The 284,869-nt window shown below is 47.7% G+C and overlaps 9 protein-coding genes across 10 annotated transcripts; 4 read left to right on the forward strand and 5 right to left on the reverse strand.

Annotated features, from left to right (window-relative positions):
* The first annotated feature begins 30,111 nt into the window (after window positions 1–30,111).
* On the forward strand, window positions 30,112–64,952 carry LOC118091543 (cadherin-related family member 5-like). Its single transcript, XM_088651946.1, has 15 exons — window positions 30,112–30,175; window positions 34,937–35,151; window positions 35,775–35,834; window positions 36,237–36,329; window positions 38,088–38,174; window positions 39,887–39,997; window positions 45,016–45,186; window positions 45,304–45,394; window positions 52,830–52,936; window positions 54,134–54,334; window positions 55,532–55,663; window positions 55,968–56,046; window positions 58,509–58,699; window positions 61,504–61,524; window positions 63,730–64,952. Exons 1-15 carry the CDS (start codon window positions 30,112–30,114, stop codon window positions 64,627–64,629), a joined length of 2,523 nt encoding a protein of 840 aa, XP_088508072.1. The 3' UTR covers window positions 64,630–64,952.
* Window positions 64,953–67,409: 2,457 nt separating this feature from the next.
* Window positions 67,410–84,705, reverse strand: LOC118091544 (alpha-2,8-sialyltransferase 8F-like). Of its 2 annotated transcripts, XM_035128632.2 has the most exons (8): window positions 84,582–84,705; window positions 83,181–83,295; window positions 81,014–81,094; window positions 76,669–76,821; window positions 76,401–76,542; window positions 72,614–72,726; window positions 71,049–71,138; window positions 67,410–69,211 (listed from the first exon to the last, which is right to left on the reverse strand). In XM_035128632.2, exons 1-8 carry the CDS (start codon window positions 84,703–84,705, stop codon window positions 68,770–68,772), a joined length of 1,260 nt encoding a protein of 419 aa, XP_034984523.2. In that variant the 3' UTR covers window positions 67,410–68,769. The 2 variants fall into 2 exon arrangements, with proteins under 2 accessions (XP_034984523.2, XP_088532640.1); XM_088676514.1 differs by lacking the exons at window positions 81,014–81,094; window positions 83,181–83,295; window positions 84,582–84,705 and adding an exon at window positions 80,551–80,618.
* A 4,815-nt stretch (window positions 84,706–89,520) lies between these two features.
* LOC148684684 (natural killer cells antigen CD94-like) lies at window positions 89,521–105,926 on the reverse strand. The gene is made up of 6 exons (XM_088651947.1): window positions 105,707–105,926; window positions 102,480–102,578; window positions 98,244–98,339; window positions 94,421–94,572; window positions 91,225–91,367; window positions 89,521–90,073 (listed from the first exon to the last, which is right to left on the reverse strand). Exons 1-6 carry the CDS (start codon window positions 105,924–105,926, stop codon window positions 89,950–89,952), a joined length of 834 nt encoding a protein of 277 aa, XP_088508073.1. The 3' UTR covers window positions 89,521–89,949.
* A 3,648-nt stretch (window positions 105,927–109,574) lies between these two features.
* On the forward strand, window positions 109,575–122,184 carry LOC148684685 (C-type lectin domain family 9 member A-like). Its single transcript, XM_088676515.1, has 6 exons — window positions 109,575–110,112; window positions 112,369–112,455; window positions 114,431–114,529; window positions 115,801–115,955; window positions 118,629–118,771; window positions 121,882–122,184. Exons 1-6 carry the CDS (start codon window positions 110,010–110,012, stop codon window positions 122,000–122,002), a joined length of 708 nt encoding a protein of 235 aa, XP_088532641.1. The 5' UTR covers window positions 109,575–110,009; the 3' UTR covers window positions 122,003–122,184.
* Window positions 122,185–125,639: 3,455 nt separating this feature from the next.
* LOC148684686 (C-type lectin domain family 4 member E-like) lies at window positions 125,640–146,862 on the reverse strand. Its single transcript, XM_088651918.1, has 7 exons — window positions 146,856–146,862; window positions 145,949–146,047; window positions 141,856–141,954; window positions 139,321–139,407; window positions 136,849–137,000; window positions 130,690–130,802; window positions 125,640–125,802 (listed from the first exon to the last, which is right to left on the reverse strand). The coding sequence occupies exons 1-7, from the start codon at window positions 146,860–146,862 to the stop codon at window positions 125,640–125,642; spliced, it is 720 nt and encodes a 239-aa protein (XP_088508044.1).
* A 12,779-nt stretch (window positions 146,863–159,641) lies between these two features.
* On the reverse strand, window positions 159,642–171,050 carry LOC148684687 (C-type lectin Cal-like). Its single transcript, XM_088651948.1, has 6 exons — window positions 170,767–171,050; window positions 170,481–170,547; window positions 166,982–167,079; window positions 165,139–165,291; window positions 162,234–162,348; window positions 159,642–159,922 (listed from the first exon to the last, which is right to left on the reverse strand). Exons 2-6 carry the CDS (start codon window positions 170,545–170,547, stop codon window positions 159,852–159,854), a joined length of 504 nt encoding a protein of 167 aa, XP_088508074.1. The 5' UTR covers window positions 170,767–171,050; the 3' UTR covers window positions 159,642–159,851.
* A 27,444-nt stretch (window positions 171,051–198,494) lies between these two features.
* Window positions 198,495–211,881, reverse strand: LOC118090726 (C-type lectin PAL-like). Its single transcript, XM_060279446.2, has 6 exons — window positions 210,704–211,881; window positions 206,741–206,813; window positions 205,948–206,042; window positions 202,983–203,132; window positions 201,747–201,858; window positions 198,495–198,710 (listed from the first exon to the last, which is right to left on the reverse strand). The coding sequence occupies exons 1-6, from the start codon at window positions 210,911–210,913 to the stop codon at window positions 198,643–198,645; spliced, it is 708 nt and encodes a 235-aa protein (XP_060135429.1). The 5' UTR covers window positions 210,914–211,881; the 3' UTR covers window positions 198,495–198,642.
* An 8,588-nt stretch (window positions 211,882–220,469) lies between these two features.
* LOC148684688 (C-type lectin-like) lies at window positions 220,470–227,826 on the forward strand. The gene is made up of 4 exons (XM_088651919.1): window positions 220,470–220,481; window positions 221,026–221,175; window positions 225,571–225,673; window positions 227,759–227,826. Exons 1-4 carry the CDS (start codon window positions 220,470–220,472, stop codon window positions 227,824–227,826), a joined length of 333 nt encoding a protein of 110 aa, XP_088508045.1.
* Window positions 227,827–251,419: 23,593 nt separating this feature from the next.
* Window positions 251,420–260,324, forward strand: LOC148684689 (C-type lectin-like). Its single transcript, XM_088651977.1, has 5 exons — window positions 251,420–251,483; window positions 252,584–252,675; window positions 255,851–256,003; window positions 259,557–259,668; window positions 260,257–260,324. Exons 1-5 carry the CDS (start codon window positions 251,420–251,422, stop codon window positions 260,322–260,324), a joined length of 489 nt encoding a protein of 162 aa, XP_088508103.1.
* Window positions 260,325–284,869: the final 24,545 nt, after the last annotated feature.

Here is a 284,869-nt window from a genome sequence, read left to right on the forward strand (position 1 = left end):
CTCCCTTTATGTACATTTTATTGACTTATTGACTTACTGTATTTATTTCCTAATTCCACCACAATTGGAGCTCAAGGTTGTGAGATATACTCAAAAGCAAAAGGGTTGTTTGTCATCCCTTCCTCTCCCATGAAAAAGAGAGAGAAGAAATCATTGTGCACGATTCACAGTTGTGCCCTCAAATAATAATAATAATAATAATAATAATAATAATAATAATAATAATGTACTGTATTAGGTTCCATGCATACTTGGGAATGAAATCCTCTGTTGCTTGCATAAATTTGTTTGCAACAAGTATTGGCGCCCTCATTAAAATGCTGGTGTATCAGGCTGTCCATTCTGAATGCAAAGCCCCCGGGGCCTAAAAAAATATGGCAACCCCAGTGGCTAGTAGGAGAAAATACAGGGGTCAGCAAACATTTTCAGCAGGGGGCCGGTCCACTGTCTCTCAGACCTTGTGGGGGGCCGGACTGTATTTTTTTTAAAAAAAAATAAAATAATGAACGAATTCCTATGCCTCACAAATAACCCAGAGATGCATTTTAAATAAAAGGACACATTCTACTCATGTAAAAACATGCTGATTCCTGGACCGTCTGCAGGCCGGATTTAGAAGGCGATTGGGCCGCATCCGGCCCCCAGGCCTTAGTCTGGGGACCCTTAAATACATGGACACAATCAGGGCTGAAGGCTGCTTGGAATGCTGCTGCCCCCTAGTGTACAGATGCAGCACTGTCTGGATGTTTTGGGTGAGTTTTCATTACTTTTGAGGACAAACCTTTAGCAACAGGGCAGGTACTGTACATTTCCGTGTATAAGACTATGTTTTTTTTAAATTCCAAAATCATGTTCAAAATCAGGGGTTGCCCTATACATGGGCCCTATACGTTTTGGGGCCGTGGGATTGGTTGCTGCCGCGAGTTGGAAATTGTTGATTGGCTGTTGCTGCGTCGATTTGCTGCTTTTTTTTGGCGATGGGAAAGAGGATAGGTAGCTGTGCTGACATGCGAGTGGCGTTGTCGGTCTGGCGGGTGAGCGTTTTTTGGCTCAACAACTCTTGCCCCCCTCCCCAAAGCTTAACAACTGTGGGCAATCCTCCCCCCAGAAAGCTCAACAACTTTGGGGAATCCCCCCCCCATTTTCTTAATTTTGAGTCCCCCAAAATAGGGGGCATGTTATACATGGAAAAGTATGGTAACTCTTTTCCCGCCATTAGGACAGAAGCTGCCCAAAAAAATAAAAATAAAAATGAAAGGCACAAATACAGGATGGGAGACACCTGGCTTGAGAGCAGTACATGTGAAAAGGATCTAGGAGTCTTGGTAGACCACAAACTTGACATGAGTCAACAGTGTGATGCAGCAGCTAAAAAAGCCAATGCAATTCTGGGCTGCATCAATAGGAGTATAGCATCTAGATCAAGGGAAGTAATAGTACCACTGTATTCTGCTCTGGTCAGACCTCACCTGGAGTACTGTGTCCAGTTCTGGGCACCACAGTTCAAGAAGGATACTGACAAGCTGGAACGTGTCCAGAAGAGGGCAACCAAAATGGTCAAAGGCCTGGAAACAATGCCTTATGAGGAACGGCTTAGGGAGCTGGGTATGTTTAGCCTGGAGAAGAGAAGGTTAAGGGGTGATATGATAGCCATGTTCAAATATATAAAAGGATGTCATCTAGAGGAGGGAGAAAGGTTGTTTTCTGCTGCTCCAGAGAAGCGGACACGGAGCAATGGATTCAAGCTACAAGAAAGAAGATTCCACCTAAACATTAGGAAGAACTTCCTGACAGTAAGAGCTGTTCGGCAGTGGAATTTGCTACCAAGGAGTGTGGTGGAGTCTCCTTCTTTGGAGGTCTTTAAGCAGAGGCTTGACAGGCATATGTCAAGAATGCTTTGATGGTGTTTCCTGCTTGGCGGGGGGTTGGACTGGATGGCCCTTGTGGTCTCTTCCAAATCTATGATTCTATGATTCTATAATTTAAATCCACAGAATCAGAATTGTAGCGTTGGAAGGAGGTCAGGATTGAACCTGGGACTTTCTGAGATGCTCCAGCCCCGAAGTCCTCCCCCACTGAGCCCATCTCCTGAGTGTGGGGCAGAGGGGACATGGAATTGCAGCTGAGCTCCCTCCCTCCCACCCCTCCCCACTCACACAATGACCCCCAGCTGGCCCCCTTCGTAGCTGTCTGCTAATCCTCTTTGTTAGCAAAGCGTATTAGCTAGGATGAGTGTTAGTTAGAATGGGCCCAGGCAAGGGTTCCCCCCTCCCTCCCTGCACACCTTGCCGTGTCTCCCCACCCCACCCCACCCCACCCCCCAACTCCGCCTCCGCCTTCCCTCCCAGCCACTAGCCGAGATCCAGCTTACAACATTCACAGCCAGAAAAACGCACCACCCTTGGACTCTGATGGAGATCTGCTGCAGCACCCCCCTCTGGGTGGCATGATCATAGAATCATAGAACCGTAGGGTTGGAAGGGACCCCCAGGGGTCATCTAGTCCAGCCCCCTGCAACGCAGGAATCGCAGCGAGAAAACACCAGCCAGCAGTTACTGCCTGCCTGGTGCCATGGCTTCTGAAGGTGAATAATTGTTTCATCACCGTCCTGCTTCTCCCTCCCTCTCCTGCAACCCCCCTCCCCCCCCAAAAAGAAAATATTATTCAATGGGAAAATATCAGGGAAATAGCATTTTCCTGAACAGGTTCTCCTCCTCGCACACACGGCCATCCAACCTCTGCTTAAAAACCTCCAAGGAAGGAGAGTCCACAACCTTCCGATAAAGTCTGTTCCGTTGTCCAACAACTCTTAGTGATAGGTGACCAGCTAGAAGTCTGCAAGACGAGTTTTTCTCCCTCTCTCATGACACAAGAGCTAGTAGACACCTGGCAGAGGTGGATGTTGGAAGAATCGGGACAGATCAAAGACCTTCTTCACACTCTGCAGAGTTAGACTGTGGAACTCCCTCCCACAGGAAGCACCAGTGTGGATGGTGTTAAAAGAGGATTGAACAAATCGATGGAGAAGGAAGATATCACATGGCATTCGCGGCCAGCTTGTTTTCTCCTGCTCTGGAGGGTAGGACTCGAACCCGTGGCTTCAGGTTACAAGGAAGCAGATTCTGACCCAACATTAGGAAGGACTTGGTGTCTAAGGTGCTACTGGACTATTTTTTAATTTTTTAATTTATTTTGACTGCGTCAGACCAGCACGGCTACCTACCTGACTTTCCGACAGTAAGAGCTGTTCAACAGTGGAATGGACTCTCCTTCCTTGGAAGTTTTTAAGGAGAGGTTGGATAGCCATCTGTCATGGATGCTTTAGTGGAGATTCCTGCATTGCAGGGGGTTGGACTAGATGACCCTTGGGGGCCCCTTCCAACTCTACGATTCTGTGATCAAATGCAGGGAAGGCATCAGTATGGTCCTTTCCCCAGCATCACCACTCTTGGCTTTCTCCGCTTTGCTCCAGCGCAGTGCCAAGAGGGGTCTGCACAGCTGGGAGGGGTGAGAGGGAGGAGTTGTGGTGGTCCAGAACAGCTCGAGGGCACCACGTTGAGGAAGGCTGCATCAAGGATGTTAGAGCAGAAGGCAGGCTTGGCGCCTCCTGGGACGTGACTCCCTGAAAGCAGGACGTAGCTGTGCTGGTCCCTAGGGTTACCCAAGGTAAAGGTAAAGGTAAAGGGATCCCTGGCCATTAGGTCCAGTCGTGACCGACTCTGGGGTTGCGGCGCTCATCTCGCATTATTGGCCGAGGGAGCCGGCATACAGTTTCTGGGTCATGTGGTCAGCATGACAAAGCCGCTTCTGGCAAACCAGAGCCACACACGGAAACGCTGTTTACCTTCCCGCTGGAGCGCTACCTATTTATCTACTTGCACTTTGTGCTTTCGAACTGCTAGGTGGGCAGGAGCTGGGACCGAGCAACGGGAGCTCACCCCGTCGCGGGGATTCGAACCGCCGACCCTAGGCTCTGTGGTTTAACCCACAGCGCCACCTGCGTCCCCGGGTTACCCAAAAGGCGTAGTCAAAGTCCGGTCCATGGTTCGAAGGTTCAGGGTTGAGACAGTTTGAAGTAGCCAAAGCTGGGAGCAGGGCAGGGCGTCAGGTGAGGTCAGGAACAGGTACGTAGGTTGGGAACTAAGGCAGGTCACAAGTGCAGGCAGGAACACTGGCAGGGTCTAGCGTCTAGCAACGAACAATGGCCGCTTTTTATCTAGAACGGGGTAACGGACGGCCCCGATCCCCTGGCGACTCACTCCCTCGCCTTGCCTGGAGGTGAGCACTCCTCCTGCGAGTACTCAAGTCTCTCCTTCTATTAGCCCTGAGTCTCTGCAGCTCAGGAGACGCCGGTGAGTTACTGGACCCAGGAGCCGCCGCAGCCCCAGCCGGCAGTGGGCCATCTGCTGGTGACGACCCGACTGATGGCAACGAGGTACCGGTATCTCCTGCATCTGGAACCAAGGCAGGCTCAGGCCCCAGGCTCGGCTCAGCTGATGTTTGTTGCAGAGGAGGTTGAGCGGACGGAGGCTCCTCAGGACCAGGCCCCGAACTCAGTTCAGCCAATGTCCCAGGCTGCAATTTCTCCGACTCTGAGCCCCAGTCCCAGGCCATCACAGTAGCAGCCGAAATGATAAGGTGGGGAAAATGCAGATGGAGAGAGTGGGGAAGGAAACCTTTCTAGCTCACAACAACAGAACTGGACGCTGTAAGTTCATGACAAACAGGAGAAAGTGAGCTTGCTTGCACTGATTGAGTTGCGGCCCAAAATTTCTGGGTGGCCTTGTTTTGAGAAAGGCTTGCTTGATCAGGGCCTCAGTCATGGATGGAAAGGAATCCCATACAGCTCAAATTTCATCCCATCACAGTAGGGGTGTTGTAGTGGGAAGGCAGGGTCATAAAATCATAGAATTGTAGAGTTGGAAGGGACCCCCAAAAGTCATCTAGCCCAACCTCCTGCAAGGCAGGAATCACAGCTAGAGAATCTCCAAGAGGTGGGCATCTAACCTCTGTTTTAAAAACCTCCAATGAGTCATAGGATTTCAGAATTTCAGAGTTGGAGTTAAACCTCACTTTGGGAAACTGGTATCACATCATCGATTCCATCCATTCTGTTAATAATTTACTAAACAGTGAAGTAGTTAGTAGATCATAGAATCACAGAATTGTCATGTGGAAAGGGACCCCAAGGGTCATCTAGTCCAACCCCCTGCAATTCAGTAATCTCAGCTAAAGCATCCATGACATATAGCCGTCCAACCTTTGCTTAAAAACCTCCAAGGAAGGAGAGTCCGCCACCTTCCGAGGTTCCCCGTTTCCACTGCCAAACATCTCCAACCCTCAGAAAGTTCTCCCTGATGTTCACATGGAATCTCCTTTCCTGTAACTTGAATCCATTGAGCTGGGTGGATCAGAAAACAACCTTGCTCCATCTTCCATGGGACAGCCCTTGAGGTATTTGAAGATGGCTCTCATATCTCCTCTCAGTCTCCTCTTTTCCAGGCTAAACATACCCAGCTCCTTCAACCGTTCCTCATCAGGCTTAGTTTCCAGACCCTTGATCCTCTTGGTCGGCCTCTTTTGAGAGATGGCTCTCACACCAATTCTCAGTCACCCCAGGACCTGCCTTATAGATACAGACCCTCAACCCCTTTAGCTCAGGGCTGCCTACACAGACCTGTGTAGGTCTTTTTCAGAGAGAGGACTCATAGAATCATAGAATCGTAGAGTTGGAAGAGACCACAAGGGCCATCCAGTCCAACCCCCTGCCAAGCAGGAAACACCATCAAAGCATTCTTGACATATGCCTGTCAAGCCTCTGCTTAAAGACCTCCAGAGAAGGAGACTCCACCACACTCCTTGGTAGCAAATTCCACTGCCGAACAGCTCTTACTGTCAGGAAATTCTTCCTAATGTTTAGGTGGAATCTTCTTTCTTGAAGTTGAATCCATTGCTCCGTGTCCGCTTCTCTGGAGCAGCAGAAAACAACCTTTCTCCCTCCTCTATATGACATCCTTTTATATATTTGAACATGGCTATCATATCACCCCTTAACCTTCTCTTCTCCAGGCTAAACATACCCAGCTCCCTAAGCCGTTCCTCATAAGGCATCGTTTCCAGGCCTTTGACCATTTTGGTTGCCCTCCTCTGGACACGTTCCAGCTTGTCAGTATCCTCCTTGAACTGTGGTGCCCAGAACTGGACACAGTACTCCAGGTGAGGTCTGACCAGAGCAGACTCTTGCCAGCTTTATCTGGGGATGCCCGCAGGGATTGAACCCAGGACCTTCTGCGTGCAACGTGGATGCTCTCTGCCCTTCTCCAAGGCCTGCGTGTGTCTGCATGTGTCCGAGGGAACCCAGGCCCAGAACAGCGCTCTGCGTGTTTTGCTGTGGGGCCTGTTTGTTCCGCCGGCACAGCCTCTCCCTCCCCTTCCCCGACGGACCGCAACCCACTAGACCCCAGGAACAGCTGGCATCACTTAAAGCCCCCTGGGTCACCTCGGAACAGGCTCCCTCCGCCCACCCCCTGCCTAACTCAAAGCAGCTGCTGTCGGAGAATTAGGCAGACAACAATTGTTCTCCCATACCCTCCAAGGGTCCTGATATATTGATTTAAGGACGTTCATGGAAAACCAGCCTGCTTCAGGGCATCTTTGCATTGTCCTGTGCTTGCAGCTACAAAAACACCTGTATGTAAACCCCCAAAGGATGCTCTTATTGGTAGGGGAGAAACGGCTTCACAAGAGGGGTGACGCATACCCCCCCCAAAAAAACATTTCTCTCTTTTTACATTTTTATTTCTACTTTTCAAGTTTATACTTTTCACTGATTTTACAATCATTTTGACATTTCAAAACTTGACTTCCTTCCCCCTCTTTCTGCGGTTCTTTAAATTTATTTTTAATATTTTCTGCATATCCTAATTAACTTAATTTGTTTAATTCATCTTCTTTAAATATATACTCTTAAGAAGCTGCAGGTTTGGTAATGAAAATAGGGATTTTATTAATAATAATAATTATACCCTGCCCATCTGACTGGGTTACCCCAGCCACATGGGGGTGGGGGGTGGGCTTCCAACATATATAAAAACAGAATAAAACATTAAACATTTAAAAACTTCCCTCTACGGGGCTGCCTTCAGGTGTCTTCTAAAGGGAGTCACATAACTCCATACCTTCCCAAATTTCTCCTATGAAAATAGGGGTGTCCTAAGGAAAAGGTCCATATAGTTAAAGCTATGGTTTTCCCAGTAGTGATGTATGGAAGTGAGAGCTGGACCATAAAGAAGGCTGATCGCCAAAGAATCGATGCTTTTGAATTATGGTGCTGGAGGAGACTCTTGAGAGTCCCATGGACTGCAAGAATAATAATTTAATAATAATTTATTAAAGATCAAACCTCTCCATTCTGAAGGAAATCAGCCCTGAGTGCTCACTGGAAGGACAGATTGCGAAGCCGAGGCTCCAATACTTTGGCCACAATAAGGCTAATAGGGAAGAGTAGAGAGGAAGTGAGAGCTGGACCATAAAGAAGGCTGATCGCTGAAGAATGGATGCTTTTGAATTATGGTGCTGGAGGAGACTCTTGAGAGTCCCATGGACTGCTAGAAGATCAAACCTATCCATTCTGAAGGAAATCAGCCCTGAGTGCTCACTGGAAGGACAGATCATGAAGCTGAGGCTCCAATACTTTGGCCACCTCATGAGAAGAGAAGAATCCTTGGAAAAGACCCTGATGTTGGGAAAGATGGAGGGCACTAGGAGAAGGGGACGACAGAGGACGACATGGTTGGACAGTGTTCTCGAAGCTACGAACATGAGTCTGACCAAACTGCGGGAGGCAGTGCAAGACAGGAGTGCCTGGCGTGCTATGGTCCATGGGGTCACGAAGAGTCAGACATGAATAAATGACTAAACAACAATAAGGAAAAGTGGGACATTCCAGGATCAGTTCAGAAACCGGGACAGCTTCTGTCAATCCCGGTCTGTCCCTGGGAAAAAGGGTGCCTTGGAGGGTCTGGGTAAATGTTCCTTCAAGGAAGCAGCCCGCGGAAGACAGTGCTCAAACCCACCGTCACAGCCTGTCCTTGTGCACACATCACAATTTGTGCTCAGGACGGCATCAAATTTGCGTCACAAATGTCCCGGGTCAGAGTGCGATGGGTGTGTGTGTGTGCGCTAGTTCTGCTGTGGCCGTTTCTCATGAGCGTCTCTCCAGGGGGCAGTTATAGGGGAACATTAGGGAACATTAGCCTTCACAGTTATAGCATCACCACCACCATCATTCATTCATTCATTCATTCATTCATTCATTCATTCATTCATTCATTCATTTATTCCCCGCCCATCTGGCTGGGTTTCCCCAGCCACTCTGGGCGGCTCCCAACAGAAAATGAAAAGCACAATAAAATGTCCGACATTAAAAACTTCCCTAATCAGGGCTGCCTTCAGATGTCTTCTAAAAGTCAGGTAGTTGTTTATTTCCTTGACATCTGACGGGAGGGCGTTACACGGGGCAGGAGCCACCACCGAGAAGGCCCTCTGCCTGGTTCCCTGCAACTTGGCTTCTCGCAACGAGGGAACCACCAGAAGGCCCTCGGAGCTGGACCTCAGTGTCCGGGCAGAACTATCATAGAATTGTAGATTTGGAAGGGACCCTGGGGGTCATCTAGTCCAACCTCCTGTAATTCAGGAATCTCAACTTAAGCATCCATGACAGATGGCCATCCGACCTCAGCTGTAAAACCTCAAAGGAAGCAGAGTCCGCCACCTCCCAAGGGAGGCCAGCTTTTACCATCAATAAGTGTAGTCTGTCTCTCCTTTCTTGTAGCTTGAATCCATTGGTTTGGGTCCTTCCCTCCAGAGCAGGAGAAAACAAGCTTGCTCCCTCTTCCATGGGACAGCCGTACAAAATATGTATTTTATCAACGTAATTGTTGAACTGAAATACAATTAAGAAGATCAAAACTTATTTACACTGTTGAACTTATCTCAACGCTGCCAACCTTTTCAGGTGTACACAACTTTTTCCATATATTCAGTAGATGTTTTCCAATCTTCTCTAAACGTATATGTTCTTCTTGTTCTCTTATTCTCTAGGTTAAGTGTGCGAGGTCCCAACTAAAGAAGAATGGCAACTGAAGTCGATGGAATAATAATAATAATAATAATAATAATAATAATAATAATAATATATTATTTATACCCCGCCCATCTGGCTGGGTTTCCCCAGCCACTCTGGGCGGCTTACAACAGAAAAATGAAATAAAACAATTAAACATTAAAAGCCTCCCTAAACAGGGCTGCCTTCAGATGTCTTCTAAAAATCTGGTAGCTGTTTTTCTCTTTGACATCTGATGGGAGGGCGGGCGCCACCACCGAGAAGGCCCTCTGCCTGGTTCCCTGCAACTTGGCTTCTCGCAACAAGGGAACCGTCAGAAGGCTCTCGGTACTGGACCTCAGTGTCCAGGAATATGTGTGTCCAGGAATATGACCCCAGGAATATGTGTGGCATGCGCTTCTGTATGTTCTGAACCACTGCTGCACATTTTTCTGCGTGAATTTATCGCCCTCTCTTTCTGTAGACAGCTTTGCGGTCGTCGTCCCCCCCCCCCCCCAAACGTGGTGCGTAAATTTTATGCAGAGAGACACACACCCAGGCACAAAACCCTCTTCCTTCTGTGCTCCCCGCCTTGCTAAGTGGCCACACGGCCAGCTGCTTGTGCCTCTGCCAGGGAAGGCTGCTGGGTGCCACTGGCAGCCGTTTTGCCTGTCCCATCCCTGCTGGTCTAATGCAGGTCAATCCGGCCTGAATCCAATTACCCGGCTGGCAGGAGGGCATTAGCCGGACGCCCACCTGACCAGGCCCCACAGGGTTAACACTGAGCCGCCGCCTCGGGAACAGCTGCTGCCGGCTTCTTCCAGGCTGTTGCACCAGGAGGCACAACCCGGTCTGGCTCGGAGGAGCCCCGCACACCCCTTGGATTTCGCACTTGCAGGGGCGCTTCCAGGCTGGCGAAGATGATGCTTTATGGCACAGGACTTAGGAGACGGTCGCCATGAAGCCCTGCGGCTGGTGCTGAAGGAAGCCGGCTGCTCGCAAGGGCAGGTACCTACCTGGATAGGTGCGAAGCAGCGAGGAGTAACCCGGACGCCAGCCAGGTAAGGCGTTCATTTGCAGATCCCGGGAAATTCCCAGAAACCCTTGGGATTTGCTCTGGTCTCCTCCTCCCCGAGGCAGAGGAGCCGTAGGGCAGGGTGGTGGTTGGCAACAGCGATGGGTAGAAGGCAGAGGGAGGCACTGCAAAGCCACAGCAGAGCAGGACAGATCCTGAACTGCCAATGGTTGTCAGGAAGAGCGGGGTTCTCATTCATTCATTTGTATATTGCATGGTTCTACCTCCCCACAAGAACCCTGTGAGGTAGGCTAGGCTAAGCGTGAGTTATTGCCCGCATGGCCGAGCGGGGATTTGAACCCTGGTCCTTGCCACGACACTCTGACCACTACACCATAACGGTAGGGTGCCCATCGGCTCTTCCCCCATGGCATCAATTATCATCCCTACTCACCTGTCAAATGCCGACAGCTTCCAGGAACTCAAAACCTTTCTGAGGTTTTGTGGGTGCTTCTGCGGGGCGGACTGGGTGCTGTTCACCTGCACAAGTTTCCGAAAGCACCCGCACAATAGCCTAGACCAGGGGGAACATTTAGGCTTGTGCATGTTGTGATTTTATAAAATTTTATTGGTCGCTCAGTTTGATCTCCCTGTCTGGTCTTTTACGTCTCGCTGTCTTCCCGTGTTTCATGCTGCTGTTTTTCTCAATCGCAATCGAGTGGCGATTTATTGCAACTTCTGTTTAATTACTATTTGCTGATATTTGGAGAGTTCCTGCGTCACATTATATTCCAAGCGGATCGCTGAATGTTGCTCTGCTTGATGCAGGTGGTGGTTTATTATGAAGTCACAATCTTTATTATGAAGTCACAATCTTTATTATGAAGTCACAATCTTTATTATGAAGTCACAATCTTTATTGTGACTTATTTGCATCAGGTTGTCGTATGATGAGCGATCTTTGTGGCACATTTGATAGTCTCTACGGCTTTCCCGACCGCATTGCGGTATGCAAAATGGAAGTGAAAATGAAATGAAAGGGGGGGAGGCTTTGCTTTTTAAAAGCTCTTCCCCAGTGGGGTCCTTCTTCCTGGATGGGGGCAAGTTCTGGTTCTGCTCTGCAGGACTGATCAGGAAATCTCTCTACTTTGAAAAGCCGGCACCAGTGCCTCAAGTTGGCCACTTTTGTCGAATTAATTAAACTAAATAGTTTTAATGGGATTGGGAATAAATGTGCAACTAATCGTCCCTGTTTTGAATGCGATTGTGTTTTTATAGACCTTAGTGGCTCATGCAAACAGTTATTCAGAATAATACTTTTTATAGCGTAGGGGGAACCGAGGATTAATTTATGGAATCAAGGGGCTTGTGGCCTGAAAATGTCTGGAATCCGCTGGTCTAAAACACAGAAACGGCACCAGGTTCCTGAAGGCTAAAACAATGTCTGAGATCTGAACGCCAGCAAATTAAAAGGACAGCCATTGGCACGCAGGTTTGGAAAAGAACATCTGTGGTCTCTTGGCCTGTTTTAATGGGGGAGGGAAGAATTCCCCCCCCTCTCTTTTCCGGTTTTTGTGTGTTTGACAGGAGATGAATCTGCAGGTGAACCTCACCCTAGTATGGAGATAAGTATCTCTGGCCATCTGTCGGGGATTCTTTAGTTGTGGTTCCTGCATTGCAGGGGGTTTGACTGGATGACCTCTGGGGTCCCCTTTCGACTCTACAGTTCCATGATTCTGTATGCCACCTGCAAATCCCTGAAAATTGTTGAAATAATAAAAGTATAAGAATAAGGATGCTATTCATTTATATCCTGTCTTTCTCCCAGAATGGGAATGCAAGGCAGCTCACGAAAGAAAAATTAAAAGCAAATAAAAATAAAAAATTGTCCAGTTGCAGCTTAGAGACCCACTAAGTTTGTTCTGGGTATAAGCGTTCATGTGCATGCAAACTTCTTCAGAAAGCTTATACGCAGAACAAACTTAGTTGGTCTCTAAGGTGCTACTGGACAATTTTTATTTTTACTTTATTTATTTCGACCGCGTCAGAGCAACACGGCTACCTACCTGAATTAAAAAGCAAATAAAACACAGATAGCTAGAAACATATTCATGGTCCTGGTTAAAAAGCAATTGTGGCATCTACAGAATTAAACAATGTGGGGAAAAAATCTATTATTGGAGACGGGAACAGTACAGCGCACTATTTAAAAGCCCCTTTCTTATTGACGGTCAGTCCCCCAAAACCTGCTGGAATAGAGAGGTCTTCACCTGCCGGCAGAGGGACAAGGAGGGATCCAGTCTGGCTACTCTAGGCAGCGAGTTCCAAAGTTGCCTGGGAGCAGCCGCAACCGAGAAGGCCCTGTCCCCCGTCTCCACCCGATGGGCCTGTGAGGGTGACAGGACTGAGAGCAGGGCCTCTATTGAAGATACCGGTATCAGAGCCCGGGGGGGGGGGGGGTCCCTGGGGGAGGATACAACCCTTCAAATTTCCCCCTCTCTAAGAATTCTGGGCTTTGTAGTTTAAAGGTTTCTGCAAATTGCAACTCTGCGAGGGGTGAGCAGAATTCTTCGAGGGAAAGAGTGTCCTTGCGTCCCAAAGTTGCCACCACCGAGAAGGCCCTCTCCCGCATCCCTACCCAGCGAGGGAGGCAGGACCGAGGGAAGGGCTTCCCTCAAAGACCTCCAAACCCGGGCAGGTTTGTAGGAGAGGATATGCTCTCCAGATAGACTGGGCTTAAGCTTTGAGGGCCAGTGCAGAATCTGGCAAGCCTGGAGGCGTTTTTCCTGGAGAGGAAGGCATTTGCATTCTTTTGCGGAGAAAATCCTAGAGCAAGGCGGAGGGGAGAGAGCAGCTTGCGTTTCTTGTTGTGCCGTCGGAAGGATGCCAAAGCTATCCAGATATACAAAGGGATTTTAAATAAATAAATAAATAAATAAATAATAGTTTTATTTTGTATTTTTTTTTAAATTCATCTTTATTCATTTTACACACATGAAAAAGCAATACATTGGGGCAACAACAACAGAAAAAATACAAAATACAAAAATACAAAAACAAAAAAAACAGGAAAAAAGCACAGAAAAAAATACAAAAAAGAGAAAGAGAACAAAAAAATCTAATATCCTCATATTATCTTCATAACATTTTAGACTTCCCCGGTTCCCCCCTCATTGATTCCCTATTTCAATTAATCAAAAAGGAGTTTTCATAATGTTAAATAAGCATTAATTAAACTTTCATCTCTAATTATCATTTAATTCTATCTATATGTTTTATTTTATTTTTATAAATCCTTATGATCTAATAATTATATCTCCCCTTAGCTTAAGTTTTACCGGCAATGAAACTCCATTTTGATATTTCCTCCTCCCTCATAATCTTTATAATCTATCTAATAGCAATTCATCCCCCCTTCCCCCGGACCCAGATTCCCAGATGTCTCAGCAAATTCCATATTTCCTGCCAGCGTCGGACTTTCCCAATCAATCCAGCCTAAAATGATACAATTATCCTATTTTAACCCATAATAATTTTATAACTTGTGTGTACTTGTTTCTCAATTCCATCCTTTTTACCTGGTTTTGAATGTTTTGTGGTATTTCATGCCTTGTGACTTGCCGTTATTTTTTACTGATGATACTTTAGTAATTCTTCATTGCAACTGATAAGGGTATAAACTACTTGATTGTTATTTGCTGGTGTTTATATTTACTGTTTACTATTATATTCAAATGGTTTGTTGAATATTGCTTTAATTGATATCCGTTGCTTATTTTAAAGTTACAGACGTAGCACCGTTTACGTAACCCTCTGGTTACGTAAACTTCGGGATGCGCGTGCGGCAAACCCGGAAGCATTTTACCGGATTTCGCCATTTTACTGGATTTCGCCACGCGCGCATGCGCAGAAGCGGTCCTCAGGTTGCGGAAACCTCGGGATCCGACCGGACCTCCAGAACAAATCCCGTCCGCAACCGGAGGTACCACTGTATTGTGATTTTTTGGGTATTGGATCAGATTGTCATAAGGTGTGAGGATGGTAAGATAGAAAGGCAGTGTACAAATTAAAAGTGAAATGATAATAATAATAATAATAATAATAATAATAATAATAATAATAATATATTTATACCCCGCCCATCTGGCTGGATTTCCTCAGCCACTCTGGGCGGCTTCCAACAGAAATATTAAAATACACCAATTTCTTAAAGATTAAAAGCTTCCCTAAACAGGGCCGCCTTCAGATGTCCTCTAAAAGTCTGGTAGTTGTTTTTCTTTTTGACATTTGGTGGGAGGGTGTTCCACAGGGCGGGCGCCACCACCGAGAAGGCCCTCTGCCTGGTTCCCTGCAACTTGGCAGGGAACTGCCAGAAAGCCCTTGGCACTGGACCTCAGTGTCCGAGCAGAGCGATGGAGGTGGAGACGCTCCTTCAGGTATACTGGACCAAGGCCGTTTAGGGCTTTAAAGGTCAGCACCAACACTTTGAATTGTGCTCTGAAACGTACTGGGAGCCAATGCAGGTCTTTCAAGACCGGTGTTATGTGGTCCTGGCGGCCACTCCCAGTCACCAGTCTAGCTGCTGCATTCTGGATTAGTTGTAGTTTCTGGGTCACCTTCAAAGGTAGCCCCACGTAGAGCGCATTGCAGTAGTCCAAGCGAGAGATAACTAGAGCGTGCACCACTCTGGCGAGACAGTCTGTGGGCAGGTAGGATCTCAGCCTGCATACCAGATGGAGCTGATAGACAGCTGCCCTGGATACAGAATTAACCTGTGCCACCATGGACAGCTGTGAGTCCAAAATGACTCCCAGGCTGCGCACCTAGTACTTCAGGGGCACAGTTACCCCATTCAGGACCAGGGAGTCCCCCACACCTGCCCGCCTCCTGTCCCCCACAAACAGTACTTCTGTGTTGTCAGGATTCAACCTCAATCTGAAATGGAATGGAGAAAAAAATTGGTGGCCAGTTCCTGGAGCTGCTTGATTCATTTAGAGTCGTGGTAGGCAACTGGCAGCTGCTAGGATGGCACCTGGCTTCCTTTGGCCCAATTTCACATGGTCAGGCTGGGTGACCATGCCCTTTGCCAGCCCCATACGTCACAGCTCTAGGGTAACAGGTCCAATGGGAACTGTGCTCCATCACTGCCTCCTGTAGCAGTGAGTTCCATAGTTTAACTCACTGAATGACGAAGGACTTACTTTCCTCTGTCCTGGATCTTCCATCGCTCAGTTCTACTTCACTTATTTCCTTATTGCATTTACATCCCCACTTTTTTCCTTCAAGGAGCTGTAGTTGCACATACATTTCTCCCCCACCCCTCCTCACAACAACCCTGTGAGGTAGGTTAGGGGGAGAGGCAGTGGCTGCTCCCCAAAGACACCCAGCGAGCATCGTGGCGAAGCGGGGATTTGAACCCTTGTCTCACCTAGGTCCAAGTCCGAAACTCTAACCAATACACCACACTGGCTCTGCTGTTGCAGAACACGAGACCCCCAATCTCAAGGTCGTGGGTTCGAGCCCCGCGTTGAGCAAAAGATTCCTGTATTGCAGGGGGTTGGGCTAGATGACCCTCGGGGTCCCTTCCAACTCTACGATTCTGTGATTCTTTGTTATGAGAGAGTGGGAAGAAGCTATTTCCTCCGTGCCAAACATAATACAACCTTGATTCTTCCTCTGATTCCGCAACTTCAGCAGCGAATCCCTTTTTGAGGGGAACTTAGTTATTTGTCATGCAAAGGACTGTGGAACTCACGACCACTGGAGGCCACGAACATGGAGGGCTTAAAAAGAGGATTGGGCAAACCAATGGAGGATAAGGCAATTAATGGCTACTAATCACCATGTCTATGCTATTACCTCCACAGTCGGATGCAGTTTGTTTCCAAATACCAGATGCTGAGAAATCACTCGTAGGGAGGGGGCTGGGCTTCTTGCATCCTCTTTTGCTGTTCTAGGTGGACCTTTGGCATGAGCCACAAGGCGCTTCTTATTCAGTTTTACATTTATTTATAAAACTAAGGTATTTTTATACCACAATTTTGTACCGTTATAAAAACAAAAACAAAGTTGTTTTACAGCAATAACCCCACTAAACATTAAAACAGATCACCAGCTATTACAGAAACGGTTTTTTTTTTTTTAAGTTGTCAGCATAAGCTGAAGAACATAAGAAGAACTTGCTGGATCAGGTCAATGGCCCAATCTGGTCCAGCATCCTGGGAAACCTGCAAGCGGGATTCGAACACAAGAGCCCTTTCAGTTCCTGTGGTTTCCAGCAATTGGTCTTGACAAGCATTGCTGCTTGCTGGTTTGTAGCCATCGATTGCCCTCTCCTTCATAAATTTGCCCAATCCTCTTTTAAAGCCTTTCTTTTATCCGTCCTGAAACTTTCTGATTCCTGCATTGCAGGGGGTTGGGCTAGATGACCCTCGGGGTCCCTTCCAACTCTGCAATTCTAGGATTCCAACATTTGGCTTTGTTGAATGTCCATGAGTTCTAGTGTTAGGAAAGAGGGAGAAGAGCTTTTCTCTAGCTACTTTCTCCGTGCCATGCAGAATTTTGTAAACTTTGGCAGTGTCGCCTCTTCCTTGTCTTCTCTCTAATAATAGTTTAATAGTAATAATTGATTATTTGTACCCTTGCACATCTGACTGCGTTGTCCCAGCCACTCTGAGAAGCTTCAAGCATATAAGCTCAAATGTCTCAAACGCCAGAACCAGTGCTGGATTTACGTATAAAGTAAACAAGCTCTAGCTTAGGGCCCTGCTCTCTTGGGCCCCCCAAAAAAATCTAAAGGGAAAAAACCACTGGATGTACATTTCCAAAATATAAGATAAAAAACAAATACAATAAAACCTACATATAGCAACAGTGTTTTGTGTTGTATAGGCTCCTATGATGCAAGTCATGGCCCCCGCCTGCTCCCTAAAATATCCCTGGTTTGCTCCTTTCTATATATGGGGTGCCTACGTTTTGCATGGACTGGTTGCAGGGCAACATGGGCAAATGGCTTGAGATAGCCTGGATGTAAGGGGGAGAGACTACAGAGAACCTCCCCCTCTCATCAGGAGCAGTTCGTCCCCAAGCAGCCATGGAAGTGTGGGGTCAGGAAGCGGAGAGAGGGAGCCAGGTCTCAGGCAGCATGGGAGAGCCCCTGCTCCACAGGCGAGAAAGGAGAGAGACGGAAAGGGGGGAGAGGGAAAAGACGGAGCGTAGACCCTTTCCCCCGGCACCGGAATTAAGGAGGAGGAGAAAGGGGAGGAGATTTGCTGTCCCTAGGCTATTATGTTGGTCCAAGTTGCGAAAGGGGGCAGTGCCGGAGTCTGAGACGAAATAAGCGGACATGAAACCGACAGCTCACCACACTGTAAATAACATGCACCAATAAAGACTCTTTTAAAGACAAGTATGTGGAAAGTCGTTACTCAAGAGTAGCCGTAACAACCTCTGACACTACCTATTTGTTGTTGTTGTTGTTTACTCATTTAGTCGTGTTCGACTCTTCGTGACCCCATGGACCAGAGCACGCCAGGCACTCCTGTCTTGCACTGCCTCCCGCAGTTTGGTCCAACTCATGTTCGTAGCTTCGAGAACACTGTCCAACCATCTTGTCCTCTGACGTCCCCTTCTCCTAGTGCCCTCCATCTTTCCCAACATCAGGGTCTTTTCCAAGGATTCTTCTCTTCTCATGAGGTGGCCAAAGTATTGGAGCCTCAGCTTCACGATCTGTCCTTCCAGGGAGCACTCAGGGCTGATTTCCTTAAGAATGGATAGGTTTGATCTTCTTCAAGATGGATAGGTTTGATCTTCTTCCTTAAGAATGGATAGGTTTGATCTTCTTCAAGAAGTGCAAGAAGACACTACCTATTAGGTCCATAAATTACCATATAGCATATATTCAACACCAAAAACAGCGACCATTTGTTGTTGACAAAGGACAGCTGGACATAGAAAGGGACCCATTACCTTCAGGAGCTCAGGGCCTCATCCAACTAAATCCAGCCCTGTCCGCAACCTTTCCTCACGGGGGAAATCGATGGTCTTGGTTCGCCTTTTCTAAACCTTTCCCAACTCTTTGTGAAATGAGGAGACCAGAAGTGCCCACCAGCCTGGCGGCAAAAGATGTTTTCGGCAAGTGTTTGACGCAGAAGACTGAATCACTACTGGGCGAACGTTCCCCGGGGCTCCCCAATAGCAGGGAAGGCTGATGTTCAATGCTGATGTCCAATGAGCTTCACCACCGTGGGAGGGAGTCAGAGACACCCCTGCAGAGGATCTCAGCGGTCAAGCCAGGCACTGGCATCCGTCTGCCTCAAGAGACAACAGAGGAGTGCACCTTGAGAGGTGAAGACAAACCATTAAGGAGTTACAGTGCCTGTTGTGGCTGCAGAGAGAAATGTTTTATTGCAGCTGGGGCAGATGAAGGTGTCCGGTTCTGCTGCTACAGATCAGGGCCGGATTTAGGTTTGATGAGGCCCTAAGGTCCTGAGGTAATGGGGCCCTTGATATGTCCAGCTGTGCTTTGTCAACAACAAATGATCGCTGTTTTTGTGTTGAATATATGCTATATGGTCATTTATGGACCTAATAGGGATCTCAAGCCATTTGCACAAGTTGACATCAGGGCCGTCTTAAGCATATCTGGCGCCGTGGTGCAAAGATCCCTCCGGCGCCCCCACTCTTTCCCAGAGTTGACCTTTTTTTAGGGCTGGAGGAGGCGCGCATTGGCTGGAGGGCAGCTACTCTGGCGGGGAAGAGGCGGAGGCTGGGCGCGGCACCTCCTGGCTCAGCTGGCAGCTTCGTGCCACGGTGGCCATGGCAGGCAGCACACCAAGTGAGCGGGCCTGCGCCGAGCGAGTGAGGGTGCGTGCGTCGCTCCCGCCAAGCGTCGGCTTGGTTTTTTTCCCTTTTAGGCTTCTGGCTCCCTGCAGAATTCGGCACCTGCAGGTTAACAGGGGGAAAACTGAGCCGACGCTCGGCGGGAGCGGCACAGTCACTCTCACTCACTCACACACTCAGTGCACTCGTTTGGTGTTCCCTGGACTCTCTCCTGGTGCCCTCCAGAACGTGGCACCCTGGCGCCCTGCGCCACTAGCCTCAATAGGTAAGATGGGCCTGGGAACATGACTTACATCACAGGACCCTACACAACACAAAACATTGTTGCTGTATGTAGGTTTTATTTTACAGTGGTACCTCATGTTGCGAACGGGATCCGTTCCGGCAGCCCGTTCGCAACATGAAAAGGCCGCAACATGAAGCGCCGCATCTGCGCACGCACGTGACGCAATGTGGTGCTTCTGCGCATGTGCAAAGCGCGATTTAGCGCTTCTGCGCATGCATGCAGCTTATGGACGCACCGAACCCAGAAGTCTGAGAACGGGTTACCTGAAAAGACGCAACATGAAGCGGACGTATCATGAGGTATGACTGTATTGGTTTTTCATCTTCTATTTTGGAAATGTACATCCAGTGGTTTTTTTTCCCTTTACGTTTTTTTGGGGGGCCAAGAGAGTGGGGCCTTAAGCTATAGCTTGTTGAGCTCATACGGTCATTTCTCCTCTCTGGTCACTGCGATGGACGCACGACTCGACTGTCTCCAGGCACTGCAGTCGTCGGCAAGGGATTCCCACATGGCAGGCTTCAGTTGGTCTGCCAACGGCGCCTGAATCCAGCCCACATGCCCTTGGGGATCCTGCCACCTTCCATTCTGTGCCCATGACCAAGCCAGGGTCGATGCTGCAGAAACAGTGTGGGGTTGGGAGAACACATCTTTCTTTGAGACCTTTGAGGCATTAAAAGCGATCAATTCTCTCCCTTCCGGAGTAACCACTTAAACAAGTGGTTCTCAAACTTTTTTGGGCCGTGCTTGGCTTCAGCTGAAACTCGCCAGAACTCGATTCCGGCACCTCTCGTGTGGGTACCATTCTAAGAGAACAAGGGAGGCGTTCTTGGTGCGTTCCGGTACCTCTTTTTCCAGAAAAATAGCACTCGTGGCAATTAATTGCACACTCATTCAATTGTTGTTGTTGTTGTTGTTGTTTAGTCGTTTAGTCGTGTCCGACTCTTCGTGACCCCATGGACCAGAGCACGCCAGGCACTCCTGTCTTCCACTGCCTCCCGTAGTTTGGTCAAACTCATGTTCGTAGCTTCGAGAACACTGTCCAACCATCTTGTCCTCTGTCGTCCCCTTCTCCTAGTGCCCTCCATCTTTCCCAACATCAGGGTCTTTTCCAGGGAATCTTCTCTTCTCATGAGGTGGCCAAAGTATTGGAGCCTCAGCTTCAGGATCTGTCCTTCCAGGGAGCACTCAGGGCTGATTTCCTTAAGAATGGATAGGTTTGATCTTCTAGCAGTCCATGGGACTCTCAAGAGTCTCCTCCAGCACCATAATTCAAAAGCATCAATTCTTCGGCGATCAGCCTTCTTTATGGTCCAGCTCTCTTTGATCAGCCTTCTTTATGGTCCAGCTCTCTTTGACAAGACCTTTGTCGGCAAGGTGATGTCTCTGCTTTTTAAGATGCTGTCTAGGTTTGTCACTCATTCAATTAAATCCAATGAAAACTATTTAGTTTCATTCATCTAACAAAATCGATTAACTTGATCCAGTGACACCAAGTTTTCAAAGGCTGGTCGCCATTTAGCAAGAGTCTTAGATACCACAAGCTCGCTTTCTGCTGCTCCAGAGGGAAAGACCTGGATTCAAATGACAGGAAAGCATGGGTGTACCCAGCATGGGGCAGGGGGTGCAGCTGCCCCCCCGAAGGCCAAACCGCGGGCCCGACTAGGGAAGCAAATACCCTGCGCAGGCGCCCCACTTGTTGACACGGGAGGGGAGGGGGGAGGAAACGCTGCTGGTGCCGCGGCTCCTCATCGCCGGCTCCTCCTCTCAGCCCGCCCTGCCTACATTTGCACCAATCCCCGCCCACTAAAGCCTTCGTGCCTCCCAATGGAAAGCCCTGCCGGGCGGCAACCTCTCCTGCCTAAGAGTTCTGCTAGGCTGGCAAGCGAAGGAGACACGGCTCCCTGCATTGGTTGCAGCTGCTGCCGCGCTCTGCCTCCCAGTAGGCTGCACTGCGACCGTCGGCGCCGTGGGCTGGGAATCGCCCCCTTCCCCCTCCGCACCCCCCTACCTACCTACTATACCTGTACCTACTATACCAAGTAAAAGGGCTTCTAGGGTTTTTTGAAAATGTATATTTCAACATTTTAAAAAATCTCATTATAAATCATTTCCCAGAAGTCCTTTACTTTCTTAAATTCCCACCACATAGGGTAGAAAGTACCTTCTTTTTCCTTACATTTCCAGCATTTGTTATTTGCTTTGTAAAGGTAAAGGTAAAGGGACCCCTGACCATTAGGTCCAGTCGTGACCGACTCTGGGGTTGCGCGCTCATCTCACATTATTGGCCGAGGGAGCCGGCGTATAGCTTCCAGGTCATGTGGCCAGCATGACAAAGCCGCTTCTGGCAAACCAGACCAGCACATGGAAACGCCGTTTACCTTCCCGCTGTAGCGGTTCCTATTTATCTACTTGCATTTTGACGTGCTTTCGAACTGCTAGGTTGGCAGAAGCTGGGACCAAGCAACGGGAGCTCACCCCGTCACAGGGATTCGAACCGCCGACCTTCTGATCAGCAAGCCCTAGGCTCAGTGGTTTAACCACAGCGCCACCTGGGTCCTTTTTTGCTTTGTACATTTTAGCTAATTTCACTCGTGTTATATAATATATACCATCTGTACATCATTTTCATTATATTTTCCTTTAAAGTACTGCAGGCAGTGAAACAATGGTTTTCTTTTAAAGCGCTGGTTGCCCAAGTGGGTGGTAGCGCCCCCTGGGGGTGGGATACCGCTGGAGGGGGTGATTTAAGACTCCGGATGAGCGGCGTTGAACCCCACTTGGTTCTCGCTTCATCGAGTCCCTCCATCGTCTCAAAAATTTACAGTGGGGGGGGGGACAGCGTCCCCAAGTAAAAAACCTTGGATTTGCTTTGATTAACTTTCGCAAACCACAGCATGGATTATGAGTATAGTGTGTGGAAAACAGTAGAAATGAAGAAAGCATAATAGGAGTGGTTTAACAAATAGATAAAATAGACCGGCTTAGAACCTTTTAATGAAGGTGAAAGAGTGCTTCATGATGAAGGTGCTTCTTGGGAGAAAAGCAATGACAAACCTAGACAGCATCTTAAAAAGCAGAGACATCACCTTGCCAACAAAGGTCCGTATAGTTAAAGCTATGGTTTTCCCAGTAGTGATGTATGGAAGTGAGAGCTGGACCATAAAGAAGGCTGATCGCCGAAGAATTGATGCTTTTGAATTATGGTGCTGGAGGAGACTCTTGAGAGTCCCATGGACTGCAAGAAGATCAAACCTATCCATTCTTAAGGAAATCAGCCCTGAGTGCTCCCTGGAAGGACAGATCGTGAAGCTGAGGCTCCAATACTTTGGCCACCTCGTGAGAAGAGAAGAATCCTTGGAAAAGACCCTGATGTTGGGAAAGATTGAGGGCACTAGGAGAAGGGGACGACAGAGGACGAGATGGTTGGACAGTGTTCTCGAAGCTACGAACATGAGTTTGACCAAACTGCGGGAGGCAGTGCAAGACAGGAGTGCCTGGCGTGCTATGGTCCATGGGGTCACGAAGAGTCGGACACAACTAAACGACTAAACAACAACAAGTAGGTACAGAGATATACAAGCAGGATAAAAAAATGCTTTTATATGCGACAACCGCAGCAAGAATACTATTAGCCCAGCGATGGAAGCAAGAAGAACTATCAACAAAAGAAGAACGGCAGATGAAACTGATGGACTCTGCCGAGTTGGCAAAACTAACTGGGAAAATTCGGAAGCAGCAAGACCAGACTTTCCTGAAGGACTGGAAGAAATTAATGCTGTATTTGAAAGACAATTGTAATCAATTAACATCGCTTGTAGGGTTGCAAGATGTTTTGTAAGGAGAACTGTATGAATTATTGCAAAAGAGGACTAAGAAGGAGTTTATTTAGGATCTGGATTGTAGAGCAATAACTATGAAAATAAAATGGAAAATCAGAAAGAAAGCTAGAAAACCATTAGTCGAGGTTGATGGGAGTCCTAGGCGGTGGTAGCCCAAGGTTTGTTATAAGATGGGATGTTAGGTTTGGAAAACATGTGTAAAAAGCAATAAAAATTACGTTAAAAACAGAAAACCGTGGTTTCGCAGATGCTCCTTTCTGTGCCGGCCGCCTGCCTCCCCACCCCTGTCCTCGGCCACGTACGTGATGCTCTAATTCTGTCTGTGCCAGGTCCCACAAAGCACCAGATGATCCCAATTACCTGGCGGCTGGCAAGTGAGACACCTTGATTGGCTGAGTGCGCGGCTGCCTCCTTTTAGCCTCGGGGATGACTTTGGCGAGAACATCCCCTTTCGCGCGGCCAGGGCTGAACTATTCTTGGTCAGGATGTTGACCCTTGCACATCCAAGATGTCCGGGGGTCCCTCTGCGCCGCTCTATCCAGATGTGCGGAAAGTTGGCGCGCGTCTTAATTCTGCTTTCCGTCTGTTGCCCTTTCAACCTTTCGGAAGTCTTCGCCGATTGTTCTTGTTTTCTCCTTATTGATATTTCACTGTTTTACAGCAGGCGTTGCAGGGAATGTTCTTTCACACGTGGTGGACTTGAAAAAGGGTATTGGGAAATAATCTATAATGAATTTGACAAAATGTTTAAAAATACTCTTCAAAAAAACCAGAGTCCTTTTTGTTGGGGATAATTCAGACGGGAATCCCCGGGTGTCAAAAATGGTTATTTATGTGTGCCACCACTGCGGCCCATGTTTGGTTAGTCCCAAAATGGAAACCGAGTGAGGCCCTGACTGAAGAAGAATGGCAACTTAAGTTGACAGAATATGCGCAGCTTGCAGATTTAACATACAGAATAAGAGAACAAGAAGAACATACTGTTAGAGAAGATTGGAAAACGTTGATTGAATATATGGGGGGGGGGAATTGTGTACACTTGAAAACATTAAGATAAATCCAACAGTGTAAATGAGTTTTGATGGATGCAATAAGGGAATGCTGAATGGTTTAATTTTTGTAAAATATGCAGGAATTTATGGCATGTAAAATGAACCATGGAAAGAGAAGAAGGGAAATCACTGATATTTTTTAGGACATTTAAATGAGTATAGAAAATTTAATAAACATAATATATATAAAAAGATAATTTCACTGTTTTAACTTTTTTGGTAAACCGCTTTGTGGTTGTTTTTTAAATTGCAATCAAGCGGTATATAAATTTTATGAATGAATGAATGAATGAATGAATCTTTGAGTGGCCAGCAGTTCTGGCGATGGCCACGGCTGGGTTTCCTTTGGAACAGGACAGTGAATAGCATTAATGGTGTTCATTGTGATGTAATTATTTTGTAAGTTGTAAGTATATATATAGAGAGAGAGAGCTTTATTGAACTTCTTGAAAAACATTTACCCAACACAAAGTGTCATCCTCTGATTGGATCCTGGAAAGTCCCGGCCTCTGATTGGATCCTGGAAAGTCCCGGTGAAGGGAGAGATTTGCCAATTGTATTATTGAGCTAAATCTGATCATATAGTTGCATTGTATAATTCTGATTGTATGGCTTAGCCCCCCCCCCCCAATATCCCTGGGATGTCTTGCTTAAAATGCTTTTTATTTGCCTCTCTCTGTGTGCCAAAGTGGAATGTAAGCAATAGCAAGACAGAATGCCCAGCTAAGCTATCAAGGCCGGATGACTGTCTTGTCTGATGCTAGCAGTCTGACACAAAGAGCAGGCAAGATACATAGGAATTCAAGCCCCCACTCAAGGCTGAGTGAGGATGCTACTGGGGTAGCATGAGTCAGCATGTGTTTATGCACAGGGCCGGACACGGATCTTCCTTATATGTACTTGTGACCCCCTTTGTGTTTATGAGAAGGACAGGATACGGATTTTCCTTATATGGATTTGTAACCCATGACCCCCTTGCGTGCGCACTCTTACAGAGGAGGGGGAAGGAGCCCCAAGAAGTGTATAAGAATCTTTGCAAATTTGTGTTGCTTTACTCTTGTCGTGGAGCTGACCACCAAGAGTCTCTTAAATTTAAGAATTAAATTCTTTCTCTGGATTCAACCCCCGGTGTCATTATTGGCTGTCTCTGTTCCTGCCTGGGCGCAACTTAAAGGACCCTTAGTAGCTAATAAGGCTACACCGGTTTTGGGTCTCCTGCGCTCCCCTTTATAAAGGGCTCCAGAGGACGGCATCTCCACAAGGAGTAAACTACAGTTCCCAAGATACTTTGGGGTGGGGTGGGGAGGGAAAAAGTGCTTCAGGTGTAGCCTTATTTTTTACACTTACATTTTTAAGGGAAAGGGAACTCACCGTGTTATAGGAATTCCAAGGTCTTAAATACATATCAAGTAAAAGTTCATAAATGTACAAGGCAAACACATGCATAAGTATATAAACCACGTGCCTGAAATAGTACAGGAGAGCAATCCTGACTCTCCATCTTGACTCTCCCAAATTGATCTCAAATATTCCTCCGCAAGGAGGAAGGAAATGGGAAAAGCTTTCCGATTCTCTTAATTGTTTTTGGACTGTAGGGGCTTACTTTGTTGTTGTTGTTGTTGTTTAGTCGTTTAGTCGTGTCCGACTCTTCGTGACCCCATGGACCATAGCACGCCAGGCACTCCTGTCTTCCACTGCCTCCCGCAGTTTGTTCAGACTCATGGTGGTGGCTTCGAGAACACTGTCCAACCATCTCGTCCTCTGTCGTCCCCTTCTCCTTGTGCCCTCCATCTTTCCCAGCATCAGGGTCTTTTCCATGGAGTTTTCTCTTCTCATGAGGTGGCCAAAGTATTGGAGCCTCAGCTTCAGGATCTGTCCTTCCAGTGAGCACTCAGGGCTGATATCCTTAAAAATGGATAGGTTTGATCTTCTTGCAGTCCATGGGACTCTCAAGAGTCTCCTCCAGTACCATAATTCAAAAGCATCAATTCTTCGGTGATCAGCCTTCTTTATGGTCCAGCTCTTACTTCCACACATTTCTACATTTCTACCATAGCTTTATTCTCCAAGGAATGGCCAGGCTATCCAGAAAAGGCAATCAGGTAATAATAAGGCTTTATCAGGTATCCTGGCAGACAGGAGAGAAGCAACACACTCAAATTTCTGCTGGTGACCACCTCCTTCTGTGATGTATGTATGATGTTTTGGGGGGTGGTCTTGAGCTACAGGGTGGGCAATTTCAAAAGTCTATATAAGGGCTTGCACACCAATGTTCTGGGTGCCTCTCCTCCCTCCTGCGTGGGGGGAGTGGGGGACCCTGTTGCAACAACTTTAATAAAGATCAGGCTTACTAGCTGCTTTGCTTCTCAATATTCTCTGGTTGGCCTCTGTTATTTTCTCCTGCTGATAGAAAACCTACATAAGGACTCTATACGGGCTCTTGGATACCCATAAGGGATAAAGGAGCAGGTTTTTTTTTCTTATAACACACCACAACTTGGAATTGCCTAAAACCAAAACGAAAGTTTAAACATTCCTGCATCCGTGGTTCTCGAAGGGTGTGGCAAGAGAGAATAGCAAGGGTGACGGAGAGATTCAAGGACAATCCAAGAAACATTTAAACATTTCCGTATAATATCATTTTTTAAAATTTTTTATTTTAAATGCTGATTATGGATACTGGTAGATACCCTTTCAAAATGAGAGCAAAAACATCAAATGATACCGATTCAGAATCTCTATTCGAACAGAGCTTTGCAGGAGACTCGTTTAATTCTTGTGTAGCTGCATCATTTGACACTTTCTGAATGCCCCGCGATTGTATTATAAATTAGCTGTGTTCTGTGTTATAAATCGGAGTTCTTTATTTTTGTGTTCCAGTGCCTTCCTTCCTTCCTTCCTTCCTTCCTTCCTTCCTTCCTTCCTTCCTTCCTTCCTTCCTTCCTTCCTTCCTTCCAACACCTTTATTGAAAGTTCAAAAAGTACATAATTATACGTGCACTAAGCATGGTGAGACATAAATAAAAGAGAGAAAAAGAGAAATGGAACCCATGTAGAAGGGGAAATAAGGGGGGGGAACCCCCCAAACTGTATATTTTACAAGGTTGTTATCGTACTTCACCAGATCTTAACCTATTACAGTATTTGTAAGAACGGATTCCAGTTATCATGGAATTTGTCCATGGCGAATCTGCGTTTATACGCAAGTTGTTCATATGTTGCGAGTTTGTATAAGTCTTTGATCCAATCGTAGAAGAGAGCCGCGTTTTTCTTTTTCCAGTTCATCAGTGTTCCCGTGCATTTCTTATCAATACAAATTTTCAATGTGGTGTGAGCAAGTTTTTATTCTGAAAGGGTGGTCCAGAGGAAAAAGTTTGAGAACCACTGCTATGCATAACACACCCCACCCTTTGAATGAGGCCACATTATGTAAAATATTAGTATTCACATTCATATTTGTATGATATAAATATGGTGAAGGGCCTTAGAAATATTCTCTCTCTCTTTTATTTTTTCTCTTGCTTTTATAACTTTCAGTTCTCTTTAATATTACTGTTCCGTAGACTAGTTTGATCCTTATTGTATTTTATGTCGAGAGATTCCAATAATTTTTTTTAAAAAAAGTAAAATACAGTATTTGCATTGGGCACAGCTGTCAACTTTTCCCTTTTCTTGCGAGGAATCCTATTTGGCAATAGGGAATTTCCTTTTTAAAAAGGGGAAACTTGACAGCTATGGCATTGGGAAGCCCTGTGAGATTTGAGGCTGCTTTTCCCCGCTTCCATGCTAGGCTGCTTTTCAAATCCTTGGCATTTCTGCTTCGGCAAAGGGATATGAAAAATACTCAGAGTCCTGTACAGTGGAACCTTGGTTTATGAACACCTCAGTTTATGAATTTTCGGTTTACGAATGCCGCGGACCCATCTGGAACGGATTAATTCACTTTCCATTACTTTCAATGGGAAAGTTTGCTTCAGTTTATGAACGCTTCAGTTTATGAACAGACTTCCGGAACCAATTGTGTTCATAAACCGAGGTACCACCATAGTGATTTCATGCTCTTTATTGCAGCTTGTAAAACAGTGAATGATGTTTCGAATTGTTGTTGTGCTCAGCTCTTGCTTGCCACTGTGAGAACAGGATGAAGCCAGGCTAGGATGGTCCTTTGACCTGATACAGAAGGTATCTTCTGATGTTCCAATGCTCTCTCACATCCCATACACCTGGAGCTCGGTCAGATGTGTTGATTTAGTGACTGAACTCTGCACGTGGTCAGAGGCAGCTGGTTCTGCATTTTGCAGGGTTCTGTGCATTGAAGTTTTGCATCTTTTGTTCTGGAAGCAAGTTCTGGAAATGGCCTTGGTCCTGTATACCTGAAGGAGCGTCTCAACTCCCATCATTCAGCCCGGACACTGCGGTCCAGCGCCCAGGGCCTTCTGGCGGTTCCCTCCCTGCAAGAAGTGAGGTTACTGGGAACTAGGCAGAGGGCCTTCTTGGTGGTGGCTCCTGCCCTGTGGAATGCCCTCCCAGCAGATGTCAAGGCAATAAGCAACTATTCTACTTTTAAAAGACAACTGATTTCCCTGTTTAGGGAAGTTTTTAATGTTTGATGCGGTATTGTTTTTAATATTTGGTTGGAAGCCACCCAGAGTGACTGGGGAAACCCAGCCAGATGGGCGGGATAGAAATAATAAATTATTATAATATTATTATTATTCCGGGGCTGAACCTTTGAGCTCGGATCAGTCTTTCAGCTCAGAACCGGCTTCTTCTCCTCCCTGGGGGAAGGATCTACTGTAAAACCCCGAATTTGGTCTTCTAGCAGAATTTGGACAAATAAATGGAAGGAAGTCAGATTAGGTCAGGAAATGCCAGCTGGCTCTCTTCACTGTGTAGATTTGCTTCTTGCGGACTGTGCAAAACTGTGGAACCGGAGGTAAAATGAGCCGACCTGGACTTTGCTAGGGGGATAAAGATTAGGAGAGGCTGAGTTTGTAGAGCCAGACGAACCACTTGGGACACCTTGGCCCTTGAGCTGGTGTGGCATTTTGGAGCTAATAAAAATGTTTAGGGGGGTACTCTCATTTTGACTCGAGAAAATCACCATTTTATAGTCCAAATCGGGAAAAATAAATACAGTCTATGAACAAAAGTACAAAGATTCACAAAATGTTTAGGGGTGTGCGTACCCCTGCGTAACCCCCAGGAGGAAAAAAAAAGCACTGTATTCAGGAAATGTCACTTGCAAAAATGTGGATATTAGTCCTGATTGCATGCAAAAAAAGAAAAAGAAAAAAAGTTTATATTGGTAGAAATTGGCACTAAAATGATGCTGAGTTTTCATGAGGATATTTTATATATGTTTCTTTAAAAATTGCAAATGGATTTTTAAAAAATATATATTTATTAAAGATTTTCAAACATGCAAGAATACAAAACATACAAAACACAAAAAATACAAAAAACACAAAAAACACAAAAACACAAAAATACAAAAACAAAAATTCTTACTTATAACCCTTATTTCTAATCTATTGACTTCCTCTTCCACCTCCTGCTGCGCTTATTTATATTTCATATTTAGTAAGTTCTGAATCTTATATAAACTCTAAATTTACTTCAATATTACCATTTTACTACTGTATATCTATTGTATCTTATCCTTTAAACACTCAGTCTATATCTTACTTCTTAATTAAAATATCCTTATCTTCTAACAATACTTATTTTCAAACCCTTATATTATCTACGACCTCCTTGTATCTCCCTTAAAAAATGCAAATGGATGTGGAACTCAACTGAAGTTTGGGGGAAGTGAAATTGTGCGATTGGATTCCCCTGATCTGTATTCAGCTCATCCATTGGCTGTGATGCTTTCTCCCGCTTCAGGAAACCTGCTTGCGGCTGCCTCGCCTGCCCTGCCCTGCAGTCCTGCATGTGAGAACCGCTTCTCCCGGGTCGCCTGGCTGCAAAATATGCCTCCTTTGACATGTGGAGTCCTCTTCCTCGCCATCGACATGTCCTTCCGGCTCATCACAGGTGAGTCCAGGAACTGCGAGGGGCAGAGAGGTGGAGCCACAGGCAGGCAGGCAGGCAGTCTGGGCTCGGAGGTGCCACGGTGACCTTTTCGGGATCTAGGTGGTCTTTTTGGCATAGCACTCTCGAGCTGCGTAAGAGGCTTTCGAGGCCAAAAGCAGCTCTTTGAATTGGGTCCATAAACGGATTGGCAGCCAGTGGAGTCGGACCAGAACTGTCAGGGGATGGACTGAGGAGGAATGGTGGAGTCTGACCCCCTCCCTCTTCCTGCACCTTTCTGAGAATAAGAGGACAGTATAGATTAAAAACAGTGGTTTGCAGAAGGGCATTGTTCAATGGCTGCAGAGGGGAGAAGCTGGGAAATATTGGAAGAGGAATAGCAGGAAGAAGAAGCAGCAGCAGGGGAGAGACAGCTGACACGCTCAGTGTCTCTAGAAAGCATTCCTGATCCCCCTTCTCCCAGGACCAGGCGTGCTGTGAGAGTAGGAGAACAGAAAGCTCAGGGGCAGAAAGCACAGGTCAGCAGGAGTAGTGTAGGATAGGGACGACGTAGTGGGGTGGGACTTTACTCGGAGCAACGGTCATTATCTAAGAGAGACCGCATTCCTTTGTCTCTCTCTGTGAATATTGAATAAACTACAGTGGTACCTTGGTTCTCAAACTTAATCCATTCCGGAAGTCCGTTCCAAAACCAAAGCGTTCCAAAACCAAGGCAGCTTCCCATAGAAAGTAATGCAAAACGGATCAATCCGTTCCATACTTTTAAAAACAACCCCTAAAACAGCAATGTAACATGAATTTTACTACCTAACAAGACCATTGATCCATAAAATGAAAGCAATAATCAATGTGCTGTACTATAAAATAAATAAGACAGTATTGTAGATGATCAATCAATCAGTAGCTGAACTGGGTTCCACAAAGTCACAAAAACAAATTAACCAAAAAAGCCTCAAAAACAAAAACACAAAATAAATAGCAAAAACAAAAGCGCCAAACTTAATCCGTTCCGGAAGTCTATTTGACTTCCAAAATGTTTGAAAACCAAGGCGCAGCTTCTGATTGGTGCAGGTGCCCTGGTAACAATAGCCGACAGCCGCATTGGACATTCTGCTTCCAAAAACTGGAACACTTCTGGGTTTTTGGTGTTTGAGAACCAAGGCGTTTGAGAACCAAGGTACCACTGTACTTGGTAAGAACTCTTCTTGTTATCTGCTTCTTGGCATCCCACCGTAGGAGGGATAGGATTCCTTGAAGCCTGACAAGAACATGCTTTCTTTCTCCTGTTAGCAATCCATCTGCCACACTGGGCATCCGCCATAGCTTCCAAACAGTCTCCGGGGGCAGCCCCACACACAACACATTGCAGGAGTCTAGCCTGGTGGTTACCAGATAGGGACACAGCTCGGCTACAACCCAAAGCTGGCAGAAGGCACTCCTTAAGGGAAATGGATTTGCTAGGTAGATGGATCTGTGGCATCGCAGAACAGATCCGCCCAATTCAGGAGGAGAGAAAGGGCTCTTGTGTTCGAATCTCGCGGGTTTTCCCGCAGGCAAACTGTTCAGCCACTGTAAGAACAGGATGCTGGACTGGCGGTGCAATTGGCCGTATGTTAATCTTACCAGTGATTTGGGAGGTGCCATGACAGGACAGGATTTCTGGGCAGCTCAGTCAACGGGAGGGACTCCAGACCCAGGCAGGCAGCCTTCCTACATCTTGAAATAAATGGAGAAAATACCACGTTGCTACCTAAAAGCAGGGGTGGCGCTGTGGGTTAAACCACAGTGCCTAGGGCTTGCCGATTAGAAGGTCGGCAGTTCGAATCCCCGTAGCGGGGTGAGCTCCCATTGTCCGGTCCCAGCTCCTGCCAACCTAGCAGTTCGGAAGCACGTCAAATTGCAAATAGATAAATAGGTACCACTACAGCAGGAAAGTAAACGGCGTTTCCGTGTGCTGCTCTGGTTTGCCAGAAGCGGCTTTGTCATGCTGGCCACATGACCTGGAAGCTGTACGCCGGCTCCCTCGGCCAGTAAAGCTCCCTCGGCCCAGAGTTGTCCGCGACTGGACCTAAAGGTCAGGGGTCCCTTTAAGGTAAAGGTAAAGGGACCCCTGACCATTAGGTCCAGTCGTGACCGACTCTGGGGTTGCATGCTCATCTCGCATTATTGGCTGAGGGAGCCGACGTATAGTTTCCCGGTCATGTGGCCAGCATGACAAAGCCGCTTCTGGCGAACCAGAGCAGCACATGGAAACGCCGTTTACCTTCCCGCCGGAGCGGTTCCTATTTATCTACTTGCACTTTGACGTGCTTTAAAACTGCTAGGTTGGCAGGAGCTGGGACCAAGCAACGGGAGCTCACCCCGCCACAGGGATTCAAACCGCTGACCTTCTGATCAGCAAGCCCTAGGCTCAGTGGTTTAACCCACAGCGCCACCTGCAGGGGTCCCTTTACCTTTACCTAAAAGCAGGGCGGTTGGGAACAAGTCCAGAGTCTGAAACGTTCTTTCTCTACCACTGGGTACCAGACAGGTTTTGTCCGGGGGTGAAACTTGTTAATGAGTCCAGAAATCTTAGTGGATGCAGGAAGGAAGAGCTTCTGGCACAAGCTGCTTTGGATAAGGGGTTTAAAGCACGCTGGAAATTACAAGGTTTTCCCAAGTCCTTCTTCGGTCTTCCAGCTGCCAGGCCTTTCCATTTGTGTTGCAAAACAGAAAGCTCTGAACAAGAACAAGCAACACGTCAATAATAAGCTGGTCCATGGCCATTAGATGTACCTTTGGGGACAATGTAATAAGTTCTGGAAGAACTGTTACCCTATTGCTACATTTGGAGCACCTACCGTATCATTGCATTTGCAGGATGCTGACTGTGGAAAGGCTTTTTTTGCCTCCATCTCAGTGATCTTTGATAGTGACTCACCCCTCCTATATTCCTGTTCAAGGAATATTTATTTGATTCCTATTATTTGTGACTCCATGCACATATTCTATATCTTCTGTTTATGAATTTTGAAACAATATAATGTTATATTTTGTCAGTATATTATTACCCGACGTGTTGCTTGTTGTTGTTCAGACCTTTCCGTTTGGCTGGCCGAAGGCAACGTTGTGCATCCGTACGCTTAAAATAAAAACAATTGGAATAGCAAAAATACCTCCCTGCTCAATTAAATACAGCACATTTCCCCCCTCTAAATATTCCTGTGTGCTGCTTTGATTGAAATTCCTCTATACATATTTAGATCTTAGATCTTGCTCCCCAAAATGGCTTCAGTCTGAAAACCAAGATGGCTGTTCAACCTGTGGATTCTGTTTTTCTGTTTTGCTGTTTTGCTTATGTTGTGCCGGTTTGCTTTCAAAGGCAAACCTCCCTAATGTACATTTCCCAAAACTATGCACAAACCAAATGCTCATTCCCACTTCTGTTTGTCCTGCCGTTCCCCCCCCCCCCCCCGGGAAATCCCACTCTGTGCCACTGAATTGGAGCAAACCTCAACCGAGTTTTCTGCTGAATGGTGTTTGCTCTGATTCAGCAGTAGGACTCGAACGCATGGCTTCAAATTAGAAGAAAGGAGATTTCGATTAGACATCAGGGGAAACTTTCTGACGGCAAGAGCTGTTTGACAGTGGGAACGGTCTCCCTTGGGAGGTGGTGGACTCTCCTTGGAAGTTTTAAAGCAGAGGTTGGATGGCCATCTGTCCTGGATGTTTCGGTTGAAATCCCTGCATTGCAAGGGGCTGGACTAGATGACCCTTGGGCAATCCTTCCAACTCTACAATTCTGTGATTCTAAAGAGAGGGTTTTCCTGGCGTGGCAAACGGAAAAAACTCTCAGCTCCGTGCTTTCTAGGTGTGAGGCAAATGGTATGGAGAAACCCCAAAATGCAGCCATCATTCAAAAGCCACACCTCTCTGAATTTCTCCATTTCTCAATAGAGTTATCTAGTTACATTACACATCTAAAAATGCTTACTATATTTTTCCGTGTATAACTCACCTCCATGTATAAGACATCCCCTGCTTGGGGGGACTAAAAATTAAGAAAATGGGTTAGATTGCCCAGAGCTCTTGAGCTTTTTTTTTTTTTGCAGAGGACTGCACAGAGTTGTTGAGCTTTTGGGGGGGGGCATTGCTGGAAATCAAACACCCACATGGCAGATGCTAACACTTGCACCCGTCGCGACAGTCGATCGCCGGCCCAGTTGTTGCAGCAACACCCTATCAACACCACCCCTTGCCGCGCGCTGAAGACCATCTCAGGCTCGCGGCATCAAGCAATCCCACGCCGCCACCCCCTGGGCACTACCCATGTATAAGACAACCCCCTATTTTAAACATAATTTTTCAGGGAAACCCCCCCCCCCCAGTCTTATATACGGTAGAGGATGTTAGATTTGGGTAAAGTGTGACCGCTCTGGGGTGGATCCAAAACTGTGACAAATGCAGAAGCGAGATCGGTTGGGGTGTTGACACCATGAGGCCCTCCATCAAATGCCCAGGTTGTAAATATGTGCCAATAAAACCATATATCCGCTGACCTTTGTTCCGAGGAAGCAGGACCCTAAGTAAGTGCTGGAACTCTAGAGTTTTCTCACCCATCGGAGATTGGGGTGGCATGGAACAGTCTCGCCCAAGCCCTGAATACTCATGGATGTGGATCGAGCCGGTCGAGGGGTGGGGTTGGATGACCTTTGGGGGTCTCTGCCACTCTGTGAAATTCTCAGCGGTGTCTGACCTGTCCCTTTCCCCCTCCGGGACTGCCAGCGGTTGCTGACCAGTGCAGCGGGGGGAGCAACATCTTCACCGAGATCCCGGAGAACAGTCCCTACGGCACCTTGGTCTGCCGGTTAATGGTGTCCGCCGATCCCGAGGGCGACTCCGTCCAGCTGACCTTGGGCGGGATCGACGCCGATTGGTTCTACTTGGACGGGAAGGCTGTGCGGCTGAACGTCTCAGAGGAAAAGGTGTTGGACCGAGAGGTGAGTGCGGCCCCCCCTGCCAGTGCCAGATTTACGAATAAGCTAAACAAGCTCTTGGGAGCCCCTAAAAAAAAACTAAAGGGAAAAAACAACACTGGATGTACATTTCCAAAATATAAAATGAGAAACAAATAAAATAAAGCCAACATACAGCAACAGTGTTTTGCGTTGTGTAGGCTCCTAGGATGTACAGATTCTATGATTCATCCTATATTTGTGCCTTAGATTTTTTCCCCTGCCTAAGCGCAGTACCATCTCTTTGTCCCTACTGAGATCCATTTAGTTACTTCTGGCCCTGTTCTCCAATCTTTAAGGCCGTCCTAAATCCTGATTCTGTGTTTTGTGGCATCAGCTACCCCTCCCAGTTTGGTACCACCTGCAAATATGACAGGATCTTCTCAATTCCTTTTATCCAAGCCATTTATAAAATTGTTGTACGACACTGGGCCCAGGAGAGAGCCCTGCAGCGCCCATCTTCTCCTCTTTCCCCCCAGAATGATGAGGAACCCTTGGTGAGCACAAATAAAAAGGATTAAAAAAATAACAATTCTGCATTTGCAAAGTTGAGGAAAGAGATGCTTGAATGATGTCGGGTGACGCTCTCTTTTCTCTCTCTCTTCCAGGCATTGGAAACTCCCGTTCTGATGGTTTCCTTCACATGCACGGAAGACGGCTTCTCGCCGGTACAAAACATTGCATTTTATTGTTGTTGTTGTTGTTATTTAGTCGTTTGGTCGTGTTTCTGAACTGATCCTGGAATGTCCCACTTTTCCTTATTGTTGTTTAGTCGTTTAGTCGTGTCCGACTCTTCGTGATCCCATGGACCCCGTCTCCTGTAGCTCTGGCGCCCTGTGACACTTCTCCCATGGGAGCCTTGCTGTAAAATGTAGCACAAAATTGTAAACAGAGATCCAGGATCCTCGGGGGACCCGCTGCTGCATTGCTGTCCATGATCCCCGTCTCCCAACTCCAGGGCGCAGGCCCACCCCCCACCCATCTCCATTTCTCCCAGCAAAGGGAACTATAGTTTTCCGGGGCAGGCGGCGCTCGAGGGAAGCTCACAACACCCTCTTCTTCCCTGGCAGGCTGAGTACAGGATTATAGTCCAGGTGATGAACGAGAACGACAACAAGCCGCGGTTCCGGGAGGACACCATTTTGACGCAGAACATCAGTGAGGTGAGCGCCTGGCGCCCAGCTGGGACTGGAGGGGTCAGGAAGACCCCGGGCTCCTTCTCCAGAATAGGGGACTCGAGAGGAGAAAGACCAAGCATTTTGCGGGGAGTTCAGGAAGAGAAATAATCATGCGTTTCACACACACAGAGGAATTTTTCTGGCTTTTCCTTCCTTCTTCCTGAGAGTGGGGGTGTCACCCCATGTTTGGGGGGGGGGTGTCCTGCCAAGGTCCCGGTCCTACCATTTGGCAGAGTGAGCTAGCGGCCTCTGGTGGCGGCTGCTGGGTATTACGGATGTCGGGGACTCAAGGAGTGGTCGCTCTGAGTAGGATGAAAGGAGCGAGCTCAGTCGTGTTCACTCGCTTTATTTCTTTATTTGCTGCATTTGTAATAATAATGGAAATGAGTTATAACCGGCCTTATCCTGAAGTTGGCTCGGACATGGTTAGAATCATAGACTCGTAGTGTTGGAAGGCACCAGAAGGCCCATTTAGTCCAAATCGTTCTAGGTATGGGTCCAAGCGGTCTGGCTTTTCCCAAAGAAAACCCGCTCTTTATTGCTCAATCGGAACAAACAGCAAACCACAGGAAACCAGGTTCTTCCATCCCCTGTCCAACAGGTCGATCGCAATCTACTAGTCGATCACGGGGCACCCCTGGCTGATCTTGGTTGATCGTGTGATCCTGGTTGATCACCCCCCCAAAAAAGCTCAACAACTGTGGGTCTTCCTCCCACATACCCCTCAACATTTAGTGGATCTAAGTTTGGTCTCATTGAGGGGCAGTATTTCAATATGAGTAGGAAAATGAGAGTACCCCCTAAACATTGTATTAAAAGAAAACAAGCACTGGCTATTGGCAACATCCTTTGGCTCACGCAAAAGTGCTGGACCCGCAAAATAGGACATTCTGGGATCCAATCCGAAGCTGTGAATGGCTTCTGTGATTCTGGTGTGTCCCAGTCAAATCAGGGCGGCTGCGGGACATCTTCTTTCATTGCTAAAGATCGGGTTTCTTTTTATTATCTTCTTCCTCCAAGGAGCAGATGGATGTTCTCTGCACACCTCTAGCCATTTTATCTTCCCAACAGCCCTGCAAGGCAGGTTAAACTGAGTGATATTAGTGACTGGCCTGAGGTCAGGGTGCTGGATATAGGGGGCAGAAAAAGCTTCACCCCACTCAATATTTTGAGGCAGGGGGCTGAGCCCTCCCTCACCCAATATTGAGGGGGCCATCATGCCCACCACCCCTGGACGAGCACTGGGGTGCCGGGTGAAGGCGAGCGGCTTAGAGGGTGATCTTTGCCCTCCATGGCCCTCGCCAGAGCATCCCGGTAGGCATGGCCCAACTGGGGGGGGGCGTTGTGCTTGTGACATCATCAATGTGCGACAGGGCCCCCCACATGTTTGGGTGCAACTCGGCGCACCTGCCTGAGGTCACTCAGTAAGCCTTTGATAGCGGCGTGAGGATTCAAACCCGGGTCTCCTTGGTCCTCAATGCATGACTTAACTGCGAAACCGCGGTGGAAAAGGCTAATCCTGAGGAAGTTGATATTCTGCCAAAAAAGAGTGTTTCCTGTTCCCTCTCACGGCGGGCAGATGAGACGTCACTGGTTTGAGGGACGAGGTTCTCTAGCCAACCACATTGCCTGGGTATGATTTATCCCCATATCTCAGGAAGGATGAGAGAGTGGGTAAGGAGGACCCCTCTCACTAGGCCTGACTTCCCGCCTAACCCTGCTCTCCCACTCTCTTGTCCCCAGCTGGCTGCCCCCCACTCCGTGATCTTCAGCACCCAGGCAGAGGATGCCGATGGCGACACCCTCATGTACGTGATCGACGGCACGTCGGTGAGTCCTCTCCCCAAGGCCACAGGGAGGAAGAAGGCAAACTTTTAGTTGGTGCTGGGGATTGCTTTAATTTTAGTATCAATGTTCTGGAAGTTGGGCAATAAGGGCAGTACAGGATTCCTTTTGGTGTACCGACCTCCCCGCTGCACCAAGGACCAGGTGCGCAGCCTGGGAGTCATTTTGGACTCACAGCTGTCCATGGAGGCACAGGTCAATTCTGTGTCCAGGGCAGCTGTCTACCAGCTCCACCTGGTACGCAGAGACCCTCCCTGCCTGCTGACCGTCTCGCCAGAGTGGTGCATGCTCTGGTTATCTCCCGCATGGACTACTGCAATGCGCTCTACGTAGGGCTACCTTTGAAGGTGACCCGGAAACTACAACTAATCCAGAATGCAGCAGCTAGACTAGTGACTGGGAGCGGCTGCCAAGACCACATAACACCAGTCTTGAAAGACCTACATTGGCTCTCAGGATGTTTCCGGGCACAATTCAAAGTGTTGGTGCTGACCTTTAAAGCCCTAAACGGCCTCGGTCCAGTATACCTGAAGGAGCGTCTCCACCCCCATCACTCAGCCCAGACACTGACATCCAGCTCCGAGGGCCTTCTGGCTGTTCCCTCCCTGTGAGAAGTGAGGTTGCAGGGAACCAGGCAGAGGGCCTTCTCGGTGGTGGCACCCGCCCTGTGGAACGCCCTCCCATCAGATGTCAAGGAAATAAACAACTACCTGACTTTTAGAAGACATCTGAAGGCAGCCCTGTTCAGGGAAGTCTTTGATGTTTGATGCTTTATTGTGTTTTTAATATTTAGTTGGGAGCCGCCCAGAGTGGCTGGGGAAACCCAGCCAGATGGGCAGGGTATAAATAATAAATTTTATTATTATTATTATTATTATTATTATTATTATTATTATTATTATTATTAGAATTCTAGCACCCCAAAACTTTTGCTGGGGTGATGTTCCGGGGCTTTGCACGCAAAGGCAAATTTGCACTCGGAACAACCCCCCGGAAATGCCCCTGGGTGGCTATCCCTGTCTTACTGGGCTGTGGGAATCACAGAACTGTAGACTTGGAAGGGACCCCGGCAGTCATTTAGTCCAACCCGCAGGGAAGATCGTGCAAACTTGGGCATGGAGAGAGCTTTTTAAACCCTACCACCTTCCTCAGGGAAGGTTGCATGAGATCTCACTGGGCCATCGCAAGAACTCAGGCGCCCCTTCTGACTGCTTCCCTCTCCGTTTATGGATCCATTTTCCCACCAACCACGCAGAGCCACAACCGTGTCAGCTCCCGACCTTCCGACCTACCAGCCCCAAATGGGTCGCCGGCAGCGGAAAGCAAAGCAAGCCAAGGCGTTGGCACCGTTTTGTGTTGAAGCCGTGGCTGAGTTGGCCGGTGCCCAGCCCTCACTCAGCCAGAACCGTGGGGCTGCAGTGCACCTGCCCGTCCCTCGCCGACCCCCGTTGCTCCATGGCAACGCCAGCGTGGGCGTGGGATTAGCCAAGGGGGAACCAGGACACCTAGACCTGGCCGTGGGCGTAGATTACGGCCAATACCTGTGCGGGTGGAGGAAATGGATTTGCAGGGCAAAGGGTGAGCGGGCGGGAGAAGCGCCTTTGGGAGAGGGGACCCTGAGGGATGCTGGGCTTGTCACCCTCTGTGGGCATCAGCCGTGCCAGCTGCGTGGCTACCACCCCTGTTTGAACTTCCAGGCCGACGCCAAATATTTCCGGATCGACCTGCCCAACAGCGGGAGGATCGTCCTGGGCAAAGCGCTGGATTTCGAGACCAAGAGGCACCTTGAGTTTGTGATCCATGCTGTGGTGAGGAGGGGAGCAGGATATTGGGGGGGCATGGGGGCACCCACAAGGGCCAAATCCTCTCTTCGCTGGTGCCCCTCGCTGCTCCCACACATCAGGATGCCAGCCAGTAACTGTGTTCTCAGCAACTCGTAAGAACTTAAGAAAAACCTGCTGGATGAGGCCAATGGCAACCTGTTCTCACAGCAGCTAACCAGATGCCTTTGGGGAGCAGAATCTGAACACATTATTATTATTATTATTATTATTATTATTATTATTATTACTATCCCATCTTAAGGCCCCAGGCCGGCCCACAAGATTTTGAACGTTAGAATGTTAAGTAAGACCAGTTTAAAATAACTTGCAGTTACAGAAATAAGGTGGGTCCTAAAAACTTGCACCTGAAGGGTCAAAGGCCAGGGACAAGTGTCTTCAGCATCCTCCAGAAGCTGCGCAATGAAGGTGCCAGACATGCCTCTGTAGGGAGGGAGTTTCATGGCTTAGGGGCCACCACAGAAAAGGCCCTTTCTCCCAGGCTACCATCCTGAGCCTCTGAGGATGGAGGAACTCTCAAGAGGTCCCCCTCTGGGGCCTGAGTCATTTAGGGCTTTAAACATTAACAGGAGCACCTTGTGAGAACGTAAGAACGTTTTTCTCCTGCTCTGGGATGTAGGACCCATGGATTCAGGCTAAACATCAGGAAGAACTTTCTGACGGTAAGAGCTGTTCGACAGGGGAACGGTCTCCCTTGGAAGGTGGTGGACTCTCCTTCCTTGGAGGTTTTTAAGCGGAGGCTGGGTGCTTATCTGTCCTGGATGCTTTAGCTGAGATTCCTGCATTGCAGGGGGTTGGACTAGATGGCCTTTGGGGGTCCCTTCCAACTCTACAATTCTATGATTCCAAGGCAAGTCTGCTGGATCAGGCCAACAGCCCATCCAGTCAAGAACTCTCTTTTCACAGTGGTCAGCATAGCTGCCAAGTTTTCACTTTTCTCGCGAGGAAACCTATTCAGCATAAGGGAATTTCCCTTAAAAAAAGGGAGAACTTGGCAGCTATGGTGGTCAGTCAGATGCCTGTGGGAAACTTGCAAGCAGGATCCGACCACAAGAGCCCTCTCCTCTCATGTGGTTTCCAGCAATTGGTATTCAGAAGCATTGCAGCCTCCAACTGCAGAGGGATCGTGGAACCGTGGAATTGTAGAGTTGGAAGGGTCCTCTAGCCCAGTGTTTTTCAACCACTGTTCCGCGGCACACTAGTGTGCCGCAAGATGTTGCCTGGTGTGCCGTGGGAGAATTACTTTATATATAGTCAATATAGGCACAGAGTTAAATTTTGTAACATTTTGTAATGGTGGTGTGCCTCGTGATTTTTTTCATGAAACAAGTGTGCCTTTGCCCAAAAAAGTTGAAAAACACTGCTCTAGCCCAACCCCTTGCAATGCAGGGACGAGAGCACAGCCATTGTGAGCCCTCGAGAGCCCTCACCCGGTCCTCTTTCAATGCCGTTCATGTTGGCGGCCATCACAAAGGAGACTTCCTTTGGTCACGGGGTGCCCTGGGTAGCCACGCCAAGATGGTGCCCTTGAGATGCACGTGCCGTGCTGATCGGAGACGTCGGCCGAAACATCTGGCGGGTGCCAGGTTGGGGAAGGCTGTCGTGGAGAAAGTCAAAGGGTTCTCCCGTCCAACTGCCCTGCGGTGCGGGAATCACCACCGAAACCTAAGTGGCGGGAGAGAGCGAGGCCTTTCGGAGAGACCAGGAACCTCTTCCTTGTGGGCAGCTATTTTCAGGCGCAAACTCCCCCCCCCCCGCCGGTCACCGGCTCATTAACAGCTGCCTGGGCCTCTCTAAGCTGGCTAATTGGGGGTGACGTGATCCTGTCAGCTCCCCCCCCCCTTCAGGGCTAATGGCTTAAATCTCTCCCCCTCTTCTTTTAATTTCCCTAAGAGGGCTCACGTGAAGCAGCACCTCGCTGCATCTAGAGCTGGCCCCCATCCCTTCGTGGCCCCAGGGATGCCAAGAGCCCCCCCCCCGGCCATCTGTGTGGCTCACCCCCTCTTTGCCCAAACAGTGTGTGCCCCCCGGTTTCGCTCCAGCCCTTCTGCATCACCTGCCCTGAGAGGGAGATTTGGGCTGCTCTCCAGGTGGCACGGTGCCCAGCGCCACCTTCCTTTGCACGAGGCCCATCCTGCTCCCTCTCCCACCTCTTCCTCCTTGCCCCCCCCTGCTTGTTTGCTTCTGAGCCAGGCGCCCTTCAGGTATGCCCTGGGGCAGCCACCCACGGCACGTGCCCGCAGGTGCTCAAGGCAACGCCGGGGCTTCCGTCTGACGTGTTTGGAGAGCATTTGCCGCGATTCGTTTGCAGGAGGATGCTTTGCTGTTCAATGAGCGTTCGTTCTGATTTCGTAGAATCATCGAATTGCAGAGTTGGAAGGGACCCCCAAGGGTCATCTAGTCCAACCCCCTGCAATGCAGGAATCTCAGCTAAAGCATCCAGGACAGGTGGCCATCCAACCTCTGCTTAAAAACCTCCGAGGAAGGAGAGTCCGCCACCTCCCAAGGGGGAGACCGTTCCCCTGTCGAACAGCTCTTACCGTCAGAAAGTTCTTCCTGATGTCTAGTCAGATTCTCCTCAAAGCCATGGGTTCGAGTCCTACCATTGCATCGCCAGAGGACCTCAAAGCTGTTTACAAAAATCACATCCTTCTTTCCTTTGCTCTCATTTTGCATTACCAGATTAGTTTTTTTTAAAAAAAAACAAAACAAAACAAATAATAATGGTTACAGGTAGGTAGCCGTGTTGGTCTACCGTAGCCGAAACAAAATTAAAAAATTCCTTCCAGTAGCACCTTAGAGACCAACTAAGTTTGTCATTGGTATGAGCTTTCGTGTGCATGCACACTTCTTCAGATAATAATGATGATGATGATGATGATGATGATGATAATAATAATAATAATAATAATAATAATAATAATAATAATAATAATAATACAGTAATGGGTTTGAGTCTGACCCTCCAGAACAGGAGAAAACAAGCTTGCTCCATCCACCACGTAACAGCCCTTACGGTAGTTGAAGATGGCTGTCCTATCTTCTCCTCAGTCTCCTCTTCTCCAGGCTAAACATACCCAGATCCTTCAACCGTTCCTCATCAGGCTTGGTTTCCAGACCCTTGATCATCTTGGTCGCCCTCCTCCACACACCTTCCAGCTTGTCAACATCCTTCTTTAATTGTGGTGCCCAGAACTGGACACAGTATTCCAGGTGTGGTCTGACCAAGGCAGAATAGAGGGGGACTATGACTTCCCTTGATCTGGACACTCGACTTCTGTTGATGCAACCAAGAATAGCAATGGCCTTTTTTGCTGCTGCATCACACTGTGGACTCATGTTCAGCTTGTGGTCCAACAAGACCCCAGGATCCTTTTCACATGCACTGCTAGTGAGGCAGGTGTCCCCCATCCTATATTTGTGCATCTTCCTGCCTAAGGGCAGAACCCTGACATTTGTCCCTATTGAGATTCATTTTTGTCTACCCCGAACCTGAAGATGCTCTAACACTGAGCTGTAGCCCTTCTCCGAGGTTCTGCGCATGCAACCTCTCTTTTTCTGAGCCTGAGCTGGAACCTAAGGAGAAATGCAGAACCTGTATTTGGTTCACCTGGCCGCTGGGACTCAAATCCCCTTTGCTATGTTTCTCTGCTGGAGGTGTTTGTGCATAAAAGCGGGTGTTAATTTTTCAGGGCAAAATTTGTCCCACTGAGGGGAGTGTCCGCCTGCATAAGTGACCGACCCATACGAAGGCTGCGCCAGGGAAATAGAAATCTGCAAATCTGCTTTTCATCTCCGGGAGATAGGAAGCCAGCCTTGCAATTAGAGGATGGGAAGAGCCTTCAGGATCAGGCCAATGAAAGAAGTGAAAATCCAGAAACAAAAGTTTGGGGCAGAATTACAGGATTTTGGCAGATTTTTTTCTGGAAATTCGCCAAAAACTACACTTCCAACCTGGGTTGGCATACATCCGATCTTTCCCAGACATTTCCGCGATTTCCGCTGTTTATGAGGGCCGAAGCCCAGCTACGTTCAGGGAATTCCCAACCTTTTGCAGCCCTACATCTGAGGTGTGTGTAGAAATGCATGGATTAGTGAAAATTACATTGTGCGTTACAATGAGGGGGAATTTCCTTACAAAATGGCGTCTTTGTTAATATCAGGAGATGAACTTGCTGGCGGATTTTCACCTGGACCGATAAAAGAAATTCCTTTTAATCGCAGCGTTCACCTGCGGAACTCCCTCCCACAGGAGGCAGGGATGGCCACCAACCTAGATTGCTTTAAAAGAGGGTTAGATAAATTCATGGAGGAGGAGAGGGCCATCCATGACTACGAACCACAATAGCTCTGCTCTATCCTCCACCAGTTTCTGGAAGCCACAGGAGGGGAAGAGGGGTCTTGTGTTCAGATCCTGCTGGAAGGTTTCCTGTTGAGGCATCTGGTTGGCCTCTGTGAGTCTTCTTTCTTCTTCTTCTTCTTCTTCTTCTTCTTCTTCTTCTTCTTCTTCTTCTTCTTCTTCTTCTTCTTCTTCATCACTTTGCCAAGTAAGATTGTCTTCCATAAACACAGTTTTAACAATGGGTCCGTAAGTGACTGTGGAGGCCAATTCTGGATCCACACGTCCTTCTAGTGGGGACATTGGTTTCTGGGCAGGAGTTAATCACGGTGTGGATTTGTCAAGCGTGCCTTCCTCTTAGCACGTTTCTCCCTTGCGTCCTGAGTTCGAGTGTCTTCAAAGCCCATGACACCTTTGGTAAAGGCTGCTCTCCAACTGGACTGCCTTGAGACAGTCTTTGAACCTCTTTTGTTGACCACCAGCATGACGCTTTCCATGTTTATGTTCGGAATAGAGCTTTGGAAGACGATCATCAGGCATCCGGACAGTACAGGATGCTGGACTCGATGGGCCACTGGCCTGATCCAGAAGCACTCTTCTTATGTTCTTACACTGGGGCGTTTAACCTGAGCTTTCTCTGCCCCAGGAAATGAACACAAAGGAGAGGTACAATTCCTCAGCCAGGATCCAGGTCAACGTGATGGACGGGGATGACCAGTATCCCCAGTTCCTGCCGTGCAACTTCCTGTCGCACGACGGGGTCGGCGTCTGCATCAGCCCTGTCTACACCACCAACATCACGGAAGGGGAGGTCAAGGTGAGGAGGGGCACCTGGCGTTAAAAATGTGACGTGCAGGGCAGAAACTCGCACTCGCTCCCCTGCCGCTTCACGTTTCTCTGCCTGCTTTCCCTGAAGGTTGTTTATCTTTTGCAGACAGGACCCCTCCAGTTCCTGCCTGGTCCCATCCACGCCGAGGACGGAGACCGCGACCTGAAGGCTGCCATCACCTATTCTATTCTCTCAGGTACTGGGCGGTCCCCGGCTGGCTCCTGGATAAGGTCTAAGAGGGGTGATCGAGCCCAGCATGCTTTTGTTCTTCCCATGGCCCAGCAGGTTCTAGAATCAGGGCATCTTAGAGTTGGAAGGGTCCCCGAAGGCCATCTAGTCCAACCCTGTGCAATGCAGGAATCTCAGCCAAAGCAGCCAGGACAGGTGACACGGCGAGCCTCTTCAACATGCAAGGCCTGTGCTTAGAGGTCTGAACTGGTTGCCTTAACAAAAAAGATCATAGAGTTGGAAGAGACCACAAGGGCCATCCAGTCCAACCCCCTTCCAAGCAGGAAACACCATCAAAGCATTCTTGACATATGCCTGTCAAGCCTCTGCTTAAAGACCTCCAAAGAAGGAGTCCCCACCACACTCCTTGGTAGCAAATTCCACTGCCGAACAGCTCTTACTGTCAGGAAGTTCTTCCTAATGTATAGGTGGAATCTTCTTTCTTGTAGCTTGAATCCATTGCTCCATGTCCGCTTCTCTGGAGCAGCAGAAAACAACCTTTCACCCTCCTCTATAGGACATCCTTTCATATATTTGAACATGGCTATCATATCACCCCTTAACCTTCTCTTCTCCAGGCTAAACATACCCAGCTCCCTAAGCCGTTCCTCATAAGGCATCATTTCCAGGCCTTTGACCAGGCATCCCCAAACTTCGGCCCTCCAGATGTTTTGGACTACAATTCCCAACTTCCTAACTAAGTTGTTGCATTTGTTTTTGTTTGTTTATGCCCTGACGGGACTCAAGGCGGCTTACGGATAAAACCAAGAATGGCTAAAAACCAGGTGGCCAGGGACCCAGGTGGTGCTGTGGGTTAAACCAGAGAGTCTAGGGCTCGCTGATCAGAAGGTCGGCAGTTCGAATCCCTGCAATGGGGTGAGCTCCCATTGCTCGGTCCTAGCTCCTGCCAACCTAGCAGTTCGAAAGCACATCAAAGTGCAAGTAGATAAATAGGTACCGCTACAGCGGGAAGGTAAACGGCGTTTCCGTGCGCTGCTCTGGTTCGCCAGAAGCAGCTTTGTCATGCTGGCCACATGACCCGGAAGCTGTCTGCGGACAAACGCCGGCTCCCTTGGCCTATAGAGTGAGATGAGCGCCGCAACCCCAGAGTCGGACACGACTGGACCTGATGGTCAGGGGCCCCTTTACCTTTTATGCCCTGATAGGACTCAAGGCGGCTTATGGATAAAAACAAGAATGGCTAAAAACATAGAAAAAAACCAATCATTAAAAAGGCAACGAAACACTGGTAGTACAGTCATACCTCGGTTTAAGTATGCCTTGGTTTGAGTACTTTCAGTTTAAGTACTCCACGAACCCGTCTGGAACGGATTAATCCCCTTTCCATTACTTTCATTGGGAAAGTTCGCTTCAGGTTAAGTACGGACTTCCAGAACCAATTAAGTACTTAACCTGAGGTACCACTGTACATTGATTATTGCCTTAATTTTATGGATCAATGGTCTCATTAGACAATAAAATTCGTGTTAAATTGCTGTTTTAGGGGGTGTTTTTCATCGTCTGGAACGGATTAATCCACTTTCTATTACTTTCAATGGGAAAGTTCGCTTCAGGTTAAGTACAGACTTCCGGAACCAATTGTGTACTTAAACCGAGATACCACTGTATTAAAATTTTGTCTGTGTGTGTGTGTGTGTGTGTGTGTGTGTGTGTATTCTCTCTCTCTCTCTCTCTCTCTCACACACACACACACACACACACACACACACAGAGTGGTACCGCGGTTTTCAAACGTCTCCGTTGATGCCCGTTTCGGTTTTCAAATGCCGTAAACCTGGAAGTAAATGCTTCCATTTTTGAACACACCTCGGAAGTCGAATGGCTTCCTCTGAGTGCGTATGTTATTTTTCTCTGTTTTCTCTTTTAAATTTGCAGACCGCCCTTTGTGCCTCGGTTTTTGAACGTTTCGGAACTCAAACGGTCTTCCGAGACGGATTACGTTTGAAAACCGAGGTACCGCTGTATATCTGGACAAGGTAGTAAAAAGCCCTTTAGCTTAAAGCAGTCGGTTCCCTAAAGTCTGTTGGAACAAGAAAAATCTTCATCTGCCGGCAGAAGGACGAGGAGGGGAGCCAGTCGAGCTTCCAGCCAAGTCAAAGGTGTTGCGGTTAAAATACAAAGCCTGTAACAAATTGGGGCGACGAGATTGCCTGACCCCCCCTTCACCCCCTCAACCGCTTCACTTGGCAAAACTGGCACAGCCACAGGGGCCGTCCAATTCCCGCTATCCGTTGATAAAAACTCGGTTGTTTTGTGCTGCCTCCCCTTTGGAACTCCCCGCCGATTGAGATTGAGCAGGCGCCTTCGCTGTGACCATTCTTCTATAGACAGGCCTGCCTTAGAAAGTCGAGGTGAATTTCATCTTGTTTCAGCCTTTTAATCTTTCACGAGCGTGGTTGTGAATTTTTCTCTATTTTGCTGTTTTATCTTTTGTGAGCCGCTTAGAGGTTTCTGGCTTTCCCAGCCCAGCAGCGTATAATTTTTAAGAAAGAAATGGCAAAACCAGGGTTTGCTCAGCTAAAGCACACTGCTGAATCTGCTCCCTCCAGCAAATCGAGGAAGGAATGGCAGGTGCCTCTCGGCGCTGCTTAGATTACCTGGATGTTGGGGTCACGTGCCAAAGATTATTTCCAGGATATCTGCCAGTGAAGTAAAACTCCTCTGAAGTGCATATATTAGTGAAAATAACACACAAAGGTGCATAACATTGGGGATTTTTTGGGGTGGGTGGGTGTGCAAAATTGCATACTTGTGTTTATCAGAAGTAGATATATAGGAGATGGACTTTCATGATTTTTTTTTATTAAATTGCTTTTTTATTGAAAAAAATCAATTATAAAGCAATAAAGTGATACAAAAATAAAAAAACACACACAACTGTGTAAAGGGGGAAAACATTATATGAATATGTACAAAAATAGCCTAACCCATACATTCTTTTAGAAATTTGATATTCTTATCCTAATACTAATGTAAATATTAATAGCCTCCTACGTTTTGCATAAATTTGTTCCAAATATTGTCGTATTTATCCAAGCAGAGTCCACATCCATAATCTGTCCGTTCGTAGTGTTATCCTATAATCAGTCCACTGATTGAAGGAGATACAGTTCATCAATATCAGCTACCATTAGAGTGCCTAAAATCCATTTTTGTTGTCCCATGGTTAACTTCCATATAGTAGGCATACGGCTGGGGGTTATTGCTATTAATATTTTTATTTTGCAAAATTGCATACATGTGTGTAACGGGGGTTGATATATATAAAGGAGATGATTTTTCATGATAAAAGAAAGCCCTTCTTCGCACAGAGTAGAGCAGGCATCCCCAAACTTCGGCCCTCCAGATGTTTTGGACTACAATTCCCATCTTCCCCGACCATTGGTCCTGTTACCTAGGGATCATGGGAGTTGTAGGCCAAAACATCTGGAGGGCCGCAGTCTGGGCATAGCTGGAGTAGAGAGTTCATCTGTGGAACTCCCTCCCACAGGAGGCAGGGATGGCCAGGATTAGACAAATTCATGGAGAAGGAGTTGTTGTTTAGTCGTGTCCGACTCTTTGTGACCCCATGGACCAGAGCACGCCAGGCACTCCTGTCTTGCACTGCCTCCTGCAGTTTGGTCAGACTCATGTTCGTAGCTTCGAGAAGACTGTTCAACCATCTCGTCCTCTGCCGTCCCCTTCTCCCTGTGCCCTCCATCTTTCCCAACATCAGGGTCTTTTCCAGGGAGTCTTCTCTTCTCATGAGGTGGCCAAAGTCTTGGAGCCTCAGCTTCAGGATCTGTGCTTCCAGTGAGCTGATTTCCCTCAGAATGGATAGGTTTGATCTTCTTGCAGTCCATGGGACTCTCAAGAGTCTCCTCCAGCACCAGAATTCAAAAGCATCAATTCTTTGGCGATCAGCCTTCTTTATGGTCCAGCTCTCACTTCCATGGAGAGGAGAGGGCTAGCAATGGCTTTATAGTCATGACGGAGGCCATTCCCTTCCTCTGTGGTTGGAGACAGCAAGGCTTCTGAATCCCAGTTGCAGGAATGCAGAGGGGAAAGGGCTGTCGGGCTCAAATCCTGCATGCAGGGCTTCCCAGAATAAGCATCTGGTGGGGCATTGCAAGGACCCAGTGCCGGATTTACGTATAAGCTAATCAAGCTATAGCTTAGGGGCCCCCCAAAAAATTAAAAGGAAAAAAACCACTGGATGTACATTTCCAAAATATAAGATAAAAAACAAATAAAATAAAACCTACATACAGCAACAGTGTTTTTGTGTTGTGTGGGCTCCTATTTTTTATGTGCAAATGGCTTGAGATACCTATTAGGTCCATCAGTGACCATATAGGATATATTCAACACAACAAACAGCGACAATTGGATGTTGACAATGGACAGCTGGACATAGAAAAGGCCCCAGGACTTTCAGTAGTTTAGGGCCTCATCAAGCCGAAATCCGGACCTGCAAGGACAGGATGAATTGCCACATGCCATGGATCATGGGTAGGCAAGCTAAGGCCCAGGGGCCGGATCCTGCCCAATTGACTTCTAAATACGGCTCACGTATGGCCCGGGAATCAGTGTGTTTTTACATGAGTAGAATGTGTGCTGTTATTTAAAATGCATCTCTGGCTTATTTGTGGGGCATAGGAATTTGTTCATTCTCCCCCCCCCCCAAAAAAAGTATAGTCCGGCCCCCCACAAGGTCTGAGAGACAGTGGACCGGCCCCCTGCTGAAAAAGTTTGCTGACCCTGCCATGGATGCTTTAGCTGAGATTCCTGCAGAATCTCAGAATTCAGAAATGAGTGCAGAAATGTGAGGAACTGAGAGTAAGATCGGGTAAATTTATAGATGTTTACGGCCTACTTTTTTAAAAAATGATTTTTGAGATGTTTTGAACTGTTTTAATTTTAATGCACTTTAATTGCTATGACCCGCCCTGGGACTTTGGGGGGGGGGAGGAATAGCAATAAATGGCTGGCTCACCCGCTCCGGCTCATAGCTGCCAAGTTTTCCCTTTTCTCGCGAGGAAGCCTATTCAGCATAAGGGAAAATCCCTTAAAAAAGGGGATAACTTGGCAGCTATGCTCCGGCTGCAACACAGAGTCAGATTCTGCAAAACTGTGTCACCTGCAGAGTGACGGCTGAGCAATCCAATTGCCTGGTCCAATGGCTGTTCAGGGAGCAAATTGGATGGAAGGTGCTGGAAGCAGGTGCTGGAGGTTGGAGGTGGCCGGGGGGGGGGATTTGAATCCCTCCTCCCCGATGCAATTGGGAGGGTTATTAAAGAGTTTAAGCTGGGCTGGGATTATGTGGCAGGTGAACCTAGTGGGTGGGGGTGGGGAGAGAACTCTTGGGGGGGGCAGATTCCTGCCTCTCTCCGCAAGATTCAGAGATGCACAAATTTCAAAGGGGACCCGCGTTTCAGCTCGGATTAGCAGTTTCTGAAGTGCAAACTAGGTAGTTGCTCTCCTTTTTTTGGTCAAATCTTTTAAATTAAGTTTTACACTGCAAATTAAAATCCAAACATTAAACATCAGCATCATCATTTAGGATTCCCTGAATTCTTCCACTCGCCTTCGCCCTTCCATGGTTTCCATTATCAATCTTTTCCCAACTGCTTCTCTTATTTTCTGTATATATATATATAGTTTTAAAATAGTCCATTTTAAGTACATATTTTTAGTATATTACAAGCATTACTCAAATCCTGCCAAAGTTTTTAGTTTTTTTACAGTGTTCTCTTAAATACATTGTAAATTTCTCCCATTCCTTCTTAAAGTTCTTCTCTTCCTGGTTTTCCCGGTCAATTTCGCCATTTCGGCAGAGTCCATCATCTTCATCAGCCATTCATCTCTGGTCGGGACTTTATCTTCTTTCCATCTCTGGGCCAGTAGTGTTGGTTCTCAAACACCTTGGAACTCAAACAACTTGAAACCCAAACACTGCAAACCCGGAAGTAAGTGTTCCGGTTTGCGAACTTTTTCGGAAGCCGAACATGCTCCGTTTTGAGTGCCCACTTCTGTTTTGAGTGTTACGCTGAGGTCTGCCTGTTTTTGCTATTTATTTCGCGTCTTTGTGGCCCTTTTTTATGTTTTGTTTTTGTGCCTGTGTGGAACCCAGATCAGCTACTGATGGATTGATTGTGTGACTGCAGTACATTGTTTATTGCTTTTATGGATCAATGGTCTCGTTAGATAGTAAAATTCATGTTAAATTGCTGTTTGAGGGGTTGTTTTTAGACGTCTGGAACGGATTAATCTGTTTTGCATTACTTTCTATGGGAAAGCATGCCTCAGTTTTGAAACGCTTTGGTTTTGGAACGGGCTTCCGGAACGGATGAAGTTTGAGAATCCAGGTACAGTGGTGCCTCGACTTACGAATTTAATCCGTTCCGAAGGCACCTTCGTAGGTTGAAAAATTCGTAAGTCGAAAAGCGCCATTGGAAACATGATTTCCCATAGGAATGCGTTGGAAATGGAAAAACTTGTAAGTCGAAGCAACCCCATCTGAAAATTCGTAAGTCGAAAAAACCTGCCGCGGTTTCCGTTCGGATGTCGAGAAATTTGTAAGCGCGCAGTCATTTGCCCCATTCGTAAGTCGAAAAATTCGGTTGTCGAGTCGTTCGTAAGTCGAGGTACCACTGTACCACTGTAATCGTTTCTGCTCCTTTGGTATGTCTGCACCTAAGATTCCTAATAGCAAAGCCTCTGGCTTCAAACTAGGTAGTTTCTGATCAAAACGGCAAAGAAAAACCAATTTCTCCCCCTGATGCAACAGAGATCAGGTGGCCCTCTGCCATAGATACTTCAGTTGAGATTCCGGCATTGCACGGGGTTCAACGATGTAAGAGAGAGGGCTTGCAGAGAGCAGCCCACTCTGCTTACTTCCATCAGATGGGAGAGCAGCAGCAAGTCTGGGAGGGAAAACCAGGAACAGGAAGGGTTAAGAATGGTCCAGGGCTCTGCAGAGTCCTGAAGGCTCAGCTCCAGGCTGCGAGAAGGGAAGCAGGGGTGGAGCTAGCTTCAGCAGGGACTGAAAAGGAGGGAGTAAGTAGAACGGCACCTCAGGAGCCTGTTTTGGGACCACGGAGGACCCATAGAGCAAGGAGGAGGGGCGTTTGGATGCCCAGTCTTAAAAGGGGGGTCAGAGCCCACGAGACGCCATTGTGGGCTTCTGCCCCATGCAGAGCAGACATGATTTGAGACATCTCACCACTGTATATAGCATGCACAATAAAACTCTGAAAATCCAGAGGATGTGTGGAGTGCTTACTCGGGAGTAGCCAACACCCATCTGTGACAGACGACATGACCTTAGGGGGTCGCTCCGAACTCTACTATCTTATGATTCAATGGTCCCTATCGTAACCCTGTCTCCCCTTCTTTCCTAGGGACAGACCATGGCTACTTCCACATGGACAATGTCACGGGTGCCATCACCATGCTGCGGCCTGTGGAGAGCAGGATTCGCACTCCGGTCTACAGCCTCAGTGTCATGGTAGGCCCCTGCAGCTGAGAGAGCAGAGGTCATGTGTCCCCCTGGCTTCTTCGCATCCGGGGCAGGAGGGGGAAATTGCAGTTCTCAACTCAGCCCCCAATCCCGGTGTAATTTATTTTCTTTATTTTTATGTCACAGGTATTTTTTTTAACACTGCTTAATTTTTGGTTCCTAATTGCTTTGAGTTGCCCTTGGGAAGAAAAAGCGATGAATCAATTTAACCGATCGATCGATCATCACCAAAGCATCTAAGCCTAAAATATACATCCCAGTTCCTGTTAAAATGAGATGTTAGAAACCAATTAGCCAGATTTTTTTTTTCAAAACGAGCGCTAAAAATAGAAATATACATAATAAGAATTAAACTGCGTGTTGCAATAATACATGCCAGATCTGGTTACATGCCTAGGTGGGCTTGCTTAAACAAAGAAAATAAGAATAATACCGTATTGGCCCGAATATAAGCCACACCTGCAAATAAGGCACACCTGTAAAATTGAAGGGGGGGACAAAAAAAGACAATACTCGGGTGATCCCGGGGGGGGGGGGGCAAAGCCGCGCTGATTTTCCTGGCGGCATAAGTTCGTGAATATAAGCCGCACTTTAACTATTCATGGCTGGAAACTGGAAAAAGTGTGGCTTATAGCCAATACGGTAATAATAATAATAATAATAATAATAATAATAATAATAATAATAATAATAATATACTCCGCCCATCTGACTGGGTTGCCCCAGTCCTCTGGCTGGCTTCCAACAAATTATAAAACCACAGTAAAACAGCAAACATTAAAAACTTCCCTATATGGCGAAGGCTCCAGTCTTGCGTGGCGTCAATGGGCAGGGAGTTCCAAAGTGCAGGTGCTCTTTGCTTTATTTCTGCCTCCAGCTCTCCTGCCTTCCTGCTCCCCCCATGGATTTTGCACCGCTGAGGATCAGAAAGAACGGCATGCACCCACTCCCTCTGCGCATGCCCCCCCCCGAAAAAGCTTGCCCATTAATTGATTCATTTAAAAACAGTCAAACGTAAAAGGAAAGAATTAACGGAGGGTCTTTTAATCCCACCGTGCAAAGCCAAAGCCAGGAACTGCGGCTGGATTCAGCCCTGCCCTGCAACTGAATTCTGCTGCTCGCCGGTCGCATTTCTTCTGCAAACTGCCTTCTCTCTCTCCCTCCCGCCTGCTTCCCCCCCCCAAGGCCTCTCAGGTGAACGACGCCAAGAAATACGCCGTGACCGAGGTCCGCGTGCGAATCCTGGCAGCCAACAGCCATGCGCTGCACTTTGAGAAGCCGCAGCTCCAGGCCTTCGTCCACGAAGGCGAGAGCACGGCCTCTCTGGTCCTGACGTACAGCAGGAGGGTGCTCTTTGTCCTGGCCACCGACCTGGACTTCCATGATGTGAGTCGCCTGGGTGCGGTTTGGGTGGGGCAGCCCAGAAAGGGCGGTTGTGGCGAGGAATCCTAGTCGCAGAGTTGGAAGGGACCCCGAGGGTCATCCAGTTCAACCCCCTCCAATGCGGGGATGTCAACCGGAAGGCATGCAGGAGGTCCCCGGCCCCCAGCCCCAGTGGCAAAGGAATCACGCCCATCTTGAAACCCTGGAGAGATGCTGCCGGCCAGTGTGGGCAATGCTAAGCCACAGGGGCCAAGGGGCTTGCTCAATACAGTGGTACCTTGGTTCTCGAACATAATCCGTTCCGGAAGGCCGTTCGACTTCCGAAACCATTCGAAAACCAAGGCGCGGCTTCCGATTGGCTGCAGGAGCTTCCTGCGCTCAAGAAGAAACCGCGCCGGACGTTCGGCTTCCGAAAAACGTTCGAAAACCAGAACGCTCACTTCCAGGTTTTCGGTTTCGGGAGCCAATTTGTTCATCAACTAAGCCGTTTGAGAACCAAGGTTCCGTTGTATAATAAGGGAGTGAAAATAACTCTGCAGTGGGGTGGGGTCTTTCCTAGTCTGTTGGGGTTATTGGATGTGGCTGACTGAGGCTCCTTCGTTTCAATGGGTCTACTCTGAGTAGGGTTTAGCCAAACACAGCCCAGTGTGTTTCCTGAATACTCCTTCAGGAATGACTTGTCCTCACCCAAGTTGCCACCGGCGACTTCTCTTGTGCTTCCTCCCCCCCCCGTACTTCTCCCCCCTCCCTTCCCTCTTCCCTCCCCCCTCTATCTCGCCTCCCCCCCCCCACTTCTGGATGTCCAGTATAAAACCCCTATTACTGCACATGCTGCTGTATTCAGAAGCTGCAGAGCCCCAATTGGAGCCTCCCCCCCCCGTTTCCTCTGCCCCCATTTCCCCATCCCATTTCGAGAGGCACTATAAGCAGCCTGGGCCTTCCTGCTCTCCTATAGCGCCAGCCCCACCTCCCTGGGTGCATAGCAACATGGGATCCAGACCCTCCCTCCTCCCCGCTCAGAATTGACCCCCCCCCCGACCGGCAGTGGCTGTTTGGGATTTCGGCCAAGGGATCTTCCCAGCCCTGTTTGGAGGTGGGACCTTCTGCATGCAGATGCTCTATGCACCGAGACACACCCCTTTCCCGTTGCCTTTGCCCCGGAGGCTGCTTCCTCCCCTCACGTGGGTCCTTTCTCCCCAGGGCTTCAACCCTGCAGTGCGGTACAGCCTCAGGCGCCAGTCCAACCACACTCAGCTCTTCCAGGTCACCCCTGGCGGACTCCTCATCGCCCGCGCCAACCACCTGAGCGCTCAACAGCGATACGCCTTGCAGGTTCGAGCCGAGCCCTCCTTCCCCCCCCCCCAGCGGCTGGCCAGGGTCGCTCTCCTGCACTGTACAGGGACAGGGGGAAGCTGGCTCCTGGTGGGTCTGGTTGGGCGGAAGGCAGGGAGCCCAACAGCAGGTGGCGCCAGAGCCAGGAGCGTGGGAATCCCTGGCAGGCGGCGCTCGGCCCTCTGCTCAAAAACTCCCCGGGAAGGAGAGTCCTCCACCTTCCGAGGGAGACGGTTTCTTCCCAAATTCTCTTGGCACTCACCTGTGTGCTTCTAGCGATGCTCAGCTCTCGTTCCTCCTTTAGATCCTTGCGCGAGACGAGGAGTCGGGTGAGACCGCCAACGCCACGGTCAACGTGGAGGTGCTGAGTCCTGGCCAGGCAGGTATGCTAGGGCAGGCAATTGGGCGGGTGGGCGACCGGGTGGGCAGGCTCCCTTTCTGCACATGGCCTCTCAGCTACCCACGAAAGGACATACGTGCAATGCGTTGCTGAAGGCTGGCGGTGTGTAGCAATAGGCCCTTATTCAGTTACAGTCAGGCATAGGCAAACTCGGCCCTCCAGATGTTTTGGGACTACAACTCCCATCTTCCCTAGCTAACAGGACCAGTGGTCAGGGATGATGGGAGTTGTAGTCCCAAAACATCGGGGGGGGCGAGTTTGCCTATGCCTGTGCTACAGTGGTACCTCGGTTTTCAAACGCAATCCATTCCAGAAGACCGTTCGACTTCCAAAAACCGAGGCGCAAAGGGCGACCTGCCAATTCTGTAGAGAAAATTGTGAAAAAAACAACAGATACACGCCACGGAAGCAATTTGACTTTCAAGGCGCGTTTGAAAACAGAAGCATTCACTTCCAGGTTTTTGGCTTTTGAAAACCTAAATGTTCAGCAACGGAGACATCCGAAAACCGAGGTACCACTGTATTATATAAGCCTGGGGTCCCCAAACTTGGGGGGGGGCATGGCCCCGTTGGTTTTCCAAACTCATCACCAGTGCCCCCTACTCTACAAAGAAGCACTATTCAAAATAGCCATTTGCACGACACATTGAGGGATGAGAACAATACAATTCAAAATGAATCACACCTTTATTCCAAACCCAGTCGAAACTCCTTGGTTTAATTAATTCCACAAAATCGCTAAACTTGCTCGGGCGAGTCCAGCGTTTCACTGCCATAAAGCCGATGGCTAAAAACTTGCCTACCTTACGGGATTGTGGTAAGGATCTATGCCAATATGGCAAAAATGACCGAAATAATCTGAAATCGGGAAGGCCAGAATTTTAATAAGGAATGAGGGACAATTATAATTTTTCTTTAAAACCATTGTAAACAGTTAGAATCGTTAGTAGGGTTGGCATAACACTTCAATGGTGAATTTTGGATACGATGGAGATGTAAAAGATTTGGATTGTTATAAAAGATGCAGGAGGAAATGATTAATAATAGGACCCACAAAGCGGAGGAGGGAAGTCCAGGAGATTCTCTGGAATCTTGTTTTCATGTTGTGTGTTGGATATGTGATTGTGAAATTCTTATTTGAAAAACCAAATAAATAAATATTTTTTTTAAAAAAAGGATTGTTGTGAGGATCACCAACCACACATCAAGAAGGCCCTTTGAACAATCAGCGCTTTGTAAATATTGTTGTTAGAGAGGAATCTGATCGACGCAGGGCCAGTGGTGGAGGAAGGGTGTGTGGGGGGGTGGTCCGCCCCGGGTGTCATCACTAAGAGGGGGTGACAAAATGACAAAAACATGAGTTTTAAAAAATGAAAAATTGGGCTCGTGAAACTTTTTAGTTCAGTCCACACAGTAACACCTTAAGGGTATCCAGCGCTGTGGTGCAAAAATCCTCCGGCGCTCCCCCCCCCCCACGGCGGCAGTAGCGCATGGCCATTGAGCTTCCTCTCCTCCTCTTCTTACCCATGAAGCAGAATCAGCGAAACTCCTGCCTAGAGCGGCAGCAGGCGCATGGTGCCACTCTAGGCAGGAGTCTCGCTGATTCTGCTTCGTGGGCAAGAAGAGGAGGAGACACCAGCCCATGAAGCAGAATCATGAAGCCTAGAGACGGCCCTGAGTCAACAAACTGGGTGCCACACCGCGGGGGCCGGCACTTGCCGCGGGACCTGCAGCGTGCCTGAGCCATGCATCTCTCCTGCGAGTGATGTGGTGGCTTGGTCGCTCCGCGCTGCCTGAAACGGCAGTGTGGGGCTTGCGCCTCTCCTCTGTCTCTCCCTCAGCTGAGGGGGAGGAGGCGGAGAGACCACACAGCGTGCCCCGCCTCCATGGGTGGCTCACCCCGCACCCGGCCGAAGGATGTGTGCGCCGCACCCAGCACCCAAGCGGCTAGCATAGCTGCCAAGTTCCGGCCTGAGAAATAAGGGACTGGACCGGAAGTAGCAGACCGGAAGTAGCGCTGCCGCCATTTTGGAACTGGGCGGAGCATTATCAGAAGCTACTTTTGATGCTGCTCTGCCCTGTTCCAAAATGGCCCCCGCACCAGAAGTCACGCTGCAGCCATTTTGGAACTGGGCAAAGCAGCATCAAAAGTCGCTTCTGAGCATGCTCCGCCCAGTTCCAAAATGGCCGCCGCGCCAGAATAAACCGGGGGGAAACAAAAAAATCCGTTTTTTCGGCTGGGGACAGCTGGAAAAACGGGGGTTTCCCGGGGAATACGGGAGACTTGGCAGCTATGGCGGCTAGCTACGCCGCTATGCAGGGCCCCTGCAGTCCTGAGCTCTCTCTGCTCCACTTATTGCAACTCAGAGTGAGACCCAATGCTCTTTTCCTCTCTCTCTCTCTCTCTCCCCCCCATATCCGGCACCCTCTCTGCTTCCTGAGCAGTCCCCATGGATCCTCTCGAAGCCGGGCACCAGGGGACGATGGACGCTGGGATCCTGGCAGGCGGCCTGGGGGCGTTGCTCTTGGTGACGGCCATCATCCTCTTCCTCATCCTGCGGGCCATGAAGAAGAGGCAGCGGCGCCAGCAGAACATGGAGAGGGCGGCTCTGGCCATGGAGAAGCACCCCAATGTGGTAAGCGGGAAGGGTGCGCGCTGATGTGCTTGTGGGTGAGCAAGCTCCAAAGAGCGGGCACCGCAGGAGAAACACCTTGTCTGGAGCCATCGATGGGAAACTTCCAGCTAAGGTGTTTGATGCTCATCTCCTAAGCAGGGCTGGGAATGTCCCCCAGTGTGAAATCACGGAGAGACACGCCTACACAATCCCAGTCAGTTTGGACAGCACTGGGTGAGATGGAACAAGGGGTCTGATCTGCGCTGGATCTACATGGATCTGTAAAAAACGTTATTCAATATAACATCATACCTGCCAAGTTGCTGTCAGAGAAATAAGGGACCGGGCGGAAATAGCAGACCGGAAGTAGCACTGCCACCATTTTGGAACTGGGCGGAGCATGCTCAGAAGTGACTTTTGATGCTGCTTTGCCCAGTTCCAAAATGGCCACCGCGCCAGAATAAACTGGGGGGGGGGAACAAAAAAATCAGTTTTTTCAGCTAGGAACAGCTGGAAAAACGGGGATTTCCTGGGGAAAACGGGAGACTTGGCAGCTATGTATAACATTATATAACTCTCCGTGCATTTTTTCCAACAAACAACAACAATTTATTATTTATGCCCCACCCATCTGGCTGGGTTTCCCCAGCCACTCTGGGCGGCTCCCAACAGGATATTAAAAACACGAAAAATACATCAAACATTAAAAACTTCCCTGAACAGGGCTACCTTCAGATGTCTTCTAAAAGTCAGGTAGTTGTTTTTCTCTTTGACATCTAGTGGGAGGGTGTTCCACAGGGCGGGTGCCACTACCAAGAAGGCCCTCTGCCTGGTTCTTTGCAACCTCACTACTCGCAGGGAGGGAACCGCCAGAAGGCCCTCGGAGCTGGACCTCAGTGTCTGGGCAGAATGATGGAGTTGGAGACGCTCCTTCAGGTATACAGGACCAAGGCCATTTAGGATTTTAAAGGTCAGCACCAACACTTTAAATTGTGCCCAGAAACGTACTGGGAGCCAATGTAGATCTTTCAAGACCGGTGTTATGTGGTCTTGGCGGCCGCTCCCAGTCACTAGTCTAGCTGTTGCATTCTGGATTAGTTGCAGTTTCTGGGTCACCTTCAAAGGTAGCCCCACATAGAGCGTATTGCAGTAGTCCACGCGGGAGATAATCTTATCCTCCACAAACTCACCTAATCCTCTTTGAAAGCCATCCAGGTTGGTGGCTTTTGCTGCTTCCTGTGGCTGTGAGTTCCATAGGTGCATTGCATGAAGAAGGACTTCCCTTTATCTCTCCTGACTGCTCAGAGAGACCCCCCCCCCAAATATCTGGCCTTCCTTCCTCAGAAAAAGGGCTTCCGCTGTCTCTAGATGCTCACAACCCCCACCCCTGCATTTTCCTTCTGCTTTTCTCCTCTCTGTTACTGGACTGCCTTCAACCACCCTCCTCTTTTCCCACCCTTACCTGGCCTTTTGACACTCACCCCCCCCCCAGCCTGACATGAACACCCCCCATTTCCAGGGATGCTCTGGCCTCTTAGATGTAGCTGGACTCCGGCTGACACCAGCCTGGGCAATGGTCAGGGGAGGATCATAGAGTTGGAAGGCACCCCTGAGGGTCATCTAGTCCAACCCCCTGCAATGCAGGAATCTTTTGCCCAAGGCGGGGCTCGAACCCGCAACCCCGAGATCAAGAGTCTTGTGCCCTAACGACTGAGGTATCCCAGCAGCGGGATTTTTCTTGCAAATCATAGGAGGATGGGAGTTGGACTCCAACAATATCTGCAGGTTGTGAGGGGAACAGCCGTTCACAGAAACTCCCTGAAGCCCCTTTTTTCGGGCTGTTTACCAGTGCAAAGCTTTCTGCAGCTGCAATAATGATTTTGCAAGTGTGAAATTTTGTGAACGGGATCATGAAGAATTATCGGGCGAGGCCGTCCTGATTTCATTGTTCCCATGTGCAAATTCAGTTTAAATCACCATCGCATGGGCAGGTCAGAATACGCCTAGGGCTGCCTTGCCCAACCTGGAGCCCTTCAGCTGCCTGGCGCTACAACTCCCAACAGCCTTTGCGTAACATGTGCTGTGGCTGATGGCAATTGCAGTCCGAAAATCTGGAGGGCACCGAGTTGGGGAAGGACGCTCTAGACCAGGCATCCCCAAACTTCGGCCCTCCAGATGTTTTGGACTACAATTCCCATCTTCCATGACCACTGGTCCTGTTAGCTAGGGATCATGGGAGTTGTAGGCCAAAACATCTGGAGGGCCGTAGTTTGGGGATGCCTGCTCTAGACACTACTGGAACCCAGAAATCCTGACTTATCGACAACTATGGGAGAAGGAAAAATCTCCAGCAGTTAGAAGAGATTTGGACAAATCACTCCGGGTAAGTCTCAGAGTGGTTTAACAAGCCCTCGTGAACTGCCCCTGGCTAATTTTAGCCACCTGCTAGCCATTCATAGAATTTAAAGCATTCCAGTTGTTATTTATGATTTTCACAAACTGCATTTATCGCTTGGTTTTCTTTTCTTTCTTTTTTTTAAAAAAGTCAAAGCAATTTACGAAATGTGTGCATGCAAAATTCATGCACATTTCTGCCTGCCCTGGGCCTCTTCCCCAAGTCCCTTTGCAGCGCCTTGGTTGCTTAAAAAGGGTTGTGCAACACTCTCCGCCCCGGTCAGGCTGTGGGTCTCCCCTCCTCTGGCGTGCCTGCCTTGCTGTGGTTCTCTGCGCATGCTCGTTCTCAAGCCTTGACCTTCTCTTTCTCTCTCTCTCATTCTCTCTCCCCCGTCTGTCTGTCGCTCTCGGCTCGCCCTGCCACCCGACAGAGCTTAAAATGGTTCCAGCCGGTGAGTGACCAGATGGGAGGGGAAGGGGGGAGGGCAAGCGGGGGGGGGGAGAAGACCCCACCCTACCCCCTGCCACCCACCACCCAGCACCTCCGCTATTGCTGCACCTACCTCGTTCCAAACTGATGCCCGGGGATAACTAGACCACGCTCGCGATCCGGATATTCATGGCTAGCAGCCTCAAACAACCCAGAGGAAGCCAATGTTCTCAGAATTGTAGAGTTGGAAGGGACCCCCAAGGACCATCTAGTCCAACCCCCTGCAAGGCAGGAATCACAGCTAAAGAATCTCGGATGGAGAGTTACTGAACGGAACCGCTATGTGCCAATTGGGGGGAAAGGAGAAGGACTACCTGTTGGATGCTGTAGCAATCATGGCCAAAATTGGCCCTTCAGCTGTTTTGGGACTACAGTTCCCATCATCCCTGACCACTGGTCTTGTTAGCTAGGGATGATGGGAGTTGTAGTCCCAAAACAGCTGGAGGGCTGAGTTTGGCCATGCCTTCCTTAGAGGCTTAAGGGAAGGATCACAAAGAGGGTGGGTGGCCCCATAGGAAAGGGGGAGGAGAGGGGGGCAGATCTGGGTGACCCAGGCCAAAGACAGGGGTCCTTCAAGCCTTAATGAAAGTAGGCAGTGTGGCACAGTGGTTAGAGTGTTGGACTAGGACTTGGGAGAGACCAGGGTTCGAATTCCTACTCAGCCACAAAGCTCATGGGGTAACCATGGGCCCATCACCACCTCTCTCAGCCTAACCTCCCTCCCTCAAAGGGTTGTTGTGAGGCTAAGGTAATAGAATTATAAAACTGCAGAGTTGGAAATGACCCAAAGGGTGATCTAGTCCGACCTCCGAAATGAAGAGAAGAACTTTGTGTGCTTCTAGGAGGAAGGGTGGGACACGAAGGCAAGAAGGAAGAAAGGTAGGCCTGCATGCACATTTGAAACATGTCTTGACCAGAAAGCCTCTGAGAAACAACATAAATTTATCCCAGCGGAGGCTTCTTCTGTGCCACCAATGCATTAGGCCAAATAAAATGTGACTGGGAGGGAGGTGGTGCGGGTGGGGAGCCCATAACAAAAGAGCGAGCCGGCAGTAAACTTGTTGATTAGCAAAAACGCAATCTTCACAAACTTGGTGGAGCGCTAGGAACGCAGCAGCTCAACCCTGGTGGATCTTGCCCCATGGATCTTGCCAAGGCTGAAAGTCCCCACCTCCCCACAGCCGTCAATGTCTCCTCCTCTCCAGGGCTTTCCCCAAGCGATCGGAGACTGTGCCTGCATGCAAACAGCCTGTCCTCCGCCCTCTTCACGCCTCTTCTGGTTCTGGGAGACCAGGGGGGAGGAGAGCTTGTTGCAGCAGCAGCAGGGGGAGACATCAATGACTCTTCACCAGCTGGACTCATCTCTGCCTCTTGGCCTCCCTCCTCTCCCGATTCAGCTTCTGCCTCTGATTCTGGACTTCTCTCTGCCACAAACTCCTCCAGCTCACGAAGCCATGTTACCTTTTCAGATTCCGACACCTCCTCTTCCCAGTCTTCTCCCTCTGACCACTCATCTTTGTCCCACCACCAACCCCTGGGCTCCGAACCTTCTTCCCTTGGTGGCTCCCCAGTTGGTACCTCCCACCATTCCTCTGCCTCCAACCAGTCCATGACACCCCAGGATTTTGTTTTCAGGGGGAGGGGGTTGCCTCCAATAACCAGTCAGAGCATGGCCCGGGCACGGATAGCTCAGTTAGTTAGGGCATGGTGCCGATACAGTCAAAGCTCGGTTGTCGAGCGTAATCCGTCCCGGAAACCCGTTCCGACTCTTGAAACGTTTGACAACCGCAGCTTGGCGGTTCCAAGAGCTTCTTGCAATCAAGCGGAAGCCGTGTCGGATGTTCGGGTTCTGAAAAACCTTCAAAAACCGGAGTATTTACTTCTGGGTTTTCGGCGTTCTGGAGCCAAAATGTTCGAAAACGGAGCCGTTCAGGAACCAAGGATTGACTGTAATGCCAAGGTTGCAGGTTCAGTCTTTGTACAGAACAGCTGCATATTCCTGCATTGCAGGGGGTTGGACTGTATTATTATTATTATTATTATTATTATTATTATTATTATTATTATTATTATCATCCTGAGATGAAAGCCCCTGACGCCAGGTCCTGCCATCTTGCCTGGCTCGCCTCTCCTAACGGGGCCCTTTCCCCCTTCTCCCCTTCTACAGGTCAATGCTGGAAAGCCCTCCCCGCACCCCGATAACGTCTACTTCCAGAACGAGGGGTACAGCGACCTTGGCGACGAGGCGCCCAGGACGTACGGAGGCCAGGCGTCCTTGAACTCCAAGCTGGATTCGGCAAGGAGCGGGAAAGGCCTGCCCGTCGGTGAAGCACCGCTGGCCAACTCGGTGCCCAAGGCCGGGGGCCAGGCCCGAGCCAGTGCGGCCCCCAAGAAGCCCGAGGAAGAAGAGGAGGCCAAGACGGCTCTCGTCAACGGAAAGGCCCTTGAGCAATGCCCCTCTCTCTGCCTGGAAGACGAGACCTTGCCCAAAGGTGCGGAGCGGCCAGTGGAAATGCAGGTGGTGGAAGACGAGGACGAGGAAGACGAGGAAGATGAGGCTACCCTCTTCCCTGTGGACAGTGAGGAGAAACAGTTTGGAGACACCGCAGGAGGACCCGGGGAAGAACCGTGCTCCGAGGGCAGTTCAGAGCAAGGGGGAGAGTCCGTGCCAGAAGGCAAGATGGCTGCCAACGGGGGCCCAAGCCACGTGGAGCCCGCTCCTCAGAGCCCCACTGCTGACAGAAACTGTGAGGGTGGCAGAGGGGCTGGGGAGCACCCTGGGTCCCCCAGCGAAAGCATGGACACATCCCAGGCTGTTCCCTGTGGCATTGCCACTCCAGGGGCCACAGAGCCCAGCGACGCAACCCCGGTCCCCAAGGAACCCGTCCCCCCACTGCCGAAGCTGGAAGAGCTGCCCACGGAGGACGACGAGGAGGAAGATGACGGGGAGGAGACGCCGAAGGCCACGTCACCCACTTATCAAGACCCCCTGGCACCTCTGCCTGTCAGCGACGTCAGGATGCCCGCCACGCTTTTGCAGCTTCTGGAAGATTCCATCGAGTGCTAGCCTGCGTCTCGCTGCCCCACCCCGAGCGCGGCCTGCTCGTCCAGGGCGGAGGGAGGGAGGACAGTGGATGGTGTAGAGACAATCTCCTTTCACTGAGGCGAGCGTAGCGGGGCAACCGTAGCTCCGGGCATTGGTTTGTGCTGAGCGGGCAGACTTAGCGGGGGGGTCGTCTGCCCCTGGATCCCGGGGCTCGTGCCAACATTGGGGGGCTCCTTTCCTCAGCTCTGTCCGCCGTGCGCACAAAGGCATTTTATTTCCTTGAATGGGGCGTTGCTGACTCTTTAAACCCACAATAGACCCGTAAGGATCCCCCTGTAAGTTGCGGTCGGCCAGGCAGCCCACCAAGGCGCACCAGCTTCTACCTACCAACCAGGGAGAGGGGAATGCTTTAGCCTGGGGTGGGGTGGGCGGGGGCGTATTCCCTTCTCAGCAGCTTCCTTGGCTGGATGAAGAAGAGTGGGGAACCCCCAAAGGAGGAAGGCTCAGAGCCGAGGAGAGGTCAGAAGTGCTAAATGATGCAGAGGCAACAGGGTTTAGTGAGCAGGAAGAACAGGTGACAGGGTGAAGTTCAGACTCCGAAGGTGAAGCGGGGGGGGGAGGGGTCAAGAGGCTGCTGAAAAATCCAGGGCGTCTCCCTCTCCGGCTGCAAAAAGCTCCCCTCTCCCCTGGTCTCTGAGAGCGCACAAAGTAATGAGAGGAGCAGAACAGAGACCAGAGGTGTGCAGATGCAATTTGAGACAGCTTGGGAAACATGTGGGAGAGGAGTCAGCCTTAGAGAGGGTGGATGGAAGGCAGGGACCGTCACTCCAGGCAACTGCTCACCTACTGGGGTGTGTTGCTGAGTTGTACATTCATTTCCGGGAATAAAAAGTCAACTTCACCGACAACAGAGCTCTGCCTCTTTCGTGCCAACTCGCGTCCGACTCCAGCCCTGATAGCCAGATGTTCTGGACGGCAACATCCATCATCAGTTCCAGCCAACGCCCAGCTGGGTCGTCTGAAAACATCTGGAGGGCAACAGGTTGGCTAGGGATGTTCTAGAAGCTCTCCCGACGTCACGCCGTGCGGGAGCTGCTGGTTCTCATCCCGAAACACCCCAGTGGGATGCCCTCAGGGTGTTGCTGGACTCCATCTCCCATCAGCCCCAGACAGCGTGGCCGATGGCCAGGGAAGATGGGAACTGTAGTCTAGCAGCATCCAAAGGGCACCATCTTAGATATCTCGGCAGTACCGATGGTGTCGGAGGCCCTTTTCCCGGATGCTGAAGGAGAACAAAAACGCCCGCGAAGCTGAAGGATGGAGAGGCTGATTGCCCCAAGGGTCTAGATGTACAAGGCTCTCAGGCAAAGCAGCGTCAAACCTCCCCTCACCTAGCCAGGAGCTCACCTGTGCTACTTCTGCAACTGCTCAGTCGAAGCCATATCCCTGGGGCTGGAAGCGCGTCCTGGGGGGCTTGGGGACACTCTGCCCAGGAAGGACCAAGGCCAAGGAAAGCCCAGGGCTACCCCAATGTCTCACCACCAGCCCTTCCTCTGCAAGCCTGTTGGTGGCTGTCCTGCAATATAAAACTGAATGTTTGTCTAGCTTGCGTCTTGGGTTGGTGGGTCCGAGGAAGCTGCGTTCCTCACTCCAGAAGCTACATCTAAAGGAGGTGTGGGACGAGTGGCCCGAGAGGACATTGTGTTAGAGAGGAGGAGGAGGAGGAGGAGGAGGAGAAAGCCTCTTCCTTGGGCAATCCATGCCACCTTGTCCATTTGTATTTTGAAATTAAAGAAAACGTTTTAAAATAAAATTTTAAAAAGCCAGATGACCTTTGTGTTCACCAGGGGGGAGGTTCTGGGACAGGGTTTAGCAGCGATGTCCCAGAATTTGCTCAGAGTTGCAGCCAGCTCACGACTTGCAGAGTCCACAGGTGGTTTTTTTTGGGGGGGGGGGTCATATGGAAGTTTTTAATATTTGATGCATTATCGTGTTTTTAATATTTTGTTGGTAGCCGTCCAGAGTGGCTGGAGAGGCCCAGCCAGATGGGCGGGCTATAAGTAATAATTTGTTATTAAAATTATTATGGGTGCTGCAGAGGATTCTGGGGCACAGCCTTGGCTTGCAGGTAGTCATGCAAGAACCAAGAATCTGCGTGCATTATGAACAGTGCCATTCTAGGCATGGCCGTGGGACCAGCTGCTTCCAGATGTGTGGTTGCAGTGGAATCAGTGAGACTCACACGTCCCAAACTTTTTTCTGGCATCCACACGACATCTGCATAAAAATGTCAGCCCATGTTCCTCCCCGCTACTTAACCTGGATTTACCCTTTCACGAGAGCATGAGTGCAGCCTGCGAGAGATCAGGCCAAAGGGTGCCCACTAGTCTGTGGTCCTGTTGTCACGGTGGCCAACCAGGTGCCCCGATGGGATTTGAGCAACCCTCCCCTCCTATGGTTTTGAGCAACTGCTATTTAGAAGCATCGTTGCTGCCTCCAGCTGTGGAGACAATGCCTAGCAACTGGATTTTCTGCGGCCTGAGAAAATGCAGGATGACCCTAATGGAATGACGACATGGCAACTCAGCATAAAATGTGCGGAAACCTGGTGCGGAAAGCCCCTGGGCTTACCTTTGCAGAAGCCATGCTGGTTCTCCTTCAGCAAGACTTGTCCTTCACTAGGCTCGATAGTTTCATTTACAATTTGCAGCTGTTAAGATGACTGACCAGCAATTTCCTCTATAAGTCCCCCTCTTGACTCTAGTGGGGAAGCCGAACAAAGACCTTTGCAGACCCCAGCTGAGGCTTCGGAGTTTAATGAAGACTTACGTTCTATGCAAGCTGAGTTGTGGTTGGGGAAAGTAGAGCTGTGCTTGTATCAAGTTTTATTTCAGAACCTCTCTGATTTTTCTTTACACTTGTTTCTGAAGATCTGAACAGACATGAACCTGGGCCCTGCAGCCCCAACAGAACACATGAAAAAGCATTCAGCTGTAAAAACAACAACAACTAACAACACAGTAAAAGTAGGATTGGTGTGGAAAGCAGGTTGGGGATCAGACCGCCTATTGCTCCGCTACAAATCTGGGAAGTGTCTTTCTGCATCCCTGGCAAGGGCAACTTTTTGCCCAAGCATCCAGCAATGCGCTCTTTGATGTGTCCCAAAACTGACCGTGTAGTTTTCCAAAGAGCTGAGATGAAGAAGGCAGCGCGATGGCCAGTTCCTGCTCTCCAGCGCAGACATCCCACAAACACAACAAACACCAACGAAACCTAGAAACTCAACTGGGGGAAATCCTCACTTCCGGTCATGGTGGCCGAAGCTGCTTCCTGACTCCTGACTGTTTAGAAGCAGCTGGAATCAGAGGCTGAGGTTTGAACACCCTTGCACCGCAGACAAAGCTTGGGGGTGCCTTGTACCCCCCCCACCCCGTCTCTGCAGCTGGGATACTGTCCCCTTCAGGAATGCACCAGAGACCTCCCTTATCCAGGGACAGGGAACCTGTTTGTGTGGCCCCGCAGCCGGCCAATGAGACCATTTTGACCCCTTGTGGCAAAAGCAGCAGGTCCGGGACAGGTAAAGAAGACACAGCTGGGTCGAAAGGGGGCTTTGCAAGCCCTGACAACCAGCTGATTCTCTAGACTGCTTTTTGCATGGGTCATGCCGTTATGGGGATGGCTCCTGGAGGTCAATGGAAAACCATTGCCCAATCCTTATTTCTGGGGTGCAGGGGCGCATGACGACCTCCAGCTCTTTGTTCAGGCTGTTCATAGAACTCTACTCTCAGGAAAAGAGTAGGGCCAACGTTAGCCTTTCGAAAGGACCCCCCCCCCTTTCCCCAATTCGGGAGACTCCGGTAGTAGGAGCAGGGAGCCCGTGAGGTCCCTCCAAGCGGTATCGCCAGACTCCAGCTCCCATCATCCCTCTGCGCTCCTGGTGGAAGATGGGAGATGGAGTCCAGCAACACCGAAAGCAACACCCAAGCCCCTCCCCCCCGCTCCCGAAGAAGGGCATCAGTGCTGCAAACCAACCCTCCAGGGCGGGCTTCTCCAAAATGGCTTGCCCACGCCAGAACGGAAGTCTGCGTGGAAACCTCCAAGCGGTGCCTGTTTGAAAACGCAACCTCCTCCTTAGCCCAGAGAGAGAGAGACTCCTGTTCCTCAATGGCACTTGCCCAGCCGCAGCCTCAGGATGCCCTGCAGGTACATCTTCAGGTAGCAAGAGAACTCGCTGGGCCTGACGCGCACCTGGGAGTGGCGCGGGATGGGCTGGCCACTCAGGCTGTGCGCGAAGGGCCAGAAGCCGTAGAGAGTGATGCGCTGGCAGAGCTCCAGAGCCAGGCTGACAAAGGCGAAGTTGGGCGAGAGGCACTCGGGCTGGAAGCCCTCGCGGGTCCAGTAGCTCCCCAGGGCAGCCAGGTACTGGGGGTTCAAGAAGGAGGCCCGCTGCAGCACGTCCGAGTCCTCCAGTGGGTGCAGAGGGGGGTTCCTGGGGCGGCTTTGGAGGGTGGGGGTGACGGAGGGGGCGAGGAGGAGGAGGAGGAGGGCGTCCCGGTAGGGGCGCAGGGTATCTGCAAGACGCTTCCGCTGGGAGCCCCGGGACCTGTGGGAGGAGGAAAGGAAAAGGAAGTTGCCTTCAGGAAAAAGCAATGCATGCGTGGGAATACATCACCATCTTTTATTATTTATACCCCACCCATCTGGCTGGGTTTCCCCAGCCACTCTGGACGGCTCCCAACTAATTAAAAACATGCTAAAACATCAAACATTAAAAACTTCCCTAAACAGGGCTGCCTTCAGATGTCTTCTAAATGTCATATAGTTGTTTATTTCCTTGACATCTGATGGGAGGGCGTTCCACAGGGCATGCGCCACCACCGAGAAGGCCCTCTGCCTAGTTCCCTGCAACCTCACTTCTCGCAGGGAGGGAACCGCCAGAAGGCCCTCGGAGCTGGACCTCGGTGTCCGGGCAGAACGATGGGGGTGGAGACGCTCCTTCAGGTCTACTGGGCTGAGGCCGTTTAGGGCTTGAAAGGTCAGCACCAACACTTTGAATTGTGCCCGGAACATAGCTGCCAAGTTTTCCCTTTTCTCGCGAGGAAGCCTATTCAGCATAAGGGGAAATCCCTGTAAAAAAGGGATAACTTGGCAGCTATGGCCCGGAAATGTATTGTGAACCAAGGTAGGTCTTTCAAGACTGGTGTTATATAGTCTCGGTGGCCGCTCCCAGACACCAGCCTAGCTGCCGCATTCTGGATTAGTTGTAGTTTCCGAGTCACCTTCAAAGGTAGCCCCACGTAGAGCACATTGCAGTAGTCCAAGCAAGAGATAACCAGATAAAATAAAAAAATTTAGAAATTGGACTCACGGCACTTTTTGGGGGGAAAATAATATTATTTAAAATGAGTTTAATAACTTCATCTGACAATTAATTAACCTCAACAAGTCAACATAATATGTATTGAAACTTTTTAGTTCAGTCAACAAACGCGCAACGTAACATGGCTAAACAGTTTGTACTCGAGTGGGGGGACGGACAAGAAATTTTCCACCTGACCTTGCTACGCCACTGAGTCCCACCTGGGCCTGATGAAGCCAATGGCTCTACTGATGTGCTGAAACCCTTTTAGCTGGTGCACAGAAGTCTTTTTTTGGCCATCATTTATACACAGGGCCTTTTTTTAACAATTAAATCATGCACTTGTATTGAACAGCATTAGCTGTTTCTTGAGCTGCTTGGTTTTGCGCTGTTCATGTGCTGTTGTGGGTTGTTTTGTTTTTTAAAAAAACTTTTTGCTGATTTTTAAATGCTCTGCTATTCTGGCGAGCTACGCTGAGCTCAGTGTCGTTCTTGGGAGAGCAGGCCAGTATCAGTTCGGACCTAATTTGGGGTGAGGCCATAGCTGCCAAGTACCCCGTTTTCCCTGGGAAACCCCCGTTTTTACTTACCTTTTCCCGGTGGTTCCCCCGTATCACTTCGTCTCCCATTTTTCTTCATTATTTTCTCCTGCCGGAGGCCATTTTTTTCTTTCCGATTTGCCCTTCTATGGGCACTAAAAATGGCCGCCGCCAGCTTCAAAAGTCGCATCTACGCATGCCCGGAAGTGCATAGACGCGACTTCTGGCGTCGGCCATTTTTGGTGCCCATAGATGGGCGGAGCGACACCGGAAGTCGCGTCTATGCACTTCTGGACATGCGTAGATGCGACTTTTGAAGCCGGCGGCGGCCATTTTTGGTGCCCATAGAAGGGTAAAGCGACACCGGAAGTTATGTCGATGCAACTTCCGGTGTCACACGGCTGCCAGTCCCGGATTCTGCAGTCCAGGACTTGGGAGGTAAGGGTGAGGCAGCAGCTCAGTGTCGCCAACTGCACCTGCTCCCCAAAGGGACAAGGCGTTTCAGCATGCCAGACACCCCCCCGGCCCCCCACTCCTCTTACTTAATGTCCAGGCTGCTGAGGTTCAAGGCCACGAGACTCGTCTTGGACCCCACATCTTCCGAGGAATTCGTGGGGGGAGGCAAACTGAACCTGGTTTGCAAGAGGAGAGGGTGAGATGGAAGAGAAAATCAAAGTCTGCGTTAGCAGTCAGATAAACACTCTCCTATTTGTTTATTTCATAAAATTTAGGAGATATGCTGCTCTACCTTCCCGATATTTAGCTGTTATAATCTTAATAAGGTTACCAGACGTCCCCGTTTCCCGGGGACAGTCCCTGGATTTAAAAAACAGCCCCCCTGACAAAATCCTATCATTTCTACCAGGGCCGTCTTAAGCATATCTGGCGCCCTGGCGCGAAGATCCCTCCGGCGCCCCCCCCCCTCGCCCAGTTTCCCAGCGCGGCTGTTTGGCGGGCATAGCGCAGCTGCCGCAGCGCGGTACCCCCTGGCGGCCTGGCGCATTGCGCCACCCAGCCTTGCCTTAGGGCCGGCCCTGATTTCTCCTGAAGTTGAAAAGTGTCCGTGGATTCATTGAAAATAATCTGGTAACCTTATCTCAGTAGCAGGTTGAAGGTTATTTTTGGATCATTTTCCGGACGAGTGTCTTTTAGATAACCAAGCAGAAGTGTTTTACATTCCAAGGGTATTGGAGGCATCCTAACATATCAAGAGATCTGGGCCTGATCAGATTTAATTTCTATTTGAGAACAATTCCAGAAACCTCCCTCCCTCCCCAGAACTGCTGACCTTTAGCTGAGCAAATTCAGCGGCGTGCATTCGCTGAGTGAACCATGGTTTTGTGAGTTATCTGTTTATCCGGTTCATAAAATCTATTTAAACCTCCCCCCCCCCAAAAAAATAAACAGTCTTTTCGTTTTTGTTTTTTTGCAACTGTCAGAGGTTCTTGCGACTACTCTAGAGTAACGACGCTCCGCGTGCTTGTCTTTAAACAGTTTTTATTAGTGCAGTCTATTTACAGTGAGACTGCTGTGTAAAACATGTCTGCTCAGTCCGATGCAGAATCCGGCACTGAACCGCCCCTTGACTTCCTCCAACATAAGAGTCTTGGGACAGCAAACCTCCTTCCCCTCCTTCTCCTGCGTAATTCCGGAACCGGAGGAAAGGGTCTACGCTCCATGTTTTCCTTCTCCCCCCTTTCCCCCCTCTCTCTTCCTCCCTCCTGTGTAGCAGGGGCTCCCCCATGCTGAGAGTGCCCCGGCCCTCTCTCTCCACTTCCTGACTGGTCTCCTCAGCGTCCTCGCTGCCATCGCTGCTTGGGGAGGAGCTGCTTCTGATGAGAGGGGGAGGTTCTCCATACTCTCTTCCCCTTACAGCAACAATAACTGAAGACTTTCAAAAAGTTAAAATAACAACAGGTTGAAAACAGATTAAAACTCGCCTCACTTTTCAAAACATCCCGGTAGTCTGGCCTAAACAATATCTTGGCTCAAAGGGTACGACAGCAAAGGCGTTTGCCTGATCTCAATCGGCAGGGAGTTCCCAAGTTTAGTAAGGAACGTTTCCCCTACTTGAAGAGCTCTGAGTCACTCTCAAAGGAAGAGTTACCTGATTACGAAGTCTGCCTGGTCGATCTCTTTCCCGCAGCGGCTCCTCTGCAGGATCCCACCATTGCCCACCACGGCGCAATGCTTGTACTCAACTTCCGAGAAGGTGGATCTCTGGAGGTTTCGAGGGGAAAGGGAGAGATTTCGAAACATCTGTGTTTTAAAACGTTTTCAGAATCAACGTGCAAAAGAAATGCTGGGTTTTGTACACAGGGGGGCAGCCTTGGGCATCCCGGTGCCCAATGGCGGGTGCCAGTTTGGCCAAAGGCTGATTCCACCCTGGGAGACCCCAAGGATCCTATATAATAATGTCCATGTTGTCCCTGCGTCCAGTTGTCCCGTGTGTCCCTGGGGTACTGCGCATGTACCCCAGAGACACAGGGATTGGACGGAGGGACAACGGCCAACCGCCGCTCCGCCAACCGCCGCTCCGAAGCCCAGTCTCATGCTGGAGGCGGCGGGGGAAAGAAGCGCTCCCCCGGCAGCCTTGCCGCGCACCGCCGGCATGGGACGGCGCTTCCTCGGCGAACACAAGCAGGCAGACAGCCCGCCTGCTTGCTTCCCCGAGGAAGCCGAAGCGGCAGCGGGCGCCGAGGGAAGCCGGCTTTCTCCGAAGCCCCTTCCCATGTCGGCGCTGCGCGGCGAGGCGGCGGGGGGGAGAAGCGCTCCTCCCCCCCGCCGCCTCACCACGCAGCGCCGACATGGGAAGGGGCTTCGGAGACCTTCTCCGAAGCCCCGTCTCATGCGGGAGGTGCCCGGCGAGGCGGCGGGGGGGGAAGAAGCGCTCCTCCCCCCCCGCCGCCTCGGCACGCAGCGCCGGCATGGGACGGAGTTTCGGAGAAGGTCTCCGAAGCCCCGTCTCATGCGGCAGGTGCGCGGTGGGGGGGGGGCAGAGAAGTGCTTCTCTCCCCCCCGCCGCCTCGCCGCGCACCTCCCGCATGAGACGGGGCTTCGGAGACCTCCAAAGCTCCGTCCCATGCCGGCGCTGCACGACAGCAGCGTTCTAGCGCCCGTTTTTAAACGGGCTGAATTCCACTAGTATGCTATAAGAATGCTAAGGTCTCAAATATAGAAAATAATAATAATAATAATAATAATAATAATAATAATAATAATAATAATAATAATTTATTATTTATACCCCACCCATCTGGCTGGGTTTCCCCAGTCACTCTGGGCGGCTTCCAACAGAAATATTAAAATACACTAATTTCTTAAAGATTAAAAGCTTCCCTAAACAGGGCTGCCTTCAGATGTCCTCTAAAAGTCTGGTGGTTATTTTTCTTTTTGACATCTGGTGGGAGGGCATTCCACAGGGCGGGTGCCACTACCGAAAAGGCCCTCTGCCTGGTTTCCTGTAGCTTTGCTTCTCGCAGTGAGGGAACCGCCAGAAGGCCCTCGGAGCTGGACCTCAGTGTCCGGGCAGAACGATGGGGGTGGAGACACTCCTTCAGGTCTACTGGGCCGAGGCCGTTTAGGGCTTTCAAGGTCAGCACCAACACTTTGAATTGTGCTCGGAAATGTACTGGGAGCCAATGCAGGTCTTTCAAGACTGGTGTTATGTGGTCTTGGCGGCTGTTCCCAGTCACCAGTCTAGCTGCCGCATTCTGGATTAATTGCAGTTTCCGGGTCACCTTCAAAGGTAGCCCCACATATTCATAAATGCACACACGTCTAAATATATGAACCATGCATCTGAAATAGCACGGGAGAGCAATCCTGAAGCCATTTGGACTCTCCCAATGACCTCAAATATTCCTCTGCAGTAAGGGAGACAAATGGGGAAAGCCTTCCTGTTGTCTTTTTGCTTACAAATCCTGTCTTAAGGACATACCCGTATATTCCGGCGCACAAGACGACTGAGCGTATAAGACGACCCCCAGCTGTTCCAGTTAAAATATAGAGTTTGGGATATACTCGCCATATAAGAAATACGACCTGGCGTATAAGACGACCCCCGACTATGGAGAAGATTTTCCTGGGTTAAAAAGTAGTCTTACACGTATTTGTGTATGGATAGGGTGAGCCTGTGACCTGGACTCAGGAACTAATCCTCCCTTGTGCATTTATGAACATTTATTCTATATTGGAGGCCTTAGAATTCTTGCAACGCAGGCAAGCAAGAGGCATCTCACAACCGCAGCTGCTTTTGCTGGAGGATGCAAGGCCTGAACTTGTGGCCTTCTGCCCTCAAGGCAAGTGTCTTCCTGCCGCTGTGCCTTGCCCCCATCCCAAGCTCCTTTCCCCGCTGCCAAAAGCAAGGTTGGTTTTTAAATGTTCTATCTGTTTGGCATCCCTGGGCTCCTTGCCAAGGAAGGGAAGGAAACAACAACAACAACAACAACAACAACAACAACAACAACAACAAATAATAATAATAATAATAATAATAATAATAATAATAATAAGATCAACAACAACAACAAATAATAATAATAATAATAATAAGATCAACAACAACAACAACAAATAATAATAATAATAAAAAGATCAACAACAACAACAAATAATAATAATAAAAAGATCCCAGCCTCCAACACATATAAAAACATAATAAAACATAAAACATTAGCAATCTGATCCAGTATGAAAAGTCACCATATATTTTAAAGTGATTTTATTTATTTTAAACCATTTATATCAAATACAGTGGTACCTTGGTTCACAAACTTAATCCGTTTCAGAAGTCCGCTCCAAAACCAAAGCGTTCCAAAACCAAGGCGCGCTTTCCCATAGAAAGTAATGCAAAGCAGATTAGTCTGTTCCAGACTTTAAAAAAACAACCCTTAAAACAGCAATTCAACATGAATTTTCCTATCTGATGAGACCATTGATCCACAAAATGAAAGCAATAAACAATGTACTGCAGTCACACAATCAATCAGGAGCCGAACTGGGTTCCACACAGACACACACACACACACACACACACACACACAGCTGGAAAAATGCAAAATAAATGCCGTGTTTCTCCAAAAAAATAAGCCATACTCCGAAAATAAGCCATACCCTGAAAATACCCCCCCCCCGAAAATAAGCCATACCTTGAAAATAAGCCATAGTGATAGGCAGTTTAACCTTGTAGGTTAAACTGTACCATACTTAATAAAAAAATATAAGACATCCCTTGAAAATAAGCCACCGTGTTTTTTTTTTGCGGAAAAATAAATATAAGACGGTGTCTTATTTTTGGAGAAACACGGTGGTAAAAACCTTGGTGTAACACTCAAAACGGAAGTGTGGCACTCAAAACGGAGAACGTTCGACTTCCTGAAAAAAGTTTACAAACCAGAACACTTGCTTCTTCCAGGTTTTCAGTGTTTGGGTTCCAAGTTGTTTGAGTGCCAAGGTGTTTGAGAACCAAGCATAGCTGCCAAGTCTCCCGTATTCTCCGGGAAATCCCCGTTTTTCCAGCTGTTCTAAGTTGAAAAAACGGATTTTTTATTATTTTCCCCCGGTTTATTCTGGCGCGACGGCCATTTTGGAACTGGGCGGAGCATGCTCAGAAGCGACTTTTGATGCTGCTCTGCCCTATTCCAAAATGGCTGCAGTGTGACTTCTGGAACGGCGGCCATTTTGGAACTGGGCAAAGCAGCATCAAAAGTCACTTCTGAGCATGCTCCGCCCAGTTCCAAAATGGCGGCAACGCTACTTCCGGTCTGCTACTTCCGGCCGGTCCCTTATTTCTCGGACAGCAACTTGGCAGGTATGGAACCAAGGTACTACTGTAACAACAACAACAACAACAACAACAACAACAACAACAACAACAACAGTCTCCCCAGCACCTCAGGGAGCAGGTCCACCAGCTCAGGTGTCACGGCCACTTTTCGTCCATCCTTCCCAAAGACGATGTTTGATCCCAGAGGGGTGTTTTCCTTGGTCAGGATGAGCAAGGAGGAAGCGTTGCAACATTGCTCCAGTTCTACCCTGCAAAGGAAAGGGAAGGAAGGTTAGGGATGTGCCCTTAGGGAAAGGCAGGCGGTCCACACACACCCTCACCTGTCGTCTCCAAGGGCACCTCGCCGACCAGGTGAGTAGGAAGGGTATTCTTACCTGTACTGGGCCACAGCTGCCGCATCCGGGTCCCAAGGGCATTCCTCCGTGAGCAGCATGTGCTCCAGGATCTTCCTGTCCTCGATCCAGGTATTCCACTTCTTGACGGCACGGGTCCTCTTCTCATCCCTGGACGTCTTGCGGTACTGGAAGCTGACACCGGGGGAGAGAAAGAGAGAAGACGACCAAAGGCTCTCACGCAGCAGGACTTCTTCGCTTTCTAGTTAGGGCTCTGTGGAATTGCACCTGGCACCTGGTGGGTGCGCTAGTTTAATAAAATTAATATTACTACTACTACTACTACTACTAATAATAATAATATTTTAGAATTTTAGAAGACATCTGAAGGCAGCCCTGTTTGGGGAAGCTTTTAACGTTTAACAGACTATTGTATTTTCAAGGGAAGTAATAGTACCACTGTATTCTGCTCTGGTCAGACCTCACCTGGAGTACTGTGTCCAGTTCTGGGCACCACAGTTCAAGAAGGATACTGACAAGCTGGAACGTGTCCAGAAGAGGGCAGCCAAAATGGTCAAAGGCCTGGAAACGATGCCTTATGAGGAACGGCTTAGGGAGCTGGGTATGTTTAGCCTGGAGGAGAGAAGGTTAAGGGGTGATATGATAGCCATGTTCAGATATATGAAAGGATGTCATATAGAGGAGGCAGAAAGGTTGTTTTCTGCTGCTCCAGAGAAGCGGACACGGAGCAATGGATTCAAACTTCAAGAAAGAAGATTCCACCTAAACATTAGGAAGAACTTCCTGACAGTAAGAGCTGTTCAGCAGTGGAATTTGCTACCAAGGAGTGTGGTGGAGTCTCCTTCTTTGGAGGTCTTTAAGCAGAGGCTTGACAGGCATATGTCAAGAATGCTTTGATGGTGTTTCCTGCTCGGCAGGGGGTTGGACTGGATGGCCCTTGTGGTCTCTTCCAACTCTACGATTCTATGATTCTAATATTTTATTGGAAGCTGCCCAGAGTGTCTGGGGAAACCCAGCCAGATAGGCGGGGTATAAATAAATTATTATTATTACATTTTTTTGAAACGGTTGTGCAAGATCCCTGCAAAATACAGTGCTACCAGACAGGATCTGATGGCAAAATGCACAGACAATGCACAATTGCCCATCACCGCCGAACGCAAACAGACATGAAATGAAAGCAGGCTAAATAAACCGCAGGTAGGCGAATGTGTGGAGGGTAGAGACTGGAACACTTGTGTTTTGTTTGTTTGTTTGATTTATTTATTTAACTTGCATGTTGCCATTTACCTGCAGACCTTGGGGCTTTTCACAGCATTCTACCTGTACTCACTGTACACATATGACTGCTAATAATAATAATAATAATAATAATAATAATAATAATAATAATTTATTTATACCCCGCCCATCTGGCGGGGTTTCCCCAGCCACTCTGGGCGGCTTCCAACAGAAAAATAAAATACAATACAGTGGAACCTCGGTTTATGAACACCTCGGTTTATGAACGCCGCGGACCCATCTGGAACGGATTAATTCACTTTCCATTACTTTTAATGGGAAAGTTCGCTTCAGTTTATGAACGCTTCAGTTTATGAACAGATTTCCGGAACCAATTACACCCATGTTTCAGTTTATGAACGCTTCAATTTAAGTACTTCACGGACCCGTCTGGAACGGATTAATCCACTTTCCATTACTTTCAATGGAAAAGTTCGCTTCAGTTTATGAACGGTTACTCCGCGGACCGTCTAGAACGGATTAATCCACTTTCCATTACTTTCAATGGGAAAGTTCGCTTCAGTTTATGAACGCTTCAGTTTATGAACAGACTTCCGGAACCAATTGTGTTCATAAACCGAGGTACCACTGTAATCTATTAAACATTAAAAGCCTCCCTAAACAGGGCTGCCTTCAGATGTCTTCTAAAAATCTGGTAGCTGTTTTTCTCTTTGACATCTGGTGGGAGGGCGTTCCACAGGGCGGGTGCCACTACCGAAAAGGCCCTCTGCCTGGTTCCCTGCAACTTGGCTTCTCGCAGCGAGGGAACCGCCAGAAGGCCCTCGGTACTGGACCTCAGTGTCCGGGCAGAACGATGGGAGTGGAGACGCTCCTTCAGGTATACTGATATCTGATCCATGCACAGTAATGATTACGTTTGCAGATGATACTACCATAATGGGTCTAATTACAGGTGGAGATGAATCAGCGTACAGGGGAGGTTCAAAAAGTATCTACATGGTGCTTAGAGAATAACTTGCACCTAAATACAGTGGTAAAAAGGCCCCTGACCATCAGGTCCAGTCGTGTCCGACTCTGGGGTTGCGGCGCTCATCTCGCTCTATAGGCCGAGGGAGCCGGTGTTTGTCCGCAGACAGCTTCCGGGTCATGTGGCCAGCATGACAAAGCTGCTTCTGGCGAACCAGAGCAGCACACGGAAACGCCGTTTACCTTCCCGCCGGAGCGGTCCCTATTTATCTACTTGCACTTTGATGTGCTTTCGAACTGCTAGGTGGGCAGGAGCTGGGACCAAGCAACGGGAGCTCACCCCGTTGCAGGGATTCGAACCGCCGACCTTCTGATCAGCAAGCCCTAGACTCTGTGGATTAACCCACAGCACCACCTGGGTCCCTAAATACAGTGGTACCTCGGTTTAAATACACAATTGGTTCCGGAAGTCTGTACTTAACCTGAAGCGTACTTAACCTGAAGCGAACTTTCCCACTGAAAGTAATGGAAAGTGGATTAATCCGTTCCAGACGGGTCCGCGGAGTACTTTAAACTAAAAGTACCCAAACCGAAGCGTACTTAAACCGAGGTATGACTGTATTAGTAAGACAAAGAAGATGCTGTTGGACTTCCGGAGGAGGATGGGGGAAACTAGCCCCGTTGTATATGGGGGGGGGTTGTGTGGAGAGTGTCTCTTCCTTTAAATTCCTGCGAGTTTACCTTAGTGAGGACCTCACTTGGAAAATCAACATAACTGATAACATAACTCAGGTGGTCAGAAAGACTCCATTTCCTCAGGGTCTTGCGAAAGAACAATGTTAAACAACAACTGATGAACTCCTTCTAGCGGTCCACAACAGAAAGTGTCCTTTCATATTGACAGCCACAGACAGAAAGTCTTCTTTACAGAGGGTGGTGAACACAGCACATGATATTATGGGCTGTCCCTTGAGTCCGCTAGATGACATCGCAAGGGATCGTTGCCTTAGGAGAGCGAGAAACATTCTCAGGGGTGACTCACACCCCGGCCAGCACCTCTTTAATCTTCTACCCTCGGGCAGGAGATATAGAAGTATAATCAGCCGTACCAACAGGCTAAAAAATAGCTTCTGTCCATGGGCTGTTAGGCTGATGAATGGAAAAGAACATAGCAAAATTGACTTGCGAGGTGGTGCGTTGTTCGATAAAAGATTGAGTGTGGGGGGGTCGTTTAATTACATTGTAAACAGGTTGTACAATGACAATAAAGGAGATAGTAATAATAATAATAATCATAATTCTATCTATCTATCATCTATCTATCTCTCATCTATCTATCTTTCTCATCTACCTATGTTGTTGTTTAGTCGTTTAGTCGTGTCCGACTCTTCGTGACCCCAATATCTACCTATATTACAGGATAAAAACAAAAACAAACCAATAAGCCCCTCCCCCAAGCACTTTTAAAAGGAGAATAAGATGTCAATCAGCCCAAGGCCTGGTTGAAAATGAATATTTTCACCTGGCCCCTAAAGATATGTAATGCTGGGAATTGTAGTATGGGGGAGCGCCAGGTTGGCGAAGGCTCGCTCATAGTGCTTAGATCAGGGGTCCCCAGACTACGGCCCGGGGGCCACATATGGCCCCTGAGGCTCTTTTATTCGGCCCCCGGGGACCCCCGCCGCTCGCTCTTACCAGCGCGGTGCGGCGCGGCTGCCGACTTCCGACCTGGAAAAGCGACAGAAATAGCTTGTGCACATGCGCAAGCGTCATTTCCGGTGTACTTCCGGGTCAGATTAGGCTTCTGCACATGCGCACAAGCTATTTCTGGCGCTTTCCAGGTCGGGAGTGTGACAGAAATAGCGTTTGCGCATGCGCATGGGCGCACACAGCCGCGCCCCCCTGCGTGCGCTCCCCCACCCTCCGGCCCACCATGCAATCGGCGCGGCGGGCATCCAGCCCAAAGCCGGGTAAGTTTGGGGACACCTGGCTTAGATGGAGAGAAGGTAGAGAAGCGGTGAAGTTTTGGAAGCCGTGGGCAGGAATTTGAGATGGGACCTGAAAAGTGAGGGTAGTGGATTTCGGGTGGCAAGCCGGAGCAAGCCCGTGAGTCGCCCGTGACCTCTAGCGTTGGCCACCGACCTGTGTTAATACTCACTTTCCGAAGAAGAGGTTCTTAGATTCAAGCAACCAAACCAGTTCCTGGCATTCCTTCTGCTCTTGTACGTGAGCCCATTCTCTGGAAAAGGAAGCCGCAGGCAGAAAGAGGGGGTTTCATCTCAGGGGTGCCAGTCGTAGTCCTGAATGCCCACCCCGCGTGAGCCATGGTTTGAGCAATGTCTAAACCCCCCCCCCAAAAAAAGGGGGTTCTCTGCACTGTCGGGTAGCCCATGGTCTTTCCCTCGTGAAGATTAAAAATTATCAGGTGGGGTGTTATGTACTGAGCTGAATCCTAGAACAATAGGATCCAGAATGCAGCAGTCTGATTGGTCCGCAGGCGCCACCCAATCCAGCTCCAGGTGGAAGTGAATCAGCAACCTGATTGGCCTGCAAGAGCAGCCAATCAGGCTGCTGGCAGAAGTGACTCCACAACCTGATTGGCCGGAAGGAGCAGCCAATCAGGCTGCTGGCAGAAGTCAATCCGCAACCTGATTGGCCCACAGGTGCAGCCCTGAAGTAGCCAATCACACAAGGCCCATTGTGTAAATAATGTATATAAGCAGAAGTTTTTTGGGGAAAGAGCCATTCTTCTCTTCTTCCTCTTCCTCTGAATAAAGGGCATGAAATTAACTCTCGACTCCGAGTATATTTCAGGGATCTTCGTGGGATCTGCCTCGGCCGGGGCATTTTGAGGGAGCTCTGCGCACGCTAGTCGTGAAATGGCACAGAGTGGGTGCCACATCCAAAAGAACAGGGGGGAGGAAATAAGAAAATATTCCTTTATACTACAGGGGCTGCGAGAACACTTAATTGCCAAAAATTGGGAGGGGGGAGGGGGGAATACCCACCAAAAAAGAGTGGCAAAATAAATTATTTGACTATATTGAATTGACTAGATGACAGAAGCCATTAGGGGTCAGCAGCCCAAACAAAAATTTCAAAAAGAATGGGGAAAATATAGAGACTACCTTAAAAAGCAGTGCCCACAAATTAATACTTGGACTTGTTTTGATTAACTCCGGCAAAATAAATTGTGGTATAAAAGTTAAAAACAGAAAGGAAAGGGGCTAATAATGCACTAAGAAGGAGACAGTTAACCAAAATCGAAAAGAGAACCTTGTTGAGGATGAAGGAAGTCAATTATAAGAAACGAAGAATTGAAATATGATATAGAAATATTGTTGACTTTTTGATCTGTAGAAGTTGCCGTATGTTATTATGTTTGCTTCGTATTTCTTTTTTGTTGTTGTTTTCTATTGTACATTGTTATTTCTACGATTAGTTTTATGAGTGTGTGTGTGTTGTAAAATAAACTTAATAAAAATTATAAATTAAAAACAAACAAAAAACAAAATGACAGAGGGGGAGGGGGAAGAGGAGGAGACGGAGAAGAAGACAGGACCTGGTCAGCTGCTCTTGACCATGGGAAAAGGCATGGAAGAGGCCAGGCCATTGCAAAGAGGAACTGGGACGGAATATGATTCGAACCCACGACCCTGAGCTTAAGAGTCTCATGCTCTACCGACTGAGCTATGTACAGTCGTACCTTGGATCTCGAACGCCTTGCGACTCGAACGTTTTGGCTCCCAGACGCCACAAACCCAGAAGTGAGCGTTCCGGTTTGCGAACGTTTTTCCGAAGCAGGGCGTCCAATGAGGCTTCCGATTGGCTGCAGGAAGTTCCTGCCACCAATCAGAAGCCGCACCTTGGTTGTCAAGCGTTTTCGGAAGTCGGACGGACTTCCGGCTCAGATTCCGTTTGACAACCAAGGCATGACTGTATGTAGTTTTGATTTTATCTCTTTTTAGTTGTTTTTGCAAGGGTTGCTTCCCACCCCCATGTTCTTAGTTGTTCCTATCTGTAAGCCCGTTGGAGAAAAAGGCCAGTTATGAATCAATCTATGTCACGGCCATCTGTCACGGATGTTTTAGCTGACATTCCTGCCTTGGCAGGGGGTTGGACTAGATGACCCACGGGTCCCTTCCAACGCTACAATTCTGATTCTATATAATAAAGATGAAGGGCGGGCAGCCTTCTTGAGGGCAAAAGGTATCTTTACTGAGAGCTTTTGTGGGCCCCCTTGCCTTGCGGATCGCTGGCAAGGGGAATCAGCGCCCGCGGGCACCGTGTTGGGCAACCCCTGCCTTTAACCCTCGGAAACTTACCTTGCTCTATGCAGGAGCAAGAGGGCCACCCCCAGGAAAAGCAACGAACAGAGTGGTCCCAGCGCCATGGACCATTTCCGGGGCAGCCAATTCGAGGACATGATGGCACGAACCGCTGGCACCAAGAGAAACAAGCCTGTTTAGTCTGGGGAACAGAGCAGGGGCACAGTAGAGCAAGGAAGCTGAAGAGAAAAGATTGCATCCTGCCGCAAGCCTCATTTAATTGCGAATAAAAATAAAAAGGGGGGGGGACTGGGCGGAGATGGGTCCTACACCTTGCACCAGCCCCTGGCGACTGATGGGCAATTGCCTGGCTGAATAAAAATGACCAGCAAATGTAAGGAGATAATATCAACAGGCTTGTATGTAATTTAAATTATAAAACTATAATGGCCTGCGCAATGTAAAATCACTATACTGGATCAGGGCGGGGAGTCCTGTGTCCACTTCCGGGCACCACCATTTTAGAAGGATATTCACAAGTTGGAAGTTGTGCAAGGCCAAGAACAGGGGTCAGCAAACTTTTTCAGCAGGGGGCTGGTCCACTGTCCCTCAGACCTTGTGGGGGGCCGCTTTCTCTCTATTTTTTTTGGGGGGGGAGAATGAATTCCTATGCCCCACAAATAACCCAGAGATGCATTTTAAATAAAAGAACACATTCTACTCATGTAAAAACACGCCGATTCCAGGACCATCTGTGGGCCGGATTGAGAAGGCAATTGGGCCGCATCCGGTCCCCAGTCCTTGGTTTGCCTACCCATGGCCAGGACGGTCAAGGATCTGGAAACGGAGCCTGATGAGGAACGGTTGAAGGAGTTGGGGGTGTTTAAGCTTGTTTTCTCCTGCTCTGGCGGGTAGGACCCGAACCCATTATTATGACCTGTTTTAAAAGGCTAATCTGGTAAAGCAAAATGGTAGCAAAGGAAAGCAGGATGTGATTTTTGCAAACCGCTCCAAGGTCTTCTGATGAAGCAACAGCAGCTTGTAAATCTGGTTTAATAACAGTGATGAATTCATCCGAATCGATTTAACGACCTCTGATGAATTAAGCCGGCACCCTCCTGCAATGGTTATGGGCGCCCAGTGGGTCACCCATTTCTCAGCCCAACCCACCTTGCAGGGTCGTCGTGAGAGAGGCAGAACTGCCTAGGCCACCTTGAGATTCTGGGAGGAAAAGGTGGGATTTAAATGCAATAAAAACGGTGGTGGTGCGGGCAGGCGGCTAAATGTAGCGAACGAGGAAAACCCCTTGTATTTATTTTGGGGGTGGGGGGTGGGGGACACACACAAAAAACCCCAAGCTCTTCTAGTTTTAGAGATTAACTGAGCATGGTGCGCAATTTGCACCCAGGACTGAGCCAAAGATTTCCAGCCAGCCCTCCGCCTGCCCCCTTTACGTACCAACAGCCCAAGGAGATGCTCGGGGGCCGCATTGGGGGGGCTGGCTGCCCCCCTGGGAGGGTCCCTTCCCCTTGTGTGGAGCTGAGCGGGGGCCACCCGGCTCTTCCTGGCCCGATCCCCACATGAAGAAACCCCAACAAGGGAGAAGTGGAGCCCTTGGAGGTCGGAGCCAAAATGGGCTCAGCCTAGCCTGTCCTGCGGGTTCTTATACCAAGCAGCCGGCCAATCAGGGACCCCAAAGCACAGCTGTGTCCTTCCGGCCGGCCAATGGGCCGCTAGCATGCTGCTGGAGGGCGTGGCCTGCAGCTGTCTCTGGATGTCGCACATGCGTGGCTCCTTCCCCCCCCCCCAAATAACCGCAAAGAATCCTGGGAACTGTAGTTGTGGGTGCCCAACTCAGAACTACGTTTCACGGCACCCTAGAAACTACGCTTCCCAGGATTCTTTGCAGGAGAAAATGCGCTTTCTGTGCGTGGCGTGTTTGTTTGGCGTGGGAAGAGGCCTCCTTCTGCCACATCCTGGCTTTCATAGTGTTGTAGAATGGAGGAGCTGGCAGGGACATCCTGGGGTTATCTAGTCCAACCCCTGGCAATGCAGGGAATCACAACTATAGTATCCCTGGCAGGTGGCCATCCAACCTCTGCTTAAAAACCTCCCATGAAGGAGAGCCCACCAGCTTTGTTGCTGTGCTCTGTGGGGGTATAATTATTATTATTATTATTATTATTATTATTATTATTATTATTTATATCCTGGCTCCCAACAGAATATTAAAAACATGATAAAACATGAAACATTAAGAACTCTCCTAAACAGGGCTGCCTTCAGATGTCTTCTAAAAGTCAGGTAGTTGTTTATCCCCTTGTTCGCCAGGGCGGGCGCCGCCACCGAGAAGGCCCTCTGCCTGGAGGTTTTCAAGCAGAGGTTGGATGACCATCTGTCATGGATGCTTTAGCTGAGATTTCTGCATTGCAAAGGGTTGGACTAGATGACCCTTGGGGGTACCCTTCCACCTCTACAGTTCCCTGATTCTAGGAGGTAAAGGTAAAAGGACCCCTGACAGTTAAGTCGAGTCGCGAACGACTCTGGGGTTGCAGCGCTCATCTCGCTTTACAGGCCAAGAGAGCCAACGTTTGTCTACTTCGCAGACAGTTTTTCCAGGTCATGTGGCCAGCATCACTAAGCCGCTTCTGGCAAAACCAGAGCAGCCCATGGATACGCCGTTTACCTTCCCTCCAGAGCGGTACCTATTTATCTACTTGCACTTCTACCTGCTTTCAAACTGCTAGCCCCCACCCCCTTCATTCTTCTTATAATAGCCTCCTCTGGCAAGGGAATTGCCACCTCCAGATGTGCCAGACAGCCGACTATCTTCTACACAATGGATTTTCCTCCCAAACTGGATTGACTCAGGATCAAATCAAAGTCAGCTATCACCTTCATAATGACTGTGAAACTTCTCTTTGTCCTGTGGAATGTAACAGGGAGGGGGTGAGAAGAGGCCAGGAGCAGCTGGCCAGGTACTCAAATTTCTACCTCTGGACCCCTCCTTTTTGTGATGTATCAATGACATATTAGTGATGTATCTATAGGGCTGTACCTTGGTGGTGGGATGCTAATAAAAAGGGAAGACCCCCACCCTTTGTTCGGGGTCTCCATCTTGCTTCACCTTGTTGCAGGTGGGGCCCTGTTGCGACAGTACTTTCTTTAATAAAGGCCAAGCCTACTGGCTGCTGTTTTGCTCTGATATTTTGGCTGGAGTCTTGTTTTGTCCAAGGGAGCCCTCAAATTTCCGTTAACAGTTTCATATATCTGAAAAAGTGTGCATGCACACGAAAGCTCATACCAAAATAAGAACTTAGTTGGTCTTTAAGGTGCTACTGAAGGAATTTTTTAAAATTTTGTTTCAACTCAGACCAACACGGCTACCTACCTGTAACTAGTTACAGGTAGGTAGCCGTGTTGGTCTGGATCGAAGTAAAATAAAAAAATTCCTTCAGTAGCACCTTAAAGACCAACTAAGTTTTTATTTTGGTATGAGCTTTCGTGTGCATGCACACTTCTTCAGATACAGTGAACTGTATCTGAAGAAGTGTGCATGCACACGAAAGCTCATACCAAAATAAAAACTTAGTTGGTCTTTAAGGTGCTACTGAAGGAATTTTTTTATTTTACCTGTAACTAGTTTCATATATAGAATGGAATGCAAAGAGATCACGTGCAGCAAGGCGCTGCTTAGAGAGAGTTCTTTGTTTGCTTGCTTAATGTGTATTCATTAAAGGAACCCCTGATCATTAGGTCCAGTCGTGACTGACTCTGGGGTTGCGCGCTCATCTCGCATTATTGGCCGAGGGAGCCGGCGTATAGCTTCCAGGTCATGTGGCCAGCATGACAAAGCCGCTTCTGGCGAACCAGAGCAGCACATGGAAACGCCGTTTACCTTCCCGCTGTAGCAGTTCCTATTTATCTACTTGCATTTTGGCGTGCTTTCGAACTGCTAGGTTGGCAGGAGCTGGGACCGAGCAACGGGAGCTCACCCCGTCACAGGGATTCGAACCGCCGACCTTCTGATCAGCAAGCCCTAGACTCTGTGGTTTAACCACAGCGCCACCTGGGTCCCTCTTAAGGAAAGACCATAAATGGTATGCTAATAGGGCAATGTAGCCTAGGATAGGAGAAGTTGCCTCAGTTTATGCATATGCATTGCCTTAGGAGATAACAGAAATGTATATTCAGGCGCACACCCTTTTATGGGTTGGGCGCAGACTTTGCAGTTTACTCCTCTGTGCCTATTTTGCTGGCTTGCAAAAAAAAAGCCCTTTGTTTTCCTCATTTGCTGCAGGAGTTTTCCCGGAACAAAATCTGACAGGTGAAATGAAAGGTGTCAATTTTGAAGGGAGCTGCCTTTGTCTCCCAAACTCCATGGAATGAGGATGCAAATGAAGCTCTCCTGAAGGGAGAGTGAGCAGCCCAAGGCCAAGGAAGAAAGAGAGAAAGAGAGAAAAAAAGAAAGAAAGAGAAAAAGAGAGAGAGAGAGAGAGACCTTAGCTTCCAGGTCTATTTGGATTGTTTCATATTTTCTAAGATGCTGAGCCCGTGCTGGACAGCTCAGAATACTTCATGGATATGTTGGACATACATTGGATGTTTAAATTCTGCTTTTAAAGAAAGGTTCTGCCAGTTAAAGTTTGAATGATATTTGTAGGGGAGTGGGCAATGCTTCATTTCCGAAGGAGCCAGTTCTTATGCTTCCAGTCGCTTCAAACGGCACACTATAAATACAGTGGTACCTTGGTTCTCAAACGCCTTGGTACTCAAACGCTGAAAACCCGGAAGTAAGTGTTCCGGTTTTCAAACGTTTTTCAGAAGCCCAACATCTGATGCAGCTGTCGGCTATTGTTTCCGGGGCGCCTGCACCGATCAGAAGCTGTGCCTTGGTTTTTGAACATTTCGGAAGTCAAACAGACTTCCGGAACGGATTAAGGCTTTTTCGGTTCATTTGTTTTTGTGACTGTGTGGAACCCAGTTCAGCTACTGATTGATAGATTGTGTGACTGCGGAAATGGATTAAAAAAAAACAACCCATCCAAACAATGACTATCACCAGTGCAGGTAAGAAAAAAAAATTCATTTTATTTTTTATCATCTTCAATACTGTCCTATTTATTTTATAGTACAGCACGTGGGTTATTGCTTTCATTTTATGGATCAATGGTCTGTTTAGATATGTCAGGGGGACTCCTTGCAGGGACCCTCCCCCAGTCATCCTGACCAGCACTTCGCCCAGTGACAGCACTAGCAGCAGGTCAGGAGGAGGGAATGAGGAATGGAGCGGGATGGAGAGGGGACTCTCAGATGTGTCAGAGCCTAGGCACCGACCCAGCTGGCCAGAGAGGTGTCGGAGCCTCTGCAACGCTCCAGCCAAAGGACGGGAGAAGGAACGCAGCCCCTTCCAGCGCCCGAATTGAGGCACGTGCCCACACGCAGGGCTAGGGGGTGGCGTTTTGGGGTGCCCAGGCTTTTAAGCTGACCGAAGAGCCGGAAGCAGCCATTGCCGGGTTCTGAATCGGACTAGGCATGCATGTTTTCTGATATCTCTGCACTGTAAATAATATGCACAATAAAACTCTGAAAGGCAGAGCGGACTGGAGCGTCTTTACTCGAGAGTACCCCTGACAAGATAGTAAAATCCATGTTAAACTGCTGTTTTAGGGGTTGTTTTTAAAAGTCTGGAATGGATTAATCCGTTTTGCATTGCTGTCTATGGGAAAGCGTGCCTTGGTTTTGGAACGCTTTGGTTTTGGAGCAGACTTCTGGAACGGATTAAGTTTGAGAACCAAAGTCATAGCTGCCAAGTCTCCTGTTTTCCCCAGTGGTCCCCCGTATCACTTCGTCTCACGTTTTTCTCCGTTATTTTCTCCTGCCGGCGGCCATTTTTTTTTCTGACCGGAAGTGCATAGATGCGACTTCCGGTGTCGGCGGCGGCCATTTTGGTGCCCATAGATGGGCGGGGCGACACCGGAAGTTGCGTCAACACACTTCCGGTCATGCGTAGAAGCTACTTTTGAAGCTGGCGGCGGCCATTTTGCGTGCCCATAGAAGGGCAAAGCGAAACCGGAAGTTACGTCGACGCAACTTCCAGTGTCACATGGCTGCCGGTCCCAGATTCTGCAGTCCGGGACTTGGAAGGTAAGCAAAGTACCACTGTATCTGCAACGACATGAGTGCGGGGGATTCCTCCCTGAGGAGCAGAGACATTTCACTGTGTTGGGCTGGCAGAAGAAGACCCATGAAGAGAGGGCCTCCTTTCACAGCCCACATTTGTGGCATCCCACCTCTGGTGGAAGGCTACAAAAGGAAAGATCTCAAAGTGGAGCCACTGAGCATCAGTCCCAAGATCACCCGAGAGAGATCAACAGCCGAGAGCTGCAGAGGTAGTATAATACACATTTATTTTTTAACATCTATTGACTTATTCTTCCGGATCACCCTTCCCTCTGTCAGGATCACAGAACGGTTTACCATACACATGAGAACGGCAACGAAAACATCAATAAACCAACAGCCAAGCCGATGTACGGCCGGCCAAACAGTAAAAAGAACACCTGCAATTGGATTTCAGCAGCAAACGGGGAGTTTCGATTTTGGCAGATCTCACCCAGCGGCTCAGTCCTGCCTCGCCTCCGAAGGCCCGAAACAAAGTCTTAAGGGGCAGAGGCAGAACCTTGCCAGAACACCAGGCCCACACCGTGCGCCTTCGTAGGGTAAGATGTTCCCCTTTGCGAGAGATGTCCATGGATGCTGTTTCCGCGAGGGCCCCTAGAGAGGGGCGCCTGGGCCCGGGGGGGGGGGGGCGTGGCTGCCTGCTTCATTCCACCGATTTCTTGCACAGACACTGGTGCTCTCTGCTGCACTCATGGTTGGATGGCTCGCCTTTGCTGTAGGTGATGCTGATGTCCTCCGTGGTGTTGATGTACTTCCAGGCTCCAGGTCTGCTAGGGATAAGGAAGCTTAGCCTATTTTGTTTTTTAATGCAATTCCTTTGGATTGGGGTAGTGGCCTGCCATAGCGAATGGGAAGAACCTGCTGCAAGCAGAGATTGTGGGAGATAACCGCAATTCACACAGCAAGGTGCTACCACTAAAGCATTTGCTAACAGCTAGCCGCCTAGTTGTGGCTGAAGGCTGCATGGGGGCTTCTGCATCTGCTATTAGGGGCTGGTTTTAAAAAGCTTTATTCATAACCAGAGAAACGAACCCACCAACTCTGGGTTCTTAGTGGGGAAGTGGACCTTTGGGGCCTCGCAACTGTCTGTCGGGTCTTGTGTTTTTTTATTAGCTTATTTAAGGACACAGCCTCACGGGTGGCAAATTCCACCCAATTTTTATTTTGCCTGTCACCATTTTCCATTATATGAGTTTTTCATCCCCTATTTATATCTTGGCTTGGAATACTGGTGTATCGCCTCCTTTGAAAGAGTTTCCTCCAGATATATAGTGCGTACAGTCAAACCTCGGCTGTTGAACGCAATCCGTTCTGGAAGACTGTTCGACTTCCGAAACGTTGGACAACCGAAGCGCGGCTTCCGATTGGTTGCAAGAGCTTCGAAAAAGGTTCGGAAACGGGAGCATTTACTTCCAGGTTTCCGGCATTTGGGAGCCAAAACGTGCGAAAATGGAGCTGTCCGAGAACCGAGGTTTGACTGTACTGTTGTAAGAAATTACCAGAGAGACCCTTGGCCAATGCAGCTACTCAAAGCACTTGTGTAGATCTCTGAGAGCCCTCACAACAGTACACAGTCTTTTCATTATTATTATTAAATCAATACAGTGGTACCTCTACTTACAAATAACTCTACTTACGAATTTTTCTACTTACAAATGGAGCTTCATCCGCCATCTTGGATGCGGTTTAGATAGGATTTTTTCTACTTACGAATTTTTAGATAGGGTTGCTTCGACTTACGAATTTTTTCTCCCAATACATTCCTATGGGATTCGACTTACAATTTTTTTCAACTTACAAATGTGTGTTCGGAACACATTAAATTCGTAAGTAGAGGTACCACTGTATTATACATAGGCAAAATCAATATACATCAAACACCCTTGCTTCTCATACAGAAAAAAAGGAGGAGACTCACACCCTGATGTGCAGAGATGCCCCGTCGGCCCACTTCCAGTTATTGTCGGACATGGTGCAGATCAGGCCGATCCAGTAACTTCCACCTCGGAGGTGGTTGTTGTCCATCATGAACCAGTCCGTTGTCAGAAACAGCAGGAATTCCTGTGGGAGAAGGAACCCCAGAGGCCCATCATACGGGGCGCATCATGCAGGGCTGCCAGAATTTTGCAGGGAGCATGCAGGGGCGTCTTACCCATAGAGGCTAGTAGCGCAGGGCGCCAGGGTGCCAAGTTCTGGAGGGCTCCAAGGAAGCGGAAGAGGCTGGACGCGGCACCTCCCAGCATCAGCTCACCGCCCTCGCCTGCCACCGCATGCCGCGCTGAAGAAGCGCAGCGCCCAGAGTCTACGCCTGTCGTGGCATGAAGCGGCCAGCTGAGCCGGGAGCTGCCACGTCCAGCCTCTGCCTCTACCCTGCTGGAGGAGCTGCCCTCCAGCCGCTACCCGCCTCTTCCAGCCCCGCAAAGCTGGGCGCATCACCGGCAGCGCCGTCTTCCCTAAAAAAGGGTCAGCAACTCTGGGAAACCGGAGGCGGGGGGCGCTGGAGGGATCTTTGCACCATGGTGCAGGATATGCTTAAGACGGCCCTGGGAGCATGCAAGTGTACACCAGGAAACTCAGGTTTGCACAAGCAAAGCACTCTGTCACTCTAGCATAACACTTTAAAAACCCAGACTTTTTGCAGTTAGGAAAGTGATGGGGAAAGGCACTGAAAAGCCTGGGCTGGGGACTTCCGGGTTGAGCGCCGGCCATCAGAGTTGGAGGTTTGCAGACCTTGGTGCATCAAAGGTGGGGAAATCGCTCCAGCGTAGCAGACCCCCCCAACCCAAATCAAGCAATTTGGGGGCATAGTTGTCCGGCGGGGCGCAAAAGCGGGCTCCCTCTCCCCGGCAAGGCTCTGTTTTGAGCTCCTGAGAGCGAGGGGGTTGGAGCTGCTGAGCAAAAAGACTAAGATCATTCCTTTTGACAGCGCGAAGCTGCAGGACTGTGAGGCATGAGTGCTCAACTTCTTCCTAAAGAAAATTCATTAAAAGACTGTACCATGAGTATTCATTTTATTTTGACTAATTTGAAGAAAAATTTGGCCACGGGAAAGGGATTTTTAAAAAGCAGAAGCCGATCCCTACCGACTAAGTAACGTAGAAAGCAATAACTTTTGCCTGAAGCCAGGAAAATACTTTAAGAAGTTGCTAAACTTCCAAAGGCAGGATTGGAATCTACCCCCCAGAAGCAGGGTAAAGGGGGAAGAATTTAACAAGACTTAAATCCCTGTGAAATCTGAGGATTTGGATTTGAAATTGACACCCCTTGTCAGTGCTGCAGGAAAAAATGGTGACATTTTAAATAAAGGATACATTCCACTTTCGCTTTTTACTTGGATACATTGAATGCATCTCCCCCCATCCAGTTTTATCTCTGCGGTGACCTTCAAGCTGGACAGATGATGGGCGAGGATGTATCGCTGAGGTGAAAAAATTTGGTGACTGCTTCAATGATTTCAAAGGGAGTTGTGAAGAAAATGTGGAGATAGAAGGAAAAGACCAAGACCTTGGAGAATGGAAAGGATGATTTAGAGGATAAAGAAATAGTGAATGATTTTGCTTTCACCCAGGAAGGAGGATTTGATTTCCAGCTGAGAAGAGAAGAACTGAGAGGGGGAATGGGAAAGGGAGCTGTCAGGAGATGTTTCAAAGGAATAAAGGGGTGGTATGGAAGGTGGCAGGGCGAGATCGTGGATGATGGGGTGGGGAGACATTGGAGAATGGGAGTGGGGTGAAAATCAAGGATATTAAGGTGTGAATTGGGAGAATTAAGGAATCTGCAGTTATGAAGGGGATGGAAGAAAATTGAGAAATAATTTAAATGGAATTAAATTATATTAATATTGCTGTTTTATGGAGAAATTTGGAAGGGGCATATAGGCTAAAAGGAGGGGAAAAAATTTAAGATGTGTAAATGATAAAGAAAAATAAGTTGTAAATTAGAATAGATCAATTGTGGTATTTGAGGATAGTGGAGTGTCCCTTTGCTTCCACTCTTCTCCCTCATCTTGGACCTTCTGGTGGCAGGGGGAGGTGCTGGGAGGGGGCACCAAATGATAAAAAGGACTGCCTCTTCTGTCCTACTGCACCTGGGGATTCTCTGGTGGCAGGGGGATCTCTGGGAATGGAGTGGGGGAGGAGGGGGAGGATATTAAATGAAAGAAAAATATAAATGAAAAGGAATAAAATATTATGATAAAGGAAATTGCTAAAGCGGATCATAAATTGAAAATCAGAAAGGGGGGGAGGCGAAGTCCATAAGACAATGATTAGAAAAAATGGACATTTAAAAGTTACATTTGTATTGTTGTTGTTTTTTGTTAGACTATGTGTTTTATTGTACATTATTATGTTTGTTGTGTTAAGATGAAAAATTGAATAAAAATTATTTTTAAAAAAACATGAAAAGCCTGGGCTGAACAACTGATTAACAGAAAGGTGGATGTAGAAATCCTGGCCTCTCGATATCAAGCAGGAGGCTTACCGGTAACTGTTCTCTCTTTTAAGCGCCAAAGGAGGAACAGTTGAGGGAGCTGAGGGTGTTTAGCCTGGAGAAGAGGAGACTTAAATGTGACAGGTTAAATGCCGGTATCTGAAGGGCTGTCAGATGGGAAATAGAGCAAGCTTGCTTTCCTGCTGCTCCGGAGGGTAGGGCCCAAACCAATGGATTCAAATTACTGGAATGGAGATTTCCAACAACATCAAGAACTTTCTGGTAGTAAGGAGCATTCGGCGGTGGAACAGACTCCCTCCGGAGGTTGTGGACTCTCCTTCCTTGGAGGTTTTTATGCAGAGGTTGGACAGTCACCTGTCAGGGATGCTTTAGCTGAGATTCCTGCATTGCAGGAGTTTGAACTAGAAGACCCTCGAGGTCCCTTCCAACTCTACAGTTCCGTGTTTTTAAGAAATATTCAAGCACAACATATGAGGTCCCAATGTGCAACGAGCCCGAAAGGAGTGTCAGGGTTGCGTGTGAGAACGGCAGGTTTGTGTGAAAGCTGCACCCCTACCGTTGAGGTTTATGCAATTTCTGCCCTAGGCACATACATGCCCCAATTCCCCAACCCCGTTCCATGGCAGGAACCCCGCACACCCCCAGCTTGAAAGAGCTTTCACCATTTCTCCTTCGGTGCTCCCCATCACGAGGCTGCTTTTGAGTGACTTGCAGTGGCTCACGCAGTCTCTCCAGGTCATGGGTTCTGTGGTATACAGGTAGCAATTGTCTCCCCACTGCATCCAGTGCCCTTTGCAGGATCTGCATGTCAGGGCTGCGGAGATAAAAGCACAAGGGTGGGTGGCAGGGAGATATTTTGGAGGATTTCCAGAGGTTGAGCAGAGGCGGAGAAGGTACAAAGAGGCTGCTGGGTTAGGTACAGGGGCCCATCTGGTCAGCATACCTGCCAAGTTGCTGTCGGAAAAATAAGGGACCGGGCCGGAAGTAGCAGACCGGAAGTAGCACTGCCGCCATTTTGGAACTGGGCGGAGCATGCTCAGAAGTGACTTCTGATGCTGCTTTGCCCAGTTCCAAAATGGCCGCCACGCCAGAAGTCGCACTGCAGCCATTTTGGAACTGGGCAGAGCAGCATCAAAAGTCGCTTCTGAGCATGCTCCGCCCAGTTCCAAAATGGCCGCTGCACCAGAATAAACTGGGGGAAAACAAAAAAAATCAATTTTTTCAGCTAGGAACAGCTGGAAAAACGGGGATTTCCCAGGGAATACGGGAGACTTGGCAGCTATGCTGGTCAGGTATTCTGTTCTCCAAGCGGCCAACTCGGTGCCCATTATGGGAAACCTGCAAGCAGGATCCGGGCACAAGAGCGACACTCTCCCCTCCTGCGGTTTCCAGCAACTGGGAGCACCCAGCCTCTGACTGGGCAGGCAGCGTGGCCTCCGTAGCATCGGCTGCATTTCTTTTTTAGAATGCACACACAAAAACCCTGTGTTATATATTTTCACTGCCCTGATTTCCACATTCATTTTGCAGAAGAGCCGGATATGCGCTGCTGGAAGAACGGGCAAGAGTGTCGGTATCAAGATATCCCCTTTTGCCCCCCGTAATTGCAGCGGCGAAATTTTTCATAGGGGAACGGTTAGGGCCAGAGGCACCAGCTTTCAAGGGCAATTGCTGGTGGCGTGAACAGAGCCAAATTTAGGTTTGATGAGGCCCTAAGCTCTTGAAGGTAATGGGGCACTTTCTATGTCCAGCTGTCCTTTGTCAACAACAAATGGTCGCTGTTTTTTGTGTTGAATATACGCTATATGGTAATTGATGGACCTCATAGGTAGGCTATCTCAAGCCATTTGCACATTTTGCCATGCAACCAGTCCATGCAGAATGTAGGCACCCTATATATAGAAAGGAGCAAACTGGGGATATTTTAGGGAGCAGGTGAGCAGGTGGGGCCCATGGCTTACATCATAGGAACCTATCACAACACAAAACACTGTATGTAGGTCTAAACATAAAATAAATTTAAAAAATCCTTCCACTAGCACCTTAGAGACCAACTAAGTTTGTCATTGGTATGAGCTTTTGTGTGCATGCACACTTCTTCCGATACACTGGTACAGAAGTCACCAGACCCTTATGTATAGAGGGTGGGGAGGGGTATTACTCAGAAGCGTGGTGGGAATGGGTGATCGGCTGATAGGAGTGGTAAACCTGTGGAGGACTGTTAATGACTGTTAACGACTGCAATTGGTCTTGCAGGAAAAAGCAAAGGGTGAGATGGCTAAAGAAAGCTTTATCATGTATAATGAGATAAGAATCCAATGTCCTTATTCAGACCAGGTCTCTCCATGGTTTTAAGCTTGGTAATGAGTTGCAATTCAGCAACTTCTCTTTCCAGTCTGTTTCTGAAATTTTTCTGTAATAAGACAGCTAATTTGAGATCTACTCTGAGGTGCTTTGAGGTGCTACTGGAAGGAATTTATTTTATTTTATCTTTTGACTATGTCAGACCAACACGGCTACCTATCTGTAACTAGTACTATGTATGTAGGTTTTATTGTATTTATTTTTTATCTTATATTTGGAAATGTACATCCAGTTGTTTTTTTCCCGTTAATTTTTTGGGGGCCCCCCAAGAGAATGGGGCCCTAAGCTATAGCTCGCTTAGCTTACACGTAAATTGAGCATATAAGCGAAACAAGCTATACCCTGCAGAGGTCAGCAAACTTTTCCAGCAGGGGACCAGTCCACTGTCCCTCAGACCTTGTGGGGAGCCAGACTATATTTTGAAAATAAAAGTGAACAAATTCCTATGCCCCACAAATAACCCAGAGATGCATTTTAAATAAAAGCACACCTTCTACTCATGTAAAAACACCAGGCAGGCCCCACAAATAACCCAGAGATGAATCCTATATAATAATATCCAAGTGTCTCTGCGTCCAGTCCCTGTGTCCGCGCTACTGCGCATGTGCCCCACGGACACAGGGATTGGACGAAGAGGCACTTCGGAGAGGGGAGCTTGGTGCCCGCTCGGCCCGGCAGGGAGACGAGCCAGGCTGAGGCGGCGAGGCGGGCAAGAGGACCGCCCCTCGGGCCGGCCGCTCCCCTTCAATCCCCTCACAGCCGGAGTGGCCGCCTCGAGCTCCGGGCTCCTTCCTCCTCCTCCTCCACCTCCTCCTCCAGCAGCAGGAGTGCGACACCTCTGGCCGGGACAGTGGCGGGACCCCCTCCTCCCACCTCCCGGCAGCTCCGGCTGCCCCTCGCGGCTCCTCACGGGCACACCTCACCCTCACGCAGCGGAGGCTATGGCGATGCCCGTGAGGAGCCACGAGGGGCGGCCGGAGCTGCCGGGAGGTGGGAGGAGGGGGTCCTGCCATTGTCCCGACCAGAGGTGTCGCGCTGCTGGAGGAGGAGGAGGAGGAGGAGGAGGAGGAGGAGGGAGCCCGGAGCTCGAGGCGGCCTCCCCGGCGGCCCCCTCAGCTCGACGGCCCCGGGATCCACCTACCGCCGCCTCCTTTCCGCACCTTGGCTGCCTGAGCCCCGACACCTCTTCTTCTCCCAGTGGCGCCCATGGTGGCAGGCAAACAAGGGGTGGAAAGGAGGAGACGGTGGATGGATCCCGGGGCCGGCGAGCCTACTCTGTGTAGGCCGGGCCCGGCCCGACCGAGGAGGCGGTGCCCCGGCCCCGGCTTCTCCTATAGCCGAGCGCCGGGGTTGCGATCCGGCATTGCCGCTGCCGCGACACACGCTCTAGCACCCGTTATTTTAACGGGCTTCAATATACTAGTTTGAAATAAAAGGACACATTCTACTCTTGTAAAAACATGCTGATTCCAGGACCGTCCGTGGGCCGGATTTAGAAGGCGATTGGGCCGGATCCGGCCCCTGGGCCTTAGTTTGCCTACCCATGAGCTATAGCATCTAAGCTAAACTGGGCATGAGCATTGTGCCTCCCCCCTTAAGCTGGGCGGAAAGTTTCCTGGGCCTCTGGAAGGAGGAGGTGCCAGGTTTTTAATACTTCATTGCTCTAATTTACCGGGAAATTTTTAGGAAACTAGCCTCGTCCCCGTAGTCCCCTGAACGCACGCCACTGCATTATTGTTGAATTATTTCACAAGTGATGTGGCATTCTTGCAGAGCGACATCAATTCTCCCTGGAGCAAACTGAACTGGGCTGGGCCTTGGATATCCCCAGAGGACTAAGGAAAACCAGTGCCAGGAGGGTCAGCAAAGGCCTGGCTCCTTCGCAGCCCGGCTGGGGAATTCAGAGGCCGGCGGCACATATCCAGACCCAGGGGCTCCTCATAAGCACACCAGAGCTTTGTCGATGAGAAGCAAGGGCTGCTCCTTTTTTCTTTTCTTTTCTTTGCCAAAGATTAATTGATTTCGTCATTTTACCCATTCCCACCGGTTTCCCTATTGCATCTCTCCTGCAGTAATGACTGACACTATTGCTTTAATAAACAAGTAAAGAAAATATCTCACTTCTGCCCCTCGCTTCCTTCTGAACCTCATCTCTGAGCCTCTTTGAGCGCTGCATGTTTTGAGATTTTGCATTGATTTCTGTCGCGAAGGAGATATCTGAAATGAAAACATATTTCTCTCTGTGTTCCCCCCCTAATAATAATAATAATTAATAAAAATAAAATAAAAATAAAAATAAAGGATTTATTGCACTAGGGCAGTGGTTCCCAACAGGTGGTCCGCGGACCCCCAGGGGTCCTCGAGCTATGCCAGAGGGGTCCACAAGATGCTATTAGAATAAATATATACATTAAATATATTTCGTATGATAACAGATTTTTTGTTTTGGCTGCTTCCTGCATGAGCAGAGTCTAGCGCAAAACTAGAATTAGATAGAGGCAGTAGTTCTGCTGTATGCCGTTAGGTGGCGCTTTACAAACACTACTGTTTTGCAAAGAGGCAGCGCGCGCATTCTACTAACGCTCACCTCCCCAAGATGCTTTGCGCGCGTCGGCTTCATTTGTGCGCTACTGCGCAGGTATCCTGTCTTCTCCATTCCCCTCCCTCCTCCCTGCCGCGCGCTGCCTCTTTGCAAAACAGTAGTGTTTGTAAACAAAGCAAGCATTTTCTTCCATGTGTTTCATGAAAAACAAATATAGGAATCGGCTCGACATGCGGTCGGATTTCAGAGTGAAAGTTTCAAGTTTGGAACCTAATATTTCAGAAATAATGGACTCAAAGGACAGATTTAGGCTTCCGGTTGACCGCGCCATCTTGCTCAGACGGGGGTCCGCTCAGCGGAGCGGACCTCGGCGCTTCAGAGGTGGAGGGAATCGCTCCAGCGAAGCGAAACCTCCTTAAAAGCCCCAAATCGAGCTTTTTGGGGACGGATTTTGCCTGGCGGCGCCAAAAGCGGACTCTCTCCTCCCCGGATCGGCTTTGTTTAAGCCCCCGAGAGCGAGGAGGTGAACCGCGGCGGACAGGCTGACACTGCTGCTCTGAGAGCGCGAAGCTGCGTGTCTGGGAAGTGGAGGCGGCCAATTCTTCCAAGAATATTTAGCAAATGAATAGACTGTGAGTAATTTGGATTGTTTGGAATTTAAATTAAGGCTATAATTTGGACCTGGGAGAGAGGGGGAAAAGAGGAAGCCACCCCCCCCCCCACGGTAACATAAGAGACAGTAAACAGAAACCCGAAGCCGTAAACAGAGGATTTTAACTTAAAAGGATCCCTCAAAGGCATCAAAGAGAATCTCCCCTAAATGCAGGGTAAAAGGGGAGAGGGACTGTGGTTATGAATACCCTGCAGAAAGAGGTAAAGACTAAGAAAGACCTTTCTTTTCCTCGGGAGCCGGCAGCCCAGACAACCCAGTGAGCTGATCAGGATTTATAGTCAAATTTTATTTCTATCTTTATTTCTGGACTTTTTGGAAACTTCTTTTCGGTCTATATGCTTTTGAAATGTGAGTTCGAACTTTATTTTTTTTTAAAAAAAAAGACTTGAAGAATGCAGCCAGCTTGTTAAAATGGAGTCGAGAGGATAAACTGCGATCATATTCCACCCCATGTGACAAGTTTTGACCTTGACAGGATTGAACTATGTCAACAAAAAGGTACTCGCCTGAGTTTCAGCGGACTGTTTTGACCTTAATGTGGGAAGCAAGAATAGAACTATGTCAAGAGGAGACACAACGGCGAGAGTTACAGCAACAATTCCGGATGGTGATGGCAGAATATGATTTCATAGAGGATGAAGCTATTGAAACTGAAGAAGATGAGAGAGAGAATGACAAGGATGGAGACTGTGATTTGGAAGAAAAAGAGGATGAGGACTGTGATAATATAACACAAAATGAAGCCCACCAAAAAATGAAGCCCACAAAAAGTCGGATGGTGTGCCTTCCCTTCGAGGGGGGCACGATTGGATTTACTGGAACTCCAGAAGGACCACAGGGAAGAAGGAAAAATCAAGCAGAGAAGAGAAGAAGCTCAGGGGTCTGATATGGAGGCCTGGATGGCAAAAGACTGTAAACAGGGGGTGGGGTGAAGGGAAAGTGAAGTTGTGATTGTAAGGATGGGTTAATAGGATTATAACTGGACTGCTGACTATGGAACTTGCTGGATTGGTGGGGTGGAGCCGGTACTCGGGGGTGTAAGGTTAGATTGGGAATAGTTATAGGTTCAAAAAGTGAATTGATTCTGGAAAAAGGTGAAAATATGGAGGCCTATAGAGGGGGTAAAAATTAGGCACGGGAAGAAAAAATGGGAGTTTGATCTTTCAGTGATTGGACATTAGGTGAAAATGATAATAGTTAGTTTAAAAGTGGGATAAGCTATAAAGGTGTATGTTATAAAATATAAAATTATGAAACTGTTGAAGATGATAAATAAGGGAGGAAAACCGGGGAAGGGGGGAGGGTGGGGAAGCCCACAAAATATGGTTTAACAATTATGAATTTAACAATTATGATGAATTTTTTTTGTCTTTTTTCTTTTTTGTCTTTTTTTTCTTCTATTTTTTCTCTTTTTCTCTTTTTGTATTCTCTTTTTTTGGTATGACAATAGATGGTTGGATGGATGAACTCCTGCGTACTGCCCTGGTTCACTGGAGCTTCCTGGTGGCAGGGGGGGGCTTCGGGGGCAGGGGAGGGGGAGGAGGACAGAAATTCAACCATAAAATGGACCACCTCTGACTGTTCACCTGCGTGGGATACTTCTGTGGCAGGGGAGGACCCATGGGGGGGGTGGGAAGAAGGTGGAAAAGGTGTTTATATATGTACCATTCTATGTAATTTGTAAAAACAATAAAAATTATGTTTAAAAAAAATAAAAACAAAAACAAATTAAAAGTACAGGTCCCTGTCCCAAAAAAAAAATAAAAAAAATCAAAGGACAGATTTAACTCATCTCATTAAGAAGTGAAAATTAAAACTAACTGTATACTGATGGAGTACTCTGTTGTAACTGTAAAAAAGTATAAATATAAAATATTAAAAGACTCTTAATTTGGCTCTCACTTTTTAATTTTAGGATTAGGAATTAATGGGGGTCCTTATCACAATAGCGGCTTGATGAGGGGTCCTCGAGAAAATTTTGTTGGGAACCCCTGCACTAGGGCAACAGAGCATTTTCCTTGTGCAAACTTAAAGGTATGTGCTTGAAACCCTCCCGGCTGCCAGTCTTGTTAACTTGCCCTGGGACTGCAGAATAATAATAATAATAATAATAATAATAATAATAATAATAATAATAGTAATAATGCCCTTGAGTTCGGCAGTCCCAGAGCCAGTTAACGATAGAGAAGTATGCAATGTATATCATGGATCATGCAGCCCAGCCGCTTTATGATTAATCGGGTCCTCCCTAACCAGAGGGTACGTGTTGCGGTGCGACCCGGCAACCAAACCCTGTGTTGTGGGTGGGAACGTTTGGATGGCCACAAAACCCTATTGGAGGTCCCTTGATTCTGGGCGCAATTAGACCGATGGGATGCCAGCTAAAGTCCATTGAGGGACCTTTATTTAAGCCCATGCATGTTTCCCTGAGCTTCGTCTTTTGGGCCAGTGCATTGGAACACCCGCCCACCTCTCCTTATATTCAGGGCTTGCACGCATGACCTTGCTATGCCGCCGTGTGTCGTCTATCGTTGGGACAGGGGCATGGCAGGAATTTCCCCCTCTTGGCTGATTGGCTGGTGCCATTTGGGTTTCGCCTGCCATGTAGCAAATTGTCACAACTTGTAAGGTTGCAGATAGGCACTGTTTCAGGTGGATGGGGTGGCAGAGGGGTCTGGCCATCCCTATGCGATGGGTATTCCATTAGAGGAATCCTGGGACTCTTTGGTTGGTCAACTCTGTGAGGGCTTGTGCCCTGAGCCCGAGACCAGGGGGGCATCTGGCTGGCTTGACCTTGCCTTCCACTTTGCCGGGTGTTCACCCAAGGCTGACCTATGGTTGGTGCCCAGGGTCAGCGCTGCCTGCAAGGGTGCAGGGAGCCAGTCGAACCAGAGCCTACGCAACCACTCACTTGATTGTAATCAATAAAGTTGTGGCCTAAATTCTGCCAAAAACCAAACCAAAAATTTGAGTCTTATCTGAATTTATTTGGGGGTGGTTAAAAGGTCTACACATGCAATTTCCACCCCAAACATTGCAGCAGGTGCCCTCCTCTAGGGCAGCATGCAGGCCCCAGAGGAAGGGAGACCTGGGTTGGGGGGGGGGTCGGAAGCCTCTTTCGGAGCCCCCCGCCGGTACTCACAGTCGTAAATCAAAATGACCAGGGTGATAAATAAGGCCAACGAAAGAACCACCAAGAACAGCGCCGAGATCTGCCACCAGCTGGAGACGCCCAAACGCTCTGCGGGGGGCAAAGGAGAAACATTAGAAGCACACCCGTTGCTGCTTTGCTGCCTGGCACGCCGAGGCCTCTGAAGAATTGCGGAATTGCAGAGTGGGAAGGGGACCCCAGGGGCCATCTAGTCCAACCCCCTGCAGTACATGAACAAATACAGAAATGTAATATATATATATGGTTTTCGAAATCTGGGACTGGTCCTGGAAAATAGGGACACTTGGAAGGTCTAGAATATCAGAATTGCAGAAATGGAAGGGGAGGCCACGGGTCCTCTAGCCCAGCCCTCTGCAGTACATAAACAAAGACATCAATGTAATGTTGTTGCTTTTCATATATATATAAAGGTAGTGGGTGAATTAAGCAGGGATGGGGTGCGGGTAACAGCATCCTAAAATCCCCACCCACTGGGATGCTGCTATTGTTACTTTCTGTTTTGCAGAATTACCGTATTTTTCCATGTATAGGACTAAGTCCCCCCCCTAAAAAATAATGTCCAGGATTTGGGGGCGTCTTATACACGGGGGCCACCTCCATCCCGTTTTCTTAAACCGGAGTCACCTAAAATAGGAATTGTCTTATACATGGGGGTGTCTTATAGACGGAAAAATACGGTAACTGTATAATCCGGTATTTTAACAGGAGGGATTTTGCCTTCGGAGGTAGCCGCGTGAGGACCTGCAAAACTCAACCGAAATAAATAAATAAAATTAACAAAGAGGGCTGATAGAAACGATGTACAGGGTCGGAGCCGTAGACGAAAGACGGCAGCCGGTTCCAGTCCTCAGACTTTCAATCAGCCTTCCTCAACCGGGCGCCCTCTAAGTTTCTTTCGGCACCGGGTTGGGGAAGCCGCCTTTCACCAAACCAGCCAGCGAGTGTTCAAGTCCTCAAGGAGAGGTAGCTTGGAAGCGGAGAAGCCAGGAACCCGTGCGTGGAAAAGGGACTTATTCACAAAATCTGCATGCTCCCTGAAGATCTTGGGGGGCGGTGGCGGTAAATGAAATAAAAAACCCAAACCCCAAATAAGAAAATGAGGAATCTCGTTTTGAAACAGTAAGATCTCGTCAAAATAAATAAATAAAAATTAATGGTAAATTAAGAGACCAACTAAGTTTGTTCTGGGTATATGTAAGGTGGTCTCTAAGGTGCTACATGACAATTTTTAAATTTATTTTGACTGCGTCAGACCAACACGGCTACCTGCCGGAATCGAGTAAGATCTAGGTTTGAGATAGAATTACTGGATGATAGTAGGAAAATATTATCGGAAATGTATAAATGATTACTGGAGTGGCATACCAACAATGAGGAGGTTAAAGGGGTGATGATACAATGGGCTAAAGATTTTGGATATAATATTCAGCTGGAATCCTGGGAAAGGTGGTGGAAGGAAGGTATCAATTTTCCTGCAGGCAGAAAGAAAATGTTACAAAAATGATGTACAGATGGTATTTAACACCAGCTAAATTGGCTAAAATCTTCAAGACAAGAACTAACGAGTGCTGGAAATGTAAAGAGAGGGAAGCTATCTTCTACCACATGTGGTGGACTTGTAAAGAGGGAAAGGCTTTCGAGGAAATGGTATATAATGAGCTAAAGAAAATATTTAAAAATACTTTTGTTAAAAAAAACCAGAAGCCTTTTTACTGGGTATAGTGGGGGAAGAGATACCAAGGGAAGACAAAAGACTGTTTATGGATGCGACAACCGTGGCAAGAATCCTTTTTAGCCCCCAAATGAAAACATCAAGAAGTAGCAATGAAAGAAGAGAGGCAGATGAAGATGATGGACTTTGCGGAACTGGAGAAGCTGACGGGGAAAATCCGAAACCGGCACAACCAAGTATTCCAGAAGGACTGGAGTAAATGTATACGATATCTGAAAGATTATTGTTAGCAATTAAACACCACTAGCAAGGTTCTTCGGTGACTTCGAAGGATAGGTTTTCCATCTCCCTATATTGATTTAAATTTTTGAGCCATTTTGCAACGAGCGTCATTAGAATTGGAAAACGCCTAAATTGCAACGATAGAAAGCAGGCACACCCAACAGGTCACTGGAAGTCTGTGGTAGATCACTGGTGGATCCCTGGCTCAACAACTTAAAAAGGTAAAGCTAAAGGGACAATTAGGTCCAGTCGTGACCGACTCTGGGGTTGCGCGCTCATCTCGCATTATTGGCCGAGGGAGCCGGCGTACAGCTTCCAGGTCATGTGGCCAGCATGACAAAGCCGCTTCTGGCAAACCAGAGCAGCGCACGGAAACGCCGTTTACCTTCCCGCTGTAGCGGTTCCTATTTATCTACTTGCATTTTGACCTATTTATCTACGGTACTTGGTTTCGAACTGCTAGGTTGGCAGGAGCTGGGACCGAGCAACGGGAGCTCACCCTGTCACAGGGATTCGAACCGCCGACCTTCTGATCAGCAAGCCCTAGGCTCAGTGGTTTAACCACAGCGCCACCTGGGTCCCTTATTTTAGGCTCCCCTAAAAATAAAAATAAAAGCTCGACAACTTTGAACCTGAACCCCTAAAAAAAACGGGCCTTCCTCCTTTCTAACCCCCCCCCCCCTGATATTATAAAGGTTAATTTAGAAAGCTGTAAGGCGGGAGGGAAGGAAGTCGGCAGGCTCCAAAGTGAATGATGATGATGATGATGTGGGTGTCTATTATTAAATGGAAAATAAATAAAAAAATTAAACAGTGGTACCTTGGTTTGCATACGTCTTGGTTTTCATGTTTTGGATTACAAACACGTCAAACCCGGAAGTTTGTGACCTTTTTTTAAAATTAATATTAAACCCCCCTTTTTATTATTATTACGAACAAATTTATTTGGGGAGGCCCCATTGGTGAAAACGCTTCTTGGGTTACAACCTGTTTGGGTTGACAAACGGACCTCCGGAACGGATTATGGTTGTAAACCAAGGTACCACTGTATATATCAATCAATCAGTCACTTAACCAACCAATCCATCTTCATGCTCCCCGGAGATCTCGGGGGGTGATAAATGAAATAAAAAACCCAAACCCCAAATAAAAAACGGGGAATCTCAAGGGCCTGGGGGGGGGCTCCTTGTGGCCAGGGTCGCCCGCTGCCACGCTCAGGTGCGTGCCCCACCTAACCCCTCACCTGGGGGGCCGGGGAGCCTGTTCTGCAGCGCCCACGAGGGCCGGCTGGGGGGCCTGGGCAGCTCCCGGCGCAGCTGGGGGGAAGACCTGCTCCAGAAGGCCGGCCCTCTGGGGGGGGACTTGACCTCCGTCGTGCGGGACTTGCCACCGAATACTTGGGACTTGCCCCGGATGGTGGAGGCCGGGAGCACCCTGCCCCCCGGCCTGAGCTCCAGGGGCATCTCGGGGCCTCTGTGGGGCAAGGGGGGGGTCCAGGAAGAGGCGTCAGGGACCCCTTTGCAGGGGGTGGGTGGGGGTCAGGAGAAGGGGGCTCTTGGTGGGTGGCAGAGGGTGCCCCTTAAGCAGGGTGGCTGGGTGGGGTCGGGTCAGGCCTAGCTGGGGGTGGGGGTACAGCCTGGCAGCGGGGGGAGGGGGGGCGTTTCCTAGGGAGGGGCTGGGATTCAGACTCCAATTCTATTCCTTCTCCTGGGTGGGGGTGGGGGGTGGGCCTCACACGTCTTTGATTCCAGTTTTTAATGTCTGACCTTTTAAAGTATTTTAAATCTTTTATTGGAAGCCGGCTAGAGTGGCTGGGGAAACCCAGCCAGATGGGTGGGGTATAAACAAGCAAGCAAAAAAGCAAGCAAACAAACAATGAATAAATAAATAATTCTGCTTTTTCCAGGCGGCTTGCGGATAGAAATGAGAGCAGCTGGAAAGAAAACAGCCGCCATCACTAAAAATAATCAAATTCATAGAATTGAAACAATATTGCTATGTTTATTTATACTCTGCCTTTCCCCAGGGGTGGGACTCAATAAATAATAATAATAGTAGTAGTAGTAGTAGCAGCAATAACAGTAGGCTAACAACAACAACAAAAAATCACCTTTCCAGGGGCTAAAGGCGGCTTAGAGATAAAAATACAGATTTTAAAAAATGGGCATGGTACAATTAACACAGTTGTTGTTGCTAAAACATGGGAGTGGGGGAAAACAACAAGAATGATTAAAATAAGGAATTATAGAATTAAAGCAATGTTGTTGTTGTTGTTGTTGTTGTTGTTGTTGTTGTTGTTGTTGTTGTTAATTTATTGCTTATACCCCGTCCATCTGGCTGGGTTTCCCCAGCCACTCTGGGGGGCTTCCAACAGGAGATTAAAAATACATTGTTGTTTTTATATATTTATTTATACTCTCCCAGTGGTGCCTATTATTATTATTATTATTATTATTATTATTATTATTATTATTACTACTACAGCATTTCCTCTGCCCAGGCACTCAAGGCAGGTTGGAGATAAAAATAAGAACGGAGAAAAAACACACGAGAGGTGGGGAAACAACAACTATCATTAAAAAAAGAGCAACCAATGGAACGTTAATGGAATTATAATAATATTTTTATTAAGGGATTTTCTTTACTTGGCAAAATTTGTAGACAGCTTAACTGTCGATAACACCTCCGAGCGGTTTGCAAAATAAATTAAAATATACATTGGAATAGCCAATGAATACCCACGTCGAAAACGAGACTGCAAAATGAACAAAAGCTTGCATTCTAAATTAAAAGTGCAGATTAAAGTGCACGTCCATTTGTTGTGGATTCATTTTCCCATCCTATTAATTCCATGTGTGTTTTATATGGGATACTTCTTTTTTTTGCTGTTGTTCAAAGTTTTTAAGTTTTAGGCGCAGCCTGCGTGTGGAGAGAAAGCGACGTGGAGCAAACAACATGCCCTTGCAATTCCATAGATTGTTTCATATAAATTGCAAAATGTGCAAGGGGAGCATCTTTGGGGCGCCCCCAAGGAAGCCCACTTGAAAACACTGTCACCCTATATGAAAATGATGTCTATCTGCAGTCAAATTATCAAAAATGTACAAAACTAAGGAAAGCAAGTGTTGGAAATGTAAAATAACAGAAGGGGCATTTTTTTCCAAATGTGGTGGGATTGTAAAATCATAAAGAAGTATTGGGAAATGATCTATAACGAAAGGAAGAAGATGTTTAAAATAACATTTGTTAAAAAAGCCAGCAGCTTTCCTGCTAGGCATTATAGTGATAACAATAGGAGTGGATGCACCAGGATTATAAAAGGCTTGCCACCCTATAGGCTTATTTATGTATGCAACTACGGCCGCATGAATATTGCTAGCACAATATTGGAAAGAAGAAGGCGTTCCGACCAAAGAAGATTGGCCTGTCAAATTAATGGAATATGCTGAAATGGCAAAAATGACAATGAAATTGAGAGGAAGAACGACAACGAATTTAAGGAAGAATGGAATATTGCATATATACAGAAGCATTGCACACAGGTTAATACATTAGCAGGGTTTTAGGAATACTTGTAATTTTGTTATGGACAATAGGCAATTCAATTCAAACGATTTTTTAAATTTGACCATGGACACGTGGTATGTTGATAAATCATGGAACCAAGGAAGGGACTAGGGGGAAGTCAATCTGTTTTATTTTGTTTCGATGTTGTTTTCGTTTCTGGAAAATTAATAAAATATTATAAAAAAAGGAAAACATTGCCACCCGTTTCAAGGCTTCGGAGGCCCAGAGCAGGAGAGGAAATTTGAGCCGGACTGGCGCCAGTGTGCCATCTGCGCATGCTCAGGAACCCTTCGCTGCTGCCGCCAGCACCCCCCCCTCACCCACTGGCCCTTCACCCTAATTCCTTTTGGGCCTGTTGGGCCATGACATGGGGGGGGGGGAAGGACCCCTTAAAGCCGTGGAGGCCAAGGTTTCGGGACGTCCCAGAAAGCCATGTTGCAAAGGTTCCAGCATTGCCCAGGGGTGAGCTGGATGACCCTTAGGTGTCCCCCTTCCAAAATCTTCTAGGATCCTTTAGCTAAGTCCCCCCTCTCTCAGGGACAGATCCCACGATAAGATGAGAAAGTCAGGGGTCCCTTGGGGGGGAAAGCAGCCAGATTTGGAAATTTTAAGATGCAATGCATGCAAGAGCCAGTCGAAACATGGCTGACGTGGCCTCACAAAATGGCTGCCAGGAGGCCATGAAGGCGCACAAAATGGCTGCCGTTTCTGGAAGGCACTAAATTGAGTTTTGTGGCATTAAATGGAGCTTTTGCTCACGTTGCCTCTCTCCACATGCCCTTTTCTTCTCTCCACCCCCCCCAGCCCTTCTTTTGGCATGCACATTAAAATAAAATAAAATAAAATAAAGCCAGGAAATCTCTCTCCTGCAACCCGGCCTTTGGCCTTCCACTATGGCTGCTGGCCTTTTAGAAGCTGGATGGGATGTTTTAAATAAATGCATTTCTTCCACTTTGCATTCATTCATTCGATGCATCTTTTTAGGGACTTCTCCTTCTTCGCTTTCGTGGGTTTTGCAAGTTCTATCTTCGCGTCGCAAGGCGAGAGCAAGCAGCAAACCCCACAAATGAAACCATTGGTTTCGTCTATTCATTCTTCATGTTATTGCTCAATTGGTTGTTATCTATGTAATCATCATTGATTGATTGATTGATGGATCGATCGTCGTTTTTATTTAACTGTTTACCATCTGTTTATTCACCATTCCTCGCTTATTAATTAATTAATTAATTAATTTGGATCTATTTCAGGGCTCTCTCTCATTTAGGGAACTTTTTAATGTTTGATGTATTTATCGTGTTTTTAATATTCTGTTGGGAGCCGCAACAGAATTAATAATAATAATAATAATAATAATAATAATAATAATAATAATATTTATTTAAATGTTCACGTTCAACTTTAACCCAGTGTTGCTGGTGGTTTTTGGTGATTTTTTTTTTGGCGGGGGGGGGGGTTGTTTGTTTTTTCGACTTCAGTGCGGCCGCAGGGGTGCATTGTGGGAAATGGAGTCCCTCCTCGTCGTCGTCGTCCACCAGATCTGAGGCCCTGAGGGGGTGGTTGGCATCTGGGAAGGTATTTTTTTTTAATGCCTTCTGTTGGGCTGCAGGGGTGCATTGTGGGAAATGGAGTCCGTCCGTCCCCTGCTGGATCCAACGCCCTGAGGGATTTGCTCGCGCCTGGGAACTACAACTCCCATCCTGCTGCCCTTTCCCCAGCCCGAGGCTGCCCCCGTGTGGCTGTGCCCTGAATGCCCCCCACCCAAGGAGGAGCCCCTCTTTCCAAGCAGGTCCTCCTTGGGAGCGGCAGCCTCCTCCCTTTCCCTGCTGCCGAGTGCGAAAGGCGGGCACCTCAGTCTCCCAGAGTGCCTGAACCCTGCGGGGGGGGGGATACGTGGGCCAAATAGAAGTTTTTTTTTTTTTGGCGGGCTCGAGGCGGGTGCAGTCGCCGGAAGGCGCTCCCCAGAAGACCCGGCGCCCATGCTGAGCACCGCCCGCTCGGCACGCTCTTTCCGGTCTAATACTCCCGACAGGTCGCGCATCACCATCGCCAGCAGGAAACTCGTGGAGGAGGTTGAGGAGGGTGAGGAGGAAGCCGGCTGAGCTGAAGATCAGAAGGAAGGAAGGAAGGAAGGAAGGAAGGAAGGAAGGAAGGAAGGAAGGAAGGAAGGAAGGAAGGAAGCCATTTCCGGACGCAGCTCATGGCGGGCCTGCGGAACTCCCTGCCACAGGAGGGCCGCCAACCATAGCTGCCAAGTCTCCCGTATTCTCTGGGAAACCCCCTTTTTTCAGGCTGTCCCCAGCCGAAAAAACGGATTTTTTTTTTGTTTCCCCCCGGTTTATTCTGGTGCGGCGGCCATTTTGGAACTGGGCGGAGCATGCTCAGAAGCGACTTTTGATGCTGCTTTGCCCAGTTCCAAAATGGCTGCAGCGCGACTTCTGGTGCGGCGGCCATTTTGGAACAGGGCAGAGCAGCATCAAAATAAATGGAATGAAATAAAATTGTAGCTGTGAGGTGCCTGGAGTCCCTGTCAGGGAAAAAGGCAGAAAATATAATAATAATAATAATAATAATAATAATAATAATAATAATAATAATTGTAAAGGTAAAGGGGCCCCTGACCATCAGGTCCAGTCATGTCCGACTCTGGGGTTGCGGCGCTCATCTCGCTCTATAGGCCGAGGGAGCCGGCGTTTGTCCGCAGACAGCTTCCGGGTCATGTGGCCAGCATGACTAAAGTGTTTCTGGCGAACCAGAGCAGCGCACGGAAACGCCGTTTACCTTCCCGCCGGAGCGGTCCCTATTTATCTACTAATAATAATAATAATAATAGAGTAAGCTCCACTGAATACTGTGGGACTTACATTTGAGTTGACCTATAAAGGCTTTGCAAGAAAATGTTTGAAGCATCACGAGTGAAGAATTTAAGGCAGAGGTCAGCAAACGTTTTCAGCAGGGGGCCGGTTCACTGTCCCTCAGACCTTGTGGGGGGCCGGACTATATTTTGGAAAAAATTATGAACGAATTCCTATGCCCCACAAATAACCCAGAGATGCATTTTAAATAGAAGGACACAGTCTACTCATGTAAAAACACCAGGCAGGCCCCACAAATAACCCAGAGATGCATTTTAAATAAAAGGACACATTCTACTCATGTAAAAACACGCTGATTCCCGGACCATCAATGGTCCGGATTGAGAAGGTGATTGGGCCACATCCGGCCTCCGGGCCTTAGTTTGGGGACCCCTGATTTAAGGTGACCCTTTCCTTCAAAATCGTAGGAAGGGCTTTCGATCGGTGCAGATATTTTATTTTCAGCGTAAAGATCTCTCTCTCTCTCTCTTTTTTTTGCGGGAAAAGCTTCCTGATGTAGAATAGGATGTCCCTATTTTCCTTGGAGAAATGTTGGAGGTTATGTAGCAGGGAGACGTTTATCACAGCCAACTGGAGGGAGCTCAGTGGAGCCTCCAAGCCCAGTATACCAGTGCGAGAGACTGGGTTGTGTGTATGTGTGCAAACTGGGCAGGTGGACTGTCGCTTCCAGAATGGATTGGGAAACCCAGCCAGATGGGTGGAGTATAAATAATAAATAATAAATTATTATTATTATTATTATTATTATTATTATTATTGGAGTCCCTGGAGGCATCCCATTTGGAAACATGAGATTGCATTTGACAGAAACGTGGGCTGAACTATCAGGGCCCTCTTCCTGCTCAAATCCGTGTTCTCCGCGGAAAAACTGTACAAGGCAGGGTATATATGGAGGACCTGGGCATTGGGAAGCCAAAACCATGCACCATCCAGCTCTCTGTATGTTTAGGATGGGCCGAACCCGGGAACTTTGGAGCTCTTCCATCTAGCCCAGTGTCGCCTACTCTGACTTGCAGCAGAGGGTCTCAAAGAGAGGAGAGCATTTCACATCATATGTTCAGGGCGAGCGCCCTGGCGCCCCGCGCCACCCAGCCTACCCCTAGAGCCGGCCCTGCATATGCTGCCACTTGCCAGGATTGAACTCGAGTCCTCCTGCACGTAGCACATGCGCTTGGCTATGTTTCTTTGATTCCTCCCTCGCCATATATCGGCGGCTTCAGATAAGGTTACCAGATGTCCTCGTTTCCCGGGGACAGTCCCCGGATTTACAAATCAGTTCCCAGACAAAATCCATCTGTTTAGTAGGAAGTTGAAAAGCGTCCCCGAATTCATTGGAAAAAAAACCTTAGTTTAAGATGCCTGCCTACGCCCATTCTTAACTGGCCAATTTAACCGCAGGGATCTCCCTGGCAACCTGGGATTTCCTCCTCTCACACCTGTCTCTTTCCTTCCCATTTCCAAGACACCTGCTACTGGCGCTCGGCCACCTTTGGCGTACTCCTCGCCGCTGCCATTCTGGCGACGATGGTGACACTCATGGACATCCAAGGTAAGGGAGCGAGAGGGAAGGGGCTGCCTTGTGTTCCTTCACCTTAAAGAAAAACCACAAACCTCATTTTTGTTGCAGGTAGGTAGCCGTGTTGGGTAAAAATAAAAAAAATTCCTTCCAGTAGCACCTTAGAGACCAACTAAGTTTGTCATTGGTATTTGTCAGATCCGAAGAAGTGTGCATGCACACGAAAGCTCATACCAATGACAAGCTTAGTTGGTCTCATTTTTGTGTTGCCTTAAGCCACAGTGGTGTCCAAACTTTTTTCAAAGAGGGCCAGATTTGATGAAGTGAAGGGCCGTGAGGGTTGACCGAAGGGCCGACCAAAGTTCTTGACCTTTTTAAAATGATTTTACCCCAAAGTTCTTGAGCTTTTTTTAAGGATTGAAGTTATTGGGTTTTGTTTGTTTGTTTTTGTTTTTTGTGATTTTTTAAATATTTTGTAATGTTTGAAAACGAATAAATATTATTTGGGGGAGAAAGAAGAAGAAGAAGAAAATGAAGAAGAAGAAGAAGAAGAAGTTGTTATTGGTTTTTTTTAAAAGGATTTTATCATCCCGGGAAATAAACTGCCACAGGGGCCAGATTAAACTGACTGGCGGGCTGCATTAGGCTCCCAAAACAGACTTTGGACATGCCTGGCTTAAGGCATGGATAGGCAAACTAAGGCCCCGGGGGCCGAATCCGGCCCAATCACCTTCTCAATCCGGCCAGCGGACGGTCTGGGAATCAGCGTGTTTTTACATGAGTAGAATGTGTCCTTTTATTTAAAATGCATCTCTGGGTTATTTGTGGGGCCTGCCTGGTGGTTTTACATGAGTAGAAGGTGTGCTTTTATTTGAAAAGTATCTCTGGGTTATTTGTGGGACATAGGAATTCGTTCATTTTTATTTTTATTCCAAAATATAGTCCGGCCCCCCACAAGGTCTGAGGGACAGTGGACCGGCCCCCTGCTGAAAAGATTTGCTGACGTCTGGCTTAAGGGGGCGCACATCAAGCTCAGATCCTCCGAGTGTCCCTATGTTCTGGGGACAGTCCTGGATTTACAGATGCCATGCCTGTTTCTGATTTGATCCTAGAATGTCCCGCTTTTCCTTATCATCATCATCATCATCATCATCACTTTTAATTTGTATACCGTCTTTCTATCTTACAAAACGCAAGGCGGTTTGCAAGCTGAAGAAACAAAGAATGTACACCTTACAACAGGCACAGGCAAACATGGCCCTCCAGGTGTTTTGGGACTACAATTCCCATCATCCCTGACCACTGGTCCTCTTAGCTAGGGATGATGGGAGTTGTAGTCCCAAAACATCTGGAGGGCCGAGTTTGCCTGTGCCTGCCTTATGACAATCCAATGCAATACAAAAATGTGATAACAAAACATAACTTTAAAATAAGCAACCTACATCAAAAAAGTTGCATTCAACAATCATTAGAATCGTATAGAATAATAATATCAGCATATAAAAATTAAACAGGAATTCACTCTTAATAATTGCAATAAATAATTTCTAAATCAATAGAACAACGGCAAGCCGCAGTGCTTAAAATAATACAACGTCCCTATTTTCTTCAGAGAATTGCTGGAGGCTGTGGAGTTATGCGACCCCTGAGCCAAGGAGATAAGTAACTAGGCAACCTCTAGAAGACATCTGAAGGCAGCCTATGTTTTATTATTTTTTCATATCTGTTGGAAACCTCCCAGAGAGGCTAGGTCACAGGGCTCAGCAAACTTTTTCAGCAGGGGATTTAGAACCCTGGCGGGCCGGATCCAGCCCGGGCGCCATAGTTTGCTGACCCCTGTTATAAACCATGGGATCTTTCTGGGTCATCTGGGCAGGGTTAGCTCAACAAATGAACCAATGGCTTCAAAACCAGGGTTGCTTCTCCACAGAGGCTTTGTGAGAATGGCACGGATGGATTTTGGTCTTCAGTCCACTCAACCCGTCTTGTCTTTGGTTCTCTTTTGAAGTGGACAATGTGTCGATACAGGTAGAGAATCACAATGACCTGATAGATCTGCAGGTCCTCATCTTGACTGAAATTCTGAAACAGCTACAGATCGGCAAAGGTAGATGTGGGCATTGTTGTGTGTCCCTCCCCATTCTCTTAACATAGCTGCCAAGTTTCCCGTATTCCCCGGGAAACCCCCGTTTTCCCAGCTGTTCCCAGCTGGGAAAACGGTGGGTTTTTTTGTTTCCCCCTGGTTTATTCTGGCGCATGCTCAGAAGCGACTTTTGATGCTGCTTTGCCCAGTTCCAAAATGGCTGCAGCGCGACCTCTGGTGCGGTGGCCATTTTGGAACAGGGCAGAGCAGCATCAAAAGTCGCTTCTGAGCATGCTCCGCCCAGTTCCAAAATGGCAGCAGCGCTACTTCCGGTCCGCTACTTCTGGTCCGACCCCTTATTTCTCCGACAGGAACTTGGCAGGTATGTCTCTTAAACCAGCTAATCATTCGTTCATTATTATGGGGGGTTCACGTAAAAGTTGTTGAGCTTCTTTAGGGAAGAGGAAAGCGATGTTGAGCTTTTATTATTATTATTTTTAGGAGGGAAAGCCCTGTTTTTGGTGGTTCAGGTCATTTTAGGGGTTCAGGGCAAAGATGTTGAGCTTTTTTTAGGGGAGCCAAAGTTTTTTAGCTTCTTTGTGGGGAGCTAGTGATCTACCGGTAGATCATGACCTACCTGTTGGACATGCCTGCTATATGGTGATTTGTTGACCTAATAGGTATCTAAAGCCATTTGCACATCACAAAAAATGTATTTTATCAAAGTAATGGTTAAACTGAAATACAATTAAGAAGAAGTATATTTATAGTGAAATACAATTAAGAAGAAGTACATATTAATAGTGAAATAATTACTAAGCTCTAACTGTATATAGGTTTTATTTTATTTGTTTTTAGCTTATATTTTGGAAATGTACACCCAGTTTTTTCCCCCTTTAAATTTTTTTGGGGGGCCCGAAGACACCGTGGCCCTAAGCTAGAGCTTGTTTAGCTTATACAGTGGTACCTCGACTTATGAATTTAATCTGTTCCGAACGGACCTCCGTAAGTCAAAAAAATCGTAAGTCGAAGCCAATGGGGATTTTAAAATAAATAAATAAATCGTAAGTCGAAAAATCCTATCTAAAGCGCATCCAAAGTGGCGGACAGAACTCTGTTCGTAACTCGAAACATTCGCAAGTCGAATCATTCGTAAGTCGAGGTACCACTGTACGTAAATCTGGCACTGCCTTTCACCGTTTCGGCCCATTCAGGGGTAGGGAGGAGGGGGATAAATGATACTTCTGTACAACTGTCAAGCTTTTCATGCACAACCACCCCTCCCCCCTTTTTAGCTATCAACTGCAGTGTGTGCAAGATGCAGTGGGTGCAGCAGAAAGATTCCTGCTACCTTTTCCGAGAAAGGGCGATGGGGTGGCATTCCAGCATGGGCTTCTGCAGAGACGAGTTCTCCTCCCTGGCCGTCATCTACAACAACACAGAACAGATGGTACTGGGGCTTGTCCGCTTTTCTGCGGGGATGGAGATGGGCAAGGCTTGATAGCTTCAGGGTTCCCCCTCTCCATGCCTCACCCCCATAACACGTAGCGGTAGTTCAGCTGCGCCCCCACCAGATATTATACCTTTAGCGCAACCCCTCTGATGACTGGACTGTGTCCTTAGAGAATAATCTGCGATATATATATAAAAAAAACCCAACACCCGATAGGTACTGTTAGACGTAAAAATACCAATCTCAAGGCTTGAATCCTTGAGACCCTAAAAATAGTTTCCGAACATAATTGGTGAAGCAGCAAAAAAATTATTGAAAAGACACACTTGCAAGGCGGGTGACTCGAAAAAGCAGGCACACCTGAAAATCATCACAGCAGAATCTTTTATGCTATCTCCAAGCGCAAAAGGTAAAGGTAAAGGGGCCCCTGACCATCAGGTCCAGTCGTGTCCGACTCTGGGGATGCGGCGCTCATCTCGCTCTATAGGCCAAGGGAGCCAGCGTTTGTCTGCAGACAGCTTCTAGGTCATGTGGCCAGCATGACAAAGCTGCTTCTGGAGAACCAGAGCAGCGCACGGAACCGCCGTTTACCTTCCAGCTGGAGCGGTCCCTATATATCTACCTGCACTTTGATGTGCTTTCAAACTGCTAGGTGGGCAGGAGCTGGGACCGAGCAACGGGAGCTCACCCCGTTGCAGGGACCCAGGTGGCGCTGTGGGTTAAACCACAGAGTCTAGGGCTTGCTGATCAGAAGGTCGGCGGTCCGAATCCCTGCAACGGCGTGAGCTCCTGTTGCTCACAAACGCCGGCTCCCTCGGCCTATAGAGCGAGATGAGCGCCGCAACCCCAGAGTCGGACACGACTGGACCTGATGGTCAGGGGCCCCTTTACCTTTACCTTTTACCAAGCGCAAAATTCCCTCCCCTGTCTAGGGGTCACAGCCTATCACGTCCGCCTACTACAATATTAAATTCTCCGCCCCTGTTCCCCTTCTCCCATTCCTCTGAATGTGGCGACCATTTCTCATATTTGTGAATTCCCTGATTTAGCATTATGTTCTCACCCCTCTACATGCTGTTTTTAGCCACAAAGCCATGTTCCTTTATTTCACCGAAGCATGCAACATTTGTTTTTCTTGCTGCTCTTCTTCACCACAGTTTCTGCAAAAGCATAGAAGACCTGTTCTTTTGCTAGCATCTTTTAACTACAATTTGTTCCACAAGCTATACTTGGTATCGCGGTACCTCCAGGAATGGTGCACAAAAAAAAAGTAAAGAAAAAGAAAATCCCCAAACAAAAATCCCCTAACCATTATAACCTTATGGCCTTTATTAAAAAGCAATTAATAAGAGCAGCATTTGTTCTGTGAAATTTCTAGTCCCGGGTCCAGGAAAACCTGGTGTTTGCTGCTGAAACGGAACCAACGCCATCCAGGTTTTTGCAGATGGATGTTTTTTCCGATTCGGCAGTCAATGGCAGGCTTTCCTGGGGGAAATGGGTGGGGTGAAGGAAAAACCTCCTGATCCCTTGCCATGAGGCAAACAGAAGTGTGTAGGAGCCTTTAGTCTTCCTACATATATTTCGTACCTTAGCACTGAAAATCTGTAGCATTCCAAATGCTGAAATAGTGGTTTTGCTCAGGGGATCATTTGCAAAGGGGCGAAAAGCGAACTAAAATTAGTTCCTGTTTGGACATGTTGAAGTAGAATCAGCTCTGTTCTCTAAAGAACTTCCCAGGCTCTCGATGCGAAACCCTTGTATCTGCTGAGGGCCTCATCCCCCCAGGGAAGATGGGTCAGGGGCCGTGTGCCAGTGGTGGGTGGGGCCGAAGCCAGACATGGGCAGGAACAGAGACCAAAGCAGGTGGGATGCCCAATATCCCTTATTGCAGGGGTCGGCAACCTGCGGCCCATGGGCTGGAAGTGACCTACGGTGGCCCTTTAATCGGCCCCCAAACAAAGCCACCCGCTCAGTGAGTCCCCACGCACTGCACTAAACCAGCATGGTGCGGGGACTCTCTCCCGTGCCTCCGGAAATCGCTTTTGCGCATGCCCAGACGCCGGAAACTGCTTCTGAGCAGGCGTTTTCTGAGCAGGCGTTTTCCCCGGGAAATCCCCGTTTTCCCAGCTGTTCCTATTTTTTTAAAAAAACGGATTTTTTTGTTTTTCCCCGGTTTATTCTGGTGCGGCGGTCATTTTGGAACTGGGCGGAGCATGCTCAGAAACGACTTTTGATGCTGCTCCGCCCAGTTCCAAAATGGCTGCAGTGCGACTTCTGGCGCGGCGGCCATTTTGGAACTGGGCAAAGCAGCATCAAAAGTCACTTCTGAGCATGCTCCGCCCAGTTCCAAAATGGCGGCAGCGCTACTTCCGGTCTGCTATTTCCGGCCCGGTCCCTTATTTCTCTGACAGCAACTTGGCAGGTATGGCCCACGGAGGATCTGGCCCATACCCGGTAAGCCTTGCCGACCCCTGCCTTATTGCTTTCTGCCATCCCTTTGTTCCTCTCCTCCCATTTTTTGCTGAGCTGGTTGCAAGGGGAGAGCGGCAGATTTCCCTTGCCGGAGTCTTGAACTAACAGCTCACATACTCAGGCTTTTGAACATTAGGTTGAAAAGCGGTGGTGGATCTCCCCTCCTGAAGGCAGGGTACTTGTGGCTTTGCCTTGTAGAACTTCCTGAGGTTTGAATCAAGGAAACATTTCCGCAAGCACCGCGGCAAGAATCAATACTACAAATTCTGGATGGGCCTGACGTACGACATCGTCATGAAGCAATGGAGATGGGCAGATGGCTCTCTCTATTACCCCGAAATGTAAGTGAATCTGGCACCCCCATACTCCCTAATTCGTTTGTCACGAGATTGGTTACTCAGTATTAAGCTATAATATTATTATTATTATTATTGGGTTTCAATTATTATTATTATTTTATTTATGATTTTCAATTTTATACATTTCCGTACAGTGGTACCTTGGTTTAAGAACAGCCCTGTTCATGAACTATTTGGTATATGAACTCCGCAAAACCGCAAAAGTAGTGTCCCAGTTTGTGAACGGAAGCCGAATGGTAGAAGGGCACCACCGCCGGGAGGCCTCATTAGGGAAAGCGCGCCTCGATTTAAGTACAGTTTTGGTTTAAGAACAGACTTCCGGAACAGATTAAGTTCGTAAACCGAGGTACCACTGTAATTTTACAGTCGTTTTAACATTTCAAAACTCGACTCCCCTTCTTTCTGCGGTTCCTTAAATTTATTTATTTTATATTTTCTGCATATTCCAAATTAACTTAATTTGCTCATTTATTCATCTACTTTAAATATATCTATATACAGTGGAACCTCTACTTACGAATTTAATCCGTTCCGAATGCACATTCGTAAGTAGAAACATTTGTAAGTCGAAACGATGTTTCCCATAGGAATGCATTGGAAACGGATTAATTCGTCCCAGGGCCTTTAAAAAAGGCACTTTAAAGGCAAGCAGGAGGCCTGCGAGGGGCAGGGAGCGCGGGGCAGCAGGAGGCCGGCTGAGCGGCGGCGAGGGCCTGATCCGGCCATAGGGCCGGATCGGCAGGAAGCGTGGTTGGCGGGAGGCCGGCGGCAGTAGTGGCGAGGGCCCTATCCAGCCCTATGGCAGGTGCCGCAGCTGGCGGCAGCGGTGGGGGCCCGATCCCACGAGGCACAGAAGGCTGGCTTTGCAGCAGCGGCGCCGGGCGCGGGACAGTGAGGGCCCGATCCCCCGAGGCCGGCAGATGGCCGGCCCTTGCAGCGGCGAAGGCGGCGGGGAGAGCGCGATCATGCGTGCTACAGCAGCGGCAGCAGCCGATCACAGGGTCGATCCCCTGAGGCCAGCCCTTGCGGCGGCGGAGGCGGCGGGGAGAGCGCGATTCCACGTGCCGCGGCAGCGGCCAATCACGGGGCCGATTCCCTGAGGCCAGCCCTTTCAGCGGCGGAGGCGGCAGGGAGAGCGCGATCGCGCGCGACACAGCAGGGGCCGATCCCCTGAGGCCAGCCCTTGCGGCGGCGGGGGCGGGGAGAGCGCGTGTTTTTCGGACTGCCGTATGGAAAAGCACATGAATCTGACCTTTGGAGAGTTTGTAAGTAAATCATTTTTAACTTACCAACTGTGTCGTCTTCTATGCTATGGGAAGTGGGGAACTTTGGAAGCAACTTATAAGGGGATATTTTAAAGGTATGACAGCTTATATTTCCGTGCTTTGCTTTGCTGCGTATTTTGAGATTTTAAATCTCTGCCAGGGTTCTCTCATCAAGGAGTACTTGCCCCAAACCTAGATCTTGGTATATAGGGAATTCACCTTTTTATATATACCATCTCTCTCTCTCTCTCCCCAGCCCCCAAAGCAACAAAAAGCAGTCTTCTATTGCCTCAGGGCCTCGCTCATTTCTTTATCAGTCAGAATATTTTGCATGCAGCCATACACTTAAAGCAGGTGTGGGGAACTTTTGGCCCTTCAGACGTTGCTAAACTACAACTCCCATCATCCCTTGCAATTGGGCACGCTCGCTGGAGTTGATGAGGAAGAACGACTCAGAAACATCTGGAGGGTCAAAGGTTCCTCATCCCTGAATTAAAGGAAGGGTAGACCTGCCAGGTGTCATTCACTAGGGAGGTTATTACAACTCTAGGGCTCCACAATAGAGGGGGAAACCCCCCTGCTTCTGTTGGACTTTTTCGCCAACACAGTGTGCACAGCAACTGGAGCCTAGAAACAGGGCCGTCTTAAGCATATCCAGCGCCGTGGTGCAAAGATCCCTCCAGCTGTCCCCCCTATTTCCCAGACTTGTCAACTTTTTTAAAGGGGGGGGAGACCCCAAAGTTGTTGACCTTTTTAAGGAAAGGCTGCTCCCGCCCTCACGCTACTGCCCCATGCTGCTCACGCGCAGCCGGGCATCGGCTCGCAGGTGGGATCATGGTGTGAGACTGGGCAGCCGGGCGCGATGGGGACGGCAAAGGAGGCAGGCGGGGGTCTTGTCTGGGCAGGGACAGGCGAAGCAAACTGGGCCGTCTGTGTCGCTGCAGCAGAGAAGTGCGCTCACTCAGCCGCAGTCTCGCCATCTTCGGGAGGAGAGCTCCTCGCCATCTTCGGGAGGAGAGAGTGGGACTGGGAGGGGATCGGGCAGGGGAAAGAAACATGGTTCGTGTGAAGGAGTGCAGAGGTGGTGGGTGCAGCGGGAGGAAGCAGGCTCTGTGTAAGGTGGTGGAGAAGTAGGGGAAGGAGGGAGGGGCGCTGGGGGCAGCAGTTGCGGCGTGTAGCCCAGACTCTCCCCGGACTCTCCGCCTGGTGCCCTCCACAGCTTGGCGCCCTGGCTCACTGTGCCACTACGCCCAATGGTAAAGACGTCCCTGCGTAGAAATAAAAGGCTGTTCACACAGGGCCGGTGCCTCCATTTAGGCAAACTAGGCCATGGCCTAGGGCGCCGAAATGGAGGGGGCGCTTGCGAGCCTGCCCGCCGCCTGCCGCCCACCACCTGCCTGCCGCCCAGCCGCCGCCGCCAGCACCTCCACGCGTGTCGCCGGAACCTGGCGGGCGGCTGCTTGGCTCCTCGGCTCCGCCCCCGAAATGGAGGGGGCGCTGGACAGTCCACAATATCTTTGCTTAGTTTTATTTTGAAAAGCGTAACAGTCAAAAACGGCAAGCCATCACTCCTCCTCACTAGTCCTCACCAGCAGCCTACAAAACATTTCTTCAACCTAAATACAGTTTTCAAATATTCCATTATTCTATCCCATCCCTTCCTGCATCCGGTGCAGAAAGTAAACTCCCCTTTTAATTAGCCAAATAGTCAAGAGACCACAGGTGTGCAGCTAAGTAGGTGAAACTGCAAACACGCACCTCTGAGTAGCACCATTGACCACCTTAAGATAAAGAAAAACCAACATCTTCTCCTTTCCTGTGTCGCAGGCATGGGAAACTGCCTCCCAAGGGCTGCGCCTACCTCCAAAACGGATCGCTTTTCTCCCAGGAGTGTGATGAGTTGGCTTACGTCATGTGTCAGACAGAGCTCCAGTTGGGCTGGAGATGAGCAGCTGTGGAAGGGCGGGAAGAGGAGAAGGAGACGCAGAAGCCAGTGTGGGTATGTGCTTGTGATCCCAGCATCCCGTCGGATCAGGACCCACCTCCTGTCCCCCATCTCACGGCAGTGTTGTGGCCATTTCCCGTCAGAAGTCCCCAGACCGTTACAGTAAATAAATTTTCATTTCTCAGAATGTCTTGAGACTATTGATTCCCCCCCCCATTATTTTTTATTGTTTTCCCCCCATGTTTACAAATCAGTCCAAATTATTTAAACTTAATACATTTTTTGTTGTTGAAAAAAATCAGGTTTTACGCTCCTGTTGCAAACCTACGTCCATTACTTCCTGATGTAGCGACTTCATTCTTTAATCTCTCCATCCTTCTCTTGATGTTAGTCCATTCTCACAGCTGACCTTTATAAATTCCTTACAGCAGCCCCTCTGTTGTTTATATAAATATAAAATCCATTTCACGTGTGTAGTCCCTGCACAAATTCATCTCCGGCTGTCATTAAAAAAACTGGCAGTGAACTACCCATTGTCAGGGTTGCTGAGCTTTTTTTTTAGGGATCCCGAGTTCAGCTTCCCCCCTTTCCCTTCCCCCCTTTTTCTTTTTTGAATACATAGCAGGGTGTCCATAGATCAACCAGGATCGACCAGGAAAACCCCGTGATCCACCAGTACATTGCGATCGACCTGTTGGACACGCCTGCCGTAGCACAACGATTCCACTTAAAATAGCCACAGATTTTTGGGAAAGCGCTGAGAAAATGCATTGGGAAATGTGGGGTGTACGAATGAATAACAGCAATGCATGTGAACATCCTGCGAGCAAATCAGGATGAAAGCAGAATGAATATAACTGCCCCGATAAAGCTGGAAAAATGCTCAGTGACGTCTGGACATTCTCTAACCTCCACTTAAGCTTCGGGGGAGGGAATGGAAGGGGGGAATCAAGAATTAAATAAAAACATTAAAAAACAACAGGTCATAGAGGAGCTAGAATGGGGGGAATGGATTTAGTTCACATTTAGAGGTGAACTCAACTAATTGAACTTTCTGGAACATCATGAGAACTAAAACATAGCCATCCTTCAAAATCTACACTTCTCTGAATTCTCACAAAATTAGACACAGTGGTCCTGGAAGGGTGATTGGTGCCCAAAGCAAAGACAATGGTCTTTGCTGCTTAACAGCAACGGACCTGGCCAATTTGTTTGTTAATTGCATTTCTACCCCACCTTTTCCTTCAGGGAGCCTCATTTAACCAACAGTGAACCAGCAGTAAACCACAACGAATGAGTTGCAGTTAACTCTTTATTAGCAAAACAGGATCTGCACAGGAGTGTCAGGCCTAATGAGCACAGCAGCTCAGGTCTTGCCCCCCCTCCCCAATGCATCAGTTGCCGAGACTACGGCTCCCCGGCTCCCCACAGCTGTCTCCTCCTCTCCAGGGTTTCCCCCAAGCAACCGGAGACTGTGCGAGTCTGTCTTTGCTCCCCCAGCTTTATGCCACTCCTGGTTCTGGGAGACCAAGGAGAGGAGAGCTTGTCTCAGCACCACGAATCTTCACCAGACTGATTCCTGTCTGCCTCTTGGCCCCCTTCCTTCTCCTGCTTCAGCTTCACCCTCTGATTCTGGATTTCTCTCTGCCACTGACTGTCCCATCTCACTAAGCCCTGTTGCCACTTCAGCTTCCGACACCTCCTCCCCCCAGTCTTCTCCCTCTGAGCCCTTATTGTTGTCCCACACCCCTTTCTGGGGATCTGAGCCTCCTTCCCTTGGGGGCTCCAGAGTTGGTTCCTCCCGCTGTTCCTCTGCATCCGACCAGTCTGTGACCTTGAGATAGGTTAGGCCAGGGGTTGGCAATTTTTTTCAGCAGGGGACCAGTCCACTGTCCTTCAGACCTTGTGGGGGCCAGACTATATATATATATATATATATATATATATATATATATATATATATATATATAGGGGGGGCTCCGGAGAGGCGCTGCTTTAAATGGGGGCGCTCGAGAGGGGCGCTCAGCCAACCGTGGCTCCTGTGTCTTGCGAATGGCAAGGGCTGGTGGCGGCAGCGGCGGAGGTGCGATGAGTAGTAATAATAATAATAATAATAATAATAATAATAATAATAATAATAATTTATTTATACCCCGCCCATCTGGCTGGGTTTCCCCAGCCACTCTGGGCGGCTTCCAACAGAAAATAAAATAATCGATTAAACATTAAAAGCCTCCCTAAACAGGGCTGCCTTCAGATGTCTTCTAAAAATCTGGTAGCTGTTTCTCTCTTTGACATCTGACGGGAGGGCATTCCACAGGGTGGGCGCCACTATCGAGAAGGCCCTCTGCCTGGTTCCCTGCAACTTGGCTTCTCGCAACGAGGGAACCGCCAGAAGGCCCTCAGTACTGGACCTCATTTTCCGGGCAGAACGATGGGTGTCCGGGCAGAATGATGAGTGGCGTGTGAAAGGGCTCCGGAGAGGGGCTGCTTAAAATGGCAGCTGCTTGAGTGCTCCTGCTGCTAACACCAACAAAGCCCAGCTCCCTTCCTCCTCTAGGCAGGGCGGGGAGAAGCCGGGAGGAGGGAGGGAGGGAGGAGGAGGCGCTGCCACGGTGTGTGTGAGGGAGGGGTGCAGAAATGGTGCAGCCCCAACGATTAGAATCAGATCCACATGGCAATTCCCGGACTGTCTGCGGGCCGGATCCAGAAGGCAATTGGGCTGGATCCAGCCCCCGGGCCTTAGTTTGCTGACCCATGGGTCAGGCTAAGAGCCAGGGACTGGCCCCTCAAGGTCACCCTGTCAGCTTCAAGGCCCAGTGGGGATCTGAATGCTGGTCTCTCCCAGGTCCTAGCCCAACACTCTCACCACTACACCACACTGAATCTCTCGCCTTTCGATGGATCTTAAAAGGGCGTCTTGTCCAGACTACGCCACGGTGGAGAGACACTCCTTTATTTATAGTGGTGCCTCGCTTAACGAATGCCCTGCTTAACAAAATTTCCGCTTAACGAAAGGATTTTTTGAGCGGAGCTTGCCTCGCTAGATGAATGCGTTTTACGAAAAATTCGTCTAGCGAATCGCGGTTTCCCATAGGAATGCATTGAAATTCAATTAATGCATTCCTATGGGGGGGAAATTCAAAAAAAATTCAATGCATTCCTATGGGATTCGCTAGACGAATTTTTCGCTATAAGAAAAGACTCGTGGAACGAATTAATTTCGTCTAGCGAAGCACCACTGTATTTCAACGAAGAGGGTTGGTGGGAAACTTCAAAGAGCATTTCTCCTCCTTTCCTGCTACATGACATTTCCAGATAAAATTTCCCCTTTAAAAAAAATATTATTATTCGTGGTGCTTGTGAGGAAACTCCCCCGAAGATGGAAAACTGGGAAAGGAGTATACATGAGGAGGCAAATGGTTTTATTTTGGGTCTTCATCGTCTGCATCTTTGAGGGGTTCAAAATAAGGTCTCCCAATTTAGGGAAGCAACATTATTGATAAGGTGTGAGAGCCAGAGAGTGGAGGAGATTCCTTCCCCGTCTCTCTGTGTAGGCTAGCTGGCTGGGTTATCCTTTGGTTTCTTGGGATGAAATGGGCCTCTGTCCCTCTTGTGTAGAGATCGGGGAATGCAGAGCTTAAGGCAAATACATTGGCTCTGGGAACATCGTACAAACTGGGCTTTTTTGATCAATACAGTCTGCGTCATCCCAGCAGAAGCCTGGAGTATCGCAATCGTTGAGAACTTCGCCACATTCTTCCGGTACTGGCCCAGGGATCAGGGTTGCATTGTTCCAGAAGCTGAAAAAAAAGGAGAGGCAGCCTTCATCAATCCAGATTGCAATCCTACTTTGGTTATGTTCTGTACACCTAACAAAAATGCCCAGCACACCTGATACTCTGTCCTGCCTCTGTGTCCAACTACTTTCCAACTACCACACCTTTGTCCAGTTCTGGGTACCACAACTTAAGGAAGGGTTTGACATGTGCAGACGAGGGGAGGCAAGATGACCAAGGGTCCAGAAACTAAGCCCTATGAGGAACAGTTGAAGGAGCTGGGTATGTTTAGCCTGGAAAAGAGGCATGGGCGTACCCAGGATCAAAACGGGGGGGGCAAGCCATGGTCGTTTGGGGCGGGGCCAAGGCACGGGAGGGGAGGGACCACAAAGTGGGTGGAAACGTGGGCGGGGCTGCAAGGCCAGCAGGCCTGACGACACCACAATCCTCCCAAAGAAGTGCAAACAGACCAGAAATGCAGCCTCCACACACACACCCCCGCTTAGCTCGCCGGCAGGTTCCTCTGACCGGCGCTTGTGCTGCTCCCAGGGCTGGATCGCTGCCCCATAGCCAGCGGCCGGTGCCTCTTCCCCGGGAGCTACGATGGCGAGCTGCGCCATCATTCCCTTGGCTGCTCATTCCAAATGCGGGCATCAAGGGTCCGCTGCGTGGGGAAGGGAGGGAGAGAGGGAGGAGTGATGGGGAGAGTAAGCCACAAGAAGCCTCCCTCGGCGGGGAAGGGGGAAAGATATCCAAGGGGGAGCCTCCCTCCCTCGGCTCTGCTGCTCATGCAAATACCTCCCAAGACTCCAGCCAATCACCTCTCGGGATGCTCAATTAATCCCTGGCTGGTGGCGGCAGAGAGAAGGGCGCCTGGCGGAGCGCCCCGCTTCGCCTCCTGCCATTCGAGGGGCGTGAGCGACTGCACTTGCCTGGCCCAGCTCGGCTCCTGGAGCCGCGGCGAGCGCTGCTTCCAAGCGCAGCCTTTGCTCGCCGCACCGTGCTCCGCAGCCTTGCTAGGAGTTTGTTTCCAAGGCAGGCTCGCACTTGCTCCAGAGTCGTCTCTCTTTCCCGCTTCGAGGGAAACGGGCAGCAAAGTCTCCGGCTGAGCGCGGGGCAGACGTTTGAGCGAGAGGGGGTGGCAGGGCGGGCAAGGGCGAGGCAAGGCACGGCCGCAGTCACAACGGCTCCGAGGCGTTGCTGCAGGGGCTGAGCAGCCGCGGCTGCAGCGGCCGCCTTGTGCTTCTCGAGGAGCCGCGTGATCTTCTATATATATATATATATATATATATATATATATATATATATATATATATATAGCTTCTGGGGGGCAGCTGCCCCCCCTGCCCCATCCTGGGTACGCCCATGAAAAGAGAAGACTGAGACGAGATAGGCTAGCCAGCCTCCAATCAGGGCCGTCTTAAGCATATCCGGTGCCGTGGTGCAAAGATCCCTATGATGCCCCCCCTTTCCTTTTTTTTTTAGGGCTGGAGGAGGCGGGCAGCAGCTGGAGGGCAGCTCCTCCGGCAGGGAAGAGGCAGAGGCTGGCCGCAGCGCCTCCTGGCTCAGCTGGCTGCTTCATGCCGTGGTGGCCACGGCAGGCAACACACAGAGCGAGTGGGCCTGTGCTGAGTGAGCGAGGGCGCATGCGCTGCTCCCGCTGAGCGTCGGCTCGTTTTTCCCCCCTTTTAGCCTTCTGGCGCCCCGCAGAATTCAGCGCCTGCAGGCTAAAAGGGAAAAAAACTGACCCAACGCTCGGCGGGAGTGGCGCACGCACCCTCGCTCACTCAGCGCACTCGTTTGGTGTTCCCCGGACTCTCGCCTGCCACCCTCCAGAACTTGGCACTAGCCTCAATGGGTAAAACGGCCCTGCCTCCAATATCTCAAGGGCTGTCACATAGAAGAGGGAGCAAGCTTGTTTTCTCCTGCTCTGGAGGGGAGGACTCAATCCAAGGGCTTCAAGCTACAAGAAAGGAGACTTCGACTAAACATCAGGAAAAAACTTTCTGACAGCTGGAGCTGTTTGACAGGGGAACGGTCTCTCTTGGGAGGTTGTGAACTCTCCTTACTTGGAGGTTTTTATGCCAATATAGAAAATGGGGTGTGTGTGCATGGTTTTTGCTGCCCAACTCCCCAAGTCCATGATCGGTCAGAGATGAATGGATGGAGACAACATCCAGTGAAAGAAAGAAGTTCTTTATTTCTGTTGCAACAAAGTTCCCTCCCCTGTTTGCAAGGAAGTGAGAGAGACCCCAAATAAAATGTGCAAGCCCCTTTTAAGACTTTTGAAATTGCACACCCCTTAGCCAAAGACCACATCGAAAGCATCATATATACATTACAGGAAGCCGTCTACACAGAAATGTGAATACTTGGCTTCTCTCCTGTCTGCCAGGATACCTGATAAGGTCTTTCTGATTTCCTTGCCTGGGTAGCCATTCCTCTAAGATGGAAAATCATTTAGTTCCTGAATATCTTATTTACATCCTTATACGCGTGTGGCGTGTGGTCTAAACTGCAGAGCCTAGGGTTGCCGATCAGAAGGTCGGCGGTTCGAATCCCTGTGACGGGGTGAGCTCCGGTTGCTCGGTCCCTGCTCCTAGCAGTTCGAAAGCACATCAAAGTGCAAGTAGATAAATAGGTACCGCTCCAAGTGGGAAGGTAAACGGCGTTTCCGTGTGTTGCTCTGGTTCGCCAGAGGCGGCTTAGTCATGCTGGCCACATGACCTGGAAGCTGTACGCTGGCTCCCTCGGCCAATAAAGCGAGATGAGCGCCACAACCCCAGAGTTGTTCGTGACTGGGCCTAACGGTCAGGGGTCCCTTTACCTCTACCTCAGCTTAACAGATACCTGCCAGAGTGGATTTGCGGGGAAGGGTAAGCCCCACTACATTCCAGGAAGTTTTGTTAATGGGATTTGCAAGTGAAAAGACAATCGGAAAGCTTTTCCCATCTCCTTCTTCCTTGCGGAGAAATATCTGAGGCCCTTTGGGGAGAGTTCAAATGGCTTCAGGATTGCCCTCCTGTACTATTTCAGACATGTGGCTTACCTGCTTATGTACGGTATGTGTGTTTGCCTTGCGCATTCATGAGCATTTATTCTATATTAGAGACCTTAGAATTCTTAGAACAAAGCAGAGGTTGGATGGCCACCCCTCGCGGAAGCTTTCGCTGAGATTCCTGCATTGCGGATCTCAGAGTAGCAGATCTCAGAGCGGCTCTCAACATAAGATTACAATATAAAAAACCACAAAATACATAATAAAAATAAGAGGAACAACAAACAAACCAATAATCCTCCCCCCCCCCCAAACACATTTAAAACGGCAGTGGAGGTTAATCGGCCAAAGGCCTGGTTAAAGATGATTGTTTTCACCTGGCACCAAAAAAATGCAATGAAGCTGCCAGGCGAACCTCCCTGGGGAGAGCGTCCCACAGACAGGGAGCCACCACAGAAAAGGCCCCACTCTCGTGTTACCAACCTCTGGAACATTTGTGGAGGAGGCACACGAAGAGGGGCCTCAGAAGTTGATCTCAGGGTCCGGGTAGGTTCCTATGGAAAGAGGTGGTTCTTGAGGTTTTGTGCTCCTGAGCCGCTTAAGGCTTTATGGGTCAAAACCAGCACTTTGAATTGGTCCCGGAAACTAATCGGCAGATTAAAACTCGCTTCCATCTTCCAAGCACCTTGTGTAGTAGGCCTATCCAAACAGGGATGCCTAGAATGGCTGGTGAATTGCGCTGCGAAATTCGGAGAAGACCAAAATTTGAAGCGCGATTGTGTTTCTGTCTGTGCATTGACTGGAGGTGTGAACAAGGTAGCTTCTCAGAGGTCCTCTGGCTGGGTTGGGGTGGGACCAACTCCCATCTCTTGCCGGGGCTCAATTAGTGCCAGCGCCTTCTGTCAAGAGTTTGGGTGTAACCTTCGACGCCTCCCTTTCCATGGAGGCGCAGGTTGCATCCACAGCAAAGGTGGCATTTTCCATCTCCGCCGTATCAAGCAATTGGTCCCTTACCTCTCTCGCCCTGATCTGGCCACAGTGATCCATGCGACGGTCACCTCCAGGCTTGATTATTGTAACTCGCTCTACGCGGGGCTGCCCTTGAAGCTGACCCAGAAACTCCAGCGGGTGCAGAATGCCGCGCGAGGCTCCTTACGGGGTCCCAGCCGTAGGATCACATTCATCCAGTGCTTTACCAGCTGCACTGGCTCCAGTACAGGATCAGGTTTAAGGTGCTGGTTTTGCCCTATGCGGCTTGGGACCCTTGTACCTACGGGACCGCCTTTCCTGGTATGCCCTGCGGAGGACCTTAAGGTCCACAAATAACAATATTCTGGAGATCCTGAGCCATAAGGTGGCTAGATTGGCCTCTACTAGGGCCAGGGCCTTTTCAGTATTGGCCCCAACTTGGTGGAATGCTCTTTCACAGGAGACCAGGACCCTGCGGGATTTGTCATCTTTCCGCAGGGTCTGCAAGACAGAGCTGTTCCACCTGGCCTTTGGGTTGGACTTAGTCTGACCCCTGTGTTTTCCTCCCTCGTGCCTTGGATTTATGGACTACTTAAAATGAGGCTGCATTTTAAATTTTAATACTGTATTTTAATCTGTATTTTAATTAATTGCTTTTTATGTTTTATTGTAATTTTATTGGTGTGAGCCGCCCTGAGCCCGGTTTTGACTGGGGAGGGCGGGGTATAAATATTATTATTATTATTATTATTATTATTATTATTATTATTATTATTATTTTCATCAGAATGCCAAGAGAACCTCGTTTTCCGAGTCTGCCCTATTCCCGCTTCTTCAGACTTCTTGTAGTAGGGGAAAGGCAGGCTTCCATAAGCTGCTTTCAGCATGGGAAGGAGAAAACACCCAGGGGTTCCTTTACAGTAGAGGCTTCCCCAGACACTTGCCTTTGATTTTTATGGTACGGTGTCCCATCAATCCACTTCCAGCCGCTCTCGTACTTTCTGAGCCCAATCCACACTCCATGACTCGACTCCCTGGCAATCGACTCAATGAAAAGCTGCAAGAGAGGCAAACAGAAGGCCTGACTGGGACGACTGATCATCAATTTTCTGGCAGAAAGCTCACACAGGAGTGGGAAAGCTGTGTTATACTGAGCCATGCCAGTCCATTGTTTCAGGAAGGTAACGTTCCCAGCCCTGCCTAAAGATGCCGTCAGGGAATGAACCGGGCATATTTAGTTTGCAAGGTATGTTCTCTACCAATTGATCTACTCCCCGTGCCACGCAAGGTCAGCTGAATCCCCGGCTTTATTGAGCATGCGTTCGGATTTGTCCAGTGGCATAGTGTGGGGGGGCGGGGGGGGCAAAATTATTAGGGATGCAAAATATCAACGCCTGGTGCTGCTGCAATGCACCTGTGCTCTTATAGAATCATAGAATCATAGAGTTGGAAGAGACCACAAGGGCCATCCAGTCCAACCCCCTGCCAAGCAGGAAACACCATCAAAGCATTCCTGACAGATGGCTGTCAAGCCTCTGCTTAAAGACCTCCAAAGAAGGAGACTCCACCACACTCCTTGGCAGCAAATTCCACTGCCGAACAGCTCTTACTGTCAGGAAGTTCTTCCTAATGTTTAGGTGGAATTTTCTTTCTTGTAGTTTGAATCCGTTGCTCCGTGTCCGCTTCTCTGGAGCAGCAGAAAACAACCTTTCTCCCTCCTCTATATGACATCCTTTTATATATTTGAACATGGTTATCATATCACCCCTTAACCTTCTCTTCTCCAGGCTAAACATACCCAGCTCCCTAAGCCGTTCCTCATAAGGCATCGTTTCCAGGCCTTTGACCATTTTGGTTGCCCTCTAAAATGGTTGCTGGACTTCGTTGCTGGACTTTGTTGAAAACGGCTTCTCCATGAGCACCAGGAAGCGGACCTCTCCAGACCACCAGAACGATTCTTCTTTTCTTATCTCTGTGGCTGCGATCTCTTGGGTGCCGTGGGTGCCGTTAGGCAGCCGATTGCGTGAACGTACTCTGTTTCCCTCCCTACCCCCGGGCTCTGGCAACCCACGCTACGCCACTGGATTTGTCTGCAGGATAGCAAGTCTGTTCCCACCCAAATCTGCGAACCAGCCAGAAACTGACCAGCACTTGGCTGTGATGGTTGAGGGTCTATTTTAGCCTGCTGTGGGCTTGAAACACTTCGGCAAAGCGATGGCCTTCCTTCATTGAATGGCGCTAACAGGGCTCTGCATTTATTTATTTTTTAATGAAAGCCAGATAAAGCAGCAGAGGAAGGTAGTCGAGTATAGATCCCTAGCTAACAGGACCGGTGGTCAGGGATGATGGGAATTGTAGTCCAAAACATCTGGAGGGCCGAAGTTTGGGGATGCCTGGGGTAAAGTAACTGCCTTTTGGTTCCAGAAGGTACAGCTGCTATTGGTTCATTTTAGCTACTGTATTTGGATCCTCTGTCTTATTGGTTTCCTCCAAAAGGCAGCACTGCGATTGCCTGATATTGTTCGCTCCAAAATGTATCCCTTTCTAGCTAGTCCCCCGTCCCTATAAATGTAGCTTTCCTCTCCTCAGAGCTCAGTCTTGTTCGCTTGAATAAAGAAGTGTTACTAGAGAACTGTCTCCAGCATATGAAGTCAAGAGGGCTGAAATCACGAACCCCACGTCACAACACCCATATTTTCTCCTCCCCTCCATTCCGCCCTCCTTCCCTCGGGCAACCCCCCGCCAAGCCGGGTACCCCTCTCCTCTCCTGGGTTGCCTCCTGGCTTTTGGCACCATTTCTGAGTGTGTTTGAGCCGGGGCAGCCAAGGAGAGGCAGGCAGGCACTCGGGAGCGATGGCTGGCCACTAGGAGTGGGCGAACGGGCAGTGGGTGAGCAGGCAGAAACTTCTTGCATGTGGGTATTATTTCCGCAAGGTGTAGAGCATTTCTGCAAATGAGCGTCACAGGAGCGTATTGACTTTGGAACAAACTTAGAATCATAGAATCATAGAATCATAGAATCATAGAGTTGGAAGAGACCACAAGGGCCATCCAGTCCAACCCCCTGCCAAGCAGGAAACACCATCAAAGCATTCCTGACAGATGGCTGTCAAGCCTCTGCTTAAAGACCTCCAAAGAAGGAGACTCCACCACACTCCTTGGCAGCAAATTCCACTGCCGAACAGCTCTTACTGTCAGGAAGTTCTTCCTAATGTTTAGGTGGAATTTTCTTTCTTGTAGTTTGAATCCGTTGCTCCGTGTCCGCTTCTCTGGAGCAGCAGAAAACAACCTTTCTCCCTCCTTTATATGACATCCTTTTATATATTTGAACATGGTTATCATATCACCCCTTAACCTTCTCTTCTCCAGGCTAAACATACCCAGCTCCCTAAGCCGTTCCTCATAAGGCATCGTTTCCAGGCCTTTGACCATTTTGGTTGCCCTCTTCTGGACACGTTCCAGCTTATCAGTATCCTTCTTGAACTGTGGTGCCCAGAACTGGACACAATACTCCAGGTGAGGTCTGACCAGAGCAGAATACAGTGGTACTATTACTTCCCTTGATCTAGATGCTATACTCCTATTGATGCAGCCCAGAATTGCATTGGCTTTTTTAGCTGCTGCATCACACTGCTGACTCATGTCAAGTTTGTGGTCAACCAAAACTCCTAGATCCTTTTCACATGTACTGCTCTCAAGCCAGGTGTCTCCCATCCTGTATCTGTGCCTTTCATTTTTTTTGCCCAAGTGTAGCACTTTACATTTCTCCTTGTTAAAATTCATCTTGTTTGCTTTGGCCCAGTTGTCTAATCTGTTAAGGTCATTCTGAAGTGTGATCCTGTCCTCTGGGGTGTTAGCCACCCCTCCCAACTTGGTGTCATCTGCAAACTTGCTCAGGATTCCCTCAAGCCCATCATCCAAGTCATTGATAAAGATGTTGAACAAGACTGGGCCCAAGACAGAACCCTGTGGCACCCCACTAGTCACTACTCTCCAGGATGAGGAGGAGCCATTGATGAGCACCCTTTGGGTTCGGTCAGTAATCCAGCTACAAATCCACTGAATGGTAGCATTGTCTAGCCCACATTTTACCAGCTTCTTTACAAGAATATCATGGGGCACCTTGTCAAAGGCCTTGCTGAAATCAAGATAGGCTACATCCACAGCGTTCCCTTCATCTACCAGGCTTGTAATTCTGTCAAAAAATGAGATCAGATTAGTCTGACATGACTTATTTTTCAGGAACCCATGCTGACTTTTAGTGATCACAGAGTTTCTTTCTAGGTGCTCACAGACTGTTTGCTTAATGATCTGCTCTAGAATCTTTCCTGGTATTGATGTCAGGCTGACTGGGCGGTAATTGTTTGGGTCCTCTCTTTTCCCCTTTTTGAAAATAGGGACAACATTTGCCCTCCTCCAGTCTGCTGGAACTTCGCCTGTTCTCCAGGAATTTTCAAAGATTATTGCCAGTGGTTCTGAAATCACCTCTGCCAGTTCTTTTAATACTCTTGGATGTAGTTCATCTGGCCCTGGAGACTTGAATACATCTAAACTAGCCAAGTATTCTTGTACTACCTCCTTACTTATTCTGGGCTGTGTTTCCCCTGCTGAATCATCTGCTCCATATTCTTCAGGTCGGGCGTTGTTTTCTTTCTTGGAGAAGACTGAGGCAAAGAAGGCATTGAGGAGTTCTGCCCTTTCTCTGTCCCCTGTTTGCATTTCACCATCTTCTCCTCTGAGTGACCCCACTGTTTCCTTGTTTTTCCTTTTGCTACGGACATACCCATAAAAGCCCTTTTTGTTGCTTTTAACCTCTCTGGCGAGCCTGAGTTCATTCTGTGCTTTAGCTTTTCTGACTTTGTCTCTACACGTGCTGGCTATATGTTTGAATTCCTCTCTGGAGATTTCCCCCCTTTTCCATTTTTTGTACATATCCCTTTTAAATCTTAACTCAGTCAAAAGTTCTTTAGATAGCCAGCCTGGCTTCTTTAGGCACCTTCCATGTTTCCGTCTCATTGGTATTGCCTGAAGTTGTGCTTTTAATATCTCCCTTTTAACAAACTCCCAACCATCATGAACTCCCTTCCCTTTTAGTATTACTGTCCATGGGATTTCACCCAGCGTTTCCCTAAGTTTTCTGAAGTCGGCTTTCTTAAAGTCTAGAATTTGGACCTTAGTATGCTTGGTTGCTCCTTTCCGCTGGATAATAAACTCCAGAAGAGCATGGTCACTCCCACCTAATGATCCTGCCACTTCTACCCCACTAACCAAGTCATCACTATTGGTTAGGACCAGATCTAAAATGGCTGATCCTCTTGTTGCTTCTCCCACTTTCTGGACAATGAAGTTGTCTGCAAGGCCAGTGAGGAATCTGTTCGACCTTATGCTCTTGGCTGAGTTTGACATCCAACAAATATCAGGATAGTTGAAATCCCCCATTACTACTATCTCACTTCCTTTGGAATGCTTGGCCATCTGTTCCAGGAAGGCATCATCTGTGTCCTCAGTTTGGCTTGGGGATCTATAGTAAACTCCCACAATGAGATCACTGTTGTTTTTCTCTCCCTTAATTTTGACCCAGATACTCTCAATTTGGCTTTGAAGTTTTAAATCCTGGATCTCTTCACAGGTATACATATCCCTAACATATAAAGCTACTCCTCCTCCTTTCCTGTTTGGTCTATTTCTCTTAAATAGATTGTATCCCTCTATTACTACATTCCAGTCATGAGACTCATCCCACCAGGTTTCAGTGATGCCTATTATGTCATATTTAGTTTGCTGTACCAAGAGCTCAAGTTCATCTTGTTTATTTCCCATGCTCTGTGCATTAGTATACAGACATTGAAGACCGTTGATCATTCCCCCATGTCTCTTATTTAAGGATATTTTCGTCCCACCACTAGGTCTGCATGCTGCTTGCTCCATTTGGTCCTTGACATTTGGATGATCATCTTCAGCATTTGATAGACTCCTACCTTCAGGACCACTGTCTCCCTCCCCCACATAAGTCAGTTTAAAGCCCTCCTGATGAGGTTTTTGAGTTTTGTGGCAAAAACATTCCTCCCAACTTTTGTGAGGTGCAGTCCATCACTTGCCAGAAGTCCATCATCAAGAAACTGCAGACCGTGATCTAGGAATCCAAACCGTTCCTGTTTGCACCATTTGCGAAGCCAGTTGTTCACTTCCCCTATTTTTCCCTCTCTCCTTCCCCCTATGATCCTGGCATGTGTGATCTAGTTGAGATTCCTGCCTTGCCTTGCAGGGGGTTGGAACTAGACGGGCCCCGGGACACCCCCCCCCCCAGCTCTACGGCTCTAGGATTCTATAACAAATGTCCATTTGCAAAAACAACGGTTGACATTTGTCCACAGTGCCCTTAAAGCTGACCCAGAAACTCCAGCGGGTGCAGAATGCCGCGGCGAGGCTCCTTACAGGGTCCCGGCCGCGGGATCACATTCATCCAGTGCTTTACCAGCTGCACTGGCTCCCGGTGGAGTACAGGATCAGGTTTAAGGTGCTGGTTTTGACCTTTAAAGCCCTATGCGGCTTGGGACCCTCGTACCTACGGGACCGCCTCTCCTGGTATGCCCTGCGGAGGACCTTAAGGTCCAAAAATAACAATATTCTGGAGATCCCAAGCCATAAGGTGGCTAGATTGGCCTCTACTAGAGCCAGGGCCTTTTCAGTACTGGCCCCAACTTGGTGGAACACTCTTTCCCAGGAGACCAGGGCCCTGCGGGATTTGTCATCTTTCCGCAGGGCCTGCAAGACAGAGCTGTTCCGCCTGGCCTTTGGGTTAGACTCAGCCTGACCCCTGTGTTTTCCTCCCTCATGGCTTGGATTTATGGACTACTTGAAATGAGGCTGCACTTTAAATTTTAATACTGTATTTTAATCTGTATTTTAATTAATTGTTGTTATGTTTTATTGTAATTCTGTTGGTGTGAGCCGCCCTGAGCCCGGTTTTTGACTGGGGAGGGCGGGGTATAAATAAAAATTTATTATTATTATTATTATTATTATTATTATTATTATTATTTCCTGGGGAAAGCGAACATGTGGGCGAGGCCCCAGACTAGGATCACTGTCCTCAAACCTACCTCCTCGTCCTTCTGGGTAATGGTGGGCAGTATTGTCCCAATCTTCTCACATTCACTTACAGCGAATTCAAAAGCCATTGTGTGCGTGATTAGGTGAAAGAGTCTGCCATTGAAGGGCTGCCACCCGCTGTTGATCAGTTTAATTATGTTGTCTTGCGAGGTGAACCAGAAGCATGCGGAAGAGAGAGAAAGAAAGAGAGAGAGAGAGAGAGAAGGAGATGTGTTAGAAACCAGCCGGTCCATCTCTTTAGGGTCAGGGTCTTTGAATGAATGATGCCGATCCTCGTGTGTGTGTGTGTGTGTGTGTGTGTGTGTGTGTGTGTCAGTGTGTCAGTGTGTCAGTGCTTACCTTACTGTGCCAGCAGCCGGATTGGGAATAGTACCAGAAAACCATCCAAAGTTCCTTTGAGGGAGCCGATGTGGTGTAATGGTTGGAGTGTTGGGCTAGGGCCTGAGGTGAGAGAGCTGGGTTCGAATCCCCACGCAAACATGAAGCTCACGGGGCGACCTTGGAGTCAGAAGCCGCTTTTCTCGGCCTGGCCTACTTTGCAGGGTTGTTGTGAAGGTGAAAGGGGGAGGGGGAGGGTGAACCAAGTGCACCCCCTTGAGATAAAGGTGGCCTGTCAATCCAATGTACAAATAAATAAAACGAAATGCTAATGTATGGAATGTTTAAGTTATAGGTTTAATGCACGTCATACGTAATCCTTGTGTTACAAGAATTCTAAGGTCCTAAATACAGAGGTACCTCGACTTACGAACGACTCGACAACCGAATTTTTCGACTTGCGAATGGGGCAAATGGCCACACGCTTATGAATTTCTCGACATCCGAACGGAAACCATGGCGGTTTTAGATAGAGTTTTTCGACTTACGAATTTTTCCGTTTCCAATGCATTCCTATGGGAATTTTTCACGTTTCCAATGGCGCTTTTCGACTGACGAATTTTTCGACCTACGAAGGTGCCTTCGGAACGGATTAAATTTGTAAGTCAAAGCACCACTGTAGAAAACAAGCTTTTATAAATGTACGAGGCAAACACATACATAAGTGTATAAACCACATGTCTGAAATAGTACAGGAGAACAATCCTAAAGCCATTTTGACTCTCCCAAATTGACCTCAAATATTTCTCTGCAAGGAGGAAGGAAATGGGAAAGAAAGCCTCTCCATTGTCTTTTGCCTTCCTGACTTAAGGGACATATTTGTGTATGGATAGGGTGAGCCTGTGACCTGGACTCAGGAACTAAAGTATTTACCATCACAAAAGAATGTCCAGGCTGCCCAGGTAAAGCAATCAGTGACCATTATCAGGTATCCTGGCAGACAGGATTTCTGCTGTAGACCACCTCCTTCTGTAATGTATGTATGATGTGTGTTTTTTTTTGGGGGGGGGGGTGGTCTTTAGCTACAGGGTAGGCAATTTCAAAAGTCTATATCAGGGCTTGCGCACCATTGTTTGGGGTTCTCCTCCCTCCTGCGAGTGGTGAGTGGGGACCCTGTTGCAACAATTAACAAATAGCAGGCTATACATATACCGTACTATATAAACAACAACTATACATGCATACTATAGGATTTCTTGCCTGCTTATATTGCGATTTTGCCACCTGAAACAGCATTTGTATACCTTTTCTTTAATATAGTGGTAATAATAATAATAATAATAATAATTTATTATTTATACCCCGCCCATCTGGCTGGGTTTCCCCAGCCACTCTGGGCAGCTTCCAACAGAAAAATCAAACACAATAATCTATTAAACATTAAAAGCCTCCCTGAACAGGTTCTCAAACTTAATCCGTTCCAGAAGTCCGTTCCAAAACCAAAGCATTCCAAAACCAAGGCACGCTTTCCCATAGAAAGCAATGCAAAACAGATTAATCCGTTCCAGACTTTTAAAAACAACCCCTAAAGCAGCAATTTAACATGAATTTTACTATCTAACAAGACAATTGATCCATAAAATGAAAGCAATAAACGGTGTACTGCAGTCACACAACCAATCCATCTTTAGCTGAACTGGGTTCTACAAAACAGAAGCGTAACACTCAAAACGGAGCATGTTCGGCTTCCGAAAGAAGTTCGCAAACCGGAACACTTACTTCCGGGTTTGCAGTGTTTGGGTTCCAAGTTGTTTGAGTACCAAGGCGTTTGTGAACCAAGGTCCCACTGTATCATGTAAAAAACAACAACAACCCCTCAATCTTTCTTCATTCCTCCTGTGGGAGAACTTGTGAGCGCATGGTTAAGAGTGAACACGTATTTGTAACAAACACACATTATAACTCTAGCCATTGGTCCTAAACCAAATACACGTCATTGCTGGGTTGGCCTTCAGCAAGGGCAGCCAGAATTGAAGAAGGGGATAAATTCTCCCGTTCTGGAAATGGGGAGGGGGGGGGGAGAGAGAAGGCTTTCAGCGTGTCTCCCCCCCATTCTTCTGCAGCTGAGTCTCAGACAAACTTACCCATTGCAACATTCACCGCAGAAATCCTTGTATTGACTTCGCGTAGAAATGTCGCTAACTCCTCTGCCAGCTCCAGGATTTCTGTATCTAGAACAATTTGCAAAAGTGCAAGTCAGGGAGGTCTCGGGCAGCCAAGCATAAATATATATATAGAAAGGATCCCAGGTGTGTGACGACATGCCGATTGCGTTGGGTACAAGCAACGTGGCCTGCCTCTAGTAAGGAGAGTAATAAAGGTAAAGGGGCCCCTGACCATCAGGTCCAGTCATGTCCGACTCTGGGGTTGCGGTGCTCATCTCGCTCTATAGGCCGAGGGAGCCGGTGTTTGTCCGCAGACAGCTTCCGGGTCATGTGGCCAGCATGACAAAGCTGCTTCTGGCGAACCAGAGCAGCGCACGGAAACGCCGTTTACCTTCCCGCCGGAGCGGTCCCTATTTATCTCCTTGCACTTTGATGTGCTTTCGAACTGCTAGGTGGGCAGGAGCTGGGACCGAGCAACGGGAGCTCACCCCGTCGCAGGGATTCAAACCGCCGACCTTCTGATCAGCAAGCCCTAGACTCTGTGGTTTAACCCACAGCGCCACCCACACACACACCCCAAAAAATCCCCTGTGTCAAAACATAACAATTTGAACAACATCAAGCAACACGTAGGCTAATAATATATCACTGAGACTGAGCCTTTCCACAGTAAATGTCATATCCAAAATGCTGTCGAGAGTGAGCTGGAACATGGTGGAGCTACGCAGCAACACAGAAGTGAGATGGTACGTGGGCCAAACGTCACAAAAGGTTTCCCCAAGCACAACAGCAAACAGAACAGTTCTTCCGGGCTAATGAACTGTTCCAATGACAATTCTTCATCAGCTGGCGATGAAATGAAACCCATTACACATTCCAATACAATGCAGAGAATGATATGCATGCATTTGAACAACCAATAACCAAATTAATTGTCCCCAAAGGTACATAAAAAGGTACGCCAAACGGTTTAATCTGGCCCCTGTGGAAGTTTATTTCCTGGGGTAAAATCCCCCCCAAAAGCTCAATAACTTTGGGGGGGGGAATCGCTAAAAAAGCTCAGCAACTTCAATCCCCTAAAGAAATGGTCAACGACCTTGGTCGACCCTCACGCATCTTAATAATAATAATAATAATAATAATAATAATTCCAAGAATCCTTGGAAAAGACCCTGATGTTGGGAAAGATTGAGGGCACTAGGAGAAGGGGATGACAGAGGACGAGATAGTTGGACAGTGTTCTCGAAGCTACGAACATGAGTTTGACCAAACTGCGGGAGGCAGTGCAAGGCAGGAGTGCCTGGCATGCTATGGTCCATGGGGTCACGAAGAGTCGGACACGACTAAACGACTAAACAACAACAAATAATAATAATTTATTATTTATACCCCGCCCATCTGGGCTGGATTTCCCCAGCCACTCTGGGCGGCTTCCAACAAAATATTAAAACACAATAGTCTATTAAACATTAAAAGCTTCCCTAAACAGGGCTGCCTGTTATAATAATAATAGTTTATTTCCTTGATATCTGATGGGGGGGCGTTCCACAGGGCGGGTGCCACTACTGAGAAGGCCCTCTGCCTGGTTCCCTGTAGCTTTGCTTCTCGCAGGGAGGGAACCGCCAGGAGGCCCTTGGCACTGGATCTCAGTGTCCGGGCAGAACGATGGGGGTGGAGACGCTCCTTCGGGTCTACTGGGCCAAGGCCGTTTAGGGCTTTAAAGCACCAACACTTGTGCTTGGAAACGTACTGGGAGTCAATGTGGGTCTTTCAGGACCAGTGTTATATGGTCTCGGCGGCCACCACCCAGTCACCTGTCTAGCTGCCGCATTCTGGATTAGTTGTAGTTCATCAAATCTGGCCCTCTTTGAAAAAGGTTTGGGCACCCCTGCGTGTAGACAGAACCCTAGTAGCATTATAAAGGTGCAATGAATCACATCAAATTCGGTCCTGTGTGCCTTCCAACTACATGATCCTATTGACAAGCGGGGGCCCCTCTGCCCCCTCCCTTCAACCCACCTGCTGAGCCATGACACTAGAGGATGGGGGCAGTGGTTAGGGGCTGGGTGAGAGCGGCAGGTGGGCAGGTAGGCAGGTGTATGGGAAACCATGCGGAAGACATTGTGACGAGGAGATAGGATGGCATGTCTTAAGAGTTCTCCCCATAGCCGTGCCGCGCCCCAAACTTAGCTTCTGTGCGGATGTTTCTTTAAGGGAAGAGAGCTTGTTGACCACAAGTGTTGCCAATTAAAAGAAGGCTCTCTATTAAAAGGCAGGCATTTGGGATGGGAAGAGAGCCTGCCTGCTTGGAGGAGAACTGAGAGAGGTTGCATGTCCTCGCTACCCGGGGAGCAGATTGGGGACATTGAGTATGTATGTTTTGTTTTCTGTAATAAAGGTTCTTTGGTTCCCCTTCCACCTCCTCATTCCTTTTGTCCTGATATCTGATAAAAGAACCGCTGCCTTTGGCAGAACAGCAGGACGCAGGCATTCTCGCGGCAAGCCATCTCTTACCGTTCAACGCATCAAGGGTTTGATTGTGACTGACGAAAAACACCCGTATCGTCTTCATAGCGTCGATATTGTCCGATAGGTGTTCGATCTTTTGCTCATCTATTGTGGAGGAAGGCAGGAAAGACGGGCTGTATTAATACAGGCGTACCCCGGAGGGTGGGCAGCACAGAGAGGACATCAGGATTTATTTTTCTGTCAAGTTATTTTCCCACAGTTACGTTTTCACAACTGAAAACAAAAGTTAGCTCACATTTCTGTCGGATCTGGATTTATGCAGATACATTTTCACGAACCCTCTCTTTGAGATTCTTTGAATCTCTAGACTTCCCTCCCTACCCTTTTCTGGTTCCTTACGTAAGCAAAGTTCTGCTGCATTTCCATACTTAAACTTTCCCAATTATTATTTCCCTTAAAAGGTAAAGGGTAAAGGGACCCCTGACCATTAGGTCCAGTCATAGCTGCCAAGTTATCCCTTTTTTAAAGGGATTTCCCCTTATGCTGAATAGGCTTCCTCGTGAGAAAAGGGAAAACTTGGCGGCTATGGGTCCAGTCGTGACCGACTCTGGGGTTGCGGCGCTCATCTCGCATTATTGGCCGATGGAGCCGGCATACAGCTTCCAGGTCATGTGGTCAGCATGACAAAGCCGCTTCTGGCGAACCAGAGCAGCACATGAAAATGCCGTTTACCTTCCCGCTTGGAGTGGTACCTATTTATCTACTTGCACTTTGATGTGCTTTCGAACTGCTAGGTGGGCAGGAGCTGGGACCGAACAACGGGAGCTCACCCTGCCGGAGGGATTTGAACCGCCAATCTTCTGATCAGCAAGCCCTAGGTTCTGTGGTTTAACCCACAGCGCCACCTGCATCCCTAATTATTTCCCTTAATTTTATTTAATTTCCTGCTACTTGCAAGTGTTTACTTAAAATCCCGCCAATCTATCAACTTGTTTACAGTATTTTTGCACATAAACAATAAACGATTCCCACTCTTTTTAAAAAAAACGTCTCGTTGTTATAGTCCAGGAATGTCCAACTGGTCAACCGCAATTGACAGGTCGACCCTCGGGCTCATTTTCCTTCGTGGGGGGAAAAGGAGCATCTGGCCCCAGCCCCTATATTCACGCCCGATTTCAAGAACGGAAGATGGAGTTACGGCTGGCGGGATTACTTCTTCGAAACACAATAAAAAAATTCCTTCCAGTAGGACCTTAGAGACCAACTAAGTTGGTTATTGGTATGAGCTTTCATGTGCATGCACACTTCTTCAGATACCCCCCCCCCCCAAAAAAGTGGCAGAAGTATTTGCTGGTCAACAACCTTGGCTTGCCCCCCCCCAAAAGCTGAACAACTTCAGTTCCCCCTCCCTCAAAAAAAGAAAAGCGTAGATCACTGCTAGTTTATTTTTATCCGGGAGTAGAGAACAGTCTCTTGGGAGTTAGACGTCCCTGTCATAGTTTATGGGAGACATGTACAAAGTCCGTTTCGGGGGCTTAATTCAGTTTAATCCGGCTCCTGTGGCAGTTTATTTCCTGGGGTACAATCCTCAACAACTTCAATCCGAAAAAAGGTCAACAATTTAGTTGGCCCTTTGGTCAAGCCTCACGGCCCTTCACTTCACTTCATCATATCTGGCCCTCTTTGAAAAAAGTTTGGACACCACTGGTCTATGACATGGGTAGGCAAACTAAGGCCCGGGGCCCGGATCCGGACCAATTGCCTTCTCAATCCGGCCCGCGGACAGTCCGGGAATCAGCACGTTTTTACATGAGTAGAATGTGTGCTTTCATTTAAAATGCATCTCTGGGTTATTTGTGGGGCATAGGAATTCATTCATTTTCCCCCCTTCCCAAAATATATATAGTCTGGCCCCCACAAGGTCTGAGGGACAGTGGACCGGCCCCTTGCTGAAAAAGTTTGCTGACCCCTGTTGAGTCTATGGCAACGAGAGGACGTCACAATTAAACCGAAATAATGCAAGCACTTTGGGCTCCCTTAAGCCAAGGTGAATGAAGATGAAAAATCAGGGGTCCGGAAATATTTCCTGGTGGCTCCTTCACTGGGGTTTGCTAAGCACCCACAGCAGGCAACCATCTTTCTCGATGGGAGAGATTCAACAGCGGGGGTGGGGAGAAATGGGTCGGGCCGTCCCTAGAGAGATAGAGCACCCCTCCCCAATTCAATTCCTGGAGCCAAATCAGCCAGGAAGCCAAAGGCTGAATGCCCTTTATAGATCCTTCGGTAGATCATGAGAATTTTAATCTCAAGGTTGTGGGTTCGAGCCCCATGTTGGGCAAAAAGGTCCCTGCATTGCAGGGGGTTGGGCTAGATGACCCTCAGGGTCCCTTCCAACTTTGCAATTCTATGATTCCAGCCTTTTTTAAAAAAATATTAAATTAATTTTATTATTCACAAACAGAAAGAAAATGAAAAACATAGTTACAATTCATAAACCATATTTTACCAAACCCGAACTCATATATACCGGTAGTAATAAATAACTATAATTTGAACCCGTGTGGCTTCCCTCCACCACAACTCGACATCCTCTACTGCATACTCTTATTTGCCTTGTGTCCTTATAGTGATCATTTTATATCTATTAATAATTTCACCTCGAGCTAGTTCCCCTTTACATACCTATTCTATGCATATCAATGTGTTTTCTTTGGAACAGTATTTTTTTCATATATTCCTCAAAACATTGCCATTCCTTCCTTAGACTGATTAGATCGATTTCTGCCGTTAGTTTAGCTAATTCTATAAATTCACGTAATTTACTTATCCAATCTTCCTAGCAAGCAATAATCTGCCCGCAGCTGCGGCATGTAAGAACAACCTTTTCTTATCCTGTGGGATGTCTTTTCCTAAAATCCCTAATAAATACGCCAGCGGCTTCTCTTCTATCAAAATTTTAAACATCTTTTTTAATTCCCGGGGGACACATTTTCAGTAGGCTTTCCTTGATGGTAGTACAGGTGGTAAATCGAAATTCCATCCTCCTACTGTCTCCCACTGTCCTGTTGCATCTGAATTATATGGCCAACATCCTGGGCCCATTACATCATAACATCTTTTACTTCTTCGTCTTTCGGATCCCATTCTAGTAGTAAGTCATGAATTTCAGATAATAATTTCTTATTGGTTTTTAATAGAACAATTTGCAGTTAGGAGTCTTTTTTTCCGAAACCTAATTTTAAAAATCCCTATCAGCTGGCTATCAGCTCCATCTGGTACGCAGGCTGGGACCCTACCTGCCCGCAGACTGTCTCGGCCAGAGTGGTGCATGCTCTAGTTTTCTCCCGCTTGGACTACTGGAATGCGCTCTATGTGGGGCTACCTTTGAAGGTGACCCGGAAACTGCAATTAATCAGAATGCGGCAGCTAGACTGGTGACTGGGAGCGGCCGCCGAGACCATATAACACTGGTCCTGAAAGACCTGCATTGGCTCCCAGTACGTTTCCGAGCACAATTCAAAGTGTTGGTGCTGACCTTTAAAGCCCTAAATGGCCTTGGTCCAGTATACCTGAAGGAGCGTCTCCACCCCCATCGTTCTGCCTGGACACTGAGGTCCAGCTCCGAGGGCCTTCTGGCGGTTCCCTCACTGCGAGAAGTCAAGTTGCGGGGAACCAGGCAGAGGGCCTTCTCGGTGGTGGCGCCCACCCTGTGCAATGCCCTTCCATCAGATGTCAAAGAGAAAAACAGCTACCAGATTTTTAGAAGACATCTGAAGGCAGCCCTGTTTAGGGAGGCTTTTAATGTTTAATAGATTATTTTATTTCATTTTTCTGTTGGAAGCCGCCCAGAGTAGCTGGGGAAACCCAGCCAGATGGGCGGGGTATAAATAATATATTATTATTATTATTATTATTATTATTATTATTATTATTATTACATTACTGGAACCCATCAGTGAGGTAACTGCAGTTAAAAAAATAAATATGAAAAGTAATTGGGCAACCTATAATCGATTAAATGAAGAGCAAGGACATTTGAAATTAAAACGATTTTAGCCTTTTTCTTAAAGGTGCCCCCCCCCCGGCCTTGCCCCACGTTGGAGTAAAGTACGCTTATTCTAAACAGAGGTCAACTTACAGTTATGGTAGAGCACACCTGAGCCAATTATCATGAACAAACACAGCCAGAATATCCTCGTTGCTCCCTTTTTAATTTTCTGGATAGCATCCTTTTTATCTAAAGGGAAGAGAGGGAATGGAAATTGAGCCGGGGCCCCCAGTAGCAAACGTGCCCCTCTCATCAGTTTGGCAAGGCTTTCAGAGACAGCGTGGAGCAGTGGTTACAGCACTGGGCGAGGACTTGGATGAGACCAGGGTTTGAATCCCCACTTGGCCGTGAACTTCGCTGGGTGACCTGGGAAGGGCAATGGCCTGCTCTCAGTCTCACAGGGTCATTGTGCAGATTAAATGCATAGCAGGAGTAGGTCCAGCTCCAAGGAGGGCCTTCTGGCGGTTCCCTCCCTGCAAGAAGCGAGGTTACAGGGAACCAGGCAGAGGGCCTTCTCGGTGGTGGCACCTGCCCTGTGGAACGCCCTCCCACCAGATGTCAAGGAAATAAACAACTATCTGACTTTTAGAAGACATCTGAAGGCAGCCCTGTTTAGGGAAGTTTTTAAAGTTTGATGTTGTTTTTAATATCCTTTTGGAAGCTGCCCAAAGTGGATGGGTATAAATAATAAATAATAAATGGTGCTGATGGTGCTGATAATGATGGACGACCCCTTGAGCTCCTTGAAGAAAAAGCTGGGGGCATAAATGCAATGAATGAATTAAATATCCCGTGGCAGACCATGTAAATGAGGAAGAGACAGCCAGCTTCCAGGGCCGGATTTCGGTTTGATGAGGCCCTCAGCTCCTGAAGGTAACGGGGCCCATTGTATGTCCAGCTGTCCTTTGTCAACAACAAATTGTCACTGTTTTTTTGTGTTGAATATATGCTATATGGTAATTGATGGACCTCAAGCCATTTGCCCATGTTGCCTTACATGCCATGTTGCCATGCAACCAGATTCCATGCAGAATGTAGGCACCCTATATATAGAAAGGAGCAAACCAGGGATATTTTAGGGAGCAGGCTAGCAGGCGGGACCCATGACTTGCATCATAGGAGCCTACGCAACACAAAACACTGTTGCTGTATGTAGGTTTTATTCTATTTGTTTTTTTATCTTCTATTTTGGAAATGTACATCCAGTGGTTTTTTTCCTTTAATTTTTTTTTGGGGGGGGGGGCCCTCCAAGAGAGTGGAGCCCTAAGTTTAGCTTATACGTAAATCCGGCACGGCCAGCTTCTAAGACCTAGGCTCTGTTGCAGGGCAACTGGTCAGGAGCGGCCGTAGAGACAGTGTCAGAGAACACTCTGAAGACGAGGATTGGGGAAGGCAGGGAGATCGGCGTCTAACAGAAGAGGAGGGGGACTATTCGCCCCCCCCCCTGCTTTCAGCGTTTCCAGAAGCAGAGAGACAGGCAGACACAGAGCTACCCAGCTTTGAGATTGTTAAAAGAGAAGCAGCAGAGGAGGGACGTCCAGTTGGCGCGCTTCTTGCTGCGGAAGTGGGCGGGGGGGGGGGGAGGGGAGAGAGAGGAGTCAGAGCGAGCAACTCTGATCCATGCAGAGAGATGCCGATCTGTGTTCACAGCATGATGCTGTCATAAAAAGACTACCCATCGACCAGATGCTGCTCATTAATTCTTATCGGTGAACTACAAGAGGGAGAGGGGGGACTCCCATATTTGGCAGGTAGGCAGAGTGGGCTGAATCCACTTCTCAGTGCAAACCAACCTACTTTCCGTTTCCTGAATCGATACCAGGGCCGTCTTAACCATAGGCGCCAGAGGTGTGGGTTACCTGGGCGCTGGGCTCTCAGGGGCGCCAGGCTAAGAGCCGGGGCCTGAGAGTTGGAGTATGGGGAAGAGCCTGCCCGTCGGTCGGAGCGCCGCGACGGGCTCTTCTGCTGCGCGTGGCTCTGTGTCACGAGTTCGGGGGCGAGCGAGCCAGCTGGCTCTGCCGTCGTGCACGCCTGGGATTGGCGTAGGGCCGTAGAGAGGCCCGCCCAGCGCACGCTCCTTACACCAAGAGGCACCCGGTTTTGCTCAGTCACCGACGCCTCGGGCTGGTTTATTGCGCTGGGCTCCTTATGTTTCCTGTTTTCTTTCCCTGAGCAGTGATAAGCATGGTGTCAGAGCTCCCTAAAAAAAAGTTGACAACCCTGGGCAACCGGGTGGGGGGGGGCGCCGGGCAGATCTTTGCACCCTGGCGCCACATATGCTTAAGACAGCCCTGATCGATACACAAACCGAAAGGTATTTAATGCTGTATCATGTTTTTAATAGTCAGTTGGGAGCCGCCCAGAGTGGCTGGGGAAACCCAGACAGATGGGCGGGGTATAAATAATAATTTATTATTATTATTATTATTATTATTATTATTATTATTATTATTAAAGGTAAAGGGACCCCTGACCATTAGGTCCAGTCGTGACCGACTCTGGGGTTGCGCGCTCATCTTGCATTATTGGCCGAGGGAGCCGGCGTACAGCTTCCAGGTCATGTGGCCAGCATGACTAAGACGCTTCTGGTGAACCAGAGCAGCACATGGAAACGCTGTTTCCCTTCCCGCTGTAGCGGTTCCTATTTATCTACTTGCATTTTGACGTGCTTTCGAACTGCTAGGTTGGCAGGAGCTGGGACCAAGCAACGGGAGCTCACCCCGTCACAGGGATTCGAACCACCGACCTTCTGATCAGCAAGCCCTGGGCTCAGTGGTTTAACCACAGCGCCACCTGGGTCCCACGATTATTATTATTACGGTATTATTATTATTATTATTATTATTATTATTATTATTATTATCCTTTGAAAGGTGTATTTTCTGGATTTTGAGATGTATGTGAGAACGTGCATCTTGTGTAACATATGAAATAGATTCCATTCAAGGCAACCGCTTGCAAAAATGCAACTCTAAGATTCTTTGATTAGGTGCGCAGGATACAGACCTTGTAGATCTTGTTCTTCTTCTTCAGTTAATGGTTTTTCCTCTTCTCCCCCCTCTTCTCCCCCTTCTTTATCTTCTTTATTTTCTTTATTTTCTTTATTTTCTTTCTTATCTGCAAAATAATGGATGTGTTAGATGAGACCAGCAACACACACCAAAATTACAAGCAGTCAAGTAGTTCTGCCTTCTCTCTGTCACCCAATACCATTTCTCCGTTTTCTCCACGTCGAGCACCTAACGCGTGCTTGTTCTTCCTCTTCCATCAGACATAGCTGAGGAAACCTTTTATTATTTTTCACCTCTCTGAGCTCATTCTGAGCTTCAGCCAGCCTGACTGCCCCCCTGCAACTGTTGGCTGCTTGTGTAAATGCCTCCTTTGAAATCCCTCTTTTCTTCTATTTCTTATACATGGTGCTGAAGGAGCGCCTCCACACCCATCGTTCTGCCTGGACACTGAGGTCCAGCTCCGAGGGCCTTCTGGCAGTTCTCTCCCTGCAAGAAGCCAAGTTACAGGGAACCAGGCAGAGGGCCTTCTCGGTGGTGGTGCCCGCCCTGTGGAACGCCCTCCCTTCAGATGTCAAGGAAATAAACCACTACCTGATTTTTAGAAGACACCTGAAGGCAGCCCTGTTTAGGGAAGGTTTTTAATGTTTGATCTTTTATTGTGTTTTAAAAAATCCTGTTGGAAGCTGCCCCGAGTGGCTGGGGAAGTCCGGCCAGATAAGCGGGGTATAAACAAACAACAACAACTACTACTACTACTCCAAGGAAGGAGAGTCCACATCCTCCCGAGGGAGACTGTTCCACTTCTTTCTTCTTGGAATTGTCTGCATGTAGAATTTCAATATTTCTCCTTTCAGAATCTCCCATACATCTTGGGCTCCCTTCTCTCTGAGTATTTCTGACCACGGGATCTCACCCAGGAGCCCTTTCAGCTTTTTGAAACTGGCCTTCCTAAAGTCCAGAGTGCATGTCCGACTACACTCCGTTCTCCCTTTCCTCTGTATCATGAAACCTGGGAGAACAGGATCACTTCCATCGACATATTCCATCAGTTTCATAAGCCATTCCTCCTTAGTTGGCAAATCCTTTCTCTTTCTACTTTGGTGCCTATAAAGTTCTAGCTGCTGTTGTTGCGTACATATATAAACTAGCCACCTTCTTATCATTCCTGAAGTGGGACTATTGTCCTTTGTTCCTTCTCTTTGCTGCCTGATGCTAGAGAGAGAGGGAGCCATGTTGCAGTGCTCCGAGTGTGTTAATAATAATAATAATAATCTATATATATAAAAATGTAAAAATCGTGAAACTGCGTTCTACACTTTTCTCCGTAACCGCTTGACCGATCGTCCTGAAATTTTGACACAACGATCCAGGCCACTCCCCGAGCGTTGTTGGGGGCAAAAATCCCTCAAATCACACACCTGGGCAGGTGTAGACCTGGTTTTCCACCAAGTCAAACAGCGCCCTCAAGTGGCGTAGTACCCTCCTCCACCCCCTCCCTTCCTGTGAAATGTAAGCCACACCCACAAACCAAATGACATCATCAACCAAGCAACTGAAACCACCAAGGCGGCCATTATCAGACAGACTAGGCCGCTTTCCAGACTAGGCCAAGTGGAGGTAGGGGGGTGAATAGAGGGCAGGGATAAGTAATGGGTCAGAACAGGGTGGGGGGGGGAGACACAGGGATGAAACCTGCCCTCTCCACAATATCTCACCTCGGCTTTGCAGACTCGGCCGCTTTCCAGACTAGGCCAAGTGGAGGTGGGGGGGGGCGCATAGAGGGCAGGGATACGTAATGGGTCAGAACAGGGCGGGGGGGACACAGGGATGAAACCTGCCCTCTCCACAATATCTCACCTAGGCTTTGCAGACTAGGCCGCTTTCCAGACTGGGCCAAGTGGAGGTGGGGGGGGGGCAATAGAGGGTAGGGGTACGTAATGGGTCAGAACAGGGGGGGGAACACAGGGATGAAACCTGCCCTCTCCACAGTATCTCGCCTCGACTCAGGGGGACTCTGAGGCTCAGGGGTATCTGAAGGGGGGCTATTACCCTCCATTTCACAGACTAACACACAGCAATGCGTGCAGGGCCAGCTAGTAGTAGTAGTAGTAAGAGTAATAATTTATTTATACCCCGCCCATCTGGCTGGGTTTCCCCAGCCACTCTGGGCGGCTTCCAACAGAAAAATAAAATACAGTAATCTATTAAACATTAAAAGCCTCCCTGAACAGGGCTGCCTTCAGATGTCTTCTAAAAGTCTGGTAGTTGTTTTCCTCTTTGACATCTGTTGGGAGGGCGTTCCACAGGGCAGGCGCCACCACTGAGAAGGCCCTCTGCCTAGTTCCCTGCAACTTGGCTTCTCGCAAGGAGGGAACCGCCAGAAGGCCCTCGGCGCTCGACCTCAGTGTCCGGGCAGAATGATGGAGGTGGAGACGCTCCTTCAGGTATACTGGACCGAGGCCGTTTAGGGCTTTAAAGGTCAGCACCAACACTTTGAACTGTGCTCAGAAACGTGTTGTTTAGTCGTTTAGTCGTGTCCGACTCTTCGTGACCCCATGGACCATAGAACGCCAGGCACTCCTGTCTTGCACTGCCTCCCGTAGTTTGGTCAAACTCATGTTCGTAGCTTCGAGAACACTGTCCAACCATCTCGTCCTCTGTCGTCCCCTTCTCCTAGTGCCCTCAATCTTTCCCAACATCAGAGTCTTTTCCAAGGATTCTTCTCTTCTCATGAGGTGGCCAAAGTATTGGAGCCTCAGCTTCACGATCTGTCCTTCCAGGGAGCACTCAGGGCTGATTTCCTTCAGAATGGATAGGTTTGATCTTCTTGCAGTCCATGGGACTCTCAAGAGTCTCCTCCAGCACCATAATTCAAAAGCATCAATTCTTCGGCGATCAGCCTTCTTTATGGTCCAGCTCTCACTTCCATACATCACTACTGGGAAAACCATAGCTTTAACTATACGGACCTTTGTCGGCAAGGTGATGTCTCTGCTTTTTAAGATGCTGTCTAGGTTTGTCATTGCTTTTCTCCCAAGAAGCAGGCGTCTTTTAATTTCGTGACTGCTGTCACCATCTGCAGTGATCAAGGAGCCCAAGAAAGTAAAATCTCTCACTGCCTCCATTTCTTCCCCTTCTATTTGCCAGGAGGTGATGGGACCAGTGGCCATGATCTTGGTTTTTTTGATGTTGAGCTTCAGACCATATTTTGCGCTCTCCTCTTTCACCCTCATTAAAAGGTTCTTTAATTCCTCCTCACTTTCTGCCATCAAGGTTGTGTCATCTGCATATCTGAGGTTGTTGATATTTCTTCCGGCAATCTTAATTCCTGCTTGGGATTCATCTAGTCCAGCCTTTCGCATGATGAATTCTGCATATAAGTTAAATAAGCAGGGAGACAATATACAACCTTGTCGTACTCCTTTCCCAATTTTGAACCAATCAGTTGTTCCATATCCAGTTCTAACTGTAGCTTCTTGTCCCACATAGAGATTTCTCAGGAGACAGATGAGGTGATCAGGCACTCCCATTTCTTTAAGAACTTGCCATAGTTTGCTGTGGTCGACACAGTCAAAGGCTTTTGCATAGTCAATGAAGCAGAAGTAGACGTTTTTTCTGGAACTCTCTAGCTTTCTCCATAATCCAGTGCATGTTTGCTATTTGGTCTCTGGTTCCTCTGCCCTTTCGAAATCCAGCTTGCACTTCTGGGAGTTCTCGGTCCACATACTGCCTAAGCCTGCCTTGTAGAATTTTAAGCATAACCTTGCTAGCGTGTGAAATGAGCGCAATTGTGCGGTAGTTGGAGCATTCTTTGGCACTGCCCTTCTTTGGAATTGGGATGTAGACTGATCTTCTCCAATCCTCTGGCCATTGCTGAGTTTTCCAAACTTGCTGGCATATTGGGTGTAGCACCTTAACAGCATCATCTTTTAAAATTTTAAATAGTTCAGCTGGAATATCATCACTTCCACTGGCTTTGTTATTAGCAGTGCTTTCTAAGGCCCATTTGACTTCACTCTCCAAGATGTCTGGCTCAAGGTCAGCAACCACACTACCTGGGGTGTACGAGACCTCCATATCTTTCTGGTATAATTCCTCTGTGTATTCTTGCCACCTCTTCTTGATGTCTTCTGCTTCTGTTAGGTCCTTACCACTTTTGTCCTTGATTATGGTAATCTTTGTACGAAATGTTCCTTTCATATCTCCAATTTTCTTGAACAGATCTCTGGTTTTCCCCATTCTATTGTTTTCCTCTATTTCTTTGCATTGCTCAGAAACGTACTGGGAGCCAATGCAGATCTTTCAAGACCGGTGTTATGTGGTCTCGGCGGCCGCTCCCAGTCACCAGTCTAGCTGCCGCATTCTGGATTAGTTGTAGTTTCCGAGTCACCTTCAAAGTCACCGAGTCACATAGAGCATGCACCACTCTGGCTAGACAGTCTGCAGGCAGATAGGGTCTCAGCCTGCGTACCAGATGGAGCTGATAGACAGCTGCCCTGGACACAGAATTGACCTGCACCTCCATGGACAGCTGTGAGTCCAGAATGACTCCCAGGCTGCGCACCTGGTCCTTCAGGGGCACAGTTACCCCATTCAGGACCAGGGAGTCCTCCACACCTGCCCGCCTCCTGTCCCCCACAAACAGTACTTCTGTCTTGTCAGGATTCAACCTCAATCTGTTATATGTAAATAAAAGTAGATTAGCCAAATGCTGTGCTACTGAGTTCTGTTACGCAACTGTGCAAACCTCTGCGGATCCCGTAAGTGTGCTGGTGTCTCCAAGGCATCAGACTCTGTGATGTTTGGGCTGGAGAATGCTTAAGAAGCTCCCAAATGATCTACCAGGAGGGAGAGAACATGCCAGCCGGGCATGTGTCTCTGCCAAGTTTCTACTCGTGAGAACATCCTGGCACTTGGGACCCCCGTCCCCATTATTCCTAGTAAAAAGGCTTCAGGTTGTGGGTTTATTATTATTATTATTATTATTATTATTATTATTATTATTATTGGATTATCAATTTAAACATCCTGTTCCATTCATTATATATCATTTCCCAAAAGCCCTTCACTTTTACCACCGCATGTGATAAAACAAGCCTTCCTCCTGTTGGCAATTCCAGCATGAATCCGGAACATTTTTATACGTTTTTGCTAGTTGATGTGGTGCTAAGCACCACCACAATGTGGCCCAGCTCCTTATGAGATTCCCTGGCCTTGAAGCAATGATTCTTCAACATCCACTTGTTGAAGGACTGGTCATGTTGTGCGGATGCCTGATGATCGTCTTCCAAAGCAACTACTCTATTCCGAACTTAAAAATGGAAAGCGTAATGCTGATGGTCAACAAAAGAGGTTTAAAAACTGACTCAAGGGAAATCTTTAAAAAATGTACAGTGGTACCTCGACAACCGAATTTTTCGACTTACGAATGGGGCAAATGGCCGCATGCCTACGAATTACTCGACATCCGAACGGAAACCGCAGCGGTTTTAGATAGGGTTTTTTCGACTTACGAATTTTTAGATGGGGTTGCTTTGACTTACAATTTTTTTCGTTTCCAATGCATTCCTATGGGAAATCGCGTTCCCAATGGCGCTTTTTGACTTACGAATTTTTCGACCTACGAAGGTGCCTTTGGAACGGATTAAATTCGTAAGTCGAGGCACCACTGTAGTATAAACACCGACAATTGGGAAACACTGGCCTGCAAATTCCAGATGGAGAACAGCCTTTACCAAAGGTGCCGTGGGCTTTCAAGACGCTCGAACTCAGGACACAAGGGAGAAACATGCTAAGAGGAAGGCACGCTTGGCAAATCCACATCAATGATCAACTCCCGCCCGGAAACCAATGTGTGTGGATCCAGAATTGGCCTCCACAGTCACTTACGGACTCACTTTTGAAACCGTGTTTATGGAAGGCAATCTTACTCGGCTATGAGAGATCGCCAAATAAAGAAGAAACTTGAAAAAGCAGGACATGAAATCCTTGGCAGAGCAGCTGGCTGTCTAGGCTGGGCAGAGTTTCTCACCCCCTTCCACTGCCTGTTCCTGAACCCGGTATGGGAATGGCAACATACATACCTACTGCTGGAGGCATCTTTTCATGTTCTCTGTAAAACAACAAGGGAGAATACAGCAGACTTAAGGTTATAAGGACCTAGGAACGACCTGGGACGGATCTACACTCGTGGTTTATAACGTTAAAAAGGTGTTGTTGTTGTTTTTTTTTAAAAAAATGCCTCTTGTGGCTTAACAACACGAAAACTTTGCTACAGAAGATGTGAGCCACAGAAACAACGGCTGATTAGACCAGGGGTCAGCCAACATTTTCAGCAGGGGGCCGGTCCACTGTCCCTCAGACCTTGTGGGGGACTGGACTATATCTATTTTTGGGGGGGGAATGAATGAATTCCTCTGCCCCACAAATAACCAAGAGATGCATTTCAAATAAAAGGGCACATTCTACTCATGTAAAAACACGTTGATTCCCGGACCATCCACGGGCCGGATTTAGAAGGCGATTGGGCTGAATCCGGCCCTCGGGCCTTAGTTTGCCTACCCATGGATTAGACTGAGAATAAAGATGGATAATATTAGTTTTGAATTTGAAAAATACCGAAAATGTAGAGACATGAATGAGGACAGTTCTCTCTAGACATCTGGAACATGGGAAGTCCCAATAATTTTTTTTATAATTGGAATATATAATTGATGTCTTGTTATTATTGTAATTTGGATTGATTTGATTTGTCATTAATTGGAAGATTGTTATTGAAAATGAATAAATTCTTTAACAACAACAACAAAAAAAGCATTATTAAAATGTGGCACCAGAGGGCGCTGAGGAGCAGCACACCTTTGGCAATGGAGAAATGTGTTGAGAGTTAGATAACGTTATATGGAGAAACGCTTTTACTGATCAGTATAGATCCAGCCTTGGTGGAGCAGGCGCCTAGTCCAGCATCCTGTCTCATAGTGGTGAAGCAGATGCCTGCTCTGGGAAACCCAGAAGCCAGATCAGAGTCCTGTTGCTTCCAGCAAGTGGTTTTCTGAAGCATAGCTGCCTCCGGTCGTGGGGGCAGAGCAGAGCCATTGTGGCATATAAGAACTTCTAAAAACCACTCATATCTTTCTTGTCACTATGTGGGAAAGAGCAGACCCTAAAATGTCGGATGGAGAAACAAGGCACAACCTAATTGTACCCACTTCCTCGTCCACCCGGGTCCGGAATGGTTAATTTGAAAAACCAAATAAATTAATTTTAAAAGAAAAGTCACTGGCCAGCTGGAGTTTGGTGAGTTGGAGCTGAATGCCTGCATTCTGCATGTGGGAGTTTCCTAGGTTGAACCCAGGTTCGAAAACCCATATGAAGGGTCTTGGGGGTTATAACCGGGAGAGATCTCCTTTCTCCCGAGATTTTGGGGAGCTGTTTCCAGCAGTCGCCTGGGACACAGGTCACCAGGGAGCTGACGAAAGACAAGGTGATTTCCCTCCCTCCGCACTCCCCCTTTGGTTACCTTGGCGCATTGATGGATCGAACCCCCTTTGCTCTGCCTCCGACTCTTCTGGCAGATGCTCCTCCCTCCAACGGCTTCAACCACCTTCGGATTTGATGCAGAACATTCCAGAACCTCACCATTCAGCTCCTCCTGTGCCCTGATTGGCTTCCTGCCCCTTCTAATCTGCTACTTCTTCTTTGGCGATCCCTTGTAGCCGAGTAAGATTGTCTTCCATAAAGACTGTTGTTGTTGTTATTATTAACCATGAGTCCGCAAGTGACTGTGGAGCCCAATTCTGGATCCACACGTCCTTCCACAGTGGGGACATAGGTTTCCAGGCTGGAGTTGATCCTGGTGTGGATTTGCCAAGCGTGCCTTCCTCTTAGCATGTTTCTCCCTTGCGTCCTGAGTTCGAGTGTCTTCAAAGCCCATGACACCTTTGGTAAAGGCTGTTCTCCAACTGGAGCGCTCGCAGGCCAGTGTTTCCCAGTTGTCGGTATTCATACTACAATTTTTAGATTTGCCTTGAGAGAGTCTTTAAACTTCTTTTGTTGACCACCAGCATTACACTTTCCATTTTTAAGTTTGGAATAGAGTAGTTGATCCCGGTGTGGATTTGCCAAGCGTGCCTTCCTCTTAGCACGTTTCTCCCTTGCGCCCTGAGTTCGAGTGTCTTCAAAGCCCACGGCACCTTTGGTTTTGCCTTGAGACACGCTTTAAATCTCTTTTGTTGACCACCAGCATGACGCTTTCCATTTTTAAGTTTGGAATAGAGTAGTTGCTTTGGAAGACGATCATCAGGCATCCGCCCAACATGACCAGTCCAACAAAGTTGATGTTGAAGAATCATCGCTTTGACATTGGTGATCTTTGCTTCTTCCAGTACACTGGTATTAGTTCGCCTGTCTTCCCAAATGATGTGTAAAGCTTTACAGCAGGCATCCCCAAACTTCGGCCCTCCAGATGTTTTGGACTACAATTCCCATCTTCCCCGACCACTGGTCCTGTTAGCTAGGGGTCATGGGTGTTGTAGGCCAAAACATCTGGAGGGCCGCAGTTTGGGGATGCCTGCTTTACAGAGACACATTCCACCCATGGCCTAAGCTCAGGGAGATGTGGCGAAGATGCCTAAAAAGCACTGCTCTTCATAATACTCATGCTAACAGTAGCATCATAGAACTGAAGACATGGAAGGGACCATCTAGTCCAAGCCCCCCCCCATGCAGGAATCGTTTGCCCAATGTGGGGCTCGAACCCCCAACCCTGGGATTAAGAGCTCTACCCACGGAGCTATGTGGAATCTTTAATAATAATAATAATAATAATAATAATAATAATAATAATAATAATAATACTTTCAACAGCTGCTCTCTGAAGTGGGATAAAACATGCTTACTCTGTCTTCCATGGGACAGCTCTCTCTCTCTCTCTTTTTTTTAAAAAAATATTTTTATTAAAGATTTCTTAGTTTACAAAAATACATGCATTGCCTCTGTAAATCAAGTTGCACTTTCTACAGAGCATGGGGCAGCTCTTGAGATGTTTGAAGGTGACTCTCCTGCCTCCTCTCAGCCTCCTCGCCTCCAGGCCAAACATATCCAGCTCCTTCAACCGTTCCTCATCAGGCTTGGTTTCCAGATCCTTGATCATCTTGGTCTGGAACATAACTTGTGGTGCCCATAACTGGACACAGGACTTCCCTGTCCTGGCCCAGCAGAGTGATTAAAACATTACGTAATGGTTTTCATCCTGCCTAACGATGGTGCGATGGACTTTTGCATCATACGTGTCGTTACATTTTTATATTTTACATTATGCTGATGTTATCAGCTGATGTTTTCTGATCGTTCTTATTCACAAATGAATGAGCCAGGTAATCGCCCGTCAAATTGCCGCCTGCCCTCAGGCTTAATGAATGGGACAAAGACAGGACCCCCCCCCCCCATTTTTTGCAATTATATGAGGCATGCAGCAGAACATGCAGTTTTTCTTCAGTTTGTGAAACTGAATCATCCCATCCTGTGCCCATGTCCTGGGTTCAAATCACTCTCCGGCTAATTAATGGCACTCGCTGGTGTTTCACCTGTGATTCCTGCATTGCAAGAGATTGGACTAGATCACACACACACACACACACACACACACACACACCGGTCCCTTCCAGCTATGCACTCCTATGACTTACAACCTTGGATTGCTTCTTGACCTTACTCTTAACCATTGTCGATGGAGCGCACCTCTGGGGTCAAACCTCTGGGGAATCACAGCGTCAGTTGTGGCTGCAGAGACCGGCAACTCGCCATTGCTCCCTCCTGCGCTGCTTTTGCTGCATTCTCATAGAACTCATAGAATCATAGAGTTGGAAGGGACCCTGAGGATCATCAAGTCCAACCCCCTGCAATGCAGGAATATGCAGCTGTCCCATATGGGAACTGAACTTGCAACCTTGGCATTATCAGCACGATGCTCTAACCAACTGAGCTATCCAGGCTGCATTCGTAGCACCAAAGTCACACACCCCCAGTGCAGAAATCTTGTGCTGCACAGACCCCCTCCTCTTGGCCACAGGGGTCCCAGGTCCCTTGAAAAGGTAGTTAAGCCATAAAAATGAACCCCGTTTTCTGTTGCAATCTTCTTTGTGGCCCTCCTTCCCAAACCATAGTTTCAACTGTAGATTATGGCTAGATTGTCTCTGAAATTTTTTACACATCACTTGGGAGGACAGGCAAACTAATACCAGTGTCCTGGAAGAAGCAAAGTTCCCCCATATCGAAGCAATGATTCTTCAACATCAACTTTGTTGCACCGGTCATGTTGGGCGGATGTCTGATAATTGTCTTCCAAAGCAACTACTCTATTCCAAACTTAAAATGGAAAGCGTCATGCTGGTGGTCAACAAAAGAGATTTAAAGCGTGTCTCAAGGCAAAACCAAAGGTGCTGTGGGCTTTGAAGACACTCACACTCAGGAAGCAAGGGAGAAACGTGCTAAGAGGAAGGCACGCTTGGCAAATCCACACCGGGATCAACTCCCGCCCGGAAACCAATGTCCCCACTGTGGAAGGACGTGTGGATCCAGAATTGGCCTCCACAGTCACCTACGGACTCATTGTTAAGACCGTGTTTATGGAAGACAATCTTCCTCGGCTACGAGGGATTGCTAAAGAAAGAGGAAGATAGCTAGACTGTAGCAAAGACCACTCTGGAACAGGGTGATGCTCCTTTGGAATCAAAGAATTTAGGACTCAGGAAGAAATCTCCAGGAGACTAAAGTCAGCTAAAGCCTTTTGATTTTATTTTTGACTTAGCAAGGATTCTCCAAACTTACAGAGTTGAAGAGGTTAGGTAGCAATACACACAACTGCAAGGCTGTGGGGAGGAGAGGGGAAGGGGGCTGGCTTGCCGGGGGCTGGTTGGTAAGGGGTCCCTCTCGGCTGGCTTTTCTTGGCTTCATTCGCTGAGCACCCAGAGGAACAGCTGCCATCATTTCAGGGGCAAGCTGCACATGAACCTCATCTTCAGCGAACACGGGGCAGCTTTCCATTTTGTGAACGCTGAAAGACAACGGCAGAGGAAGGAACATGTAAGGGATTTATTTTCCATCTCCTCAATGATTGGGGCCGGTCCTACCATTAGGCAGAATGAGATGGTTGCTTTGACACACACACACGTATTGGCTGAATATAAGCCACACCCAAATATAAGCCACACCTTTAAAATTGGAGGGGAAAAAGAAAAGAAAAAACACCCGAATATAAGCCGCTTTCCCTTTCCTCACTCACTCCATTCCGGGGGGACTACGCATGGGGCAGGGGCCGCTCCTGGCGCTGTTTGCCCCATGCTCCTGGCTCCATACCATGAGGCCGTGAATATAAGCCTCACTTTAACTTTTCATGGTCCGAATTTGGGGGGAAAGTGAGAGTTATATTCAGGCCAATACGGCATTTTAATGAAGGTGTGTTATGCAACTTGTCTTCAAATATCTCAAGGGCAAATATCCCAAGGTAGATGGAACAAACTTGTTTTCTCCTGCTCTGGAGGGTAGGATTCGAACCAGCGGCTTCAATTTACAAGAAAAGAGATTCCGATTAAACACCAGGAGGAAACTTTCTGACGGCAAGAGCTGTATGACTGTGGCATAGGACCCCCTCGGAAGGTGGTGGACTCTCCTTCCTTGGAGGGTTTTAAGCAGAAGTTGGATGGCTGTCTGTCATGGATGCTTCAGCTGAGATTTCTAGATTGCAGGGGTTGGACTAGATGACCCACGGGGTCCCTTCCGACTCTACGATTCTGCGAGTCTAAATAATTTCGTAAATGAGCAACCAGCTGTGGGAGAGATGCAGAGCCAACTAAATGGGGTTTGTTAGACAGCAGGCCAACTTGGCTGGGCTCTCTGAGCCCTTACTCCTACTAAAAGGCCGATATTGCCGGTAATTCATCGCAAAGGTAATAGCACGGCCCACTTCAATCAATGGATAGAAAACCTGGCAACTCTTGCATCCTTTGAACGGGTTGCTCTTTGACGCAGATTGTGTATGGATCAATATTACAATATTTGGAATCCATTTATAAAAAATAAAATGTTTTGTTAATAATTTTACATTATTTGGAACAATTGCTTTATACCGTATTTTCCTGTCTATAAGATGCCCCCTACTTTTTGAGCTCAAAATCGAGAAATAAATATTTTTAAACCTTCCATGTATAAGACGACCCCCAATTTTAAACTTAAAAAATATGGGGGGGGGGAATATAATCTTATACACGGAAAAATACGATATATCCGAAAGTATCACAATTTCAGTTTTTGTTTTGTTTTGTTTCTTTCCTTTCGTCTCACTCCTTCAGTGAAAACTTTATATTTTTTTTATTCAAAGTTTTCAGTGAAGGAGTAAAGTGAAAGGAAAGAAAGAAAGGAAGGAAGGGAACGAAGAAAACAAAAACTGAAATTGTGATAAAATGGAATATGTATTAAAATGAGAGCCTCCCCCTTGCCTTTGAAAATGACATAATCTCCGCAAGAAACTCTGTAAGTTAGGTCACTGTAAAGAAGATTTTTAGTGAGGAAATAGGATATTATTTTTAAGCACTGGTTAAATACAGAAAGTATAGAATTTAGAAATGATTGTGAGAAAATCATAAGGGAGAATTGATGGAAGTCAGGCTTAAATAGCCAAAATGTATATACAGTGGTACCTCGGTTTATGAACACAATTGGTTCCGGAAGTCTGTTCATAAACTGAAGCGTTCATAAACTGAAGCGAACTTTCCCATTGAAAGTAATGGAAAGTGGATTAATCCGTTCCAGACGGTCCGCGGAGTAACCGTTCATAAACTGAAGCGAACTTTTCCATTGAAAGTAATGGAAAGTGGATTAATCCGTTCCAGACGGGTCCATGAAGTACTTAAACTGAAGCGTTCATGAAACATGGGTGTAATTGGTTCCGGAAGTCTGTTCATAAACTGAAGCGTTCATAAACTGAAGCGAACTTTCCCATTAAAAGTAATGGAAAGTGAATTAATCCGTTCCAGATGGGTCCGCGGCGTTCATAAAACGAAAATTCATAAACCAAGGTGTTCATAAACCGAGGTTCCACTGTATAAGAATGGACGTTAAGATGGAATTTAATAACATGTTATTGTAAAAGGAATAAAAATTATTTAAAAGAAAAAAGAAAATGACATAATTTCTCCTTGGTCTCCCACTTCCCAATGCAGAGAAATCAGCAATTGGGCTCTTGTGTCTGAGTCCCAGACTGCTGACGTTTCCTTCCTTGCCATCCAGCTGCCCCCTTTCTCCCACAAAGCTTTTGCATTCCTCATTTGCAAAGGCCCTTGACCCCGATTGCCCTCCTTTCTTCTTACCTGTGGTATGGCTCAGCATGGCACAGGATTGGGTCCATGATGGAGGTTTGGGGGCGGCCTTATCCCATGGTAAGTAAAGGACTATGGAGGAATCTGCCCACTTCCACTTTCCATTCTGCAAAGAGAGCAAAAAACGGACAGGTTCTTTCTTGGGCAAGGTAAGACTGGAGTGCGTGGTTCAGCCGGCACTCTGCACAGGCCCTGGAAAAACGGGAAACTTTCAGTTTCCCTGGAAAGGCTTCTGCATCATACAGTTTTCAGAAGCTGACGTGGAATTTCTGCAAAACTCGTTATTAGCCGGGACAGCGCCATGGACGCAAGAGTGCGGCCTGGCCACAAAACGGTTAAAGGAGAGCGAAAACCAACTCTACTTAAAGTCCAAGGGGGGCTCTGCATGTACAGTAAAAAATGGGTTGGGTGAAGTTGCATTTCAAGGACTGTTGCAGGACAAAAACATGGTGAAGCAATAAGGTGGCAGAAAATATTATTATTATTATTATTATTATTATTATTATTATTATTATTATTATTATTATTATTGCTGCTTTACTATTTATACCCTGTTCATCTGGCTGGGTTTCCCCAGCCACTCTGGGTGGGTTCCCAACATAGGACTAAAAACAGAATAAAACTTCAAACATTAAAAACTTACCATGTCTTCAGATAGTCAGATACAGTGGTACCTCTACTTACGAATTTAATGCGTTCTGAACGCACATTCGTAAGTTGAAAAAAAATTGTAAGTCGAATCCCATAGGAATGCATTGGGAGAAAAAATTCGTAAGTAGAAGCAACCCTATCTAAAAATTCGTAAGTAGAAAAAATCCTATCTAAACCACATCCAAGATGGCGGACGGAGCTCCGTTCGTAAGTAGAAACATTTGTAAGTAGAGTTCTTCGTAAGTAGAGGTACCACTGTAGTTGTTTATTTCCTTGACATCTGATGGGAGGGTGTTCCACAGGGCGGGTGCCACCACCGAGAAGGCCCTCTGCCTTGTTCCCTGCAACTTGGCTTCTCGCAATGAGGGAACCGCCAGAAGGCCCTCGGCGCTGGACCTCAGTGTCCGGGCAGAACGATGGGGGTGGAGACGCTCCTTCAGGTATACTGGGCCGAGGCCGTTTAGGGCTTTCAAGGTCAGCACCAACCCTTTGAATTGTGCTCAAAAACGTACTGGGAGCCAATTTAGTTCTTTCAGGACCGGTCGTATGTGGTCTCGACGACCACTCCTAGTCACCAGTCTGGCTGCCACATTCTGGATTAGTTGTAGTTTCTGGGTCACCTTCAAAGGTAGCCCCACATAGAGCGCATTGCAATAATCCAAGCGGGAGATAACTAGAGCAGACACCACTCTGGCGAGACAATCTGCGGGCAGGTAGGGTCTCAGCCTGCATACCAGATGGAGCTGGTAGACAGCCGCCCTGGACACAGAATTGACCTGTGCCTCCATGGACAGCTGTGAGTCCAGAATGACTCCCAGGCTGGTCCTTCAGGGGCACAGTTGCCCCATTCAGGACCAGGGAGTCCTCCACACCCGTCCGCCCCCTGTCCCCCCGAAACAGTACTTCTGTCTTGTCAGGATTCAACCTCAATCTGTTAGCCACCATCCATCCTCCAACTGCCTCCAGGCACTCGCACAGGACCTTCACTGCCCTCACTGATTCCAATTTGAAAGAGAGGTAGAACTGGGTATCATCTGCATATTGATGGACACCCAGCCCAAACCCCAAGTGGTTGGGCAAACAGCTACAATGATGTATCTTTTGTCCCTATATTGTGTGTCCTAATGGAAGCGATGTCACATAGTCTAGGGACACTAACCTGCAATGAATTCCTGTATAAAGTCTGACCCCTGTCAGCCTCCTTACTTCAAACCCCAAGGGGATCTGCTTTCACAAATCACAATGGAGGAAGCAACCTCTGGGTGCCAACTGACTGTGTATCAGAGCTGCTTTAGTTGAGAGTTTTGCATTTCAGGGGGTTGGACTAGATGACCATTGGGGTCCCCGCCAGCTCTTCAATTCTATGATTCTTTGACTGCTCTCATTTACAGAACGGTTGCTTGTATGCATGGAATTGAAAGGGGGCAAGAGACTCCAATGGTCACTAATAACTGTGTGCGTTGTAGGGGTTAGAGACCCTTCCAGCTCTACAATACTGTGATCTAGCCAAGGGCACTAATTAAATAAAGCCCAGAGATGGAAAGACGACAAGGTCCCCTACCAGAGAGGAATGGCAAACCAAGCTGATGGACCATGCCGAAATGGCAAAGCTGCTTGCAAAACTCAGAAACCAAGAGGATAAAAACTTTATAAAAGGATGGGGAAAATTTATCAAGTCAGGCATAGGCAAACTCGGCCCTCCAGATGTTTGGGGACTACAACTCCCATCACCCCTCACCACTGGTCCTGTTAGCTAGGGATGATGGGAGTTGTAGTCCCAAAACATCTGGAGGGCCGAGTTTGCCTATGCCTGATCTAAGTTATCTAAGAGACCCCTGTAAGCAGATGGAAACATGGGCAGGGTTTCGATTTCACCTGTAGCGAACAAATACCATGGGCAATACGGAGTGATTAAAAAGTTAGAATATGAAAAAATGCAGTTGAAAATGTTTAAAATGGGGGGAAGCCGTGAGATTCGGAGGAATCTCTGTATATGTATTTATATTTGGATTTTTATAACCTTGTATTTGTAAAATAAAATAAAATAAAATAAAATGATTTCCCCCCCCCCAAAAAAAGACCCTTACAGATCTACATAGGTCTGTTTGGTCCTCATTGGCCTTGGCAAAGCAAAGGCTCCCTTCTGCCCAGCATCCCAACTTTCTCCCACCCCCCTGCTCCCACCTACATGGACCCGCACTTTCTGTGCCCAGTCGAGGTGCCAGGGGGAGGGCCGGACACTCACCCGGCGTGGGTCGTGGAGTCCGATCCAGATTCCTTCGGAACCGGGCTGCTTGTCCACATGCTTGTCCAGGATGTGGCGGCTGATCAGAGCCCCCTCTGACTCAGAGAGGATGGAGGAGAGATGGGAGTTGGGGCCAATTTTCTGGCAGCTGTTCTGCGTGGGTGCAAGGGAAATGGGTTGAAGTTTAGACGTGTTACTTGGAAAATCAATCAATCAATCAATCAATCAATCAAGTCCACCTCCATTGAACTATACCCATTCCCTTGTTCCTATTTAGTTTCCCGGTATGAGTCCCTTAACAACTCGGGAGTGGTGCCCCTATGAAATCGCCCGACTCCATTTGTACCCACTTCGACCCCTTCGATCTGCAGAACTAGCTCCCTTGCAGGTACTGCTTAATTCCGCATTTGTGAGAAACTGGGCCCCGTCCTTTGGAACTCCCCGCCTCTTGACCTGAAGCAGGCGCCTTTGCTGCACACTTTCTGGCTCCTGCGAAAAACATTCTTCTCTCGGCCAGCCTGCCCAGAATACTAGTGCGTGCTTTGATCTGGCTTTTAGCATAACGTTGACCTTAATAAAAAAATTCCTTCAGTAGCACCTTAAAGACCAACTAAGTTTATATTTTGGTATGAGCTTTCGTGTGCATGCACACTTCTTCAGATACACTAGAAACAGAAGTGTCAGACCCTATATATATACAGAGGGTGGTGGGGGTGGGTGGGAATGGGTGATGGGCTGATGGGAGTGGTAAACCTGTAGATGGCGTAGGGTTTGGCCTGTTTGTCCAACATTGTGTATGCCATCAAATGCCAACGGTGCCCTTCAGCTCTCTATATTGGACAAACAGGCCAAACCCTACGCCAAAGGATAAATGGACATAAATCTGACATCAGGAACCATAAGACTGAAAAACCAGTAGGGGAACACTTCAATCTCCCAGGACATTCTATACAAGATCTCAAAGCAGCTGTTTTATTACAGAGAAATTTCAGGAACAGACTGGAAAGAGAAGTTGCTGAATTGGAAATCATTACCAAGCTTAAAACCATGGAAGCACCTGGGATGAATAGAGATATCGGATTCTTATTTCATTATGCATGATCAAGCTTTCTTTAGCACCTCAGCCCAGGACTAATTGCAGCCATCAGCAGCCATTAACAGCCATCTACAGGTTTACCACTCCCATCGTGCATGCACACGAAAGCTCATACCAAAATATAAACTTAGTTGGTCTTTAAGGTGCTACTGAAGGAATATTTTTATTTTGCTTCGACTCAGACCAACACGGCTACCTACCTGTAAGTTGACCTTAATTGTTGTCCTTTTGGATCTTTCAAATGCTTCTTTTTCACTGTCCTGATGTATATTCCCCCCCCCATAAAATATTTGAGAGGGCTGCCCCCCCCCAAGTTGATGAGCATTGCCATTCAAATGGTGTCTGTGCAGCACATCACGGGATCGAATATGAAGGGCAGAGCTTACTTATCCCCCCCCCAAAAAATATTTTATTCAAGTTGGTACCCCTGGAGTATACACTTCAAGAATTGACGCCAAATACATTACTTCTGGTAAATGGGCCACCATAGAGGGCCACTAGAGGGCAGTGAAAATCCATGTGCTATCTAAAACCCAAGGGGCGCATGGATTGCCAGAGGTGAAATATATCTGATGTTATTTTCAGATATGATTATTTTGACTATGATTATTTTAATTGTGCAATGCGGCTTGTTCTGTTTTTTTTATGGTTTCTTTGCAACAGCTTCGGCAGCACAAGTAAAATAATCTTTGCATTCATGAGGGCAAGAATCAGTTCCCCTCAAGGCACCGTAGGAAAGCTCCTTACTTCGGCTTCTTCCCACGAGGCTGGTACGGTGAAGACTCCATAGCAGATATCCTCAAAGTAGAACCAGTCTTCAGGGCAGGTCAAGGTTTCTGATTTGCCTGTTCGAGGGACGGGGAATTTAGGGCCGCCACATTTTGAAGAGCAGAAAAGAGCAAATTTTAAATTTTACCCCGAAAAAGAGGACATGTCCTGGACACATGGGAACCCTGGGTGGGAATGTATGGGCAGGGGCCAAATGCCGCAGTGGAGCGCCCCCAAATACCACAATACAATGAGGGACAGGACGACAGGTGTCTCCCCCCTGATAGAGCTCGAAGCTGGACTGTTCCTTTGTAATGGTCAGAGGATCGGATTAGGATCTGGGCAAACACACTTCAAATCCCTGCTCGGCCATGAAGCTCACCGGGTGAGACTTTGGTAGAGACTCTCCAGCGCCACCGGCAACCTGCTCTGTTGCGTTACGTGTGCTTCTTCCTACTCAGGCGGAGCGGCGAGGGGCGTCAGCGGAGATGCCCCTCGCCACTCCACCTGAGTAGGAAGAAGCACAAAGCGCATGGCAAGCTGATCCATAGCACACTTTGTCTTTTTCCTACTCAGGTGGAGGCGGAGCGGCGAGGGGGCACCGCGCTGCCCCCCGCTGACTGGAGCCCGGGGCCCCCCACCCCCACCCCCTATTGTGACGCCCCTGAGTCTCTCTCTCTCTCTCTCCCTCTCCCCAGCCTAGCCCACCAGATAATGGGACATACAGTCGTGCCTTGGTTCTCGAACGGAATCCATTCCAGAAGTCCGTTCGACTTCCGAAAACGTTCAAAAGACAAGGCGCGGCTTCCGAATGGGTGCAGAAGCTTCCTGCGCTCAATCGGAAGCCGTGTCGGACTTTCGGGTTCCAAAGAACGTTCGCAAACCGGAATGCTCACTTGCGGGTTTGCAGCGCTTGGGAGCTAAAAGGGACGAATACCAAGGCGTTCGACAACCAAGGTACAACTGTAAATGCATACAATCAATCAATCAATCAATCAATCAATCTTTGCCTGAGGCTGGGGATTTGGGCTTCTCCTATACCCTGAAGCAGGGCTCAGCAAACCTTTTCAGCTGGGGGCCGGTCCACTGTCTCTCAGACCTTGTAGGGGTCCAGACTATATTTTGGGGGAGAAAAAGAATGACTTCCTATGCCCCACAAATAACCCAGAGATGCATTTTAAATAAAAGGACACATTCTACTCATGTAAAAACATGCTGATTCCCAGGCTCTCCGCGGGCCAGATTTAGAAGGCGATTGAGCCGGATCCGACCCCCGGGCCTTAGTTTGTCTACCCATGGCCTGAAGCTTCTAATCTCTTCCAATTTAGGAACGTAGGGACAAGATGGAAAAAAAGAAGTTCCCACCAAAGAAGAATGGATATGCAAGAACTGTGCAACTATGCAGAACTGGCAACATTGGCAGCAAAGTTAAGAGAACATTTTACGGAAGAATGGATGCTTTTTTCGGACTCCTTAAAGATGCATTATAATACAATGAACTCGCGAGCAGGATTTGAGCTATGAGCAACATAAGTACTGTAGATTGAGATTAATGGGAAGTAATTGGGTAATTTAGCTGAGATTCCCTGCATCGCAGGGGGTTGGACTAGATGACCCCTGGGTCCCTTCCAGCTCTAAGATTCTATGATTATAATACAGTGGTTATGGTTCAATGGATAAAAGATAGAGCAGAGCAGAAGGGGAGAAACAAGAAGTCCATGGGGAAAAGGTCTATTGATTGTAAATGTTGAAACTTAATCAAATATAATTCAGAAGAGCGTAAGAACAAGATAAGAGCCTGCTGGGTTGGGGCAAAGAGTGCCCATCTAGTCCACCCTCCTGCTATCACAGTGGCCAACCAGATGCCCGGGATTCGAACACAAGAGTCTTCTCCCCTCCTGCAGTTCCCAGCAGGTGAGATTCAGAAGGTGAAAAAGGAATGGGATTGCTTTAAGAACTACCTGACAAAATATGGTTCCAAAAGCAATACTTGGTTGTGCTTAGATTAATCTCACAGATATAAGGGAGGGGGGGGGTTGAACTGACTTGAATAAATGAATACAGAATATTTGTCACTTCTCTTAAGTGTCGAAGCCGCAAAGAGATAGGGGGAAGTCAACTAGTATAGCGGGGATTCCAACTAGTTTTCCGGAACAGAAAGAAACTGACTATAAAGAGAGAAAGAAATGAAGGAATACAAATGCAACTTACTTCCGAGAACCCGGCGTACAGAATGTTCTAATTGCTGTTTGTATCCTTTGAACAAACAGTTTCATTAAAAGGTTTAAAGAACCTTTTAATGAGGGTGAAAGAGGAGAGCGCAAAATATGGTCTGAAGCTCAACATCAAAAAAACCAAGATCATGGCCACTGGTCCCATCACCTCCTGGCAAATAGAAGGGGAAGAAATGGAGGCAGTGAGAGATTTTACTTTCTTGGGCTCCTTGATCACTGCAGATGGTGACAGCAGTCAGGAAATTAAAAGACGCCTGCTTCTTGGGAGAAAAGCAATGACAAACCTAGACAGCATCTTAAAAAGCAGAGACATCACCTTGCCGACAAAGGTCCGTATAGTTAAAGCTATGGTTTTCCCAGTAGTGATGTATGGAAGTGAGAGCTGGACCATAAAGAAGGCTGATCGCCGAAGAATTGATGCTTTTGAATTATGGTGCTGGAGGAGACTCTTGAGAGTCCCATGGACTGCAAGAAGATCAAACCTATCCATTCTTAAGGAAATCAGCCCTGAGTGCTCCCTGGAAGGACAGATCGTGAAGCTGAGGCTCCAATACTTTGGCCACCTCATGAGAAGAGAAGACTCCCTGGAAAAGACCCTGATGTTGGGGGAAATGGAGGGCACAAGGAGAAGGGGACGAGAGAGGACGAGATGGTTGGACAGTGTTCTCGAAGCCACCAACATGAGTTTGACCAAACTGCGGGAGGCAGTGGAAGACAGGAGTGCCTGGCGTGCTCTGGTCCATGGGGTCACGAAGAGTCGGACACGACTAAACGACTAAATAACAACAACAACAACAACAACAATCCTTTGAACAATTTTGTGTACTGGACTCTTTTTCCTTTAAAAAAAATATTTTCCCTTTTTCTTTCCCCCCCTTTCCCCCTTTTTATCTTCTTTTTATATTTTTTTTTTGTATTTTTCTTTTTGAATATTTGGATGGAATGTTTAATTCATGCTTTCTCTGTAATTTTTAAAAATGCAATAATGACAATAACAACAATAATACAGAAGCATCGCTGCCTCTGACTGTGAAGGTGAATCTGCAGAATCTTCTTTTAAAGCCATCCGACTTGGTGGCCACCCCTGTCTCACGTTCGAGCGATTTATCTTGAGGGCCTTGCATTTCAGGGGGTTGGACTAGACAACCCCTGGGAGTCTCTCCCCACTCTCCTATTATGATTCTATAACGGCTTAGGTTCAGTCACCAGGGCTGGACCCCGAGCATCCCCACAGGAGGACTCACCTTGCGAGACGACGCTGCCAACCAGGAGCCCCAGGAGGAAGAGATGGAGGCTGGAGACGGGAGCCATCTGGGAGAAAGAGAGAAAACAGGGAAGGGGAGGGAGAGCGCCGGGGGGGGCGAGGTTATTTTGCCGAAGGTCCTCGAAAAGAACTTGTAATATGTGCCCAGATGTCAAATCCAGAAACATTTGCTTTTCCTTCTCCAACTCTTTTCGATTGCTGTGGGATGTACAGCGACTGAGCGCCTCTCAAGTGACGGGCAGAATGAAACCATGAAGCTTACTCACTTCTTTCCCCGTGTCTGTTAGAAATGATGACAATCAATCTCCCTTCCTTAGAGAGCTCAGTCTTTCTTGCAGGGGTTCGAGGCGAAGGTGGGTGCTGTTTCGTTGCTCTGGTGCAAATGCTGGAAGCGACCGCTGTGTTTCAATGCCAAGGCAAACTCGGCTAATGTCCATTTTCATGCTCTCATGGTTGAGCAGTGAACCAGGTACCAGGAAGGACAGAGAAATGGGACTTGGCAGGTGGAATAGATCTTTTCAAGACAGCAAGTTATTTCAGTCCCCTGCATCTAGGAGAGGGGAGAGACTCCGCTCAGTTTGAAATTAAAGATGAAACTACCTGGTTTGTTTGTTTGTTTACTGCATTCATATCCCACCTTTTTCTTCACAGAGCTCAAGGTGGCGTGCAGAGTTCTTCCCCTTTCTCATTTGATCCCTGCAACAACCCTGCGAGGTGGGTTAGGTTAGGTTGAGAGGCACTGCTGGCTGGCCCAAGGTCACCCCGTGAGCTTCATGGGCGAATGTGGGATTTGAACCCGGGTCTCTCCCAGGTCCTAGCCGGACATTCTAACCACTATCCCACAACTCATTTGCATTCTCCGAAACAACACACAAACAAACAAAAATTATTATTTTGAAAGTCACAGTTCTCTGTGTTTTTCAATGCCACGTAATGTGTGCAAAAATACAAAGACAAGGGTAATTGTGAACGCAAATGTATATAATAGTCTATAAATGCATTGGATCAGACAAAAGAGGGTTGCAAAAATATGCGTTTTAGGCAAGATTGCAGGGAAAAAATGTTTACATTTGGAGAAGATTGTGGTAAAATGTAAACGAACTTTTGCGAGGAATTAAAGAAAGGTGGAAAGGTGGAGAAGTGAACTTTAATAAAGTGGAAACAGCGGAATTGAGAAGAACAGTTTACCTGATTTGCAGAAAAAAAGAGGAAGGAGTCCTATCTCATCTTTTAACTTCTGTTTTATAAATCTAGCACTGCTAGGTTTCTTTTTGTTTTCCAATGTTTTTCTTAGCGATAAAAATATCAGTGTGGAGTGAGCAAATTTTTATTCTGCAAGCGTGGCCCAGAGAAAAAAGTTTGAGAGCCACAGATGTAAAACTTCACAGCTGTTCCAGCATGGCCCCCACCCCCCCACCCCACAACCTCCTGGGAAAGGAGGAATTTCTCAGAACTGATCGAGGGTGCAATTTACTAAAGGAGGGGGAAAGCTGGTGGAAAACACGAGATTTGCATTTTAAAAAATACTGTGCAGTGTGATTCATGCGAGTGATTTTCGAATATTTGAAGGGCTGGCGCAGGGAAGATGGAGCAAGCTTGTTTTCTCCTGCTCTGGGGAGGGGCGGGGGCGGAGGGCCTTGAACCTATGGATTTGAATGACAAGGAAGGAGATTCCCACTAAACATCAGGAAGAGCCGTGGACTCAGGGCCAGATTCAGGTTTGATGAGGCCCTAAGCTCCTGAAGGTAATGGGGCCCTTTCGATGTCCAGCTGTCCTTTATCAACAACAAATGGTCACTGATTTTTGTCTTGAATATATGCTATATGGTAATTTGTAGACCTAATAGGTTGTTGTTGTTGTTTAGTCGTTTAGTCGTGCCCGACTCTTCGTGACCCCATGGACCAGAGCACGCCAGGCACTCCTGTCTTGCACTGCCTCCCGCAGTTTGGTCAGACTCATGTTTGTAGCTTCGAGAACACTGTCCAACCATCTTGTCCTCTGTCGTCCCCTTCTCCTGGTGCCCTCCATCTTTCCCAACATCAGGGTCTTTTCCAGGGAGTCTTCTCTTCTCATGAGGTGGCCAAAGTATTGGAGCCTCAGCTTCAGGATCTGTCCTTCCAGGGAGCACTCAGGACTGATTTCCTTCAGAATGGATAGGTTTGATCTTCTTGCAGTCCATGGGACTCTCAAGAGTCTCCTCCAGCACCATAATTCAAAAGCATCAATTCTTCGGCGATCAGCCTTCTTTATGGTCCAGCTCTCACTTCCATACATCACTACTGGGAAAACCATAGCTTTAACTATACAGACCTTTGTCGGCAAGGTGATGTCTCTGCTTTTTAAGATGCTGTCTAGGTTTGTCATTGCTTTTCTCCCAAGAAGCAGGCGTCTTTTAATTTTGTGACTGCTGTCACCATCTGCAGTGATCAAGGAGCCCAAGAAAGTAAAATCTCTCACTGCCTCCATTTCTTCCCCTTCCATTTGCCAGGAGGTGATGGGACCAGTGGCCATGATCTTGGTTTTTTTGATGTTGAGCTTCAGACCATATTTTGCGCTCTCCTCTTTCACCCTCATTAAAAGGTTCTTTAATTCCTCCTCGCTTTCTGTCATCAAGGTTGTGTCATCTGCATATCTGAGGTTGTTGATATTTCTTCCGGCAATCTAAATTCCGGCTTGGGATTCATCTAGTCCAGCCTTTCGCATGATGAATTCTGCATATAAGTTAAATAAGCAGGGAGACAATATACAACCTTGTCATACTCCTTTCCCAATTTTGAACCAATCAGTTGTTCCATATCCAGTTCTAACTGTAGCTTCTTGTCCCACAAAGAGATTTCTCAGGAGACAGATGAGGTGATCAGGCACTCCCATTTCTTTAAGAACTTGCCATAGTTTGCTGTGGTCGACACAGTCAAAGGCTTTTGCATAGTCAATGAAGCAGAAGTAGACATTTTTCTGGAACTCTCTAACTTTCTCCATAATCCAGCGCATGTTTGCTATTTGGTCTCTGGTTCCTCTGCCCTTTCGAAATCCAGCTTGCACTTCTGGGAGTTCTCGGTCCACATACTGCCTAAGCCTGCCTTGTAGAATTTTAAGCATAACCTTGCTAGCGTGTGAAATGAGCGCAATTGTGCGGTAGTTGAAGCATTCTTTGGCACTGCCCTTCTTTGGAATTGGGATGTAGACTGAAACCAATGTCTAACTGATACATATTATTTCTTGGTTTAATCAGGACCCTCAGATCTATTGGTCACCCTGCCTTGGGGCAAGCCAGAAACAGGCAATCTGCAATCTGATCCTAACCATGTTTACTCAGAAGTAAATCCCACTGCATTCGCGTGGGCTTCCCCCCAAATAAATGCGTATCAGATGGCAGCTTTAATATTCCCTCCACACAACTTGATCTAGCATTGACTCCAAAGGTCTGGACCATTTCATCCCACCTGTATCCAGTCTTTCTTCAGTGTCCCCACTTTTTACATGAGTAGAATGTGTCCTTTTATTTAAAATGCATCTCTGAGTTATTTGTGGGGCCTGCCTGGTGTTTCTACGTGAGTAGAATGTGTGCTTTTATTTAAAATGCATCTCTGGGTTATTTGTGGGGCATAGAAATTTGTTCATTCCCCCCCCCCAAAAATAGTCCAGCCCACCACATGGTCTGAGGGATGGTGGCCCCCTGCTGAAAAAGGTTGCTGACCCCTCTCTCACCACAAGGAAAAGGAAGATTCTACTCTGCTTTTCCCCCCAAGGCCAAACTGAAACAGATGAAAATCTGCCCCCCAAGGAGGTTAAATGGGAATTTTGCCACAGGTTTTAATAGAGCCAGGACTCCCCACCCCCACCCCCAGCCAACAAAATAGCTCAAGGCTTCTGGTTCCCGGTTTTCTATTTTAAAGTCTCTGGGCTGTACACAAAGTACGTTTCTAACAACACTGCTTGGGGGGAAATAACCGTGATTTAAACGCTTATCGATCATGGTTTGGAAAGTAGCAGTTTATGCATATCAATAAGCTTATCACTCTTCCCTATAGCACCTGTAACCAAAACGTTGTGTGTCCCCCCCATGATTAAAAAAAATACAATACGACTTTGAGAGAGTGAAAACGCCTGCTTAATTATTATTATTACTATTATTCAGCAACAGAATTTTGCCAATGCAGAGGCTTAAAAGGGGCGGCTGTCTAAACGGTAGGCAAAAGCAACCACACATAACACACGTTAAGAACATGATGGAACATACAAAAGGGGGGGATGTGCAAATCACCCCAACACACACACACACACACACACACACACACACACACACACACACCCTCCAGATTCCTCCTTTTTTGCACACAATATACAGCACTGCACAGGGAGGAAAAAGAGATGCAAGATAAGAACTGCGATCTACTTTCAGCATTAAAATCTGGCCGTGATTTTAAAACTCTCCCCCCTGTTTTTTTGGGGGGGGAGGGGAGAGTCCCGTTTTTAGGGTCAAAGCTGTTTAGCTTTTTTAGAGAGAGGGAGTCCCCCATTTTAAGCCCTGTTTTATTGGAGTTCAAGGAGGAAAGTTAGTTCCGTTTTGGGGGTCTTCTGGGAAAATTTAAGGGGGAAGGGGATTAGTCGCTCACCAAAAGATCTCTGTGGAAGCAACCTGCCTCACAGCAAAAACTCCGCCTTCCCTTCCAGAGATCAGGAGAGGGGGCGGGGCCAGGTGCTCTTGCCTCTTAGGCAAAAGCAAAGGAAAAGGAGACCACGATCGACAGGAACCTCCTAGGCATCGAGTCAATCCCAATCGACCTGTCGGACGTCCCTGCAGTACAGTGGTGCCTCGCTTAACGAATGCCCTGCTTAATGAAATTTCCGCTTAACGAAAGGTTTTTTTCTAGCGGAGGTTGCCTCGCTAGACGAATGCGTTTTACGAAAAATTCGTCTAGCGAATCGCGGTTTCCCATAGGAATGCATTGAAATTCAATTAATGCGTTCCTATGGGCATTTTTTTTAAAAAAATCAATGCATTCCTATGGGAAACCGCGATTCGCTAGACGAATTTTTCGTAAAACGCATTCGTCTAGCGAGGCAACCTCCGCTAGAAAAAAAAATTCGTCTAGCGAATCCCATAGGAATGCATTGAAATTCAATTAATGCGTTCCTATGGGCATTTTTTTTTAAAAAAAATTCAATGCATTCCTATGGGATTCGCTAGACGAATTTTTCGTTATAAGAAAAGACCTGTGGGACGAATTAAATTCGTCTAGCGAGGCACCACTGTAGATGCAGAAACGCATGGGGAAGATGGTGCCTTTGCAAGCGGCTGCTTCTGGGGAAGAGGGAGGGGAGGGGACAGGAGGGGAAGGGAGAGGAGCTGCGTAAATCCGGGAGATTGAAGGGATATTTTACCATCTGGGCTGCCAACTGGAAACGGATTTAAATAGGGGGGTTTCCCGCTAAAAATGGGAGACTTGGCAGGTATGAAAGGGTTGCTCAAGGGAAAGGAAATGTCCGTGGAGGTCGAAAATGTATAGAACCAGCTCCAACATCTGCTGGAAACGCAAAGAGGCAGAGGGCACACCATGTATCATATGTGGTGGAATCGCAAAAAGATAAAGGGATTTGGGGGAATCATTTACGATGAATTTAAAAAAAAGGTTTAAATTTACCTTTGTCAAAAGACCTGAAGCCTTTCTCTTAAGTATAATGGGTACACCGAGAGATCTGAGAAGGGTTTTCATGTTTGCAACCAACCGCTGCAAGAACACTAATAGCCAAAGGGTGGAAGGGAGAGAATATACCCACGAAATTAGACTGCCGGGCAACTTTATTGGATTATGTAGAATTGGCAAAAATGACAGGGAGAATCAGGAATCGATCCGATCAGAGGTTCAAAAGAGAATGAGATAAATGTGGATTATATTTAAAAGAACATTGTAATCATATGAAATCTCTGGCAGGCTTGGAATGACTCTTGCAACGTTATGCAAATTATGGATATTGTGGATAAAGGTAAGGTAGATAACAACTAATATGCAGGTAGGTAGCCGTGTTGGTCTGGATCGAAGTAAAATAAATAAAAAAAAAATTCTTTCAGTAGCACCTTAAAGACCAGTTGATAAAGAAAACTTGAAACCTATAATGAGGAGAGCGGAAGTCAGTATAGATGGAAGGAATTTTTTAATGTATAGAAATATCTTATTTTATGTATGTTACAGTGGTACCTCGACTTACAAACGACTCAACAAGCGAATTTTTCGACTTACGAATGGGGGTAATGACCGCACACTTACGAATGTCTCGACATCCAAAAGGAAAACACAGCGGTTTTAGATAGGGTTTTTTCAACTTACGAATTTTTCCGTTCCAATGCATTCCTATGGGAAATCGCGTTTCCAATGGCGTTTTTTGACTTACGACTTTTTCGACCTACGAAGGTGCCTTCGGAACGGATTAAATTCGCAAGTCGAGGCACCCCTGTATTTGTTTTGTTATACTGTTGACTGGTGATATTAAAATGATTACTTTTAAAGGAAATGCCTCTGGAGGAGACTCCTAACCAATTTGAGGATGTCTGCCCAGCAGCAGAGCATATCCCTACGCTGCCCAGGGCGGGCGCACTCCAGACCCGGGATAACCACTCGGGTACACTGAGCAGCCTGGGGCGGAGTGAACCGCTGATGGCAGACATTCGGCAGGCCACCCGCCCGTGACTCCCAAGCCTCCCCCAGCTGTCAAAATGAAGGGGGGAGGGGGGAATGCTGCCGGCAAAGTGGCGCACCTTCCCCCTTCCCCTGACGGCTCGGGGTAGGCTTGGGAGTCACGGGTGGGTGGCCTGCCGAAAGTCACCCCCCTCAGTGAAGACACCCCGGGGCAGTCCGTTCCCACCCCACCCCCTTCCTCTGCCCCCGTGTCTCCCCATCCCCAGTTTTTGCACAGGACAGAAAGGAGTCAGCAGTTGCATGATCAAAACATGGTTTATTGGGTTCAGTAGGAGCCCGTCTGCCCCACCACAACCCCCACGATGGTAAGGAGAGGGGCCGGGTGTGCTGGAGTTGGGAAGGGACCACCCTTTGCCGGTTTTCTTGCCAAGGAAGGAGTCTTCAAATGCTGCTGCCAGGGGTCCCTTGCAGACGCAGATGGACAGCTGCTATGCTATGAACGGAATCCTGCACATGTACCTCATCTTGTCTGAGCATGGTGCAATGTGCCATTTTGCATAAGCTGGAAGATATGAGCAAAGGTGCATTTATGCACATGTGGTGGGAGTGTAAAGAATAAGAGAATTTTGGGATATCATATATAATGAACTTAAGAAGATTCTTAAATTTTCATTCCCCCCCAACCCCCCCCCCCGAAGCCTTCCTGTTAGGAATAAGGCCCACCGAAATAAAGTAAAATCTGATACCCCTTTTCATGTACGTAACCACAGTGGCTAGGATTCTAATAGCTAAGAATTGGAAAAGTAACAACATCCCCACCAAAACGGACTGGCAAGCGAAAATGATTGAATATTTACAACTCGCAAAGATGACGGGGAGAATAAGAAGAAACTCAATACAAAAAGTTAATAAAGATTGGATAATTTTTAAAGAATGCATTAGAAATTACTGTGATAACGCTAACCTCCTGGCAGACATAGAATGAATAATAAAATATAAAGAAAGTATATAATAAAATCAGCTGGAAGAAATGGACACTAAAACAATGGCAGTGAAATGTGAATAGATTAACAAAATGTAAAATTCCACAATGAAAGGAATCGGAAGCTGGTGTCAAGGTTGTGTGTGGTGTGTCTATGTTGTAATATGTGTAGTGTGTATTGGGTGTGTTGTATGTCTACGTTAAATGTTATTAGTAATATGTAAACTGATCTTAATTGATGTATAATAACGTTTATTTTTTTAAAAAAAAGAAGGTATGAGCAAAGTAAGGCAGATGCTACCTCTATCTCCACTGCCCTCGACAGTGAATGTATGTTTCAGCTGAGATTCCTGCATTTCAGGGGGTTGGATTAGATGACCCTTGGGGTCCCTTCCGATTCTACGATTCACCCAGAGGAGAATTTCCCTTCCTTCCAAGCACCGATCTGCCCCGAGGAACAGAGCTTTGCCAGTGCTTATAGATAGGGGTGAGGGAGAAATTCGATCCAGCTCAGATTTAAAAGCGAAGCTATCAAATTTTCACTTTCCAAAGCTATACGAGAACCAAAACATTTCCTTTGGAAATCGTGCTCAGTCCGAATCTGGCAATCTGAATCTCCAGCAAAATTTTACAAAAATGCACAAGGTAGGGGAAAGTGCGCATAAAAGCCAACGCGTTGGTGAAAAGTATAACAATCCATTATATTAGGGGAGGTTGCATTAGTCAAAACTTGCACCCCAAGATGTGTTTATTGGGGGAAATGTGCAGTAAAACACTGGCAGATTTTCACGAGGATTTTTAAAAAACGGCCATTGCAAATGGCTGTAGATATGTGGGGACGGAGGTGAATTTTGGGGAATTTTGGGGGAATTTGGACACTGGACTAGATGGTCCCGCTTTGGTCTGATTCGCACCCAGGGCCACAGGGGTCTTAGTTGAGTCCCCCCCCCCTTGCCAGCAGAAAATGATGGTGCCAGTCAGAGCTGGTACACTTGGCAGTGGCAATCTCTTTTGACTGAGAAAGGAGTGAAGGAGCCTTGTGGGATACTTGAAGCCCACATGTCCCTGGGGCGAGATCCTTGGACTCCCGGTTGCCTGAGCCCCTCCTCACCTGTTTTGGGAGACAGGTAGACGCAGCCTCCTTCTGACGGGGTACCAGGTTCATGCAAAACCTCTTGTTTACTCCAAGGTAAATAGCTCAGGATCGAAAGATCTGCCCATTTCCAAAATCCGTTCTGCAAAGATGATGATGGATATTATTATTATTATTATTATTATTATTATTATTAAATATGTATGCCACCATTCCTCCAAGGAGCTGAAGGATGCTTATATAATTCTCATCCCCTTTTAATCCTCACAGCAAGGATCTCGGGGTCTTGGTAGACCACAAGCTTAACATGAGCCCACAGTGTGATGCAGCAGCCCCAAAAGCGAATGCTATTCTAGGCTGCAACCACAGAAGTCTCTAGTGTGTCCAGATCAAGGGAAGTCATAGTCCCCCTCTATTCTGCCTTGGTCAGACCACACCTGGGATACTGCGTCCAATTCTGGGCACCACAATTTAAGAAGGACGCTGACAAGCTGGAAGGTGTGCAGAGGAGGGCGACCAAGATGATCAAGGGTCTGGGAACTAAGCCTGATGAGGAACGGTTGAAGGAGCTGGGTATGTTTAGCCTGGAAGAGAGAAGACTGAGAGGAGATAGGACATCCTTTTCAAATATCTCAAGGGCTGTCTCATGGAAGAAGATAATAATAATAATAATAATAATAATAATAATAATAATAATAATAATATATTTATACCCCACCCATCTGGCCGGGTTCCCCCAGCCACTCTGGGTGGCTTCCAACAAAATATTAAAATACAGAAATCCATCAAACAGTTTTGAGAAGAAGAGTTTGGATTTGATATCCCGCTTTATCACTACCCGAAGGAGTCTCAAAGCGGCTAACATTCTCCTTTTCCTTCCTCCCCCACAACAAACACTCTGTGAGGTGAGTGAGGCTGAGAGACTTCAGAGAAGTGTGACTAGCCCAAGGTCAACCAGCAGCTGCATGTGGAGGAGCGGGGATGCGAACCCGGTTCCCCAGATTAGGAGTCTACCGCTCTTAACCACTACACCACACTGGCTCTCATGGAAGACGGAGGAAGCTCGCTTTCTCCTGCTCTGGAGGGTAGGACCTGAACCAATGGCTTCAAGTTACAAGGAAGGAGATTCTGAATAAACATCAGGAAGAATTTTTGGACAGTAAGAGCTGTTCAACAGGGGAACAGTCTCCCCCGGGAGGTGGTGGACTCTCTTTTCTTGGAGGTTTTAAAGCAGAGGTTGGATGGCCATCTGTCAGGGATGCTTTAGCTGAGACTCCTGCAATGCAGCAGGGGGCTGGACTAGATGACCCTTGGGATCCCTTCGAATTCTACGACCCTGTGAGGTAGGTAGGGCTGGGAGTAAATGACCAGCCCAAAGTCACCCAGCAAGCTTTGCGACTGAGCAGGGATTCGAACCCTCGTCTCCCAGGTCACAGTTCAACCACTGCACTCCAAAAGTTACCTGGTTCTTCAGCTGAGGAAGTATGTGAAATAACCCAGGGTGCTTGTGAAAAAACAGGGAGATAGCTTGATTCAAATGTTCCAATGCCCGCAACTTCTGCACGACTGCCGTGGCTACTCCTGACCTCGTTTCAGGTCGCCTCTTATTTATTATTATTATTTATTTATTGAATTTATATACTGCCTTATACCCGGAAGTCTCAGGGCAGTTCACTGACAAGATCACAATATACAAAATCAGAATAAGAACAATAACACACACACGCACGCACACACACACACACACAGAGAGAGAGAGAGAGAGAGAGAGAGAGAGAGAGAGAGAGAGAGAGAGAGACCCGCAAAAGAGCCACATTTTAAAAGGGTATGGGATGTTTATCAGGTCAACCTGGTTAAAAAGGAATTTTTTGCCTGGCACCTAAAGGTACCGTATATAATGAAGGCGCCAGGCAAACTTCCCTGGGTAGAGCATTGCACAGATGGGGAGCCACTGCAGAAAAGGCCCCGTTTTCGAGTTGCCACCCTCCGGACCTCTGGAGGAGGAGGTACATGAAGGAGGGCCTCAGAAGATGATCTCAGAATCTCAGCCTCTAAAGGTGGAACCAGATGTCCCCTAGGTCGAGAACCTTGAGGAGCAAGTGGGGGCCCCTAAGAGGACCTTCTGGTTGAGACCTGGTGATGAAGCATCAGAGGAGGAGATGGAGCCACACCCCAGTTCTCGAATGCGTGGGCACCAAAAGGATTAGTGCCGGGCCATAGAACGAGGTCCTAGCATCCGTCCTCAGAAACCAGAGTCACCTCTGCTTATGACTATTGAGGCTACCCACGAGTAAGCGATCCCTGGTGCCCCCCCCCCAGCTATCTCGCACCTCCCTGCTCCTGCCTTCTCTGACCCACGCCTTCTACCCGGTGGGGCTTTGGCAGTGCGGAGAGGGGGCTGTAGGGCCTGGGGTGGGAGGCTCACCTTGTGGGGGTCATGAAGTCCAATCCAGATACTGGTCGGAAAATCCTCATTGTCCTCCTGGGCCTGGAGGTGGCTGCTGATCATCGCACCCAGGGACGCGGAGAGGATGGAGGCCAGGTGTCCTCGCCGGCCATAAGCCTTGCAGTCCTCCTGAATTGGTCCAAGAGAAAGTGGGGCTCTTTACTATTGGATTTGTAGCTCACTATTCCACACTCGAAGAAGCCACAAATGGCACACGCTGCTCTTTTTTTAAAGTCGGCCTGCCATATGTCTCAGATTTCCCAGACATATTCAGGATCCATATTCAGGAAGCAGCTACCTTTTGCCGGATGAAGGATTGGTTTTTGTTGGAAAATGCAGATATTCTGGATTTAGAAGGGTACGATAATGTCTATGGTTAGCATGCATATCTATGGTATGATAAAGTAAAGGCCCACAGAGGCTTTAAAACACATATAATCAGAAAATCATTGTATAGTGTTTGGTCCAGGTACAAAGATCTGTTAGAAAGAAAAACACCTAAATGGTTATCACCATTGGAGACCAAGGTTCGTAAAAGAGTAAACATGGAAACCAGTTGGCCGAAATATAGAGATTTGTTGATTCAAGAAGGAGACCAATTTAAGTTAAAGACTTATGAGGAGTTGAAATCTAAATTAGATGATTGGCTCCAATATCACCAGATAAATGAAGCTTTCAAAATGGATAGATTAGTTGGTTTTCAATCAGAGAGGTCAAAGCTGGAAACAGAATTGTTAGAACCTAAGACGAAAACACTTTCCAGAATGTATAAATTGTTGCTAGAGTGGCACACGAAAGATGAACAAACAAAGAATGTTATGATTTTGTGGGCAAAGGATGTTGGTCACAATATTATGATTGAGGATTGGGAGAAATTGTGGAATGTGAATATTAAGTTTACTGCGTGTAGCTTATTACAAGAAAATTTAATGAAGATGATGTATAGATGGTATCTTACACCAGTAAAATTGGCAAAGATATATCACAACCATGACAACAAATGTTGGAGATGTAAGAAAGAAGTAGGATCCTTTTACCACATGTGGTGGACGTGTCCACTAGTAAGTGACTTCTGGAATAAGATTTATAATGAGCTTAAGAAAGTGTTGAAAAACACATTTGTGAAAAAACCAGAAGCATTTCTAGTGGGCATTGTAGGGAAAGAGATTCCAAAGAAAAATGTGTCCTTTTTTCTGTATGCTACGACAGCAGCGAGACTTTTGATTACTAAGAACTGGAAATTGCAAACACTACCAATGATCGATGACTGGCAGATGAAGATGATGGAGTTTATGGAACTGGCTGAGATGACCGGAAGAATCCGCAACTAGGGAGAGGAAGCGACGGAAGCAGAATGGAGAGATTTTAAACTATATCTTAAAAAACATGCCAAAGTAACATATTAGAACAGAAATTAAGTTGTAAATAAACTGTGGAAATTAGTAATACGTGAAAAGATAACTAGAAAACAAGATATACAAGGTGATTAAGATGATATAGAATTTGCTAACTATAAATGTGTTAAAGAACCACAGGGAGGGAAGCCCGAGAGGGCCCCTTTAGACAATGTGAAGGGAAAAAGGAATATGTAACTTGATTTTGTGTTTATTTTATTTTTTCTTGTATGGTTATGATTGTTGTGTTTTCTTTTTTGTGTTCTTTCTTTTCTTTATATTTTGAAAAATTCTAATAAAAATTATTATATATAAAAAAAGGATCCGTCTGTCGGAAATAGCGCTGGGGCAGAATTTCTGAAAATTGTTTAAAATGTTGGGGAAAACTGGGGCCTAGAGCAACCCGTGTAGATTTTATTTGGTGATTTTCCTTTTTAAAAAGCTTTGCCCCCCCTAAAGCTCAACAGATACCCTTTTCCCAATACCTTTTCCCAACCCTCTCCTCCCGCAGAGGCTTGGGAAGGAAGCTGCACGCCCGCCAGTCATATGGTTGACGGGGCGCAGCTGGCGAGCGTGCAGGGAAAGGGGAGGCCGCCGCCGGCAAAGCCACGCAGCTCCCCCACTAGCTGGGGCGCCCCTGAGAGGCTGGCGCCCTGGCGCAACGCACCACTAAGCCCTATGGGAAAAACGGCTCTGGTTGCAGGGATGAAATAGGGCAGGGAGGACTGTGGATGCTGCCTTGGAGCAAACCAGACACCATGTGGCCACCAGAAGGCCGCTGTGTTTCTAATGAAGGCCTTTTCTTGATGCAGCTCCTCCTGCCTGACCCTTTTCTGCTCGCAAGCATGTCTTGAGACGAGTGTCGGCGCCTTCCAAGCAACAATAGCATCCCTCTTACATCAGCTTCTTTCCAGGATAGTTGAGTGCTGAAGACTCCATAGCAGTAGGCTCTGTAGTGCAGCCAGCCGGTGGGACACTCATTCGCCTCGGTGCCTGTTGGTGGGGCACAGAAGCATAGTGCCTCAACGAGAGGGGTGGAAATAGTTCCCCGAACCAAACAATGCCCACAGAAGGGACCCCCAGAGGAATGGGACAGCTGACAGTGTGCTGGCGATACCCAGCTCCATGTCTCCATAAACACGTGAGTCAGGAATCACAGAATCATGGCCTTGGAAGGGTCCCCCAAGGGTCATCTAGCCCAACCCCTGGTAGTACAGGAATCTCAGGAGAAGCTGTGCAAGTCCTGGACCAGTAAATTGAGCTCGAATCCTGGGGAGACTGAGACTTGGTGGGCTTCTCTCAGGGATTATTTAGCTACAGTTCCTGTATTTCAGGGGGTTGGCTAGATGACCCCTGGGGGGGTTCCCTTTGAGCTCTACAGTTTTGTGATTTGTTTGCTTTGTGTAGCATGGGCTGAATTCTGAGGCCTTTAGAAAGGGGGACTCACCTCGCAGAAAGAAGCCAGTGGCCAGGAGACCCAGGAGGACACAGTGGAAGCAGGCGATCGGAGACATCAGAACCTTGGGTGGTGGAGAGAGGAAGGAAGGAAGGAAGGAAGGAAGGAAGGAAGGAAGGAAGGAAGGAAGGAAGGAAGGAAGGAAGGAACGAGAAGATCAAAAGCTGAGATGAGCGCCTTTAGCGGAAAGTCTATCCAAACTGACTTTTCCGTCCAGCAACTTTCGTTCCCCTTTTCCCCATGGGAAGCACCTGTTCTTTCAAAGTGCTTCCCTTGAGGGTGCAAAAAGGGTGCGAATGGGGTTCACTTGCCTGTGCCTGTCTCCCTCTGCTGCGAAATGCCGCCCTTCTTAGGGAAAGTGAAGCCACACAGACGAGCGAGCAAATGTTCCCCCGGTTGCAGACGTCAGGCACAACTGCTGTTGCTCAGCCCCCAGCCAAACTCAGGTAGTTTTTTTAAATTTCCGGGCTTGCATGGTTGAGCGGTGGCTCAGGAGCGATGGAGGAAATGGGCACAGCGAGTACACAGGGAGTTGGATCCCTTCGTCCTTGCAGGTTAGACAACCAAACGAAGCGTGCCTAAGCACTAGAAGTTCTTATGTTGTTGTTTAGTCGTTTAGTCGTGTCCGACTCTTCGTGACCCCATGGACCATAGCACGCCAGGCACTCCTGTCTTGCACTGCCTCCCGCAGTTTGGTCAAACTCATGTTCGTAGCTTCGAGAACACTGTCCAACCATCTTGTCTTCTGACGTCCCCTTCTCCTAGTGCCCTCAATCTTTCCCAACATCAGGGTCTTTTCCAAGGATTCTTCTCTTCTCATGAGGTGGCCAAAGTATTGGAGCCTCAGCTTCACGATCTGTCCTTCCAGGGAGCACTCGGGGCTGATTTCCTTAAGAATGGATAGGTTTGATCTTCTAGCAGTCCATGGGACTCTCAAGAGTCTCCTCCAGCACCATAATTCAAAAACATCAATTCTTCGGCGATCAGCCTTCTTTATGGTCCAGCTCTCACTTCCATACATCACTACTGGGAAAACCATAGCTTTAACTATACGGACCTTTGTCGGCAAGGTGATGTCTCTGCTTTTTAAGATGCTGTCTAGGTTTATCATTGCTTTTCTCCCAAGAAGCAGGCGTCTTTTAATTTCGTGACTGCTGTCACCATCTGCAGTGAACAAGGAGCCCAAGAAAGTAAAATCTCTCACTGCCTCCATTTCTTCCTCTTCTATTTGCCAGGAGGTGATGGGACCAGTGGCCATGATCTTGGTTTTTTTGATGTTGAGCTTCAGACCATATTTTGCGCTCTCCTCTTTCACCCTCATTAAAAGGTTCTTTAATTCCTCCTCACTTTCCGCCATCAAGGTTGTGTCATCTGCATATCTGAGGTTGTTGATATTTCTTCCGGCAATCTTAATTCCTGCTTGGGATTCATCTAGTCCAGCCTTTCACATGATGAATTCTGCATATAAGTTAAATAAGCAGGGAGACAATATACAACCTTGTCGTACTCCTTTCCCAATTTTGAACCACTCAGTTGTTCCATATCCAGTTCTAACTGTAGCTTCTTGTCCCACATAGAGATTTCTCAGGAGACAGATGAGGTGATCAGGCACTCCCATTTCTTTAAGAACTTGCCATAGTTTGCTGTGGTTGACACAGTCAAAGGCTTTTACATAGTCAATGAAGCAGAAGTAGACGTTTTTCTGGAACTCTCTAGCTTTCTCCATAATCCAGCGCAGAGAAGTTCTTATAGCTTCTCTGATAACTCTAGAAATCCAGGACATCTGACGAAGCTGAACGTTGGCAGACTCGGGACAGAGGAAGGAAAGGCCATCTTCACGTGGCAAAGGGTTAACCTGGAGAACTTCCTTCCCTGCCAACTTGGATGGCTTTGAAAGAGGATTGGACCAATTCACAGAGGAGGAGAGGGCTCTCGGTGGCTCCTAGCCAGGATGGCTCTGCTCTGCCTCCATGGTCAGAAGTAGCAATACTTTCAAATACCAGTTGCTGGAAACCGCAAAAGGGGAGAGTTTTGTGTTGTGCGGGCTCCGTGTGTGTGTGTGCGTGCGCACGCAATTGGCTTTAGATCCATAAATTACCATATAGCACATATTCAACACAAAAATCAGCGGCAATTTGTTGTTGACAAAGGACAGCTGGACATAGAAAGGGCCCCATGACCTTCAGGAGCTTAGGGCCTCATCAAACCTAAATCCGGCCCTGGTCATCCCCGGCCATTCACTTTTTGAGTTGCCAGGGCCAATGGGAGTTTTCAAGTCCAACCCCACTTGGAATGATAGTAGCTTCTCCCATACCTGCCCTAGATGGCAAAGCTCACTGAATGTCACCTGATGTCAGCCCCCCCTCCTTCTCCTGAACCTTCCCAATAACAGGAGGGCAGTATAGATTTAAAACAGTGGCTTGCAGAAGGGCATAGTTCAGAAGCTGCAGAGCGGAGAAGCTGAGAAATATTGGAAGATGAACAGCAGGAAGCAGCAGCAGTAACAGCAGGGGAGAGACAATGGACAGACTCAGTGCCTCTAGAAAGCATTCCTGAACTCCCCCAGTCCCAACCAAAGCCCAATTGACTAAATTTTGCAAGAAGGGGAGTCTGGGGAACCGAGGCAGAGAGCGGCGACAAGAGGCAATTGCAGCTTGCAAAGTTCTCCTTGGTTTGGTTTTTAATGGCTTGAGGAAGTTAGTGGTCTGATCGCAAGCTGGTCTGGGGACTTTAGGCCCCCTGGTGCATGGTGTGACTTCCTTACGGCATCAAGTTTCTGAACCATGTGCTGCCGACTGGAGATAGCCATCAACAGACGGCTCCCTTCATTGCACGATGCTATCGGTACACACCACAGCTGAGGTAATCTTTGTGCTGCAATTCTGTGAGATCCTCTGCAAGATCTGGGACGTTTGAAAAGGGTTCCCAAAGCAGGAAACAGCAGTGCATGAAGCGGGGAGAGAGCCAAGATGATGTGGGACTTAGAGAGGGAATCCTATGAGATCTGCACTTTGTAGACCAGCACATTCCGGGACCGTTTTGCAGTTTCTCGTTTGAGTTCTTTAAGAGCCAACTGGACCCCGTGATTAGTTTGCTATAAATTTACCTCCAAGATCTCGTATCACCACAAAGGCCCACTCGGCTGCTTCCATCAGTGGAACTGGCACAGTTAATCGGTGCCACATAAACACCCGTTCCACTTGGGCAAGAGCCTTCACCAAACCCCTTTCTGTGCCTCCTAAAAACATTTTCACTTAGAATAGTATACCTGAAGGATACCTGAAGGCCCAGTATACCTGAAGGAGTGTCTCCACCCCCATCGTTCAGCCCAAACACTGAGGTCCAGCTCCGAGGGCCTTCTGGCAGTTCCCTCACTGCGAGAAGTGAAATTACAGTGAACCAGACAGAGGGCCTTCTCGGTGGTGGCGCCCTCCCGTCAGATATCAAGGAAATAAACAACTACCTGACTTGTAGAAGACACCCGAAGGCAGCCCTGTTTAGGGAAGTTTTAATGACTGATGTTTTAATGTATTTTTAATCTTTTGTTGGAAGCCTCCCAGAGTGGCTGGAGAATTATTATTATTATTATTATTATTATTATTATTATTATTATTATTTTTGAGAAGCCCACCCAGTTGTTCGGAAAGCTGGTGCGAGTTTTAACCTTGCTTTTAGCCTGCTGCCATTTTAACTTTTCAAAAGTCTTAAATTACTGGCGTTCGTTCTAATTACAGATAATTTTATTGTTTTAATAATAAATAATAATAATAAAATAATAAAAGCAATAGGCAAACTCATGGAGCAGGCTAGGGATGGACACGATGGCTCTGCTCTGACCTCCGCAGTTGGAGGCAGCCATGCTTCTGGATCGCAGTTGCTTGAAACGGCAGGAGGGGAGAACGGTCTTGTGTTCGGATGCTGCTTGCTGGTTTTCCATTGAGGCATCTGGCCACCCACTGTGAAAACAGGACACTGGACCAGAGGGGCCATGGGCCTGATCCAGCAGGCTATTCCCATGTTCTCATGGATTCTCTTCCCTTCCAGATATGCTCAAAGAAATTGATCTTGACTGTTTCTGCCTCTGCAGCTGACGGGCCCCTCTGGCATCGCCATGAACAGACACGAGGAGACAGAGGCAGGCATGGAGGAGACTTCTTTTATTGATTTCTCAGGAAAGTAGGAGGTGATCTCTTAGGTTACAGAATTGGGGCGGGGTGTTGCAGTGGGAACAGAAGGACCTGGGCCTCCGTGGAAGGGTGGGACCCTCGCCTTAGACCCCCTTCTCCACGGCACTCAGTTTTCCACATCCTTGCCGAAAAACCCCAGCACCGGCATTTTGCAGATGTAATAGTTCAGTGCCTCACAACTATTGTCGCCCCAAAACATGTATTCTAGAAAAACAGGGAAGGAGAAGCGTTAGATGTCACTGCCCTTCGCTACCTCTCCTCCCGGCTCATCTTTCTAAATTGGGAAACCAGAATGAATCAGTTAAAAGCGGGGCTGTCCCGGGAAGAGAGAAAGGTAGAGTTGGAAGGGATCCCTAGGGACCCCTAGTCCAACCCTTGCAATGTTAGGTTTGACATGCTTTGCTTTCTCCTTAATAAGTAAATAAAAATCATTTTGACATTCTATCCCAACTCAATTTTGCTTATTGATCTAATCTGATCTAAGCTGAATTTGTAACTGATCCTTTTTTGTGATATTATTATTATCTATTAAATTTGCATATCCACAGATATATTACGTATATAGGTTAACCTGCCCACATAGATAGATAGATAGATAGATAGATAGATAGAATGATTTATTGGCCAAGTATCAACCATACTTGGAATTTTGCTTCGACTACATTGCAATGTAAAGAAAAAACATGCCTCACACAAACAGTATTCCCCACGAGCGCGCTTGTCTAGCTAGAAGCCAGCCAGGTAAGGGCAACAGCCCCATGGAGAGGCGCCCACATTCCTCTCGCTTCCGACTGTTGGGTGTCCTTCATTGAAGACCTCTCTCCCGCTAGGCGCTCTTCTTTGGCTGCAAGGCGGGAGGCAGCGAGGGGGACCCTCGGCGCCTCTTATGTTTGTTTATGTAACCGTGCAAACCAAAGGCTCGACCTTGAAGATGATGTATAGATGGCATTTAACCCCAGTGAAACTATCTAGAATGTATAGAATGAGTAATAGATTGTGCTGGAAATGTAATGAGAAGGAAGGAGATTTTTATCATATGTGGTGGAAATGCGAAAAAGTTAAAGAATTTTGGGAAATGATATATAATGAACTGAAAAAGATTTTTAAATATACTTTCCCCCCCAAAAACCAGAAGCATTCCTGTTAGGAATTATAGGACAAGAGATTACAAAGGAGGATAACATACTATTTTTGTATGCGACAACCGCGGCTAGGACATTGTTAGCCCAAAAGTGGAAAACTCAGGACTTACCGACGATTGAAGAGTGGCAGACAAAAATGATGGACTATGCAGAATTAGCGAGACTGACTAGCAGGATCCGGAACCAGGGGGAAGCAAGGTTTCAAAGGGACTGGAGTAAATTTGTGGACTATATGGAAAAGAACTGTAGAAGTTTAAAGACACTTGCAGGGTTGAAATAAATCCTACGAATTGACATTAAATGGGAAATACAAAGGAACTGCGAGATAAGAATTGATTAGAAAACCAAATGAGGGGAGGGAGGGAAGTCAAGCTCGGCGGAGCATTGTCAATGAGAGATTGTGAGAGAATTTAAAAAGATAGATGTATGGTATTGTTTTTTAATGTTTGTCTGTTTTGTTTAATGTTCTTAAATGTGTTTTAATTGGAAAATCTAATAAATTGTTGTTGTTGTTTTTTTTAAAAAAGGCTCGATCTCTCCAGCAACAGGCTGCTTTGCCTTCAGCATTGAAGCTGGCGTTCACTGTAGGCTGAACTTTGGTATTTTGCTCTTTCTTGCCTCCCTCCTCCCTCCTCCTCTCTCTCTCTCTCTCTCTCTCTCTCTCTCTCTCTCTCTCTCTCTCTCTCTCTCTCTCTCTCTCTCTCTCTCTCGTATTCAGTAGTGCTGCGTAGTTTTTGGAGAATGCTGTTAAGTGCAAACTTGCCCCTTTCAGCAGTGACCTTGAAAACCAGCGTATAAAAGTTGGCTGGATCCTCTCTGCACTAACTGATGAACACTTGCATCACTTGCTACGACTAGCAGTGACAAATATGGAACCGGATACTGACCATCTCATTAGCCAAAAGCAGGCCTATACTTCTCATTGAAATACTTACAAGTTTGTGTTGATTAAAAATCGTTCTTCATTTTAAATTTTGTGTACTTTCCCCCGTTTTTGTGTGCACTACAAATAAAATATGTGCAGTGTACATAGGAATTCGTCCATTTCCCCCCCCCCCCCAATATAGTCCGGCCCCCACCAGTGTCTGAGGGACAGTGAACTGGCCCCCTGTTTACAAAGTTTGAGGATCCCTGCTCTAACTTGTGAGTTGCAAGTCATGTGGCCGCAGACTGGTCAGTGACTTGACCCTGCTGGCAGACCAGGGGGACGATCTCGTACACAGGATGAAGAAACCAAGAAATGAGCTTGCGTTGCAGGAACATGCATAGCTGCCAAGTACCCCGTTTTCCCTGGGAAACTCCCATTTTTACTTACCTTTTCCCGGTGGTCCCCCGTATCACTTCGTCTCCCGTTTTCCTCCATTATTTTCTCCTGCCGGCGGCCTTCCCCCCCCCCCTGATTTGCCCTTCTATGGGCACAAAAAATGGCCGCTGCCGGCTTCAAAAGTCGCATCTACGCATGACCGGAAGTGCGTCGCCGCGACTTCCGGTGTCGGCCATTTTGGTGCCCATAGATGGGAGGGCCGACACCGAAAGTTGCGTCGACGCACTTCCGGTCATGCGTAGAAGCTACTTTTGAAGCCGGCAGCGGCCATTTTTTGTGCCCATAGAAGGGCAAAGCGACACCGGAAGTTACATCAACGCAACTTCCGGTGTCACACGGCTGCCGGTCCCGGATTCTGCAGTCCGGGACTTGGAAGGTAAGAACACGTCAAAGAGTAAATCCTATTGAACTCAGTGGGACTTACTTGTGAGTAAGAATGCTCAGGATTGCAGTGTAAGGCTGAGCAGTCTTTACCCAGTTACCTGGGAGTAAGCTCCATTGAACATATTGAGACTTACTTCTGAGTAGATAGTGTAAGGCTCTCTTTACAATTGAACAGTCCCTACGTTTTTGCTAAGAAATGCCTGGCTGTGGAAGCATTGGATTGTATGAATTTAAAATAGATCGCTTACATTTCCCTTCAGAATTATAGGAAGGGCTTTTTATGCCAGCTTCAGCATTTCCTTCACTCGGGTGCAGGTATTTTCTTTTCAGTAGAAACAGGACTCTGTTTTTGCACCCACACACCACTTTGTTTCTGTTGATCTTTTTCCAGCTCTGATTTTCTGTTCTCCACATTTCCACGTCAGTCTGCATTATTTTTAAGTCCTCGTGAAAATTTGTTGATATTTTGGCGCGAATTTCTCCTAACGCACGCATATTTTTTCTGTGCAATTTTGCCTAATATACTTTCTTTTTCTGCAAACCAATTTTACCTAGAGAAAGCATCCTTTTGTTACTAATATCTACATTTTTTGAATACTTTCCCCAGTGTTTGCAATTCTGCACATATCGTGCGGCTGGATTATCGCATTCCAAAACTCAGACAACTCTGGATTTTGAAGGAAAGCTGTGTTTGGGTTTGTGGGTTGTTTAGGGAAGTGCAAATTAGTGCAATGTAGTAGCATAGCTGCCAAGTTATCCCTTTTTTTCAGGGATTTTCCCTTATGCTGAATAGGCTTCCTCGCGAGAAAAGGGAAAACTTGGCAGCTATGTGTAGTAGTCAGAATGTCTGTCCAGGACTTGATAGAGATCTGAGTTCAAATCCCACACTCGCCCATGAAGCTCACTGCCTCTCAACCTAACCTAACCCACCTCGTAGGGATCAAATGACATGGGGGAAGAACTCTGCACGCCACCTTGAGCTCTGTAGATAAAAAGGTGGCATATCACTGCAGTAAACAAACAAACAAACAAACAAACAAACAAACAAACAAACCAGGTAGGTTCATCTTTAATTTCAAACTGAGAGGAGTTTCTTCCCTAGCTGCAGGGGGACTGAAATAGCTTGCTGTCTTGAATAAGTAAAGCCATTGGCCGATTCCACCTGCCAAGTCCCATTTCTCTGTCCTTGACAGAATCACAGAGTTGGAAGAGACCACAAGGGCCATCTAGTCCAACCCACTGCCAAGCAGGAAACACCATCAAAGCATTCTTGACATATGGCTGTCGAGCCTCTGCTTAAAGACCTCCAAAGAAGGAGACTCCACCACACTCCTTGGTAGCAAATTCCACTGCCGAACAGCTCTTACTGTCAGGAAGTTCTTCCTAATGTTTAGGTGGAATCTTCTTTCTTGAAGTTTGAATCCATTGCTCCGTGTCCGCTTCTCTGGAGCAGCAGAAAACAACCTTTCTCCCTCCTCTATATGACATCCTTTTCTATATTTGAACATGGCTATCATATCACCCCTTAACCTTCTCTTCTCCAGGCTAAACATACCCAGCTCCCTAAGCCGTTCCTCATAAGGCATCGTTTCCAGGCCTTTGACCATTTTGGTTGCCCTCTTCTGGACACGTTCCAGCTTGTCAGTATCCTTCTTGAACTGTGGTGCCCAGACCTGGACACAGTATTCCAGGTGAGGTCTGACCAGAGCAGAATACAGTGGTACTATTACTTCCCTAGATCTAGATGCTATACTCCTATTGATGCAGCCCAGAATTGCATTGGCTTTTTTAGCTGCTGCATCACACTGTTGACTCATGTCAAGTTTGTGGTATACCAAGACTCCTAGATCCTTTTCACATGTACTGCTCTCAAGTCAGGTGTCACCCATCCTGTATTTGTGCCTTTCATATTTTTTTTTGCCCAAGTGTAGTACTTTACATTTCTCCCTGTTAAAATTCATCTTGTTTGCTTTGGCCCAATTGTCTAATCCGTTAAGGTCATTTTGAAGTGTGATCCTGTCCTCTGGGGTATTAGCCACCCCTCCCAATTTGGTGTCATCTGCAAACTTGCTCAGGATGCCCTCAAGCCCATCATCCAAGTCATTGATAAAGATGTTGAATAAGACTGGGCCCAAGACAGAACCCTGTGGCACCCCACTAGTCAGTACTCTCCAGGATGAGGAGGAGCCATTGATGAGCACCCTTTGGGTTCGGTCAGTCAGCCAGTTACAAATCCACTGAATGGTAGCATTGTCTAGCCCACATTTTACCAGCTTCTTTACAAGAATATCATGGGGCACCTTGTCAAAGGCCTTGCTGAAATCAAGATAGGCTATATCCACAGCATTCCCTTCATCTACCAAGCTTGTAATTCTGTCAAAAAATGAGATCAGATTAGTCTGACATGACCTATTTTTCAGAAACCCATGCTGACTTTTAGTGATCACAGCATTTCTTATTTCAGTGCCCCCTATACGATTCAATAAGATCTAAACTTCTTTCCTTGATCCCACCCTCCATTATATCTAAAGATGACTGCTTGAAATTCTTACTAGTAGATGCAAATCTTCAAATAACATGTGGAGTGGCTGTTTTTATTGTGCAGGCATTGAAACGTAGGGATTCCTTGATAGGGACTGCAATCTAGAACAGGACAATTAACACACTTATTCATTTCCAAAACGTATTAATTAAAGCCCACTCCTGATCTTAGCTGCTTGATTGTTGTTTAGTCGTTTAGTCGTGTCCGACTCTTCGTGACCCCAAGCACCAGAGCACGCCAGGCACTCCTGTCTTGCACTGCCTCCCACAGTTTGGTCAGAATCATGTTGGTAGCTTCGAGAACACTGTCCAACCATCTCGTCCTCTGTCGTCCCCTTCTCCTTGTGCCCTCAATCTTTCCCAATCTTTTCCAAGGATTCTTCTGTTCTCATGAGGTGGCCAAAGTATTGGAGTCTCAGCTTCACGATCTGTCCTTCCAGGGAGCACTCAGGGCTGATTTCCTTCAGAATGGATAGGTTTGATCTTCTTGCAGTCCATGGGACTCTCAAGAGTCTCCTCCAGCACCATAATTCAAAAGCATCAATTCTTCGGCGATCAGCCTTCTTTATGGTCCAGCTCTCACTTCCATACATCGCTACTGGGAAAACCATAGCTTTAACTATACGGACCTTTGTCGGCAAGGTGATGTCTCTGCTTTTTAAGATGCTGTCTAGGTTTGTCATTGCTTTTCTCCCAAGAAGCAGGCGTCTTTTAATTTCGTGACTGCTGTCACCATCTGCAGTGATCAAGGAGCCCAAGAAGGTGAAATCTCTCACTGCCTCCATTTCTTCCCCTTCTATTTGCCAGGAGGTGATGGGACCAGTGGCCATGATCTTGGTTTTTTTGATGTTGAGCTTCAGACCATATTTTGCGCTCTCCTCTTTCACCCTCATTAAAAGGTTCTTTAATTCCTCCTCGCTTTCTGCCATCAAGGTTGTGTCATCTGCATAGGTTGTGTCAGCTGCTTGGTATTTACCAGTAATTCTATAATCGGCCTTAGGAGTTTTAAATACTAGTTTATTTTGTTATGTTATGCCTGTAGCTCAGCACTTTTTATGTATTTTATCATTTTATTGTTTGTATTCGGCATTACTTGTTGATGTCGGTCGGGTTTCTGCTATGGCTAATTGCTAAGGCAATAAAGAATTTTGAATTTTGACTTTGCTTTGGCATTGAAACAGAGCAGTCGCTTCCAGCATTTGCACCAGAGCAAAGAAACAGCACCCACCTTCGCCTCGAACCCCTGCAAGAAAGATTGAGTTCTCGAAGGAAGGGAGATTGTCATAATTTCTAACAGACACGGGGAAATAAGTGAGTAAGCTTAATGGTTTCATTCTGCCCATCACTTGAGAGGCGCTCAGCCGCTGTACATCCCACAGCAGTTGAAAAGAGGGCGATGGGTGAACTCAGTTGGAGAAGGGAAAGCAAATGTTTCTGGATTTGACATCTGGGCACATATTGCAAGTTGTTTTTGAGGGACCTTCAGCAAAATTACCTGGCCCCTGGCGCTGTTCCTCCCCTTCCCTGTTTTATCCTCTTTCTCCCCACAAGGAGACAGGTAGGTCCCTTCTCCTAAGGAAAGACATCCTTTAAAACATTTATTTATTCATTATTAAATTTACATGCCACCCTTCATCCTAGGATCACAGGATGGTTTGCAGTATAAAAACATTTTTAAAAAACCACACACACCCTAACAGCAGACAAAGCAACGTCTCCCACATAAATAATCTACGGTCTTTCAAACTGTATAATTAGCCAAAGGCCTGCGAGAAGAGGAATGTATTCGCCTGGTGTCTAAAGATATGCAGTGAAGGTGCCAGGCGGACCTCCCTTGGGAGAGCATCACACAAGCGGGGAGCCACCACAGAAAAGGGCCCGTTCTTGTGTTGCCACCCCCAGGGGCACGTAAAGATGAGGGTCCACATCATCTGGACCCTCAGGTGATGATTGCAGGGTCCAGGTTGGTTTGTACGGGAAGAGGTGGTCCTTCAGGTATTGCGACCCTGAGATGTTTAAGACTTTACGGGTCAAAACCAGCCATTTGGTATGCATACACGATGGTCTCCCTATTGCATTTCAGGCCTGTGACAGGCCCTTGGCCCTTGCAGCCTGACAGGGAAGGAGATTCTGAAAATGCCCTGCCCACCCGCTCCCGCCATGAAGGAGCCAGGTCATGCGGCTTGCAGCATTCAATAATAACTAAACAAATACAGTGATACCTTGACTTACAAACGACTCGACAACCGAATTTTTTGACTTACGAATGTCTCGACATCCGGAAAAAACCCGCGGCGGTTTTAGATAGGGATTTTTCGACTTACGAATTTTTAGATAGGGTTGCTTTGACTTACGAATTTTTTCGTTTTCTATGCATTCCTATGGGAAATCGCGTTTCCAATGGCGTTTTTCGACTTATGAATTTTTCGACTTACGAAGGTGCCTTCGGAACGGATTGAATTCATGAGTCGAGGCACCAGTGTAGACGGAATCATGAGCCTCTTCCACTCTGTCCTCTGTTATTTTCTGGGAATCCCACGTAGGCAATACCCCCTGGAGAACTCTGGCAGGCTCTGTTGCACTGCAGCTTCCAGAATCCCTTGTTCCAGGACCTCATTGCCCAGTAGCAATGAGTCAGGAGTTAGAAAAAGCAGCAGCAAAAAAGGCTAATGTGATTCTGGGCAGCATCAACAGAAGTCTGGTGTCCAGATCAAGGGAATTCATAGTCCCACTCTATTCTGCCTTGGTCAGACCACACCTGGGATACTGCGTCCAATTCTGGGCACCACAATTGAAGAAGGATGTTGACAAGCTGGAAGGTGAGCAGAGGAGGGCGACCAGGATGATCAGGGGCCTGGAAATGGTTATGAGGAACAGTTAAGGCAGTGATGGCCAAACCTGGTCCTCCTGCTGTTTTGGGATTACAACTCCCATCATCCCTAGCTAACAGGGCCAGTGGCCAGGGATGATGGAAATTGTAGTCCCAAAACAGCTGGAGGGACAAGTTTGGCCATCACTGGGTTAAGGGAACTGGGCATGTTTAGCCTGGAGAAGAGGAGAGTGATAGGAGAAATCTGCCGGGCTGTCACAAGTAAGATGGAGCAAGCTCCGGAGGGCAGGACTCAGATTCAAATTACAAGAAAACAAATTCCAACTAAACATCAGGAAGAACTTTCTGAAAGTCAGAGCCGTCCAACAAAACTTTATGGAATAATGCAAAACATCAAAACGATCAAACTGAAGTCTCTTGTATAATCAGCAAATGTCCAATTCTGATGTTCAACTCTGAATTCTGCTGAACAGTGTTTCCGGATAGCAACTACTGCTTCGTTCAGTTCTTCATCAGCCAATTAGTTCAACAAGATGTGTAATTTCTTCATTAATCGCAGGAGCACTGTTCCAGAGAATTTTTCATTCGCCTGTATATTATATCAATTCGAAAAAAAGATTTGTTAATGAAGAAATTACACATCTTTACAAGCTTGATCTCTGCCGGGTAAAGTCTGGCACCGTGACTTATTCAAGGACTTTCAGAGACTTCAGTTTGATCATTTTGATATTTTGCATTATTCCATAAAGTTTTCCACACTGTAATTGTTTCTCGCCATCGTGTTCCTTTCAATTTCATCCACAAGAAGTAGCAGGACTATGTTTAGAGTCAAATTAAAAACACAAGGCGAGCCTGCTGGATCAGGCCAATGGCCCATCTAGCCCAGCATCCTGTTCTCAACCAGATGCCCCAGTGGGAAGCCTGTGATCAGGATCCGAGCACAAGAGCCCTCTCCCCTCCTGTCGTTTCTACCAACTGGGATTCAGAAACATTAATGCCTCTGGCCGTTGAGTCTGAACACAGCCATCCTGGCTACTAACCCTCTCCTTCATCAATCTGTCTAATCCCCTTTTAAAACCAAGACCTTCACAGCCTCTGGTGTTATACCGTATTGGCCTGAATATAAGCCTCGCTTCCCCCCCCCCCGAATTCCAACTGTGAAAAGTTAAAGTGTGGCTTATATTTGTGACCTTATGGTATGCAGCCAGGAGCGTGCGTGGGGCAAACAGCGGCAGGAGCATGGCAAAACGGCGCCCGCCCCGTGCATAATCCCCCATCTGGGAAGGGAGGAAGGGGAAAGGCCGCCGGCAACACAGTGCCCCCCCCCCCAGTATGCAGCCAGGAGCAGGGAGGAAAAGAGTGGCTTATATTCAGGTATTTTTTTTCTTTTTTTATCTCCCCCCCCCTCCAATTTTAAAGGTGCAGCTAATATTCGCGTGTGGCTTATATTCGGGCCAATGCGGTATGTGTTTTGTTTGTGATGATCTAATTTCTCTCCACCCCAAAAATGTTATGAGTCCTCTGATATCCCCACGGACGGACGGACGGACGTTTTGAAGGAGACAGAGGCAGACATAGTGGAGAATCTCTTTATTGATGCCTCAACCTGGCTCACGAACGATCTCGAAAGCTGCGACGGGTGAGCAGGCAGGTGCATTTGGGCAACTGCGGAAGCCAAGGACCTACAACGTGGTCCCATTCTCTGAAATTGCCGAAGCCCATTCCTACAGTGGCATTTTGCAGATGTAGAAATTCTCAGTATCGCAATTATTATCATTCAAGTCCATGAAGTCTAGAAAGACGGGAAAGAAGACAGATCAGTTGTAGGCAGCCGTGTTTCTGAATAACAACTGCTGGGAGCCAGAGGAAGGGAGAGGGGTTTGCAATTGCAATTGCTCTAGGAAGCTTTTTTTTTTTTAAAAAAAGGGAGCCTAGTATTACTCATGCTATCCAGTTTCATCCAGCATAGGACTAGAGCTACATGCATACTGGTTTGTAAGGAGAGGGCCTTCTCGGTAGTGGCACCCGCCCTGTGGAACGCCCTCCCATCAGATGTCAAGGAAATAAACAACTATCTGACATTTAGAAGACATCTGAAGGCAGCCCTCTTTAGGGAAGCTTTTAATGACTGATGTTTTTATGCAGGCTGCCTCAACCTCGGCCCCCCCAGATGTTTGGGGACTGCAATTCCCATCATCCCTGACCACCCACTGGTCCTGCTAGCTAGGAATCATGGGAGTTGTAGGCCAAAAATACATGGAGGGCTGAGATTGAGGGAGCCTGTTTTAATGTATTTTTAATCTTTTGTTGGAAACCGCCCAGAGTGGCTGGGTAAACCCAGCCAAATGGGGAAGGTGTAAATAATAGATTTTGATTATAATTATTATTTTTTTAATTTTAATTTTAAAATATACTTTATTAAGATTTAAGGTTAAAATACAGTCCACACATACTCAAAGATCGCATTCATACCAAACATAAATTCAACTATACAAAATCATATAAATCATAACATACAGAATCATACAAAATCATATAAATTATAATATACAAAATCATATAAGTTGTGTAATAATAAAGAAAAAAAGGGGGGAAGGGGAAAGGATGTATTAGGGAGAAAAGAAGAAAGGAAAAAAAGAGAAAGAAAGGGGAGAAAAAAGAAAGACGAATAGAAAGAGAAGAAAAGAGAAAAAGAAGAAAGAGAAAAGGAGGAAACATACATTTATCTCATCATTCTCATCCAGAAACAATCAATAACAATATCATCTAAATTCCTTAAAGATCTCGGTCTAATACCTTTATTCCTCCCACTAAAGACTCCCACTTATCCCTATTCTCAGATTTCTCTAGATATTCCTATTACTGCATTCCCCATTAAATATAATTCAATACGCATGTCCAATATCCATTTCATAAAGTATCAAATCAATAGCATTTAAATTGTAAAACAAAATATAATAAGATAATAAATCTCTCCTTTGATTTTGATTATAATTATTAGCCCTGTTTCAGTTCTTTAAAAAGGGGCGGGTGTAGCTTTGGAGACAAGCAACAGTGATTTCAGGAAGGAGTTCTAATGGGAGGACATTACTATATCCCCAGATCTCTGCACCGTACAATAACTGTGGCACTATCTTCTTTTGAAATACCTCAACTGTGGGGGCTACTAAGCTCCCCCCTGCCCCGAACTCTGGAAAACCGGAATAAAGAGTGAACAGAGTGAGAGGATTTCAATTTAGCTATGAGTAGGTGTGGCTTCCAGGACAGTTTTGAATTAAAACCCAAGCCCAGGTACTTATAACAGCATTGTTGTTCAATAGGATTACAGTGGTACCTTCGGTTACGAACTTAATTCATTCCAGAGGTCCGTTCTTATCCTGAAACTGTTCTTAACATGAGGCGCCTTTAGCGAAATTGCACCTCCTGCTGCACACGGGCCTCCGGCGTGCAATTTCCGCTCGCATCCCGGGGGAAAGTTCGCATCCAGGAGCAACTGCTTCCATGTTAGCGCAGCTCGTAACCCGACGCGTGCGCAACCAGAAGTGTCTGTATCCAGAGGTACCACTGTATTGTCCAAACTCCATCTGTGAGGTTTTCTTTTCTTCCCCAAAACCACCCCTTTAGTTTCAGAATGCTTGACTGTCAGCTGCTCTTTTGTGCAAAAGACATTCAACTTCCTCAAAAGTGGAAGGGCACCGTCGGCGGGAGGCCTCATTAGGGAAAGCGCACCTTGGTTTAAGAATGGTTTTGGTTTAAGAATGGATTAAGTTTGTAAACCGAGGTACCACTGTAATATATTTATATGCCAGTTACCTGACTGGGTTGCCCAGCCATTCTGGGTGGCTTCCAACAAATTAAACTCATTAAGCACAGTCTCCTCCCTCCCCAGCCTTGGCCATCAGTCATCAGCTGCCTTGTGACTTTGTCATTGGTTCATGATGTCGACTGTATTTTTTAAAACATCAAAATGAATGTCACCTCTAAGCTGCCCTGAAAGGATTTATAAGCAAGATATGAATAGCTGTTAGCAGCAATATATATATATATATATATATATATATATATATATATATATATATATATATATATAATAAAAAATAAAAAAATTGTCCAGTAGCACCTTAAAAGGTAAAGGGACCCCTGACCATTAGGTCCAGTCGTGACCGACTCTGGGGTTGCGTGCTCATCTCGCATTATTGGCCAAGGGAGCCGGCGTACAGCTTCCAGGTCATGTGGCCAGCATGACAAAGCCGCTTCTGGCGAACCAGAGCAGCACACGGAAACGCTGCTTACCTTCCTGCTGTAGCGGTCCCTATTTATCTACTTGCACTTTGACGTGCTTTCGAACTGCTAGGTTGGCAGGAGCTGGGACCGAGCAACGGGAGCTCACCCCGTCACAGGGATTCGAACCGCCGACCTTCTGATCAGCAAGCCCTAGGCATCAGATGTCAAAAAGGAAAACAGCTACCAGATTTTTAGAAGACATCTGAAGGCAGCCCTGTTTAGGGAGGCTTTTAATGTTTAAGAAATTAGTGTATTTTAATGTTTCTGTTGGAAGCCGCCCAGAGTGGCTGGGGAAACCCAGCCAGATGGGCGGGGTATAAATAAATAAATAAATAAATAATAATAATAATAATAATAATAATAATTATTATGTGGGTTAACCCACAGCGCCACCTGCGTACCACTTTAGAGACCAACTAAGTTTGTTCTTGGTATGAGCTTTCGTGTGCATGCACACTTCTCCAGCAATGTAAAGTCAAGGTTCTAACCCCCCCCCCCGAGAACTTCAGCTCCTGATTACAACTTGTGAAACCCCCCTCCTCACCGACTCCATACAACTCGACACAGTATTGTTCATTTCTGCAGTTGGAGGGTTGTCCAGGTCCCCAAGGCATGTAGCCAACCACGGCATTATCGGTCCATCTCCAGTGCTTGATCTGCAGAGACAGCAAAAAAGAGTCGGGGTCTTGGCTGAGGAAATGATGTCCAAACATGAGGTCAGTCTGCCTCCTGCATCTAGTGGCTCATGAAAATACAGTGTCTGGTTTTCAGCTGGAGGGATGGGAACAAATCCCAAGGAAGATGAGACGGCTGGACCTCTCAGACTTGTACTGGATGGGGGAGATCAAGGCAGGATCAGCTGTTCCCCATCACCCTTCCTACGCCCCTGCCCTGACCCTTCAACTCTTCTCCCCAGTGTGATTTTAGAGCGAGGCTGCCAATGAATTGATTTTCAGCTGGTGGGGTCAAATCCCAAGGAAGATGAGGCGGCTGGACCTCTCAGACTTGTAGTGGGTGGGGGAGATCGAGGCAGGATCAGCTGTTCCCCATCACCCAGTCCAAGAAGTGCACCCTCTACATTCCTCTCTTCTGCAGAAGTGTTAAAGGTAGAAAAGACGGTATGTCCTCCTCTCCAACTGGATAGTCAAATATCGCTCAAAGGCTAAGGGGCATATCAACTTCGTTGATTTAAAACCTTATAAAAGCAATATTTCGTGAGTTATAAATGGGACCTGTGTTGCATCCTGGGGGTGCAGGCAGATGGCTACTCTTTGAATTAAGAGCTTCACCTGAGCCCCAGATCTTGCCTTTGAGAGAGGGAGATATCATAGAATCATAGAGTTGGAAGAGACCACAAGGGCCATCCAGTCCAACCCCCTGCCAAGCAGGAAACACCATCAAAGCATTCTTGACATATGGCTGTCAAGCCTCTGCTTAAAGACCTCCAAAGAAGGAGACTCCACCACACTCCTTGGCAGCAAATTCCACTGCCGAACAGCTCTTACTGTCAGGAAGTTCTTCCTAATGTTTAGGTGGAATCTTCTTTCTTGAAGTTTGAATCCATTGCTCCGTGTCCGCTTCTCTGGAGCAGCAGAAAACAACCTTTCTCCCTCCTCCATATGACATCCTTTCATATATTTGAACATGGCTATCATATCATATCTGCCCTTTCCTTCCCTGTAGGGAGCTCTCGTCTTCTGGACTGCTCCTCTGTGCGCTTGCCGGCTGCTGTTCCTAGTGAGAGGCAAATGAAAAAGCAGAGGTTGCCCCCTCTACTTACCTTCCCACCCTTTTTCATTCTGAACAACCCAATCCAGATGTTGACGCTGAGGTCATTTCCCGCTGTTATCGCAGCGGCTAAACGCCTGTGCTCTCCCTCGCTAAGGATGGAGGCCAGGTGGCTCTTAGTCCCATAGGTTTGGCAGTCTGTCTGTGAGAGAAAAATAAGAAGGGGGTTTACCCTGGAGGTGAGGGCAAGGTGCTTGGTTGCATCGAGTGGCTCCTGTAAGATTTCCCAAGCAGGATTGTGCAAGGACCAAGGCACAGCTGTAAGGTTTTTGTGTAGATCGCCGTGACCTCACAACCATGGACGGATCTGCAGTACCACGTGCCATGGATATACTAAGCAGTGTGATCAAGAAAGTTATTGGTTCTGCTTCTCTCAAAGATGGCACCCGTGGCCGGAAAGAGAGGTCCAAGGTGGGGAATTAACGGAGGGCAGGTGTACTTAGAACCCTTTCCCTGGTTCAACAGGTGCTCTTTGTGTGCTTACTAGGTGGAGGTGAAACTGTCAGTTCTGATTTCCCCCAATTTCCCATTTTCCCAACATTAAGTTTAACCCCACCAGATTTCCACACCCCTTTGTGATTGATTGGTTTATTAAAGAAGAAGTGAAGGCAGTGAAGGTCCTGTGTGAGTGTCTGGAGGCGGTTGGAGGATGGATGGCGGCTAACAGATTGAGGTTGAATCCTGACAAGACAGACGTCCTGTTTGTGGGGGACAGGGGGCGGGCAGGTGTGGAGGACTCCCTGGTCCTGAATGGGGTAACTGTGCCCCTGAAAGACCAGGTGCGCAGCCTGGGAGTCATTTTGGACTCACAGCTGTCCATGGAGGCACAGGTCAACTCTGTGTCCAGGGCAGCTGTTTATCAGCTCCATCTGGTACGCAGGCTGAGTCCCTACCTGCCCGCTGACTGTCTCTCCAGAGTGGTGCATGCTCTAGTTCTCTCTCGCTTGGACTACTGCAATGCGCTCTATGTGGGGCTACCTTTGAAGGTGACCCGGAAACTACAACTAATCCAGAATGTGGCAGCTAGACTGGTGACTGGGAGCGGCCGCCGAGACCACATAACACCGGTCCTGAAAGACCTACATTGGCTCCCAGTACGTTTCCGAGCACAATTCAAAGTGTTAGTGTTGACCTTTAAAGCCCTAAATGGCCTCGGTCCAGTATACCTGAAGGAGCGTCTCCACCCCCATCGTTCTGCCCGGACACTGAGGTCCAGCTCCGAGGGCCTTCTGGCAGTTCCCTCACTGCGGGGTTACAGGGAACCAGGCAGAGGGCCTTCTCGGTGGTGGCACCCACCCTGTGGAATGCCCTCCCACTAGAGGTCAAAGAGAACAACAATTACCAGAACCTTTAGAAGGCATCTCAAGGCAGCCCTGTTTAGGGAAGCTTTTAATGTTTGATGGATTTCTGTATTTTAGTGTTTTGTTGGAAGCCACCCAGAGTGGCTGGGGGAACCCAGCCAGATGGGCGGGGTATAAATAAATTATTATTATTATTATTATTATTATTATTATTATTAGTCCTCATGAAAATTCCTTGGCGCATTAGTGAGACTTTCCACTTAGATCCACATTTTTGCAAGCGATTTCCCCTAATATGATTCAAGTTTGCCCATTTTTTCACTAATATCTTCTATGTACACTTTAGTACTGTGCAGCCACCTTTGTGGGCATCATTTGGATGGAGAACATCATGCATTGGCAACTTCAAGGTTGGATTGGTGCAATGGTCCAGTATAACTAAAGGAGCGTCTCCACCCCTATCGTTCTGCCCGGACACTGAGGTCCAGCTCCGAGGGCCTTCTTGCGGTTCCCTCATTGCGAGAAGCCAAGTTGCAGGGAACCAGGCAGAGGGCCTTCTCGGTGGTGGCGCCTGCCCTGTGGAACACCCTCCCATCAGATGTCAAAGAGAAAAACAGCTACCAGATTTTTAGAAGACATCTGAAGGCAGCCCTGTTTAGGGAGGCTTTTAATGTTTAAGAAATTAGTGTATTTTAATGTTTCTATTGGAAGCCGCCCAGAGTGGCTGGGGAAACCCAGCCAGATGGGCGGGGTATAAATAATAAATAAATAAATTATTATTATTATTATTATTATTATTATGGGCTACCCTTGTGCTCGGTCCAGAGGAATATATATGGAGGAAGCATATAATCCTGTCTACACAAATGTCTATCCTCATTAGACATTTGGTGTGCTTGCCTCTCTGGGGCCCCCATGGCACATATTAGCATCCATTCAGTGGGCTTCTGATTTTGCTGCACTCGTGGGTATGTTAAAGCACACTTGTATCACTTAATAGAAAAAATTCCTTCCAGTAGCACCTTAGAGACCAACTAAGTTTGTCATTGGTATGAGCTTTCGTGTGTATGCACAATCTGAAGAAGTTTGAATGCACACAAAAGCTCATACCAATGACAAACTTAGTTGGTCTCTAAGGTGCTACTGGACGGAATTTTTTGTTTGTTTGTTTTGACTACGGCAGACCAACATGGCTACCTATTTGTATCACTTAAGGCAGTCATGGCTGCCTGCAGAGAATCCTGGGAAATGTAGTTTGTAAAGGGTGCCGATGTCACAGAGCTCCAATTCTCAGCATCCTTATCAAACCACAGTTCCCAGGATTATCCAGGACTCTCAACGTGGTACATGAGTGTTTTAAACGTGTGGTGTGGATGTAAGTCTTATCTTCCGATTCAGGGAAAAAAAATCAACTGGTTCATTGAGAAACCAGTTTTATATATTCCTTTATAGCAGCGTCATCATCTTCCTTTCATTTATTTATTTTTAGCCTGCCATGTGACATATGCAGGGATAACTTTGTATTCCAAGACTATGCTTCATTTGCTGTGAGTTTGCCAGGGAGGAGAGGAAGGGTGGGTGGGTGTTTGACATTTGACCAGAAACATGGTATCTTGAGGAATTTGCTACACAGGGCGTCCAAGAATCTCTCCTTACCTCTGCATCATTCCATTTCCGTGGAACTTTCTTTAAGGAATAGCAATGCCTCTGAATGTTGATCCAGTCCGGGGGGCAGCTATATGCTTCTGTGCCTGCCAGAGGAGAAGGAGAACAATGTCAGGCTGCCTTGTGGAGGAGATGGCTGGGTCAGAATCCGGACTATTCGCAGGAAGTGGAGAGGGGCCTCACCCAGGACCTAGAGGTGAGACCTGAAAGGTTGTGTGGCCAGCACAATCTCAAGGATGCTGAGGACCTGTGGGAAAGGGGATCTAATATATGCTGTGATTGAGAAGCAAGGATTTGTGCAAAATGGCGCTTAGGGAAGAAGATGCAGGAGAGAGGTTGATACACACCCACTTGAGGTAAGCTGGGGGGGGGGACAAATGGAGAAAGATAGAAGAACTTTCCCCATATTGTCCAGAAATGACAATAAACCAGAAGCATGACATGCAAGATTGCACAGAATTTCTCTCTCTATTCCCCCCCCCCCCAAATTCAGTTAAGGATCTCTCCAAACAAATAGACAATAGGTTAAAAATAAGTTTGGTTCCTCTTTTGATGAACTAAGAAGAAATTTTACAACTTAAGTCTTATGACCTTAGGACAATAAAGTTTACATCAGTATGTTACGTTGGTCACAAAAACATATAATGTCCCCCTTTGTCCTCTGCTTCCTGTTTCAAATCTATATTCTTAGGATTTGCCTCATGGGCATTTGCCTTTTCTCCTAAGGATTGCTATCTGCTTGGCTCCTCTCATTTCGGGTTTGAGGAGCCCATTTGGGATGTACCTTGTAGAACAAAGCAGGAAACCAGGAAGCCCCAAATGGAGAGGTGGAAGAAAGTGATGCGTCCCATCGGCACCTGAGGAGAGAGAAGGAAAGAAGAGGAGACTCCCGAGATCTGTGAAATGGGATCATGCATTTTATAGTATCCCCTAGATCTGTCATCTCTTGATAGAAAGGTTATGGATGGCAGGCCAAAAGAAGACCCTCAATGGAGTTAATGGGCAGCAAGTCTGTAGCAGATGAAAGGCAGTCCTTGTTCACACAACTCGTGATGAAAACCCCCTACTTCAAGATATAAGGAAGGCTACTGACTGAGGAGCGGCTCCCCAGCTGTGAGAGATGGGGTGGAGCTGTTGGGAAGACCACCTGCTTATTATTAAGGCAAGGAGAAAGTGGAGAGGGACAGGTTTTCCTCATCACACTGGAACTCGTGGGCATGAAATGAATCTGAATCTGAAAAGAAAGAACTTTTTCACGCAGTTCGTCATCAAGCTATGGAACTCGTTCCCCCAATAGGGTTAGACCAGGCACCCCCCAAACTGTAGCCCTCCAGATGTTTTGGCCTACAACTCCCATGATCCCTAGCTAACAGGACCAGTGGTCGGGGAAGATGGGAATTGTAGTCCAAAACACCTGGAAGGCCAAAGTTTGGGGATGCCTGGGTTAGACAAATTCATAGAGGCCGGTGGCTATTTTGATGTTCTAGCTCCCCTGTCTAACTCCACATTATGGCACTGAATACCAGTTGCCAGAAACCGCAGGAGGGGATGTGCTGAATAAATTCAGTTTAGAATTTATTGGACTCCATTACGCTTGCTCAGAAAGGGACGGTCTACATTAAGGGAAATGCTTCTTTGAAACATATGTTTATGTCATGGGAAACACTCACACATTTTTTGGAGAAAGAAAAACTAAGATGTATAAATACTACTTTTTTTGGGTCGGGAAATAACATTATCAGTTGATGATATTATTTTAAACTATATGCCAACTATATGGGGTTTGACAACGCAAATGGACTTTCTGTGCCCATACTTCTGCTAAAAGAATGGTTTTAATTCCTTGGAAAGATAATAACATGCCCCCCTTTGATTGATGGATTGAAGATACGACAGTTCTAGCAACATATGAATGGATTGCTTTTAGCTGCAGCTTTTGTAACCATATGTGAAATCCATTAATAAAGAGTTTAATGTCTTGATAATAATCTTACATTTATTGGATTAATTGTATTACTTATGTACATATATACTCTATTGTATTGTATATGGTTACTTTATCTCCCCCCTTTCACATTATTCACCTTTCCTTTCTTTCATATTAATTTTTCACTGAAAGCTTTTAATCTATATATATAAAAATGTAAAAATCTTGAAATTGCCGGCCGCTATGTTCTCCGTAACCGCTTGACCGATCGTCCTGAAATTTTGACACAGCGATCCAGGCCACTCCCCAAGGGTTGTAGGGGACATAAAAAACCTCAAATCACACACCTCGGCAGGATTTGACCCGCTTTTCCACCAAGTCAAACAGCCCCCTCAAGTGGAATTCCTCCCACAGTACACCCCCTCCCTTCCTGTGAAATCTAAGCCACACCCACAAACCAAATGACATCATCATCAACCAAGCAACTTAAACACCACGGCGGCCATTATCAGACCAACCACTAGGCTTTTGTTTTATGTAGGCCCCTGACAAGCCGGGGGGGGACCCACAACAATGCACTTGGGGGCACGGCAAGGGGTTTTTACTTTACCATTTAGCACCACTACCCCCCAAAAAAACCCCACCAAAAAACCAACATTTCCAAGTGGAGGTCGGGGCCTGCCTGGGGGGAGGGGGTTGGCACAGACCGCAGCACGGCCTTTGATTTATGTAGGCCCCTGCATGGCAAGGGGTTTTTACTTTACCATTTAGCAACACTATCCCCCCAAATCCACAAGACAACAAAAATAAATACCATCCTTCAAAACGTCATGAGATACGCCGGTTATGGAGGGGGGGGGGGCAAACTGAATAGATCATGGATCGGGACATGTGGGGGCAGTCACAGGGATTAGGCACAATAATGCGCCACACCCACAAACCCCGCCTCTGTCACAAGATCCTGTAAAAGAGGAGGCCAAGGCTCCATTTTACAGACTAGGCCTCAGGTCTACAGCCCTTTAAATACTATCCCAAATGGAGACCTGGGTGGGAGGTGGGGGGAGGAGGAGCCCAAATAGGTCATGGGCTGATGTAGGGTGGGGGGGTAGATAACCCACAGCAACGCACTTGGGGGCACGGCAAGGGGTTTTTACTTTACAATTTAGCACCACTACCCCCCCAAACCCCCACAAGACAAAAATAAATACCATCCTTCAAAACGTCATGAGATACGCCGGTCATGGAGAGGGGACACACACAAACTGAATAGATCATGGATCGGGACACGTGGGGGCAGTCACAGGGATTAGGCACAACAACGCACCACACCCACAAACCCCGCCTCCGCCACGAGATCCTGTAAAACAGGAGGCCTTGCAACCACCAAAACAGCTATTCCACCCAAAGCCCAAAGCCTCTCCCGGCGGCTGCATTAATAAACGCCTGGCAGCATTAGACAGTCGTCCATCATTTCTCCTAACACGCACTTGGGGGCACAGCGAGGGGTTTTCGCTTCATAATTTAGTGGGCATTGTGTCACATCATGCAGTCGTGCCCCTTTTAACCTAGGCTTTACCGTGTTTCTCCAAAAATAAGACACCGTCTTATACTTATTCCTAAAATAACCCCACATTGGCTTATTTTCAGGGGATGTCTTATTTTTTATTACGCGTCCAGCCTTGCCGCTTCCTTGAGGCCCTCCGGAACTGCGCCTATCACTATGTCTTATTTTGGGGGTATGGGTTATACTGCACAAATGCTTAAAAATCCTGCTATGGCTTATTTTAAGGGTATGTCTTATTTTAGGAGAAAGAACTGATTGTAAGCCTCTGTGTCTTTTTTAAAACAACAACAACAACCATGCACTTTCTCTCCCCAGATATTTGCAGGATACGTCATGGATCGGGACAGGGTGGGTAGGGGGTCACAGGAAAGAACCACAGCAACGCATGGCCGGGTCAGCTAGTAGAATATAAATAGAATATAAATATTAAAAATTGTATATATTTATTCTCATTATTCTGTTGCTTGGTCACAGCTCCTGCCAACCTAGCAGTTCGAAAGCACATCAAAGTGCAAATAGATAAATAGGTACCGCTCCTGCGGGATTTGTCATCTTTCCGCAGGGCCTGCAAGATTTGTCATCTTTCCGCCTGGCCTTTGGGTTAGACTCAGCATGACCCCTGTGTTTTTCTCCCTCATGGCTTGGATTTATGGCCTACTTGAAATGAGGCTGCACTTTTAATACTGTATTTTAATCTGTATTTTAATTAATTGTTTTTATGTTTTATTGTGGTTCTGTTGGTGTCAGCCACTTATGGCCTACTTGAAATGAGGCTGCACTTTAAATTTTAATACTGTATTTTAATCTGTATGTTAATTAATTGTTTTTATGTTTTATTGTGGTTCTGTTGGTGTCAGCCACCCTGAGCCCGGTTTTTGACTGGGGAGGGCGGGGTATAAATAAAAATTTATTTATTATTATTTATTATTAAGGTAAACGGCATTTCCGTGTGCTGCTCTGGTTTGCCAGAAGTCTGTCACGACTGGACCTAATGGTCAGGGTTCCCTTTACCTTTTTATTCTCATTATCATATCATGTTTTCCTGTGCTCTGGGATTGAAAATATTTAGTTAATAGAAGTTTTTAAAGAGGAAAAAAGGACAAAAAAGATGATGGTGATGATGATGATTATATAAATTAAATTATGAAGAATTACAGACAAGGAACAAGCCAAGGCATCTTGTTCATACCCTCCTGAGGGACTTTCCAAAGGCATCTAAGTGGCTATTGCTGGCTATTTCTATGAATGTTACTCACCTGGTAGCCTATTAGGCTGTCTTTGTTTGGCAAGTCTGGAGAGATGGGAAGCTGGTCTCTTCTGCAATGGATATTATAAAGTCCTGAAGCTTTCTTAGGCAAACCAGTAGGGAGTGGTGTGTGCAGGTGGGCCTCGTCATCAGGAAGAACTACTGAACCCAAAAGCACATCTTGGACATTTGGGAGTTCCTTGGCTGAGCAGTGATCCATAAGGAATCACAGCAGTGGAACGATCAGGAAACTGTCTCCTTCACTACAACAGCGGGAGATTATTGAGTCTTGGGGCTTGCTGAGTGGCACATCACAGCAAACATGGTACCACTGCCCCCATCTTCCTTGATCATTGGTCTTGGTGGTTGGGACTGAGTTTGTAGCCCACCAACACGCAGAGGGCACCACCTTGGCTTGGTAGGATGAAAAGTGGTCTTCCCAGTAGAGAGGCTATGCTGTTCTGCTAGGGCTTGTGAGCTGCAGAAAAAAGGGGCATTAGCCTCTGCCAGGCTAGGCTAGGGAATTCAGGCCCCTGGACAGTTCCCAGCAGACTCTTGCAGCATAGCTGGGCTTGGGGAGATGTCCTTGCAGCAAAATGCTACCGGTCACCTAGACTCTAGACTCTAGAGCCTTAAACAGGGGCGTAGCCAGGATGAAAATCAGGGGGGGCAAGGGGCAGGGGCAAGGGGCGGGGGGAGGGGGCACGGTGGGGTAAGGAAAGCTCCCTTCTCCCTTGCCAGCTTTCCCTCCCCCCCCCCGGTGATCGCGGAGGGGGAGGAGGGGATCAGAGCAGCCCGATTTCGGGCTGCTCCGACTCCCTCCTCCCCCTCCGCGATCGGCAGGGGCGAGGGGGAGCCAGGATCAGCCCAAAATCAGGCTGCTCCGACTCCCTCCTCCCCCTCCGCGATCGGCAGGGGCGAGGGGGAGCCAGGATCAGCCCAAAATCAGGCTGCTCAGACTCCCTCCTCCCCCTCCGCGATCGGCAGGGGCGAGGGGGAGCCAGGATCAGCCCAAAATCAGGCTGCTCAGACTCCCTCCTCCCCCTCCGCGATCGGCAGGGGCGAGGGGGAGCCAGGATCAGCCCAAAATCAGGCTGCTCAGACTCCCTCCTCCCCCTCCGCGATCGGCAGGGGCAAGGGGGAGCCAGGATCAGCCTGAAATCAGGCTGCTCCGACTCCCTTCTCCCCCTCTGCGATCGGCAGGGGCGAGGGGGAGCCAGGATCAGCCCGAAATCGGGCTGCTCTGATCCCCTCCTCCCCCTCTGCAATCGCCGGGGCAGGTGGAGGGAAAGCCCCAGAGCCGCGCAAAGCGGTTGCCTGGCTTTCCCTCCGCCCGCCCCACAGCCAGCCGGCTAGAAGGGACGTCTCCCTTCTCCCTTGCTGGCTGTGGGGCGGGCGGAGGGAAAGCCAGCCAAACGCTTTGCGCGGCTCTGGGGCTTTCCCTCCACCTGCCACTTTCCCAGAAGCGTGAGAGCACCGGAGGGTCAAGGCTTGTCAGCCTGTTTTTAAGGCTCCAGGTGACAACATCTCCCCAAGCCCAGTTTGTATGCTGGAAAAGTCCCCTGGGAGCTGTCCAGGGTTCTGATTTCCCTAGCCTAACATACCCAGCTCTTCTGGGAAGACCATATTATTATTATTATTATTATTATTATTATTATTATTATTATTATTATTACATCATCATCATAAACAACAACAACAACAATTTATTATTTATACCCCGTCCATCTGGCTGGCTTTACCCAGCCACTCTGGGTGACACCCAACAGGAATATTAAAAACTTTTATGATAAAAGATCAAAAAATTAAGAACTTCCCTAAAGTGGGCTGCCTTCAGATGTCTTCTAAAAGTCAGACAGTTATTTATTTCCTTGACATCTGATGGGAGGACGTTCCACAGTGCAGGCACCACCACCGAGAAGGCCCTCTGCCTGGTTCCCTGTAACCTCACATCTCACAGGGAGGGAACTCCCAGAAGGCCCTCAGAGCTGGACCTCAGTGTCTGGGCTGGACAATGGAGGTAGAGATGCTCCTTCAGGTCTACAGGGCTAAGGCCGTTTATGGCTTTCAAGGTCAGCACCAACACTTTGAATTGTGCTCAAAAATGTACTGGGAGCCAATGTAGTTCTTTCAGGACCGGTGTTATATGGTTTCGGCGGCCGCTCCCAGTCACCAGTCTAGCTGCCACATTCTGGATTAGTTGTAGTTTCCAGGTCTCCTTCAAAGGTAGCCCCGCATAGAGCGCATTGCAGTAGTCCAAGCAGGAGACAACCAGAGCAGTATATTCCACCAAAACAGGAATAACCAACTTGGCAGCTTCTGGATGTTGGGGGACTACAAACTCCCATTGGTTCCAACCAACAAAGCCAGCAGTCAATGAAGAATGACTAGTGGCACCTTGTTTTCTGTGAGATTTTGTCTAGGTGAGCTACTCAGCCAGCCCCAGGGCTCAATAGTCTTCCCCTCCTGCCCTGAAGGAGTTTCCTGATCGTTCTACTGCTGTGATTCCTTATGGATCACTGCTCAGCCATGGAACTCCCAAATAGCCTAGATGTGCTTTTGGGTTCAGTAGTTCTTCCTGATGGCGGGGCCCACATGCACACACAGCTCCCCACCAGTTACTCTATAAAACTGCAGGAGTGTCCCATATCCTTCACAGAAGAGACCGATTCTCCAGACTAGCCAAACAAGCGCAGTCGAAAAGGACACCTGGTGAGTAACTTCCATTGCTAGTTTTTGTAGGAATGGCCACAAGCGCTTAGTTTCCTTGGAAAGTCTATCAGCAAGATATGAAGGAGTGTTGTTGGCTATAGTGAAGGGAAGGGTGAAAGTGCAGCACTTGCCCGAGGAAGCAGATGGCCACTATTATCTATAAGCAAGGCCAAGCAAACAGGCACATTTGTACTCAAAGCAGGATAGCAAGATGAGCAGCCATACAATGAGTCGGGGCTGTAAACAGGGTCATAAATCCTGTCATAAATTCCAAGGCAGGCAAACAACGGAGCCTTGAAGACATGACTAACTACAAGGCTCATCACATTCCAACATGTTTACAATACACAGGGCCGTCTTAAGCACCTTTGGCGTCCTGGTGCGACGGATCCCTCCGCCGCCCCCCGCCGCCCCGTTATTCAGCGCGACAGGCGGGCGGCCGGGCTCAGCGCGCAGCGCGGTTGCTGAGAGCGCTGCTGCACGATGGGTGGGCTTGCTGCATGGAGGAGCGGCCGGCAGGCGGGCAGGCGCGGCTGCGTGGCGCCCCCCCCCCGGCGGGCCGGCGCCGTGGTGCACTGCACCACCCAGCCTGGCCGTAGGGCCGGCCCTCAATACATGACCACCATCTCTGCAGCACAAGATAAGAAAGGATTACGTGCATGAGGGAACGGGAGGGAAAGGAAAACAGGTATATAAGTTTGGGGCACTTCTGCGTAAAGTGCGCATTGCTTTTGAGCTATCAAAGCTACGCCTTTGCTCTGCCTTGGCTCAGCAAATAAAGGACCTTTTCTCTTGAAAGCCCTGGTGTCATTTGACTCCTTCCTCCTCCCGGAGGCACGCTGCGCACAGACTCCAACTGAAGGCTACAATAGTATTTGGTATTGAGATCTAGTGGCTCTCTCCAAGCGAGAGGTGGTTTGAGTTATTGAGACTCATGGAAATTAAGGGGGGAAATCTTCATTATTTTATATCAGGCATAGAATCATAGAATCATAGAATCATAGAGTTGGAAGAGACCACAAGGGCCATCCAGTCCAACCCCCTGCCAAGCAGGAAACACCATCAAAGCATTCCTGACAGATGGCTGTCAAGCCTCTGCTTAAAGACCTCCAAAGAAGGAGACTCCACCACACTCCTTGGCAGCAAATTCCACTGCCGAACAGCTCTTACTGTCATGAAGTTCTTCCTAATGTTTAGGTGGAATCTTCTTTCTTGAAGTTTGAATCCATTGCTCCGTGTCCGCTTCTCTGGAGCAGCAGAAAACAACCTTTATCCCTCCTCTATATGACATCCTTTTATATATTTGAACATGGTTATCATATCACCCCTTAACCTTCTCTTCTCCAGGCTAAACATACCCAGCTCCCTAAGCCGTTCCTCATAAGGCATCGTTTCCAGGCCTTTGACCATTTTGGTTGCCCTCTTCTGGACACGTTCCAGCTTATCAGTATCCTTCTTGAACTGTGGTGCCCAGAACTGGACACAGTACTCCAGGTGAGGTCTGACCAGAGCAGAATACAGTGGTACTATTACTTCCCTTGATCTAGATGCTATACTCCTATTGATGCAGCCCAGAATTGCATTGGCTTTTTTAGCTGCTGATCTACTGGTAGATCACTGGACGTCTGTGGTAGATCACTGGTAGATCATTGGCTCCTCCCAAAGAAGCTGAACAACTGTGGCTCCCCTAAAAAAAAGCTCAACATTTTACCTTTCCCCTGAAAAAACTCAACAACTTTGACCTGAACTTCAAAAAGGGGTAGATCACTGCCAGTTTTTAACTTTGTGAGTTGATCGCAGTCTCTTGAGAGTTGGCCACCCCTGTTTTATATTATTATTATTTGGCATTTGTAATTTCTAAGTCCACTCTCCCCCACCCCACCCTTAGAGCCAAACTAGACAATATCATAAAATGCATGGCCTCCTTTCGCATATCTGGGGTGTGTTGTGGTAAAATAACAGCTGTGGAGAAACCTGACCGGGAGTTCCCCTTTGCCACTGTGCTGTGTTCTTAAGAATAATCATCCCCTCACCCTTGAAGCCTCTATTTGCCGCAGATGGGACATAATCTTGCCTTCCCACTGACTGAGGTTGCCCAGCTGCTCTTTGGTTTTAATTCTATAGTTATTAGATTTCACAAAGTCCCTCTTGAGGGCTTAGGGTAGGTGGGCAGTCTTCTGAACATTGTGGGATGGGTAGGAAAGGAAAGGATGAGCAACAGCCAAGCTGATGATGACAACAACAACAACAACAACAACAACAACAACAACAACAACTTATTTATACCCTGCCCATCTGGCTCAGTTTCCCCAGCCACTCTGGGCGGCTTCCAACAGAAATATTAAAATACACTAATTTCTTAAAGATTAAAAGCTTCCCTAAACAGGGCTGCCTTCAGATGTCCTGGTAGTTATTTTTCTTTTTGGCATCTGGTGGGAGGGCATTCCACAGGGTGGGTGCCACTACCAAGAAGGCCCTCTGCCTGGTTCCCTGCAACTTGGCTTCTCGCAGCGAGGGAACCGCCAGAAGGCCCTCAGCACTGGACCTCAGTGTCCAGGCAGAGCGAGGGAGGTGGAGACTTCCTCAAGTTAATGATGTTGGGTCCCAAGCCGGAAATCCCATCTTCTCTGCACCCCAGTTCACACAGAGATTGCATGGGAACATCTGTTCTACTAACCAGAACTTCTTCTTCTTTGGTTTCCTCTCCTCAGCTGAAGATGAGTCGCATCCCTTTCTTCCATCTCTCCATTTTGGGCTTCCTGGCTGCCTGCTTCTTTCTACAAGGTACATCCCAGCTGGGCTGCTCCATCTCTGGCTGAGAAAAGCCAGGCAAAATATACCGGTAGTAGCTTTCGGGAGGAATGGCATGGCTTGATGCCTAGCCACAGTAGGGCTTCTGCCGTGCTTGAGTCCACGTGCACGTACAGAGGGCAGAGGGAGAAGAAGGGTCCCTTTTAACTTTCCATCAGGGAACGGGGCATTCATGATGCCCTCCTCCAGGAGAAAATCATGCTGAGCATGTTAGCCAGCAGCGCTGGAGATGGTTTGGAAAGGCTGTCCAGCGCAGCCAAAGGAAGCACAGAAGAAGACACTGATGATACAGGCCAATGGCCCATCTAGTCCTGCATCCTTTTCTCATAGTGGCCAATCAAATGCCTGTGGGAAGCCAGGAAGCAGAAGATGAGCACAAGAGCTCTCTCCCCTCCTGTGGTTCCTAGCAAGTGGGATTCGAAAGCATTGCTTCCTCCAGCTATGGAGACAACAGAGCCATCATGGCTGGTAGATTCTCCATAAACGAGCTATGTGAATATTCAATAATAATAATAATTTATTATTTATACCCCGCCCATTCAAATGCAACTTTCAAGCCTGCTAGGAGTTTTGGGGTAAGGTGGACAGAGGAAGTTCTCTGAGACTCTCACCTCAATATTTGGCTGGTGAAAATGTTATTGGAAGAACTTTCTGATGGTAAGAGTTGTTTGACAGCGGAACAGACTTTCATCTGAGGTTCTGAAACGGAGGCTGGATGGCCATCTCCCAGGGATTATTCAGTTGTGATTCATGCATTGCAGGGGGTTGGTTTAGAATGACCCTTGGGTTACCCCAGCCACTCTGGGCAGCTTCCAGTACATAAAACAACAACAACAACAACAAAATATCAAACATTAAAAACTTCCTGAAACAGGGCTGCCTTCAGATGTCTTCTAAAAGTTGCGTAGTTCTTTATGTCTTTGACATCTGATGGGAGGGCGTTCCACAGGGCGGGCACCGCCTGGTTCCCAGTAAATACACTTCTCAAAGTGAGGGAACCACCAGTGAAGGAACCAGGCAGAGGGCCTTTTCGGTAGTGGCACCCTCCCTGTGGAACACCCTCCCATCAGATGTCAAGGTGATAAACAACTCTCTGACTTTTAGAAGGCATCTGAAGGCAGCCCTGTATAGAGAAGCTTTTAATATTTGATGAATTATTGTGTTTTAATATTTTGCTGGAAGCCGCCCTGAGTGGTTGGAGAAACCCAGACAGATGGGCGGAGTACAAATAATAATTGTTGTTGTTGTTGTTGTTGTTGTTGTTGTTGTTGTTGTTGTTACTGTTACTGTTGTTGTCATTGTTATTCCCTAAGTGCCATTTTGCACAAATCCTTGCTTCTCAATCACAGCATATATTAGATCCCCTTTCACACAGGTCCTCAGCATCCTTGAGATTGTGCTGGCCACACAACCTTTCAGGCCTCACCTCTAGGTCCTGGTTGAGGCCCCTCTCCACTTCCTGCGAATAGTCCGGATTCTGACCCAGCCATCTCCTCCACGAGGCAGCCTGACATTGTTCTCCTTCTCCTCTGGCAGGCACAGAAGCATATAGCTGCCCCCCGAACTGGATCAGCTATCAGAGGTATTGCTATGCCTTAAATAAAGTTGCACGGAATTGGAATGATGCAGAGGTAAGGAGAGATTCTTGGAAGCCCTGTGTAGCAAATTCCTCAAGATACCATGTTTCTGGTCAAATGTCAAACACCCACCTACCCTTCCTCTCCTCCCTGGCAAACTCCCTGGCAAACTCACAGCAAATGAAGCATAGTCTTGGAATACAACGTTATCCCTGCACATGTCAGGTTAAAAATAAATAAATGAAAGGAAGATGACAACGCTGCTATAAAGGATAAAACTGGTTTCTCAATGAAGAGTAGAAACCAGTTGATTTTTTTCTCCCCTGAATCAGAAGATAAGGCTCACATCCGCACCACATGTTTAAAACACTCATGTACCACCTTGAGAGTCCTGGATAATCCTGGGAACTGCGGTTTGATAAGGATGTTGGGAATTGGAGCTCTGTGACACCGGCACCTGTAACAAACTACATTTCCCAGGATTCTCTGCAGGCAGTCATGACTGCCTAAGTGGTTCCCTCTCCACAAGAAGTGGGGTTACAGGGTGGTGCCCACCCTGTGGAACACCCTCCCACCAGATGTCAAGGAAATAAACAACTATCTGACTTTTAGAAGGCATCTGAAGGCAGCCCTCTTTAGGGAAGTTTTTAATGTTTTATGTTCTATTGTGCTTTTTCTAAAAAATATAATAAAAATATTTTTTTATTATTTTCTTCCTTTAACATCACTCTCAACATTACAATACCAAACAATACAACTTTTAGCTCTGCCGAGTTTTCGACTTCCCTCCCTCCCTCCAACAGGTAGTCTATTTCAAATCCAATCGCGCAGTTTAAATCTTTATCTATAGTCCATATTGTAGGATTTATTTCAATCCTGCTAGTGTCTTCAAATTTTTGCAATTATCATTTAAATATACGATAAATTTACTCCAATCCTTTTGGAATTTCTGGTAATCCTGGTCTCGGATCCTGCAAGTCAATTTGGCCATTTCCGCATATTCCATCATCTTCGTCTTTCACTGCGCAATAGTAGGTATCTATTGTAACTTCCACTTTTGGGCTAATAAAGTTCTCACAGCCACTGTGGTGTACATAAATAGTCTTTGATCTACCTTCACAATTTCTTTTCCCATCAAACCTAGCAAAAATGCTTCAGGTTTTTTGGGAAAGGTATACCTAACCATCTTCTTTAATTCATTGTAGATCAACTCCCAAAATGCTTATACTTTATCACAAGTCCACCCCATATGGTAAAAGTCACCGCCTGAGTCTTTACATTTCCAGCATGCTTTGCCTCTCATTCTATACATTTTAGCTAATTTCACAGGTGTCAAATACCATCTGTACATTATCTTCATTACATTCTCTTTTAAAGCCATACATGCTGTGAATTTTAAATTTTCATTCCACAGTCTTATCCTTGAATCAAACTCAATATTGTACCCAATATTGTACCCAATATTGTACCCTAATGCCCATTTTATCATAACTTCTTTCACTTCCTCATCTTTGGTAAACCAATCTAATAGCAAATTATACATTTTAGATAATACTTTGCCTCTGCTTTCTAACAGTTTGATTTGAAATTTTGATTTCTTCTTTTCAAATCCTAACTTCCTCTTGTCAGCATTAAATATATCATTTACTTGATGATATTGTAACCAACCTGTAAAACAGTCTTGAATCTGTTCGTACGGTTTAAGCTTAAAACCTTGGTCAGTTCTTAAAATAATCTCTTCATAGGTGTGCAGCCTCCCTCCCATATTTAATTTCTTGACCGACAATACCTCAATCGAAGAAATCCACCATGGTGTTTTCTTTTCCAATAAATTTTTATTTCTTTCCCATACCTCTGAAATTGATCTTCTAATGACATGGTTCAGGAAACCAAAGATCAGAATGCCACCCAAATCTATTATCATAACCTTCCAAGTCCAGAAGATCTGTATTTTCCATTGTTATCCATTCCTTTAACCAACAGAGACAGGACGCTTCATAATAGAGTTTCAAATCTGGCATGTCTAGGCCATCTCCTTCTTTTTTCTCTATTAGCAATTTAAATTTTATCCTGGGTTTCCCCCCCTTTCAGATGAATCTCGATAATACTTTTTGCCAATCGCTAAATTGTCCTATCCCCTTGATCACTGGAATTGTTTGAAATAAAAATTGCATTCTGGGTAAGACGTTCATTTTTACTACTGATATTCTGCCTGAAAAAGAGATCTTTAATCTGTTCCATATTTCCAAATCCTTCTTGATTTCCTTCCATGTGATTTCGTAATTGTCCTTAAACAATGTTTTTTGATGTCAGCCAAACTCCTAAATATTTCACTTTCTTGGCCACCGTAATTCCTGTTCTAACTTGCAAATCATCTATCTCCTCTCTAGTCATATTCCTTACTAACATTTCAGTTTTACTTTTATTAAGTTTAAATCCACCAACTTGTCCAAATTCCTCAATTTTCACCAGTGCTTCTTGTAAACTAGATTGTGGTTGTTCTACTGTTAAAACCAAATCATCTGCAAAGACTTTTAATTTATATTCCTTTACTCCAATTTTTATCCCTCTAACATCTGGCAGGTCTCTCAGATTCTTCTTTAGTACCTCCAGGACCGTAATAAATAACAATGGTGACAACAGGCATCCTTGTCTAGTACCTTTAGACATATCAAAATGATCTGTCAGGTAATTATTTATTATCAGTTTTGGTTTCTGTTCTGAATATATGGCTCTGATACCTTTCAAAAACGTCTCCCCTTTTCCCATCATTTTCAAATTTTCCTTCATGAAACGCCACAAAATATTATCCAAGGCTTTCTCAGCGTCTGTAAACATCAATGTTGCCTGTTTATCATTCCTGGTCTCCAAATATTCAATTATGTCCACACTATTTCTAACGTTATCTTTCAATGTTCTATTGTGCTTTTAATTCTGTTGTAAGCTAGATGAGCAGGGAATAAATAATAAATAATTCATATTGTAATTGTTATTATACAATAGTGCCTTAATGTATGTCATGAATGCTTCAGAAAAACAAGCAAACTGAATGGATCCAGTAGGCAGACTGGGCATGGGTTGCATGTAACTTATGAAACATGCCCTAAGCTGAGGTCTCGTCTTTGAGACCCCACATAATCCTGCTTGGGAAACCTTGCAGGAGCCACTCGATGCAGCCAAGCAGCTAGCCCTCATCTCCAGGGTAAACCCCCTTGTTCTTTTTCTCTCACAGGCAGACTGTCAAGCACATGGGCCTAAAAGCCACCTGGCCTCCATCCTCAGCGAGGAAGAGAACAAGCGGTTGTCCTCTGCTATAGCAAGAGAAAATGATCCCGGATTCCGTTTCTGGATTGGGTTGTTCAGAGTCAGACGGCGTGGGAAGGTAAGTAGAGGGGGCAACCTCTGCTTTTTCATTTGCCTCTCACTAGGAACAGCAGCCGGCAAGCGCACAGAGGAGCAGTCCAGAAGAAGATGAGAGCTCCCTACAGAAGGAAGGAAGGAAGGAAGGAAGGAAGGAAGGAAGGAAGGAAGGAAGGAAGGAAGGAAGGAGCAGATATCTCCCTCTCTCAAAGGCAAGATCTTGGGCTCAGGAGAAGCTCTTAATTCAAAGAGCAGCCATCTGCCTGCATCCCCAAGATGCAACACAGGTCCCATTTATAACTCGCGAAATATTGCTTTAATAAGGTTTTAAATCAACAAAGTCGATATGCCCCTTAGCCTTGGAGCGATATTTGGATCTCCAGTTGGACAGGAGGACACACCGTCTTTTCTACCTTTAACACTTCTGCAGAAGAGAGGAATGTAGAGGGTGCACTTCTTGGGCTGGGTGATGGGGAACAGCTGAACTTGCCTCAGTCTCCCCCATCCAGTACAAGTCTGAGAGGTCCAGCCGCCTCATCTTCCTTGGGATTTGATCCCACCAGCTGAAAATCAATTCATTGACAGCCTCGCTCTAAAATCACACTGGGGAGAAGAGTTGAAGGGTCGGGGCAGGGACTTAGGAAGGGGTGGTGCGGTGGGTGTGGCTCACCCTGGGTGTCATCCATGAGAGGGGTGACAAAAAGGCACCACCGGCGCTGTTGCACGCCACGGATTGCCCTGCCTTGCGCGGCAGATCGCTCCACCACCGCCGTTGTGCGCAGTTGATTGCGCAGTTGACAGGGTCACCCTGTCGCCATTGCATGCTGCACGCACGGCGGGTCACTCCCTCCCCCCAAGCTTGTGCAGTTTCCGCCAGGTGCATGGCATGGCTGCCGCTTTGGGTGCCCATGCAGCTAGCTCCGCCACCGAGTCAGGGTCCTCGAGTCAATATCGGTCACTGCTGCCTCCAGAAGTCTTAAAGAATGGGTGTCCTCTCAGCTCCTCTCAAGGATGGACCAAGCCTCAGAGTGGTATCCCAGTGTGTCCCAGGATGAAGCTGCTTGGGGGTGATTACTTGGTGTCACTACAAATGATCCCTTTGGACCCATGTCCCTGGGAGTCAGTTGGTACAGCATGGGAATGTTCATCTCATGGTCGTGGGTTCGAGCCCCACACTGGGCAAAAAATTACTGCATTGCAGGAGGTTGGGGTCCCTTCCAACTCTACGGTTCTAGGAATGCGCCCCCAAAGCTCCACACTAGGGTGATGACTTTTTTACAACCTCATTTCCCTGTATCTTAATTTGATGAGCTTTCATTAAAGATTAGATAAAATCCTACTTTCAAAGAGATTTGATTTTAAAAAAACCTCACGCACCAAATGATTTTAAAAAATTTAACCCGAGGTATGAGTGTAATTGGTTCTGGAAGTCTGTACTTAAACTGAAGCGTACTTAACCTCAAGCGAACTTTCCCATTGAAAGTAATGGAAAGTGAATTAATCCATTCCAGATGGGGACTACCGGTCTGCTGCGCTGGTGAAGAGGCACAGAGACCTCGAGCTCTGAGGCCTCTGGCATCGCGGAGGCAGGGAAAATCCGCGGGGGCACGCGGATCCCCGTAAAAACCCCGGGTAGAGCAGCCCGGGGGCATAGCAGCCCGGCGGAGTTCCAAACGCGACCCCTACCCTGACTGGGAAGCTCAGTAGAGCCCCTGAGAGCCAGCAGAGTGGCAGTTGCGGGAGCCATTTTGGGCACCATCGTCACCTCCATGAAGCGAAGCTCCGAGCCTACAGCCTGCAAGCGGTGGATTCTTCCTGTAAAAGTAAAGACCTGGACTAAGTAAGTCAAAATTTATTGATTGGGACCAAGAATTTGGCGCTGGGAGGAGGCTTAAAAAGGAAGTCAGCCCCCCCCCCCCAAATGAGTATTCAATGATGCAGTAAGCTATGGAAAATCCAGAAATACATTTTTAAAGAACTTTTCCCCGATGCAGAGTAAGGGGAAAAGCTAAAATGTATTTAATCTCTGCAAAAGACTGAGACTTGACAAGGGAGAACCCCCCTGTGAACTTGGAACCGGGTCAAAGGAAGGCTCGGCTAGACGCTTTGTGACGTCACAATAGAAAAGAATGTGTCTGTCTGAGAATGAGAGACTGAGAGCTGCAGACAGATAAAGAGGATTTGTTTCAAAATAAATTTTAAGGCTGCTCAGTACTGACTTTGAATTGGATGGTTAAGAGAACAAGAAAAGAATTAGAGCTGGGATCCAGATTTTATCTTTTCACACTGGATAATACAAATCAAGGACAACAACAACACCAATTCCTGTCTGTTACAAACATGGAGGAGGAGAGTAATAGCAGACTGGGAGAGAAGGTTCTGGATAGAGATAAGGAAGACACACAGTGGGATTTGTTGATGCTGAAAACAATCTTGGAACTGACGGAGGAGATTCACATTTCTAAACTGGATATATGGTTTATGGACGAGAGGACTGAGGAATTACCAGTATTGAATATTGAAATAGATGAATCATCTCAACGTAAAAAGGAAGAAAAGGGAGAAGAAGAACGACCAGAAGAAGACGTATGCTTTGATGTGACTCTTGGAGAAACTTCAGAAAGGATAGAGGAGAAGTATAACTTTGAAGGACAATTTGCTGAACCAATAGATTTGATACCTGAGATAGAGGAAGAGGAAGAATAAATCACTGTTCCACTGGTGGGAGGGGTGGAACAGGGAGGGAATCAAGAAGAAACCACTGTTCCACTGGTGGGAGAGGTGAAACAGAGAAGGGTTGGGACTCAAAAGCCCCCCCCTAAAAGGGAAAAACAAAAAGGTCATTACCCCAGTGAGAGAGGGGCAGAAGCAAGTAGGTGGGGGGCAGAAAGAGAATGAGATTGGAAACAAAGTGTGGGAAATACAGAAGAGGGGGGAAAGGGTTCGGCAAAATTTAGATTGGGACAGAACAGGAGTGGGGTGAGGGAGAATTGTATTAATTTGTATCGACTGATAAAAAATGGTCTGAATTCAGAATGTATTAAGGACTGGCTGAAATCTCTGGAGACACCGATTCCAAGGGAAGGGGGGTAGACATAGTTTTTTGGGTGGGAATAATAAGGGGGTAAAAGATTTTGATAGTTAAGTTTGAATATTTTTGGGTAAAGGGTAGTGAATATTAGGTAAAAAATAGCAATGTGATGTGTGAAGGGTCAATAGTTAAAAAGAAGTTATAATTTGGAAGAAAGAATGTGAGTTTAGAATTGGAAACTGCAAGAGTTAGTGAATTATTTAGAACTCAAGAAGGGGGAATGAGGAAGTCCGAAATGTTTAGATTTGAAGTTGTGTAGTATGATTATTAATCTTGGTTTTTTTAAATCTTTTTTTCTTTCTGTTTTTCTATATTATGTGAAGAATTATGGGGAATAAGATTTGATGATATTGTTTTATATTTTTTGTATTTTTGTATTTTCTTTTTTTATGTAAAACCCAATAAAAATTATTAAAAAAATAAAAAATAAAAATTTATTTATCAGTTTTTTGACCATTTTTGAAGTCACTGTAAGCAGATATAAAATTGAACCCAAGCTTTAGAGTCACATATATACAACATTATATAGGGTCATCAAACACAGAAGGAAGCTTTTTTTTAGCTACAGTAAAAGTATGGACGCTGCTAGAGGACGATGTTTTGCTACCTCTCCTGTAGCTTCTTTTCCCAGCATGTCTGGCAAGGTCTGCTGGTTGAGTTTTGAGGTCCCAAAAAGGGGCTTTTACCTTGCGCAGGTGTGACATTTGTATACCCTATGTTGCTAAGAACACTCCCCATTGTGGAATGTGGTGTTGTGTCCAAATTTGATACGAAATATATATAGAATTGTTAATACAATTTTATGAAATGGTAAAACGGCATGCAAAAAAATTAAAAACGGTTTGTGCGTAACCTTTTTAAATATTTCAATGGAATATACCTCATTTTAGTCATTAATAGGCAAAGGTTCATCCATTTGTGCTACAGGAAATAATTTTTGAGGGGGGGAATGAAAAAGTCATCACCCTACTCCACACCCAGCATGGCCAAACCAGCCACGCTCCCCTAAATCTGTTTCTGAATGAGGCAACTGGATTGTCCCATTCCTTCCTCAGCGAAGACTTTTTGCCAGTGTGGTGTAGTGGTTAAGAGCGGTAGACTCCTAATCTGGGGAACCGGGTTCGTGTCTCCGCTCCTCCACATGCAACTGCTGGGGGACCTTGGGCTAGTCACACTTCTCTGAAGTCTCTCAGCCCCACCCACCTCACAGGGTGTCTGTTGTGGGGGAGGAGGGGAAAGGAGATTGTTAGCCGCTTTGAGACTCCTTCGGGTAGTGATAAAGCGGGATATCAAATCCAAACTCTTCTTCTTCTTCTTCTCCTCCAGTTAGTAATTTTAAGATGGATTGATAACAACATTGTTGACTACACGGCTTGGGCAGTTGGACAGCCAGACAAGAGCGGATATTGTGTCGAGATATTTGGGGATGGTAAGAAGGGGGCTTCATAAGCTGAAGAACTTTGCTTATTTGTATGCTGTGAGCCTTGATTCCATGCTATTGATTTTGTTGTTGTCGTTTAGTCGTGTCCGACTCTTTGTGACCCCATGGACCAGAGCACGCCAGGCACTCCTGTCTTCCACTGCCTCCCGCAGTTTGGTCAGACTCATGTTCGTAGCTTCGAGAACACTGTCCAACCATCTCGTCCTCTGTCGTCCCCTTCTCCTTGTGCCCTCAATCTTTCCCAACATCAGGGTCTTTTCCAGGGAGTCTTCTCTTCTCATGAGGTGGCCAAAGTATTGATTACCGCTATTGATTACTGTTCAGGCATTTCAGGACATAAATCCTTCTCTGGCAGCCTACAAGTAATGATGGACTACATGTTTTTTTAAACAACAACAACACTGTCAACACCATGAACTTATTAAAATGTAATCCTGTCCATCTGACAGGACAGCTGATGATAGATTAGCCAAGGGGAGGTGTCGGTCTAGCTAGAACATGCCTTGAGCTGTCCTTTCTTTGCTTCCTTCTCTCTTTCTTGGGATTTCCCCCGCAGGACAGTTCAGGACAGATCTCCTGGGGCAGGAAGTGAGGAATCTAATCTAGTTAGATCAGGTCCTTTGGTCAGAGGTGGGGAACTCATAGCTGCCAAGTCTCCCGCTGAAAAATGCGGGATCAGCAGCGGAAGTCGCTTCTACGCATGTCTGGACATGCGTAGAAACAACTTCCGGTTCTGGCGCTGCCCGATTTCCGGTGCCCAGACATGGGCACAGCGGCACCCGAAATGGAGCCTCCCTGGCAGGTAGGAAATCCAGGGGATTTCTGGGGTTTTTTTCTATTCAGGATAACAGCGGGAAACGGATTAAAATCCGGGGGTTTCCTGCGAAAAACGGGAGACTTGGCAGCTATGGCCCGGGAACGGGATGCTCACCCCATGCCAACCCTTCTTTCCATTTTTTAAAATAATAATAATAATAATAATTTTTTCATTAATAAATCTCTGGCCACCTGACTTGCAACTCACAAATTAAGAGGGTGGCAATTCTCAGCCAGAAACAGTGTGTATATTCCCACTGACCATGCATAGACCAGGTTTAATGAATTAACTCCACAATTCTCAAATCTACCCAAATCTATGCAAGATTTCAGTCAACATACAGAGCCTTTCTGTCCCATATTCATAGTTATGTGGGGCCAGGCCAAGGACCAGGGTACCCCAAAAGGTGGGCAAAGACGTGCAGTGTGATTACTTGTGTATCAAACCCCCAATTACTTTCAGCTCAGGTACTTATGAGAAGGTGGAATCCCCCCCCCACATTTTTCTTTATTTAATTTTTTCTTGATTTACAAAGATATACCGGTATGCAATGTCTCTCGTAACATTTTTCAAATCAGTTTCATTTGTTGAGACATTGGGACATTTTAAAACTCTCCCACAGCACCTAAGCAGATCCATTCAAATCCTACACTTTAAATTCATTTGTATTGAAAGTTGTTGATAACAACTTCAACTAACCATAATGTTAGTCAGTGCTTTTTTTTTCCTGGGAGGACGCAGGGGTACACATACCCCTAAACATTTTTCGAATCTTTGTACTTTTGTCCATTGACTGTATTGATTTCCCCCGATTCGAACTATAAAATGGTGATTTTCTTGTGTCAAAATGAGAGTACCTACCCCGAAACAGTTTTTTAGAAGGGGGAAAAAAGCCCTTCATACTGGTATTCATTATTGATTACACACAGAGAGAGAAAGATAGGCTTTGTATTGAGGTTTATTTATATGGGACTATGGTAGCAGCTAGGCAGAAAATATAGCAGAAGGGTTCAGGAAATGAGAGGGAATGTTGCTAAGTAGCCATAAATGAGAATAATGCTCACCCAAAGCACTGGTGTAAGTAGATCAGTTCAATAAGCACAAAAAAGTGGGCATACGCTGCAATTTCAAACTCATTTTTTAAGTAGCAAAATGTCAAATCTGCAGGACAAAAGTACCACCTCTTTAAATTTATCTGTGCTGGTTAGGGAGGGAGGATGTTGGGTCTGATGGTTCTTCTTTGCTGTTTTGTCTAGAGTATGATCTATGGAATGATACCGACTGCGACACAGAGAACTATTACATCTGCAAAATGCCAATGTAGTGATGGGCATCTTTCACTACTGAGGCGTCGATAATCTCAGCACCTTGGAGAACGGGACCAATCTGGAGGTCTTTCCCTTCCACCGAGGCATCAGCTCACCTGCCCACACCGAAACCCCATGTCATAGCCTTTGAGATGTCTCCGTGTTGAGACTTCAATAAAGAAATTCTCCTCTGCATCCTCTCTCTGTCTCCTTCAAACTGACCACAGGGCTGGTAACCAACCTGGGATTTCAGAGGTCGCGGTCAGGAACAGAGGCAGAACCAGCCAATGTCTGCTTTATCGCCCTGTGTCTGGAAGGGAAGCTAATCCACGCTGGCGTACGAGTTCCCTCTTCCCTATTCTTACTTCTTTATTACACGTATAGCTCTTTCTTTCCTCCAAGGAAATCAAGGTGGTGTACCTGATTCTCCTCCCCCCATTTAACCCCCACAACAACCCTGTGAGGTAGGTTAGGCTGAGAGATTATTATTATTATTTAATACATTTGTAGGCTGCCCTATACCTGCAGGTCTCAGGGTGTTTACAACATAACATCACAATATAAAAACACAAAACGAAAACAACCCAATAACACTCCCAAACAGTGGCCAAGGTGACCTGGTGAGCCTCACGGCCTAATGGGGATTTGAACCCTGGTCTCTCCCAGGTGCTAGACACTCTAACCACTACACTGCACTGCCTCCCTGTGTGAGCATTTGGCTCCCAACAGTTCCATGTTTGCCACCCTCCCTCACCTTCCACCCTCCTCCTCCTCCTCCTCCTCCTCCTCCTCCTCCTCCTCCTCCTCCTCCTCCTCCTTCTTCTTCTTCTTCTTCTTCTTCTTCTTCTTCTTCTTCTTCTTCTTCTTCTTCTTCTTCTTCTTCTTCTTCTTCCATGATCCCTCCTAGCTGAATAAGATTGTCTTCCATGAACATGGTCTTAACATGAGTCCGTAAGTGACTGTGGAGGCCAATTCTGGATCCACACATCCTTCCACAGTGGGGACATAGGTTTCCGGGCAGGAGTTGATCACGGTGAGGGCTTGCCAAGCGTGCCTTCCTCTTAGCACATTTCTCCCTTGCTTCCTGAGTTCGAGCGTCTTCAAAGCCCATGACACCTTTGGTAAAGGCTGTTCTCCAACTGGAACGCTAGCAGGCCAGTGTTTCCCAGTTGTCGGTGTTTATACTACATTTTTAAAGATTTGCCTTGAGAGAGTCTTTGAACCTTTTCTGTTGACCACCAGCATTATGCTTACCATTTCAAAGTTTGGAATAGAGTTGTTGCTTTGGAAGATGACAAAACTTCAAACATTAAAAAAAACTTCCCTAAACAGGGCTGCCTTCAGATGTCTTCTGGAAGTCAGATAGTTGTTTATTTCCTTGACATGTGATGGGAGGTGGTGGGCTCTCCTTCCTTGGAGGTTTTTAAGCAGAGGTTGGATCGCCATCTGTCAGGGATGCTCTAGCGGTGATTCTTCTGCACTGTGCGGGGTTGAGCTTTGAGCCTCTACAATTCTATGATTCTGTGAGCTAATGCCCCAAATATCCCGGGATGGTCACAAGAACCCGGAAGCCATCGTGACTTCTCACTTGGTCACAGAGAGCCCCAAATTTATAGGGCAGGAGGCAGGAGGGGTTGAGGGCAGGAACTTACACTATATCAAACAGATCACAAATTCAAAGCACATCTCAACTGAATACACAATCCTACACACATCTCCCACTTTCCTGTGAGGCAGGTTTTAACCTCAGGATACATTGTGCAATCTATGCTACAGAACAGTGTTCAATTTTTGTTGAGTTATGATCACGTCGGATGCTCGTGATTCAGAAATGTTTGGCTAGAAGGAAATGTCTCCATGATCCAAAGGACATACTGTACTTTTCCGTGTAGAAGACGAGGTTTTTTTCTTATGAAATGATGTCAAAAAGGGTGTGTGTGTGTCATTTTATAAAAGGATAGTGCAGAGTTGGGACGGGGGAATTGGTTGCTGCCGCGAGCAGGAGATTTTCTGTGGCAATTGGGCGGGTGATTGGTGGCTGTGGCAAGGGTTGCTGTCGATTGGATGTTGCAGCTGCAATTTGGTGGGTGATGTGCGCGATTGCCGACGTCGGTTTTGCGGGTATGTGATTTTTTTTTGCAATTCCCCCCCCCAAGAAAGTTCAACAACTCTTGGGCAATCTCCCCCCATTTTCTTAATTTTGTATCCCCAAAATAAGGGGGCGTCTTATACATGGTGTGTGTGTGTGTGTTTGTGTGTTATACACGGAAAAATACGGTAAGCAGGTATTAAATTTTTAGGTAAGGTGATTAATTCCCCGAAGAATAAAAAAACCTGCAACTAATCCCCTTATATTATATTACTTTGGTTTCAATGAACCTAAAAACATTCCCGCCTTTCAGATCTGACACTCCAAAGAACACTTGGGGTGAGCAAATTTCATTAAGATGTAACTTTCCCCGAAAGAAAGAAAAGTGAGAGCATAACACTTTTTTGGCAGGAGGACAGTGTTTGGGTGTGTCAAAGCGTCTTGCAGAAAGAGTCCAAGTAATTTACGTCCCTTTCCCAGATTATAGTAACTCATAATTTATGTGGGATTGCAATAACACTTGTAATGTAGCAAATACTATGGAAAGAATGCAGTGGCATAAAATATGGACTATTGAATAAGGTTAAAAAAAATGTAAAGGACCCCTGGATGGTTAACTCCAGTCCAAGGCAACTCTGGGGTTGCAGCGGTCATCTCACTTTCAGGCCAAGGGATCCAGCGTTCATCCACACATAGCTTTCCAGGTCATGTAGCCAGGAGGACTAAACCGCTTCTGGTGCAACGGGACACCGTGATGGAAACCAGAGTGCATGGAAACATTGTTTACCTTCCCGCTGCAGCGGTACCTATTTATCTACTTGCACTGGCATGCATTCGATCTGCTAAGTTGGCAGGAGCTGGGACAGAGCAATGGGAGCTCACTCCATTGTGGGGAATTGAACTGCCGAGCTTCCGATCGGCAAGCCCAAGAGGCTCAGGGGTTTAGACCACAGCGCCATATGCAATTGAAAAGGTTGACAATAGGACCCATGGAGGGGAAGGTTGGAAGTCCAGAGATTCGAAGGAATCTTTGAATGTGGATGTGTATAGTTGCATTCAGCACTTTTTTTTCATGGGGGATGCAGGGGGACTCATACCCCTAAACATTTTGTGAATTTTTGTACTTTTGCCCATTGACTGTGTTTATTTTTCACAATTGGAACTATAAAATGGTGGTTTTCTTGAGTCAAAATGAGAGTACCCCTGGACATTTTTTAAGAAGAAAAAAGCACTTGTTGTATTGTTATAATTTTATACTTGTAAAACCAACTAAAAATTATTTCAATAATAATTATTATTATTTATGCTTTATGTAATGCTGCCCACATTAATACTGATTTTTTTGCAAAACTGAGGGGAAAGTCCAGTACCGTATTTACATATAAGCTAAACAAGCTCTAGCTTAGGGCCCCACTCTCTTGGGGGCCCCAAAAAAATTAAAGGGAAAAAAACTGGATGTACATTTCCAAAATATAAGATGAAAAACCAATAAAATAAGACCTACATACAGCAAAAGTGTTTTGTGTTGTGTAGGCTCCTATGGTGTGAGTCATGGGCCCCGCCTGCTCGCCTGCTCCCTAAAATATCCCTGGTTTGCTCCTTTCCATATATAGGGTGCCTACGTTCTGCATGGACTGGTTGGATGGCAACATGGGCAAATGGCTTGAGATACCTATGAGGTCCATCAATGACCATATAGCATATATTCAACACAAAAAACAGTGATCATTTGTTGTTGTTAAAGGACAGCTGGACATAGAAAGGGCCCCATTACTTCCAGTAGCTGAGGGCCTCATCAAACCGAAATCCGGCCCTGGGAAAGTCCAAGCCTTGGTCCAGTTAGTCATCCATATGAAAGGTCTATTCAGATTTATTTGTTTATTTTGGTATGGGGTCTGTTTGGTTATATGGGATTTTCCCTTCCTTCCTTCCTTCCTTCCTTCCTTCCTTCCTTCCTTCCTTCCTTCTTTCTTTCTGTCTGCCACTGGCCTTGGCTTGCCCAGCTGAAGACAACAAGTCTTGACTTCTTGCCTTGGACTGCTACTTAAGATTTTGATTGATCTAATATGCTACGGAACGTACAACGTACGCTCTGGGCAAGCAGACTGATGCAGAAGCACAGGGCAACAGAACATTTACTAGTGGGGCAGGACTTGTGTAGACTGTGTCCAGACTTCCCCCCAGGGAAGGCCACTTCAGTGCTGCTTATACTGCAGTTTGACTTCACCCCCAGAAGCGCACTCCATTGTCTCTCAAGACAGAGGAATGCTAACAACCAACAGCTCTTTTTTAATAAAAAATAAAAAATGTTCCCCTTCGGGAAGAAATCAGGTCCTCCCTAACAAGAGGGCACGTGCTGCAGTGTGACCTGGCAACCAAACCCTGCGTTGTGGGTGGGAACGTTTGGTTGGCCACAATACCCTATTGGAGGTCCCTTGATTCTGGGCGCAATTAGACCAATGGAATGCCAGCTAAATTCCATCGTGGGACCTCTATTTAAGCCCATGCACATGTCCCTGAGCTTCCTCTTTTGGGTCAGTGCATCAGAACACCCACCCACCTCTCCCTATATTTAGGGCTTGCACGCATGACCTTGCTATGCCATTGTGTGTTGCCTGTCATTGGAACAGGGGCACAGCAGGAATTTTCCCCACTTGGCTGATTGGCCGGTGCCACTTGGGTTTCACCTTCTGTGTAGCAAATCGTCACAACTTGCAAGGTTGTGGATAGGCTCTGGGTCTGGTGATAGGGGTGGCAGGATGCGTAGCCATCCCTATGCGTTGGGTATTCCGATAAAGGAATCCACAGACTCATGGTTGTTCTTCCCTGTGAGGGGTTGTGCCCTGAGACTGAGTCTAGGGGACATCTGGGTGGAGGCCCAGCAGGGCTCCTGCTTGCCACTGTCCCAGGTGTACACCTGAGGCTGACCTATGGTTGGTGCCCAGGGTCAGCGCTGCCTGCAAGGGTGCAGGGGGATAGTCGAACCAGAGCCTACGCAACCACTCACTTGATTGTAATCAATAAAGTTGTGGCCTAAATTCTGCCAAAAACCAAACCAAAAATTTGAGTCTTGTCTGTGGTTAAACCACTGAGCCTAGGGCTTGCTGATCAGAAGGTCAGCAGTTCGAATCCCTGTGATGGGGTGAGCTCCCATTGCTTGGTCCCAGCTCCTGCCAACCTAGCAGTTCGAAAGCACGTTAAAATGCAAGTAGATAAATAGGAACCGCTACAGCGGGAAGGTAAACGGCGTTTCCATGTGCTGCTCTGGTTTGCCAGAAGCGGCTTTGTCATGCTGGCCACATGACCTGGAAGCTATACGCCGGCTCCCTCGGCCAATAATGCGAGATGAGCGCGCAACCCCAGAGTCGGTCACGACTGGACCTAATGGTCAGGGGTCCCTTTACCTTTTAAAGGGTCTACACACGCAAAAGCAATTTCTCCAAGACACTCAGATGGAGAAGCCAGAAGCGGTTTACTCCTTTTATTTAAAAGATGACATGAATGGATGAAAGGAGAAGAGACAGAGAAACTCCAAGCCCTCATGCTGATTTGAGAGAAAGTTTACTGGTATCACAGGCCAGAGAAGAGAAGATTTGACCCACAGGCAGCCCAAGGGCGTACCCACCACGGGGCAAGTTAGGGCAGCTGCCCTACTCTAGAAGCAGGGCTGGTGGGCAGAGGCGGAGCACAGCCCGGCGGAGCGCGAGTTCCCCATTCCCGCCGCGCCGCGCCGCACCCTCCCTCCAGCTCCCCGGCGCGCCCTCAGGCAAGGCCAAGCACGGCGGGGAACCCGCGCTCCGCTGGGCTGGGCTCCACCTCCGCCCACCAGCCCTGCTTCTAGGGAAGGGCACAGCCCGGCGGAGCGCGAGTTCGCCGTTCCCGCCCGCCGCGCTGCGCCCTCCCTCCAGCTCCCTGTCGCGCCCTCTGGCAAGGCCAAGCGCGGCGGGGAACCAGAGAGCGCGGTGCGGCGGGCGGGAACGCTGAACTCGCACTCCGCTGGGCTGGGCTCCGCCTCCGCCCACCAGCCCTGCTTCTAGGGAAGGGCACAGCCCGGCGGAGCGCGAGTTCACCGTTCCCGCCCGCCGCGCCCTCCCTCCAGCTCCCCGTCGCGCCCTCTGGCAAGGCCAAGCGCGGCGGGGAACCAGAGAGCGCGGCGCGGCGGGCGGGAACGCCGAACTCGTGCTCCGCTGGGCTGGGCTCCGCCTCCGCCCACCAGCCCTGCTTCTAGGGAGGGGCACAGCCCGGCGGAGCGCGAGTTCGCCGTTCCCGCCCACTTTGTGGCCCCTCCCCTTCCGTGCCTTGGCCCCTCCCCTTGCCCCCCCTAGTTTTGATCCTGGGTACACCCATGAGGCAGCCTATGGGGAAAGGGCATTGGAAGGCAGAATTCAGCCCCATATTCCTCAAAGGTCACTGAGCATGTTGAAGCCTCGATAAACGGCTGCCCTCAGTACTTGAAATATCTGTAGAGATAGGGAAGGGCTTTTTGACAGTCCTGGTCATTCCACCACATGTAATCTAGAGGGGAAAAGAGAGAAATGGTGCCAGGTGTCCCTATCCTTTCAAGGCTTCTTCCCGCTGAAAGAATATCTTAATTCAGACCTGGCAAAATGATCCTGATAAATTAAATTGGATGGCAGTTTCCACTCCACACATTCCGCAGTTTCCACTCGTGCTGGGAGACAAGCTGCTACTTAAGATGGGAGGGACTTGCCTATAACTTCTGTCCCTCACAGTTCTGAAAGGACATGCTGAGAAAAATAACTATTCACGAATATAATCTTTCTTTTTTATTGAATCTTTCATAATGCAATTCATCTAAAAAATTCATCTAAAAAAACAGCTACACAAGCAGAATAAGTAGAATATGTAATAGAATAGAATAGAATAATCTTCTTTCTTCTTCTTCTTCTTTGGCAATCACTTGTAGCCAAGTAAGATTGTCTTCCATAAACACGGTTTTAACAGGAGTCAGTAAGTGACTGTGGAGGCCAATTCTGGATCCACACGTCCTTCCACAGTGGGGACATAGGTTTCCGGGCAGGAGTTGATCACGGTGTGTATTTTTCAAGCATGCCTTCCTCTTAGCAGGTTTCTCTCCCTTGTGTTCTGAGTTTGATTATCTTCAAAGTCCATGACACCTTTGGTAAAGGCTGTTCTCCAACTGGAACGCTCAAAGGCCAGTGTTTCCCAGTTGTCAGTGTTTATACTACATTTTTAAAGCTTTGCCTTGAGACAGTCTTTGAACCTCTTTTGTTGACCACCAGCATTACGCTTTCCATTTTTAAGTTCAGAATAGAGTAGTTGCTTTGGAAGACAATCATCAGGCATCCGCACAACATGACCAGTCCAACAAAGTGGATGTTGAAGAATAATTGCTTCAACACTGGTGATCTTTGTTCATGCAGTACACTGATATTAGTTCGCCTGTCTTCCCGAGTGATGTGTAAAAATTTCCGCAGACACCGTTGATGGAATCTTTCGAGGAGCTGGAGATGGTGTTTATAAGTGGTCCATGTTTCACAAGCATACAGTAAGGTTTGCAGTACAATAGCTTTGTTTGTAAACAAGCATTTTGGTTTCCCTGCGAATGTCCCGGTCCTCAAACACTCTGCACTTCAATCGGGAGAAAGCTGCACTCGCAGAGCTCAGACGATGCTGGATTTCGGCATCAATATGGACCCTTGTGGAAAGATAACTGCCCAGGTAGGAGAAGTGATTGACATTTTCCAATGTTACACCATTGAGTTGGATTTGTGGTGCTGCAGAGGGGTTATTTTGTACTTGTTGGTGTAGCACTTTGGTTTTTTAGATGTTGAGTGATAGGCCAAGCTTTTCGTAAGCTTCTGCAAAGATCTTTAGGATGGTTTGGAGGTCATCCTCTGAGCGTGCACACACTACGTTGTCATCAGCATACTGAAGCTCTATGATGGAAGTTACGGTAACCTTACTTTTTGCTTTCAGCCTGCTCAGATTGAAGAGCTTTCCATCTGTTCGATATATGATTTCTACTCTGGTGGGGAGTTTCCCTTCGACAAGGTGTAGGATCATGGCAATGAAAATAATGAATATAGGTGGGGCAATAAAACAACCCTGTTTAACACCTGATCTCACTGTGAATGGTTCACTTAGAGAGCCATTGTTACCTGCGACTGTTGCTGTCAAATTATGGAGGAGCCGAATGATGTTTACAAATTCATCTGCGCAGCCAATTTTCAGAAGGACAGTCCACAGGGCATTATGAAAGCCTTAGTCAAGTCGATAAACGCCACATACAGGCGATATAATATGAGGAATCAACATGACGGAAGCTATGCTAAGATTTATGCATGGTGAAACTATATAAAGACTGAAAAGTCCTTGGCACAGCGCATTGCTATTCTGCTGCAGAGGAGGCCATCCGAAGACTCTTAAAAGAGATTGATCACCTCTTTTAGTGAGTCCGCCCCTCTGGTGAGTATGAATGAGAGGAGTGGATGAGTTCTTATCAGTTATTACCTGTTAATCAATAAAGGGTTATTTCTAAGAAGATTTGTGTCATTTTGTTTTTTCTTGAAAAGCCTCTATTCTAGAAGAATCACCTGTCACATCAATAACTCCTGAAGAAGTGTGCATGCACACAAAAGCTCATACCAATAGCAAACTTGGTTGGTCTCCAAGGTGCTGCTGGAAGGAATTTTTTTTATTTTGTATCAATAACTCCTGTTAGGCATACAAAATCTCCCAAACCATCACCCCATCTTGTACTCCTTGTTCAAAAATATTATTTCTCCATCCTCCAGAGGATTCGGCTAATAACTTCCTGGAAACGTTAACTAATTGCACACAACTAAACCAATTTTATTTGAATGAGATAGCCATCTTCACAAATCTGAAGCGCCCTCACATGGAAGATGGAGGCAGCTCCTTTTCTGCTGCGCTGCAGTGGAGGACCTGAACCGGGAGATTCAAATGACAAGAAAGGAGATTCTGGCTCAGCATTAGGAAGAAATTTCTGGCGGTAAGAGCTGTTCGATGATGGAACAGACTCCCTGTTGGACTCTCGTTCCTTTGAGCTTTTTAAGCAGAGCTTGGATGGCCACCTGTCCTGGCTGCTTCAGTTGTGATTTCTGCATTGCAAGGGGTTGGACTAGAGGACCTTTGGAGTTCTTTCTCATGCCACAATTCTACGATTCCATCAGTATCTATGTTCACCCCGCTTTCCTCAGGGCCCTTCTGCTTGTCAGATGCACTCTTAGGGAGCTTCTACTTCACACTGGGGCATTTGGCTTTAAGAAAAAGATGGAGAATTTCGGTGGTGGGACCGAAAAAAAGACTGCGGAACTTGGGTCCACTTCTACAGTCCATTTTGTGCTGAGCAGTACGAATCTGCTTGCATTTGCCAGACGTAGCTTTTCACACAATTTTTCTGCCACCACCAGCATTTCCCACCATCGGGGAATATGCTGGTTCTTCCAACAGCCTCAGAAGATTACTGTGAACATTATCTGCATTACTCAAATCAGAAATATTTCTATTAAACCTAACAGGCAGGTTGCGGTGTTTTTTAAGGCTACTGCCGAGACAGACTGTATTATTGCAGGCTGCTAGTTTATTAAATGTGCGTTTCTTTGGCTTATTCCAAGAAGCCGGCCACTTGACTGTGAAGTTGTTTTCTGCCTTCTGGTACAGGGAGAACTTTCCTTATGGAATAAAGTATCTGAGCAATGAGCAAAAGATTGCAGATAACCACGACTATTGCAATGATGTCCACCCTCCTGATGGAACCCTGGGTTGGGTCATGAGTTGCTTTGGTGCATGTTTAGGAAATATAATAGAAGGTGGAAAAGGTTGTCTACATACATACATGCTCCACCAGAACCTCTGTTTTTTTAAATGCAAATTTGTTTGTGCTTCCTGTCATGTCCATTCCTTTCAGCGATCACTTCTTGCATAAAAGTAATAGATGTTTTTGTCACTCTGGGAAGCTAATTGGAGGCAGACCCACAGAGGTGAGTAACTCTCACAAGTTGCTCCGAAGGGAACCAGGTCCACAAAGGAGTCATTGGTTCCCAAAGTGGGCAGTAGCACCCCTTGTGGTGGGCAGTGGGATTACCTGGGGAGTACAAAGAGGAACAAGGGGGGAGGGAGCACTGAAGCCTAGTGAATTCAAATCCATAGCTGCCAAGTACCCCGTTTTCCCTGGGAAACCCCCGTTTTTACTTACCTTTTCCCGGTGGTCCCCCGTAACACTTCGTCTCCTGTTTTTCTCCGTTATTTTCTCCTGCCGGCGGCCATTTTTTCTCTTTCTGATTTGCCCTCTATGGGCACCAAAAATGGCTGCCGCCGGCTTCAAAAGTCGCATCTACGCATGTCTGGAAGTGCATAGACGCGACATCCGGTGGCGGCCATTTTTGGTGCCCATAGATGGGCGGAGCGACACCGGAAGTTGCGTCGACGCACTTCCTGACATGCGTAGAAGCGACTTTCGAAGCCGACGGCCATTTTTGGTGCCCATAGAAGGGCAAAACGACACCGGAAGTTACGTCAATTCAACGTCCGGTGTCACACGGCTGCTGGTCCCGGATTCTGCAGTCCGGGACTTGGAAGGTAAGTTCAAATCAGACAATGGGAACCCATCCGTCGCATTAAGAGTTGACTGAATGGAGAAGTTGTTTTGCATGTGGGATCTTTCTGGTCTTTTGGCAGTATTCTTTTACAGCTTCCTTCCATCATCATCATTTATTACTTATACCCCGCCCATCTGGCTGGGTTTCCCCAGCCACTCTTTGACAATCTTCTATATTTTCCTTTTTAAACCGAAAGGTACACTCCATTGGTTATACCTTAGCTCTCGTCTATCGCTTTTTCTTTCCTTAGTGAACTTTCCTTATAAATGTCTTATTGGACTTTTTAATCTTGATAAGAAATTCCAAAATAATAAATATTAGCAATATAAGTAGGAGTGTAGTGTGTGTAGGTAAGGTATGTTTGTGTAGGTAATTGATCGTTGTATATTCTTTGTATGATGTATGGTATGAATGTATGTGTGTGTAATATTCTTTGTTTTATCTTTGTGCAATAATTTTTTTAAAAAAAAAGATAAATGTCTTCTCTTACTGCTCAGAGTTGCACAATGACTGAGAAGCCTACTGAGATGTTCAACCCAATTCAAGTGGCATCCCCTTCCCTCTAAAGTGAAACCTTTTGTCCATGATCTCTCCCAGAATCAGTGCCATTCTTTTGGGGAAAATGGCCACCTGGCCTCCGTCTTGAGTTCCCGAGAAATGTCTGTATTGGCTGCATATGTCAAAGACCTCTATAAAGCTGGGAAACCCGTCTGGATTGGACTGCACTCCTACAAACTTCAGACGGTCAGTAGAAGCAACCTTGCCTTTTCCTCCCCATCAGTATTCTGAGTGAGGGAACTGCAGTCTATCTAAGCTGAAGCTGTAGAGCAGCAAGAGGGCATTATTCCCACCTGCTTCTCCTAAGAAGAGTCTGCTGGATCTGGCCAATGGCCCAACCAGTCTAGCATCCATCCAGCCCAGGTGCCTGGGAGAAACATGTTAGCAGGATTCAAGCACAAGAGCCCTTTCCCTTCCCGTGGTTTCCAGCAACTGGGATCCAGAAGCTTTGCTGCCTCCAACAGTGGAGGCAGAACATAGCCATCCTGGCTAGGAGACTTCTGTAGCCCTCTCCTCCAGAACTGAGGAGCCTCACTTTTCCCCAGAAGCACCTCCTCACTGCCTGAGCAGGACCCTCCACCGCCAATGGGCACAGTGTCAAGTCTAGGGGAGGAGAGAGTTGTTGCTTATTCCTCGGCAATGAGTCCCACCTCTTTTGGTCTTTCTACAGAACAAAGGATGGAAATGGACCGATTCATCCATAGTATCCTATAAAAATTGGGCACCTGGGCAGCCCTCACAAGCCAAGGATGATAGTCAGTGTGTTGAGCTGATGGCAAAAGGTGAGTTGGAGGCTTTGCAATTCGCATCCAGGAGCGGGTGCTTTAAGGCTGGGGTCAGCAAACTTTTTCAGCAGGGGGCCGGTTCACTGTACCTCAGACCTTGTGGGGGGCCGGACTATAGTTTGGGAAGAGAAAAAAAAAGAACGAATTCCTATGCCCCACAAATAACCCAGAGATGCATTTTAAATAAAAGGACACATTCTACTCTGGTAAAAACACACTGATTTAGAAGGCGATTGGACTGGATCCGGCCCCCGGGCCTTAGTTTGCCTACCCATGCGTTAAGGTATATTGAGGTGAGAATGATCCATTGTTTGGAGGAATAGAATGGTTACTGGCAGACCTCTAAGAAGCCATGATCCCTATGTTATTGAAATTTTAGGGTCTTATATATATATAAAATAAAAGTTCATAAATGTACAAGGCAAAGACGTACATGAGTATATAAACCACGTGTCTGAAACAGTGCAGGAGAACAATCTTAGAGCCATTTTGACTCTCCCAAATTGACCTCAAACATTTCTCTGCAAGGAGGAAGGAAATGGGGAAAGCTTTCCAATGGTCTTTGGACTATAGGGGCTTACACCTCCCTGTAAATACAATCTGGCAAGTATCTGTTAAGCTGAGCACATTATCAATATGTGTAAGAGATTCAGGAAATAAGTATTTACCATCTCCAAGGAATGGCCAGGCTACCCAGAAAAGGCAATCAAATAATAAGACATTATCAGGTATCCTGGCAGACAGCAACACACTCAAATTTCTGCTGGGGACCCCCTCCTTCTGTGATGTATGCATGATGTTTGGGGGGGGGTTGTCTCTGGCTACAGGGTAGGCAATTTCCAAAGTCTATATAAGAGCTTAGGGTCCCAGGTGGCGCTGTGGGTTAAACCACTGAGCCTAGGGCTTGCTGATCAGAAGGTCGGTGGTTCGAATCCCTGTGACGGTGTGAGCTCCCGTTGCTTGGTCCCAGCTCCTGCCAACCTAGCAGTTCGAAAGCACGTCAAAAATGCAAGTAGATAAATAGGAACCGCTACAGCGGGAAGGTAAACGGCGTTTCCATGTGCTGCTCTGGTTTGCCAGAAGCGGCTTTGTCATGCTGGCCACATGACCTGGAAGCTATACGCCGGCTCCCACGGCCAATAATGCGAGATGAGCGCGCAACCCCAGAGTCGGTCACGACTGGACCTAATGGTCAGGGGTCCCTTTACCTTTACCTTTACCTTTATTTAAGAGCTTGCACACCATTGTTCTGGGTTCCTCTCTTCCCTCCCTGAGTGGAATGAGTGGGGAACCCTGTTGCAACAGTTAAATAACTATCAGGCTTACTAGCTGTGCTTCTCAATATTCTCTGGTTGGCCTCTATTATTTTCTCCTACATAAGGACTCTACACAGGCTCTTGGATACCCCATAAGGGGAAAAGGAAGTGAGTGACATTTCCTGTCTGTTTGGCCAGGCTGTTATCTCCCCGCCCCTTACAGACCAAATCTGACAGGTGATAAGGGCTACCCCCCCCTGTCAATCACCTGTCCAGAAGGAAACCAAGCCTCCATGCTGTGGTTAGGGCGAAGTCTTGTTCAGGACTCGTTTTATTAAGACAAGATGTTAAGAGCTGTTCAATAGTGGAACAGACTCCCTGGAAGGTGGTGGACTCTCCTTCCTTGGAGGTTTTTAAGCAGGGGTTGGTTGACCATCTTCAGTTGAGATTCTTGCATTGCAAGGGGTTGGACTAGATGGCCCTTGCGGGTCCCTTCCAACTCTAAGATTCTGTGATTCTTAACTGATTAATATGAGTTTCGTTGTCGTTGTCGTCATCCCCCGCCCATCTGGCTGGGTTTCCAGCTGAAAGATAGACAGGCAGACCATTCATTTTTCTGCAGACTACTCTGTAAATTATGAACTGAGAGGGGGCAATAGAAAAGTTTTATATAAACAAAAATTCCTCTTTTCTTCCAGATTATTTAAAATGGAAAGCTGCACCATGTACAGGGAAGCAGCCCTTCTTGTGCAGAGTTCCTTTGCAGTAGAGACGTTAAATCAGGATTTCAACATGTCCAGAATCATGGAGAAATGGAGATGCCCCAGAGGAGAGGTCCTTCCTTCCAGGCGGCACAATTGTTCTGGCCCCACAGAGTTGTTGTTGTTACAGGTAGGTAGCCGTGTTGGTCTGAGTCGAAGCAAAATAAGAAAATTCCTTCAGTAGCACCTTAAAGACCAACTAAGTTTATATTTTGGTATGAGCTTTCGTGTGCATGCACACGAAAGCTCATACCAAAATATAAACTTAGTTGGTCTTTTTTTTTTTTTAAAAAAAAGATTTTTATTGATTTTCAAACAAGACAAACACAAACAAAACATATAATATAACACTGTCCCTTCGTTTTCCCTCCACACACCGGTCCACTTCTGCCACCAGTGGAACCCGTGTGCTTTAAGAATCAAAGGGGTCCAATTGAGAGTTGGGTTCAGCTTCCCCCCTCCCTCCCCCCCCCATATCCCCCCCTGCCACTGAGGGAACAAGGAGGAAGGAGTTATGGGGATTTGCATCCCCCAACTCCTTCATAATCATATTTACTGACATAAAACACAGAAAAGAAAAGAAAAAGAGAAAAAGAAAATTGGGAAAAGTTGAAACTTCCCAGTTCTTATTATTTTAACATTTTGATTGCGACTCCTTCGATAGTCTTCCTAATGGTATTCCTAAAAAAAAAAAATTCTGATTACTTGTGGCGAATTTTCCAACTCAGTTTCAAATCTTAATCTTATAGTAGTTAACTCAATCCTCCTCCTTTTCCATGCTGCCCTCCCACAGGTCTCCTCCTGCCACAAGAAGAGCCCGCAGGGCACAGCACTTCCAAGGTTCCATTTCCTCCTCACCCATCTGGACACCCCCTGCCACTGAGTGTCTCAGAATAAGGAGAGGGGGTTAGGCAGCTTTCTGCCTAAACACCTCACTTAACTTATAAAAATTTACAATAACTTAAAAATTCTTTCCCAAACCATTCTTATACTCCCTTAGGAAAACATAACTTTTTCCCCTTTCTTTTTTACCTTCCATCTCCTCTCCCTAAGTCTTTTCCCCCCAATTGGTTCAGCAATTCCATTATCAGGCCAAGATTTCGAAAACCGTCTTTCAAAAACCAAAACAATACCTTTTAACTAAAATTTTTACCCCACACCCATTCTTTCCCAAATCCATCTCCAGACCTTTGCCCCCTCTTGCCCCTGTCCTTCCCATCCCTCGAAAATACCACTCCACATTTTAACCCCTCCAGGATTTTCAATTCCATTAGTCTTTAAGTTCCTTTGTCTCTCATCTTCTTGTTCTGCTTGTTTTTCTCCCTTTTGAAATCCATGTTTTGCTTCATCCCAAACAAGTTTGTCATAGTCCAAATCCTCTTCAATGTTTTCATCCAGTTGTTTCTCCTCACACACAGTCTCCGACTCAGCTGTCTCCAAGTCTAAATTATCCTCTAAGTCCTGGACTTGGACTTCAGTCTCGACTAATGATAAATTGGGATGTTGCCGTTCCTTGTAAAAGTCTTCCCATGACAGCAGATAGCTCAGCACAGTCTCCTGGAAGGCTCGAGAAAGCTTTGTTTTCATACTTCTCGTAACCGCAGATAAACAGGGGGTAGGGAACAATGGATACTGGAAAATTCCTTTCTCAGACGATCGACTCCATTTTGGCTGTTCTTTTCCTTGGTTCTTCACTCAGTCCCAAATCCATTCTTATTTCCAATTTAAAAAGTTCTTTCACGTTTTCAAGCAATTTTTTTACTATTCACAACAATACAGTCAATCCACCCGGTCTTTAACAGTTTGACAGCTTTTGACAGCTGTCAAAACGCTCTTCCCCTTAATTCCGCTGTACCTCAAGGGGGGCCGGACTCGGGGGCTGAGATGGTTCCAAAAGAGTCTTTTTTTTCCCTTTCGGGTCCACAACTCCGAATTCTTTCGTTGTTCGGCTTAGGTTTTTTTTTAAAAAACGCCTCCCAGTTTCCCATTAGGAAGAGACCGGCTTCCGTTTCTTTAAAGTCTCTCCTATTTTTCCAATCGGCAAATTTAAAGTCCAGATCAAAATTCCACTTCTTAATCTTTGATTTAAATCGGAAGAATCCGCCGCTTGCCGGGTCAGGACTCGGAGCTTCGCTTCCCGGAGGTAAGATGTGGCCCAAAATGGCTCCCGCGGTTCAACCCTGCCAGCTCGCGATCGCTCTATTGAGCTCTCGCGCGGCGGGGGATCCGCCAAACGGAGCAGCCGCTGGACGCCTAAGTCACCGGAACTCTCTATCCGGTGCTTTTACGGGGAGTCCGCTCGCTCTGCGGACTTCCCCCCCCTCCGAGAAGCCAGGGACCTCGGCACGCGAAGTCCCTGCGTCCTTCTCACCGCCGCGACGAACCGGAAGCTCCAAACTTAGTTGGTCTTTAAGGTGCTACTGAAGGTGTATCTGAAGAAGTGTGCATGCACACGAAAGCTCATACCAAAATATAAACTTAGTTGGTCTTTAAGGTGCTACTGAAGGTGTATCTGAAGAAGTGTGCATGCACACGAAAGCTCATACCAAAATATAAACTTAGTTGGTCTTTAAGGTGCTACTGAAGGAATTTTCTTATTTTGCTTCGACTCAGACCAACACGGCTACCTACCTGTAACTAGAACTATGGAAGGCACCACATTGAGCCGCATGAAATGAAAGAGTTGTTGTTGTTAGTGATCCCACACGGTTACCCTTCCTGCCTCTGTTCCTTCGTCTCCCTCCTCTTGTTAAGTTTTTTGATGGTGTGAGAACAGTCTTTAATGTCCTGAGAACGTTGGGAGGAGGTGAAGCCCCCCCCCCCCCGCCCAGCTGCCTTAATCAGTTGTGGAGGATAATGCTGAGCACCTTCTTTGATGTTGGACATTGTTTTGAGAAAGTCAGGCATTGGGAGGGGGGGGGCTAGTGGAAGATCTGGATCTGCACGTAGCCAGTCTTGAAAGCTACACGGGTTATCTATACAATCAGATTGTTTGGGTAGAGTTTCTTTGAAGCTCCTGCACGGACTGATCTGCCGCAGGCCTACATGGAGGAGTCGCTTCATCGCTTCTTGAGGGCTTCCAAGTGGCAAGCTGAAGTGCTTGCTTGATACATATACATCGCTTGATGCTTTACAATAAAATCTTTCGCCTTCTCATTTACATAGAGAATAATTGGAAGCCACTTTTCTTTCGTTTTTGTTTTTTCTTTCATATTTTCTTTTTTCTTTGTATAATTCTTCTTTCTTTTTTGTGTAGGAAAATGTGTATGCATTATATTGTATGTTGATGTTTTTAAAAAGAGAAATAAATTAAAAACTTTTTTTAAAAAAACTTTAACCTTCTCACTCACTTGTGTATTTTGTATTGCTTTTGAATCTCCCTTTAAAAGAACCACTTGCCTTTGGCAAGACAGCACCACAGCTACAAGCAGGGCCGGATATACGTATAAGCTAAACAAACTATAGTTTAGGGCCCCATTCTCTTGCCCCCCCCCAATTTTTTTTTAAAGAAAAACCTGGATATTATAAGATAAAAAAACAAATAAAACAAAACATACAGCAACAGTGTTTTGTGTTGTGTAGGATCCTATGATGTAAGTCATGGGCCCCGCCTGCTAACCTGCTCCCTAAAATATCACTGGTTTGCTCCTTTCTATATACAATGGTACCTCAACTTACGAACGACTCAACAACCGAATTTTTCGACTTACGGATGTGGGTAATGGCCACACACTTACGAATGTCTTGACATCCGAAAGGAAACCACAGCGGTTTTAGATAAGATTTTTTCGACTTACGAATTTTTAGATAGGGTTGCTTCGACTTACGGATTTTTCCGTTCCAATGCATTCCTATGGGAAATCGCATTTCCAATGGTGTTTTTCGACTTATGAATTTTTCTACCTACGAAGGTGCCTTCAGAACGAATTAAATTTGTAAGTCGAGGCACCACTGTATAGTGGTACCTCTAGTTACGAACTTAATTCATTCCGGAGGTCCGTTCTTAACCTGAAACTGTTATTCACTAGAGGCGTGGTTTCGCTAACGGGGCCTCTTGCTGCCACTGTGCAACCAGCACACGATTTCCGTTCTCATCCTGGGGCAAAGTTCTCAACTCAAGGTAACTCTTCCAGGTTAGCAGAGTTCGTAACCTGAAGCGTTTGTAATCTGAGGTAGCACTGTGCTTACATTCTGCGGGGACTGGTTGCATGGCAAAATGTGCAAATGGCTTGAGATACCTATAAGGTCCATAAATTACCATATAGCATATATATTCCACACACAAAAAACAGCAACCATTTGTTGTTGACAAAGGACAGCTGGACATATCAAGGGCCCCATTACCTTCAGTAGCTTAGGGAGTCATCGGACCTAAATCCGGCCCTGGTTACAAACTAAGTACAAGTCTTCAGACATCTGACACACAGGACTCTAGTTCGAGCTCATGGGAGCACTTTCCATGTGGGCAAAGCAAAACGGTGTGAAAGGAAACAGGTAGAAATTAACGAGTAGATGAAACCCATGGCAGCTGGAGCCTACCCCTCACTGTCTCTGTTTTCTCAAGCTACTTTTTGCACCTTTTCTTTCTTTGTCTAGCATTCTGCAAGTGACAAGAACGGCCCATGCTACGCATTTTCTGCCTCCCATACACAGCTGCATCCATCACCCTGCTGGGTGCCCACCCACATTAAAAGTTCGAACCAGGTCAGGGGTGGGAAGAATCAAACATCCAGCTTCCAGCAAGGAACATGAATTGCCTGTTCTGTCAAATCAAAGGAGCAAGTCTGGGCTGTGGGCGCCATTTTGGCTTTCCACCTCCGCAACCTGAGTTGCCAGGTTCCTGAATTTTTTGCCTGCCTCCAGACTCCAGATGTTCAAGGGGAATCAAGCAGGGGAGGTTGTAGAGTTTGAGACTTTTAAGGCCACTTCTGCACCAAACCTTTAAAGCAGTATCACCCCGCCTAAATGGCCTCGGCCCAGAATACCTGAAGGAGCATCTCCACCCCCATCGTTCAAACTGGACACTGAGGTCCAGTTCTGAGGGCCTTCTGGTGGTTCCCTCACTACGAGGTTACAGGGAATGAGGCAGAGGGCCTTTTGGGTAGTGGCGCCCGCCCTGTGGAACGCCCTCCTGTCAGATGACAAAGAAATAAACATCTGACATTTAGAAGACATCTGAAGACAGTCCTGTTTAGGGAAGCTTTTAATATTTGACTAGTTATAGTATTTTAATGCCTGTTGTCTTTGTCCATGGAGTTTTCTTGGCAGGGATACTGGAGTGGCTTGCCAGTTCCTTCTCCAGGTGGATCACGTTTAGTCAAAACTCTCCACTATGACCTGTCCATCTTGGGTGGCCCTGCATGGCATAGCTCATAGCTTCTCTGAGTTATTCAAGCCCCTTCGCCACGACAAGGCATTGATCCATGAAGGGGCTTGAATAACTCAGCCCCCATGAAGGGGCTGAATACACAGTGGAAGTGAGGAACAGGTTTAAGGATTTAGATTTGGTGGACAGAGTGCCTGAAGAACTATGGATGGAGGCTCGTAACATTATACAGGAGGCAGCAACGAAAACCATCCCAAGGAAAAGGAAATGCAAGAAAGCAAAATGGCTATCCAACGAGGCCTTACAAATAGCGGAGGAGAGGAGGCAAGCAAAATGCAAGGGAGATAGGGAAAGATACAGGAAACTGAATGCAGATTTCCAAAAAACAGCAAGGAGAGACAAGAGGGTCTTCTTAAATGAGCAATGCAAAGAAATAGAGGAAAACAATAGAATGGGGAAAACCAGAGATCTGTTCAAGAAAATTGGAGATATGAAAGGAACATTTCGTACAAAAATTACCATAATAAAGGACAAAAGTGGTAAGGACCTAACAGAAGCAGAAGACATCAAGAAGAGGTGGCAAGAATACACAGAGGAATTATACCAGAAAGATATGGAGGTCTCGTACACCCCAGGTAGTGTGGTTGCTGACCTTGAGCCAGACATCTTGGAGAGTGAAGTCAAATGGGCCTTAGAAAGCACTGCTAATAACAAGGCCAGTGGAAGTGATGATATTCCAGCTGAACTATTTAAAATTTTAAAAGATGATGCTGTTAAGGTGCTACACCCAATATGCCAGCAAGTTTGGAAAACTCAGCAATGGCCAGAGGATTGGAGAAGATCAGTCTACATCCCAATTCCAAAGAAGGGCAGTGCCAAAGAATGCTCCAACTACCGCACAATTGCGCTCATTTCACACGCTAGCAAGGTTATGCTTAAAATTCTACAAGGCAGGCTTAGGCAGTATGTGGACCGAGAACTCCCAGAAGTGCAAGCTGGATTTCGAAAGAGCAGAGGAACCAGAGACCAAATAGCAAACATGCGCTGGATTATGGAGAAAGCTAGAGAGTTCCAGAAAAACGTCTACTTCTGCTTCATTGACTATGCAAAAGCCTTTGACTGTGTCGACCACAGCAAACTATGGCAAGTTCTTAAAGAAATGGGAGTGCCTGATCACCTCATCTGTCTCCTGAGAAATCTCTATGTGGGACAAGAAGCTACAGTTAGAACTGGATATGGAACAACTGATTGGTTCAAAATTGTGAAAGGAGTACGACAAGGTTGTATATTGTCTCCCTGCTTATTTAACTTATATGCAGAATTCATCATGCGAAAGGCTGGACTAGATGAATCCCAAGCCGGAATTAAGATTGCCGGAAGAAATATCAACAACCTCAGATATGCAGATGACACAACCTTGATGGCAGAAAGTGAGGAGGAATTAAAGAACCTTTTAATGAGGGTGAAAGAGGAGAGCGCAAAATATGGTCTGAAGCTCAACATCAAAAAAACCAAGATCATGGCCACTGGTCCCATCACCTCCTGGCAAATAGAAGGGGAAGAAATGGAGGCAGTGAGAGATTTTACTTTCTTGGGCTCCTTGATCACTGCAGATGGTGACAGCAGTCACGAAATTAAAAGACGCCTGCTTCTTGGGAGAAAAGCAATAACAAACCTAGACAGCATCTTAAAAAGCAGAGACATCACCTTGCCGACAAAGGTCCGTATAGTTAAAGCTATGGTTTTCCCAGTAGTGATGTATGGAAGTGAGAGCTGGACCATAAAGAAGGCTGATCGCCGAAGAATTGATGCTTTTGAATTATGGTGCTGGAGGAGACTCTTGAGAGTCCCATGGGCTGCAAGAAGATCGAACCTATCCATTCTGAAGGAAATCAGCCCTGAGTGCTCACTTGAAGGACAGGTCCTGAAGCTGAGGCTCCAATACTTTGGCCACCTCATGAGAAGAGAAGAATCCTTGGGAAAGACCCTAATGTTGGGAAAGATTGAGGGCACAAGGAGAAGGGGACGACAGAGGACAAGATGGTTGGACATTGTTCTCGAAGCTACGAACATGAGTTTGACCAAACTGCGGGAGGCAGTGCAAGACAGGAGTGCCTGGCGTGCTCTGGTCCATGGGGTCACGAAGAGTCGGACACGACTAAACGACTAAACAACAACAACAAATGAACAACAAGTATTTTAATATTTTGTTGGAAGCCACCCAGAGTGGCTGGGGAAACCCATCCAGATGGGAGGGTATAAATAACTAAATTGTTGTTGTTGTTGTTAACTTGTGGACAGCCAGTGAAGCTGAATGTTGGTGGAATCCTTCATCATGCCACACATAGTTAATCTTTGGAACTCCCTCCCACAGGAGGCAGTGATGGCCACCAACCTAGATGGCTTTGAAAGAGAATTAGATAAATTCGTGGAGGAAAGTGAAGCTGGAGGCAGAAGTACTTCTGAATCTCAGTCGAGGGGGACCTTAGGAGGGGAAAGTGTTGCTCTTGCCCTTGAATCTTACTTGTGGGCATTGGGTCATCTTGCTGGCCACTGGGGGAACTCATAGAATCACAGAGTTGGAAGAGACCACAAGGGCCATCCAGTCCAACCCCCTGCCAAGCAGGAAACACCATCAAAGCATTCTTGACATCTGCCTGTCAAGCCTCTGCTTAAAGACCTCCAAAGAAGGAGACTCCACCACACTCCTTGGTAGTAAATTCCACTGCCAAACTGCTCTTACTGTCAGGAAGTTCTTCCTAATGTTTAGGTGGAATCTTCTTTCGATGCTGGATTTAGATGGGCCCCCTTTGACCTCTTCTTCCCTTCTGATGTTGACAGGCAAATGCCATCCATTGGGCTTTGTTGTTTAGTCGTTTAGTCGTGTCTGACTCTTCGTGACCCCATGGACCAGAGCACGCCAGGCACTCCTGTCTTCCACTGCCTGCCGCAGTTTGGTCAGACTCATGTTGGTAGCTTCGAGAACACTGTCCAACAATCTCGTCCTCTGTGGTCCCCTTCTCCTTGTGCCCTCCATCTTTCCCAACATCAGGGTCTTTTCCAGAGAGTCTTCTCTTCTCATGAGGTGGCCAAAGTATTGGAGCCTCAGCTTCAGGATCTGTCCTTCCAGTGAGCACTCAGGGCTGATTTCCTTCAGAATGGAGAGGTTTGATCTTCTTGCAGTCCATGGGACTCTGAACAACAACAGTTGTTTTGTGGGTATGGTAATGGCCGGTTTGTGTTGTTTTTTATGTTTTATGTAAATTGTTTTGCAATAAAGGAAATTTAAAAAAAAAAAGATGTTGCAGCCGTCACTCTGCAAAGTTAATATATTATATATTCCACCCACCACGTTCAGTTTGTTCGGACTTTTCAGTAACCATTAACCGCTCACCCGCCACAGGATTTTTGCGTGGGATCATGATGCTTGCATTTGATGCCTGCAATAGAGGCACATGCCGTCCCCACGCCTGTTGGTTTATAAATGCCCCAAGAGGGTTGAGAATTCTCTAGAGGAAGGAGAGAGGTTTTGGCATTTCGGAGAACCGAAGCAGAGGAACAAGTGAGTAGCCATTGGGGCTGAGTCTCCTTCGCTCTGCCAGTATTTGGAGGGGGGCTCAGTGGCAGAAAATGTCCCCAGCTCTTTTGAAGGCAAACAGGTGCAGTTCCATTGGCGGGATGAAACCAAAACAGTTCTACCTCTGAAATGTAGACACCGATGCTCATTTGCTCTTGACGGATGCATTTATTAAATTATCTGAAGTATTGCTGGTTAACTTGACAGAAATGCCATGAACCGCTTGCCAAATTTAACTCTGTGTAATAAGGTTTTTTGTGTAAAAAAAGAAAAAGAAAATTGAGGGGCAATGCAGCATTGATAAGCAGGAAGAAAGAAATCTATGAAAAGAAATTCCGGTAGGATTCCTGCATTGCAGGGGGTTGGACTAGTTGACCCTCAGAGTCCCTTCCAATTCTACAATTCCGTGATTCTAATGCAGGCATCCTCAACCTTGTCCGTCCCCCCGATGTTTTGAGACTACAATTCCCATCATTCCTGACCACTGGTCCTGCTAGCTGGGGATCATGGGAGTTGTAGGCCAAAAACATCTGGAGGACCGAGGTTGAGGAAGCCTGGTCTAATGGCTGGCTGGATCAGGCAGGTAGCCCACCTGGTCCAGCACCCTGTTCTCACAGAATAAGAAGAAAATGTTCTCTCTCCACAGGTGCAGATGGGGCCGTTCTCTCCCTTCAATCTCTCCTTTGTGGCTTTCCTGGTTTTCCTTTCCCTGAAAGGTATGACTAAGTTGGGCTCATCAAACCCTGGTTGAGACAAGCCAAGAAAAGTCTTCTCCAAAACCAAGTGGGCTTGGCCCCCAGCCACCCCAGGGGTCGCTTCCTCTTTAAGAGGTTGCAGTGGACAACTGCTTCCTCCATCCTCGTTGCCACTCCCCCCCCCCAGGTCAGCCTTTGCCAGCATGGTGCCTTCCAACTGCTTGGACTACAACTCCCAGCAGCCTCAGCACCGTACAGCTGTGCTGTGTTTTAGCCCAGTGCACCTGGAATGTTGAATTACTGTAGAAATGGGAGTTCTTGCTGAAGTCCAGAAATAAACAAGAACTCGGGCCAGGAGGAAGATGGATTTCAAGTAAGTCTTCAAAAGGTTTTATTTATGTAATGGTGAATTCAACTAGGAATGGATTCCAGTATGATAGTGAGGCAAATAAAAATAAATTCCAGTGAAAAAAAATCCCAGGACAAGGCGCTGTTTCGACATTTCTCCACCAGCAATGTTTTAATGGTCAGAATGTACCAACATACTTGGCACACTCTGACCATTAAAACATTGCTGATGAAGAATTGTCCTGGGATTTTTTTCACTGGAATTTATTTTTATTTGCCTCACTATCATACTGGAATCGATTCCTAGTTGAATTAATCATTACATAAATAAAACCTTTTGAAGACTTACTTGAAATTCATCTTCCTCCTGGCCCGAGTTCTTGCAATGCATCTGGCAGGCACAAGGCTGCTCTAGGGTCTCTTACAGCTTCCCAGTCTTCGCCCATCTTTATTAGGCTTGCACTGTCATCCTCCTTCCCTCCCTCTTAAGGCCTCGCCCCTCTCTACAGGGCCCACATCAGGGCCGGCTCTAGGTAGACCCCCGGTGGCGCGGTGTGCCAGGGTGCCGGGCCAGTAGGCAGGGCACCGCGCGGCAAAGCCGCACAGAAACCATGCTACGCCCTGCAAGGGCAGGGGCGCCGGAGCGATCTCCACCCCTGAGCACCAGGGCGCGCGACCTGCTCAAGACTGCCCTGGCCCACATCCTGCTCCTTCCTTCCTTATAAGCCAGCTGTGGCCCCACCCCTGGTTTTCTTTCCCTTCTCTTTCGCCAGGTGCAGACTGCAACTGCCCCAGAGGCTGGGTCAAGCGAGAAACCCAGTGCTTTGGGTACTTCAATGTTCCTTTGTCGTGGCAAGATGCAGAGGTATGGTGCCGAGCGGGGCTTGAACCAAGGACTTATTTTATTAAAAACTTAAGCACAGTAAGAGAGCCAGCTGGATCATGCCAGCACATCTGGTGCAGTCTCCTGTTCCCAAAGTGGCCAACCACAGGCTTGCAGGAAGCCCGCAAGATGGATCTGGGTCATACCTGCCAAGTTGCTGTCAGAGAAATAAGGGACCGGGCCGGAAATAGCAGACCGGAAGTAGCGCTGCCGCCATTTTGGAACTGGGCGGAGCATGCTCAGAAGTGACTTTTGATGCTGCTTTGCCCAGTTCCAAAATGGCCACCGCGCCAGAAGTCGCACTGCAGCCATTTTGGAACTGGGCAGAGCAGCATCAAAAGTCGCTTCTGAGCATGCTCCGCCCAGTTCCAAAATGGCCGCCGCGCCAGAATAAACCGGGGGGAAACAAAAAAATCCATTTTTTCAGTTAGGAACAGCTGGAAAAACGGGGATTTCCCGGGGAAAACGGGAGACTTGGCAGCTATGATCTGGGTGCAAGAGCACTTTCTCTTCCTGCGGTTTCCAGCAACTGGTATTCAGAAGCTTAACTCCTGGTGAGGTGCATCCTGCTGGGGGGAAAATGGTTTTGCAAACTCCCAGGCTGTGCTTGCCTTGACCTGCATCCTTATCAGGGATGGGGCTCACTGCTTGCTTGTGCTCGTGGTTCTCATGAGTGGGATGCAGGTGGCGCTGTGGTCTAAACCACTGAGCCTCTTGGGCTTGCCAATCAGAAGGTCAGTGGTTTGAATCCCTGCGATGGGGTGAGCTCCCGTCACTCTGTCCCAGCTCCTGCCAACATAGCAGTTCGAAAGCACGCCAGTGCAAGTAGATAAATAGGTACAGCTGCGGCGGGAAGGTAAACGGCGTTTCCATGCACTCTGGTTTCCGTCACGGTGTCCCGTTGCGCCAGAAGCGCTTTAGTCCTGCTGGCCACATGACCCAGAAAGCTGCCTGTGGACAAACGCCAGCTCCCTCGGCCTGAAAGCGAGATGAGCGCTGCAACCCCAGAGTCGCCTTGAACTGACCGAACTGTCCAGGGGTCTGTTACCTTTTACCTTCTCATGACACCAACTCAGTTCATGCTGGTACTTAGGGCATTCTAGAGCGTGGTGCTAATAATGCCAAGGTCGCAGGTTTGATCCCCGTATGAGATAATTGCACATTCCTGCATTGCAGGGGGTTGGACTAGATGATCTTCGGTGTCTTTTCCAACTCTACAATTCTAGGTTTCTATGATTTTTGCAGTACATGCTCAGCCCGTGGTGGATACATGGACTGCAAATGTCTCCTTTTACTACTCAGAAGTTGCTGTCCAGGCACAGTGACAGAATATAGGAGAAGCCTTCTGAGATGTTCAGCCCAATTCCAACTGCATATCATATTTTGGAATATGCAACATAGAAGTAATTTTTTTAAAAGAAAAAAAACACCACAACATGCGGAAGATTGGTTGCATCAGAGTCAATACAATGGTACCTCGAGTTACAAATGCCTCAGGTTACAAACGCTTCAGGTTACAAACTCCACTAACCTGGAAGAGTTCCTTGACTAATAGTAGTAGTAGTAGTAGTAGTAGTAGTAGTAGTAATACCTTTATTGTCAATGTACAACCTGTGTACAATGAAATTAACCGACTCTCCCTCCTCCCCACACACAAAAACTCAATCTCACTGCACCCTGTCTGCTTGTCGCACAACACACCAACCCCAAAAGTCAGTTGCACTATATTATTTTCCGTTCAGCAGCCTAACAGCCCACAGATAGAAACTGCTTTTTAGCCTGTTAGTACGACTGATTCTACTTCTATATCTCCTGCCTGAGGGTAGTAGATTAAAGAGGTGCTGGCCAGGGTGTGAGTCATCCCTGAGAATTTTTCTCGCTCTCCTAAGGCAACGATCCCTTGCGATGTCATCTAGCGGGCTCAAGGGAAAGCCCATGATATCATATCATCACCCTCTGTAAAGACTTTCTGTCTGTGGCTGTCAAGCCGACGTACCACCCTGTGATACAATATGAAAGTAGAAGGAGGTCATCAATTGTTGTTTAACATTGTTCTCTCGCAAGACCTCAGGAATTTAAAGGAAGAGAACTTTAGCCCAGGATGAGAACAGAAATCTTGTGCCGGCTGCGCAGCAGCCGCAAGAAGCCACAAGCATGCCTCTAGTTAAGAACAGTTTCAGGTTAACAATGGACCTCTGGATCGAATTAAGTTTGTAACTATTAACTTGTCGTGCCAAAGTGTCAGGCTTAATATTGACTCTGTTGCAACCGATCTTCCCCCAGGGCACACAGGAAAAAAATTGTGTTAATTTAAAAATCCTTCTATCCACTATGGGCGGAGCACATGCTGCAAAAATCATAGAAACATTGAATTCCTTCTATTTTGCATATTCTGAAACATGATATGCCTTCTAACGTCCCTTCCACCGAATGTACCGTATTTTCCCCCCATGTATAGCATGCCACCATGTATAAGACACCCCCTATTTGGGTGGACTCAAAATTAAGAAAACCGGGGGGGGGAGGGAGATTGCCCAGAGTTGTTGAGCTATTTTTTGGGGGGGGGGTTTGCCAGAAATCACTGCCCCCCCTGGACAATGCTTCCTATTGCACGTGATGCAGAAGACAACAAATGTCGGAGCGCTCGCTGCCAGCAGCTGCCTTTTGGCCACCCAGTTGCTGCTGCAGCAGCCAATCAACAAAAGGCCCCTGTCTCCGCTGACAATCTCCTGCTCGCGGCAGCAACCAATTCCCCATCCCCCCTCTGCACGACCCTTGTATAAGACGACCCCAATTTTTAAACATTAATTTAATGTACAAAAACCTCATCTTATACATGGAAAAGTGCAGTAGCACATGACAGAATGGCTTCATTCTTGTCTAGGATAAGTAAGACTGGGGAATCATTAATTGGATTTCCCCCTTCCCAGCACCTGTTCCTGCTTCTATTCTTCCTCTCCCCTTCTCCATTCATATTGGGGTGCACCAAGCCAGGAACACTGGTTTGAAGATGGGAAAAGGCAAAAGTCTCCTCTTACTGCTCAGAAGTTGCTGTCTAGGCATGGTGACAGTATGTAGGAGAAGCCTACTGAGATGTTCAACGCAATTCCAATGGCGGCCCCCATTCTCCGGGGTGCTCTTTCTCGGTCTCCCTCAGATCGCCTGCCAGGCCTTTGGTGAGAACGGCCATCTTGCCTCCATTCACAACGAAGACGACATGAAGGCGCTGTCACTACATCTGCAACAGAACAGTAAAGATCGCCAACATGTATGGATCGGAATGTACGACCCCAACACTGGGAGTGATACCGTGAGTCTGGGCAGGCGGTCCTCCTCTTTATATAATAATAATAATAATAATAATAATAATAATAATAATAATAATAATAATAATTTATTTGTATCCCGCCCATCTGGCTGGGTTCCCCCAGCCACTCTGGGTGGCTTGCAACCGAATATGAAAAACGATACAGCATCAAACATTAAAAACTTCCCTAAACCTTCAGTTGTCTTTTTGAAAGTAAAATAGTTGCTTATTGCCTTGACATCTGCTGGGAGGGCATTCCACAGGGCGGGTGCCACTACCGAGGAGGTCCTCTGTCTGGTTCCCTGTAACCTCACTGTCAGAGGGTCGTCGTGGCTACTCTAGAGTAACTCCGCTTGAGTCCAAGTTGTTTTCAAAGACGTTTATTGTGCTACTTTTTTACAGTGTAGAGACAGCTTAAAACATGACCTCTCATCCCGAATCAGAATCCGGCAATGGCGTACGTCTGTTCCTGCGCCAGCAAAGTAGTCGGGGCACCCCAAAACGCCACCCCCTTGACCTGCGTTGCGGCGTTCTCCTTACTTCTTGCGCCGGAAGGAGCGATGCCCTTTCAGCTTCCTCCCTGAGTGGTTGGTGCCCTGGCTCTGTAACATCCCTGAGCACCTGCCTGCATGCCTCCGCCCCCGAGCTTTCCCATTGTTCCTCACTCTGATTTCTCTCCTCCTCCGAGTCTCCCCCTCCCCCTCTGGCTGCTTCAGAGCCACTGGTGCTCTCTGTACTTGACGAGGTGGATGTCAGGATGATGGGGGCTGGCTCCCTGTAGGGAGTCACCCTTACACTCACTTCTTGCAATGAGGGAACTGCCAGAAGGCCCTTGGCGCTGGATCTCAGTGTCCGGGCTGAACAATGGGGGTGGAGACGCTCCTTCAGGTATACCGAGGAGGCAGGCTCAGTTGTTGCTTGAGGACTATCCCTGCCTCCAGGTCTGGTCCTGGCCGGAAGGATACTGGAATCAGCAAGGGAAACCCACATGACCTGAAAGTGTTGCTGTGTAATGCCAGGTCAATGATGAATAAAACCACTGCAATCCACAACCTGATTGTGGATGGTGGATTTGACCTGGCATGTGTGACAGAGACCTGGTTGGAGGAAGCAGATTGGCCCGTCCTTGCTGCCGCTTGTCCTCTTACGCACAGCAACTCAGGGCATGTGGGCGGGGAGTCATTAGTTTGCACGAGGCGTCCTATTGGGAAGACCCAGTTTTATGAGTGCATGTTCTGGAAGTTGGGCAATAGGGGCAGTACAGGATTCCTTTTGGTGTACCGACCTCCCAAAAATTCCGCTGCACCAAGGCTTCCCTGCCTGAGCTGCTTCAGGTTGTGGCAGATGTTCTCCTGGAGACACCTAGTTTGGTTGTCCTAGGGCAGGCATCCCCAAAGTTTTGGACTACAATTCCCATCTTCCCCGACCACTGGTCCTGTTAGCTAGGGATCATGGGAGTTGTAGGCCAAAACATCTGGAGGGCCGCAGTTTGGGGATGCCTGTCCTAGGGGATTTTAACATCCATGCTGGCACGACCTTATAAGGGGCCGCTCGGGACTTCGTGGAAAGCATGACCGCCATGGGGCTGTCCCTGAATAAGTTTGGCCCAACTCATAGCCATGGACATGCCTTGGACCTGGTGTTTACCTCTAGTGACGGTGGTGATCTGACACCAAGTAAAAGTGAAACAAAAGAAGTGCCATGGTCAGATCACTTCCTGGTGCAACTGGACTTCTCCGCGACCCTTCCCCTCTGCAGGGAGGTGGGACCAATTTGGGTGGTCCCTTCACTTCCTGGTCCAAACAGGCTTTAAAGGTCAGTACCAACACTTTGAATTGTGCTCGGAAACGTACTGGGAGCCAATGTAGATCACTCAGGACCGGTGTTATGTGGTCCCGGCGGCCACTCCCAGCCACCAGTCTAGCTGCCGCATTCTGGATTAATTGCAGTTTCCAGGTCACCTTCAAAGGTAGCCCCACGTAGAGCGCATTGCAGTAGTCCAAGTGGGAGATTTCCAATCAATATTCAGGGACTGTTCAAAATAGCAGCTGCAAAGGGCAGGGAAACCAGCCTTGAGGTGGTTCCTACCATGGAGGGAAAGAGCAGAAAGAGGAACACAGGTGTCAGGTGAGTGTTTAGAGAAATGGTTAGCCATCTACCTTTCTGGGAAATACCTGAGAGTCCAGCATGCGATTCAGAGCCCTGTCTTAACTTTGACCATAGGGGGCTGTCTTTTGAAGGTTGCTGGATGGAGAGGATGATGTCTGGTCTCCCACACTTTTATCATCTCTGAAGAAGAGGGGACCATGGCAGGTGTGCTTCTTGTGAAAGTGGGGCTGCCGGGGGGGGGGAGACAGCTCCACCTCCCAAGGTCCCCTCTTCAGCATGAACATTGGAAGACCAGGTGTCCGATCTTGATCCTTTCCAACAAGATGAAGAAGGGAAAAGGGGAAATAAATCCTTTTTTCTTTTCTTTTTTTGCAAATGGCATTTTCTCAACATTTGCAAATTTCTCCAGTGCAGAATTTCAGAAGCAATTTCCTCTAGCTTTATGTCTCAGTGTATTATCCCAGTGCCTTTCCCCCCTGGGGGTATGCAGGGGTACATATACCCCTAAACATTTTGTGAATCTAAGTTTGGCCTCATTGAGGGGCAGTATTTCAATATGAGTGGGGAAATGAGAGTACCCCTAAACAATTTTATAAAAGAAAAGAAAAAAAGCTATGTAGTAGCTACAGAAATCTCTGGGCCTCAAGTTTTAGGATAACATTATCAGGTTGACACAAGTTAACCGGACGCAGTCTGCTTTCCAACTATGCCAAATTTTAGTACGCAGGGAGTGGCAAATGAGGAGGCAACAATTCATTTTCTTATTAAAATGTATGGTTCTTTTAAAACAGAAACAAACCAACAAACCTCAAAGCTGTTTTGTAGTGGTGGTTAGTAACATGATTGCGGGAAGGACTTTCCAACAATGAAGGACCCAAACCGATGGCTTCAAGTTACAAGAGCGGAGATTCCAACTACAGTGGTATCTCTACTTATGAATTTAATGCGTTCCGAACGCACATTTGCAAGTCGAAAAAATTTGTAAGTCGAATCCCATAGGAATGCATTGGGAGAAAAAAATTCGTAAGTCGAAGCAACCCTATCTAAAAATTCGTAAGTAGAAAAAATCCTATCTAAACCGCATCCAAGATGGCAGACGGAGCTCCATTCATAAGTAGAGTTATTCGTAAGTAGAGGTACCACTGTAAACATATGGGGAAAAAACTTTCTGACAGTAAGAGCTATTCTGCAGTGGAACAGACCCCCAATGGGAGGTGGTGGACTCTCCTTCCTTGGAGATTTTTAAGCAAACGTTGGATGACCGCCTGCCATGGATGCTTTAGCTGAGATTTCTGCTAAGATTAGCTGAGATTCTATGATTCTGAGTCTCAGCATCGTGGGAACTGAGTCTCCAGAAGCTCTTCTTCTGCCCATTGATTGGACAAGGGCTGGAGAGGTCTCTTTCTTCCTCAGCAGAGACTATGCCTCTTTTGCTCTCTTTCTATAGAACAGGCAGTTCAAGTGGACAGACAGCACCACTGGAAGATACGCACCTTGGGCGCCGCAGGAGCCCAACAATGGTAGAGGCGTCGAACTCTGCGTGGAGCTCTTCAGTGAAGGTGAGGAGCAAGAGGAGGAAGCCCTGGGATGCTTCAGAGATGGAGGGCGGAGCACTGGAGGAAGAGGCAGGGAAGGGAAGGGAAGGGAAGGGCCTGGTGTTTCCCCACCCTCTCCTGCACCACTGGCTCCCGAACCAGGAGGGGACTGAAGCGGGAAGAGCAGAGGACGTTTCCATGTAGGCATAGTCTCTGGCTACATGCGTGCAGCCTGTTGGAGGAAGGTACATAAACTGGTGGGGCAGGATGGTCCCCCTGTTGCTGCAACTGTTCCATCGAGCACAGACCTTTATATAGCTGCCTAGATGCTAGACTTGGGGGGGCGCGCGTATCCACAACCGTGGAAACTACTGCAAGTGTCAGCTTTGACAACAGAGAGTTAACTATCTGCCCTGGCGTCCCTTTGGGAGGGGAGCACCCTTGGCATCACAGCTGGAGAACGGCGCATGGTTTCAGAGAACTGGGTTGCTGCTAGTAGACCCCTGTAACTCCCTGCCACATGTTTCCAAGACCTCCTGCCACCCCGACAAAGTTGGACACTGAAGCGGCTGGCTGTGAGCGTAAGTAACACCCTCCCATGTTGTCTTCCAGAATACATGAAGTGGAATGACGACGAGTGCGCAATAAAGCACCCCTACCTGTGCAAATACACTCTCTGAGGCCGAGAAAAGACTCTGACATGCTCAGAAGCACCTGGGAGACTGACCAAGATGCATTTTCTACCTGCGTGAATCCACGTCTTTCCATCTATTGTGCTCTGAAGCCCAAGCCCACGCTTCCCCAACCTGGTGCCCTCCAGAGGTTTAAGATTAAAACTCCCATCACTTAGCGGGACAGACTTTCTCTCCTGTGGCCAATAAATTCTTTTCCAAATACACCTGTGGCTCTGAGTTTTTCCTGTTTTCATTTAAGCCACCTGTTATAGGAATTCTAAAGTCTCTCATATATATGCAGTGGTACCTCGACCTACGAACGACTCGACAACCGAATTTTCCGACTTACGAATGGGGCAAATGGCCGTACGCTTACGGATTTCTTGACATCCGAACGGAAACCGCGGCAGTTTTAGATAGGGTTTTTTCGACTTACGAATTTTTAGATGGGGTTGCTTCAACTTTTTCCGTTTCCAATGCATCCCTATGGGAAATTGCATTTCCAATGGCGTTTTCGACTTACGAATTTCTCGACCTACGAAGGTGCCTTCGGAACAGATTAAATTCATAAGTCGAGGCACCACTGTATATGTGTGTGTGTACACACACACACACTAGCTGTACCCGGCCACGCATTGCTGCGGCTCATCCCTGTGACTGGCCCCACCCCCTCCCTGCACTCCCCCCACCCCTGGCACATCCCTGTGACTCCCACCACCACCCTCCCTGGACCCCCCAGCTCATCCCTGTGACTCCCCCAGTGCCGGTGTCAGCGTGCCCCAGCCTGTATGTCAGGTATTCGGCATGGGGGGGAGGCAACAGTGGGGCATGGACTGTTTTTTGGCACGGTGCAGCCCTGTTGGAAGCCAGCCAGAGTGGCTGGGGTATAAATAAATAAATTATAATTATAATTATTATACCGTGTTTCTCATATTTTAAGGCATCCCTACAAAATAAGGCATGGCAGGATTTTCCTGAGGTGGAAAAATATAAGGCATACCTCGAAAATAAGCCGTACCGGGTGGTGGGAGCAGGTCTGTGGCAAAGAAGGGTTGCTGCTGCCGCGTTAACCCCCGGGACCTGGCTGCAGCCTCAGCGCGCAGCACGCGCAGCCCCAGAACCTGGCTGCAGCCTTTGCGCACCGCGCGCAGACACTCGGGACCCGGCTGTAGCCTCAGTGCGCAGCGCGCACAGCCCCAAGACCCGGCTGCAGCCTCAGCGCGCAGCGCGCACAGCCCCAAGAACCGGCTGCAGCCTTTGTGCACCGCGCGCGGACACCCGGGACCCGGCTGTAGCCTCAGCGCGCAGCCCCAGGACCCGGCTGCAGCCTTTGCGCACGGACACCCGGGACCTGGCTGTAGCCTCCACGCGCAGCGCGCGCAGCCCCAGGACCCGGCTGCAGCCTTTGCCTGCCACGCGCGCAGCCCCAGGACCCGGCTTCAGCCTTTGCCTGCCGTGCGCAAAGACCCGGTGGGAGCAGGTCTGTGGTCTGTACAGATACTGGTACCGGTACTTAATTAAAAAATAAGACATCCCTTGAAAATAAGCCATGGTGTGTGTTTTTTCAGGAAAAAATAAATATAAGACGTGTCTTATAATATGAGAAACACGGTATTTCAAGGGTGGTGAAAATCCTGCCAGTGTTTTAACCTGCTTACAATGATCACGTATATAAATTATAAACATTCCCCATTCTTTTTTTAAAGTTCTTTTCTTCTTTGTTTATGAGATGAGCATCCTGTTCTCACAGGGGCCCATCTGGATCCGAGCACAAGAGCCCTCCCCCTCCTGTGGTTTCCAGCAACTGGTATTCAGAAGCTTTGCTGCCTCCAACCGTGGAGGCAAGGCATCTCCATCCTGGCTAGCAGGCCCTGAAAGCCCTCTCCTCTCTGAATTTCTCCTGCCTTCTTCTAAAGCCATTTAGGCTGGTGGTCCTCACTGCCTCCTGTGGGAGTGAGTTCCCAAGTTTAACTCTGTCCTGCTTGAAGAAGAGACTTCCTTTCATAAGCTGGGTCTTTTCAAACACCCAGCGCTGTTCTTTCCCCTTAAGGGATTGTTTTTAAAAATAAAATAAACAAATAAAGGAATTGTAGTGTCTTTGGGAATCGGGGTTGTTCCTTTCAGGTGGTGCAGTGGAATTGGGGCCAGCCCAAGCATTAGACAAAGTGAGACAGCCTTGGGCCAGTATACACGAAGGAGCGTCTCCACCCCCGTCGTCCTGCCTGGACACTAAGGTCCAGCTCCAAGGGCGTTCTGGTCGGTTCCCTCCCTGCGAGAAGTGAAGTTACAGGGAACCAGGCAGAGAGCCTTCTTGGTGGTGGCGCCCGCCCTATGGAACACCCTCCCACCAGATGTCAAGGAAATAAACAACTATCTGACTTTTAAAAGACATCCGAAGGCAGCCCCGTTTAGGGAAGTTTTGAATGTTTGATGTTTTATTGTGTTTTTAATATCCTGTTGGAAACCACCCAGAGTGACCGGGGGTGATCGGGGTATAAGTAATAAATTATGATTATGATTATGATTCATGCTGTGGGGTGCAGAGCGAGCAAAGGTGTCCACAACCGGCCCTGCATCTCCGAAGGTGGCCTTCTGCGTGACATTTTGCAACAGCTGGTTGCAAAGACAACCCAGTACTCCAAAGCAGTTCCTGGGAAATGGTCTCCTTGAACATCTCACACCACAGGGAGTTGAGAAGCATCAAACATCATTTTCCCTTGGGACAGAGGGAAGGGTTGGCATCTGTAAGGGGAAGAGAGTATAGAGTACCTCCCCCTCTCATCAGAAGCAGCTCCTCCCCAAGCAGCAATGGCAGCGAGGAGAGCAGTCAGGAAGTGGAGAGAGAGGGCCAGGGCTCTCTCAGCATGGGAGAGCCCCTGCTACACAGGAGGGAGGAAGAGAGAGGGGGGGAAAGGGGGGAGAAGGAAAACATGGAGCGTAGACCCTTTCCTCCGGTTCCGGAATTACGCAGGAGAAGGAGGGGAAGGAGGTTTGCTGTCCCAAGACTCTTATGTTGGAGGAAGTCAAGGGGCTTCAGTTTATGAACGCTTCAGTTTAAGTACTCCGCGGACCGTCTGAAACAGATTAATCCACTTTCCATTACTCTCAATGGGAAAGTTTGCTTCAGTTTATGAACGCTTCAGTTTATGAACAGACTTCCGGAACCAATTGTGTTCATAAATCGAGGTACCACTGTACTAGACATTGCCAAGAGCAAAAGAGGCAACATCTCTGCCCTGAAGAGTTTAGCATTTAAAAGAGGATACAGGAGAAACAGGGGGGAGGGCATGGGGAGCTAAGGATGGAAGTAATTAGCTGTTGTTCCAGGGCGCTGTGCTTAGCTTCGGAATGGGCTGAGGCATATATGAGGGGTGGGGAGTCTGTTGTCCCCCCTGATGTTGCTGAACTCCAACTCCCATCTCCCCTAGTCAGTATGGCCAATGGTCTGAGATGGTACTGGCTGTGCTCCAGCAAGGACCAGCAAGGGTCCCATCGTTGGCTCACCAGGTAGACTGCTCTTGCACATAGGTCCTGCTTGCAGGAATCCCATAGGGATCTAATTGGTCACTGTAAGAGTAAGATCCTGGATGAGGTGGGCCACTGGCATGATCCAGTGGGCCACGTCTGATATTCTGATGTTCTTAAGAGGTACAGCTAGAAAGACAGAGCGGGGGGTCACCAGCAGCTCATTGTAGCTGAGTCCTGTGGGATTTGATGGGCTCAGCCAGAGAAAGTGATGTGGTCATGGAATGATTATGATTTCACTGAATGGTATCGATTGTTTTGATGAATTTAATGTTGTTTGCTTCATTTCTCAGTTACTGTGCTTGATATTACAGTGTTTGCCACAGTTCCCCCCCCCCCCCGCCCAATGCTGTTGTCATTATTGTGAGACGCTCTGGGCTTAAGGTCTGTTGCTGGGAAAGCAGAATACAAACATCAATACCAAGCGTTATGTAAATAAAATATTGACGTATGCCAGCAAACGAAGGCCATAGGAGTATCGCAACGTCCAGTTTTAATCTTCCGGAAATCTGGGAAGAAACAGAAGGCTGGGATCAGGCAGGGCTAGTGTGCATGCACACGAAAGCTCATACCAAAATTAAAACTTAGTTGGTCTTTAAGGTGCTACTGAAGGAATTTTCTTATTTTGTTTCAACTCAGACCAACATGGCTACCTACCTGTAACCAGACCTCTGGGGCCTCTTGGTATACTGCTGTCCGTGGGATGCCCCCACCCCACCCAACACAGGCACACAAGCAGCCCATACCCCAATATGGCCATATAGTATTTCTTGTTCTTTTCCTCCATTCATAGAATCATACAGTTGGAAGAGACCACAAGGGCCGTCCAGTCCAACCACCTGCCAAGCAGGAAACACCACCAAAGCATTCCTGACAAATGGCTGTCAACCCTTCGCTTAAAGACCTCCAAAGAAGGAGACTCCACCACACTCCTTGGCAGCAAGTTCCACTGTCGAACTGCTCTTACTGTCAGGAAGTTCTTCCTAATGTTTAGGTGGAATCTTCTTTCTTTTAGTTTGAATCCATTGCTCCGTGTCCGCTTCTCTGGAGCAGCAGAAAACAACCTTTCACCCTCCTCTATATGACATCCTTTGATATATTTGAACATGGCTATCATATCACCCCTTAACCTTCTCTTCTCCAGGCTAAACATGCCCAGCTCCCTAAGCCGTTCCTCATAAGGCATTGTTTCCAGGCCTTTGACCATTTTGGTTGCCCTCCTCTGGACACGTTCCAGCTTGTCAGTATCCTTCTTGAACTGTGGTGCCCAGAACTGGACACAGTATTCCAGGTGAGGTCTGACCAGAGCAGAATACAGTGGTGCTATTACTTCCCTTGATCTAGATGCTATACTCTAATTGATGCAGCCCAGAATTGCATTGGCTTTTTTAGCTGCTGTATCACACTGTTGACTGATGTCAAGTTTGTTGTCTACCAAGATTCCTAGATCCTTTTCGCATGTACTGCTCTCAAGCCAAGTGTCACCCATCCTGTATTTGTGCCTTTCATCTTTTTCCCCCCAAGGGTAGTACTTTACATTTCTCCCTGTTAAAATTCATCTTGTTTGCTTTGGCCCAGTTGTCTAATCTGTTAAGGTCATTTTGAAGTGTGATCCTGTCCTCTGGGGTATTAGCCACCCCTCCCAATTTGCTCAGGGTGCCCTCAAGCCCATCACCCAAGTCATTGATAAAGATGTTGAATAAGACTGGGCCCAAGGCAGAACCCTGTGGCACCCCACTAGTCACTACTCTCCAGGATGAAGAGGAGCCATTGATGAGCACCCTTTGGGTTCGGTCAGTCAGCCAGTTACAAATCCACTGAATGGTAGCAAAAGAGGCTGAGATGCCCAGGTCCCCATCCAACACTAAATCAGCCATGGTGTGGCTGGGGACCTCTATGTGGAGGGCCTTGAGTGGAAAGCAAAGGCAGATCAGGATGAGAGCTAGATCCTTTTAGATCAGCTAAGAAATATTTCTAAAAACATTCAAGGAAGGGCATTAACGGAGGTCCTTGATTCACTGCTTCTTGCCCTCAGAGGAGGCTCGTAGAAGAAGCATAGCTCACACCCACAGGAATAAAGAAAACATAACACCCCACACTGAACCCATTACATTGGCTCCAAAGCCCAGGCCCTGAGAGTTGACCCCTTACCATCTTCCATATACAGGTAGGCACATAACTTTTCACCAGACTTATCAGGTTCCCCTGGGGCCCAGATATTCTCTATATCGATCGCAGTTTGATCTGTCCACAGCCATTTCCCATCCTGTAGGGGCGAGAGAGGAGCTATTTGCTGTAGGGGGGGAAACAGATCACAAGCACACACACACCCCCTTACAAACAGTACACTGCTTGGTATTGTGGGATGTTACATCACTGTAGCGGGACGCGGGTGGCTGTGGATTAAACCACAGAGCCTAGGGCTTGTCGATCAGAAGGTCAGTGGTTCGAATCCCCGTGACGGGGTGAGCTCCCGTTGCTCGGTCCCAGCTCCTGCCAACCTAGCATTTCGAAAGCACATCAAAGTGCAAGTAGATAATTAGGTATCGCTCCGGCAGGAAGGTAAACGGCGTTTTCATGCGCTGTTCTGGTTCGCCAGAAGTGGCTTAGTCATGCTGGCCACATGACCCGGAAGCTGTCTGCGGACAAACGCCAGCTCCCTCAGCCTATAGAGGGAGGTGAGCGTGCAACTCCAGAGTCGTCCGCGACTGCACCTAACGATCAGAGGTACCTTTACCTTTACCTTACATCACTGTAGCAGTCAATCACAATATTTCCTGTCAGAGTGTACACACAGGAGGATGTTACTCAAGCCAGGAGGACTTCTTGTCACACCTGGTCTGGAGCATCCTCCCCCTGTGTGTGACCAGGTAGATGGGCATGACCTTGTGAGACCCCATAAAAGGGCCAGTCCCGCAGCCATCTCTCTCTCTTGTTGTTCATCAACTCTTGATGTATTTTGCTGTCTGCTGGCTCTTAGCCAGCAGCACACAGGCTCATCCCCATACAGAAGAGAGTTTCTCTTCTGTAACTCTAAGCTAAAGCCTGCCTTCAGGGGTTGACTGTAAGTAAATTTCTTATCATTACTTTTAAAAGAAGACTGTTGTGTTTTTATTCTTTTTAAGAGGGAACAAAGGGGATTTACCAGGAACGAACCCAATCTGGACAAGCCAGAGTGGTTTAAGTAAAGAGATTCAAATGAATCTACCGACTAGCTTCCTGCTATATACTGGGGAATGTCCTCTGCTACTGACTCACTAGCGTGAGTTTGGAAGGATAATATTTAATCAATATTCCTCTCTTACTATCCAGAATATTCCCACAGATATCCCCCCTCCCAACAAATCACAGAGAACAAAGGTGTTTGATGGAGGACCCTGGGTGGGAGACAGAGGAAATGTGTGTCTCCCATGGTGAGAGGCTGGGAGGAGAAAGATCCCAGGTGAGCTGGTAGGGGCCTTCTATAGGAGTTAAGGGTTAAGAACTACCTCTATTCTATTCTATTCTATTCTATTCCATATTCTACTTATTCTGCTTGTGTTTTTTGTGCAGATGTTTTTTTTAGATTAGTTTTCTGTATCTTATTGCATTATGAAAACTTCAATAACAAATTTTACATACAAAAAAAGGAACATTGAATGCAAAGAATAGCCCCCCCCCACTTTGTCCTGCATATTCCTCACAGAACAGGCAGAAGAAAACTTCACACTTGAGCCCCTCGGTCCCTCTGTTGGCAGGCAAACAGTTAATAATAATTATAATAAAAATTAAAAAAAAATTATTTATACCCCGCCCTTCCCGGTTCAAAAACCTGGGCTCAGGTCTAACAACAAATTTAAAACACTTATTTGTAATAGAACATAAAAGCAGCATAAAATACCGTATAAAAGCATGAATAACAATAAATTTCAAGTTCAAGAATCAATTTGGGGAAAATCCATCCAATAAGCATTAGATAGCATTAGATAGTCACCAGGGCTAGCTGGCTAGCTGGCTAAATTAGACCTACTTGGGCCAGCGTGGAGGCCAGGGAAGAATTAGCTGTGGAGTCCCAGAGCGGGTAATCTTCATAAAAGGGGAAGAGAAGGGAAATAAAAGATCAGGTTGAGTTCAAATTAAAAACCAGGAGGAATAGCTCCGTCTTACAGGCCCGGCGGAAGGAGATCAAGTCCTGCAGGGCCCTAGTCTTGTGGGACAGAGCATCCCACCAGCTCGGAGCCGTCACTGAAAAGACCCTGGTGGAGGATAGTCTGACTTCCTTAGGGCCCGGGACCTCTAAACTTTGGTTATTCATGGACCTTAAGGTCCTTTGTGGGGCATACCAGGAGAGGCGGTCCCGTAAATATGAGGGCCCTAAGCCAGTTGGCTAGAGCGTGGTGCTGATAATGCCAAGGTTGCAGGTTCAATCCCTGTATGAGACAGCTTGCAGGGGTTGGACTAGGTAAGCCTCAGGGCCCCTTCCAACTCTATGATAGCTATGATTCTGTGATATCAGTTGACTTTTAGTTTTCACATGTTAGCGGGTGGGAGTTTTAGACCAGAGGATCTGGACCTCATATGGGGAAGCTCCATAGAGCAGCCTTGGCACTGAATCCGTTTCAGGCGGAGGAGGAGAAGAAAGGCTTGGATACTCACGGCATCCTTGTCAGACAGTCCAATCCAGATCGGGTTTTCCATCTGGTGTCCAAGCAGGTAATGGTATATACTCAATTCATGGTCATTATGGAAATAACCAAGGTGGCCTTCATTATGAAAGGTCTGGCAGAATTGCTGAGAGGTGACAGAGAGGGGGGGGGGGTTTACACAACCAGACTTGCCTTACAAATGCCCCCCCCCCCCAAGCCAGGCTCAGTGTTGAAATATTGAAATTCAGCCTTCAAAGACAGGCTCTGTTTCCCTAACCAACAACAAGGATTGAGGAATGTCTCCATTTACATCTCTCTCAGTTTCCTCACTTTTCTAAGTTCAGTTCTCCACCTTTCTGCCCCAGTTTATGATTTTCGATAAGAAGAAATTCTGATGAAAAATCAGCAGCAATTTAGGAGCATTTTTCTTGTTATAAACATTTTTGCAAGTGATTTCTTGCATATGCTTTATGTTTGTCTGCATTATTTGGTTGGCGAACCGCACCGCAGATTTCAAAGGATACTTGCGTTCTGGTGTGTCTGTGTTATTTCAGGATGTGCTGAATAGGGAGGTTCTGTTTAACATGTGAATCACACCAGATTTCTCCCCCATTCTGGCCGTGGAATTAATTGCTTAGTTTTAAGGCTGCTGGTTCCATCATATGGTAGGCTTGCCCAATGTCCCATGGCATGTTGGTATGTGTGTGTGTGTGTGTGTGTGTGTGTGTGTGTGTGTGTGTGTGTTGACATGACACAACTTCTAAGACTCACATGTCCTCAAAGAAAGTTGAAAGCCATGCCTGCAAAGAATCCCAAAATGCAAGAAGCTGTGTTGATCTGCTAGTATCGCCCTCCCACAAAGAAGAGCAATACAGTGCTACCTCGATTTTCGAACAGCTTAGTTCATGAACAATTTGGGAATCGAACGCCGCAAACCCAGAAGTAGGTACAGTATTCCGGTTTGCGAACTTTTTTCAGAATCCAAACTGTTCCGTTTTCAGTGTTACACTTCCTTTTTCAGTGCCACACTTCCATTTTGAGTGCCCCCCCCATTCCTGTTTGCACAGGAGTAGGAGCTGGATCGGGGCAGCTCAGCTGGGGAGGTGCAGGGTCCCTCAAGGGAGAAGTTGAAATGAGCCCCCCCCCCCAGCATCAGAGCCCCTGCAACCCCATGAAGGCAACCAGGCAGAATAGTTGCTGGGGTGGCGAAGGTGGAGGCAGCCCGGCAGCTGCACCTGAGAGCCCCTGAACCGCTGCTGAGGTATCTGCCACGCGACGCTCCTTTAAACTTCTCTGTTGAGGTGATCGCAACCACACACTCCCCAATGCAAAAGTATGATGGGGCTTGCACCTCTCCAGCTGAGCACCCAACAAACTTGCAACTCACGAAAAAGCAGCAGCACAACAAATTGAAAAAAGCAAGCCAACCCCAAATGACTCAAAATCAAAAGAAAACATAAAACAACACTGACCCTAACCCTAATTCTAATCCTTACCCTAACACTAACCCAATCCTAAAATTAACCCTAACCCAGAAATGGCCTTGTGAGATAGTAAAGTTCATATTAAATTGCTGTTTTAGGGGTTGTTTTTAAAAGTCTGGAACGGATTCATCCATTTTGCATTACTTTCTACGGGAATGTGCGCCTTGGTTTTGGAACGCTTTGGTTTTAGAACGGACTTCCAGAACGGATTAAGTTTGGGAACCGAGGTCCCACTGTACAGAACAGAATGCCTAGTCTATTGGAACCCGCTTGGCTGACCACAACATGGTAGGGCAATGCCAAAATGCTGTTCCCCACAGTGGTGCCATCTACCCATTCCCTAGTCTCCCATCTTGTTGACTCTTGGAACAAAGATCATGGCGATGAGAGTGAGTCTCCAGACAGGCCAGTTGGTCACCCTGCTGCAGAGACTCTCAAGGGTGCCTCAGCTTTTGTGCCCTTGCTCTGTTCTGGGCCCACCCGAAGGTCTTTCTTACTTCTGTCTCATCCCATGACTTGAGTAAGTCTTCAAGTCCCAAAGACTTTGTAAGATCCTTTGGGTTCTCCATGCTGTTCCCCATAAAATGAAGTTGTTTATGAACCTCCCTGTCCCTGAGGGCTGGGCTTGAGAGCGCAACATCTTGGGGTCTACATGAAAACCTGAATGAGTACTCCACCTCTGGGGCTAACAGGTCATATTTCTACAGATCGAGTGCTATCTGGGATGCTGAATCTCTCAACTCCACTCCACTCCATCTGAAGAAAGTTGAAGAAGGCTGAAATATTCCCAGTCAATGAACATCACAATCACCCAATAACTAGTCTACCCTCTTGCCAGCTTGTGGCAATGGATGAGAGATTTCCAATAGATCAGTTGGTCACTCTGCTGCGGAGACTTTCAAGCGCACCTCAACTGTTGTGCCCTTGCTCTGTTCTGGACCCACGCAAAGACCCCAAAGGCCCTCCTTACTTCTGCTTCATCCCATGTCTTTTTTTCAGTAAAGGCTTTGTAGCAGCTCACACTGGTCCTAAGCCAGCCGCCGAGGCACCCTTGAGGCAGTGGAAGAAAAATAGCATTAGCATTCGACATGGTAGCATCCACACGTGATAAAATCTCTTTGGGGGGACTTAAAAGCAAAAGGGAAATTGAGTCTCTCCCCAGAGGTACGAGCTGATGGATCCCCCCAGCTTCTTTCCTTGTGGCAGAATGTGTGGAAGTGTTATATCTCATCTGACACACTATATTTTTCTTTTATTGTTTAAAAATGTTTATACACCATTTTTCCAGCAAGGACAAGCAAATGAGACTAACAGCAATAAATCATGCCATTTCAGCCAATATTAAAAATATGAAATACATATCAATATCAATATCAATCCAAGAATGAAAACAGATTCATGGATAGATTCATGAGATGTGCAGCCATCCACTGCTGCTCTATTCGGAGTTCCCAAGGTGTGGAGCCACCACAGAAAAGGCCCTTCTCTAGCGGCCGCTCACCTGACAGGTCAAGGAGGTAGACAGACCAAGAGGGCTTCCAATTGGAACCTCTCTGTGCAGACAGGATAATAATAATAATAATAATAATAATAATAATAATAATAATAATAACAACAACAACAACAACAACAACAACAACAACAATACCCTGCCCTTCCCAGTCAAGACCGGGCTCAGGGCGGCTAACAAGAAAAATATCAAAACAAGCATAAAAGAAACAATTCGATTAAAATACAGATTAAATACAATGTTAAAATTCAATTTTAAAACGGGAATGATAAAGGTATAACAAGCAGTTCAACAGATAGCATGGCCCCCACCAGTGCCAGATAAACCCTGCAGAGGCCCCTAGGTGGTCAAATTTCAGGGGAGCCCACTTGCAAATTATTTCCTTATACGTTTTGGCAATTGTCTTTCAAGATCAAATCAATATTATTTTGATCCTTTGTCACAGGACCCCTAAAAGGCATGGGCTCACAAGCCAGAGCCTACTCTGGCACTGAGCCCAAGCCATTTACGGGTTCAAGCTTGAAACCAGAACTTTTGATTGGACACAGGGAGAGAGAGGGACTGGTATGATAAAAGTGCTATTGAAGCTTCCGGTTTCTGGTTGCCTTAATAGCACAGCTCCCACGATAGCGGGGACAATTGGCAAAGCAATAAACAAAGATGAAAGATAGTATTTATCTTTGTAAACTCCCCCCGGGGCCTGGGGGGAGTGAGCTTAAGTTGCGGATCGTCTCAGTACCTGGCTTTCACTCCTACATGGAGGTGGGAAACAGGGAACTACTGGGTGCAAAGCATTTAGTCTCTGTGAGGAGACCCAGAGCTTACAGGGTTAATTAATAGCTCAAAGCAATGGCGTCCAGCACATAGCTGCCAAGTCTCCCATATTCCCCGGGAAACCCCCGTTTTCCCAGCTGTTCCCGGCTGAAAAAACGATTTTTTTTTGTTTCCCCCCGGTTTATTCTGGCGCGGCGGCCATTTTGGAACTGGGCGGAGCATGCTCAGAAGCGACTTTTGATGCTGCTTTGCCCAGTTCCAAAATGGCTGCAGTGCGACTTCTGGCGTGGCGCCCATTTTGGAACCGGGCAGAGCAGCATCAAAAGCGGCAGCGCTACTTCCGGTCTGCTACTTCCGGTCCAATCCCTTATTTCTACGACAGGAACTTGGCAGGTATGGCCCAGCAGACTTCTAGCTGCGCCTCTCCAGCTTCCCAGCTTCAGCAGAGTATCTTCACAGCAGCGGTTGGTGTGTGTGGGGGAAGCTGGAAAGGCGCAGCGGGAAGTGTGCTGGATGCCATTGCTTTTCCCGGTGCCCCCGACCTGGTCACATGACAGGTTTCAACACAGTCTCTCAGTAACCCTCCATTGCCGCCATTAAGAGCAGCGGTACTTCTGTTCATTAAAGGAATAAGTAGAATTAATGCACAGACGCGTGTTGGTAACGACGGGACAAGATTAAGGACTGCCAAATTTGAAACAGCTACAAGGTTGTACAGATTTGAATTGGAAATATGACTTCATTCGAACCGAAAAGATGATATATGTTGGAGGGGGGAGGAGCCAATCGCTTCATTATCAATCCTTTGTTACATAAATGACTCAGCAAAGGCCCCTCCCCGAGAATGCCAAAAAAATTTGTTCTTTAAAGCAAATGAGGACGAAAGGAGATGGGGGTTCAGATACGGATTGTAATGACAAACTGGATCAGGGTCCCCAAACTAAGGCCCGGGGGCCGGATGCGGACCAATCACCTTCTAAATCTGGTCCACGGACGGTCGAAGAATCAGCATGTTTTTACATGAGTAGAATGTGTCCTTTTGTTTAAAATGCATCTCTGCGTTATTTGTGGGGCATAGGAATTCGTTCATATTTTTTTCAAAATATAGTCCAGCCCCCCACAAGATCTGAGGGACAGTGGACTGGCCCCCTGCTGAAAAAGTTTGCTGATCCCTGAACTGGACTGTGTGAGGGGAAAAATTATGTTTGGAATAGTTACAAAAAGGGCTCGGAGCCCCTGCAGAGTTCATTCTTTCACTTGCCCCCTCATTGAGGGGAGGAGGGACTGGACTTTGAAGACTTTCTGGGGCTCTGGCGGGGCACCAGATCATTCTTCTATGAATAATTATAATTAACTGCTTCGACTGAACGTGGAGGGGAGAACTTGGGAGGCCCACCAGGGCTTTGGCAGAACATTAGGTGACTCCCTGTTTGAAATCGAAAGTGGAATTTTACAGCTGTGTGAGGGACAGGGGATATCGCGAAGTCCCTCCCCTCCTGAGTTCAAGCCAATCCCCGAGCACAGGGGGAAGCAGAGAGAGTTCCGATTCCAGTGGGGAAGCAGGAAGTCGTGTCCGAGGCTCAGGCAAGGTAGAGGAGCCAGGGTCCCAGGTGGGACAGGAAGGGGCGAATAAGGGTGGGAGACCCATCCCCCCAACTCCGGAATTACGCAGAAAGAGGAGGGGAAAGAGGATGGGTCTGCCAAAGCTTTTGTGTTGGAGAAAGACGCGCCAAAAGCCATTAGGAGGTTCTGAAACCGACTGACCACATCACTCCGTGTAAATAGCAATGACTTAAGCACTGTAAATACGCAGCACCAATAAAAGAATAAAATGCAGAGCTGCATAGCGTCGTTACTCTGAAGTAGTCCGCTCCGGCCACTGTGACAGCAACCTCCTAATCCTTTTTGGGCTACTTTGGAGTTGCCGGGATGAGCGTGTCAGAGGCGGAGAGATGGCGGCAGATCGCGGAGCAAGCCCAGCAAGAACTGCAGCAGCTGTCGCTGCAGGCGCAGGGGGAATTGAAGGCAGCTAAAGAAGAGACTAAGAAGGTCCAGGACGACCGGCTACAACTTGCGGAACAGGTGAGAGCGCTACAGGAAAGAGAGCAGGAATTAAGGGCGGTGGCGGTAGACCTCCAAAACAAGCTGGATGCAGAGAAAAACAAGGCGGGAGGGGCACCCCAAGTCCAAGTGCTGCCAGGAAGGAGAGCCGGGACGCTAGTAAGCAAGTTTAATGGAGACCCGAAGGAATATCAGGGCTTTGAGACTGAGATTGTGTATGCTCTTGAGCTGCACCACGATGAGTTCCCTGATGATGAGCACAGGGTAGCGTTTATTGTGGAGCACCTTACCGGGGCAGCCAGGGAGTGGCTAAGACCGTTAATTGCAACAAAGAATCCTTGCATGAAGAATGTCAAACTATTTCTAGAAGGTTTGAAAACGATGTATTCGTCCGATAGTCATATGGACCAGACTAAGGAGGAACTTCACAATTTACGCCAAGGAAATATGACAGTTCGCGCGTATTGGGCGAAATTCACCATGCTGGTGCACAGATTGGGGTGGGAACTAGAGTCACCCCCAATGCAAGCGGCGTTCTACTTGGAGTTGCATGAGGAGGTGAAGGATGAGCTCTCGAGAGGTCCAAAGCCCAGTAATATGGATCAGCTGAGCAAAGCGGCTCTGGCGGTGGGGGTGAGACAGGAATCCCGGTGGAGCGACAAGCAAGCAACGCGCGCAAAGCGGGCTTGGTTCCCACGGTCGCAGGAGAAGCCACCCCCCCAACAACCCTTTCAAGCCACGCCTGGGGCCAGTCAGGACCAGGAACCCATGCAGATTGATAGCGCGCGCGGGCTTTTCAAACCCCAGCGGCGCCAAGACGCAAGGAGGGAAGGGGTGGGAATTGCTTTCTCTGCAACTCCCCCCAGCATCTCGTCAGAGACTGCCCACATCGCAGGGAGTGGCAAGGAAAGGCGGGAACGGTTGTGCCCTCCCCCACTGACGCAGCACCACAGCAGGGAAACGGGAAAGCCTGGCTGCAGGAGACAAGGGGCAGCAGCCAGGCACAGTCAGCAGACAACAGCCCCAGCCCACCCACCCGCACAGAGAGGAGCAGAGCCAGCCCACCCCTCCCAGAGCAGGAGTGGTTCTAGAAGTGACGCTCACGCTCCCAAATGGCTATCCCCTGACAGTCCTCGCCTTAATTGACAGTGGGGCGTCAGCGAACTTCTTCTCGAGGAACTTTGCAGAAGAGCACCAGATCCAGCTTCTGCAGCTGGATTTTCCTCTGCACGTGGCGACCATTGACGGCAGAGAGCTGCTGGGAGGGGCCATCACTCATCAACCCCCCCCCATGAAAATGACGGTGGGAAGGCACTCAGAGACACTGGCATTCAACGTCACCACCATCTCAGACCCCCCCATCGTCTTGGGCATGAGCTGGCTGGCGCGCCACGACCCCTCCATCAGTTGGCACCAGAGATGCATCACTTTTGGATCGGACTTTTGCCTGGAACATTGCATGCAGCACCAACCAGGGGAGGGGCCTCCGATAGCCACGGTGGCCACCATGCACGTCAAAGGGGGTGAGGCGATACCCAAGCCGTACTGGGACCTGCAGGAGGTCTTCAGCGAAGCGGAGTCCGACCACCTACCCCCACACAGGCCTTTTGACTGCCAGATCAACCTGGTGCCAGGGGCAACTATACCCCCAGCCAAGCTGTACGCCATGTCAGACCAGGAACTGGAGGATCTGCGCGCTTTCATCGACAAGAACCTCAAGCGGGGGTTCATCAGAGAAAGCAAGGCAGCAGGGGGCAGCCCGGTCTTCTGGGTGGACAAGAAAGACACGCAACAGCGCCGTCTGGTGGTGGATTTTAGACGACTGAATTCAGTGACAGAGCCAGTGGCTTTCCCCATGCCCAGAGTGGATGATCTCCTGACAGCGGCACGCAGGGGCAAGATTTTCACCAAGCTAGACCTGAGGGGGGCGTACAACTTGATCAGGATCCGGGAAGGCGATGAATGGAAAACCACGATGTTCACGCCTCTGGGCTCTTTTGAATATCTGGTGATGCCCTTCGGGTTGCAAGGGGGCTCAGCATGCTTCCAGGCCTTCATGCACCACGTCCTGGGGTCCCTCCTCTTCAGGAAATGCTTGGTCTTCCTGGATGACATCCTTATTTACTCCAATGACCCAGTGCAGCATGTGAAAGATGTCAGGGAGGTGTTGCAGCGCCTGAAGGAGAACCACCTGTATGTGAAGCTGGAGAAGTGCAAGTTTCACACCAAGGAGGTGGACTTCCTGGGCTACAAGCTGTCAGACAAGGGGCTGGCGATGGACAAGGACAAGGTGCAGGCCATCCTGGACTGGCACAGCCCCAGGACGCGCAAAGATGCCCAACGCCTACTAGGCTTCGCCAACTTCTACAGGAAGTTCATCAAGAACTTCTCTCGCGTTACGGCTCCCATCACTGACTGCCTGAGAGGCAAGCAGAAGTTCAGGTGGACACCAGAGGCGCAAGCAGCGTTCGAAAGCCTCAAGAGGGTGTTCGCCTCAGACCAGAACCTGTTCCACGTGGTTCAGGACGCGCCCCTACGCGTGGAGACAGATGCTTCTGATAAAGCTGTGGGCGCCATTTTGTTGCAACTGGACGCCAACAGAGAGTGGAGACCCTGTGCCTTCTTCTCCAGGAAGTTGACCCAGCCAGAGCGAAACTACACGGTGTTTGATCGGGAACTTCTTGCGATCCACGCTGCGTTCCAGCACTGGAGACACTTCCTGGTGGGCGCCAAGCACCCCATCCAAGTGTGCACGGACCACAAAAACCTGGAGTTCTGGAGAACTGCCAGGGTGCTCAACCAGCGGCAGATACGGTGGGCAGAGTTCTTCTCGAACTTCAACTTCTCCATACACTACATCCCGGGAGAGCAGAATGTCAGGGCGGATGCCCTCTCCCGCAAGCCAGAGTACATGGAGGAGGAGGCGCCACCGGCACCCAGGCACATTTTCCCCCCGTCAGCATGGTCCTGCAGAGCAGCAGTGGTGAGCGAGGCAGAACTCACAGCACTGACGGCAGCGGATGAATTTGCCAACCGCATCTTCAGAGAACTGAGAGGGGGGGGGAGCAGGCAAAAGACTTTGCAGAACGCAGGGGGCTGCTTTTCTACAAAGGTGCACTGTACCTGCCCACCACCCAGCTTAGACGTACGGTCCTCAAGCAGATGCACGACAACCCAACGGCGGGTCATTTTGGGAGGGACAAAACCACTCACCTAGTCATGAGACACTTCTGGTGGCCAGGGGTGAGGGAAGATGTTCGAGACTATGTAAGGGGCTGTGACACCTGCCAGCGGGCAAAGGTGGTCAGAGCAGCGCCACCGGGATTGCTGGAGCCCTTAGCCACGCCACACAGGCCGTGGGAAGTGGTGTCCATGGACTTCATCACAGATCTGCCTTCTTCCAGGGGCAAGACCGCAGTGTTGGTGGTGGTGGACCTCATGTCCAAAATGTGCCACTTTATACCGTGTGCCAGGGCGGTCTCTGCAGAAGAGACAGCCAAACTGTTTGTGGATCACGTATTCAGACTGCATGGATTACCCTTAAGGGTTATTTCGGATCGTGGCCGCCAATTTGTTTCCAGGTTCTGGCGGCGGCTCATGAACCTCCTGCAGGTGGAGGTCAGCTTGTCGACGGCTAGACACCCGCAGACCAATGGACAGGCGGAGAGGGTCAACGCCATTCTGCAGCAGTACCTGAGATGTTACGTCAGCCAGAGGCAAACGGACTGGGTGGATCGCCTGCCACTGGCAGAATTTGCCTACAACAATGCGGTGCACGTCTCCACAGGGGTGTCGCCCTTTAAGGCCAATTACGGGCGTGACCTCAGATCTTTCCCAGAGAGGGAGGGGGAGGAGGAGGAGGAAGGCCCACAGGCTGAGGATTGGGCAGAGGAACTGGAGACGGTGCACCAGCAGCTCAGAGAACACTTGGAGAGAGCCAAGGAAGCGTACAAGAGGGGGGCAGATCGCCACAGGCGACCGGGGGAGGTCATTAGGGTGGGGGACAAAGTTTGGTTGTCCTCGGAGGGCCTTCCCATCAGAGGGCGATGCAAAAAGCTGGCGCCCAGAAGGTTGGGCCCCTTCACGGTCACGCAACAGGTCAACCCGGTGGCATACAGGCTGGCACTGCCAGAGGACATGAGGGTGCACCCAGTGTTTCATAGATCGCTGCTGTCGCCGTACAGGGAAAGCAGCAGGCTCCGAGACAGCGAACAAACCCCTGAGGGAGGGGGGGAGAGGGAAGGCAGGGAGCAACTCAATGAGGCCACAGCCATCCTGGATTCAAGGTGGGGGGTGGGGGGACTGGAGTACCTCATGGCATGGGAGGATGCTCCACCGTCCCAGAATGAATGGGTCCCAGCCACTCAGATACAGGAGGAATTCCTGATAGAAGAATTTCACGCCCTCTTTCCCCATAGACCCAAGCCCTGGCACATGGAAAGGGAGGGGGAGGGGGAGGAAGCACGGGAGAGCAGTTCACCATGGCGCTGGGAAGCGGAGTTTGAGGAACCAGAGGATGAGGTATGGGTGTCACCGAGATCCACCCAGTCAGAGGAAGGAGCAGATTGGCAGAACATTTTTACCCCCACCAGCTCTGACGCCACAGACTTTTTGGGATTCCCGTCCTCCCAGGCGGAAGGGGGGGGGCTTGCAGGACTGGGGGGAGGTGTTCACACCAACGGGCTCGGAAAGCACTGAGTTCTTAGGCTTCCAGTCGTCACCGACACCTGGGGGGGACCTGGGGAGGGGTGAAGGAGAGCTTGGGAGGGGGGTGGATGTGAGGGACAGGGGATATCGCGAAGTCCCTCCCCTCCTGAGTTCAAGCCAATCCCCGAGCACAGGGGGAAGCAGAGAGAGTTCCGATTCCAGTGGGGAAGCAGGAAGTCGTGTCCGAGGCTCAGGCAAGGTAGAGGAGCCAGGGTCCCAGGTGGGACAGGAAGGGGCGAATAAGGGCGGGAGACCCATCCCCCCAACTCCGGAATTACGCAGAAAGAGGAGGGGAAAGAGGATGGGTCTGCCAAAGCTTTTGTGTTGGAGAAAGACGCGCCAAAAGCCATTAGGAGGTTCTGAAACCGACTGACCACATCACTCCGTGTAAATAGCAATGACTTAAGCACTGTAAATACGCAGCACCAATAAAAGAATAAAATGCAGAGCTGCGTAGCGTCGTTACTCTGAAGTAGTCCGCTCCGGCCACTGTGACAAGCTGCATCAGAGGAATTGAGAACAGAGAAAGAGACCTCTGCAGAGTAACTCCGAGCCAACAAAAGAGATCAGGAATAATTAATATGGGCATAATATTTGATAAAAGAATAAAGGGACAATTGATGGAAATTAAAACCTCACACAGGAACAAGAAAGGAGAACTTCATTTGCGAATTTACAAATTGCTATATGTTTTAACGCGACTTGAAGTCAATCATTGTAGCAGTGGTATAAGGGATTTTATCAAGAGTGGATTGTATTTAGTTTGAGCAATAGTCTGGAGGCAGGGAATTAAAGGGAATCAGACCCTGAAGGGCAGCATGTGGGAAGCCATACAACATTGATAATTGGCTATGTAATCGATTTGTATCTGGATTGGTATTGCTATTTGGTATTAATATAATTTGGCGCATATTGGATTTTTGTAATTGAACATTAATAAAAACAACAACAACAACAACAGAAAAGATAAAAGTGCCATTGAATCTGACGGCTGCAAACACATCAGGATTCTGAGAGGGGCGATTTGAACCAGCTGAAGTTTCCAGACAGTCTATGGCACATTGCAATAGGAGATACATTTGATTTTTAAGGCCGTTAAGGAGTTTTTAGTTGCCCCAAGAAGGCATCAACCGTCATGAAATGAGAAGATACATTACCGCAGTGTTGGATGTTTTCGTTCTCTTCTGCTATCCCCGAGGAGCCCAGCGAGAACTCGCAGACCAGAACAAGGCTGGCAAGGAGGAAGCCACAGTGGCCAAGCCTGGAGCTGGGCTGCATCTGGCCCTGGAAGGAGAAAAGCACAACAGAGAAATCGCTCGACTGACTCTCTTGTTTCAGTCAGTCCATCAGCCGTTTCTTTTGAGCAGGAAAAACAAACACACAGTAGATCCACATGGGGAAATGCAAGCAGCTAGACTTACTCAAGTTCAAATCATTTTACTTGGTAGAGCAATAAACTCCTTGATTTCCTGGGCGGCGGCAGGAGCAGCCCACCCATGAGGCAATGGTGTAGAATTCTCCTATGGGATGCCGGTGGTGCTGTGGTCTAAACCAGTGTTTCTCAACCTTTTTTGGGCCACGGCACACTTTCCTATGAAAAAAAATCCCGCGGCACACCAACTCTGTGCCGCCCTATATTTAGTTTAGTTTGGAGGGGAGACGTACCGGTAAAGCATGCCGCTGAAGAACTGCTGCGCGGTAGCCAGGCAGACCCACCAGGCGCAGAGCCTGCGGAGCGAGCGGGGACAGACCCCAGGCGGGCAGACACGGGCGCGCAGCTGCCGCCGCCTCCCTCCCAGCCACCCCAGGCAGCCGCCGCTGCTCTGGCCCGGCGAAGGGAAGCCCTGCGCAGCCCTTCCCGCCTGCCTCCTCCTCCCCAGGAGGGCGATTTGCATTGTCGCGTGCCTGGCGGCCGCCAATATACAGCGCTGACCCGCCGGAAAGGAAGCCGGCCGGGTCACGACGCGGGCGCTCGCCTCGCGTCGTGACCCAGCCGGCTTCCTTTCCGGCGGGTCAGCGACGTGACAGTGCAAATCGCCCTTCTCGTCGCGGCACACCAGCCATTGTTTCACGGCACAGTAGTGTGCCGCGGAACACCGGTTGAGAAACGCTGGTCTAAACCACCAAGCCTCTTGGGCTGCTGGTCGTAAGGTCAGCAGTTCGAATCCGCGCAACAGGGTGAGCGCCCGTTGCTTTGTCCCAGCTCCTGCCAACCTAGCAGTTCGAAAGCACACCAGCGTAAGTAGATCAATAGGCACTGCTGCAGCGGGAAGGTAAACGCCGTGCTCTGGCACTCGTCACGGTGTCCCGTTGTGTCAGAAGTGGTTTAGTCCTGCTGGCCGCATGACCTGGAAAACTGTCTGTGGACAAACGCTGGCTCCCTTGGCCTGAAAGCGGAGATGAGTGCCATACCCCATCATCAAATTTGACTGGACTTAACCATCCAAGGGTCCTTTACCATTACCTTTACTAGAATTCTCCATGACGACTCTACTTTTCCACTTCTTATAGCAGAGACTTTCTCAAGGGCCTGAATTTCTCCGGACCCTAATTGCTCCACCATCTGAACTTCCACTAAGATGGATATGGGAATGGCTGTGGGGCAGGGAAATTTCTAACTGTGTGAATGCCCCCCAAATATTGGAGTTCCGTTGGAGGCATTCCCCACCTCCTTGGTTAAAAGAGGGGGGGCCTAATTGTTGTCTTTTCCACCCCAAAAGATGCTCCTGGTGACACCAGAGCCCCACATGAGGTATTTATGCCCCACCTGCCCTTTGAGGAGACATGGGCCAGACAATGATAGACGTTGCAGAGGAGGAGGGTTGAGGGCAGGAAGGAAATTACATATGTGACAAATTCTCTTAGGGCGAACAGTTTTCAACCATGGCAACATTTTGTGCCAGTTCCCCATTTATAGTGCACAAAAGGCCATGGAGCAGCCATCTGATGCCCATTGCAGAAGAGATCAGATGGGAGAAGATAGCTCACCTGGTTGTGCAGTTTGTCTCTCTCCGAAATGATGGTTGTTCTTTATTCAAAGCGGTGGCAGGTGTGCTGCTCCTGGGAGGGAAGCTGGTGGTCGTGAGTCATTTATAGCCTGATAGGTGGGCAATGGCATGCGGTGGGTGGCAATTGGTAGTACAAGGGAAGTTAATGGTTGAACCCAAACATTCACCTGAATGCAAAAGTACAAAGAGTTCTGCTTCGTCTGAAATTGCCTTCTTCTTCTCTGCCTCACTCTGAAGAAGAGAAAGGGGGTCCTTTCCCAGAACAAAGGGCTCGGACTGCTTGACCCTTGGGATCCTTCCCAACTCTACAATTCAGTGATTCATTTGAAACACAGTTAGCTTCTTTAACTCTTCATCAGCAGATAAGACAGGGAGCAATGCTCCATATTCCTTTGTTGCTGCAAATTGTGGGACGTCAGGAACACACTGATCTATTCAGGAGGATACAGTTTCAGAAGAACTGCCCACGCTTTTCTGTAGCAGAGGGACAGAGTGATTTCCCCCACCCCACACATAGTGCACTTCAAAGTCCACAACTTCTTGTGCCAGGTATTTGCAATGAATTGCAGGATTGGGGGTCCTTGCGGAGTCTGCTTATATCCTCTGGCACTGGTCTTTGTTGTTGTTGTTTAGTCGTTTAGTCGTGTCCGACTCTTCGTGGCTCTTCTGTGAACTGAGCCTGAGTGTCTGCAACCTGTTTAGGAGTCCGAACTACAGCTATATTTGCAATGGCTGTGTCGGCAAACTCTTGAGAGTACCTTTTGGGTGGCTGGCCTCTTGTGACTCTCTCAGATCTACGTATGAGGTGTAGATCTTGTTTGCTGAGTTTCTCCCCTTCAGGATGTTGTGGAGGTGGGGAGCGCACTATACACTAACGCCATGGAACCACAGATCCACAGAGAGGGGTACAGCACCTTGGCCAAACAGGAGCCATTTTTCCGTTTAGATGCAGAGGTCAGAGGAGGGTTATTCTGTCCGTATTCACTGAATTAATCCCCTGCTGACCCAGGATGTCACCTGGAATCCGCCAGTCTCCCTTTGCATAAGCTATTACCTGAATCTCTTCACAACTTCCCTGGAAAACGCACAATAATGCTTTAGCTCAGGAAGCCTGAATAGATAGCGATCACTCACTTGTCGCAACAGCCACCCCCTCCCTTATCTCTGCCCAAAGCGCCTTTCCAGGACCTGCTGACTCTAAATCTTTCTTTGATTCTGCTTGAATAAAACTGTTGTTGTTTAGTCGTTCAGTCGTGTCCGACCCTTCGTGACCCCATGGACCATAGCACGCCAGGCACTCCTGTCTTGCACTGCCTCCCGCAGTTTGGTCAAACTCATGTTCATAGCTTCGAGAACACTGTCCAACCATCTTGTCCTCTGTCGTCCCCTTCTCCTAGTGCCCTCCATCTTTCCCAACATCAGGGTCTTTTCCAAGGATTCTTCTCTTCTCATGAGGTGGCCAAAGTATTGGAGCCTCAGCTTCACGATCTGTCCTTCCAGGGAGCACTCAGGCCTGATTTCCTATGAAATCAGCCCTGAATAAAACTATACCCTGAATAAACCTACCTGTTCCCCTTATGGTAACATAAATCTACCTGTTGCTTAGAACATAGATTTCTCTATCAGGTCTCACATACGTATGATTCTATTAACCTTGAAAGTCTGTAAATTGGTAGCACGTTGCTTGAAAATGTAATTGCTGTACCATGCTGAATTGTAATGCTCTTTTCATTACTTGTTCTTTTATCTCTGTAATACTCTGCGGAACTTTGAGTGTACGCGTCCTCTCCCTCTAATATTGTTCCTATGTATTAATTGTTCCTATGTATTACTTGTATCACATTCTGTCAGTCTCTTCGCATAGTGCAAATTTCCTTGAACAACTCTACCGTATACTCCCTCCCGTCCTGCCAAGTTCTCTTGTGACCCCCTACCACACTGCCATCTAGCCTGTCTTATAATAAGGACACCAATACACAACTCAATGAAGAAAAACAAGTTCATTCAACACAGGTGTCATCCTGCGAACAAATAAAATATATGCAAAATCATTATCAGGACCATCACCCCAATTGTCCTGCTAAGGTCCCCACATCGAAAAACCTATCAACCCCTTGTACTCACCCGATTGCCCTCCTCCCAACCTGTCTCCCGCCTTTTCTTGTGACTGTGTAACATGGGGAGAAAATATTATAAAAGTGGGAAGCTCCCTTTGTTCTGGGTTCTCCACTCCGACTTGTTGCGTGAGGGGGAACCGCTGTTGCAACAGCTCTCTATTTATTTAATAAAGCGCCTTGCTTTGAACGTCCTGGCTTGGTCTCTGTCATTGCAGTTGGTAAGGGACAGTTAATTACGTCTACTTGCCAGGGCTCCTGGACTCTACCCGGGTCAGGACCCGCTTCTTTCTGGGACCGTGAGGCTCCCCCAAATTTCTACAACAATGACTTTTGGGAGAACTCTGGCCTATAGTGGCTCTAAAGTTTCAAGCACAGTGTCATCGTCTGATGATGGCCTGGACATAGCGTGAGCTCCTCTCTCAATGACAGTGTCATCTGTGTCGGAACTAGCCGTGGTTGAGCTTGCACCGCTACTGTCAGTGTATGAACACTCATGTGTATTGGCATCAATGGGAAAGCTTTGGAGAATTTGTACCTCCGGCTTGGCAGTGTATTCTACCTCTCGGGTAAGAATAACTTCATTGGAGGAAGGCAACAGAACACACATCACACCAGCCTCGCTGCTTGAGTAGCTCAGCGTGTACAAAAATCCCAACATAAACGTCATCTCCAACTCATTGAAAGATTCCATCAACTGTGCCTCCATTTTTTTTTTTACTGTACACATCACTTAGGAAGAC

The sequence above is a fragment of the Zootoca vivipara genome, chromosome 9, assembly GCF_965207765.1.
Source record: "Zootoca vivipara chromosome 9, rZooViv2.hap1.1, whole genome shotgun sequence".
NCBI classification, from domain to species: domain Eukaryota; kingdom Metazoa; phylum Chordata; class Lepidosauria; order Squamata; family Lacertidae; genus Zootoca; species Zootoca vivipara.

What these genes read in the sequence shown, in the direction of transcription:
- LOC118091543 (XM_088651946.1), top strand. Translation starts at nt 30,112, where the DNA reads ATGCCTCCTTTGACATGTGGAGTCCTCTTCCTCGCCATCGACATGTCC. An exon ending in ACGTGATCGACGGCACGTCG is followed by an intron (nt 38,175 to 39,886) that starts GTGAGTCCTCTC and finishes TTGAACTTCCAG; the next exon opens with GCCGACGCCAAATATTTCCG. An exon ending in TCACGGAAGGGGAGGTCAAG is followed by an intron (nt 45,187 to 45,303) that starts GTGAGGAGGGGC and finishes TATCTTTTGCAG; the next exon opens with ACAGGACCCCTCCAGTTCCT.
- LOC118091544 (XM_035128632.2), bottom strand. Translation starts at nt 84,705, where the DNA reads ATGTGGGGATCGGGCCAGGAAGAGCCGGGTGGCCCCCGCTCAGCTCCA. An exon ending in GCAGCTGTGGCCCAGTACAG is followed by an intron (nt 76,543 to 76,668) that starts GTAAGAATACCC and finishes TTTCCTTTGCAG; the next exon opens with GGTAGAACTGGAGCAATGTT. An exon ending in CAGGCAGACTTCGTAATCAG is followed by an intron (nt 71,139 to 72,613) that starts GTAACTCTTCCT and finishes CTTGCAAACCAG; the next exon opens with GTTCAGTTTGCCTCCCCCCA.
- LOC148684684 (XM_088651947.1), bottom strand. Translation starts at nt 105,926, where the DNA reads ATGCCCCTGGAGCTCAGGCCGGGGGGCAGGGTGCTCCCGGCCTCCACC. An exon ending in CAGGCTCCCCGGCCCCCCAG is followed by an intron (nt 102,579 to 105,706) that starts GTGAGGGGTTAG and finishes TGCCCCCCGCAG; the next exon opens with AGCGTTTGGGCGTCTCCAGC. An exon ending in GAAGGAAGCGAGGGGCAGAA is followed by an intron (nt 94,573 to 98,243) that starts GTGAGATATTTT and finishes TTATCTCCGCAG; the next exon opens with CCCTGACATGCAGATCCTGC.
- LOC148684685 (XM_088676515.1), top strand. Translation starts at nt 110,010, where the DNA reads ATGCTGAGCACCGCCCGCTCGGCACGCTCTTTCCGGTCTAATACTCCC. An exon ending in ACAGCTACAGATCGGCAAAG is followed by an intron (nt 114,530 to 115,800) that starts GTAGATGTGGGC and finishes CCCCCTTTTTAG; the next exon opens with CTATCAACTGCAGTGTGTGC. An exon ending in ACAACAACACAGAACAGATG is followed by an intron (nt 115,956 to 118,628) that starts GTACTGGGGCTT and finishes TTTGCCTTGTAG; the next exon opens with AACTTCCTGAGGTTTGAATC.
- LOC148684686 (XM_088651918.1), bottom strand. An exon ending in AGGTGTGCTCTACCATAACT is followed by an intron (nt 141,955 to 145,948) that starts GTAAGTTGACCT and finishes CCTCCACAATAG; the next exon opens with ATGAGCAAAAGATCGAACAC. An exon ending in TTACCCAGAAGGACGAGGAG is followed by an intron (nt 130,803 to 136,848) that starts GTAGGTTTGAGG and finishes CCTCTCTTGCAG; the next exon opens with CTTTTCATTGAGTCGATTGC.
- LOC148684687 (XM_088651948.1), bottom strand. Translation starts at nt 170,547, where the DNA reads ATGGCTCCCGTCTCCAGCCTCCATCTCTTCCTCCTGGGGCTCCTGGTT. An exon ending in GACTCCACGACCCACGCCGG is followed by an intron (nt 162,349 to 165,138) that starts GTGAGTGTCCGG and finishes CTCTCTTTGCAG; the next exon opens with AATGGAAAGTGGAAGTGGGC. An exon ending in CATGCTGAGCCATACCACAG is followed by an intron (nt 159,923 to 162,233) that starts GTAAGAAGAAAG and finishes GTTGTCTTTCAG; the next exon opens with CGTTCACAAAATGGAAAGCT.
- LOC118090726 (XM_060279446.2), bottom strand. Translation starts at nt 210,913, where the DNA reads ATGGATCACTGCTCAGCCAAGGAACTCCCAAATGTCCAAGATGTGCTT. An exon ending in TTCCTGCTTTGTTCTACAAG is followed by an intron (nt 206,043 to 206,740) that starts GTACATCCCAAA and finishes CTCCTCTGGCAG; the next exon opens with GCACAGAAGCATATAGCTGC. An exon ending in GAATGAAAAAGGGTGGGAAG is followed by an intron (nt 201,859 to 202,982) that starts GTAAGTAGAGGG and finishes CTGTCTCTGCAG; the next exon opens with ATCAAGCACTGGAGATGGAC.
- LOC148684688 (XM_088651919.1), top strand. An exon ending in GAGTCAGACGGCGTGGGAAG is followed by an intron (nt 221,176 to 225,570) that starts GTAAGTAGAGGG and finishes CTTCTCCTCCAG; the next exon opens with TTAGTAATTTTAAGATGGAT. An exon ending in TGTCGAGATATTTGGGGATG is followed by an intron (nt 225,674 to 227,758) that starts GTAAGAAGGGGG and finishes TGTTTTGTCTAG; the next exon opens with AGTATGATCTATGGAATGAT.
- LOC148684689 (XM_088651977.1), top strand. Translation starts at nt 251,420, where the DNA reads ATGGGGCCGTTCTCTCCCTTCAATCTCTCCTTTGTGGCTTTCCTGGTT. An exon ending in GGTTTTCCTTTCCCTGAAAG is followed by an intron (nt 251,484 to 252,583) that starts GTATGACTAAGT and finishes CTCTTTCGCCAG; the next exon opens with GTGCAGACTGCAACTGCCCC. An exon ending in TGTCGTGGCAAGATGCAGAG is followed by an intron (nt 252,676 to 255,850) that starts GTATGGTGCCGA and finishes GGTCTCCCTCAG; the next exon opens with ATCGCCTGCCAGGCCTTTGG.